The sequence below is a fragment of the Carcharhinus amblyrhynchos genome, chromosome 6, assembly GCF_965287045.1.
Source record: "Carcharhinus amblyrhynchos chromosome 6, sCarAmb.v2.hapA, whole genome shotgun sequence".
NCBI classification, from domain to species: Eukaryota; Metazoa; Chordata; class Chondrichthyes; order Carcharhiniformes; family Carcharhinidae; genus Carcharhinus; species Carcharhinus amblyrhynchos.
Window position 1 is genome coordinate 58120051 of NC_137329.1, and position 285775 is coordinate 58405825.

The window sequence follows — 285775 nt, forward strand, 5'->3', positions numbered from 1 at the left end:
ATCATTTTCTGTTATTAAAGTTTTTATAATAATAAAATACGAGTCTAATTGGAAACTGTTTTTTCTTGAATTGAAAAGGCAGGTTTACAAATGGGTTTACTATTAGTTAATGAAGAAACATTATTGGAGTTCGCGATAGTGCCTCTGAGCCAGAAACTTCAGGTTTAGGACCCACTCGAGGACTTGAAGGCCAATGAATGTGAGTTTATAACATGACCAAATATGAAATGTTATCATAAGCACTTCTAACATATGCCAGTGGAAGGCAGTAAGAGCAGGAACCATGTGATGGAAATAAAATTGGAGCTCCAAACATGTAAAACTATAGGCTGCAGAAGGAACTCCAACTCTTTTGGGGGTGCCAGTTAGCTGGACAGCTGATATGGATCAGATTAGTGCCAACAGCATGAGGTTCAATCTCAGGTCCGGCTGGAGTAGTTCCAGGACCTGCCTCCTTGCCTGCCCTGAATATGGAGATATGGGTCAGATCTGCCTTTGGACATTGCATTCAAGAAAATGGAACATAACGATTTGAAAGGAAGGATGAGGATTTTAAATCGAGGCAATGGAAGGATGAAGTAAAATAATTACACATAATAAATGCATACAACTCTTTTAGGAATATACAACATTGAGGTCCATTAAGCTTGCCCCACATTCATGATGCCTAAAGCATCATAGTTAAACACTTTCAAATAATCTGCAGGTTTTTCACTGACTGGGAACCATTGTAGATCAGCAAGCAAAGGGGTGATAAATGATCAAGGACTGGGATTATTTTCTCTTTTGATCACAACAAACAAACAACTAAACTAAATCAAATAAACTGAGGCACAAATGAAAAGAGCAGGCCCTTGAAGGGATATGTCTCAAACAAAAACAAATCACAGAGGAAACTTTAAACATTAAACTAAAATGTGATTAACTATAGTTACAGTTGTGTCTCTCCTCAGTGCAACTCGATATTCCTCTCTGATATTACTTCCTGGTTCCCACAGCTTGCTAAATTAGTTTAAACCCTCATTGATAGCATTACAATATCACCCCACAAGGAAATTGGTGTCAGCTTGTTTAAGTGCAACATGTCTGGCTTGTGTGGATTCCATCTCCCCAGAGTTGGTTCAGATGTCCCAGAAATCTAAAACCCTCCCTCCTGCACCATCTTTCCAGCCAGAGATTCATATCCTATTTCTATACTCACTTCCACATGGTACTGGGAATAGGCCAAAGGTGGGTCATTGATGGTTGCATGTTAGTTGCAGTCCTTGATGTTTTAAGAAAGCTCACCTTTAAAATAAAGAACATGACTCCTTTCAGAACCTCAGCTTCAAAAGACAATTGCTACTGGAGTGGTGGGAGATTTTCTCCAGGCAGTTGAGCATAATAAAACAGTGAGATTCAAGAAATGCAGACAGAAACTGGGAATTGTCTCAAATACTATATGTATGAGAAAGGAGAACAAAAGGCAGCAAAATAGGGAAGTGGTGACTAAGACATGTGACATTGGAGCTAAAACCCTTCATGTCTGTTGAATTTTTTTTTAAATTCAATTGTTATTTCAACTCTCAATCTGTGGATGAGTTCTGACAAATATTATAGATGAAGAATTAATTTTTTGATGGTAGTAGAGAAGAAAAATTGTCTAGGACATCAGAACTTGTGTTTTTTCACATGACAGAGTAGCGATGGAAGAATGATTTTCAGAATAGAGATCTGTAGCCAGTGGTGTTCCACAGGGATCAGTGCTCAGACTTCTGTTGTTTATAGTATATATAAATAATCTGGAGGAAAATGTGGTGGTCTAATTAGTAAGTTTGTGGATGACACAAAGATTGTGGAGTTGCTGATAGTGCTGTGGATCATCAGGGGATACAACAGGATTGGACACTTGAGCACAGAAACAGCAGATGGAGTTTAATCCAGACAAATGAAAAGTGATGCATTTTGGAGGATCAAATTTAGGTGTGAATTATACTGTAAATGATGGAACTCTTAGGAACATTAAGAGGGAACTCTACGTGCAGGTCCACAGTTCCCGTGGCAACACAGATGGCCAAAGTGATTAAGTCATATGGCATGCTTGCCTTCATTAGCCGGGGTATTGAGTACAAGAATTAGGAAATCATGTTGCAGCTAAATAAACCTTGGTTATGCCACATTTGGAGTAGTATGTGCAATTCTGGTCGCCACACTACCAGGACGTGGAAGCTTTGGAGAGACTGCAAATAAAGTTCACCCAGATGTTAAAAGCAAATTACTGCAGATGCTGAAATCTGAAATCAAAAGACAAAACGCTGAAAAATCTCAGCAGGTCTGGCAGCATCTGTCAGGAGAGAAAAGAGCTGTCAAAGCTTTGATAAAGGGTCATCTGGACTTGAAACTCTTTTCTCTCCTTACAGATGCTGCCCGACCTGCTGAGGTTTTCCAGCATTTTCTCTTTTGGTTTCATCAGGATGTTGCCTGGTCGAGGGTGTTGGCTTTGAGGAGAGGTTGAATAAACTAAGATTGTTTTCACTGAGAAAACAGAGGGTGAGGGAGACCTGATACAGGCCTACAAAACTATGAATGGTATAAACAGGGTGAATAGTTACGGGCTTTTTCATAGGGTGGAGGTGTCAATTACAAGGGGCACAGGTTCAAGGTGAGAGGGAGAAAGTTTAAGGGGGATGTGTGGGGGAAGATTTTCACACAGTGAGTGGTGGTGCCTGGAATGCACTGCCAGAGATGATGATGGGTGCAGGCACATTAGCAAATTTAAGAAGCATCTGGATGAGTACATGAATAGGGAGAGAACAGGGGAATACAGACCAAGTAAGGGCAGAAAGTTTTTTTTTGAGTTTAGTTAGGCATCATAATCGGCACAGACTTGGAGGGCTGAAGGGCTTGTTCCTGCACCTAATTTTTCTTTGTTTGTTCTTTGAAAGCAGGTGACTGGGGATGTATGAGGAAGTGATAGCAATAGTAACAGTAATTGAATAATGATGCCTATTAAAATGCATAAGACACCACGTATGGAACACAATGACAGGTTAAAGTGGGAAGGGCAGTAACCGGAAACTGAAGACTGCTAGATTTGTGAGTGTGAGTTCAAAACCATTAGCGGAGTTGAGGGGGTTGAGCTATGAGGAGAGGCTGAATAAACTGGGCTTGTACTCGTTAGAGTTTAGAAGAATGGGGGGAGATCTCATTGAGACGTATAAGATGATGAATGGGATGGATAGGATAGAGGTGGAGAGACTCTTCCCGCTCAAAAAAGACAGTAGGACTAGGGGGTACAGCCTCAAGATAAAAGGGGGGCGGTTTAGAACGGAGTTGAGGAGGAACTTCTTCACTCAAAGGGTGGTGAATCTCTGGAATTCTCTGCCCGTTGAAGTGGTGGAGGCTGCCTCGCTAAATATTTTTAAGACACGGGTTGATGGGTTTTTGATAAGAGAGGGGATTAAGGGTTATGGGGAGAAAGCGGGAAAGTGGAACTGAGCAGCGACAGATCAGCCATGATCTTATTGAATGGCGGGGCAGGCTCGAAGGGCTAGATGGCCTACTCCTGCTTCTATTTCTTATGTTCTTATGTTCTTATAAGCAGCATTGGGTGAGTAGGGGCAATGAGTGGGTGCTGTGATATTAGAAGTCAAGTGGGCAGAGTGGAAGGCTATATGACAATCCTAATGTGACAAACCAAATATGCTTGCAGCATAATCCTTTTATTGTATTTGATCTGACAAACACCATGTCTTTGAACAGTTGCCCTATATAGAAATACACAATTGAAAGAACAACTTTCATCATATAGCACTGTAATGTAGTAAGATGTCTCAAGTAATATTTTACATAAAGCCACACAAACAGATCTTTGGACAAAGCTTGGCCAAAAACCTAGGATAAGGAGTGTCTTAAAGCAGGAAAAAAAATAGAGAGATTTAGAGGGTTAATTCCAGATCTTGGAGCCTGGACAGTTGCTGTTGGTGGCATGACAGCAATTGAGGATATTGGAGAAACTTACAGAGTTAGGGAGCCTATGGAAGCATTTGAAAACATGCATGAGTATTTTTAAAAATCAGCTTTGTTGGGCTAGGAAACAATGGAGATGAAAAAGCACAAGAGTGATGGGGACTTGGTATGGTAATCAGATTTTTGGAGAAGTTCAGCGGCACAGTAGCACAGTGGTTAGCACTGTTGTTTCACAGCTCCAGGGACCTGGGTTCGATTCCTGGCTTGGGTCACTGTCTGTGTGGAATTTGCACATTCTCCTCATGTCTGCCTGGGTTTCCTCTGGGTGCTCCGGTTTCCTCCCACAATCCAAAGATGTGCAGGTTAGGTTGACTGGCCGTGCTAAATTGACTGTAGATGCATAGGTTAGCAGATTAGTGGGTAAAATATGTACGGATAAGGGAGTAGGGCCTGGGTGGGATTGTGATCGGTGTAGACTCGATGGGCTGAATGGCCTCTTTCTGTACTGTAGGTTTCTATGATTTCAGGTGTATAAAAGGTGCAGTTTGAGAGGCTGAGCAGCAATGCATTTGAATAGTCAACTTTGGAAGTAATAAAGGCATGGATGAGGGTTTCAGTAGCAGATGAGCTGAAGCAGGAGCAGAGTTGGGAAATGTTATGGAGGAAGAAACAAGTGGCTTTGGCGATGGAAGGATATGTGGTGGAAATCTCAACTCAGTGTCAAATATGACCCAAGGGTGGCGAGGAATCTGGTTTAGCCTCAGCCAGTTTTCAGGAGAGCGATAGGGGAAAAAGTTTGTGATGGGAACTGAACAGAAGGTATGTTTTTACTAGTGTGTTTTTATCTTGTCTTAAATACTTATCATTATCGATTGCTGTTGACTATAATTGATAACAAATGGTGCTCAGATTAAAATATTAACAAATTGTAAAGATTAAAAAACAAAGCAACAGTTCAAATTGGAGACAGTGGAATGGTCATGGTGGGTGGTGTCAGCATCCATATGGAACCTAGCATTTTTTCAGATGCTGAGAGTCAGCAGATAGATATTTACATTGAGTCATAGAAGCTTATAGGCCCTTCCATCCAACTTGTGCACACCACCAGTTTTTACCACTAAGCTAGTCCCAATTGCCTGCATTTGGCTTATATCCCTCCATACTCATCTTACCCATGTAACTGTCCAAATGCTTCTAAAAAATAAAATTGTACCTGCCTCCACGACTGCCTCTGGCAGCTCACTCCAGATACTCACTACCCTCTGAGTGAAAAAAAAGCCTCTCTGGACTCACCTAAAACCCTGGGTGGCACAGTGGCTAGCACTGCTGCTTCACGGCGCCAGGGACCCAGGTTTGATTCCTGGCTTGGGTCACTGTGCAGATTCTGCACATTCTCCCCATGTCTGCATAGGTTTACTCCAGGTGCTCCAGTTTCCTCCCACACTCAAAGATATTTGGGTTAGGTGCTAAATACTCCCTTAATGTTAGGGGGCTAGCTGTGGTAAATGCATAGAGTTATGGGGATAGGGCCTGGGTGGATTGTGGTCAGTGCAAACTTGATGGGCCAAATGGCCTCCTTCTGCACTGTAGGGATTTTATGGGATTCTATAAAACCTATGCCCTCCTAGTTTTAGACTCCCCTACATTTTCCCCATCTTGGAAAGTAGAAGGGGGTAAAGGATAAATCCAGACGCACAAGCACTGAAGTAGAAAGAGAAATTATTGGAGGTGATTCTCTAGCTATGGCTGGATAAGAATGGAACCAGTTGATGTAGCCCCATCCAGCAAGACAATGGAAGAGAGGGACTGGAGAAAGATGGTGTGGTCATCCATGTTGAAGGTTGCAGATAGATTGTGTAGGATAAACAGAAGTAGTACACAACCCTCATTGTTACCAAGGATGTAATTTGAGCATAAGTCGCAAAACGTTAGCATGCAAATTCAACAAGTAATAGGGAAGGCAAATATAGGTTGGCCTCATATGTCAACCCTTAAGGGCTAGATGGCCTACTCCTGCACCTACTACTTGTGTTCTTATGTCAAAGGAAATGGAGTATAAAAATCTTGCCAAATTTTATACAAGGTATTAGTTAGACCACACCTGGTATACTGTGAACATGTTTGGTCCCCTTATCTAAGATACCGGCATTGGAAGTAGTCTAAAGAATGCTCACTAGGTTGATCCCAGATATGGAGGGATTTTCTTAGGAGAGGTTGGGTAATTTGGGCCTGTACTCATTGGAGTTTCGAAGAATGAGAGGCAACCTTATTGAGACATATAGGATTCTCAGGAGGCTTGAGAGGTTGTTTGTCCTTACAGGACAGTCTTGGACCAGAGGGCATAATCTTAAGAGTGAGGGTATTGCCCATTTAAGACAGAGATGAGAAATTTCTTCTCTCAGAAAGGATAGTGAAACTGTCGAATTCATTACTGCAGAGGGTGGTAGACACTGGGTCATTAAGGATGTTCAGGGCTGAGATAGATAGACTTTTAATCAGTAAGGAATCAAGGGTTATGGAGATAAGGCAGGAAAGTGAAGTTAAGAATATCAGATCAGCCTTGATCTCATTGACGTGGAGGTGCTGGCGTTAGAATGAGGTGGGCACAATAAGAAGTCTCACAACACCCGGTTAAAGTCCAATAGGTTTATTTGGTGTTACGAGCTTTTGGAGTGCTGCTCCTTCATCAGGTAGTACTTGATCTCATTGAATAGCAGAGCAGACATGATGAGCTGAATGGTCTATCTCTGCTCCTATGTCTTATGGGATGGGGAGGTGGTGTAAGTGTATGGTGGTAAGGGGGAACCAAGTTAGGACTGTGCGCTGGGGAGAGGGGGAAGACACATCCTGTCGGTGGACAGGGCAGTACACTGTGGGTTGATGGTGGGGGGGTGGGGGGGGGGGTGACTGTTAGCAGAGGGCTGAGGTGACGATTCAGGTGGGGCGGGGGGTGACCATTGATGGGGGGGGAAAACAGCAGGTGACCATTGGCATGGGGGTGATTGTTGGTGCAGGAGCAAGTGAGTGCTGTCATGGGGTGAGTGATCATTGGCATGGGACAAGCACAATGGCCACTGGGGGAGGAGTAGCGAGTGTCAAGTGACATGGTGGTGGGGGAAGAAGGGTGATAGCATGAGAGTGAGTGGCCACAGATGCAGGGGGACTGGGGGTGAGAGTGATCATTGGCTCATGGGGGTGGAGGGCTGCAAATGACCATTGGCACGTGGGTAGAGGTGGATGATGAGTGACCATTGGCACACAGGGTGAGGTGAGTGACTGTTGGCGCACAGGGGCAGGGATGGTGAGTGACCATTGGCACACAGGGTGAGGTGAGTGACTGTTGGCGCACAGGGGCAGGGATGGTGAGTGACCATTGGCACACAGGGGCGGGGTGGTGAGTGACCACTGGCACATGGGGGCAGGGGTGGTGAGTGCCTGTTGGCATCCAGAGGGGGTGTTGAGTGACCGTTGGCACGCGGGGGGGGGGGGGGGGCGGGGCGATGGTGAGTGACCGTTGGCACGCGGGGGGCGGGGCGATGGTGAGTGACCGTTGGCCGCGCGGGGGATACGGCTCCACGGGAAGTTGCTTCTGATTCTCTCTCTGGGACGTGGAGCCTCTCGGGCAGCTGCAGCCAGTCGGTCGGTCGCCGCCTGCAATAAAATCTCGGTCCCTATTCACAAATTAAAGTAGCACGCCCCATGCCAGTGCTGGGTAATCTAATATGATATTTCCATGTACAAACCGAAAAAAATCCAATATTTTCCTCACACTTCGCGTAGATGAATTCAAACAAAATTTCAAAAGACCATCTTTTTAAAGCACCCTCTGATTTACTCTTCTGCATGATCCGTCAGGTAAACAAACTGCATTTTTCCCCCCATTGCAGGTAGCCTTTCTCCACTAATAACCCACCGCCAAACTTTCCGTGTATCATTTGCGCCGATCAGAGGTTGTCTGAGGGTCTCGACTCCTTTCTTCCGCTTCAACTTTTACATGTCATTTCCTGCAACATGGTGGTCAAGGCAAAGAGACGAGCCAGACTCCCAAAAAATATGTATTCCCAACACCAGCAAACAACTTCTTCCTCGCCTCTCTGACTAGTGAATGCTGCAGCACCATCGGCAGCCAAAGGGAGTCACCTCGACTGACGCCTACACAAAGCAAACCTTCCTGGCTCAGTGCGGACGATCATTTACAAACACATATTTATAAAAGTGGAGAGGATTTAAAAACAAACGACCATCAATATTATTTTCTGCAGGGGTAAGTGAGCTGTACTAGCCAAGGTGGCAAATTTACACACAAAAAAATGGTTCGCTGGAAGATCGCCGGGCCTGCCATAATAAATAAGTGCGATTTAACAGGACGGGCTTCATTAAACAAACAAGTAAAAGGGACTGGCGAGAGTATTGAAACGGTTCGGTCTTGATTTTTATTTATTTTCGTGTTGGAAACCCCGGTTGATTACTTGCAGAAATGGTGGGTTGTTTTATTTGGATACAGGATCTCGTTTAATCAATGGCCGTGGATCTTTTCCCACTGGAGGGGGAAGGGGGGGGGAAGGGAGGGGATAAATAATCAGCGCTCAACCAAACCTGAGGGGAGGGGGCGGGAAGCTGTCTAATAGACGGCCGGACTGGCCAATGGGGAGAGGAGTTGGGTGCGCGTGTTTGAAAATGGACGGTGGGTGACGTCACTGAGCGGCAGAAAAAGGCGGGGCTTGTATCAGGTCGATCTTAATGACGTCATGAGTTTGGATTTTGGGCGATGTTTTTAAATCCTGACTTGTCGAATTTGGGTGTGGTGGTTTGGGGTGTTTGGTTATGGACTTGTGACTAAACGTGGTTTTGGGGGCACCTTTCCATATAGTTGTTGAAAGAGTTTGAGCTTTTACAATTGTTATGGTGTAGTAGGAGGCCATTTGGTCCCACGTTTCTGCACCTGCTCTCCAAATGAGTATTATCACAGTGTCATTCTCCTGCCTTTTCTGTTGTTTGTATTCAATGAATACTGTTTCACAAATCCAGGTTCGATCCCAGCCTTACGTGACCGTGTGGAGTTTGCATATTCTCCTTGTCTGTGTGGGCTTCCTTCCACAATCCAAAGGTGTGTGGGAGAGGTGGATTGGCCATGCTAAATTACCCTTTAGTGTTCAAAAGATGTGTAGGTTAGATGGATTAGCCGTGATGAATGTGTGGGGTTACAGAGATGGGGGGAGGGGGGAAATTGTGCAGAGGTGGGTACAATGTTTGTTTGGAGAGATGGTGCAGATTCAGTGGGCTGAATGGCATCTTGCACTGGGGGTGGGGGTGTGCAATTCTATGTATATGGAATCACCTAATGCTCTCTTGAATACCTTGTTTGAAGCTCCATCCATCATGTTTCCAGGCAGTGGAGTACGGATTCAAACTACTCGCTGTGTGAAAACGCTTTTCTCATATCACATTTGCTTCTTTTTGTAAATCACTTTAAATCTGTACTCCTTGTTCTTGATCCTGTTACAACCAGGAACAATTTTTCTCTATCTGCTCTGTTATGATTTTTATCAATCTCTTTTTAGCTTTCTCTTTAAGGAGAAAAGTGCCAACACCCTCGATCTACCCCTTCTGCACTTGCTGTAATGAATTCACATCGTTTCCATTGTGTGTAGTCAGTACTCCAGCTGAGTCTAACTAATGTATAAGTTCAGCATAACCTCTTTGCTCTTGTATTCTATGACCCTATTAATAAACATTTGCTGAAAACCTCAGTCCTCGTCGCTGCTGGGATTATCTGATGCTGCTGAACATGAATGGAATTTTGGCTGGAACGCCAAATTCTCTGTTCTCACCTACAGTGGGGTGGCCATGAGTGAGATCAGAGAATCTTGTCCACTGTTCTCTCTTTATTAACTGCTCTCTCCACTTGTCCTGCTACTTTCAATGATCCATGAACATATACACCCTAATCGCTCTGCTCCCACCCCCATTAAGAGTTGTATCCTTTGTTTTGTATTGTCTGTCCATATTCTTCTGACTAAAATGCATCACCTCACACCTCTCTGCCTTGAATTTCATCTGCCATTTATCTGCCCACTTCTCCAGCTTGTTTATGGCCTTTTGAAGTGCTACACTGTCCTCCTTATAGTTTACAATACTTGCAAGTTTTGTGTCATCCACAAACTTTGAAATTGCCCCCTGCACATCAGGATCTAGATCATTAATATATATCAGGAAAAGCAAGGGTCCCAATACTGACCCCTGAGGAACTCCACTACAACCTTCCTCCAATCTGAAAAATATCCATTGACCATTAATGTGTCTTTCCTATTATGTTGCTACTGTCCCTTTTATTCATGGGCAATAATCTTTCTCATAAGTCTGTGTGTGGCACTGTATCAAAAGCTTTTTGAAAGTCCACGTACACTACATCAACAACATTACCCCCATCAATCCTTTCTGTTACCTCTTCAAAAAACTCCAGTAAGTTGGTTAAACATAATTTCCCCTTAGAAATTCATATTGGCTCTTCCTAATCAACCCCCATTTTACCATGTGACTCCTAATTCAATACTGAATAATTCTTTCTAGAAGCTTCCCCAACAGTAAAGTTAAACTAATTGGCCTGTCATTGCCAGGGGCTTATCCTGACAGCCTTCTTTGAACAAGGCATAATGTTTGCAATTCTCCAGTCCTCTGGCACTTCCTCTGAGTCTGGAGTAGACTGAAAGAAAGATTATAACTGATGCCCTTGCAATTTCCACTTTCACTTCCTTCAATATCTTTGAATATATCTCATCTGATTTTGCCTCGTCAACAAGTACCAACAGTCTACCTGATACTTCCTCCTTCTCAATTTTGAATCCTTCCTAACTCACAAACCACAATCAGTAAGCATTGGCAACAACACCTCCTCCACAATCATCCTCAATACCGAGGCTGTGTTCTCAGCCCCCTACTATATTCGTTATACAGCTATGACTGTGTGGCCAAATTCCTCTCCAATTTGATTTTCAAGTTTGCTGATGACACAACTGTCATGGGTTGAATCTCAAACAATGCCAAGACCGAGTGCAGGAATGAGTTAGAGAATCTGGCGAACTAGTGTGGCAAAAATAAGTCTCTCCCTCAATGTCAATAAAATGAAGGAGATTGTCATCGATTTCAGGAAGCGTAAAGGAAAACACGCCCCTGTCTACATCTACATCTTCATCAAGGGATGAAGTAGAAAGAATTGAGAGTTTCATGTTTTCAGGTGTCCAGATCACCAACAACCTGTCCTGGTCCCCCCATGCTGATACTAAAGCTAAGAAAGCCCACCAACGCCTCTACTTTCTGAGAAAACTAAGGAAATTTGGCATGTCAACTATGACTCTCACCAACTTTTACAGATGCACCATAGAATGGATTCTTTTTGATTGTGTTACAGCTTGGTATGGCTCCTGCTGTGTCCAAGATCGCAAGGAACTCCAAAAGGTCATGAATATAGCCCAATTCATCACACAAACCAGCCTCCCATCAATTGACTCAATCTGTACTTCCAGCTGTCTCGCAAAGCAGCCAGCATATTTAAGTATCCCATGCACTCTGTACATTCTCTCTTCTACCTACTTCCGTCAGAAAAAAGATACAAAAGTCTGAAGTCATGTACCGACTCAAGAACAGCTTCTTCCCTGTCAGACTTTTGAATGGACTTACCTGACATTAAGTTGATCTTTCTTTACACCCTAGCTATGACTACAACACTACATTCTCCACTCTCTTGTTTCCTTCTCTATGAACGGTATGCTTTGTTTGTATAGTGCGCAAGAAACCATACTTTTCACTGAATGTTAATACATGTGACAATAATAAATCAAATCAAAATGTCAGTTGAGGGACCTGAGTGGTCCTGACACGAGGGTCAATTTCCCTTTTTTTAAAAATAGTGCTGTAGGACCTTTTGCCTACCTGGGTTTGACTTCTCATCCAAGAGGCATCCAAGAGAATGCAACACTCCTTCAGTACTGCAAGGCATGTCGGTTTTGAATTTTGTGCTGAAGTTTCTGAGTATGATTTTAACTCAGAAGACTGCTATCGCCTGAGCCACAACTGATACACTACAGCCACAACTCTTTGAATTACGATGTTTCTTCTCGTTTCAGTCCTAAATGTCCAAGCTTTATTCTGAGGTTGTGACTCTTAGTTTCAGACTCTCCAGTCAGGGAAACATTCTCCTAGTATTTGCCCTATTAGGCCTTTCACACTTCTAAATTCTAGGAAATATATATGTTTGGCACTCAATCACTTCTTACAGGACAGTCCTTGACCTTAAGAATCAGTCTAGTGAACCTTCATTGCATTTCCCCTTAAGGCAAATATATTTTTAGGTAAGGAAACTAAAACAGCAGGCAGTAACTCAGGTGTGGTCTCAAATGCCCTATACAATTGTGGTAGGACTTGCACTTTTCCATGGCATTTATTTTGAAATAAAGGCTAACACCATTTGCTTTATTAATTGCTTGCTTACATGTTAACTTTCTGTGATTCATTAGAAAAAATATCCAGTTTCCCTTGAGTACTGACGTTTATCAGTTTTCACCATTTAAAACATATTTTTCTTCGGAATAGTGAACCTTTATTGCACTTCCCACTCATTGTATTCGACTTCTGTGTTCTTGGCCACTCACTTAACTTGCCTCTTTGTGTCCTTCTCAGCATTTATTTTTCCATCTACCATCATATCATCATATTTATGTATACTTTACATTCGATTCCCTCACCTGAGCCATTGACATATAAATAACTGAAGTCCAAGCACTGATCCTTGCATCACCCAGTGACTTACAGCCTGACAGCATGACCCATTTAATCCTTTCCTCTGTTTTCTGTTCTTTAATCAATCTGCAATCCAAAGTAATATTACCCCCAATCCCATGAACCTTCATTTTGAACAATAACCTTTTGCAAGGCTTTTTGAAAATCCAAATACACTATATTCACTGGCTTCTTCTTACCCATCCAAATAGTTATATCTTTAGGTAATTTTAATACATTTATCAAACACTATTTCTGTTTCATAAACCCAGATTGACTGTGTTTAATAATAGTATGATTTTCTAACTGTCCTTTGAGCAGATCAATGAAAATACATTCTGGCATTTTCATTATTACCCATGTGAAGCTTACCAGCCTATAGTTAAGTGTTTTGTTCTGAAAGATTTTACATATTCTAAAAGAAACGAAGCCTTATTTTGACAGCATAACAGAGAATTTGGGAATTTTAACAGAAATTTGCAGCCGAAAGCAAAAATTTTAATTTAAATTAGAAATAACTTGCAGTACGTTTGTATTATAATTTTGCAGCTTTCTTTTAAAGGGAAGTGTTGGGAACAGGAGTAGGCAATTTAGTCTCTCCAGCCTGTTCCACCTCTCAACTAGATATTGAATGATTTGTGTCTCATCTCCATTTACCTGCTTTAGTCCTTGAATGCCATTTTCCACCCTGTGTAAACTTACAGTCCTGGTGCCTGTAAGCGCGGTAGCACAGTGGTTAGCACTGCAGCTTCACAGTGCCAGGGACCCAGGTCCGATTCCTGCTTGAGTCACTATCAATGTGGAGTTTGCATGTTCTCCCCGTGTCTGCGTGGGTTTCCTCCGGGTGCTCCGGTTTCCCCTCTCAGTCTGAAAGATGTGCTGGTTAATGCATTGTCCCAAACAGGTGCCAGACTGTGGCGACGAGGGGAATTTCACAGTAACTTCATTGCAGTGTTAATGTAAGCCTTACTTATGACTAATAAATAAACTTTTACTTTTGTATTGTAACTTGGACCACGTACCTTTCATCCATTGCCATGATTTTAAAATTCTCATCTTTGTTTTCAAATCTTTTTGAATCTCTCCCTGACCTCACTCCTCATCTCGTAACCCACTTAAGCCTGACAAACCTCTGAGATAGCAATTCTGGCATATTACACATCTCATTGCTCCATCATTGGCAACTGTGCCTTTAACTACTGAGGACCTGAGCTCCATGATTTCCTCCACAAATGTTCCTTCTAAGCAGTACAGCTACCCAAAAGCTCCTGGGGGGCAAGCTATAAACAAGTTGACCCTTTAAATTAGCACATTTGCGCGATCATTTAAAAAAAAGTTGAAGGGGCTGTGTACTTAAATAAGTTGCTGTGCATTCCAAAAAAAAGGAAGGAATGTTGCTGTCAACCTCTTGTCATCTCTTTTTCTGTTTGAAGACCCTCATTGAAATCTACCTCTTTGACGAGGTTTTGATCATTTGTCCTAAAACCTTGGTTAGGTCACACTATGTACTGTTCGGGTTGCTAAACTCTAAAAACAGTAGAGAGGGATTGGATAACATCCAAATAAACGTTTACAGGATGGTACCAGAACTGCACAATTACAGCTATCAGGAAAGATTAAACAGGTTGGCTTTCTTTTCTCTTGAAAGCCGGGGGATGACTTAGAGTTTTTGATTTTGATGGAGCAGACACTGAAAGATATTTCTGTTTGTGGGGAGAAGCAAAACCACAAATATAGGATAATTACTGTGAAATTAAATAGGAAATTCAGAAGAAACTTCTTCACCCAGAAAGTGGGAAGAATGTGGAGTTTATTGCCACAGGAAATAGATGAGTCAAATAATACAGATGCATTTAAGGAAAAACTGGATAAATATATGGGGGCAAAGAGAATAGAGCAGTATATTAATAAAGTTAGCTGGGAGAATGCTCAAGTGAAGTATAAATGCTGGTGCAGACTGGTTGAACCAAACAGCCTGTTTCAGAGCTGCATGTTCTAGTTAATTTTATATAACATCTCCTGTGTTGCTTGCTATCAAAGTTTGTTTGATGATGTTCCTGTGAGGTGTTTTGGAATGTTTTACAATGTTAAATGTGTAAATTGTTAATGATATCCATAGATAATTTAAAACATATATCTGTTTCTCTCTGTTCTGAAAATTTCAAATAATCCAGCACCCACGGTCTTTGGATGAGAATTTTACAATTCTTATGTGAAAAAGTACTTCCTCATTTCACTACTGAATGACCAAATTTTAAGATTACACTTCCTTCCCCCACTGGAGGAAATGCCTTCCTCTGTCGTGACACTATCGAACTCTTATTATTTTAGATATCCCTTAACCTTCTAATCTTTTTTGAGTTCTTTTTTGTATCTTTTAGTGATTTGTATACATAGAAACCAAAATTCCTTTGCCATTTCACACTTTCTAGTTTCTTACTGTTAAGAAAATATTCAAATTTGTCTTAGATCCATAGTGAATAACCTACTTTCACTTTTCATGTTGAGCTTCATTTGTCAGTTTTTCCAAGTTTTTCTTAACCTGTCCATGTTTCTCTGGGACCTCCTGAACCCAACTTTACAATTTACAGTGCCTGCTAATTTAGTGTCATCTGTAAATTTGAGCATATAACTAGCTCTCTCTTCATCCAAATTATTAATATACACTAATCTCTCCAGTCCGGCAATCTATTGTTTGGAAACACCAGTTGTCCAGGAATTTTGTGAGCAGACTGTTCACATCATTGATATTATTTTAGTACAATAATTTGAGAGTATGGAAGGTGCAGTATTTGGTAAGTAAACAATTTTTATTGCTGGTTTATGTTTTAACACCCTTTTTATGTTTAAGGTAAATATTTATATCTTTTTTTTTCCAGTTTGCATACTTATGTTTAGGTATTGCAATGTAATTCGATCATCCAGAAATGACTTGGTGCAAGTCTGGACTTGAGAGGTTCATAGAATCATAGAAACCTTGCAGTGTGTCAGGCCTGCACCAACTCTCCATCGGAGCACCTTACCCAGGCCCTATCCCTGTAACCCCACACATATATCCCCCTAATTCCCCTAACCTACATACTTTATGACACTAAGGGACAATTTAGCATGGCCAATCAATCGAACCCAAAAATCTTTGGATTGTGGGAGAAAACCCATGCAGACATGAGGAGAATGTACAAACTCCACAAAGACAGTGACCCGAGGCTGGAATTGAACCCAGGTCCCTGGTGCTGTGAGGCAGCAGTGCTATCCACTGTGCCATTGTGCTGCCCTTCAGATTTCACTGTCTGCTGTGATGGGATCTGAACCCAGGTCCCCAGAGCATTACCTTGGGTCTTTGGATTATTACTTCAGTGACAACACCACGAGGCCACTGCCTCCCCACAGATTACAATGTATATGCTGAAAGATTCAGTGCCCAGAAGCTTTCCCTAAGGAACACCACTGTTGGATCCTACCACCAGAGTACCTTCCTATTAACCCTATTTTCTGTTTCTTACCTCTGAATACCAGGTATCAGTCCATGTCATAAGGTAACCACCAATTTCATATGCACTAATTTTTGCTCATCTCTTGGGTCAACTGCCTTAACTATGTATTCATTCCTTTACTAAAAAATGAAAGGAAACAAAAACTTGTTGCTCTGAAGAAATTTGTCTAAGGCAGCATGATGGCATATGGTTAGCATTGCTGCCTCACAGCGCCAGGGATCTGTATTCAATTCCAGTCTTGGATGACTGTCCATGTGGGGTTTACATGTTCTGCCCACATCTGCATGGGTTTCTTCCCACAGTCCAAAGATATTGTAAGTGAGATTAGCTTCTGTTATTACTGTTTTAAAAAGCACATATCATTTAATACTATCAATGATATTTTCAAAACATCTGAAACATTGATAGCACAACAGTGCTAACATTAACAGTTAAATATAGGCAAAAAAACCAGAAATGTAACACAAAGCAAAAGTGCAATTAGCATATCCTCACATTACCCATGAAAATACATGTTGGGGATGAGGAGATTAGATTTTCAATCTGGAGTCCAGAACCCAACACTGGCATCATATCTGAAGCCTGTCCCATGCCATTTCAGCATCAGTGATGCAATGTGATTATTAAATTCCAAGGCCCTAACTGGGGTGGAAGTGATATTGGAACCTTAAAAGGCAGAGGCAACCACGACTGGGCTTCCAGTCGCCTGCGGAATTGGAGCAGGCTGGAGAGAAGAGTGGCAGTAGCCTCATGACCAAAACAAACTCCCAAATGCTCACTCATCAGGTACCTAAAGCTCTGCTCACATGATGGCAACTTTGCATGTGCACCTTCATTTGACTATCCTTTTTGTTTACATGATTTTAAATCAACAGACACAATCTCTATATCCTTCTGCTGTTCTCCCACAGTTGTGTACTAACATGCTCCCGATTGTTCTCTTTTCATTTTTATCTTTGAAAATTTAATTCTGTCCCTTTCCAGCTCATTAACAATGTTAATAAGAGTAAGTTATTTGGGAGCACGTGGGTTTCTGGCTCCCACTTCCACCCTCACAGCTATCCTCTCTTTAAAAGCTGCAACCTGTTGTGGAGGTGTCAGAAGATTGTCATAGCATCTAAGAGAGCTATTTTCAAAGTGCGTCCTAACCTCGCTTCATCTCCACTGGTGAATGAAATCCACCTTGGGTCTGTAATGTAGAAATGTAGAAAAGACAACTAGATGATATTGTATCCGTTTATTTTTGTTCTGTAGGCTTTGATAACTAGGTCAGCACTTATTGACCATCCTTAATTGCCTTTGAACTGAGTGACTTCCTAGGCCATTTCTGAGAGCAATTAAGAGTCAACCACATTGCTGTTGGTCTGGAGTTGTGTGTAGGCCAGACCAGGTAAAGATAGCCTAAAGGACATTTGTGAATCAGATAGGCTTTTATGCCAATAATGGTTTTATGGTCATCATTAGAAATTTAATTCCAGATATTTTATTGAATTCAAATTTCACCATTTGCTGTGGCAGGATTTAAACCCAAATAAGATTTAAACCCAGGTCCACGGAGCATTACTCTGGATACTGGATTACAAGTCCATGGCGATACCACAACACCCTCGCCTCCCCTGCAAATATTTAAATATTGTGCAGTACTTAAATTAAGCAATTAAATAGAATTTGCTTCCTAATCCTTTCTGCTGTGGTAACTCTCTCCTTTCTTAAGACCTATCGCTTTGACCTTTTGGTCACTTGTTCCAATATTGTCTTATTGTAAGTCAGTGTCAGATTTTGTCTTTTAACAGTATTGTGAAATGCCTTTTGATGATTTGATATATGTCGAGGCACTATGTATAGGCCACAGTTGAAGTATACTGTAGTATTGTGCACCACACTGTAGAAACTGTATATATTGTAATGAAAAAGGAGATATAGATTCACTAAGAAATTGCTCAGACTGAAGGGTTAAGCCAATGAAAAATAAATTCAGGCTTTTTCACTGGAACAGGGAAGGTTGATAGAAGTATTTAAATTATAAAGGGATACGTTAAGTAGAAGTGTAATAGTTTACATTAGTCAACAAGGCAGTAATTAGAGGGTGCAATCCTAAAATAATCAGAACATGAATTAAAAGAACAGCTATAAACATTTTTTCAGAATAGATAGCTATAATGTGGAATTTTCTGTTACGTACCAATATAGAACATAGAACATTACAGCGCAGAACAGGCCCTTCGGCCCATGATGTTGCGCCGACCAGTTAAAAAACAATGACCCTCTAACCTAAACCAAACCCTTTCCATACATAAACCTATCCACGGAGCTCCTAAACACCCCCAAACTAGGCGCATCCACAACTGCAGCAGGCAGGGCATTCCAATCCCTCACCATCCTCTGGGTAAAGAACCTACCCCTGACATCCGTCCTATAACTACCACCCCTTAATTTAAAGCTATGCCCCCTCGTGCTAGCTTTCTCCATCCGAGGAAAAAGGCTATCACTGTCCACCCTATCCAAACCTCTGATCATCTTATATGTTTCAATAAGGTCCCCTCGCAGCTGCCTTCTTTCTAATGAAAACAACCTCAAATCCCTCAGTCTCTCCTCATAGGACCTCCCCTCCATACCAGGCAACATCCTGGTAAACCTCCTCTGCACTCTCTCCAAAGCCTCCACATCCTTCCTATAATGTGGGGACCAGAACTGCACATAATACTCCAAGTGCGGCCGCACCAGAGTTTTGTACAGTTGCAACATGACGCTGCGGCTCTTAAATTCAATCCCCCTACCAATAAACGCCAAGACACCGTATGCCTTCCTAACAACCCTATCTACTTGATTCCCAACTTTCAGGGATCTATGTACACATACACCTAGATCCCTCTGTTCATCCACACTATTCAGAGTCCTACTGTTAGCCCTATACTCTACACATCCATTATTCCTGCCAAAGTGAATTACCTCACACTTTTCCGCATTAAACTCCATCCTCCGCCTCTTGGCCCAGCTCTGCAACTTGACCAAGTCTCCCTGTAGACTAAGGCACCCTTCCTCACTATCTACCACACCTCCGACTTTGGTGTCATCAGCAAATTTACTAATCCACCCAGCTATACCCTCATCCAGATCATTTACAAAAATTACAAACAGCAGTGGCCCCAAAACAGATCCCTGAGGCACACCACTCGTAACTGAACTCCATGTCGAATACTTACCATCAACCACTACCCTCTGTCTCCTATCCGCCAGCCAATTCCTAATCCAATTTCCTAAATCACCCTCAATCCCATACATCTGCAATTTCTGCAGAAGGCTTCCATGGTGAACCTTATCAAACGCCTTACTAAAGTCCAAATACACCACGTCAACTGCCTTACCCCCATCCACCTCTTTGGTCACTTTCTCAAAAAACTCAATAAGGTTAGTAAGGCACGACCTACCCTCCACAAAACCATGCTGACTATCTCTAATCATTTCATTACTCTCCAAATAACTATAAATCCTATCCCTAATAATTTTTTCTAAAACCTTACCCACAACAGAAGTAAGACTCACCGGTCTATAATTCCCGGGGAAGTCTCTGTTCCCTTTCTTAAACAATGGGACAACATTCGCTAACCTCCAATCTTCTGGCACTATACCGGTGACCAACGACGACCTGAAGATCAGAGCCAGAGGCTCTGCAATCTCCTCCCTTGCCTCCCAGAGAATCCTAGGGTAAATCCCGTCCGGCCCAGGGGACTTATCTATTTTCAAACCCTCAAGAATAACTATAATGATATTGAAGCAATATCATTAAATATTTTCAAAAGGATATCAAATTTTACTCAAAAAAGATGGATGTCAAAAGTGAACAGACTAGTAAGATTAGATTTAAATTCTCATGGCTGGAGAATGATTGAATTGATGGGCTGTCTGCTTATTTGTGCACTATATTGTTTATGATTCTGTTTTTTTTTCTCCTCCAACAAGCTTTCTTCCCCATTTTTCTGGAGACATTATCTTGTGGTAGAGTACAGTTCTCCTTGTGCCAGCAGTTTTCCAAATGGCTGCCATAGTTTACAGAGTATCAGAAGGCAGTTTTTGTATGAGTAACATCCATGTTCAGAACTTTATGCTGCTCAGGCTAATTATGATGTCCTAACTATTGCTGTAACAGGAATGAGAGATTGTCCATTAGGCAATTTGTGAGATAGGATATCGTGTCTGCTAAAATTATTGATGTTGCATCTTTTTTTTGAAATGAGATGTAAGAGAATAGGTTGTTAAACCAGTGCCAGATTTTTTAATACAGTTTTTAATTATGCCCTTTTTCTCAAACTTTAACCTCCTTCCCTCCTAAGGAGTTGGAGAGGAGGCTGCGCTTCTAGGGCTGAGCTGACCACTATCAAAGGAAGCCTCATAGGAGTTTCCATGCTGTTCATTCCAGTTGGTGTGTAGCTGTGGGAAAGAAGAACAAAAGATTGGTGTTGCACTTTCATTTGCCAGTCATTATGACTTTCCTGTTCATTGCATGATGTGGGAAAAAAGCAATTTGACCTGCATGAGCATCCTGCCACTTACACGTTTTTTGCCATCTTGCAATTCTGATTGGAAAGAGGCTTTCAGCTTGCAGTCAGTTGAATACATGCAGTTTGCAGTCTCTGATGCTCCCTTCCCACCCCCTTACTGTCATCCTTGGGTAAGTCCTGCCTAGAGATAAAAGTTAGAGGCATTGAGAGTCACTTTATTGCGTCCAACATCTATCCATCATTGTAGCTTTAGGTCCTGACTATGTGCAATGTCAGCTGCTGCCTGAGACTGCTCCACGATATTAATATTGCATTACTCTATTATGAAATATTTTGCTCTGTGGGGAGAATACAAAGAATGCAACACTGGTTGCTGAGATTGAAATACTTCTTTACAGGCCTTGAAATCTTTTCTTTGGTTACTGCCAATGTCTGCCAAGACATCTCAAATTGATGACTTACATGACTGTGTGCTCTGCCTTGAACAAACCAATGATAAACTATCTAACTTTCCTTCACTCTGCAACGAATGAAGGAAGGACAATTATCTAGTGATTTAGAAAAAGTGCTAAAGCAGGCTTTAGCATGTTTAATAAGATAATTTTAAATTGAAGCACTCAGAATGCTTACCTTGTTTTTGTTGTTAGATTGCTGTACTCCCTATATCGATTTCCTGTTTGTGGCATTGTCAATGTGGTGCTCAGGATCTTTGTTATCTCTATGCATGCCACCTGACTTAATTTCCATAAATAAAAAATGTTATTGCATCTGAAAAAATTAGATTCCCATTAACATGGCAAATACTTGACAGAGACCTTGGACAAAAATCCAAAATGTACTTTAATCAGCGTGCAATTAGGCGCAAACATAATCCTGCTACTATTGCTCTCCAGTAAGAATATGCACCACATACAGATCTCTCTGCCATAGATAACTTTCAGTATTATTCCTTACAAAAAATGTTACAGTTTTGCAAAGAAACCCTGTAACTATATTTATGTCAAATGAACTGATGAAAGGCAAAAATACTTGTGGCATTATCACAATATTTGCCTTTAAGAAATGTATTTGTCATGTTTTTTTGAGCAGGATTTTTTTATTATCAGAGCTGTTTTGTCTGAACAGAGTAAGAAGTCTCACAACACTCAAAACACTGTGTTTACCCCAGTCCAACAGCAGCATCCCCACATTCTGTCTGAACAGCAGCACTGTGTTGTTGCTGCAGCAGTATAATTGATCTTAATTGCTACAATATTTGTTTTGATCTGAACTAATGCAGGGTTCTGTGATTTTGTGCTTTCCCCGGTATATTGCAGATAAGGCTTAATTGTGTTGATTGACAGGCACGGTCATATGACTGGTTGCAGCTAGGCTTCCAAATAGAACTCAAGGCAGTCTGTTTTTTGGTATCTCTAGAGAAAGTTTACTTTCTCTGTACCTTTTGCTCTCTCTGAAGTGGAAATTGAATCTGCTCAGAAATAAGCCTCTTTCTCTCTGAAATTTGGCTGCTGGGGGGTGGACGTAGTTGCATGAGAATTAGAAGACAAGTGCCTGTCTTAAGCACTCTCCAGAAGTGTTAACAAGTCAGAAACTGAGTAGTCATGTAAGCATATTTGGTTTTCTGTGTTAGTTGATTCTAAAGAAGAGATTTTTGTCTGTGGGGGATACTGCTAAATTGGAACAATAGATATAGCTGGCTTTAAAGAATTATGTTTTGTCATGTTAAGAGTTTTAATTAGCAAAAATGTTAATTATTTTGTTGCATTTTAATTGTATTGGTAAATTTTGTTTTTAGGAAAAATTCTTACTGGGTCACTGGGACCATACCTCAAGTGAACTACCTTATGCTCACCCTAATGCCAAAATCAAATGTAAAAGTTAGGGTATAGGCTAAATTCATAAAATACCTTGGAGTTTCTTGTCTAGTCCTTAACAACACATCTATGTGTAAATATATAACTACCATAGTAGTTATTACTCAAACACATTCCACCGTTTTGAGAGAAGATTTGTTTGTCACTAGATATATTAATGGAAAGATTCTAGTACAGTGGTCTCCAAACTTTATAAGCACAAGATCACGTTTGTCATCAAAATGCAGCATGAGATCTACTCTGTAAAAATTCAAATCTACAAAACCTCCCCCGAAATGTATTTGTGCATAACACTCACCTCTTAGCTAGTATGCAAGCACAGGTGTCATACTCTCTGAAGTCTGGGACATGGTTTGAGATAGTATGTATGAGACTGGCTATCAGATGGTGAGACGAGTGTTATACTTGGAGTTGATGATTTTCATTTGGGGGAGAAAAACCATCTCACAGAGGCATGTAGAACCAAAGTAGGCCTTCACCTTTAGTGCACACAGTGTCAGAAGGGAGTACCTCTTTCTGTTTACAAGTCCCCAGAAGTCTCTGTCCCTTGACCTGAAAGAAGCTTTCAGTTCTATATTATTTTGCATGGTAATTTTTTCCATGTGAAGGGCGGCACAGTTGTTAGCATTGCTGCCTCACAGTGCCAGGGTTCATTTCTGGCCTCGGGTCACTGTCTGTGTGGAGTTTGCACACGCTCTCCACGTCTGCCTCAGCTTCCTCCAGGTGCTGCAGTTTCCTCCCACATTCCAAAGATGTGTGGGTTAGGTTGATTGGCCATGCTAAATTGCCCCTTAATGTCAGGGGGATTAGCAGGGTAACTACATGGTTTAGGGGATAAGACCTGGATTGTTGTTAGTGCATGCTCGATGGGCTGAATGGCTTCCTTCTGCATTATAGGAATTCTATAAGTTCATTGCTGAAATTTTGCTATCAGTACTCCAATGTCCACTTAAGAAAAAGATCTGAGACAATATAATGATTTGTTCCATTTGTCTAACTCCTGAAATTGTCTGTTGAATTCATTTTCCAGTTTGTTCAGGTGATCACAGAATTTGTTTGGATGGAATCCTTTCTATTTGACATGTTGTTGGTATTCACGGTGCACCATCAGTAATGATTGATACCAGTTTCTTGAATGGAAAGTTTTTCTCAGTCACATAACTTTAAATTCCTCTCCTTCTTGTCATCTCTTTGAGTGGCAAAAGTATGAGAAAGTCCTCCATTGTTGTTGCATCTTTGAATGATGTGCAAACAGAAACAGTCAGCTGGGCTGTATCTTCTGCAGTGAGAAACATCCCTAGACAACAGTTCCACACTTCTGGCTATTTTTAAAGCACAATGTGGCATGCTTTTGATGGTTGTCATAATTTCATCTCTGTTTTAAAAATCTTTGAACAGGGTGTTGGCAACCTCCTTGATAGTTTGGCTATCGGTGAACATCTTATATTTTGCCAGCAGATGGCTAAGGCGAAAAGTTGCCTCTTTGCTGGCCTTGCCTTTAGCCACAGGTTTTGAAAATACTGACATTAAAACATTAAACATTAAAGGGAATGTTGAGCTTGTAACATTCCCTTTAATTCCCCAACTTTTTATCCGAAGGGCACAATTTAAATTTTTCTTGAAAATTTGCATGCATTGTTTTACAATGTCATTCCAAATAATCTCTTTTACTCAAGGGGTACTCTGTTGTCAAATGGTCTTACCCTTGACATTCGTGAAAATAAATTCACTGTCCCATTTGTGGTGGAAATGGGAGGTTTTTGCCCTTTTGGATGTTCCTGGCCTCTTGCTCATCGTTTTGTCTTCACCCAACTTAGTCCTCATTTTGATGCCTGTGATTCAGCAGTCACTGAGCTGAGTTGCTTGTCATCACGCATTTTCAGTAGCCAATTACAGTCGACTTTTTGAGATGCCAGATTGACCTGCTGATTGCAATTCACTATTTGGAGACCACTGTTCGCTTACGTGGAGTCAAATGGGTACTGTTGTTGGTTAGTACTGTAGCCTATTTGTTGGAGGATTGATAGATGGAAAAGCTTTTGATAAAAGTAATTTGTCTCTCCTTTTTATTTGTTCATGAAATATAGGCATGTTACTTAAGTTTTACATAAAGTTACACGACTTGTTTAATAAATGTTGAAGTTGCATTGGAGTATTGTGAACTTCTGATTGGTATTTCAGTTCAAATGCTCTTATATTTGCATTCAGTCAGGAACCAACAGATTTGTGATTTGTGCAAAATCGCACCTGTTGTAACAGCAGCTAAAATGAAAGAACTTTTATCATGCAACAAGCTTAAATATAAGGGGTTCGATGTAGAATTTTACACTGTTGGTACTTTATATTAATGTATTACAATATGGATAACTTTAGCTTGTTTGTATTTCAGAATTTGGTTCCTATTGTTGCCATCTAGATTAGTACCATATTTTCTGGCATTGAGTAATCCCCCTGTGTCTTGGTTATTAGATTCCATGTCCCTGCCCCCCATTTTTCAATCTACAATTTTTCAAAGATGCTGGGGACGATCTTAGCAAAAAATTCGAAGTCCAGAATGAGCGTGAAAACGGGAGAGTTTCATATCTGTTTTTTCAGCAAGGCCACCAGTCGAATCTTATGCACTCTGTGCAATAAAAAATAGTCTGATCTGATTTCTGCCATTAGTGGGAGTGGGCAGAAAGACAGTTGAAGGCACCATTGTATATATGCAGGTCTCTGTGCTTTGAGAGCAACAGAGACTTGTCAGTGCCTCTGCTGCGATAGCTGGCTGCCATGGCGTGCATGCGCACACACACACATGCCTGCCCGGAATGATCATGGCCCCCCACCCCCTGCCTGGAGCGATTGTGAACCCACCCACCCCCCCCCCCCCCCCCACACTGATCACTGTGCAGAGTTCACAGTAATCACCCTCTCTCTGCACCCCCAGGCTGGCAGTGCCAGGGTGTCAGGCTGGTACTGCCGCCAAGGAGCATATCCCTTGTTCCCAAACCTCCATGGTGGGAAAGGAGTCTCAATGGCCTCTGGTTCTACTGGCAAGGGCATCACTTCTGGTCCCCATTGATCCTCGCTGGAGAGAACTTTTCCCGTGAGTCCACACAGGATGATTCCGTCCTGGGTTTGCTAATTCCATTTAAATAAGCATTGAAGTAAATTTAAATAATATATTTGCCCTTTCGTGCGCAAGGCTGAACGTGCTGGACATCAGGTGCTGATAAGAATGAAAGAGTAGAAATCGTGCACAAACCTGATTTCTTGGCTCTGTCATGATCTTACTGGCTCACCCTGTCCATTGGCCAACAGGGTGCTGCAGTAAGGTTGCCCCTGTGTATTTTGCTAGAAACCTTTTGAGTACTTATTCAGGTTGCTGCTGTTCTTTATGTGCAAGCTAAGACTATATGCCAGCATGCATTATATGCCTCCTGATTCTGTCCCCATTTGAGATCCAAATGCATATCCAACAGATTGGTGGTGGTGGTATGTTCCAGATCTCACAAGGGAGTCTGAGTTTACCATTTGCAACAGGCTGCTAAGATGTCTTATTCACTGAAGATCGGAGTACCAAATTGAGATAGTCCTCCAGAGTCTGGCAGATTGAATTTGTGATGAGTTTTTCCTGATGATGTCCTCCATTTCTTGTTGAATTGTGCTTGCTTATGTTTAATCTTGGTTCTTTTTGTTTCATTTACAAGTGAACTTCATAGTTGGGGGGGAGGAATGTGGTACTATGGCCTCTTTAAGGAGCCAATCCCTGAGGGCCAAATGATTGGGTCAGACCTGTATGGAGAGTCAACATGGGAAATCTAGCCAATCGGGTACAAGGGCACACGTCTGGCTCCAGGGAGAAACCTCAGATAGAACCAGGAAGCTGAAAGCTTAGTTGTGTCTTGTAGTTCTGTGTTAACATATATATGTTTATGGTAACTAAACCCTTCTTGAAGTCACAATGAGTCACCCTTGAAGTCAATACAGTGTCCAAAGCAGTCAATCTAGCATGTAGAATATCCAGATTAACAAGCTACTCAACCACTAATTGCAGTTGTTCTGAACAACAGCAATCATTGGCTGAATAGGATATGCCCATTTCCCCCATCCTTCGGTTCTTATTTTGTAGGAAACACATTTGGGGAAAGCCGATGAAACTTTCTTTACTTCAGACCTTGGTGGAGCCCTAGATATCTCTCCCCCAAAAAGCTCTTCCTGACTTCTTCCTGCTCAATGATGTATGGCTTGGGTAAATGCTGTGTCATTGCCTGACACTAGGCCTTTTGGGATACATGGTGGCACAGTAGTTAGCACTGCTTCCTCACAGTGCCAGGGACCCGGGTTCAATTCTGGCTTCGTGTGACTGCTTGTATGAAGTTTGCACGTTCTTCCCAATTTTGCATAGGTTTCCTTTGGGTGCTCTGGTTTGCTCCTAGACTCCAAAGATGGGCAGGTTCGGTGGATTGGCCATGCTAAATTGCTCCTTAGTGTTAGGAGGATTAGCAGGGTAAATACATGGGGTTATGGGTGGACAGGGCCTGGGTGGGATTGTTGTTGGTGCAAGCTCAGTGGGCTGGATGGCCTCCTTCTGCACTGTAGGGATTCCATGATTCTGTGAAGAGAAATGCAGTAGCAGTACCTGAGTGTTTATAAATCATTGAAGTTGGCAGGATAGTTTGAAAAAGCAGTTAAGGTCATGAATGGTGGGGAAATTAAAATCAGGTATGTTCCAGAGGCCAGAATTATGAGTGCAGATGTCTTATAAGGTCCTGGTTTGGAGGAGACCTCACAGATAGTGAGGGATTTTTAAAACGGGGATGAGAGTTTAAAAATTGATGAGTCGCTTAATCAGAAGCCAGCAAGGTCATTGAGCTGAAGGGTGATGGCTGAACAGGACTTGCATAAGAAGTACAGAACAGAAACAGACCATTTGGCCAAACCAGCCTAAGCTGCATTTATGCTCCACTTAAACTTCCTCATATCTTTCCTCACCAAACTCTTATCAGCATGACCTTTCATTTCCTTCTCCCCTCCTGTTTTATTTGTTGTGATGTGGTGGCCATTACGGAGACTTGGATGTCTCAGGGACAGGACTGGGTACTACAGGTGCCAGGATTCAGATGCTTCAGGAAGGACAGGGAGGGAGGCAAAAGAGGTGGTGGAGTGGCACTGTTGATCAGGGACGGTGTCATGGCTGCAGAGAAGGAGGATGCCGTGGGGGGACTGTCTACGGAGTCTCTGTGGGTGGAAATTGGGAACAGCAAAGGGTTGATAACTTTGCTGGGTGTATTCTATAGGCCGCCCAATAGTGACAGGGAAGTTGAGGTGCAGATAGGGAAACAGATCCTAGAGAGATGTAGTAATAACAGAGTTGTTGTGATGGGAGACTTCAATTTCCCAAACATTGATTGGAATATCCCAAGGGTAAGGGGTTTGGATGGGGAGGAGTTTGTTAGGTGTGTTCAGGAAGGTTTCCTGACACAGTACGTGGAAAAGCCTACGAGAGGAGAGGCTGTACTTGACCTGGTACTGGCAAATGAACCAGGACAGGTGACGGATCTCTTGGTAGGAGAGCATCTTGGGAATGGTGATCATAATTCTATCTCCTTCACAATTGCATTGGAACGAGATAGGATCAGGCAGGCTAGGAAGGTGTTTGTCTGGAGTAAGGGGAAATACGAAGACATCAGGCAGTTAATTGGACAAATAAACTGGAAGGAGGCATTCTTGGGGAAAAGTACAGAAGGAAGGTGGCGGATATTCAAGGAATGTTTGTCTGGAGCTCTGCACGACAATGTTCTGATGAGACAAGGAGGTTTTGGTAGGTCGCGGGAACCATGGTGCACGAAGGCTGTGGTGAACCTAGTCAAGAAGAAAAGGAAGGTGTACAAAAGGTTCAGGGAACTAGGAGATGTTAAGGATCTAGAGGAGTATAAGGATTGTAGAAAGGAGCTTAAAAGGGAAATTAGGAGAGCCAGAAGAGGTCATGAGAAGGCCTTGGCAGGTAAGATTAAGGAGAATCCCAAGGCCTTCTACAAATATGTGAAAAGTAAAAGGATGAGAAGAGAAGGGATAGGACCTATAAAAGGTGAAGGGGGAAAGGTCTGTGTGGAACCAGAAGAAATGGCAGAGGTACTTAATGAGTACTTTGCCTCAGTATTCACGGTGGAAACTGATCTGGGAGATTTTGCTACAGGTTTGCAGCAGATGGAAAAGATTGAGTATGTGGATATTAAGGAAGAGGATGTGTTAGAACTTTTGAATTCTATCAAGATAGACAAGTCGCTGGGACCAGATGGGATGTACCCCAGGTTACTGTGGGAGGTGATTGCAGAGCCCCTGGCGATGATCTTTGCGTCGTCGATGGAGACGGGAGAGGTTCCGGAGGATTGGAGGATTGCGGATGTGGTTCCTATTTTCAAGAAAGGGAACAGGGATAGCCCGGGAAATTACCGACCGGTGAGTCTGACCTCAGTGGTTGGTAAGCTGATGGAGAGGCTTCTGAGGGACAAGATTTATGAGCATTTGGAGAGGTTTAGCATGATAATAACATAAGAAATAGGAGCAGGAGTAGGCCATCCAGCCCTTCGAGCCTGCCCCGTCATTCAATAAGATCATGGCTGATTTGTCGTGTCTCAGTTCCACATTCCCGCCCTCTCCCCAAAACCCTTAATCCCCTCGCTTATCAAAAACCCATCAACCCGCGTCTTAAAAATATTTAGCGAGGCAGCCTCCACCACCTCAACGGGCAGAGAATTCCAGAGATTCACCACCCTTTGAGTGAAGAAGTTCCTCCTCAACTCCGTTCTAAACCACCCCGCCCTTTATCTTGAAGCTGTGCCCCCTAGTTCTACTGTCCTTTCTGAGCGGGAAGAGCCTCTCCACTCTGTCCTATCCATCCCATTCATCATCTTATACGTCTCAATGAGATCTCCTCTCATTCTTCTAAACTCTAACGAGTACAAGCCTAGTTTATTCAGCCTCTCCTCATAGCTCAACCCCCTCAACTCCGGTATCAGCCTAGTAAACCTCCTCTGCAGTCCCTCCAAGGCCAAAATATCCTTGCGTAAGTATGGCGACCAAAACTGCACACAGTACTCCAGCTGCGGCCTCACCAGTGCCCTATTTAGCTGCAGCAAGACCTCCCTACTTTTATATTCAATCCCCCTCGCTATGAAGGCCAGCATCCCATTTGCCTTCCTGACCACCTGCTGCACCTGCAAGCTGGGTTTTTGCGACTCATGCACAAGGACCCCGAGGTCCCTCTGCACCGTCGCCTGCAGCAGTTTTTCGCCACGTAAGTAATAGTCCTTCCTACCATTATTCCTCCCAAAGTGGACCACCTCGCACTTGCCAACATTAAATTCCATTTGCCAGTTCCTGGCCCATTTGCCCAGCCTATCTAGACCCTTCTGCAGACTCTCCACACCCTCTGTGCAATTTGCCGTTCCACCAATCTTGGTGTCATCAGCAAATTTTGACACCCTACACTCGGTTCCCTCCTCCAGATCATCTATATAAATGGTAAATAGCTGAGGCCCCAGCACCGACCCCTGGGGCACTCCACTAGTCACCAACTGCCAATCCGAATAGCACCCATTAACCCCCACTCTCTGCCTCCTATTTGACAGCCAATCCTCTATCCACGCTAACACCCTACCCCCAACTCCATGCCCCCTTACCTTCTGCAATAACCTCTTGTGAGGTACCTTGTCAAACGCCTTCTGAAAATCAAGAAAGACCACATCCACCGGCTCTCCTCTATCCACCGCCCTAGACACATCCTCATAGAACTCCAATAAATTTGTCAGACACGACTTCCCCTTAATGAAACCGTGCTGCATCTGCTCTATCAAGCAATTCTCCTCAAGATGCTCAGAAATAGTCAGCATGGTTTTGTCAAGGGCAGGTCGTGCCTTACGAGCCTAGTTGAGTTCTTCAAAAATGTGACTGAACACATTGATGAAGGAAGAGCAGTGGACGTGGTGTACATGGACTTCAGCAAGGTGTTCGATAAGGTCCCCCATGCAAGACTTCTTGAGAAGGTGAGAGGGCATGGGATCCAAGGGCTTTGGCCTTGTGGATCCAGAACTGGCTTGCCTGCAGAAGGCAGAGAGTGGTTGTGGATGGGTCTTTTTCTGCATGGAGGTCAGTCACCAGTGGAGTGCCCCAGGGATCTGTTCTAGGACCCTTGCTGTTTGCCATTTTCATAAATGACCTAGATGAGGAAGTGCAGGGATGGGTTAGTAAGTTCGCCGATGACACAAAGGTCGGTGGTGTTGTGGATGGTCTGGAAGGATGTCAGAAGTTGCAGCAGGACATAAATAGGATGCAAGACTGGGCGGAGAAGTGGCAGATGGACTTCAACGCGGATAAATGTGTAGTGGTCCATTTTGGCAGGACCAATGGGATGAATGAGTACACTATCAAGGGCAGGAGTCTTAGCAGTGTTGAAGAGCAGAAGGATCTTGGGGTCCAGGTCCACAGGACTCTTAAATCGGCCTCGCAGGTGGAGGATGTGGTCAAGAAGGCGTATGGTGTACTGGCCTTCATTAATCGAGGGATTGAGTTTAGGAGTCGGGAGGTAATGCTGCAACTTTATAAGTCCCTCGTCAGGCCCCACTTGGAGTACTGTGCGCAGTTCTGGTCACCTCACTATAGGAAGGACGTAGAAGCTATTGAAAGGGTGCAGAGGAGATTTACAAGGATGTTGCCTGGATTGGGAGGCATGCCTTATAAAGATAGGTTGAGGGAGCTGGGACTTTTCTCCCTGGAGAGGCGTAGGTTGAGAGGCGACCTGATAGAGGTTTATAAAATGTTGAGAGGAATAGATGGGGTGGATTCTCAGAGGCTATTTCCCCGGGTTGAAATGGTTGCTACAAGAGGACACAGATTTAAGGTGCAGGGAAGCAAGTACAGAGGTGATGTTAGGGGTAAGTTTTTCACTTAGAGGGTGGTGAGTGAATGGAATCGGCTGCCGTCAGTGGTGGTGGAGGCGAACTCGCTGGGGTCTTTTAAAAGACTTCTGGATGAGTGTATGGGATTTAATGGGATTGGGGGTTATAGATAGGTCTATGGATTAGTAGGTATAGATGTGATCGGCGCAACTTGTGGGCCGAAGGGCCTGTTTGTGCTTTAGTGTTCTATGTTCTGTTTGTTCTTAGGACCTGAGGTGTTGCTGGCAAAGCCTGCATTTATTGCCTATCCATAATTGCCTTTGAGAAAGTGGTGGTGAGTCAACTGAATCTTCTTGAATCTCTGCAGTCCATGTGGTGTTGGTACATCCACAGTGCAATTAGAAAATAAATTTTAGGATTTTGACTTGACAGTAATAAGGGAATGGTGGCATAGTTACAAGTCAGGATGGCATGTGGCTTAGAGAGGAACTTGCAGGTGGTGGTGTTCCCATGTGTCTGCTGGCGTTGTTCTTCTTGATGGTTTGGAAGGTGCTATTGATGGATGCTTGATGAGTTGCTAAAGTGCACCTTGTAGATGGAACATGCTGCTGCCATTGTGTGCCAGATGACTGTTTAAGGTTGGGCGATGGGTTGCTGATCAAGCTTGTAGCTTTGTCTTCTTAGATGATGTGAGTATTGCATTATACTCCTGCCTTGTGCCTTATAGATGGTAGGTAGGTAGGCTATAACAAGTCAGGGGGTGTGTTCCAGCTTCTGACCTGTTTTTGTAGCCATAGTATTTATATGGTTGGCCCAATTTCTGATCTGTGATAACCCTCAGAATGTTGATGGTTAGGGATTTGGCGATGGTAATGCCATTGAATGTCAAGGAGAGATGGTTAGACTTTCTCTTACAGTCATAGAATCTTTACAGCACAGAAGGAGGCAGTTCAGCCCATCGTGTTTGTCCTATTATGTTTATCCTGTCTCTCTGGAAAAGCTACTCTCGCCCTTTTTCTGCAGCCTTGCAAATATTTTCATTTCAGTTAATTACTGATTCTCTTTTGAAATTTTCAATTGAATCTGCCTCTGGAACATTCCAGATCCGGACCACATGCCATGTAAAAGGCTTTCCGTCATGCCACAGTTGCTTCTTTGGTCAAACATTTTAAATAGACTCCCTACAGTGTAGAAGGAAGCCATTTGGCCCATCGAGCCTGCACCAACAACCCAGCCCTATCCCTGTAACCCTATATATTTGCCCTGCTAATCCCCCTGACACTAATGGACAATTTATAATGGCCAATCCACCTAAGTTGCACATCTTCAGACTGTGGGAGGAAACCAGAGCACCTGGAGGAAACACATGCAGATGCGGGGAGAACGTGCAAGCTCCATACAGACATCGACCCAGGCCTGGAATCGAACCTGACACTGTAAGGCAGCAGTGCTAACAACTGTGTTGCCCTATCAGTGTCCTCTGGTCCTCAAACATTCTGCCATTGGAACAGTTTCTCCCTATCTACTCTCTCTCCAGACCCCTCATGATTTTGAAAAATTTAATCTGTTCTCTTAATTTTCTCTTCACCAAGAAAAACAGCCCCACTTCTCCAATTCACGTTGCTAAAGTTCTTCATCCTTGGAACCATCTTGTGAACCTTTGCTGAAAATTCTCCTGCAGACTCTTTATAAACTCTTCCCCCTGCCCTTTATGCTATTGCTATCCCAGATCACAATAGCATAATTAAAGCCTCCCACTATAACCGTTTCAAAAAGCTCTTGAACCGCTCTGTAATTTCCTTGTAAATTGTTTCTCTATCTCTTCCCACTAGATTGTAATAAGCGGCGTAGTGTGGCACTAATTTTAGCACTGCTGTCTCACAGCACCAAGGACCGGGATTCAATTGTGGTCTTGGGTGACTGTCTGTGTGGGTATCCTCTGGGTGCTCTGGTTTCCTCCCATAGTCCAAAGATGTGCAGGTTGGATGGATTGACTATGCTAAATTGTCCCTTAATATCCGAAGATATATATAGGTTAGGGTAAATACATGATGCTACAGGAATAGGATCTGGCAAAGATGCTGTGTCAGAGAATCAGTGCAGGTCCAGTGGGCCAAATGGCCTCCTTCTACACTTAGGGATTCTATGATTCTTCTATGCTGGCTTATAGAATGCACCCAGTACTGGAATGATATCTTAGCTCTATCTGTAATGTCTTAACTATATTAGGGATTGTGGCTTTTAAACAAAAAACAATGTGGTTTGACATGTAGATTCAAACTAGCAACAAAAGATTTATTTTAGGACATCTTGCCTGTACAGAATACAAACTGAATCTGAAACAACAACCTGTGCAACACACTAATGTCATCACCATCAAATCATGTGGCTGGCTCTTAAAGCAATAATGCAACTACTTAAATATATAACATTAAGTAGATTCTGTTTTTTACTCCTCTGAGACTCCTCTCTCTTCAGCTTTGTAATATTCTCCTTAATCAGTTCTACTACCCCACCAACTTTTTCTCACTCCTTATCTTTTCTGAACACCTTGTGTCCAGGAATATTTTGAACCCAGTCCCAGTCTTGTTTTGAGCCTGGTAGATCTCCTTGTGTTCGCTACAAAATCATATTCCTACGTAGTTATCTGCCCCAACACCTCTAAGCATTCACATATATGCACAATAAACTTAATTTGGATCTCATTTAATTATCTCTTCTTCTGTTATTTCCTACTATGGAGCTGTCTGTCTCGTGCAGCCTTCCAATATCACTTGTTGGAGATGGCCATTAGACAGAACCCAAATTAACAAAAGTAAGCAATTTGTTACTGAATAGGTGTCACTTAACAGAATTGATGACACATTCCATCACTTGCTGATAATTGAAAGTAGACTGATGGAATGGTAACTAGTCAGATTGGAATTGTCCTTTTTGAGTACTGAACGTACCTGGGCAATTTTCCACATTGTTGGGTGAACACTTTTTTCATATGTCAGAAATGAATCTTAATACAGAGTAATTCATCAGATTATCAAAAAAGGTATTACTAGCAAAGTGACATCAGAAACAGAACAGAACTAAGTTTGGTTTTTAGCCCCAAGTTTTCTTTTTGGCATTATAAGTTACAATTCCTCACAGAAACAGGCATTTTATTTGCTAGTAATTAATAGGTTTCTAAATGCAACGTCCAGAGTCCCTGCGGAGGAACGTCTTCAAGATGTATCGGCCCTTTTTGACTGCTTTTGACTTTTTCTTGCCCTTCCCATTTTTGGGCACTTTAATCCACATCTCTTTGATGTTTTCTAACACTATGTTGCCTATCAAAGGCCTTAACTCTGCCAAGCAGCTTCTTGTTGTTGCAATGGTTGATGAGGACTTGCACATCGTTTTTGCATCTGGGCTTATACATGCATTTACAGGATGGCTGTATATGATTTGCTGTGGATATGCTGGCGTTGGACTGGGGTAAACATAGTAAAAAGTCTGACAACACCAGGTTTAAGTCCAACCGATTTATTTGATAGTAAACTCACTAGCTTTCGCGGTTTCCCTCTTCTTCAGGTGAATGGAGAGTTCTGGCCTCAGACAGAGCATATAAAGCACAGACAGTTTACATATTACTGATTAGAATGCTAATCTTTACACCTAACCTGCTGTTCAAGTCCTAAAGTGGCCGACAATGCGAGTGGAAGGAGCACTGATCACAGGTTAAAGAGATGTGTATTGTCTCCAGACAGTACAGTAAGTGAGGTTTTGCAAACCCAGGCAAGTCACGAGCGTTACAGATAGTGTGACATGAACCCAAGATCCCTGTTAAGACCGTTCTCATGTGTGCAGAACTTGGCTATCACAGCCACCTTTGCAAGACATGCCGGATCACCGACATGGATACCATCATCACACGTGAGAATACCATCCACCAGGTACAGGGTAAATACTCTTGCAACTCGGCCAACGTTGTCTACCTGATACGTTGCAAGAAAGGATGTCCCGAAGCACGGTACTTTGGGGAGACCATGCAGACGCTATGATAACGGATGAATGAACATCGCTCAACAATCACCAGGCAAGACTGTTCCCTTCCTGTTGGTGAACACTTCAGTGGTCACAGGCATTCAGCCTCTGACCTTCGGGTAAGCATTCTCCAAGGCGGCCTTCACGACACACGACAGCGCAGAGTTGCTGAGCAGAGACTGATAGCCAAGTTCCACACACATGAGGATGGTCTCAACAGGGATCTTGGATTCATGTCACACTATCTGAAACCCCCGTGACTTGCCTGGGTTTGCAAAACCTCACTTACTGTACTGTCTGGAGACAATACACATCTCTTTAACCTGTGATCAGTGCTCCTTCCACTCACATTGTTGGTCACTTTAGGACTTGAACAGCAAGTTAGGTGTAAAGATTCGCATTATAATCAGTAATTTGTAAACTGTCTGTGCTTTATATGCTCTGTCTGAGGCCAGAACTCTCCATTCACCTGAAGAAGAGGGAAACCTCGAAAGCTAGTGAGTTTACTATCAAATAAATCAGTTGGACTTAAACCTGGTGTTGTCAGACTTTTCACTGTATATGATTTGCCTCAGCTCCTCCTTTTGATTTTATTTATTCTTTAATGGAATATGGCCATTGCTGGCCAGGTGAGCATTTGATGTCAGTTTTTAATTGCCCTTGAGAAGGTGCTGGTGCGCCATCCTCTTGAAATGCTGTAGTCCATGTGGTGTTTGCGAGTTAGGATACTGTAGCAGAATGTCAGAACATCTTGCGTTTCCAGAGGGTAGAATATAGGAGGCTGACTGGGAATGTATTAGAATAATCAAATTTTGAGGTAAGGAAGACACAGCTGATGCAGGGGCAGAGTTGGGTGATGTTAGGGAGGTGGAAATAGGTGATCTTGGTCATGAATCAGATATGTGGTGAAAGCTCACCTTGGGTTAAATATGATACCAGTATTGCAAGCAATCTTGCTGAACCTCAGACAGTTGTCAGGGAAAGGGATGGAGTTGTGACAGGGACCAAAAACAATGGCTTCAGTCTTCCAAATATTCAATTGGTGAAAAATTTTGCTCACCCAGTTCTGGATGTCAGATAAGAAATCTGACAATTTGGATACAGTGGTGGGGTCAAGATAATGAGGAAGAGTTGGGTGCCATCTGCTGTGATTCAAGGTGATGTCAGACATTGTCCTCTAATTGCTTATTCAACATAAGAAAATAACGTTAAAAATTGCTCTGCCATGAATAGGACAATTTTGTAATGTCTGCTACTTGTATTATCACATTTGAATGTTTTCTTGCTCTGATTTTTTTTCAATTTTTTCTCTTACCTCATTCCCAGTAGCTAATTCTTGAATAGGTTTGAAGATTTGTAGCAGTCCTGAGAATACTTGATATGTGGGTACACTGCAAAGAGGAATAACCTTCCAATTCCTATCATAAATATCTTTCAGTTTGACACATGCATATGTCTAAATTTTGCTTTTAAAACATTTTTTTTTGCAGATAAAATGAATGAAAACTGGTCTTCAAAACAAATCAAAGACCAATTGGACCACAGGCAAGCAGGTGTGAAGGTGAAGATTGAAAAAATTTTGCCTGAAGAGGAAGCAAAATATGGACAGTGGTAAGCAACAAAGTAAACATCCAATCTGATTTTGATGTTGTTTCCACTTCACGTGCAAACATATAAATTAGGAGCCGCAGTAGGCTATTCTGCCCTCTGGCCTGCTCTGCCATTCAATAAGATCATGGCTGGTCCAGTTGTGACCTCAATGCTACTATTCTGTCTACTTATTGATTTCCCGTTGTCATTCAAGAATCTATTCACCTCTGCCTTAAAAATATCCAATGACCCTGCTTCTACCACTTGCTGGATACGAGAGTTTCACAGTCTGCCAACTCTATGAGAGAAAAAAAATGTCCTCATCTCCATCTTAAATGGAGATGAGGAAATTTATTTTTTTAATTGTGTCCCCTAATTCTAGCCTCTCCCACAAGTGGTAGCATCTTTTCAACATACACTCTGTCAAGACCCCAGGATCTTACGTATTTCAATAGGATCACTCTGATTTTTCTAAACTTCAGTGGATACAGGCCCAACCTTTCTCATAAGAGAAACCACTCATCGTAGGGATCAGTTGAGTGAATCTTTTCTATAATTATGTCCTTTCTTACATAAAGGCCAGAATTTTCTGGCTGTTCATGTCAGGGGATCTTCCAGTCCTGCTGATGGCACACCCTCTACTGTGGGTTTACCAGCAGCAGGGGATGCATTCAACAAGAAACCCATTGACAATGGCAGGACCTTGGCCAATGGCAGGCCGTCTGTGCCTGCAAAATAGATGGCATCATGTGGCGAAAATCCCTCAAAAGGAGACCAAAACTGTGCACAGTGAAGTTTGAGTTTAAGAATCTGCAGACTAGTGAACAAATTTATTCAGAAACAATTTTAAACAGAAGTGTACAGCATAGCAGGAGTGATCCATGTATGATTGCAGTTTGTAAGAGTTTGATGATGGAGTGGAACAAGCTGAATGGAGTCGAGTTATGGAAAACATAAAAGATTTGTGATCTCTACCCTTAATCATTAGTAAAGTGATGGAAGGGGTCATTAACAGTGCTATCAAGCAGCACATGCTCAGCAATAACCTGCTCCATGATGTCCAGTTTGGGTTTCACCAGAGTCACTCAGGTCCTGACCTCATTACAGCCTTGGTTTAAATATGGACAAAAGGGCTGAATTCCAGAGGTGAGGTGATGTGAGAGTGACAACCCTTGACATCAAGGCCACATTTGACCAAGTATGGCATCGAGGAGCCCCAGCAAAACTGGAATCAATGGATATTAGGGGGCAAACTCTCCACTGGTTGGAGTCATACCTGGTACATAGGAAGATGGTTCTGGTTGTGGAGGGTGAATCATCTCAGCTCCAAGACATCTCTGCAGGAGTCCCTCAAGTAGTAGCCTAGGTCCAGCCATCTTCAGTTGTCTCATCAGTGACCTTCCCTCCATCACAAAGTCAGAAGTGGGGATGTTTGCCGATGATTGCTCAATATTAAGCACCATTCGCAACTCCTTAGATGCTGAATCAGTCCATGTTCAAATGCAACAAAATCTGGACAATATCCAGGCTTGGGCTGACATGTGGTAAGTAACATTCATGCCACATAAATGCCAGGCAGTGACCATCATCAATAAGAGACACTGTAACCATTGCCTCTTGACATTCGAAGGTGTTACTGTTGCTGAATCCCCCACTGCTAACATCCTTGGGATTACCACTGACCAGAAACTCAACTGGACTCGCTACATAAACACAGTGGCTACAAGAGTAGGTCAGAGGCTAGGAATACTGCAGCGAGTAACTCACCTCCTGACACCCAAAAGCCTATCCATTATAAGAACATAACATAAGAACATAAGAAATAGGAGCAGGAGTAGGCCATCCAGCCCTTCGAGCCTGCCCCGCCATTCAATAAGATCATGGTTGATCTGTCGTGGCTCAGTTCCACATTCCCGCCCTCTCCCCATAACCCTTAATCCCCTCACTTATCAAAAACCCATCAACCCGCGTCTTAAAAATATTTAGCGAGGCAGCCTCCACCACCTCAACGGGCAGAGAATTCCAGAGATTCACCACCCTTTGAGTGAAGAAGTTCCTCCTCAACTCCGTTCTAAACCGCCCCCCCTTTATCTTGAGGCTGTGCCCCCTAGTCCTACTGTCCTTTCTGAGCGGGAAGAGTCTCTCCACCTCTATCCTATCCATCCCATTCATCATCTTATATGTCTCAATGAGATCTCCCCTCATTCTTCTAAACTCTAACGAGTACAAGCCTAGTTTATTCAGTCTCTCCTCATAGCTCAACCCCCTCAACTCTGGTATCAGCCTAGTAAACCTCCTCTGCAGTCCCTCCAAGGCCAAAATATCCTTGCGTAAGTGCGGCGACCAAAACTGCACACAATACTCCAGCTGCGGCCTCACCAATGCCCTATACAGCTGCAGCAAGACCTCCCTACTTTTATATTCAATCCCCCTCGCGATGAAGGCCAGCATCCCATTTGCCTTCCTGACCACCTGCTGCACCTGCAAGCTGGGTTTTTGCGACTCATGCACAAGGACCCCGAGGTCCTTCTGCACCGTCGCCTTATAAGACATAAGTCAGGAGTGCGATGGAATACTCCCTACTTGCCTGGATGGACGCAGCTCCAACAAAACTCAAAAAGCTTTACACCATTCGGGACAAAGTAGCCCGCTCGACTGGCACCATATCTACAAACATCTATTCCCTCCACCACTGATGCTCAGTAGCAGCAGTGTGTACTATCTACAAGGTGCACTGTAGCAATTCACCAAAGATCCTTGAACAACATCTTTCAAACCCACAATCACTTCCATCTAGTAGGACAAAGGCAACAGATACATGGGAACACGACCATCTGCAAATTTGTTTCCAAGCCACTCACCGTCCTGATCTGGAAATATATCGCCATTCCTTCACAGTTGTTGGGTCAAAAACCTGGAATTCCCTCCCTAACAGCATTGTGGGTCAACCGACAACACATGGACTACAGCGATTCAAGAAGGTGGCTCACCACTACCTTCTCGAGGACATCTATGCAACAGATGCAGCCCCTGCCCCATGAATGAATATAAAAAATCTTAATTTTTCCTTATTTGTGAGTTTTTTTTGTACTGTTTTATTGCACTCCTGTGAACAGATTTTTTTAAAGCAATGTTTTAGCCAAGATCTGTTGAGGTGTAGTGCATGCACTGCAGTCAAGCAAATCTCAATGCAAATTCATTAATGTTTCTGAGTCAATTGTTAATGAATTATCATAAATCTTAACCATTCTAAGACATGCATTTTCCAGAAATCAAACTTCGAATTTTTCTTAAAGGAGCAGAGAAAATATTAAAGGAAGGTGTAATTCAGTGATGATGCACATCAGGTTATCAGAAAGGTGTGGGAAAGGCAAATTAGCATTGAATGGGCTATGGGGTGTGCAGCTAGAAAGCAAATGATGCATACGCTAGGCATAAAGGCAGGGCCAGTCAATAATACCATATCATGTATCTGCTGCACTGCGATGAACTCATCAAGGAAGTATTTGAACTCCTTTGTTAAAACATTAATTTTGAATTTGTAGCAAGGCACAATCTGAGAAATTGATCTGTGGACTAGTACCATAGTTACAATATTTTAGAATGTTAAAACTAATATTCTGATGCAGATGGAGGAGGAGAAAGTTCTGATGCAGATGGAGGAGGAGAAAGTGGGTTCCCGGACATGTGTCGTTTGTTTGAACAGAGGGGAGTACGGTAGGATGAGAGAGGAATTGGCGAATGTTGATTGGGGGAGCGCGTTGGAAGGTAGGTCTGCTGAGGAACAGTGGAGGATCTTTAAGGAGATCTTTCTTGGTGCTCAGCAGAAATTTATTCCGATGGTTAAAGAGGATCGTAGGAGGAGAGATAATCAGCCGTGGATAACGAAGGAGGTAAAGGAAAGTGTTAAATTAAAAGCAGATGCGTTTAGAGTAGCTAAGAGTAGTGGGCGAGAAGAAGATTGGGAGAGGTTTAAATGTCAACAAAGAATGACAAAGAAGTTGATAAAGAAGAGTAGGATAAACTATGAAGCTGGGCTAGCGCTTAATATAAAAAAGGATAGCAAGAGTTTTTATAAATATATAAAAAGGAAGAGGCTGGCTAGGGTGAACGTTGGACCCTTAAAGGATGAGAGGGGGGACTTGGTGTTAGGGGATGGGGAAATGGCTGAGGCCTTGAATAACTTTTTTGTTTTGGTCTTCACGGAGGAGGACGTGAATAATTTGCCGGGTGTTAGCGATGGAAAGATGGTAGGACAGGAGGGTCTCAATGACATTATTGTTACTAGAGAGGCGGTGCTCTACAGACTGGAGGGACTGATTGTGGACAAGTCCCCAGGACCGGATGGAATGCATCCAAGAGTTCTGAAAGAAATGGCGGAGGTGATAGTGGATGCCTTGGTGGTTATTTTCCAAACGTCGCTGGATTCCGGGGAAGTGCTGTAAGATTGGAAAACGGCTAATGTTACGCCGTTGTTTAAGAAAGGTGGCAGGCAAAAAGCAGGGAATTATAGGCCTGTTAGTTTAACGTCTGTTGTAGGTAAAATGTTAGAATCAGTGATCAAGGAGAAAATAGCGAGGCATCTTGAGGAGAATTGTTTGATAGAGCAGATGCAGCACAGTTTTGTTAAGGGGAAGTCGTGTCTGACGAATTTATTGGAGTTCTATGAGGATGTGTCTAGGGCGGTGGATAGAGGAGAGCCGGTGGATGTGGTGTTTCTTGATTTTCAGAAGGTGTTTGACAAGGTGCCTCACAAGAGGTTATTACAGAAGGTCAGGGGGCATGGAGTTGGGGGTAGGGTGTTAGCGTGGATAGAGGATTGGCTGTCAAATAGGAGGCAGAGAGTGGGGGTCAATGGGTGCTATTCGGATTGGCGGTTGGTGACTAGTGGAGTGCCCCAGGGGTCGGTGCTGGGGCCTCAGCTATTTACCATTTAAATAGATGATCTGGAGGAGGGAACCGAGTGTATGGTGTCGAAATTTGCTGATGACACCAAGATTGGTGGAACGGCAAATTGTGCGGAGGGTGTGGAGAGTCTGCAGAAGGATCTAGATAGGCTGGGCGAATGGGCCAGGAACTGGCAAATGGAATTTAATGTTGGCAAATGTGAGGTTGTCCACTTTGGTAGGAATAATGGTAGGAAGGACTATTACTTACGTGGCGAAAAACTGCTGCAGGCGACGGTGCAGAGAGACCTCGGGGTCCTTGTGCATGAGTCGCAAAAACCCAGCTTGCAGGTGCAGCAGGTGGTCAGGAAGGCAAATGGGATGCTGGCCTTCATAGCGAAGGGGATTGAATATAAAAGTAGGGAGGTCTTGCTGCAGCTGTATAGGGCACTGGTGAGGCTGCAGCTGGAGTACTGTGTGCAGTTTTGGTCGCCGCACTTATGCAAGGATACTTTGGCCTTGGAGGGAGTGCAGAGGAGGTTTACTAGGCTGATACCGGAGTTGAGGGGGTTGAACTGAGGAGAGGCTGAATAAACTAGGCTTGTACTCGTTAGAGTTTAGAAGAATGAGGGGAGATCTCATTGAGACATATAAGATGATGAATGGGATGGATAGGATAGAGGTGGAGAGGCTCTTCCTGCTCAGAAAGGACAGTAGGACTTGAGGGCACAGCCTCAAGATAAAGGGGGGGCGGTTTAGAATGGAGTTGAGGAGGAACTTCTTCACTCAAAGGGTGGTGAATCTCTGGAATTCTCTGCCCGTTGAAGTGGTGGAGGCTACCTCGCTGAATGTTTTTAAGAAGCGGGTTGATGGGTTTTTGATAAGAGAGGGGATTAAGGGTTATGGGGAGAGGGCGGGAAAGTGGAACTGAGCCATGACAGATCAGCCATGATCTTATTGAATGGCGGGGCAGGCTTGAGGGGCTAGATGGCCTACTCCTGCTCCTATTTCTTATGTTCTTATGCTCTTATTAATCAGAGCTTAAAATAGGCGAGTTGATAAATAGATTTGGCTGGAAGATGTATCCAAGTTAGATATATAAAGTGTACATTTAAATAGCTATCATTACAGCTCTGGAACTGTCAAGAAACTTGATTTAATGAGGTACTAGTTTAGCTAGCATATTTAAAGGAAAGTTATTTTATTACTTATTGCAGCAAAGACTATCAACATTTTGGATTAATTTAGCATTTACGCCAACAACCTTCCCTTAGGATGTTCATAAGCTGTAGAGTGAATGAATGAGCTTTTCTTGTTAAGCCCTTGAAGAAAATATTCAGAGACTTGCAATTATTTAGTACTTCAGGATCATAATTAGGTAACGTGCATGCAAATAGTTTGGTATAGAAGGTTAACGACCAAATTAATAATAGAGGTATAATGAAAATTCAGTTATATCACAACAGATTACTGAAACTTCCTTTTGAATACATTTAAGGAAATTCTTGCAGCATTTTCCATCAAAAACTCTGAAAGTAGTATTGAATTTTGTTTGCAATAATCTACGGATATACTTTGATCAAGCAGCTATGCAACAGACATCTTGATAAATGTTAAATAATCCAACACAATGTTAACAATGTGCCATCTGTCCTTTTGACAGAAAGACATTGTTACAAAAGAGGCTGCACATTCAGACACAGACTGCACTCTTGTGGAAGGAAGCCAGACTCGCTTAGGCAGAAGTACACTTTGCACTAACTCCACCTAAAGAAAGCATCAATCCAGAAATTATGCCTGAGAAAATTATAATAGTTTGAGGAATAATCAATGGATAAAATTCAGCACATGTGAGCAAGGGATACAATAAGTGGACAGAATAAGGCTGACTGGTATTAGGTAAACCTGGCAATGCAACTTGCTCTGTTTGTTGCTTCAGGAATGATGCTTCATGGAGTTTACTTTCAAATGAAGGATACTGCATTAGGTGAAAGCATATGCTGATTTCTGTAACATGTGAATCATATACTGAAAATATTGTGGGTGTACTGAGAGTTTATTCTTGCAATTGTTCGCAAAATGGTCAGTGGGATGATGCAGAAGTTGTTCAAAGAAAGAACAAAAAGAACAAAAACAGCCTGGGAAACGGGCCCTTCGGCCCAACGAGCCCACGCTGCCATCCCAACACCACCAGTGCCCCCCTCCACCCATGACCCTTGCCTAATGTTTTATGGCCATCCACATTGAGGGAAACTAATTTAGGGACAATTTATTACTGCCAATCAGCCTAACAGCACATCTTTGGGGTGTGGGAGGAAACCGGAGCACCCGGAGAAAACCCACGCAAGCACAGGGAGAATGCGCAAACTCCCACAGACACTGGCCCAAATCCATGTGTCTGCACAGCAATCAGCGATAGTCACTGAGCTGTCATCTTGCCCAGTATCTTGTCCAGTTTAGGCACACACTAACGACATGAAGCACGAGGCTAATCTCGAACAACCAAGAGCAGCCCAAGTACGACCCATCGCGTGTATGCCCCTTGTTGGACACAAGGCGGACCGACTTAAAACCTGTGAATGAAAATGAAAAAAAAACATTATTGTACCATATCCATTTACCTTACCAGGGACACCCCAATGCTAATGACCCTTATTTAAAACAATCTCCTATATCCACCCATCTCCAACCCAGTCATGTGCCTGTCTAAGTTACTCTTAAATGACTCTAGCATGTTTGCCTCCACCACCTTACTTGGCAGAGCATTCCATACCCCCACTACCCTCTGTGTAAAAAAATCTCCCTGTAATATCTGTGTTATATCTTTCCCCCCTCACCTTAAGTCCATGGCCCCTTGTCCTGTGTGTCTCTATCATAGGAAATAGCTTATCTCTGTTTGCTCTATCTATACCCTTCATAATCTTATATACCTCTATTAGATTCCCCCTCAGTCGCCGTCTTTCAAGGGAAAACAGCCCCAATTTCTTCAATCTTTCCTCATACCCCAGTCCTTCCATACCAGGCAACATCCTGGTAAACCTCCTCTGCACTCTCTCCAGAGTCTCCACGTCTTTCCGGTAGTAAGGCGACCAGAACTGGACGCAGTACTCTAAATGCGGCCTAACCAATGTTCTGTACAACTGCAACATTAGACTCCAGCTCTTATATTCTATACCCCTTCCTATAAAGGCCAACATACCATAGGCTTTCTTCACCACACTCTCCACTTGCACTGCCACCTTCAAAGACTTGTGCACTTGCACCCCCAGGTCTCGTTGCAATTCTATACTCCTTACAGGCTTACCCTTTATCATATAACTCCCCCCTACATTATTCCGGCCAAAATGCATCACCTCACATTTATCCGGATTAAACTCCATTTGCCATGTATCTGCCCAATCTACCAGCCTATCAATATCCCGTTGTATTGCCAGACACTGCTCCTCACTGCCCACCAATCCAGCCATCTTGGTGTCATCAGCAAATTTGCTGATCACACCACCTACTCCCTCTTCCAAATCATTTATATACACTACAAAGAGAAGAGGTCCCAGTACTGAGCCCTGTGGCACACCACTGGTGACAGACCTCCAGCTAGAAAAGGACCCCTCCACTACTACTCTCTGACTCCTCTTTGCAAGCCAGTTCTCTACCCATCTAGATACCTGGCCATGTATCCCATGAGCTTTAATCTTCTCTACCAACCTACCATGAGGGACTTTGTCAAACGCCTTACTGAAATCCATATAGACGACATCAACGGCTCGTCCTTCGTCGACCGTTTTTGTCACCTCCTCAAAGAATTCTACCAGATGCGTAAGGCAATACTTCCCCTTTACAAAGCCATGCTGCGTATCCTTAATCAGATCACAACGCTCTAAGTGCTCATACATCCTATCCCTAAGAATCCTCTCCACCAACTTGCTTACCACTGACTTTAAACTCACCGGCCTATAGTTACCCGGGCTATCCCTCCTATCATTTTTAAACAACGGTACCGCGTTCGCTATCCTCCAGTCCTCTGGGACCTCACCTGTGTCCCAAGAAGAGACAAAGATTTGCGTCAGGGGCCCAGCAATCTCATCCCTCGCCTCTCTAAGCAGCCTAGGATAAATGCCATCGGGCCCCGGAGATTTATCGGTTTTAATGCTACCTAAAAGCCCTAGCACTTCTTCCCTCGTAATCGATTGATCTTTCAATTGGTCTACCGCTCCCTCGATGGCCGTACCAGACATCAAGCCCCTCTCCTACGTGAATACCGACGCAAAGTATTCATTCAGGATCTCCTCCATTCCCTCTGCCTCTAAGCACAATTCCCCTCGTCTGTCCCTGAGGGGACCGATTTTACCCCTAGCCACCCTTTTGTTCTTAAGATAGGAGTAACACGCCTTTGGATTCTCCTTAATCCTACCTGCCAAAGCCACCTCATGCCCCCTCTTTGCTCTCCTAACTCCCCTTTCATCCATCATTCTGCCAGAATGGGACAGACATCTGACCAGCATTAGCCACTTAGTAACTGTTATGGAGAGCACAAAAAGAAGACGTAAGAAAAGTACTTATTGATGTGTTGTTAAGGGGCCAAATATATGATCCATTTAGGTTTGAATATTTACTGGCTTATACAAAGCTGGCTAACAGTGAACTGAGTATCGACAATTGGCAATGCCAGCTCAATGGCAATACTAATCATAACTGCCAGTGAAGCTTTGTGCAGCTGGCTATCATGATGGAGGTACTTTAATTCATGTGTTACCTGCAATTTAAAGGTAAGTGACCATGTTATCAAAGATATATTTTCAAGCTTTTAGAAAAGCTTAGAATGTTTTGTGCCCTTGGTAGGTTTTACAAAGACTGTATGTAAGACTGGAGAAAGAAATGTCAGCAAAAAGAAACCCCAATATGTAAACAGGAAACCAAGACTGAGGATACAGAGCAGCAAGTGACTTCCTGTTCCATGGCTGGTGAATTCAAAGTGCACTTGTATGGGTTATACATGAAATTAGTTGCCCTGTACTCTCTTGTATCCTCTCCAGAGGATGCCAATGCACCATCACGGAAGCAGATATTGACCCTACTTGAGCATGCTACCTGTAGGATCTGAGAACAAATGCCGGACTAGATGACATATGAGGGTTCATTCGTTCATAACTGGTAGCTGATATCTCAAGTTAACAGGCTGTTATATTCAGAAAACTAATCATTTATGACTGTATGCCAACTGTGAAATTGGTGGCTGGTGGTTCAGGGGTATGTGAAATTGTAGTTCTGGACTGCTTTGTTGCACTAAATGCACCAAACATTTCTTAGTGCATACCAGTCTGTGGGCTTCTGTATCCATCAATATCCTCATTACAGTCCTGTGCAGCAGAACCTGTTTGTGGCCTCACTTCCGGCAAGCTGACATCTGTGCTGTTCTTGTCTCTTGCTCTAGCTGCAGGTAATTTGAGCTCAATATCTCATCATATGCAGATCCAGCCTCCAAACTATGCTGTGTGTCCAGCTCATTATTGGAACTGATGGCTGTGAATGTGAAATCAAGTGACCGTCCCAAAAACATCCAATCTCATCGGGGGCTGGGATTTTCTGGTGCCGCTTCAGTGAATGGAGTTTTGGCTGAGCACCTAATTCGCCATTCTCACTGGCTGTGCGGCAGGAATAGACCAGATCAGAGAACACTGCCTGGCGTGTCTTCATAATCATTGTGTTCTTGCTGTTCCTTCATAACCTGGCAAGGTTGCACTTTTTGTGGAAAGGTACAAGATGGTGGGTGGGTGGGGAGTTGGCAGGGGTGGGTGGGGAGAGCAAAAGAAGAGTTAGATTGGAGGATACTGTCAGCAGTTGGCACCCCAGTAGTAGCTGGTCCATCTCCTTCATGGGCACTGGGGCATGCACACACACCTGTACCCTCCAGTTAGCTCCCATCCCTACTAATTGTGTGCTGCCTTGTCCTATAAAGAAAGAGGGAAGTGTGTCAGAGATTATCATGCAATGCATTTAGGTAATGTGGGTGTCATGGTTGAATAGAAAGCACTGTGCGCAAGCTGAGATGTGGGTGTGAGGTTTACAACAGTGCTAAGTTTGTGAAGGTAAGGTGAAATGTGAATTTTAGTTATGTACCCTGATTGAGAAAAGATTTTGAGGTAAATGAAGGAAGACTTAGTAAATTCAGCAATTTCTAAGGCTAGTAGTGCAGTTGGTAAGATAGGGCATATGAAGATTCATTGATTCATCTTAACTACTTGTGTAAACTCATTTAACTTCTTCCAGGACTGTATTCTGGTTCTCAGGACTGCACTCTTGGCATTGACATCTGCAGCTGTCTTACCCATTACTTTTGGAGTGTGGATCTTTAGGGCTTCTTGACCCTTGCAGATACAAGACATCTCTCTCTATTTCTACCTTCTCCACTCAGGTCTCTAATGCAAGTGATTAAAACTTTTGGAGTCCACCTTCTTCCATGTTGTACCATTGTTCGCTGTTTCTTAGGTCAGATTCACTTCCCTCACAACTGCTATAGCCATAGTGTATCTCTCCTTTATGAGTTGGCTTTACCCAGTGCAGGCTAGTTCTATGTGGCACTAGCCACTTCGTGACTTTGGCCCTCTGATGATAAGCTAAGTCATTTAGCAGTATGTTTTCTATTTGCTGGACATTAAAATCATGAAAATCAGAAAGCAGCTCAAAGTCACAGATAACAGTCACAAGATAATCCAGCATCATAACTAAACCCCTGTGTCTGTTTAGTGGGGGATATCCAATTTAGTCCCAAACACATTTATTTTTAAATTCTTTAGAGGATTGATGGGTGCCAAACCGTGAATATTTCCTGCAAAAAAGAAAGGGCTGATGACCAAGTCCTATCATTTAAAACTGGGAGCCTATGGAAATTTTCTGAGAAAGATTTAATGGGCTCTTTCCCCTCTCCCATCACAGGGATGTACCTGGTCCCTGCTCAGTGTTCTTGAGAATACCTAGGTGAGGTATGGAAATTCCCATAGCGTTCCCTATCATCCATAGGTGAAAGATTAATTTCCTAAATACTGCTGTGAGTAACCTACAGGAACATTAGAAAATTGTAGTTTTTTAATTTATTTTCAGCATTTTACTTTTATTAATTCTAAAAACATTGATGATGGAGAGATGGGAACAGGGTGTATGACTGAGTTTGACTCCAGAAATACATTCAAGCAGAGTTAGAAACCCAGGGAAACTCACTTTATAGCAAGTTATTGCTGTTCTAAATCATTGTTCTTTGTTACGTCAGTTGAAATCTTAAACCAAAAATTATGCCCATATTTCTTTGGTTTTGACACGTGCTTAAATTTCATTCAAATTCATCTTTCCTTTCTTTGCCTTCTTATAGCATTGTGCCAAGCCATACGCAGATATATCCCACAGAAGCAGAACTGGAATTGGGGAAGGTAAAAGGTGAAGAAGTGATGATGAATGAATCCCCTGAGCAATATGAATACTGGTGTAAGTGGCTTTTTTATGATCTTATAGAAATATGTTCAGTTGTTCAATCATATAATCCCATTGGAACAAAACTAGGCAGTACAATATCAATAAAGTAATTACTGAGTAACTTGACAAAGATCTTGACTTTGAGATGAGGTTCTTGACTGCAATTTCAGCTTAGATCAAGTAGAATTCTTGTTACAAAAAGATTTGTTTGTTGAAATAAGGGTGGTTGTCGTGGTAGACTTTGTCAGAATAAAAAAGATTAGAATAAGGGAAATTTAGAGCAAGTGAGATTCAAAAATATGGTTTAACTGCACTTTTTTCTTCTATGAATGTGCATCTAATTGAAAACTATTGTCATTTGTATCTCAGTTTGTGAGACTTGCCAGGAGTACTTCATTGATGAGTGTGCTGTACATGGATGCCCGATATTTGTTGCTGATACGCCGATACCAGTAGGTACACCAGACAGGGCAGCCCTTACGGTTCCTGCTGGTGTAGCAGTTGTGAAGGAGCCTGGAGGAGAGATTGATGTTCGTTGTTTGGATGCCATCATTCCAAGAGGAAGGATATTTGGACCATATGAAGGAGAAGTGTGCCAAACCGATAAGTCATCAGGGTTTTTCTCATGGCTGGTATGTGCTTTTCTTTACTTAAAAAGAACATGTGCCCATACGCACTTTGCAGTATGGCAAGGGTATTCATATCTTTGGCAGTTGAACATTACGTTTAGACCAGAAAAAGGATAAATTTATAGGCACATTTTATGAAGTGAGGTACCTAAAATAGAGCCTTGCTTAATGAAAATGTGGAACACAGAGTTTAGAACAATGCGAAATCATCATTTTGATCTTTTTTCTGATCTGCGTTTCCACTGAAGGAGAGTCCCTGCCAGGAACTTTGGGTAAATTTGGAGTGCAGAAGAGGCCGGAATAGTTCTACCTCACAATAACATTCCCTACATCATCGTCTGACGAGAGAGTGAAAGGAAAAGATAAATAAGTAGGGTATACAGTGCAGAAACAGGCCATTTAGCAAACCAGTGCATGCTGGTGTTTATGCTCCATTTGAGTGTCTTCTCATCTAACTTTATAATAGTAAACCCATATACCCTTCTCTTTCATGTGTCTGTCTAACTTCCCCTTAAATTAATCTATTATTTGCTCCAGCCACTCCCTGTGGTTGTGAGTTTCACATTCACACTAGTTTCTTCTGAATTCCCGATTCCTTAGGGAAACTTGTTTAATAGGAAAAAGACAGGAATTAGATGCATAAAAGAATGATGAAGAAACTGAAGTATACATTGAGCAGGAAAGGGGTGGAATATAGGCAGATGTGGAATAGAAGAAAAAGAAATATAGAGACACGTGGAATTTATGGGGAATTTGGATGCTTGTGGAAGAAGAATGTGGACAAGTGTCTATGATAACATAAGAACATAAGAAATAGGAGCAGGAGTAGGCCATCTAGCCCTTTGAGCCTGCCCCGCCATTCAATAAGATCATGGCTGATCTGTTGTGGCTCAGTTCCACTTTCCCGCCCTCTCCCCATAACCCTTAATCCCCTCGCTTATCAAAAACCCATCAACCCGCGTCTTAAAAATATTTAGCGAGGCAGCCTCCACCACTTCAACGGGCAGAGAATTCCAGAGATTCACCACCCTTTGAGTGAAGAAGTTCCTCCTCAACTCCGTTCTAAACCGCCCCCCCTTTATCTTGAGGCTGTGCCCCCTAGTCCTACTGTCCTTTCTGAGCGGGAAGAGTCTCTCCACTTCTATCCTATCTATCCCATTCATCATCTTATATGTCTCAATGAGATCTCCCCTCATTCTTCTAAACTCTAACGAGTACAAGCCTAGTTTATTCAGCCTCTCCTCATAGCTCAACCCCCTCAACTCCGGTATCAGCCTAGTAAACCTCCTCTGCACTCCCTCCAAGGCCAAAATATCCTTGCGTAAGTGCGGCGACCAAAACTGCACACAGTACTCCAGCTGCAGCCTCACCAGTGCCCTATTTAGCTGCAGCAAGACCTCCCTACTTTTATATTCAATCCCCCTCGCTATGAAGGCCAGCATCCCATTTGCCTTCCTGACCACCTGCTGCACCTGCAAGCTGGGTTTTTGTGACTCATGCACAAGGACCCCGAGGTCCCTCTGCACCGTCGCCTGCAGCAGTTTTTCGCCACGTAAGTAATAGTCCTTCCTACCATTATTCCTACCAAAGTGGACCACCTTGCACTTGCCAACATTAAATTCCATTTGCCAGTTCCTGGCCCATTCGCCCAGCCTATCTAGATCCTTCTGTAGACTCTCCACACCCTCCGCACAATTTGCCGTTCCACCAATCTTGGTGTCATCAGCAAATTTCGACACCATACACTCGGTTCCCTCCTCCAGATCATCTATATAAATGGTAAATAGCTGAGGCCCCAGCACCGACCCCTGGGGCACTCCAGTAGTCACCAACCGCCAATCCGAATAGCACCCATTGACCCCCACTCTCTGCCTCCTATTTGACAGCCAATCCTCTATCCACGCTAACACCCTACCCCCAACTCCATGCCCCCTTACCTTCTGCAATAACCTCTTGTGAGGTACCTTGTCAAACGCCTTCTGAAAATCAAGAAAGACCACATCCACCGGCTCTCCTCTATCCACCGCCCTAGACACATCCTCATAGAACTCCAATAAATTTGTCAGACACGACTTCCCCTGAACGAAACCATGCTGCATCTGCTCTATCAAGCAATTCCCCTCAAGATGCCTCGCTATTTTCTCCTTGATGACGGATTCTACCATTTTACCTACAACAGATGTTAAACTAACCGGCCTATAATTCCCTGCCTTTTGCCTGCCACCCTTCTTAAACAACGGCGTAACATTAGCCGTTTTCCAATCTTACGGCACTTCCCCGGAATCCAGCGACGTTTGGAAAATAACCACCAAGGCATCCACTATCACCTCCGCCATTTCTTTCAGAACCCTTGGATGCATTCCATCCAGTCCTGGGGACTTGTCCACAATCAGTCCCTCCAGTCTGTAGAGCATCGCCTCTCTAGTAACAATAATGTCATTGAGACCCCCCTGTCCTACCATCTTTCCATCGCTAACACCTGGCAAATTATTCACGTCCTCCTCCGTGAAGACCGAAACAAAAAAGTTATTCAAGGCCTCAGCCATTTCCCCATCCCCTACCACCAAGTCCCCCCTCTCATCCTCTAAGGGTCCAACGTTCACCCTAGCCAGCCTCTTCCTTTTTATATATTTATAAAAACTCTTGCTATCCTTTTTTATATTAAGTGCTAGCCCAGCTTCATAGTTTATCCTACCCTTCTTTATCAACTTCTTTGTCAATCTTTGTTGACTTTTAAACCTCTCCCAATCCTCTTCTCGCCCACTACTCTTAGCTACTCTAAACGCCTCCGCTTTTAATTTAACACTTTCCGTCACCTCCTTCGTTATCCACGGCTTATTACCTCTCCTCCTACGATCCTTTTTAACCATCGGAATAAATTTCTGCTGAGCACCAAGAAAGATCTCCTTAAAGATCCTCCACTGCTCCTCAGCAGACCTACCTTCCAACGCCCTACCCCAGTCAACATTTGCCAATTCTTCTCTCATCCTTCCGTACTCCCCTCTGTTCAAACAAAGGACGCGTGTCTGGGAACCCACTTTCTCCTCCTCCATCTGCACCAGAAACTCCACCATACAATGATCACTCTCCCCAAGAGGATCCTTCAGCACAAGGTCCCTAATTCTACCCTCCTCGTTACATAACACCAGATCCAAGATAGCTCGATCCCTCGTCGGCTCCAACACACACTGTCCAAGGAAACTATCCTGGCAGCATTCCAAGAACTCCTCCTCGAGCCCACCGCGTCCAACATGGGTCGACCAATCAATATGTAGATTGAAATCCCCCATAATTATCGCCGTTCCATTCCTGCACGCCGCATTTATTTGCGCGTTAACAGCCCGCCCCACCTCCAGATCATTATTTGGGGGCCTATAGACAACACCCACCAGCGTCTTCCTCCCTTTGCTGTTCCTAATCTCCACCCACAACGATTCCACTTTCTGCTCTTTGGTTCCTATATCATCCCTTGCTACCACCCTGATGCTATCCATAATCAGCAGAGCTACGCCCCCCGCTTTTTCCTCCCGCCTATCCTTCCTAAACACTTGATACCCCTGGACATTCAGCTCCCAGTCCCTGTCACCTTGCAGCCACGTCTCTGTAATGGCCACCAGATCATATCCATTTGTGCTGATCTGCGCCACCAGCTCATCCACTTTATTCCGAATGCTTCGTACATTTAGATAAAGTGCCTTCATCCCAGCCTTCACCTGGACCCTATTTGCCAGAACACCACCAACCATACTCACGCCCCCTACTCCCTTTATTCTTGGGACATCCTCAGCCTCTTCCCTTACCTGTACCCTCTCCTTAACTTTAGATCCCGTAATGTCACTTACCCTCACAACCTCTCTCTCCCCCCCAATTAGTTTAAAGCCCTACCTACAGTCCTATTTACACGATTCGCCAGGACTCTGGTCCCAGCACGGTTCAGACCAACCCCATCCCACCCGAACAGGTCCCACCTACCCCAATACTGATGCCAATGCCCCATAAGTTCAAACCCATTCCTCCCACACCAATCCCTGAGCCACCCATTCACTTCCATAAGCTTATCAACCTTACGCCCGTCTGCACTCGGTTCAGGCAGTAGTCCAGAGATAACCACCTTGTCAGTTCTACTTTTTAATTCCATTCCCAGCTTTTCATACTCCCTCCCCAGATCCTCAGTTTGCATTTTGCCTACGTCGTTGGCACCCACATGTACTACAACGACCGGATTCTCACCCTCCCACTCCAGGTTCCTCTGCAGCCCAGATGTGACATCCTGGACCCGAGCACCAGGCAGACAACACACCCTTCTGTGCACTTTGTCATTGTGACAAAGGACAGTGTCAATACCCTTAATCCCACTGTCCCCAATTACGACTACGTTCCTTATCACCTTCTCTTTGCCTATATCCTGCGTCTGCATCACTGTACTGTGTGCAGTTTGCTCACCAACCTCACCTCCCTCGTTCTCGTCCACACTGGAAGCAAGAACCTCAAACCTGTTATGCAGATTGAGAGGCTGAGGCATCCGGTCCCCACCCTCCTTCCTCCTCTCAGCAGCCCCCTCTTGTTCCTGACCCTTAGAGTTAGCCAGTCTAGTGGGGGATGTCTCTTGCACCCCATTTACAATGGCAACCTCTCTCCCCCTGATGAGCCTCAGTGTCTGAAGCTCAGAGGCCAGCTCATCTATCTTGAGCTGGAGCTCCTCCAGCAACCTGCACTTACTGCAGACATGGTCACTGGGAAGGACCCTGGGGTCCACCAGCTCCCACATCATACAGAAACAGCACATCACATGCCCCTCCATTATTCACTGCAGTAGTATTGAAAATTCCCACACGAACTTACCTGGCCCTTTTTCTCCCCAGCCCTTTGACCCTAAGCCCTAATAGCTCACTCTGCTTCCCTCTCACTCCGCTGCCCGCTGTCTACACCAGGCCTCCTTTTAAACCTGGCGCTGTTTTAAAGCCTGCTCACCCACAAATCCCTGCTATCCACTCCCTTAGAATTCTTAAAGCGGTAAATACAAAAAGCCCGCAAAAATGCTTTTAAATGATTTAAACAGTTCTACAAGGTAAGTTCTTACTACGAAAGTGCTTTAAACTTATTTAAACAGGTTTTTAACAGGTAATTTCTTATATGATTTAAGCAAATTGAATAATTGTTGAATGAAACAGAAAAAATTGAGTCCTATTATCACAAGGAAAAGGCAAAAATGTCCAGCGTGAAAGCCCTATTGTTTGAAGCTATGAAATAAATCAGGAAGTATGAAGAATAGAAAATCCTGTATGGAATAGTAACCAAAAAAGGAGCCACACATATTTTTGGAGTGGAATCAAAAGAAGATTGTATTTACGAACGTGAATGGTTCCCACTGGGTATTTGAATTGAGCATAAATCCATAAAGGAAAGTCAAGTCTGACAAAGGACAGAAACATGGTTAATGGAGGGGGGGGATTTTTCCCATCCTTCCTATGGGCAGGATCTTCTGGTCTTGCTGAAGGTACATCCGCACAGCGGGTTTCCGGGCAGCATGGGGTAAATTCAAGGGAAATTACCATTGACAGTGATGGGGCCAGAAGATCTTGCTGCCAGCAAATGGTGGGTCACCATCTGTTGCCAAGAAACATGCCTCATGGAGGGCCAGAGAATCCAGCTCAATGTTTCAGGTCATGAACCTTTCATTCCAATGAAGGATCCATGACTTGAAACATTAACTATGTTTCTCTCCTGATTGATGGTAGCAGATCTGCTAAGTTTTTCTAGCTTCCTCTGTTTCAGATTCCAGCATCTGCAGTATTTTGCTTAATCAAATCTCAAAAATGTAGTCAACAAATGAAGTAGAAAAAGGAGTGGCTAGTTGTAATTCATATGAGACTTCCATAAAACCATTGAGCAAGATTCACATAGGAGACCATGAACAAAAATGAGAGCAAATGGAATTGTAGTTAACCTATTGGCCTGGATGGGAAATTGAATAGGAGAAATGTGTCAGCGAGTATGGATAATAAGTATTACTCTAATTTGTAGGAAGTGGCTAGTTGTGTCCCCCTTTGTGGCTGGTTTGTGTGAATCTGTACTTGGGCTCAGCTTTTCAGCATATCTACAGCTGGTTTGGTTGAAGTGACGTAGAGCATCATTTCTAAGTTTGCTGATGACCCTAAATTACATTTCACAATAAATAGTGCCGTTGTGATCAGCAATTTGCAAAGTGATATTGATGGACCAGGTAAGTGGGAAAAGCAGATGATGTTCACTGTGAGAAAATCTGAGGTCATCCACTTTGGATCCAAAAAAGATAGATTTTCTAAATGGTGAAAAGTTAGGAACTGTTAATAATCAGAGATATTTAAGGGTCAAAATATGGAAATCCTAGAAACTAATGAACATACAAATAATAATTAAAAAGGCTAATGAAATGTTGGTCTTTATTTCAAGGTAGCATGATATTCTGGTTAGAACCCATCTAGAGTACTGTATTACTTTCTGGGTAAAACCCTCATATTAGCCTGAAGAGGTTATATAATAGATTTACCAGAATGAAATTGGGCCCAAGAGAGTTAAAGACAAGGACAAGTTGCATGAACAAATTTGTATTCCTTGAATAAATAAGATTAAAGGAAGATCTCTCAATCTATCCTATCAACTCATCTGATCACCTTAAACATGTCATTTAAAAGCTGTTTCCTCTGGAAGAGTTCAGAACACAGGACGATAACCTCAGAATTACAGCTAGTCTATTCAGGGGTGAAAAGAACATAAAAAATATGAGCAGGGATATACTATCTTGTTCCTTAAACCTACTCCACCATTCAGTACAATCATGGGCAATTTTCTGTCTCACTTTTCTGCCGAATCTCCAAATCCCAGGGTTTCATGAGAGCAAAAACCTGACCATCTTAGGTCTTGAATTTGTTCTGTGGTGGAACATCCACAACATCTGAGGGAGAATTCCAAAGATTCACAACTCTCTCTGAATGAAGAAGTTTCTCCTCATTTCAGTCCTAAATAATCAATCTTGACACAGTGCTCACATGTTCTAGGTTCTCCAGCTAGGGGAAACAATCTCTGTGTCCACTGTGAAGCTTCGTCAGAATTTTGTATGGTTCAATGAAATCATCTCTCATTTTTCTTTAGAGACTATAGGCCCAATTTAGTCAGCCTCTCATCATAGGACAACCCTATAATCCCAGGAAGCAATCTAGTGAACTTTCACTGTAACATCTCCAAGACAAATATATTCTTCCTCAGATATGGAGACCAAAACTATATTCTTATTTTCCAGGTATACTCTCACCAAACCCCTATACTATTGTAGCATAACTTACTTTTTCTTGTACTCCGGTACCTTTACAATAAAGGTCAATAAACTATTTGTCTTCCAAATTGCTTGCTGTATCTGCATGCTAACTTTTTGTGTTCCTTGTACAAGTACACCCAAGTCTCTCACAATTTAAAAATTTAAAAGGTATGTTACTAAAAAAAATGTGGTTTTCTACTTTGACTACCAAAGTGACCTTGCAATTTCCCATATTAAAAACACCAAATGCCACCTTTGTTGTCAACTCATTAATCCTGTCCATGTTTTTACCTCTTTGTGTTCTGCTCACAGTTTGGATTTCCATATAGCTCCATTGCACCAGTAAATTTATCATCTCTTTATCTGTCATTAATACAGATTGTAAATAGTGAGGTCCCAGCTCTGATGTGGGGCTCTTTCAATAGTAACAGCCAGCCAATTTGAAAATGCTTCTGTACTTTTTAAGAAGGATGTAAAATAAACTTAGACTTTACAGAATTTAGTTGCATGCAGCTTAATTACCGTGTCCTAAATTAACCCTTTAAACTAATTCAGTTTGACAGAGATATAACCATCAGGCAAAGACTCAGGCACTGAATTAACAAGTAATAACAAAACTTAATGAACACAGGCAATACAAACAATAATGCACTTGTCAAGCAATCAAAGACTAATTAAGTTAAATAATGTACTAAAACTTATCAACCAACTAATAAGAGAAAAGAAACTTATGAGCAAAACTTTAAAGACTTCACACTTTTAAATGATTGGCCAATCCAGAAAAAGTGGACAACAGTCTCAACTTTTTATGGTGACATGTATTCACATCTACCTCTGGAGGACACTCCAACTTCCTGACACCTGTGCTGACAGGAATCTTGTCTCTGCTCCTGATCCAGTACTACTATTATGATCACTGTGCTAACAGAAATTCTCATCTCTGTCCCTAAATATCTAAACTGGTTTTCCTTTACTTGCTGTACACAATAAGATGATTCCTGCAATCCTCTTTTAGATCTAAAAATGTTGTACATCACCTTAGCTCATGTCGCTGGCAATCGATGATTGGTCACTGATGTTATAAGGGTGAATGTAATTAGTTCTAACTAGTTGCGCAAATTGCTTTAAACTATTGCTTGCTTCAAGCTGACTCCCTTATCTTAATGGCTTACAGAAAACCCAAGATTGAGCCAGTCAAGGTTAATGTGTTCTTGATATACCAGGATCTCGTGGATAAATCAGGGTCTTTCTTTTCCTCTCTCTGTGACAGCACTTTTAATCCTAACGTAGCGATATTACTGTGGAAATAGAAAAATTGACTTATTTGATACCTATCCTTCAATTACAGCTAATTATAAGTTAATTGAGGTACTTCTTTCCAATAAAATCACCTGCTGCTAGTCGGTGACTACTTCATAGTTCTGTATTAAGTTAGCTTGTTAAAACAGATTAACAACATCTGCTCACATTAGTACAAAATGGCCAAGTGAAGGAAGCACACTAAACTCTATTAAAATAAAATCTAGACCAGTTTACACCCTACTCTCTACCCTCAGCTTCTTCTTGCGTAGCCATTCCTCATCCATGAGTAGTCCCTATTCCATGAGTCTTATCTTGTTTTTTAACATTTTATGTAGCATCTTATCAAATGTGTTTTTGGAAAATTCAAATCTCCTACATCTATTATCCACCCTTTTAGTTACATTCTCAAAAACTCTAATAACAGCAATAATAACATTCATTTATATGGCATCTATCTTATTATCTATCCCCCCAGGATGATTTGCAGGAGCGTCGTGTCACAAAATTTGATACAAAATACATCTGGAAATATTAAGTCAGATGACCAAAAGTTTGATTAAAGTGATAGGTTTTAAGGAGCATCCTAAATAAGGAAAGAGAAGTCCAGTCTTTAGGACCTTGGCACTGAAAGCTTGGCTATTAATGATGGAGCAATTAAAATTGGAATGTACATGAGGTCAGAATTGGCAGAGCGCAGATATCACTGGGGATTGTAGGATGGAGGAAATTACAGAAGTATGGAGCAGATAATCCATGAAGGGATTTGAAAACAGGTAAAGAATTTTAAAATTGAGACATTACTTAACTGGAAGCCAGTACAGGTCAGTGAGGTTAGGAATGATTGGTAAATGGGACGTGGTACAAGTTAGGCTATGTATAGCAGATATTTGAATTACTTCAAACTTGTGGAGGATAAAATGTGGAAGGGAGATTATCCATGAGTGGATGATTTAAGTCTAGAGATAACAAAGACCATAATGAAGATTTCATCAGCAATTGAGCTGAAGCAAGATAGGAGTTGGGTGATGTTACAGAGATGGATAAAGGCAGTCCTAGTGATGTGCAGAAATGTGGTAGGAAGCTCATCTTTGGGTCAACTACCCACTGAGTTTGCAAACAATCTTGTTCAGCTTCAAATGGTTGCCAGGGACTGGTATGGTGCTGGTGGCAAGGGAACAGAGTTTATGACAATTGTTAATGTAGAAACATAAATTTTGGTACTGAAGGAGGCCATTCGGTTTATTGTGTCCATGGTAGTTGAAAAAGAACTATCCAGTCAAATTTTGATTCCAGCTCTTGGTGGGCAACCCTGCAGGTTTTGGCACCTAGAGTGCGTATTAAATATTATAGGGTTACTTCTTTACCCACCTTTTTCAGGCAGTGAGTTCTAAGTACCCGCCATCCTGGAGTGAGAAAAATACTCCTCACCTCCATTCTAATCCTTCTGTCAATTACTTTAAATCTGTCCCTGGTTATTGACCTCATTATCGATAGAATTTTATAGACCTCATTAAATCTTCCCATGGCCTCCTGCGTCACAAAGAAAACACCTACAGCATATGCAATCTTTTCTTGTGACTAAAATTCTCAATTCCAGTCAACATTCTCATAAACTTTCTCAGAACCATCTCTATTATGATCGCATCCTTCCTGTAATGTGGTGACCAGAACTGTATGTAATACTCCAGCTGTAGTCTAACTTGTTCTCAGTTTTATACAATTTCATCATAACCTCTGTGTTAATGCTCAGTGCCTTGGCTAATAAAGAAAGATGTATAAAGAAAGATAATAAAGTCCAAAGATGCGTGGATTAGGTGGATTGGCCATTGTTAATTGCCCCTTAGTATCCCAAGATGAATAGGTTAGGGAGATCAGCAGGGTGAATACATGAGATTATGGGGATAGGGCGAGGTGAGGAACTGGATAGGATACTCTGTCAGAGAGTCGTTGCAGACTTGTTGGACGCTGTAGGAATTCTATGAAACATTTCTGTATGTCCTCTTTTTCTTTATTCATTTGTGGGACATGGGCACCACTGACTGGCTAGCGTTTTTTGCCCATCCCTAGTTGCCCTTGTTCAGATGGCAGTTGAGAGTCAATCACATTGGTATGGTTCTGAAGTCATATGTAGGCCAGATCGGTTAAGGATGACAGATTTCCTTCTCTGAAAGACATTAGTGAACCAGATGAGTTTTTCTGATAATCGACAATAGTTTTGTCATCAGTAGATTCGTAATTCTAGATTTTTTTTGAGTTCAAATTTCACCATCTGTCATAGTGAGATTCAACCCAAGCCCCCAGAATATTTGCTGAGTTTGTGGATTAATAGTCTAGCAATAATATTACTAGGCCATTGCCTCACCTCTTGACTACCTTATCCTGTTACCTTTTGGGAATAATAGACATACATACCATGCTGCTGTGTTCCTCTAGACTTCTCAAAATACTACAAATTATTGTGGATTTCTTTGTTTCTCTTCTTCCCCAAGTCCACACAATTGTATTGTTCTTTAATTATATTCATATGTTGAGTATTAACTGAGGATTCGCATGAGGTCAGAAATACAGGAGCAGATTGAAAGTTTCGTTTTGTAAGTGTAAATTTATAATCTGTATCCCTGTAAATAAATGCTTACAAAGTATTATACATTGGACTCCAGTTTTTCCTTCACCACTTTGCTTTCTAGAATCGAACAATGGAGACTTAAAGCAGTGGCTTCTGTCTTTACAGTATTTAGTTGGAGACAGTTTTTGCTCAAGTAGTACTGGATATTGAACCAGTAGTTTTAAAGTTTAGTGACAGTGGTGGGGGTGAGGTGGTCAAAATTCGTGGAGAAAGATCTGGATATTTTCAGCATATGTGCAGAAACTGATGCTGTGTTTCCAGTTGATGCTGTGAGGAGCAGCAAGTAAATGACAAATAAGAAGGGAGCTAAGGCTCTCCTTGGGTGACACTAGAGGTGACCATGTGGGAATAGGAAGAGAAGCCACTGAAAGTGATTCTCTGATTATGACTGCAAAGATAAGATGTTACTGGTCAGGTGCAGTTGAATCCTGCTGGAGAGGTTTTGGAACAGAATTTCATGATCAACCATGTCAAGGTCTGCAGACCACCTGAGAAGGATGAGGAGACATAATTTACCTTTTGTTACAGTAAACTAGAGTGGTTAAAAATCTGTTTTGGTACAGTGGCAGAAGGTAAAACATAATCAAAGGGATTAAACAGGAAGTTCCAGAAAGATGGAGGTGACAAAGTGTTCAAAAACTTTAAAAACGAAAGAGAGATTGGAGGTTGGATAGCAGTTCATAAAGATGGAGAGATCAAGGGGATCTTTGAGGAAAGGGGTAATTGAGAGGAGAACCAGACCCAAGGCAAGAGAACTGCTAATAATATCAGCTAACATAGGAACTAGGAAGAGGAATTGGGTGGTCATGTTTAATGGGAATAGGCTGTAGAGAGCAAGAGGTGGTCTCAACAGCAGGATGAGCTTGTTGGAGAGAGCATGTGGAGAGATGGAAGAGAAACTAGAGAAAGATGTGAATTTGGGGTTAGGAAAGGGGAATCCTTCAGTGGAAGTTGGGCCTGGTGGGCTAAGGAAAGGGAGGGAAGCAATAGAGGCAGCTGATCTCAGCCTAACAAGAGTCCACGGTGCTAGAAAGTATTTCTTCACACAGGCTCCTGGGAATCTGGAACATTCCTGTCGCTAAAAGCTGAGGCCGTGGAGATAAATGAAAAATATCAAAACTGAGATTTATACAATTTTGTTGTACAAGATTGTATACAGGTTATGATACCAAGGCAACTGCATGTAATTAAGATGCAGATGATCTAGAATCGAGCCGATAGGTGGAAGAAGTCTGGAGGACTGAATGTCCTTTTTATGCTTCTATATAGTATTTCTCATTCTTTCAGTTGGCTCTTGGGAAGAAGTTGATACCTGATGTTAAAATGTTTGTGTCTTAACTAATTTTTTAGTGTCTTAATTTGCTTAACTACAATGGATTGACTTCTTGACAACTGTACTTTTTTTTTATTCCTAGAATTTTTTCAAAAAATTTAAAGGAACAAGGGGAAATTTGTCTAAAACTGTTAATGATTTTTTTTTTGCAGGTCCGTGACTTTAACATTTGAAACCTCAGCTGCGTATTACGTGGAGAAAAACTGCAGCAGGCGACGGTGCAGAGGGACCTCGGGGTCCTTGTGCATGAGTCGCAAAAACCCAGCTTGCAGGTGCAGCAGGTGGTCAGGAAGGCTAATGGGATGCTGGCCTTCATAGTGAGGGGGATTGAATATAAAAGTAGGGAGGTCTTGCTGCGGCTATATAGGGCATTGGTGAGGTCGCAGCTGGAGTACTGTGTGCAGTTTTGGGCGCCGTACTTACGCAAGGATATTTTGGCCTTGGAGGGAGTGCAGAGGAGGTTTACTAGGCTGATACCGGAGTTGAGGGGGTTGAGCTATGAGGAGAGGCTGAATAAACTAGGCTTGTACTTGATAGAGTTTAGAAGAATGAGGGGAGATCTCATTGAGACGTATAAGATGATGAATGGGATGGATAGGATAGAAGTGGAGAGACTCTTCCCGCTCAGAAAGGACAGTAGGACTAGGGGGCACAGCCTCAAGATAAAGGGGGGGCGGTTTAGAACGGAGTTGAAGAAGAACTTCTTCACTCAAAGGGTGGTGAATCTCTGGAATTCTCTGCCTGTTGAAGTGGTGGAGGCTACCTCGCTAAATGTTTTTAAGAAGCGGGTCGATGGGTTTTTGATAAATGAGGGGATTAAGGGTTATGGGGAGAGGGCGGGAATGTGGAACTGAGCCACGACAGATCAGCCATGATCTTATTGAATGGCGGGGCAGGCTCGAAGGGCCAGATGGCCTACTCCTGCTCCTATTTCTTATGTTCTTATGTATTGATCAAATTTTGTTTTTTTTCTCAATGTCATGTTTTTGTTAATTTAGATACTTGGCAAGAATAACACATATAAGTCCATTGATGGCACAGATGAGACCAAAGCCAATTGGATGAGGTAAGCTAGGAACTCTCATTATATTCAATCTCAAGGTAACACTTGTAGAGTGTTATGATTCCCAGAGACCAATAGCCTTTAAAGAGATATTTGAAATTCTTTGTTTGACTTGGAGGATTACACAATAAGATTTCAGGTTTTAAGACCTCTACTGAAATAAACAAATGAAGCAACATTGTCGAAATCATATTCAATAGGCAACTTATACTCTAAAATACAGAAAAGATTCCCCATTTAACTTCTAAAATGACCAAAACTTTTTAACTCTGTCCTTTATTCTCCAGGAACCAGCCCAAAGCTGCTCTCAACTCCTGATGGCTTGCTATCCATTTCATTTTCTAATTCCCTATCTGACTTTCCCAGTGAGGCTCGACATGGAGATTGCTCCCTCTAGTCCTAAGTTAAGCGAATCTTCCAGCCTTGTTTAAATCCTCACCAATTTGGTCTTTTCAATCTGAGTGTGAGCTCCCACCTGCATTCTGCATGGTGAACTACAGAGACTAGCTGCCTCTATCTCTGCGCTCTCTCTCTTTCTCAGATGTTTGCAGACTCACCGTGTTGGTGACATTCAGAGATATTTTAAGAAACCAGTAACCCAATTCTGCAGTGGATCTCCCTTCTGGATCTTTCCCTTCTAAAACCCATCTTCATGGCAATGTAAATCTTATGGACCCTGTATTGAGGTAGAAATGCTAATTATTTACATTTTAGACCAACTACTCCATTAGTCTTGTAATTATATAAATATATATTCATTTACAAAGCCTGACATTCCTAACACCTCCCTGTGTGGTATGAAGCCAAATGGTTTTCCAAAATTAACACAATGCTCTTTCCAATATCTATTGGTGTGACTACCTCCTATCTTCTTCCTCCTTTAAACTTCTGCTACCAAACCGCCCAATCTTATTTTTGGGCAAAATTCAGAACAGGTCACATGACTCCATTCATTCCTGCATTTTATCCTAGGTTGAAGAGACAGTCCCAAAACATCTTATGAACTTCATATTTGTAACACGTACCCTAAAAGATTAAAAAGTATCATTGAGGTGATAACACCATCAAAATGTAACATTGTAAATAATTTATCAATTAACTTACCATATATAAGACAGTTAATATTCTCTGCCTTGTTTTCACATTTCACCATTACACAATCCACATCATATTTTTACATAGATTAATCCATTACTACCAATTCCATGTGACAATTCAAATTTACAGTTCAGTTTGTGTACGTCTTTTAAGTTATTTCTCTCATATAAATATGAATTTGCTTTACTACTAGTGGCTTTGCCTTCTGTTATGTACAGCAAAATGCCACCTTACTCACTTTGTACAGTTTGTAAAGTTTTCTGGTATCTTTGATTAAAATATGACTCAATTGGTTCATTCTGAGAAATGTTGTCATTCATGATGTCAATGATGTTACATTCATGAAGGGTGTTGACTTTTAACCACAGTTTGTACACTACTTTGCTCAGGTTTTAACTTGGGATTTCCATTCGTTTCATGGCTGTTGGTTTTTTAGTGTCCAGGGTTGGTAAAGAAAGTTTCAGCCAGCCAATCAACTAAACTGTTCTTCTGTTTAAATGTACGGTTTTGGTTCCGCATGCCTTCTTTAAGATTATCTGTAAAGTCACATCAATGGGCAGTCATTTGAACATAGGATCAGGAGTAGGCCGTTTGGCTCCTCAAGCTTGCTCTGCCATTTAAGCTTTCTCTGCCATTCCGTAAGATCACACTTGATCTGATTGTGGCTTCAACTCCACGTTCTGATAATCTCCAAATAACCTTGATTCCCTTGTTAGTCAAGAATCTTTATACCTCTGCCTTAAAAATATCCATTGACCCTATCTCCGCCGCTCTCTGTGGAAGAGAATGTCAAAGATTCTTGACCCTTTGAGAGAAAATATTTATTTTCTTCTCTGTCTTAAATGGAAGACCCCTTTTAACTTCCCTTAGTTTTAGTCTTTCCCACAAAGCGAAACGTGCTTTCAAGCATCCACGCTGTCAAGTCCAAACAGGATCACCTTTCAATCTTCTATACTCCAATGGACAGGCTCAGCCTGTCCAACCCTTCCTAGTAAGATAATGCTCCCATCTCAGGTATCAGTCAAATGAATCTTCTCTGAACTATTTCCCATGCACTTAAATCCTCTCTTCAGTAAGGAAACCAAAACTGTACTCAGTACGCTAGATGGGATCTCACCAACCTCCTGTACATCTGTCACAAAATATCCTCACTTTTATATTCTATTCCTCTTGCAATATACAACAACATTCCATTTACCTTCCTAATTACTTGTTGTACCTGCATGCTAACTTTTCCGATTAATTACCATGCTACCCAAATCACACTGTCCCTCAGAGTTCTACAATCTCTCTCCATTTAAGTAATGTGCTTATTTTCTATTCTTCCTGCCAAAATGGACAAGTTCACATTTTCCCACATCATATTCCATCTGCCCATTCATTTAATATATCTATGCCCCTTTGTAGATTCTTTATGTCTTTGTCACAACTTACTTTCTATCTATCTATCTTTGTGTCATCAGCAAATATATCAGCCATACATTTGGGCCCTTCATCCAAATCATTGAGATAAATTATTACATCTTGCCAATTCAAAAATGACTTCTTTATGCCTACTTTGCTTCCTGTTAGCTAGCCAATCCTCTGTCCATACTAATTTGTTATGCCCTTCACCATGAGCTCTTATTTTGAGTAGTAACCTTTCTTGTGGCACCCTGTCAGATGCCTTTTGGAAATCCATGTATATCACATCTATTCCCTTATATCTTCTATATCCAGGTTGCTTACTATTTCATCAAAGAACTCCAGTAAAATCAAGCATTCACAAAACTGTGTTGAATCTGTCAGTCTGATTGCACTGCAATTTTCTAAGAGTTCTGCTTTAACTTCCTTAATAGTAAATTCCAGCGACTTCCAATAGATCAAATATTCAGTTAACTGACCTATAATTTCCTGTTTTTTCACTCCCTTCTCTGTTGAATAGTGGAGTCATACTCTCTATTTTCCAATCTGCTAGGACCTTTCTGAAATTTAGGGAAATTTGGAAAATAAAAACCAATGCATCTATTTTCTCAGCAGCCACTTCTTTTAAGACCCTGAGATGAAATTCATCAGGACCTGGAGAATTGTCAGTTTTTAATTCTAATAATTTTTTTAGTATCCTTTCCCTGGTGATTATAATTATTTTAAATTCCGCCCTTCTTTTCACCTCCTGATTCACAATTACTTCTGGAATATTATTTATATCCTCTACACTGAAGATAGATGCAAAATATCTGTTGAGTTCATCTGCCATTTCTTTATTTCTGTTATTAATTCTCCATTCTGACTTTTTAGAGGTCCAGCACTCACTTTACTTATTCCTTTCCTTTCTAAATACTGTAGAAACTCTTAATATCTGTTTTTATATCTCTAGCTATCTTTTTCTCACAATTTTAATTTTCTATCCTTATAAATCTCTTAGATATTCTTGGCTGTTCTTTATATTCTGTCCAATCTTCTGACCTGCTATTCATCTTTGCAAAATGATACATTTTTCCTTACAGTTAAATACCATCTTTAACTTCTTTAATTAGCCACAGATGATGTGTCCTCCTCTCCTTGCAGATACGTTTTCGGAGTGTTCTGAAATATCTCCTTAAACGTCTGCCAATTTATCTCTGCTGACCCATCCCTTAACCTAATTTACCAGGTTACTTTTGTCAGCATTGCTTTCATCCCCTCATAATTGACATTATTTAAGTTTAAAACACTAGTCCTAGATCCTAGAAAGCGTTGGGGGGGGAGGGGCTTTGATAATCTGATTTGTCCATTCTATAAGTAGATTAGTATCATTCATGATTATTGCAGTATGTTTTTCACAAGGCTCCATGATTTCTTCCTGTATACCTCTTTCTACAGTGTCATTATTTTAAGGGGACATATAAACCATTTTCACAAGTGACTTATCTTTACTATTTCTCATCTCTACCCAAACTGATTCTACATAAGAACATAAGAACATAAGAAGTAGAAGCAGGAGTAGGCCATCTAGCCCTTCGAGCCTGCCCTGCCATTCAATAAGATCATGGCTGATCTGAAGTGGTTCAGTTCCACTTTCCCGCTTTCTCCCCATAACCCTTAATTCCCTTGTCTGCCAAAAACCTATCTACCCGTGTCTTAAATATATTTAGCGAGGTAGCCTCCACCACTTCAACGGGCAGAGAATTCCAGAGATTCACCACCCTTTGAGTGAAGAATTACTCCTCAACTCTGTTCTAAACTGCACCCCCCCCCTTATCTTGAGGCTGTACCCTCTAGTCCTGCTGTCCTTTCTGAGCTGGAAGAATCTTTCTACCTCCACCCTATCCATCCCTTTCATTATCTTATACGTCTCTATAAGATCCCCCCTCATCCTTCTAAACTCCAACGAGTACAGACCCAGTCTATTTAGTCTCTCTTCATTGTCCCTCATCTCCGGTATCAGCCTAGTGAACCTCCTCTGCACTCCCTCCAAAGCCAAAATATCCTTGCGCAAGTGCGGCGACCAAAACTGCACACAGTACTCCAGCTGCGGCCTCACCAATGCCCTGTACAGTTGCAGCAAGACCTCCCTGCTTTTATATTCTATTCCCCTCACTATAAAGGCCAGCATCCCATTCGCCTTCTTGATCACCTGCAGACTGGGTTTTTGTGACTCATGCACAAGGAACCCCAGGCCCCTCTGCACCGTAGCATGCTGCAGCTTTTCACCCTTTAAATAGTAATCCCTCCTACTATTATTCCTGCCAAAGTGGATAACCTCACACTTGCTAACATTGTGCTCCATCTGCCAGGTCCTCGCCTACTCACTCAGCCTACCCAGATCCCTCTGCAGACTTTCCACACCCTCCGCACAATTTGCTTTTCCACTTATCTTTGTGACATCAGCAAATTTCGTCACCCTACACTTAGCCCCCTCCTCCAGATCATCGGTATAAGTGGTAAATAGCTGAGGCCCCAGCACCGATCCCTGCAGCACTCCACAAGTCACCAACCGCCAATCAGAATAGCACCCATTGATGCCAACTCTCTGCCTCCTATTAGACAACCAATTCTCTATCCATGCTCACACCTTACCCCCAACTCCATGCCCCCTAACCTTCTGAAGCAACCTTTCGTGTGGCACCTTATCAAACGCCTTTTGAAAATCGAGAAACACTACATCCACCGGTTCCCCTCTGTCTACTGCACTAGTCACATCCTCATAGAATTCCAATAAATTCGTCAAACATCCTAGATGTACAGAACTAAGATTATTTCTGTCTGTTGCACTGATTTTATCCTTAATTGACAGAGTTTCCCCTCCATCTTTTCCTAGTTTCCTGTTCTTACTAAATGTCATGTACCTTTGATTATTCAGTTCCCAGTCTTTCTGATCATGCAACAATGTCTGTCTAATGGCTATCAGATCATATGTATTTATTTCTATTTATACTCTCAGTTCGTCTTTTTTTTACAAATGCAATCAAATGTAAAGCTTTTGGTTCTGCCTTTTTATTATTTTTGTGACCTCCAGCCTTATTTGTTGGTGCATTCTTAGATTTGTAAACTCTGCCTCTTTCAGATCACCATTTCCGTTATTTCTACCTTGCTCACTTGCCTTGTGTTCTCTTTATACTTTATCCGAAGCTTGATCTTTTGCCGTATTATTTAAAAGCTCTCTCTACCACCCCAGTTATATGACTCACCTGAACACTAATCTCAGCATGATTCAAGTGAAGACCATTGCAACTGTACAGCTCCCTCTTTCCCCGATCAAAACCCATTTTTCCCATGCCAATCTTTGAACCACATATTTAACTTTCTAGGCTGATTTTCCCCAATGTCAATTCACTTGTGGCTTAAGTAGTAATCCAGAGAAAATTACCTTTGAGATTGTGCTTTTCAATTTAGCCCCAGCTACTCATACTCCCATAGCAGAACCTCTTCCCTCGTTCTACTTATGCCATTGCTACCTATGTGGACCACAACCGCTGTATCCTCCTCCTCCCATTGTAAATTTCTCTCCAGTCGAGAGTGATGTCTTGAATCCTGGCACTGACAAACGACACAGCTGTCTGGACTCCTCTCTTGGCTGCAGAGGATTGTGTCCATCCCTGCAACTGTATTATCTGCAACTACCACTACATTCCTATTAACATTCTGCAGTTGTAACATATCATATGCCCTACCATCTTTATTATGTGTTAATTAATTAATTTTTAATTCCTTTATAGAAGAATCCTGATACTCTGTTTCTCAGGCCTTCCGTGACCGGCGGGGCTGGGATGCATCATCAATACGTATAAGACGTATAAGACGTATAAGATGATGAATGGGATGGATAGGATAGAGGTGGAGAGACTCTTCCCGCTCAAAAAAGACAGTAGGACTAGGGGGCACAGCCTCAAGATAAAGGGGAGGCGGTTTAGAACGGAGTTGAGGAGGAACTTCTTCACTCAAAGGGTGGTGAATCTCTGGAATTCTCTGCCCGTTGAAGTGGTGGAGGCTGCCTCGCTAAATATTTTTAAGAAGCGGGTTGATGGGTTTTTGATAAGAGAAGGGATTAAGGGTTATGGGGAGAGGGCGGGAAAGTGGAACTGAGCCACGACAGATCAGCCATGATCTTATTGAATGGCGGGGCAGGCTCGAAGGGCTAGATGGCCTACTCCTGCTCCTATTTCTTATGTTCTTATGTTCTTATGTTCTTATACCAGGAAGGATTTGATTTAGTTGGTTAAGTTTCCTTTGATTTGTTTTAGTCACAGTGCCTTACCAAGGGCTATCACTCCTGTCATTTTTTTGTGTAATTTATTGAGTATTAGTTTTATTAAGTAAGTAGGGGACTCTAATCAAAAGATTTATAATCGGAATTACCCGACCAGGGGCTGTCACACTCTCACATTTATTGACTTTTGTTTTGTTTTTGTTTTTAGTGTATAAATAGGGAACAGCCCTATCATTTTTGTTTGCTTTATTGATTTTTTTGTTGTTCAGATCAAGAGAGTGTGAAGGCAGACTTACATTTTAGCCCCACACTTCTGATCTTCAATCACCCTGTGCGGGGAGAGGTGGGGAAAGTGGAGGACCTCCTCGTAAGTTTGCCCTTGAGCCTGGCCAAGTTGGTTATTAACAGGAGCAGGCAGCAGGTGGTCGAAGGGACCTCCTACCCGAGCTATCTGCCTGTCTACCGCAGCTACATTTGCGGCTGGGTTTCTTTGGAGAGGGAGCACACAGTGTCCACTGGCACACCTCAGGCCTTCTGCAACCGGTGAGAGGCGGGGGTGCATCATCACCCTTGGTTTAGCCAGTTAAGTTTCCTTTGAAATTTTGATTTTTTTACACTGCCCTACCAGAGGTTGCCTCTCATTTTTGATTGATTTATTTTTGTTTTCTCAAAAGATTATAAAGAGAGACTTCTGGGACATGGTGTTGGGAAAGGAGGTGGACATATGTAATGTTGTTTTCTGTAAATAAATCTAGTATTTACAAAAATGACTGGCATCTGGCTTCTGAATGAATAAGCCTGAGGATTCAGTGACGTTTTAATTATGGAGTATGAGCTTTTGATGCTTTGGACGCAGCTTTGGTTGAACTTATAGTTTTCACATAAGAATGCAGATAGTCACAGAATTCTGTACTTTGTGATATTTTTGATACATTTTTAACATTTATGATTTAACTGGAGTTGTCTGACATAATTGGACATAGCAGGACTTTATCTCCAGCGAGTCATTCCCCAGTATGATATCAGCATTATTACTTGGCATCTTCTTTAAAACTGTTCCCAAAGTCAGAATGCTAGAAATTAAACTGTAATAACTCCACAAAGGCGAAAATCCCATCACCCAAGTTATTTTGTTTACACCATTCATCTGTTTACAGCTAGCTCTCCAGTTGCTCCCTGCTAAATGCATCTTGGGAGTCTGACACACCTGCTTTAAATAGGAAGCATGAGGCTCCCTGATTTAACCATCAATTAGGACTCATCAGGTAGTTCATACTGTAGCAAGCCAACCTCATTAGCCTGGCTGAAGTCATCACACTTATTCCTCCAAAGTCTGAGGAATCCCGAATCCCTCAGGAGTCTTTTCCTCCGCTTGAGTGCCGGCTCAAGATCCTCTAACTTGGCCTCTGTCGGTGGTGTGTAACGGTTAGGCACCCTTCTCTTCTGCCACGAATGCCGGAGGTCAGGTTCCTTGTCCACTTCAGGTGGTAGGGGAAATCGCTGCAGCTTCGTCCCCTGTGTCCATTTCGGACCCTGAGGCCCCCACTTGCTTGTTGAGGAGGATTCTGCTCATCCCTAGGGCTGCAGGGTGGACTTAGCTCTGGAACGGGTGGAGAGCTTGAGGTCTGGACCTGGTCCAAGTGTTTCCTTACCACTGCCTCGCCTACATGTGTTCGGTAGGATACTGGTCTGGTCCTGGACTCGACTGTGCTGGTTACCCAGGCAGGTCTATTTGCATAATTTCTGACCCAGACACTCTCCCCCGCTTCAAAGTGCCTCTCTCGGCAAGTATTGTTATGGTCCCTGCATTGGGCTTCCTGGTGTCTTTCCACCTTTCCTCACAGGTTTGGCAACAACAGGCTCAGTCTGGTCTGGGGCCATCAGTAACTCTGCTGGCGCAGTTCCCATGGTGGCATGTGGAGTGGTCCTATAGTCAAATAACCACCTTGAGAGTTTTGTCTCTAATGAGGCCACTGGCTGTTTTTTCAACCCGGCCTTTAACGTCTGGACTGCTCTCTCTGCTAGCCCATTTGATGCCAGGTGATAAGATGCCATTTTGATATGTCAGATCCCATTTGATTTCATAAATGTAGTGAACTCTAGGCTGGTGAACACTGAACCATTATCAGAAACTAATACCTCTGGGATACCATGCGTTGTGAACAAGGTGCACAGTTTTGACGGTTCCGTTGTGTTTGCTGAGCTTAGTTTATAGACGTCTAACTACTTGGAATGGACATCTATTATCACCGGAAACATGGACCCCATAAACGGGCCTGCAAAATCGACATGGAGTTGTGATTGTGGTCTGCCTGGCCATTCCCATGGGTTCAGCGGGGCACCCTGTGGTGCCATCTGCCCCTGTTGGCACTTCTGGCACTGTCCTATCAGTTTCACTAAGTCAGCATCCAGACCTGGCCACCAGATGTAGCTCCTGGCCAGCATCTTCATTTTTGATACTCCAAGTACTCATGGTGTAGTTCGGCAAGTATGTCCTGACGGCCTTGCCTTGGAGCGATGACCCCTGTTCCCCACAACAGTATCGCGGCTTCCACCATGATCTGCTTCCTCCTGCTCCAGTATGTGTGGAACTGTGGCTGGACCGATCTTTCCAGCTGCCCTGTTAGAACAGGTGCTTTACCTTTGCCATACAGGGTCTTTCTGTGTCCACTGCTGTATATTGTGTGCATCCATAAAGTTTCGTGTCACTACTGTCTCCTTCATTCTGGGTACTAATGGTGGGGTGTATGGTAACGGTAGCCAGCTTAAGGCATTGGCATTTGCCACTCTAATCCCTGTTGGTGCTCCATTCGATACTGATATGCCTCCAGCAATAATGCCAACGCTGGGTCAGGTCTGACGTTGTTGGCAGCACTGCTTTGACTTCCTTCAGTAGACCCAGCAAGGGTTTATGATCTGTTATGATTGTAAATTTCTGTCCATATAAATACTGATGAAATTTTTTGACCGTGAAGATTACCACCAGTCCTTTTCAATCTGGGCATATCTTCGCTCTGCCATTGCCAGGATCCTGGAAGCATACAGTATTGGCCGCTCTTGTCCGTCCTGCCACCTGTGTGCCAGGATTGCGCCCACTCCATATGGGGACACATCGCAGGCGAGTACCAATTCCTTCTTGGGGTCATTAATGTACCAATATATTTTCGGATGCGAGTTGCTGTTTAATTTTCTTGAAGGCCCTGTCCTGCTGGGCCGATCATTCCCAAGTTTGTCCCTTTGTTAGAACTGGTAGAGGGGATCATTTGAAGTTTCCTGGAATCTTCAAAGGACACCCCAGGCTACAGGGATGGCTCCTTGGGCAGGGGATATCCCTTCAGATTGTGGCTGATGGCATCAGTGCAGAGGCCACAGAACACCAAGGAGACCAGGTATAAAGAGGCACACAGTGCGATCACAGCTGTCATCAGCCGGGGCATTCATTCACTGATTTGTCAATCTAATGATGGCATGTCCTTCAATCTTTTGTTTTGACACTTTCAAATATAAATCTGTCATTCATCTATTTGTTTTACAGAAGTTCATTCCCAAAAATGGCTTATGATTCAGCATTTCTCTAACCAGTTTAAACTGGCTGTAAAACCAAATGAAGACAAGGCGTCTTTATCTTTTGGTATTATCACCAGGCCTGGGTAATTTACTTTGTTGCATAATTTGTGCCAGATTTGTGCTGATATCTTTCATGAATACGTCTTTCATGTTACAAATTTATTTCGTAGAGACATTATTAAGATGTTACTTAAATGTGTTGTATTATTCTCAAACCACATATTAAAACATTAGCTGCTAATTAACCTCATGTTGGGTATTCAGAATTCTCAATACAGCTATGGTTCAATAGCTAAATGCCATCTATCAAATAACATTTCTTTTTCTCCAACAAGTTCCACAAAAGTCTGATTCTGTCTCTTCCTCAGATTTTTAAACTTTTGCTTATATGCTTCTGGAACTAATTCTTACGCATTAAGCACATTTGTATTAAGTGTATCTTAATCTATAGAATATTCGTTTGAAAAGTTTGAATACATTGGGCGTAGATGGAAATGTGGAACTTGAAACTCAAATAGATCTTATTGAATGGTGGAGCAAGCTTGAGGAGCTGATTGCCTATTTCTATTTCCTATGTTCATATGTAAACCGATGCTTTCCCTACCAAATAGAATTATCCAAATTTCTCTCTGCAACTGTAACTGTGGAACAATTTTCTCAAATGATACAAATACATTTCAACTCCTTTCTTTCTGAATTTAGCCACTGGGCAAACAATCTTTGCCAAATCAAGTCAGGAGTTACATTGTTTCATCATCAAGCTCTGTTAGCATAATCAAAGCTTTTGACTGTTGATCAAATTCCCTTCCTTTTCTTTCAGAAATTTGCCGGTTTCCTCTTCTAATTTTTCCTTTTCTCTTTCCCTTTGAAACTCAAGTTCAAGTTTTTGCATTTCTCTTTTTCTCTTTCTTTTCTCTTTTGAATTCAAGTCTTTTTCTCTCTGTTACTTTCTCAAGCACCATGTGCTTGATTTCCAACTACATTTTGACTAACTCAACATGCATTTTATTTCCATTAGTCTTTTCTTCCCAAGGTTCAGGTATTGAACCAATATCTCCACAGTTTCAGTTTTTTTACCACTTATTTTTAAATCTACTATTTTTTCTGCTATTGCCTTCAAGTTAACCTTTTTAAATGTTGCAAGGATGGTCTTATGGCGCAGTGAGTAGTGTCCCTGCCTCTGAGCTGGAAACTCCAGGTTCAAGACCTGCTCCAGGACTTCTATGACCAAGAAAGATGCGCTCATAAAGAGCAAGACTTTCCAACATACATCAATGGCTGGTGATAAGATTGGAAAAACTCCTGGTTAGCCATGTCTATTGGTGTGAATACCTGCATCTTCTTCACAGTAAGACAAGCTGGACTCCCCTTCAACAACCAAACCACCCAAACTTGTTGAGCAGAATTCAGAACAGATTTTATCAAATGGTGGAGAAGGGCCATATAGCCTACTCCTGCTTCTATGTCCTGTGTCATGTGACCATCAATTAAAGAGACAGTTACAAAGCAAAACAATCTTACAAACTATTTGTATCAAAAGGGGAGAGAAAAGAGAATTTCAACCTGAAACTCAGTAGGGCAAGTTTGTTTTCTAGATCATTACAAGGATCAAAACGCTGTGATTGTCATAAAGTAAGAACCACAATTGAAGAATGGAAGAGACTTGATCTTTTAAAATGATATTTACTTTTTTAAATAAATAATCTTTCTTTAATTTAGCAATTTATTATTAGAAGTCTAGCCATTCCTTAGAAGCAGCTAATACTGTCACTCAATTCATCCACCAGTAAATGCATATTTTATTTCACATGAAGCATCCTCCTCATTAAGGCTGAAGTGAGCGAATCTCACAGCAAATGAAAGCCAAATTTAAAAATGTATTGAATTAGGGTTGAAATTCCACTCAATTGGTCAAGAATACACCCAGAGATCAATCACGTTTATGATGAGAGTGTATATTTTATAAGCACACTTTTAAGAATGTATTGTTCTGTTGTAGGTATGTAGTTATATCAAGAGAAGAAAATGAGCAGAACCTCATGGCATTCCAGCACCATGAAAAGATTTATTTCAGAGTATGTAGGGATATTCACCCTGGAGAGAGGCTGAGAATTTGGTACAGTGATGATTACATGAAACGTCTCCATGCAACTACACAGGACACTGTGGACAGAAGTCTCCTAACTGGTAAGTGACTTAAACAATAAAAATAAGAATCAGTTTAAATTGATAGCGAGAATCACCAAGTTGGTGGATTAGCACTGTTACAATGTGTAATTTTTGCTAATGATTTCTGATTTTGGTGGATAGGAATAATAGGGATGATAATTCAAAATTAGTTTAAACATGTTTTTGCTGTGAATCATTGTGATATTGGTTCTTGCAGCATATTAAAGTAAATGTGATCTAGTGATGTTAGTCATTGGTGCCAGATTGTGTGGGTATTCCGTGAAATACCTTCCAACGTTATTCATAGACTATCAGTTGCATAAATTTGGAATATATAAAGTTTGAAATTATTCTTAGTGCAACGGAAATGGTGATTCTTTCAAAATCTCATGGATGCTCTTTGGCTCTGAGTTTAATCCAAAATGAGATACTTGCAATACTTCCTGTTGTGTTATATTGCCTGATTCAGGTATGTCAATATGCTATACGGTTGTCCCTGCAACTAAAGCTTGTATTGATCACTGGCTATTAAAATTGTCATTTGTGAACAGTAATTTTTTTTTTAGCAGAAGTATGCTATTGAAAAACCAATGCTACGTATCTTGGAGATAGAAGATTGTAGGTACTTTTGTTTTTGATAAACATTACATGGTTATTGTGCAAATTGATACAACAGTGAGGTGGAAAAGGCACAGCTTTTATTTGAAGGCTTTTGCAGTAACTGATGAAATTATCACAGTTTTACTCAGTTATAGGAGGCTGTTAAAATGACTGTGACTGATGTAATTAGAGCAGTTTATGGAAGGATATAAAATGTGTTCTGTTTTTGGAAAACTATGATGAATAATGTAAGGTCTGTAATTTAAGTCCAGACAGTGACTGTGTCATGCAGCCCTAACTCCTTTGACCATCATGTACCATTGTGTATCTTGTTTAATACCAGTGCTTTATCAATTATTTTTATTATAAATATAAGATAGTCTAATGGTTTTATTCTGTTTGGTTTTGGTATTGCAGAAGGTTGCTTCATGCTCTTTGCAGAAGTGGTAAATGGCAGCCAATTTCTGTACAGTATAAATAGGGGGCAGCTTTGTATGCAAAAGTAGAAAAATAAATTTTAAAAATTGATTACTTTTTACAGTAATAATTGTGATTTTGTAAATGGATATTGGACCAAATATTTAAACAGTTGCAAATGGTGTGAAAGATTTGGTGTGAGGGAATATTATTTAAAGGATATTGACCTTGAGATTGCACATGCAGCAAAAGTTGGCAGTTTTAGAAATGGTTCACTGCAAATGAAATGGTTACATCCAGTCCACATGTATGGCAAAAAGGAAAGTAATCCGTAATACGTCTATTTGGATATTATTTGTCAATTTCAAAAAAGTATTTTAAAATCAAAATTTACTGCCAAATTTATATTAAATAACAACTATTGTTTACTCTACGTAACAACAATATTTAATAAATATACTTTAATTATTCATCCCACAGAAAATAGGACTAAATCTCTGAAACTTTAGATTATTTAGAAGTGCTATTATGGAATAGTGCAGTCAGATATTTTTTAATTATTAGTTTATTTTGTTAAAGGATTTAAAGATTGTAATGAGATAGATAATGGCAAAGTTTTACCACATTTTCCACTCTGTCAACCACTTGCAGTTCGGAAAATGTATGCATCAGGTACTGAGTAAGAGATCATCTTCATCTCCATTTGAGCAATATTACACAACTTAACTTCATTCACTCCACGTGCCCACCCTAGATACTTCCACACTAGTCATTTTATGGCCTTTCTTAATGAGATTAATATGTAAAATTCTGGGCAGCTTTATGTTAGATCTATAGTCACTGGGAACTGTGAAACAATATTTCTAGTGACTACAGGTCTAAACAAAATTCAGAACCTTGACTTTAGTGACAGCTGATGAATGGAGCGCCTGCCTAGCCCACTGAATCACAAATCCTATGTATTATGCACAGCTGGGATATAGAATTGTAGAATCCCTTCAGTGTAGAAAGAGGCCATTCGGCCCTGATAATAATGCCACTCAGGTCCTATCCCCGTAACCCCATATATTTACCCTACTAGTCTCCCTGACACTAAGGGGCAATTCAGCATGGCCAATCAACCTAATCCGCACTGTTCAGATTCTCATGTGCATTAGGAATTAAATAAGTCTCCTAAATTTTCAATGAAAACCCCTGTTTGGGTTGTGAATGTACCTTGTAATTTAGCATTTTTGCTAAACAGTTTCATTTAGAGCACTGCATCAGGAACAATCTGTTCTTACTGCAGGTATACACAATTATATGCCAATTTTACTGATCAGAGTGGTTACTGGAACAAAGTTGAACGCCTATTCATGTGTTTTAGTTGGAAAAGAACGCAGCATATCTCATTAATCATGATGTACCCGGGTAATCACTGTAACACTGGCCCAGATTTTGTGATTAGCAATGAAGTGACAGCGCTTATTGCTGACTTTGAAAAGTGCTGTTCAAAGATCTAACAATCTATTAGGAGCTGATTCCACCTTTTTCAATGATAATTTGAGTCTGGCACCAACTATAGGGGATTTCCACTTTCCAAAAACAGTGATATCATTAGGCTAGTTAAATAGCCAATCACATTGAAAAAATTTCCCAGACACAAAGCCAGGAAGTAAAATGTATTGATTATCCTTTTGTTTTTGATCCTTTTTGCAGGGTGAAATAAAGATTTGGATATATATGTAGATGTTATTAAGGTAGAAAACGAAATATCACAAATTAACTTTTGAAAATTATATTAAAAACACATGGAATTTTATCATAATGGAGAAATTTGACTTTCCACAAATATAAAATAAGTTCTTTCTGCACCAGAGAGATTGTTCAGTTGTAATTATGACTTTGTACACCATCAAAAACAGTTACATCTCATTCAACAAGGCGTAACTTTTTGGAGGAGGGGATTTAAAGTGTAATTAGAGCATAAGAAGCAGAAGCTCATAATATAACAAAATAAGTGATATCTAAAGATTTCCATTTATGGAGACCTCAACAGCTTACTCTGTGGAGGACAAAAAACAAGAAATCATTGACAGCTTCTGGATGCCAGAAACTCCTGTTGGTTTCTATGTTGTAATTACAGTGAACGCTACCAATTTCCCCATTACTACTGCACAATCTGAGCTATGTTTATTCTCTGGGTACCATTGAATGACATATGTAGAATGGAAAAACTACAGAATGTGAAGCTGGAGCAAGCTGTGAAATGGCTGCTGCTTGCCCCATCATTTTTATTGCAATAGCTTATCCTGTTGGAGTTAGCAGCAGCAAAAGCATTGACCTGGGAATAATACACATAGATTTATGTGTTCAGCCTTCGCGTAAAGTTGCAACCAGTTTTATTTTTCTCATCTAAATATCCAAAGCTCTATCATCCTTAAAATGTTACTGAAGGAAATAGGCTCCCTATTTTTAATAGTTAATTATCAATGCTGCAGAAATTGATTAGTGGACACTACCAAATATCAAGTCATTAAGAGAATTGTTCAACATGAAATGACAAGATTTGATTTCTTTGTGCCAAGATAAGTTTGTATCTACCACCCAAATGCATCAACCTCATGCAATTCAGTGCATTTCATTGGTCTGGCAGACAGCAAGAACCTTCCTCAAGGGATACTATGCATTATGAAATTTTCTGATACTGTTTAATAGTGGAGGAACATATGCATTTTGAAAGCTGCAAATGAAATTTAATGTCATAAAGGTGGATTCAGGCCTTTAAATATTACCTTAGTTCTTTATTTTTCTAAATTAATTTAAAAAGCAACTAATTAGATTATGTCTTGCATGCCAATATTTGGAGTCAGACTCAATTGTACGTGTAACAATATTGCATCAATTATATGTGTAATATAGAAACGCAATATAAGTAAATACTGAACTTAAGCACACAGAGAATATTTGTTGTGTAATTTAAAATTTTAAATATTCTGTTTGCTGAGTACTAGATTGAAGGAAATTATATTTTAAAACAACAGGTAGGATAGGATTTAAATAGGGTGAAAATAACTATGAACCCATTTTTCCTAAAGGATTTTCAGTGACTTGCAGTATTTGTAGATCACTGTTTCATTTTTATGACTTTATCATTTGCTCGTGGTTGCAGTAAATGCTCCACTATTATTATAAACCTTGTATACTACTTATGTACAGCATCCACGTACAGATATAACTTGGTGATCATTTCCACTTGTCATGTGTATCTAATGTATACAATCAAAATGGTTCACTGTTTTCAGTTTTATGCATTCCTCTTTTTTGTTTGATGCATGTATTGTCAATTTTATTGATTTTAAAATCACACAATATTGATAGCATGGGCATAAAGAATGAGCGATTTTAAATCTTCATGACTTTACAAAACAAAATATTTAATTCTTGTGTAAAAATATATTCACTGTGTTATGTGAAATTAAGACACCCAGAAATATCAGTAGTAATTACAAGTAACAGGATTTATGAACTGTGTTAAAGCACCTACAAGAAAAGATCAGATACTTAAGTAATTAAAGTTTTATATTTAAAAATTGATAATGTTGGAAAGCACATTTGACACCATGATATAGTTTTGGGATTAGATGACATTGTAAACCTGTCAAGATCTGCTGTCACAAAAATCTGTTGTGCATATTTCCCCTTGAAGCTATTGTGAAATATTACACCAGTATTGCTTCCAGTTTAATTTGTAAAAGACACTGATGCTTATCTGGAATCACATAAGTTTGTTGCATAGTCCACACACTTCGCTGTTTGTCATGACACCTTTTGTTAATCTGCTAAATAGACATTTGGTAAAGGAAAAGCTGGAGCCAGTCTGTCTTCAACATTTCATAATTGACAAACCTAGTATAGTAGACATGAAGCCTACTTTTCTCTTATACACAGTTTCTCCCTCACACAGATGGAAACTGCTTCTTTTATATGTGCCCTAATCCTCCCCAATTAGTATCAGGTGCTCTTAAATAACCATTTGAGCATCACATAATTGTCACAATAGTTGCAACATTAGTACCCTTTGTTACCAATAGCAAGAACTGCCTATAAAAATTGAATAAAACTGAATTTTAACGTAATATGATATGAAAAATAACAAAAGCAGATGTGCATGACTAACATGTACTTCTGACAGAAAAATGAAGTAGAATTGATAACCAACTTGAGCCTCATTGTTATGACATATAATGCCATCCAAATCCTTCAATGAACACTAATAAAAAGCAGTAGCGTATTTGTTACATGTGCCAATCAATGTGTATTCTGTTCCCTACAAATTTCACATATTTCATTGTTAGCATAATTAACTTTTCACAATGTGTGCCTTAAATAGATGCGTAAATAGAATACTCAACTGAAGAACAATTGTGAGAGCATAAGAAATTAGAATATGAATACAGCCCATAATACCTGATCTGCTATTCTATACCATCATGGTTGATTTTACTTTTAACATTGCCCATATCTTCCTTAGTAAGATGGTTCTTCCTTGCTGAGTTTTTGCTTTTTAATGGAATGGATTTTTGCTAAACACAATGTTTCCTGTCATACCCTTTAATCTATTTACCTAATCAACAGTAGCCTAGATAAAGGTTTTGTTTAAGTTTTGTATTTATGTTTGTGATTGAAGTATGTAACCTTTAAATTTAATATGGAATTTTGTTATAACATATTCATTATTTCCCAATGAGATGACTTATTAACCTGGGCTATTGCACTAGCATTATCCCTAATTAGTTATACATGTATTGTTCTGAGAAATTGTCACAAAAACTTTTTACAAACCCATCTTCCAGACCACTATTGCCAACTTGATTGGTCCAGTCTACTTGAAGATTAAAGTCCCTCACAATTATTACATTACCATTGTTAACAAGCTCCAATAATTTCTTGCTTAATGACCTAATAGGTGCCTACTGTTAGGGACCTATAAACCACTGCTATAAGTGTTTTCTGACCTTTGCTATTTCTAATCTCCACCCATACTGATTCTGCTTCCTGATTTTCTGAGCCAAGATTGTTTCTCACAAATATCCTTATGCTATCCTTCACTATCAGGGCTGTTTTCCATTCTGTCAGTCTTTTCAAAATGTTGTGTACCCTGGAATATTTATTTCCCAAACTGAGTTAGCTTGTAACCAAGGGTGGCAACAGTGAGTCCGTTCCCCAGCTGAAGAGGCAACCACATTATGGCCATTACCATAATGGGCACTGTCAGGATTACATCTCAATCAAGCAGTCTGCTGTCTGCCTTTAGGGTTTCAAGTTCCTGCAGAGGGCATTTCCTTTAGGAATTTCTCCTGCAGGGCAATTGTCCCACCTCCGAGAGTTTCTGACCATTCAGACTGGCAGATGTCGAGTACCAGTAGCGCTGTCAGGACGAATGTCTACTACTGAAATTATAGTAGGCCCATGGATGAGGATTGCCACTGGAGCTCCAGAACATAGGTACATTGATTGGGATTGCTGGGGCCAGTTAAGGAAACCCTGCAAAGCTGGGTTGGGAAAGGAGTTGTATTTCCGTGGGATTCCAGTGGGATTGAGGGTGATTTAAACTGCAATTTCTGGCAGCAGTCTCTTTTAAACCATAATCTGTCTTTTCCAAAAATCATTGCTTTTGCATCTGAGGTTCCTTTACATTAAAATTCCCCGACTCTGTGATGGATCCCACAATATAACAGAGATAGGGCACTGAACTTGAGGGCAAAGGGAAGAAAGATGGTGGTTAGTTGTCTGTTTACAGACTTCTTCCAGGCTGCCTTAAAGCAACCTGGGTGTTATAATAAAAGACATTTTAAATAGTGATTCTGGTCATGTGATCTTCCTTCCAAGTATTCCACATAAGATAATTGATTAGCTCAGGTGTGGACTAGTTTTAACATATCTTAATTCTAGTCCATGTTGGAAACTTCCAGAAACTGACCAACCGACAATGCAAAACATGACAAGTGACCTGTGACAGCTATTTTAAACCAGTATCTTTGCTGGCTTTTAAAAGTCCTTTTAAAGAAGTTCAGTACATATTTGACTAGCTGATGAAATTACAGATTATAATTACACATGCGTATGTCATCACCACAACTCCACTGTTCTTTTCATGGACCTTGTATACTGATGCACTATTATTGTTATACACAATCAGTTTCTCACTGTTCCACTTTGCTTATCTTTACCCAATTTGCATCACTGTTCCATTGTCACAACTATGCTCTTTGGATTTTTAAACCCTCTGAACATGAGCCCTCTCCCATTCTGTTAGTGGCCCTAATTAATAGATGCACCAGGATGCTGATCCCATCCTAACAGAATGCCTCCCTCTTTCCTGAGTACTGGTGCCAGCGCCTCGTGAATCAAAACCTTTCTTCTCGCATCAGTCTTTGAGCCACATGTTTAACTCTGCATTGGCGTATGGCTCAGGTAACAATTCAGAAATTCCTACCTTTAATGCATTTCAATTTGGATCCTAACTCAGCAGAACATTATTATTGTTCTACTGATATTGTTGGCTCCTACATGGGCCATGACAATTGGATCCACCCCGTCTCACTCCCAAGTTTGTCTCCAGCCACAGGGAGATGTCCTTACCCCTGGCACCAAAGAAGCAATGCAATTTCTGAGTTCCTGGACACTGCTGTATCCAAGAATACAAGGGAAAGTGAAGATGAAAATTGTGGAGGCTGGCAATAATTTTCTTTGTCAGAGAACTAGAAAATTGCAAATGTTGTCTCATTGTTCCAGAAAGGATGTAAAGATAAACTTAGTAATTACAGGGTAGTCAGTTTAACTTTGTTGTTGGGGAAGCTTTTGGAAATGATGATTTGGGGCATAATTTATAGTCACTTTTGCAAATGCGGCTTAAATAAAGAAAGCCAGCATGGATTTTTCTCGGGCAAATTGTGCTTTAACTAACTTGGTTGAGTTTTTTGATGAGATAAGAGAGGATTAATGAGGGTAACACCATTGATGTAATGTACATTGACTCCAAAAGGCATTTGATATACGCTGCACAATAATCTTATGAGCTAACTTAAGAGTATGAAGGAAATATAGATAATAGATAGCATTCATAAATAATTAGGACATTATCCTGTTGAATTAAATAAAAGTGTACCTTTGCTAAACAGCAAAAGAAATATCAGATGCCTTTGCATACGTACACAGTGGCATCTTTGAATCTGACGTACAGCAGATGGAACATTTCAAATGAAGTGGAATTGACTGGAATCTCTTAAAAAATCGTTTAAATGTTCTCGTGCAGGTGGTTACAAATGGTTTCAAAGGACACAGGTGCCAAAACACAGGAATATCCCAAGAAAAATAGAACATTTAAGTACAATCTATTTCACATTTTATTTATAAAACAAATGTTAAAAGGGCATCATAACACAACAGGGTCAACTTTGTCTGCAAAAGGGCACAGTAATGTATTTTTATTTTGAGGAGGACAATATATTGCAAGCTAGCTTTAGATGAACAGCACCTCTTGAATTATAAATTAATTTAACAGCATTATTCAAGTTAAAGGAATATTACACATCATTCTTCCAAGATTCAAACTTTGTTGAACTGAAAAAAGAAAGGCTTTGGTCTTTGGATGACCAGATCATGAACGAAGAAACTTTAAGTTGCCCATTCTGCAAAGTTTAAAATTTAAGCCTGTATTATAAAACACAGATTATGAAAATAAGAAAGAAGTAAAAGTAAAAGTATTGTAACTATTATTAGATATTTCAAGGACTTTTTTCCCAGTATTTTAATTCTAACCAAAAAAGCCTATTAAAATGAAGCCCTATCATGGTCCCCACATAAGAGACAAACCAGATCTATGTTGACAAGACGAGGTATTGCACTTACTCCCATGCTTAATCTAACACTTCATTTTAGCCAAAAGGCCGAGAAGGCTTTGAGAAATTGCATCAAGTAGAGCTTTGGTTTTACCTCATTGGCTACCTTGATCCTTTACTCTACCCTAGCTTAGGCAAACCACGATTGCAGACATCAGCAAACCTCAAGTCGAATGGGCTAGCCTTGTCCCCTGCCTAATCATGGTTTCATCCTGCCAGAAAAAGGGTCACTACAGCATGAAGCAATCTTCAGCAATTAAATAGTTTACTAGTAAGATTTGAGATAGCCTTATGAAAAGGAGGGGAGCATACAGAGGCAACAGCCATACTTGCTAAAAATGATCGAGATTTTGCCACAAAAATGCAGAAGTGCTGTAAAGAAATCTTAGCTTAATGATACTCAAGCTGAAAAGGTGGACACTTTGACCACAATTTTACCAGCACCAGTTCTATCTCCAAAGTGTCCTACTCCTTAGACAGCTAAAACATTTGGGTAATATGTTCCTTTAAGTATTGGAAGGATATTGTAAGATATCTTAATCTGTAGTATTTAAGAGCCTTTTTAAATATTGGATTCCTTATTAGAACTAAGATAATATTTTCCATATTTCTACAAGCTTTAATGTTGCAATCTACTTACCCACTAAAAGTGTATTGCATTTTATGGTTCTTTAATAAACTTGTAAATAAATTAGAAAAATATAACGTCTCGCGTAGTACTCTGTACGCAATTTTAAGTCTCCTGTTTTTAGTATACTCCAAAACAGGGAGATACAATTGTTGAAGAGAGTCCCCTAGACCTTTATAATATTTGAGTAATTATAACCTAGCTGATAATCATTCAGAAATGCAATCTGGAAGAAGGTACTATTTTCTTGATGATTATCTTCCTCGAGAGAGAGAGCTAGTTCACTTATGTAGCCTACTCTAAGGATCTGCAGGAAAAGGGTTATTTTAACCTCAAGTGAAGATGATTATTAAGAGAGTACTACAGATCCGAGAAAGCCCCCAAAAAGAATTAGGGTTATAATCCACTTTGAGAATTTATCAGATGAAGGGAATTTAGATATAAAATTGGCTGAGTGACAGGAAACAGAAAATAGTGATGAATGGTTTTTTTTGACTGGAGGAATGTTTATACTGGACTTCCCTAGAGGTCATTGTTAAGACTCCTGTTCATTCTGATTTTCCCACTGATGAGCAATTTCTATCATTTAATGGAATTCTGGTTTTTGAACAATGGAATTCCACCCTTTTTTTTTCTGACCTTCAGCTCTCCTCAGCTGTTGCTGCCTCCAAAACCAAGGGAAGAGAGATTGGAAACATCTCTGCCAGTACCAAGGTTAGGAGCAGAACCCAGAGAAGCTGCAATTCAGCCTTGTGCCAGTCTGAACCCAGTTTTTGTCACTTATGCCAATGGAAAGCACACTCTATTGCTGGCTGCTTGGTGGAGATATGGACTGCAGCAGGCTGGGGGAACTGTGTGGGAACAATGCAGACCGAGTTTCCATAGGGTTCAGCGCAATGGTGTTGAAGGGTAGCAGAGTGACTCCTGAGCCTTCATGGGGTTTGACAGGTAGGTGGAGGAGGGATGGTTTGGAGAGAGTAATTGCTGAGTTAGTGGGTCAAGATAAGGAATTTGGGAGGAGGGACGGACGCAAAGGATTGGGGAGAGATTCTGCTGAGTCAGTTGGGGAAGAAAGTGATTTGGAGAGGGGCAATTGAGTGGGTGAGTTGAGGAGAGATGTTGGGAAGAGGAGGATGGGATGATTGCAGGGTGGGCAAAGGGGCTTCACAGAGTCTTCTACCACCAGGAAATATGGATAGTTTGGCTGAAATCTACACAAGTATATAAAATAATGACATTTTTACAAAGTACTGTAAAAACACAGATCTACATATATGATGTATGTGATGTGTGAATTTTAATTTTATACTGAATTTTGCTGTACTACTGTATTGCTATTTTGTTTATGCTGGCAGGAAGAGTTCAAGTTTGTTTTAAATGTATTGGTTCATGGGATGAGGCAGTCACTAGCAAGGCCAATATTTGTTGCCTTCCCCCTAATGTCTGTGAGAAGATGGTGGTGAATTAAAATACTGTGACATTGGAAAGAGTTTGGCAAACACCATCAGGCAAGGGCTGTGATGAAGGGCCGTGCTAGGATGGCTCATGATGGGGAGAGGACATGTCAGAGGTCATGATGGGGGGGCATGTTGGGCTTGTGCTGGGAGACCCATTGGGAGATACTTGATGCCAGTGGTCTATGTTGTGGAGGGGGTGGGGAAATATGCTGCCAATAAGTGGGGGGTCCTGCCATTTATGGGCAAGCAATGTGAGATCTGGCCATCCTCACAGAATGGCATCTGAGTGACAATTAGCCCCCAGCGCCAGCGCGACACTTGCCACTCTCCAAAAACGCACAGAAATGGCAAACCGTGAAACCACTTAACTTCATACAAATTAACAGGGTGAAATTGCCATCAGAGACATAGGCTGGAATTTTACTAGGCCACAGGCGAGGGGCAGACCATGGCAAGGTCCAATGATCTCGGGCGGGATTTTACAGTTTCAGGGCGAGCAAAGCTATAAAATCCCACACATAGTATCATAGGGGATTTTTCACAGGAACTTCATTGCAGTGTTAATGTAAGCCTAGTTGTGACACTAAATAAATAAAATAGAAAAAGTAGAATCCCTACAGTACAGAAGAGTTCATTCGGCCCAAGTGCAATGACTCTCTGACAGAGTATCTGACCTAGGCCCTCTTGCCCCACCCTATCCCTGTAACCCCACACATTTACCATCTATCTAATCTACACATCTCGAAACACTAAGGGCAGTTTAGCATGGCCAACCTACCTAACGTATACAACTTTTGATTGTGGGAGGAAATCCATGCAGACACGGGGAGAATGTGCAAAAGCCACCCAGGCAGTCACCCAAGCTGGATTGAACCTGGGTCCCTGGAGCTGTGGGGCAGCAGTGCTAACCACTGTGCTACCATGCTGCCAGAGATCCAAAACTATCAAGCAATGTTTTCTCTGGGGTTCAGGTGTTTCTACAAGAGTAACAGATTTCTATGTTGTCAGTTAATCCTCATTTCGCATGCTTGGCTGATAGCTCAGACATCTATTGTGTCTTGTAAAATGTTTTCAAGGGCTTGCAGTTTCTGTGTTTGATACGTTCAAGTCCCTGGGTGATTAACACTTGTAATGAAATGTCTTTTTGAACATAATGGAAAGTAATGAATTTTTGAATTTTTAAAAAGCTTTTTTTAAACACATCCTACTGTCACAAAATGGTTCATTTGCTCTATACAGTGTATAGTGGGTCAATAGGTATGGAAGTGCCAAATATCCTTTTCCATTCTATCTTTCCAACTTTCCAGAATCTATCCTGATGAGATTTTATTTTGCAGGTGGAAAGATTATGGCATGAGGACCGATAAGGAAGTGGGTGAGATGGGGTGGGGGCTCACTTTGGTATGGGAGGCATGAGAAGGACCTTTTGAACTTACCTTTTAAAATATCCCTTCATGCACTACTCCTCTGAGGGGCCGTGAACCACAACACTTTAAAAACTTGGCCCGACTTTTGAAAATTGCAGAGGAGGAGAGCACACCCATCTTCGCAGTGAAGCCAGCCAGTTCGGGAGTGCCTTGTGTGACCCTTTGACCAAACTAACCTTCACCCTTACATGACACTCCCAAAATTCAGACAACTCAAGAATGTGGTTGAGAATCCCGGAATCAAGATCCACCCCCATTCTTAAAGCACACTCAAGTCAAAAGAACAAAGAAAAGTACAACACAGGAACAGGCCCTTCAGCCTTCCAAGTTTGTGCCGATCATGATGCCCTAACTAAACTCAAAAAAAAAACCTTTTGCCCTTACTAGGTCTGTATTCCTGTATTCCCTCCCTATTCATGCACCCAGCCAGATGCCTCTTAAATGTTGCTAATGTATCTGCTTCCTCCACCACCTCTGGCAGCATGTTCCCAGAGCCCACCACTCTCTGCATGAAAAACTTTACCCGCACATCTCTCTTAAACTTTCCCCTTCTGTGCCCCCTTGTTATTAACACTTTACCCAATGAAAAAGCCTCTGATTCCCCATTCTGTCTATGCCTCATAATTTTGTAGACCTCTATCAGATATCCCTCAGTCTCTGTCTTACAAGGTGAAAACAATCCTAATTTATTTAATCTTTCCTTGTAGCCAACACCTTTGAGACCAGGCAACATCCTGGTGAACCTTTGCACTCTCTCCAAGGCTTCCAATTCCTTCTGGTAGTGTGGTGATTAGAACTGCACAGAATAATCCAAATACAGTCTGACCAAGGTCTTTTTTTATAACTGCAACATGATATCCCAACTCTTGTACTCGGTGCCCCAGCTGATGAAGGCAAGCATACCATATGCCTTCTTAATCATCCTGGCCACCTGTGCCACCACCTCTAGGGAACTGCGGACCTGTACGCCCAGATCGCTCTGTACGTTAATCTTGCTAAGGGTTCTGCCATTTACAATATAATTCATACCTAAATTTGATCCTGCAAAATGCATCACCTCGCATTTGTCTGGATTCAACTCCATCTTCCATTTCTTTGCCCAAGTCTCCAATCTATCTATACCCTGTTATATCCTCTGACAATCTCTGGAACTATCAGCAACTCTACCAATCTTTGTGTCGTCCACAAACGTATTAACCAGACCAGCCACGTTTTCCTCCAGGTCATTTATATATACTATACACAACAGAGGTCCCAACACTGATCCCTGCGGAACACCACTAGCTACAGATCTCCATTCTGAAAAACACCCTTCCACCACTACTTTTTGTCTTCTGTGAATAAGCTAGTTCTGTATCCATCTATCAGTCCACCCTGAATCCCATATGATTTTAGATTTTGTACCAGTCTGCCATGTGAGACCTTGTCAAGTGCCTTACTAAAGTCCATATAAACTACACCCACAGCCCTTCCCTCATCAATTATCTTTATCACCTCTTCAAAAAACTCAGTCAGGTTGATGTGACATGACCTTCTCCGTACAAAACCATTCTGCCTGTTGCTAACTAATCCGTTTTCTTCCAAATGTGCACATATCCTGTTCCTCAGTATCTTCCCCAAAAGTTTCCCCACCACTGATGTCAGGCTCACCAGCGTTTAATTTCCTGGATTATCCCTCTTCCTTTCTTAAACAAGGGAACAACATCAGCTATTTATTCTCCATAGAATCCCTTCAGTGCAGGAGGAGGCCATTTGGCCTATTAAGTCTGTACCAACCATAATCTCACACAGGCCATATTCCTGTAACCCCACATATTTACCCTGCTAACCCCCCAGACAGTAGGGTCAATTTAATCATGGTCAATCAACCTAACCCACACTTCTTTGGAGTGTAGGAGGAAACCGGAGCACCCGGAGGAAACCCACACAGGCATGGGGAGAATGTGCAAACTCCACATAGACAGTCACCCAAGGCTGGAATTGAACCCAGGTCTCTGGTGCTGTGAGGCAGCAGTACTAACCACTGTGCCGCCATGAGCGTTAAGTTCCTCTGAAACTTGGGCTGTGGTCAAAGACAATGTGAAGACATCTGTTAAAGCCCTAGCTATTTCTCTCCTTACCTCCCAACTTGGTGAAGATCAAGCCGATAGTTCCTTGTCACAAATAATTTTTAAATTTTTTGGTCCTTAGCTGTTAATGTTCAGATCTTTTTGGTCAGATCTTTGGTCGTTTTTATTCCTGTACATCTTAATGACCTAGAATTTAGTGTACAGCATATAATTTCAGAATTGTGGACAACACACACTTGGAATTATTGTATATTGTGAAGAGGATAGTGTTAAGCTTTGAAAGGACATAGAGGGAGTAGTCTTATGAAAAAAGTTCTAAGTCCAGAATGAAAATGAAAACGGGAGAATTTTGGATTTTATTTGGTGAGTCCAAATCTGGTATCTTATGCACTTGGTGCATAAAAAAAATCCTGAAATTGGATCTCTGCCTGCAGGGGGAGTTGGTGGGGCGTAAACCCCCAGAAAGCCAGCTGATAGCAGCAGAGGGCCCAAATGCACATTTGCAGGCCTCCACTCTGAGAGCAGCAAATCACCTGTCACATAACCTCTGCTGCTTTCAGCTGGCCTCTGTGGCCTAAACATGGCACCCCTCCCTTCGCTACCACAGGGCCCAGTGGCTGGGACAATTGCCACCCCCCCGGTGGGTAGTGCGTAAGTGCCAGGCTGACACTACCCAAGGGGCAACAACCCTTGCCCTCTACCTCCCGGGGGGCCTCACGGACTCAGATTCCATCGGTGAGGCCACCAAGTCTGTGATTCTCGCCAGAGGGAACCTGTCCCGGTGAGGTCACACAGGCAAGTGAGCTCGGGTGACTGAGTCCCAGACTCTCTGATTTCATTGAGGCGATATTCAAGTTAAATTTACGTAATTTGTTCAACCTTGTGCCAGAAATGGACGCAAGGCTGATCATGCCGCATATCTGGTGCCAATAAGATCATGAAGGGCAAGAAATTGGGCGCGATCTTGATTTCTCGGCTCTCACGCGAACTTAGTGGCTCACCCCACTGGCTGGAGGGGTGCGATGGTAAGATCACCACCACATAGTTTGGTGGAGTGGGCAAATGAAATTTAATGTAGAGAAAAGACAGTAGTGGGAAGTTGTGCGTGGTGTCAGAAGAGATAGGAGAGGCACTAAATGAATGTTTTTTCTCAGTATTCACACAGGAAAAAGGCAGTGTTGTCGAGGAGAATACTGAGATACAGGCTATTAGACAAGACAGGATTGAGGTTCATAAGGAGGAGGCGTTAGCAATTCTGGAAAGTGTAAAAATAGACAAGTCCCCTGGACCAGATGGGATTTATCCTATGATTCTCTGGGAAGAGATTGCAGAGCCTTTGGCTTTGATCTTTATGTCATCATTGTCTACAGGAATAGTGCCAGATGACTGGAGGATAGCAAATGTCCTGAAAATCCCCTTATTCAAGAAGGGGAGTAGAGACAACCCTGGTAATTATAGACCAGCGAGCCTTACTTCTGTTGTGGGCAAAGTTTTGGAAAGAATTATAAGAGATAGGATTTATAATCATCTAGAAAGGAATAATATGATTAGGGATAGTCAACATAGTTTTGTGAAGGGTAGGTCGTGCCTCACAAACCTTATTGACTTCTTTGAGAAGGTGACCAAAGGGGTGGATGAGGGTAAAGCAGTTGATGTGATGTATATGAATTTCAATAAAGTGTTTGATGAGGTTCCCCACTGTAGGCTATTGCAGAAAATACGGAGGCATAGGATTGAGGGTGATTTAGCGGATTCAATCAGAAATTGACTAGCTGTAAGAAGACAGAGGGTGGTGGTTGATGGGAAGTGTTCATCCTGGAGTTCAGTTACTAGTAGTATACCGTGAGGATCTGTTTTGGGGCCACTGCTGTTTGTCATTTTTATAAATGATCTGGATGAGGGCGTAGAAGGATGGGTTAGCAAATTTGCAGATGACACTAAAGTCGGTGGAATTGTGGACAGTGTGGAAGGATGTTGCAGGTTACAGAGGGACACAAATAAGCTGCAGAGCTGGACTGAGAGTGGCAAATGGAGTTTAATGCAGGAAAGTGTGAGGTGATTCACTTTGGAAGGAGTAACAGGAATACAAGTACTGGCCTAATGGTAAGATACTTGGTAGTGTGGATGAGCAGAGAGATCTCGGTATCCATGTGCATAGATCCCTGGAAGTTGGCACCCAGGTTGATAGGGTTGTTAAGAAGGCGTACGGTGTCATAGAAACCCTACAGTGCAGAAGGAGGCCATTCAGTCCATCGAGTCTGCACCGACCACAATCCCACCCGGGCTCTACCCCCATATCCCTACATATTTACCCGCTAATCCCGCCGACCTATGCATCTCAGGACTCTAAGGGGCAATTCTTTTTAAGCATGGCCGATCAACCTAACCCACACATCTTTTGGACCGTGGGAGGAAACCGGAGCACCCAGAGGAAACCCACGTGGACATGAGGAGAATGTGCAAACTCCACACAGACGGTGACCTCAGCCGGGAATTGAACCCAGGTCCCTGGAGCTGTGAAACAGCAGTGCTAACCACTGTGCTACCATGCCACACCACCTGTGCCAGTGTGTTAGCTTTTATTGGTAGAGGGATTGAGTTTCAGAACCTTGAGGTCATTTTGCAGCTGTACAAAACTCTGGTGTGGCCACGCTTGCAATATTGTGTACAGTTCTGGTCACCGCATTGGAAAAGGAGCAGAGGAGATTTACCAGGATGTTGTCTGGTATGTTGGGAAGTCTAATGAGGAAAGGCTGAGTGACTTGAGGCTGTTTTCATTAGAGAGAAGGTTAAGAGGTGGCTTAATAGAGGCATACAAGATGATCAGAGGATTAGGTAGGGTTGACAGTGAGAGCCTTTTTCCTCAGATGGTGATGGCTAGCACGAGAGGACTTGGCTTTAAATTGAGGGGTGATAGATATAGGACAGATGTCAGAGGTAGGTTCTTTACTCAGAGAGTAATATGGGCGTGGACTCGCCAACATTAAGGGCATTTAAATGGTCATTGGATAAACATATGGATGATATTGGAATAGGGTAGGTTAGGTGGGCTTTAGATTGGTTTTCACAGGTCGGCGCAACGTCGAGGGCCGAAGGGCCTGTACTGCGCTGTAATGTTCTAAGTGTGAAGTGATTCATTTTGGTAGAAAGAGCCAATATAAGTGAAAGGTACAATTCTGGGGGTGGGGTTGCGGGGGTGCAGTGTAGAAACAGAGGAACGCAATTTGTTGACGGTGGCAGGACAGGTTGAAACAGTGTACTAGACCTTGGGTTTATCCAATAAGGAGCATAGAGTGTAAAAGCAAGAAAGCTATGATAAACCTGTATAAAACACTGACTTGACCTCAACTGGTATATTGCAATCAATTCTCGGTATTATACTTCAGGAAAGATATAAAGTCACATGAAGCTTTTTCCACTGAGGCTAGGGGAGAAAAAAACCAGACGGCATGGGTTAAGGGTGAAAGGAGAAAAGTTTAAAGGGAATATTGCGGGGGGACTTCTTCACGCAGAGAATGGTGGGAGTGTGGAATGAGCTGCCGGATAAAGTGGTAAATGCGGGGTCACCTTTAACATTTAAGAAAAACTTGGACGGGTTCATGGATGAGAGGGGTGTGGAGGGATATAGTCCAAGTGTAGGTCAGTGGGACTAGGCAAAAAATGATTTGGCACAGACCAGAAGGGCCAAAAGGCCTGTTTCTGAGCTGTAATTTTCTATGGTTCTATGGAGAGAGTGTAGAAAAAATTCACCAGAGTGGTTCCAGGAATTGAGGAACTCCGGTTACATGGAAAGGTTGGAAAAGCTGGGACTGTAAGAGAAGGTGGAGAGGAGATTTGACAGAGCTAATCAAAATCATGAGGGGACTAGAAGAGAGAAGGTAGAAATAAACTATTGTTTCTCCTGCTGGAAGGATAGAGAACCAAAAGGCACAGATTTTAGGTTTTTGGCAAAAGAAGCATTGGTGACGTGAAAATCCGGAATGTAGTACATGAGAATATGATGGAGTCAAATTCAATTATGGCACTCAAAAAGGAATTGGATAACTATCTGAAGCGGGAAAATGCATGGTGAAAGTATTAGGGAACGGGACCAATTGAGTTGCTGCTACAGGGGACTTTCATAGACGCCATGAGCCAGATATCCTCTTCCTGTGCTGTAACCATTTTACTGTCCCAACGTTGCCGTTTCTATCCTTATTTTATTTTGTGGGTAGTGAACATAGGATTGGAGAACATGGCCTTTTCATTTTTTTTATGCTTGGATAAACCATTGCCCAAGCAAGGATAAGCTGTTGCACAAGTGTATTTATTTAACAGGCCATATCCAATCAAAATCTAATTTCTTATGTGCTAGTAAAATACATTGTAACACACATTAATGCCGGGTAATAGGACTGGGAGGGAGGTGAAAGGTGCAAGTAACTCTGAGATTACAGAAAGTGCTAGCTTTCCTCTTAGTTTTTAGTAGAGAAAACATATCATTATTTGTCAGTTCCATCCCCACTCAAACCATTATAAAGTGAAAATACAGTGAAGTATTTTCATGTTAGCAAAAAATGTAAATGAACGGTATTTTAAATATATTATTGTACAGGACCATATTTTGTTTCTCTTGGTCTTAAAACTATAATCTGCCAGGAATTGCACAAGTGCACAATTACAGGTTACAGTTAACTAACAGCAATATTATCAGCTCTTGCAGAGTAAAAATCTAAAATCAAGACCTGTAGAGCACAAGAGATATATACCTTAGCAGATGTCCACAAACTCTCAGAAAATGTCTAATTACTGGTGTATGGTTACATCAAAATTTTAAATTTTTCTGTGTGACAGGATGAACAATTTCTATCTCTAAGCTGACAATTCATACAAAATCTGAAAGAAGGGCAACTCAATACATTTATGGATTTTATGTTAACATGTATAGCACAAACGTTTAGTATAAATCTAGTATTGCTTCTAGTATATAGAGTGCTGCTTGGTACTCTGAGAGAAAGCATTCAGAAAGGCAAAGAACCCCCATCAGAGAATCTGTTTCTTAAAGATTACTATTTTGAATAGTTCTTTCAATTGTCGACAGGGTGATTCTGAAAGTGGCCCCTGCAAGAAAAATACATCTATTATAGAAAATTTCCAATTACCTGCTGTCATATAGTGCAGCTAGCATCCTTTTTCTATCTGGTGGATTATAGAGATTGTAACTTATTCCTAAACAAGTCTTTGTTTTGAAGGGGTGGCATTTTTTGAACAAAAAGTGGAGGAACGCTTGATTTTAACTGTGATGAATGATCTACTAGCAAAGTCACATGTTTCCAAGCTGGTCACTCCTACATTTTTGATATTGTTGATTGCATAAAGGAACCTTCTTTTCCTTACATGAGGAATTTTATTCCCAACAAACTGAAGACTAACTCATGCTTTTTTTGTATTGAACTAGACTTATAACAAGTGATGATTTATGTTAGCCATAAGTACCTACATGACTATTTATTGACAGACTATAATTCCCGTTACCTGTTTCAAACCAGGGCACCAGAAACTTGAAATGCGATTCAGAAAAACAGTAAATTAATTCCGGACTGTGTTGACTTAATTCTTGTAAACAATTTGATCTAGCTCATCACCTCATTGGAATCCAATACTCCTTTGTCTTTGTGACAGTAAATAAATGTTACTGTGAACATGATCATTTCTTCTGATAAGTCATTGCTGTGAGCTCAAAAAATGACATTCAAACCCTGTATCTTGCCAGTAATTTACATCATGTACCATTTCAGCGGAATCAAAGTGCAAGAAGGCTAGCCTAGGAAGACATTCCACTGAAAAATTCACTGGAAATCCAGGGACGTCCAGAAAGCCAGGGATTCTAAATAAGGAAGATATCGAAAGACTTGAAAATGCCAATTTGAACAAGAGTGGAAAACGAGGCCACAAGGATGGCGACAGCAGTCCAAGCCCTAAAAAAAAGAAGCTGGAACAGCTGTTTAAAAGTAGCCTTGACTCACCTGTTGATACCTCAAGAGAAAAACTTGGTTATCCCATTTCTGGTCGTGGCCCATATGAGCATGTATATTCTATGAAGCAAACTAGCAATCTTCATACAACTACCTCATCTCCTGTACCTCAAAAGCCTCAATTTGTAGGCCGCAGTGGACAGGAACATGAAATCAATAAACTGACCACAGCACAAGCCAAGTATCCATCACCAGTTGACAGTCATTTTCCTGCTCGACAAAGGCTCAAGCATCAAGAGGGTGATACATTCAACAGGCCAGGAACTTCCTCACAGCAAAGTGCATTATCTCTGTCCAGCACAAGAATTGAGGTAGACTCCAGGCCCCAACAAAGGGTTAATGAAAAACATTTAAATTCTGGATTCCTTCAAAACACTGAAGAAAGCAGCGGTGCTTTGCCACCAGAGAATTTAGGTGGATGGCATGGGACTGTTATTGAAGAAGATCTTCCAAAAAACCAGCCCTCATCGTACTGTCCAAATTGTGTAATACTGCAGGAGAAAATTCGACAGCTGCAGGAGGAACTAGATCGGTTGAAGTCTAACTTACCAGGTACGTCAACACATATCAAGTGTCCCAGAAGATTGAAGGTTCATATGCTTGCTTTTACACTTTACTGGTAATAAGTTTAATTTTTAAAGCTGTGGCTGGCACTCTAACCAGCCTATCAGCCTATCTATTGTTTTCACAGTAATTAGCTGTGTGGTGGGAAAGCTCACCCATAGGAATATTATACTCCTATTTATGGACAAATGCCTTACTGGTTGATCTAAGAAATAGCATTGTACTTGCATATCCATCGTTTTTACAAAGAGGGAGGAAGACCATTTAGACGTGTTGTCATGTGAAAGAGATGGGAAGGGAGAATAAGAGAGGACAGTAAAGGGATTCAAATGTAACTTAGAAACAAAGAGACAGTATCCTGTTTGTTGGCCTGCATAGGCTGTATTTTAAATCAATGCTTCTTTCATAGATCATCTTGTGGATAAAGATTTGATTTTAGGTTGGTAGGTAGCGGATATTCCCAAATCAGGCTAGAAGATGCCTTTTAAAGTAATCCTGTGAATAGAACCAAGCCTTTTTACTGTTAAGTATGATGTATGGTTTGTGTGCTTCTTAGAAAGAAAAGATAACAAAGACTGTAGATGACTTTGACTTGAATGTACATTATTTAATAGTTGTTTCCCCTGCAGTGTACAACTCCAAGTTCACTAATTTAATAAAAAGCAAGCATTCATGCCAATTTCTCAATCAGTCTAGATCCTTTCTGCCACTAGAGTTTCAGTCAACACTGCTTTTGCTTTTTTATTTTGAAAATACTTCTTGATTTAGTATTTTTACAAGTTAATTTTAGTCGCCAAAAGTAGCTCAAACAATCTGCTCAATGGAAGAGCAAGGGTTAGGATGAGTGACAACAATTTGGAAAATAAAAGCGAGTAGTAGGATTTTAGATTGTGGAATAAACACTCTTTGACTACTCTCAAGCTGTCAAGTAGATTTTTTTTTCCCAAGCTAAATTAAGAGGTAGTCTGGCCCTTGGTCAGTTAACTTTATCCTTTATTATCACTTATAATCAGACCACTGAATAAGAGAGAATAGAACAACATTTTAACTTTGCAAATTTGTCGTTTTGTTATCTACTGCGTTTGGAGGATGCACACCTTTTTTTTCTTTTCATTCCTTGTGTGTTGAACTTGGGCCGGCTTAGTAACCCTACAGAGCAGCAATTCCCTTTAAAATCCAGCCATATTTCAGTCTGTTCTTGTAAACCTAATCTAGACAATTCCTTTCCCTCTTACCCTTGACTGATCTTCATGACTCCCTTGTTCTCTGGGACTGAGTAATGAATAAGACAGCATTCTGCTGAATCTTAAAAAACATAAGTGTAGGTATGCTAACTTGTCTGTTGTTGCTTGTAAGTTGATAACCACATTTTGAACATTGCAAATGTAAGAAACCCAGAGCTAGGCACGTAGATGGTCATGACAGAAAAGGAAACTGTTAAGTTTAGAACGTTCACTTGCAGCTTTCAAAATAAACATTATATATCTCATGCAGCATGACTTCCTCAATAACATTTGTACCTTTCTAATGCAGAGTATTTTTTTTATTTAGTGAAGAAGATACTTATATTTTATGAATGCTATATTCACAAGCCCTCATGAAAGCTGTAATTGATTGCAGCTGGAGGTATTATGAAAAGGAGTATGCTTTTGTTTTATTTATAGTAGCTTCTCACCTTACTGGTTGGTTTTGAGTCCTTTGAGTTCATTGAGGAACTTAAATTAGTGCTTTAATCAAACTATCCAAATCATAAATAATCACCATTTCTTACTGTGAAAGTGGTGTTAAACAAAACCTAGCTGTGCACTATGAACATATATTTTGTGAAGTGAATCAGAAATATGGATTGTATCTAACATCAACCAATGTAGCATGCATCATGTTTGATGAGTCAGTTATGTATGAGCAATATGTTCTAAGTATGTTCTATCCTTAACACTTGTAGAATGTTTTTAGTTGCAAAACAATTGGATGATAATGACTTTTTGTATACCATTTCAGAAATGGTGACTTTACACAGAGCATTTGTTTGAAGCCATAAGGAACAATATACCAATTCTTTGAGAAGTAAGATAGGTTAAAAATGATTGGGGCATGATTTTCTTTGAAGAAGCAGGAAGGTTGGGTCGAGAAACATCCCAACCCAGCAGATCCATCTCCTTTAAAAAGGCTCTTACCCTTCAAATCCTTGTTCCAGGGAGGTGCGATCAAGATGGAGTCAGCCCCATTACCTCTGGAGGCACAATGGCACAGTGGTTAGCATTGCTGCCTCACATCGCCAGGGACCTGGGTTCAATTCCCAACTTGGATCACTGTCTCTGTGGAGTTTGCATGTTCTTCCCATGTCTGCGTGGGTTTCCTCCGGGTGCTCCAGTTTCCTCCCGTAGTCCAAAAATGTACGGGTTAGGTGAATTGGCCATGCTAAATTGTTCCTTAGTGTCAGGGGGTCTAACTAGAGTAAATGCGTTAGGATAAGGCCTGGGTGCAGTCTTGATGGGCCGAATGGCCTCCTTCTGCACTGTAGGATTTTGTGATTCTATAGAGGTAGGCCCGAGACTGCAACAGAGGTAGGCAGGTTGAAATGCCTACCTTCATTTTTTTGGGACATCAGCTCAGTTGTAATGATGAATTACAGGGCCTCAAATCCTCAGCCATCATCTCTTCCACCCCATCCCACATGCTCTCCTCCACCATTCCCACTTATATCCTCATGCTCCTCAGACTTCCTCCTTATCCCCTCATACACCCCATGCTCTTTAACATTCCTCATTTCCTTTCACGTATCCTCCACAGCCACTCATCCAGTTTCCATTATAGACAGGATGTCTTTGAAATGAACATTGTAAAAATGGAACCTCTGGCAATCTAATGGACCTGTCATTCAAATACATTTTGTACTGAACAAAACCTTTTCATAGAAGCCATTCAAAGAAATGTAAATCCCCTCAAGTGGTCACTCTTTTATAAAAACACTTATTGGCTTATCACATTAAAGACAGATAATTGTTTAATAACCCTTAAAACTGTAAATCAAAATGTAAACAGAGCCCCATGTGGCGATGTGTGATTCTGTAGCTTGAAACTCAGCCAAGCATGCACAATGGACTGCACTGTAATAACAAATTCTGGGAAATGTGAACAGTGGAGTCTACTGAAATGAAAAAAGAGATGGCCTTATGCCACACTTTAAGAAGGATGTGAAGCCATTGGACTGAGTGCAGCACGCTTTCATGAGGATTATTCCAGGTCTCTTTTCCTTGGAGGAAAAAACATTGATGAGAGAATTGGGAGAGGTATTCAAAATCATGAGGTGTCCAGACTGATTAGTTGGAAGAAACCGTTCACAATTAAGAGGAGATCAAGAATGAATGGGGACAAATTTAAAGTAATTGGCAAAAAATCAGCAAAAGTGATATGAGAATTTTTTTTCATGTAGTGAGTGGTCAATGTCTGCTATGTACTGCCTATGAATGTGGTGGAGGCAGATTCAATCAAAACATTCAGAAGGGAATTAGAATGCTATTTGAAGAGTGTGCAGAGTTTCAGGGAGAAGGTGGAAAAATGGTGCTTAGTGAATTGCCCATTCAGAGAGCCGGTACAGACTTAATGAACCAAATGGCCACCTTCTGTTCTGTAGCAATTCTATGATCTTGTGATATTTTCCTAAGCTACACAAGATATTCTGTCAATCAAAGCAGTTGAGGAGCACATGGTTGTTTTATTATTTTAAGTGAAAACTACTCAAAGATTTATTTTCAACTTAAAAGGGCTCTGGACATTTAAATCACTTCAGATTATTGCACTAGAGACCCCAACTACTGTTTTCTTCAGTTTTGAATGGGCAGTAGCACTTTTCCTTGTGGAAAAATACTCTAAAACATCTCACCATTTACACAGTGCTGATCAATTACCTGGTCAACTTAACATTCCAGACTGAGCCTTATAATGAACTGAATAAAAATACACCTAACTTACAATACAACATCTAATTATTGAAACTGAAAGAGCATATTGTTTTTAAACATCAAAGTTTGTCAATGAAATAATTCCAGGAGCAGGTGGCTGTGGTTTTACCTGGTTCCCCGTGGTTCACAATTCCTCTGGAGAGCTCTGAACTCAGTCTCCTGATAGAAAGGGCTAAACCACTAAAATTATGGGGGCATGGACGAGCGGGATGTTTGATCTTCAAACCACTACAATCGAACTAGCAAGGGCCAGGAGTGCTGCACATGGACTAACTGCCCATGTCCTTATTTTGGACCAGCAAACATTTAGGTGTTGATTTTCATATTTACTAATGAAGATATAATTGGCAGAAGATAGCTTTTTTGGATTAAAATAATTCAGTTGGACAACTGAAGTTTTGTTTCTGACCAGGTGGTTATTTTTTGCATCAAATAAACATTTTTAGAACCATGACCAAGTATAATTTCAGCGTGTAAGGCTGCTTTTTGTCAGTAGGTGGGGTTGTTGCATGCAGTGAATATTTCAGGCTAGTCAGTTCAGGGTAATGATTAATGGCTCTTCGCCCGCAGAGGGTGACATTTATTTTATGATGGCTAATAGTCTCAGATGTTAATTTCTAGCAGGACTTTAGACTTCACTTGTGTGAATGTGTCTCAGATACTAATGAAGTCCACTTTTAAAAAATTTCTTTTAGCTGTTGTTCCTTCTGCTACTTCTTTGTTCATGAATCTCAGCAGAAGAACAAAGAGGAAAACATAATTCTGAAATTCATGTAGATTGTTAAGATACCCTGTTCAAATCATTGAGCTTCTCGCCATGGAGCTATATAGTCAGTGGTTATCCACAGTTGAGCACCGTTTAATACTAACTGGGCTGGATCATTCAGGGAGAGCACAAGAATGGTTGATAGACACTTGTGTACTTGTACAGAGAAGAATGCTGAAATGAAGTGGCACTGAAGGAGCATTATTTGACAGAGTATGGAACAATTTGTTCTGCTTCTGACTGCTTAAGGGTGAGACTGACAATAAAAATCATTTAACCTACTACCCTGTGGACTTTCTATTTTACAGGAATATCTATGAGTGGCAAAAATAATGTTTTTCTCTGGAAAAACATGGCTATATCCAATGACATGAGCCTCACCTGTTTTAGTGTCACAACTTAAAATATTATAGTCCAATTCTATTTTGTGTGCCACACTATCAAGTAAAAGCCTAGTTACCTTACCTGATGGTATACTATGGATTTCATTTTTAAAGATGGAGAAGGCTGTAGCTCACATTTACCAGCTGATGGGTGTTCAGGTTGTTTATCAACTTCTGCCTCTATTGTTAGTTACTACACAGCTAATGAGAAAGGAAAGGACGTGATCAAGAAAACAAATTCAAATCAGTATGTATAGGAAAACTGCAGTAGTGGGAGATTCTGTAAGTAAAAAATGTAGTCTGAGTTACTGAAAAAGTTTAAAGTTGCTGAAAAAGTTTGAAGTTAGTATGAAAATCCCCTTGTTGCCACACTTCAACGCCTGTTCGGGTACACTGAGGGAGAATTTAGCTTGGCCAATGCATCTAACCAGCATGTCTTTGGGACTGTGGGAAGATTGATGTGGAGATGCTGGCATTGAACTGGGGTAAACACAGTAAGAGGTCTCACAGCACCAGGTTAAAGTCCAACCAGTTTATTTGATAGTAAGCCCACAAGCTTTTGGAAGGAAAGCTGAAGGAACAGTGTTTCCGAAAGCTTGTGGGCTTACTATCAAATAAACTGGTTGGACTTTAACCTGGTGTTGTGAGACTTCTTACAGTGGGAGGAAGCCAGAGCATATGGAGGAAACCGACGCAGATAAGGGGAGAACATGCAGACTCCACATGCCAGGAATCAAACCCATGTCTAATCACTGTGCCACTGTGCTGCCCAAAAGGGGAAATGAAGTGGTGTGGAGCATTCCGTAAGGGCTAGTTCCAGGCAGTGGAAAATTATATGTGAGACAAGGATTAACAACCAATGGATGAGTTGAAATTGAAATGGACAGTGTGGCAAGGGGTTGGTGAAAGTCCTGACCTGGAGATAGGGAAGTGAAACGTTACTCAGATGGAAGAGAGATGACCAGTATATCCGTTCAGTGCAGTGAGGGGTCTTTGTTTTTGCCTTCTGTATTTTTCATTTGGGTCTCTGTTTCTGGTTCAATGGAGGGGAATGTTTGACGAAAAATGTTTGCAGGGATTTTGTGGGGGGTGGGTAGATGGATCGGCTGAGGACAGTTCTTGTAGCGACTCAGATTTGCTTCTCGTATAAACATGATTTCCCAATACACAGTTTCTTTTTTTTTAAATCTAATGGGCTAATGGCTTACATTTAAACAAAGGAGGTAGGAGCAAAGGTAGACCATTCTGCCCCATGAACCCATTCCACCATTCAACTAGGTAATGACTACTCTGCCTCAATGTCACTATTCTCATATCCCTTGATATCCTTATTATCTAGAAATCTATCAGTATCTGTTTTAAATATATTCAATTATATTAGCCTCCTCAGCACTTTGGGTTCAAGAATTCCAAAGTGTCACCACCCTCTGACTAAAAAAATTCCGTTTTATCTTAACCCTAAATTATCTACCTCATTCTGATTCTCATGCCACTGACATATGATACCATGTTTCAGTCCTTTATTATCAATTGTGAGTTTTTAATGCTACCTATTTCAGCAAGTCCTCAAAATCCTGAGACATGTTGCAGTTTTAGAATTAACCTATTTTTTAAATGCCAGCAAAGACATTTTATGCAGTAGTATTGGTGCTTCTTGGTTCGCACGTAATATGAAAATGCTTACTTACATTTAATGCATTCTGACTGTTCATTTTTCTTTTAAAAATATTTTCTGAACTTCAATTTTGCCTCTCTTCTACATCAATTCTAATGAGAGGGTGCATAAACAATCAGCTCCCAAGAAATTGCCAATTCTTTCTGTAGTCAGTACAGCAAATTTCCATGCCAAGCTGCAGCTCTCCCTCCTTCTCCATTTTCATTCCAGGAGTTCCTTCATCCTCCGATCTATGCCACTGAACATGACTGTTGCACAATACTGCTCCTTGGTTGTGATTTTATATATTGAGGCAACAGAGTTTGAACTAAAAAATTGTTGAGAATGTGCTATAGATGACTAGTACAATATCCTTCCTGTTTTTTGAATTATGTTCAAAATCAGCCCAGATTGCTGGAAGAAAATCTGTCTGCTTATAAATTAGCTCAATAATTCTTGATTTAGTTTCTCATAGAAAAAAGTTCATCACATAAAGCTATCCACAGTTGAGCACCATTTAATACTGGGCTGGATCATTCAGGGAGAGCACAAGAATGGTTGATAGACACTTGCTGTGCACTTGTACAAAGAAGATTGCTGAAATGAAGTGGCAGTGAAGGAGCATTATTTGACAGAATACAGAACGATTTATTCTTGCTCCTGACTGATGATGTGCTTAAGGGTGAGACTGATTATAGAAAATGGAAAAAATATCCAATTTCTAAGCAGGAGTATTTTCATTTTAAAGGCACTCACAAGACCCTACAAAGGGGTAGGGAAACAGCAAACACAACAACAGAAGAGCAGTAATAAAATAAGGAAATGTGGAAATGCATAGTAAGTCTGTCAGCACCTGAAAAAATAAAAAATATGGTTAAAGATTTTGATGCAGGCCATATTAAACTGAAGGATATGTAAGACCCTTAATGGGCCTGAATAAACTAAACATGGGGGTCACACTGTGAGCATAAGGGGTTGTGAAGCAAGGTAATGAATTGGACAATTTAGTTCTGAAAGGCAAGGAAATAATTGAAAATTGATGAGTAATGTATGGAGATCATCTAAATAAGGCAATGAAAGGGAATAAAAGATTTAGAAATAGCAGGTAAATGAAGTGAAAAAACATGAAGGAAAAAGAAACAAATTACAAATACAGAAAGTTTGAAATTAAAAATAAATTGCGTTCAGAAGAGAGAAGGTAGACCAAATTTGCCATTGTTGGGTATCACGAGTTCCACTTGTGATTGTAGGTAGCATTTCATAACTCTTGGCCCAGGAAATTTTGGATGGCGGGGTTTCCCTTTTGCCATCTAAGGAGTTGGTTGCAAACACATCCTCACTCATAGCAACTACCTCACAGCCACTTCCATCCTTCATTCAGGAGGAAGTCTTGCCTCAGCGAGCTGCCTGCCCCCACAGAGGTGAGACAGTTTAAGTGGCGGGGGGATGCCATGGTAGTGATTGATGATAAAAGGACAGAGGCACCCTCACTGCCTTCCTGTGTGAGGCCTGAATAAGCTTAATTTTCAGGCTTTATCCAGCTGCCCCTCCTTCTGCCAGCTGAAAATTGGGCGGGAAATGTTGCTTAAGTGAATGATGGGGAAAATTTTACAGTCACATCCCCTATTTACAAACCTGCTGACAGAGAAATGTATAATTCTTCTCCTGATTGTTGTTTTCTGTAAAGTTCTTGTAAAGGAACTTGCTTATCTTCCAATTTCTAATTCTGACAGGGTCTCCACCCAAAGTGTTAACTTGTATTTTTCTTTACAGGTACTGACTGGAAATGCTTTGTATTTCCAACATTTTCTGCTTTCAATTCATTGTTTCATAATTTACATTTAAAAATTTTTAATTTGCTGTAAAATAATAATTGCATCAAACTTATACCATAAATGTCGACAAAGATTTTCAGTTTTTTCATTAAGAACGTCATCTAATTCATATAAAATAAGCTTGTATTAACATAGTGGTTTTTCATATCTTTTAGAATCATTTGGAAGTGTTTCACCTTGGATGGATTATATTGTGCATTTGCACATTTATATTGTAAATATGCCAGCTGTTTAGTTCACAGTACGGTCTCATGGACATCAATGTGACTGAAAATCCCTGCAGCCTCTTATCAGTCAAAACTAGCATTTGAAGTTAATACCAAAATCTGAATAAGTAAGCTAACAACAGGGTTTTGATGACTTGCTACTAAACTCCAAACAAAATTGGAATTCCAATATTCATAAGTTTTAATAAAGCCTGTACCAGATGTTGATACTGAAAGCATGTTATTAATTGGATGCAGTAGTGAATTGTAAATAGTTGTAATTTTTGATTTAATTATGAGAAATTTCAAAATCTAATCAAATTACTTCTTAAACATTCACTGACACATTGCACATTGGCATGGTTGGACCTTGTTTTTACCTGCATTTTGCATTGAAATATAGTTTTAATATCAGGTGGGTAATTTTATGGGGCGGAGGGAGAGCGAGGAAGCCATAGAGGTTATCTGGTAAAGAGCAACTATTTTGGATTAAATGTGTGATTGTAAAATATAACCACACTCTTTAACTGTTTCACAGTAGTTTTTCTGGCTGCCTTATGAACTAAATATTTGTATTGAGGAGTGAGAAAGAAAAAGACAGTGTGGTATTTTCTATAATTCCATAAACTGTAGAAATGCTATACTGAATTTACTTCTGTCAAGTTCATACTAAGCCATAAGGATAGGAAATTAAGAAATAATTAACCAAATTCTTCCAGTGGAGTAGAATGATTTAAATCCAAAATGAACATATTCTGAACTGTTGTGATATGAATTGATTAGATGAGTTAATGGCAGAACTATCAATGTTCTTTTCTTTAAGATGTTCTTCTTGAAAAGTAAAGGGATATGTCAATGAAGTAGCAACCTGATATATATAATCTGGAGGTCAGTGTGTGTTATGGGAGATCCCTGATGTTGCCCATTGGGTGGATGACATCACTTCTTTTATAGTTTTTATCAAAACTTTTCGCTGGTTTGGACCAAATTCAATCTTTAACCTCTCTCATGAAACTGCTGTGTATCTGCTTGCACCATATCTTTTTAAATTTTTTCCCCCTGTGTTGCTAAGTGGAATGCAGTAATTGAGCACAGCTATGCAGCAATGTGCTTATGAGCTGACAAGTTACACAATGTTTAAATGATCTGTTTATTTAAATCTAATGTTTTGTCTGCTACCGTATACTTGTCATTGATGCAAAGTATTTGACATAAATGTTTTAGGACTCTTCTTCTCTACAAAGAATAAAATGTACGTAATTGGTAGTCCATGTGTTTTCATACTAACAAAGCAATGCAGAATGCAATGGGGATGTCTAAACTAAAAGTAAAAGAATATTTGCTTTTTAATTTGGTTGAAGATATCTAAACATGTGATCCTTCGCAACAATACATCTGGCTATGAACAATTTTTATGATCTTATCAGATTTAATTAGATCAATTCTAAGTTCAGTTTCCAAAATAAACATGCAGAAAGAAAAGAAGACCCTTACTGCTCTCAATCCTTCATGTTATTTTGTGATGGGACTAATAAATGTCATTGATTCATCACTTCCTAATTATTACTAGCTAATAAATCGCTTGGAAAGTGAATAATATATTTCTGGTTTTGAAAATAGGTAAGATATTAATTTGAAAGCAACAGGCACATTTTTGCTTTAATGCTGTAAGCCGTAACGCAGGAAAGGGGTGCTGATAATTTAAAAAGAACCCTTTTCTAACATGATGTTTTGAACTTACTAATGCATTTGTGCAATGCTGCTGTTGAGTTTTGCGCACACCAAACAAAAAGAAAATAACAATCTGGAAGTGCTGTCATACAACAGCGGAATGAAGACTCTGACAGCTGTATTTCAGTTTCTGAGATCTTGCCGAAAGAGATGGAATGATGATGGCAACTGATGAAGGTAAGAAGTTTACATTTTTGCTCGACTTTTCTTATTTATTGAAAAATAGTGTTGATTTTGAAGAAAGATTATAATAATAAATTTGATATAATTGCAACCAAACGTTTCTAAGCGAAAGGTTATCTGTGGAAACCGAGACACATAGTTAGACAGATGGTACAACGGGAGACTGATGGCACATATAGTTTATTATATCTGTGGGATTGATATCAAAAATGTATAAAATAAATCCATATTCTGGATTGTGAAGAAAGTATATCATAAATGGCATATTAGACTACACCCTGCAGTTCCACATTGTCTTTTCGCAAAGAAATTGAACTGATTTTTGCACAATATGCTAGTAAATGCCATGTATATACTTTTTTTTAAATTTTGCTCTATGGAGTGAGGAAGGGTGATATTGTGAATTGAATAAAACTACACTAAGTTCATAGGAATCTATAGGACCAGAAAGGACTATTGTAATCCATCTGGCTGATAGCAAAATTAAAAAGAAAATGCCTCATCGAATTTGTCTCCTGCAACTCTTGCTACTTCTTTAGCCATGGAACTACCCACCTCCGCCTTGAATTTTCCATTGCTTCCAGTTCCCCTGACCAGAATAGTTTACATATTCGTCACCCTCTGTCTAAAGTAATAAAATCTAAACTGTTCATATTCTGCCTTCTGTGCTTGGCTTTTGTACTTATTGTTTGTGGTTATGCAAAGTAATTAAAAGGATTTCATTTATATGTGCCCCTTAAATCCTCAACAGGTTTAATAAGATTTCCCTTCTTTTCTCTGGTAGACTTTGTTGAGTATATCCTTATAGCTCTGGTGCTTAATTTTCTAATATCCTTTACTTGATCTTTGCACCCTCTTCAAAGCTGGGACAATCAGAATTTTACACAGTGCATAGAATTGGCTGTTCTATGTGGGCTTGCTATCATCCTCTTTAAGGGATTATATTAATATCTTTGCAGTTGAAACTTGTTACATTATGTTTCTCTTCCAATTAAATGTAGCTATTCTGTGGAACTACCATCTATCTGAATATATATATAGGCTATAGGGCATCACAGAACATGAAATGCTCAAAACTTTGTGGCATTGATACTTCTGTTAGGAAATTAATTTGAATCTGCAATTTCCTGCCAGATGAGTGTACATCAAAATTGTCCCTTTAGGGTAAAAACAGACTAAAGAGCAAGCATTGAGCTACAAGGAAGAAAAGCTAAAAGGCCATGTTCAGGGTCTTCTTTTAAAGTGCTTTTGTATGGTAGTGGTATTGCTGTACCAATTTTCTTTCTAGTGCACTTCACTGGATTATAGAATATTTCTTTCACTTTGTATTTTGTGACAGTACTAAGTAGTTTTTAGTCAAACAGAAAACAAATCAGCAGTATGGATATGAAGAGAAACATTTTTTGAAATATTCACTGAAGTACATATTTAATAATTAACATTAAATCATTTTTGAACAGTTTATGAATATGCACTCTATATTTTTGGAGAGATATTGGGATATTGTAGTGCCTAGAATTTTAAACCAAAATAAAATGACTGGCAACACTTGTGTTTTCCCACATGGTGAAATATAATTTCATTCAAGTGGGAAGGCCATTTAGATAGGTGAAATTGGAGGGCATTTCAACCAGCTCTTCCATAATATACCTCATAGCAGCTTGCATTGATAAAATTCTGCATGAAGTTAGCTCTCCATTTTTGTTGTAGGAATAGTGCAGGATCTTCAACAGATAAAATTCTTCAAAATGACAATTATAAGGGCTAGACTTTTCTGATATATTTTTCTTTATTTCCATTTAAGGGTACACTTGTCAGGCAATTTAATTAGTTCCACAAAGAAACTAAATACAATCAAGTTGTTGTATTTCATAAAATGTGCAATGAGGAGGTATGCATTTCCTAGAAAGCTAGAAATTAATATGTCATTAATTTCCTCCATTCCCTTGACGCTTCAAATTTCTACCTCCTTTTGGATGGCAGTGGTGCTGCACCACAGGACCCAGTGAAAATAGACAAGCCATTTGAGCTCAGTTTGATGTTGTACCACCTGATGAAGCTGAGCAAGTAAATGGCAGCAGCAAATGGCATAGGAACTGTAGCACAGAACCACCCTTTTTATTCCAGCTCAGAACCACCTCAGCTACCTGACCAAACAGAACTTGTGCAAGTAGTGTACTCCTACCATGATTCAGACAGTGTTTTATGTTACTTTAGTTTTACTTGGTTTAATTTTCATGAGTCCTTAGTTGCTGACAACATTAAAGAGATAATAAGCTAGTTTCATTAGATATATTTTTTGCAAGTCCTTTTCTGTGGTTCCTATGTTTCACAACAATGACATTTTTGTCATCTGTTTGTGTTTAAGTAAATAATTTTCACCTTAAACAAAATCAATAAATTTGCATTTGAATGGAGAATTAAAAGAAATTGTGCCAAAAGAAGAGTGCTAAATCTGTCTTTGCCTTGTAAGAATAAAGACTTTCCATGCTTTAAGTATCAAATCTCCCTAACCAGTATTCTGCCCCATTACAGGGTATAATAATTTATGAGAAGTTACCAAGTGCTTTCAGTAGCAATGAATTGCTAATGTAAGTTAGCTGTTTTTAAACTGTGAAAGAAAATGTTTCACAGAGTCATTCCTTCCCAGCCACATCACAAAAGTAAGAAACTAGCACATCATTTCAACATTTTGAAATACAATGTTCGCACCTTACTTTTAAATTGTAATTTTACATGAAATGTTGCCATAAAATCGCTAACTAGAGTTGCAGTGTTCCTTGACAGTTAATCAATCATATAACCTATTTTAATATTGTTGGAGTTTCAGATTATAATTCTGAAATAATGAAGTTTAATGTTATTTTAATAATTAAGTTAAACAGTCGTAAGGGTTATACTTTTTTGATCGCTTTAAGCACAGTCTTGTCAGGCAATGATATTAGTTTTACATATAAGTTGAGTTCAATCAAGTTGTTACATATTTAAAGTCCTGAACTATTGCTAATTATATAATTTCATACTGATAGCATGAATTTCTTGATGGTGTATTGTTAGGTAATATAGAACCATAGAAAAATTACAACACAGAAAGAGACCATTCAGCCTATCCTATCTGTGCCGGCTAGAGAAGAAAAAGAAAACTGGTTGCCCATGCTAACCCCCTTCCAGCACCTGGTTACAACAGTTTGGGTATTAATGCAGGTACCTTTTAGATGAGTTAGGGTTTCTGCATTCACCACCAAACCAGATAGTGAATTCTAAATACTCAGTACTTTCTGGATTAAGCTTTTCATCATGTCCCCTCTAATCCTTCTACCAATCACCTTAAATCTGTGGCCCCTGATAATTTACCTCTACTCGGGGAATCAGGTCTTTCCCATCTACTCTATCTAGGTCCCTCATAATCTTGTATACCTCAATTAAGTCATCATTCAGTCTCCTCTATTCCAAGAAGAATTACCCTAGCCAATTCAATTTTTTCTCATCATTGCAGTTTTCAAGCCCTAGCAATATTCTTGTAAATCTCCTCTGTGCTTTCTCCAGAGCATGTAATGTGACAACCAGAATATTGTAAAATTCCAGCTGTGGCCTAACCAATATTTTGTGTAGTTCCAGCATTACATCCTTGCTTTTGTATTCAGTCCAATAAAGGAAAGCATTCAACATGCTTTCTTCACCACATTATGCACCTGTTCTGCCATTTAAAGGACCTGTATGCTCCGAGGTTTCTCACTTACTCCACTCTCAATATCTCCCCATTTATTGTATATTCCCTTGCTTTGTTTGCCCCTGTTAATGCACACTTCTCTGGATTGAATTACATTTGCCTTTCCTGCCCACCCAATCAAACCATTGCTGCGATTCTGGAGTCGACAGTTATGATCTTCACAATCAATCCATAGCCAATTTTTGTGTCATGTGCAAATTTCCTAATCATGCCATGCACATTTATCATAATATGTACACAGCAAGGGATCCATACAGGAACACCACTGGTAACGACTTAATTTTGAATTCAAATCGCCACATTCCCCGATATCCCATGGGGTTTTACTTTTCAGAACAATCTGCCACGTGGGACCTTGTGAAATGCTTTATTTTAAAATGCAAGCAGACAAAATCCACTGTGCCACCCTCATAAATTCTCCTTGTTACTTGCTCAAAAAATTTATTAAATTAGTAAGACGCAACCTTCCCTTAACAAAGACGTGTTGACTATCCCTGATTAATTTGTTTCTTTCTAAGTAACGTGTCATCCTGCCTCTCAGAATTAATTTTAATAATCTGCCCACCGTCTTGGTCAAACTGACTGGCCTGTAATTATTTGGCCTATACCTCGCACCCTTTTTAAATAACACTAAATAACATGTACAACATTCGCAGACCTTCAATCTTGCCTGTATCTAGTGAGGATTGGAAAATAATTCTTAGAACTTTTGCAATCTCTTCCTTTTCTTCATTTAACAGCATGCAATACAATCCATCTGGCCCTGGGGATTCACCCATCAAAGATGACAGTTCCTCTGATATTTCCCCCCTCATTATGCTTATTGTAACTCTTATTTCACAATCCTCCTCTTTAACTGGAATGTCTGCATCATTCTTCTCAGTGAAGACCAAGACTGCTAGTCTTTAAGAAACTTGCCCATATCTTCTGTATCCACACATAAGTTACCTTGTAAATCCCTGATAGGCCTTATCCTTTCCTTAGCTATCCTCTTTCTCTTGATGTACTAGAAAAACATCTTTGGGTTCACCTTGATTTTACCTGACAATTTATTTTCGTGTCATCTCTGGGTTCTTAATTTCCTTTTTATACTTTCCCTCAGTATTTTCTATACTTTGGACTTTATATAGTATTATAACAGTGCTCTAGTACTGTAGAAGGAGCAGCGCTGAAACTGAAATGAACCTGTTGGACTTTAACCTGATGTTAATCTGACTTTAACCTGCTTCTTACTGTGCTCACCCGAGTCCAATGCCAGTATCTCCTCTTTATTTCTTTCAAGTAGCTGTATCCAATCCACTTTCGCCAGCATGCTTCTCAGCTCTGTAAAATTTGTTTGACCCAGTTTGGAACTTTTACTTTTGTTTTATTTTTGACCTTTTCCATGATGATAAATCAGTCAGCACAGCGGTTAGCCTTGTTGCCTCACAGCGCCGGGGACCCGGGTTCAATGCCAACCTTGGGTAATTATCTGTGTGTAGTTTGCACATTCTCCCCGTGTCTGCATGGGTTTCCTCTGGGTTTCCTCCCACACTCCAAAGATATGTGGGTTAGGTTGATTGGCCATGCTAAGTTGACCCTTAGTGGGGTTACGCGGAAAGGGATTGTTGTCAGTGAAGGCTCAATGGATTGAAAGAATTCTTTCTGAACTATAGGATTTTATGATTCTAACTGTACTTTGGCCATTATCTCCAAAGTGATCCCACGTTGCTACTTCATCAGCTTGCATCCATATCTCATAGTATATTCCAAATATTGCACCTTGATTTTTCTGCTGTCAATATTTATAATTGCACCTTCTTTCCTGTCATTAGTAATAGTTTCTCACCAGGGTAAAATTTTTCTCATACCTTAATCCTTACTTTTAAAGCATTTTGTAAGTTTTTCTATGAAGCCCATCGATCTTTAATGGTCCTTTTAAACAAACTCTTGTACATTTTAGTACTGCAGCTTATTTGCCATCATTGTGCTCTAGGTTTCAATGCTTGGTTGTTTCAGTCTTCCGTCAAGAGGTACATTGATCACAGAGGCATTAATTAAAGCCTTTTTGTTTCTGTGGAACCACATTGGTCCATTTCAAACTGGAAGGTTACTGGAATATTTAGTTCAAGAGGATCATGTAGAATATTACCAAAGTGCAAGAAAAAAGCTCACATCCACTGGATTTCACTGCTACATAATCTGGAAGACTCTGGAGCAGAAATTCAATTCACAGCCACCAATTTTTCCATTGTAGGATTAACAAAAACCTCCACATCTTGTGGTAAATGAAAGGCCAGTGACCAGATGTTGGTAGTTTGAAATTGCAATTGTAAATAACCAGGTGAAGAGACTTCTCAGGGCTGATACAGAAGAAAAGGGTTAGAAAGAGATCAATGGACGTGGCTAGTGAGAGGGAAAAGGAAGAGATTGAAGACCCTGGCTGGATTTTTGTCTGTGAGTCAGATGTACAGAGTTGAGAGAATTCATGGCTCCATGATCCCAGAGATGGCTGCCTGAATGTCACATTTCAATCCGGAGGTGAGGGCTATATTAGAAGTTAGGGCAGGCAATTCTGGAAGTAGTGTGGAGGATGCTGGGTGCAGAGGCGGATTAGGTGGGATGGCCTCTCTCAGGGCTTTGGTACTTTGGTCCTATGTCCAAAATTTAAAAAAAGAATAAACCATGAAACATCCCTTCAGCCCTCACCCCCTCACCCTACCAACATGCTCCCCCTATTAAGTCACATCACCATATGCTTTGTACCACCACCATAACCATTCATACCCTCCATGCCAATCTATGCCCTGTACCCACTCCCAAGGTCCTTTGTAGCCCTATGCCAACATAGTGCCAACCCATGCCCTTACACCTACCTTGCTAAGTCACCCAATACCCATCTTGGGCGGACCTCAGGATCAATGCAGAGATTAGGTAAAATAAAGATTAAGTATTTGTTGCAATCTTTACTAAATTGAAAAAAATGCTCTTTTGTAAAAACCCATTTACAGCCTTTACATTTCTTCAACTACTTAAAGCCTTATAGCAACAAGCGTTAATTCAAGTTCACATCCCTTACAACAACAAGCACTAAAATTCATAGTCCCACTTTAAAAAGTCTCTCACCACATGTAGCTGCCAATCAAATTGAAATGATTGGCACCATATTATGGTAATAGATTGTTGTGAAATCAGTCATGCGGAACTAAAATGTCCCTTGGGACATTTTGTCAAAGGGATTTAATGGACAGGACTTTTAAATGCATTGATAATTTTTACAGGTGCTTATGATGGTTTCTGTAGACACTTTGACAGATCTGCTTGACAGTTGCTTTTGATAATTTTGACGGTTAATTTTGACAAGTTAGTATTTTTTTTCATGGAATGTGGGCATCATTGGTTTGGCCAACATTTAAGAGTCAACCACATTGCTGGGGTCTGGTGTCAAACGCAGGTCAGACCAGGTAAGGATGATAGATTCCTTCCCTAAAGGATATTAGTGAACCAGATAGTTTTTACAACTGACAATGGTTTCATGGTCATCATTATATGCGGATAAATGTGTTGTCGTCCATTTTGGCAGAACCAACGGGATGAACGAGTACACTATTAAGGGCAGAAGTCTGAGTAGTGTTGAGGAGCAGAAGGATCTTGGGGTCCGGGTCCACAGGACTCTTAAATCGGCCTCGCAGGTGGAGGAGGTGGTCAAGAAGGCGTATGGTGTACTGGCCTTCATTAATCGAGGGATTGAGTTTAGGAGTCGGGAGGTAATGCTGGAACTTTATAAGACCCTTGTCAGGCCTCATTTGGCGTATTGTGCGCAGTTCTGGTTGCCTCACTATAGGAAAGATGTAGAAGCTATTGAAAGGGTGCAGAGGAGATTTACAAGGATGTTGCCTGGACTGGGAGGCATGCCTTATGAAGTTAGGTTGAGGGAGCTGGGACTCTTTTCCCTGGAGAGACGAAGGTTGAGAGGCGACCTGATAGAAGTTTACAAAATGTTGAGAGGAATAGATAGGGTGGACTCTGAGAGGCTATTTCCCCGGTTTGAAATGGTCGCTACGAGAGGACACAGATTTAAGGTGCGGGGAGGGAGGTTCAGAAGTGATGTTAGGGGTAAGTTTTTCACTCAGAGGGTGGTGAGTGAATGGAATCGGCTGCCGTCAGTGGTGGTGGAGGCGAACTCGCTGGGGTCTTTTAAAAGACTTCTGGATGAGTATATGGGGTTTAATGAGATTGAGGGTTATAGATAGGTCTGTAGGTTGGTAGGTGATGTGGTCGGCGCAACTTGTGGGCCGAAGGGCCTGTTTGTGCCGTAGTGTTCTATGTTCTATGTTCTATTATACTTTTTTAATTCCTCATTTTTATTGAATTCAAATTTCACCATCTGCTATGGTGGGATTCAAACTGGGGTTCCTAGTGCATTATCCTGAGTCTCTAGATTGCCAGCCCAGTAACAATACAACTAACCACTTCCTCCCCTTGACAGTTAATGAATTTATGCACATCTTATGCACATTAAGGATTACTTGTAAAAATTCTGAAGAGCATCTGACCTCTCCAAAAGTGCCCCAGGACCATATCCGGCGGTATACTTTACCTCTCTTGGCTATCCAAAGAAATGCTGTGCACTTCTGGGGATAGAAAAATTTGACTTCAGTGGAGACAGCTGATGGAATCGTTGCCTGCCTCTCAGACAGGTGCCTTATTTGTTGGGGCCACAGATGTCTCATGCGAAAGAAGACAACCTATCATGGTTCAGTGATATAAATGCAAGGTTAGCAGGTGGGAATAAGTTGGGTAGAGTTCATAATAAAACAAATTGGTTGTCTATTGAAGAAATTAGTTTGATTTATTTAATAGCTCTAACTTATGCTATGATGTACTTCACTCACTTACATGTGTGACTAAGTTAATTTAAACTTAAAGAAGTTGAATTTTCTTGGAGTTTCTCCTACTCCCCAACCATAACTTTGTTTGATGTTCAGTGGAAATCCTGCTTATGTGTGTAAATGAAGTACTGAACTTACATTGAGGGACAAAATGGGCAGAACTCTGATGATATGCACTGCCATTGGAGCAGTCTGAGGCTGATAACCTGAAGATGGAGGTGTGAGTCCATCATCAGTCATCATAAACTGTTGATCTCCTTATTGATCTATTCAATTCCTTTCAAAATAATAATTTTTTTGAGAACAAAACAAGGAGATACTGGATATCTTTCAGAAACAATAGAACATCAGATCCCAGATATAAGTCCCTTGATTATTTATCCCCTTGATAATAAACAAAAGCAAGGTGAGCGGTTATCATTGAACTTAGTTCAAAAGGTGCATGCCTTTATTATTCTTGGAAAAGAATAATAAAAAAGTCTTTCCACTTCACACCTTCACTGCCATACAGTACAGTTGACTCTCTGGGGAGAGCAAGTCAACTTACAGCCCCCCTTTCTTCCACATCTGAATTGTGGTGGATGCCATATTGACTCAAAGTGTTCACCTGCCTGAAATAAGCATTACACTCTTTAAATATGCAAATTGGAGTCTCAAATATGAATAGGCAAAGTTTGCAATGCACATGTTTTGTCCAGTTGTACTGAGCAGCCCAACAAGCAATCCTTGCAAGGACCATTGGAATCTTCCTCAAAAAAAAAGTCCTTTTTTTAGGACTCCTCCTGGACCCATAATAAAACAGCAGAAAGTTGCTGGCGTATTTGAAGATAGTTTTGAGCTCGCCTCTTCCCCTGCCCCACTTCACCCCTGAAACTGCTGGCCAGTTCTGCAAATTTGATTCAGACCTCACGATGGCATGGGCTGTTACAGTGGTAATGGTAATTTCTTTGACTTGCGAAAGTTCTGCGTACAAGGCAATCTTGGCCTCTGCCACTACTTCTAATACTACTTCTAATACACATAATCCACCATTTTGTGATTCGGTAAGTTATCATATGGGTGGGCTACAATGTTATCAAAGTTAGTCTTTGTATTTCAAATACATTTTCTGTGGTTTATTGGAGATATTCTTCAAGATAGTCTGAGCGTACTTCTGATTTTAAAAAGTGCTGCTCCTTTCTCAGCCAAAAAAGAATATTTTAATTCAGGGAGTCAAAGCAGAAAGTTAGAGTTGAAGCCACAGTCAAATCAGCAATTGTAAATGGCACAGCAGGCTCAATGAGTTGAATGGCCTACTCGTGATCTTAATTCATATGTTCATATATAATTGAGGAAAATCTCTAGTTCTCCCATTTCTTCATAGTCTGAATGGGAAACATGATTTTCTATATATAATTCTCCCACACCATTCACTCAAGGGTGCAAGCATTTTCAACAACAGTGTTATAGAGCAGATGTATATGGTGGCTTTAGTGTATTAAAATGTTTGAAGGTACTTTACAAGAGTGTTACAAAACAAAATTTGACACTGAACTATATAAAACGATACTGAGACAGATGGTTAAAAACTTGCACCAAGATATAGGTTTTAATTAGAATCTTAAGCAAAGAATGAGAAGTAGGGGGTTGGACAGGTTTAGGGAGCGATTCCAGAGCTTGAAGCCTAGGCTTCCAAAGACATAGCCACTGATGGTGGAGCAATTAAATCAGGGATGCCCAAGAGCCCAGAATTAAATGAGCACAGATATCTTGGAGGTTTTTGGGATTTGAGAAGATTACAAAATTAGAGAGGGACAAGGTCACGGTGAGATGAGAATTTTAAGATAGAGGTTGTGCTTGGTAGGGATACAGGATAACATTTTGTATGTAGGGGAAGTTGACTAACAGTGCAAGAACTCTCATTGAACCTGGTCTGCACAGGAACAGGCTTCATTAAATTGCAGCTCTTTCAGGACTCCCTTAGATGATTTAACAAAGTTCTCTACTTGAGCCAATTGAGATTCTCAGGAAGAAAGATTCTTCCTTGGTTGTGAGAAAGTTCCATTGCAGCTGGAGTAGGATTTCTCATTATTAGAAAGTGATTCCACGGGTGAAATTTAATGCCCTTCCCTGACGTGAGTTTGTTGGCAGGGATGCATTTAACTGAGCAGGTGGGTGACAGGTTGGAATCCCGCCACCTTCCTGTTTTGACCCTAATTAAGTACATGGTGAGAAAGCTTGTGGACAGCCTTCACACCCCACTGCCAATTGCACATTTAAAAGCCTCATCGCCCCACCATTGCTTTTCACCCTAGTGGGAAGTTAGAAAGGCAAATCCTTCTGGATTTGTTTGTGGGTTTCCAGGGGCAGGGGAGGGCGAGGTTTCCCTCATTCAGAGGCACTCAGTGGCTGATTGAGGGACCTGGCATCAGAAAGGCAGTATCCCTGCTGAGAGCCACCTCTTTCTCTTGTGCCAATCGTCTTCCCTCACTGTGTGAACCCCCATTTCACATCACTCATCTGTGGCTTGGACCCCTTGTTGATGCCAGACCTCTCATGATGCATTGCTGGCAGCTACCACCATTCCCCCAACAGCACTGCCCGTAATGACAGCTGCTGGGCTTTGATGAGCCAGCAGCTCTCTGATCCTAGGGAAGACATGCCATGGCATGCAGGCCTTCCCAAAAGGAGGCAATGCAGGGCTCTTGTCAGATCCCTGTCATCTCTATTAAACATTGCCCCATATATTTTTATGTGGAATGGATTACCCTACAACCATATGCCTTGAATGCTTTATCCTCTTCAAAGAATTCAAGCACATTCTTACTTATGGATTATATGCCTGGTTGTGGCATTGCGAATGACCAAGTTTTGAACTTTTGAACTTTCTTCCCAAAGAAGTGGAAGCAGCTGATCATAACCCATCCAATATTTTGTGTGTGGCATGATGGCACTGTGGTTAGCACAGTGGCTAGCACCAGGGATTGGGGTTCAATTCCCAGCCTCGGGTGACTGTGTGGAGTCAGCATGTTCTCCCCATGTCTGCTTAGCTTTCCTCCAGGTGCTCTGGTTCCCTTCCACAGTCCAGAGATGTGCAGGTTAGGTGGATTGGCCATGCTAAATTGTCCCTTCGTGTCAAGGAGTTAGCAAGATAAATACGAGGAGTTACAGGGATAGGGCCTGGGTGGGATTGTTGTTGATGCAGAAAATGGTCAAATGACCATTTTATGCACTGTAGAGATTCTATGATTGTTAATAACAGCAAGAATATCTAATCTTGTAGATAAGTCCTACTGACTCATTTTTTGTACTGCAAATTTTAAATAAACCTCCTTTGACCAGGACATGCTTCTTCTTGGCATGATATGGGTGGGCTACAATGTTATGAAAGTTAGTCTTTGTATTTCAAATAAATTTTCTGTGGTTTATTCAAATAAATTTTCTGTAGTACCGATGAGGGAGCGAGCTATCTTAGATCTGGTGTTATGTGACGAGGCAGGTAGAATTAGGGACCTTGTTGTGAGGGATCCTCTTGGGAAGAGCGATCATTGTATGGTTGAGTTTTTGATACAGATGGAGGATGAGAAAGTAGGGTCCCGGACCTGTGTCCTCTGTTTGAACAGAGGGGAGTACGATAGGATGAGAGAGGAACTGGCAAATGTAGATTGGGGGCGCAGATTGGTCGGTAGGACTGCTGAGGAACAGTGGAGGATCTTTAAGGAGATCTTTTTCGGTGCTCAGCAGAAATTTATTCCGATGGTAAAGAAGGATTGTAGGAGAAGGGATAATCAACCGTGGTTATTGAAGGAATTAAAGGATAGTATTAAATTAAAAACTGATGCGTTTAGAGTGGCTAAAAGTAGTGGGCGAGTAGAAGATTGGGAGAGGTTTAAAAATCAACAAAGATTGACGAAGAAGATGATAAAGAAAGGAAGGATAGACTATGAAGCTAAACTAGCACTAAATATAAAAAAGGATAGTAAGAGTTTTTATAAATATATAAAGAGGAGGAGGCTGGCTAGGGTGAATGTTGGACCCTTAGAGGATGAGAGGGGGGATTTAGTGGTGGGGGATGAGGAAATGGCTGAGGCCTTAAATAAGTTTTTTGCCTCGGTCTTCACGGAGGAGGATGCGAATAGTTTGTTGGGTATTAAAGATAGAAGGTTGGTAGGAGTTGAGGGCCTGAATGCGATCACTGTCACTAGAGAGGTAGTGCTTGATCGACTAGCGGGACTGATGATGGACAAGTCCCCAGGACCGGATGGAATGCATCCCAGGGTTCTGAAGGAAATGGCAGAGGTGATAGTAGATGCCTTAGTGATTATTTTCCAAACTTCACTGGATTCCGGGGAAGTGCCGGAAGATTGGGAAACAGCTAGTGTTACGCTGCTGTTTAAAAAGGGTAGCAGGCAAAAGGCAGGGAATTATAGGCCGGTTAGTTTAACGTCTGTTGTTGGAAAAATGCTTGAATCCATCATCAAAGAAGAAATAGCGAGGCACCTCGAGAAGAATTGTTTGATAGAGCAGACGCAGCACGGATTCGTTAAGGGGAAGTCGTGTCTGACAAATTTATTGGAATTCTATGAGGATGTGACTAGTGCGGTAGACAGAGGGGAACCGGTGGATGTGGTGTTTCTCAATTTTCAGAAGGCGTTTGATGAGGTTCCGCACAAGGTGTTGCTTCAGAAGGTTAGGGGGCATGGAGTTGGCGGTAAGGTGTTAGCGTGGATAGAGGATTGGTTGTCTAATAGGAGGCAGAGAGTTGGTATCAATGGGTGCTATTCTGATTGGTGGTTGGTGACTAGTGGAGTGCCCCAGGGATTGGTGCTGGTGCCTCAGCTATTTACCATTTATATAGATGATCTGGAGGAGGGGGGCTGAGTGTAGGGTGTCGAAATTTGCTGATGACACGAAGATAAGTGGAAAAGCAAATTTTGCGGTGGGTGTGGAAAGTCTGCAGAGGGATCTAGATAGGCTAAGCGAGTGGTTGAGGATCTGGCAGATGGAGCACAATGTTAGCAAGTGTGAGGTTATCCACTTTGGCAGGAATAATAGTAGGAGGGATTACTATTTAAAGGGCGAAAAGCTGCAGCATGCTACAGCGCAGAGGGACCTGGGGGTCCTTGTGCATGAGTCACAAAAACCCAGCCTGCAGGTGCAGCAGGTGATCAGGAAGGCAAGTGGGATGCTGGCCTTTATAGGGAGGGGGATTGAATATAAAAGGAGGTCTTGCTGCAGCTGTACGGGGCACTGGTGAGGCTGCAGCTGTGTGCAGTTTTGGTCGCCGCACTTGCGCAAAGATATTTTGGCCTTGGAGGGAGTGCAGAGGAGGTTCACTAGGCTGATACTGGAGATGAGGGGGTTGGACTATGAAGAGAGGCTGAATAGACTGGGTTTGTACTTGTTGGAGTTTAGAAGGATGAGGGGGGATCTTATAGAGACGTATAAGTTAATGAAGGGGATGGATAGGGTGGAGGTAGAGAGATTCTTCCTGCTCAGAAAGGACAGCAGGACTAGAGGCCACAGCCCCAAGATAAGGGGGGGGCAGTTTAGAACGGAGTTGAGGAGGAGCTTCTTCACTCAAAAGGTGGTGAATCTCTGGAATTCTCTGCCCGTTGATGTGGTGGAGGCTACCTCGCTAAATATATTTAAGACACGGGTAGATAGGTTTTTGGTAGGCAAGGGAATTAAGGGTTATGGGGAGAAAGCGGGAAAGTGGAACTGAGCCACTTCAGATCAGCCATGATCTTATTGAATGGCGGGGCAGGCTCGAAGGGCTAGATGGCCTACTCCTGCTCCTATTTCTTACGTTCTTGCCAGTGGTGTGACCTTCTGATGACATGCACTTAAATATGAAAATAGCTATCTTTGCTTTCCAAATAAGGTTGTAAAATTATTTCACTGGTTGACATCCCTTTAGATGGCTCATTTTACCTTTATCAAAAGAAAAATAAACACTAGTTGCATTTTTTTATGTCCAGGAGATATTCTGGGCATCATACTTAGCAGATTAATCCATTTGTTAAGATGATTAATGCATGAATTTTTATTTTCTGTAAGTGGAAAAGTCTGGTTGAAGTGCTTAGTACTGTCAGTAGATTCAAAGTAGAAACCTAGTTTTAGACTGGGCCACTCCCATATGATTAGAAAGAATTATGCACCAGAAAGATGACCTGCAAATGAACATTGAATAACAATGTTTTGCCAAGGTTAAGAGTTTGATGTGTCTTTTAGGGGAAGGAAGAAGCTGTATTTGCCCCTGAAAGTTCACATCTCTTAGATAATGTTTACTTTTCTCATCTTTTGAGAAGTTTTTTTTTGTTTTTAAATGCAGCCTATGTGATCCAACAAAAGAGATACTGTCTACTCTGCACAATTCATTGCAGAATTATTCTTCGTACAAGTAATAATTAGCACTTGTGGAAGTTACAGTCTATTTTTCAATATATTGTTTATCACAATAATGACAGTTTTTAATCAATCACTTACAGGCACTGATTTTGATGCAATTAACTTATGTTTTATTTTTTAAGTTCCTTCTTTGGCTACATTTGCCTTTCTGGAAAATCTTGTCCAGTACTACAGACTCCATCTCTTGCAATCAGAAATTGGAGAAGAAAGAGGCAACCTGATACCTGAAGTACCAGACCACCAACAACAATCTTTAAAGAATAAGGTTCAGCATCACTATTCTCAACATCATTCTCAACACCCACCAACGCAGCTACACCTTCAGCAACAGTACCAAATTCAACATCCTGAAGAGCAACAACCAGTAGATCAGCAGGGTCCAGAGCCTCAACAGATGCAGCAGAAGTGTTCAGAACAAGAACTTAAGGTTGAACAATGTGATGAAATTCCAGAACAGCATCATAGCCAACAATATTACTCAGAGCGACCAAAACAGCAGTATCAGCAGAAAAACCTCAAAGAACAGCTCGGTGAGGTACCACAAAGTAACAACCAGTGTCAACAACAGTTGGTGGTGGAGCACCATTCATTGAATTCAAACCAGTTGACGCAACTCCAGCAACAGTCACCACATCAATTAACACTGCTCCCGCAACAATCGCCACATCAGTTACCACAACTCCAGCAACAGTCACCACATCAAATGCCACAACTCCAGCAACAATCAACACATCAAATGCCACAACTCCAGCAACAATCAACACATCAAATGCCACAACTTCAGCAACAATCAACACATCAATTGCCACAACTCCAGCAACAATCGACGCATCAATTGCCACAACTTCAGCAACAATCAACGCATCAATTGCCACAACTCCAGCAACAATCGACGCATCAATTGCCACAACTCCAGCAACAATCAACGCATCAATTGCCACAACTCCAGCAACAATCAACGCATCAATTGCCACAACTCCAGCAACAATCAACGCATCAATTGCCACAACTCCAGCAACAATCAACACATCAGTTGCCACAACTCCAGCAACAAAAGTCGCATCAGTTGCCACAACTCCAGCAACAATCGTCACAATGGGTGCCGCAATCCCAACAGCAACTACCTGATCAAAAGACATTCTTATGGCAGCAGGAAGATCTACAACCATTGCCACCTGTGCCGCCGCATCCACAACATCCAGTTCACCATCAGCTTCCACAGTATCAGTGCCCCTCAGCACAGGAGCCACCACGTCTGCAACATAGGTTGAAGCCTTCAACTTTCAAAGATATATGCCGTAATCTGAAAGCAGTAGCAGCTCGTAAACGCATGCGACAAAGCCAACCATCGGTAAGAATCATCTCTTTATAGAAAATGAATCTATATATTGATCAGCTGTTTTCATTTGAATATAGATAAATCAGATAAAAATCATTGTCTGCCAGTTCACCAATGGCCCCAAAGTAAAGTATACTTAGGTGTACATATGACTTGCATGCTTATGAATCCATGGATTAAAACTATTTTACAGTTTCAGACAAAAAGACATGAATAGAGGGTGTAAAAAGTTGATCATTTAGCGTATCTGTGGGAGTGCATATATGTGTGAGCACTAGAGAGAAAGATATGCCAAGGCCTTCTAGAGAATGCAAAGGACTTTGCTAGAATGGTAACAGAAATGACTTTGATTATGTTGAAAGACTAGAGAAACTAAGATTGTTCTCATTAAAGCATTGAATCATGGAATCCCTATGGTGCAGAAGGAGCTAGTCAGCCCATCGAGTCTGTACGAAACACAATTCCACCCAAGTCCCACTCCCATGACCTCACATATTTACCCTGCTAATCTCCCTGACTCTAGGGTCAATTTAGCAAAGCCAATCAACCGAACCCACACATCTTTGGACTATGGGAGGAAACTGCAGCACCTGGAGGAAACGCACGCAGACATGGGGAGAATGTGCAAACTCTACAGAGATGGTGACCCGAGGCTGGAATTGAGTCCGGCTCCCTGGTGCTGTGAGGCAGCAGCGCTAATCATTGTGCCACCATACTACCCAAAGCAGAAAAGATTAAGGGGAAATTCAGTAGAGCTGTTGAAAATTATGAAGGATGCTGATAGAATACAGAGGGTGAAACTGTTTCTACTGGCAGGAGGTGACCTAGGTTGAAGATAATTAACAAAAGAACCTGAGAAATATGAAAAATGTTTTTATGTAGCAAGTTATCATTATCTGGTATCACTTCCTGAAAGGGTGTTGAGGGCAGTTAAGTAATAATTTTTAAAAAGGAATTGCATATATATCTGAAAAGGAAATATTTTCAAGGTTGTGACGAAAGGGCAAGGGAGTTGGACTGATTGAATACCTCTTTCAAAGGGCTGGATTTTCGCAAAGCCATGGAGACTCTAGTGATCTTCCAAAATGGCAGGTGGCACCTGGATCCAGAAGTCTCGCTGGCATTTCTGATGGATCCTGTTTTCGTCTGGGGGGTGGCTGCAGTTGGGGAACTGGGGTAGGATGTGATTCCACATGTGGGAAACCTGAACTCAGTACTGCTGGGTTCAAATAGATCCTGTTTTTGCTGGAACAAGGGCCTTATCCCTCTGTAGGAGTGACAAGTCTGTAGATATGCCCTATATGCTCTTAACTGGTGATTTAGGCCTGAAGAACTGTCAAATTATTGAAATGGCCAGTCCTTGCAAAAAGCTATCTGCCTATGTCTCTTAAGAGGTGAAAAAAACTGTTCTAGTAATTTCAATAGGTGTTTGTTGACATAACGCTAAGTGCTGCCACTTTATCATTATTGATACTTGGCTGTTTTCCAAAAATTATCGTAACCACAATGGGGTCTTTTATGTTCACATCTTGATTGACAGTTCAAAGGGGTTATTAAAGAATTAGCTGTCTTTAATTTGAGGCTATGTACTTAAGTCTATTTGTTTTGATGAGGGATTCAGTATTTGAGGAAATTTAAAAATTTTAATGGGCTTTCATGAATGGAAACTTCTTTATATAGAATGTAATAGACATTCAGAGCTTCATTTTATTTCATCTCAACATGTCTCCTGAAGTGTTCCCATGGTGGACATTACGTGTGTTGAAATGGAGATTGGAGGTTAATGAGCTGTTATGAATTGGCTTGGGGCAATACTGGCTCGAGGGGACGCGTGGGGGTATGGATTGGCATGGAAGGTATGAAGGGCCGTTGGGAGTGTGTAGAGACATGGATTGACATAGAGAGTATGAGATTCATTGAGGATGAGTGAGGGACGTGCATTGACAGGCAGGGTACTAGGAGACATGGATTGGCATTTTATGGGCATAGGGAGTGGATGGTGGTGGGGGGGGGGTGGAGGCAATGGGGGAAATAAAGTGGTTTGATTGACATAGGCTACAGGGGCTAATATTTAAGAAAACAATTGGGAAGAAGCTGCAGAAAACCTAGGCAAATCCAGGAGTGATTAACCATCCCCAGTTGTCCTCGAGAAGGCCAGCGTTTGTTATCCAACCCGAAATGCCCATGTGATGAGTGTCTTGCTCAGCTATTTCTGATGACAGTTAAAAGTTCACATTGCTGTGGATCTGGAGTCACATGTAGACCAGTCTGGGTAAGGACACTAATGAACTAGATGGGTTTTTACGACAGTCGTCAATGGTTTCATGGTCACCATTAGACTTTTAAATCCAGATGTTTATTAAATTTGACATTCTACAACCTGACATGCTATGGCGAGTAATTCACTTCCTGACTTCCCAAAGCCTATCCACCATCTACAAGGCACAATTCAGGAGTGTGATGGAATTCTCCCCACTTGCCTGGATGGGTGCAGCTCCAACAATATTCTAGAAGCTTGACACCATCCAGGACAAAGCAGCCTGCTTGATTGGCACCACATCATTCAATTCCTCCACCACTGATGCTCAGTAGCAGCACTGTGCACTATCTACAAGATACACAATTCATCAAAGATCCTTTGACAGCACCTTCCAAACCCGCTTCCATCTAGGACTAAGTCAGCAAATAAATGGGAAGACCACCACCTGCAAATCCCTCTCCAAGCCACTCACCATCTGATTTGGAAATATATCGCCGTTCCTTCGCAGTCTCAGGGTCAAAATCCTGGAATTCTCTCCCTATCAGCATTGTGGGTCAACCTGGATTGCAGTGATTCAAGACAGCTCATCACCACCTTCTCAAGGGTAACTAGGTATGGGCAATAAATGCTGGCCAGCTAGCGATGCACATGACCCATGAATGAATAAAAAAAAAACCTTTTACCTTGTTGATGACTTTGGGTGTCTTGTGCACTTGAATGGGCCACTGCTCTCACCTCCTCCCCTGCTCCCAGAACCAGGGTCCCCCTTGTCCTCACTTTTCATCCCACCAGTCTCTGGATTCAAAGGATCATCTTCTGCCATCTCCACCAACTCCAGCATGATGCCACTACTCAAAACATCTTACCCCATTCCCCCTATCAGCCTTCCTCATGGACTGTTCCCTCTGGGACACCTTGGTTCACTCATTCATCATACTTAACACCTCTCCCTGTCCCCATGGCACCTTCCCATGCAATCATAGAAGGTCCAATACCTGTCCCTTTACCTCCTCCCTGCTCACCATCCCAGATCCTAAATGCACTTTTCAAATGAAACAGTGTTTCACATGCATTTCCTTCAATCTGGTCTATTGCATTCACTGCTCCCAAAGCGGTCTACTCAACATCAGAAAGACCAAACGCAGACTGGGTGACTACTTTGTTGAACACCTTCAGTCCCTTAGCAAGCGGGACCTAGACTTTCCTGTCACTTGCCATTTCAACACCTGGCTGTGGTCGTGACTAGTGGTGTTTTGCAGGGATCAGTACCGGGACCTTTGCTGTTTGTGATATATGTATATAAATGACTTGGATGAAAATGTAGATGGTGAGTTAGTGAGTTTGCTGACAACACAAAAATAGGTGGAGTTGTGGATAGTGTCAAAGGTTGTCAAAGGATGCAACAGGACATAGATCAGTTACAGATGTGGATGGCAAAATTGCAGGTAGAGTTTAATCCAGGCAAATGTGAGGTGCTGCACTTTGGGAGATCAAATGTTAAGAGTAAGTATACAGTTAATGGCAGGAGCCTTAACATCATTGATATACAGAGGAACCTTGGGGTTCAGATCTAAAGTTCCCTGAAAGTGGCCATACAAGTAGATAGGGTGGTAAAGAAGGCGTTTAGTATGCTTTTCTTTTTTGGTCGGGGTATTGAATACAAGAGTCAGGATGTCATGTTGCAGTTTCATAAAACTTTGGTTAGGTTGCACTTAGAGCATTGCATTCAATCTTCATTGCCATATTACAGGAAGGGTATGGAGGCTTTGGAGAGGTGTAGAAGAGGTTTAATCCAGGATGCTGCCTGGATTAAATGGTACGAGCTATAAGGAGATGTTGGACAAATTAGGGTTGTTTTCTCTGGAGCAATGGAGGCAGAGAGCAGACCCAATAGAAGTCTATAAAATTTTGAGAGGCGTAGATAGGGTTGACAGTCAGAATCTTTTTCCCAGAGTTGAAATGTCTAATACTAGGGCGCATGCACTTAAGGTAAGAGGAGGAAAATTCAAAGGAGATGTAAGGGGCAAGTGTTTTACACAGAGTGGTAGGTGTCTGGAACGTGCTGTCTGGAGTGGTAGTGCAGGCAAATATGGTAGGGGTGTTTAATGGGCTTTTAGATAAGCAAATGAATGTGCAAGAGGGATATGGACCAAGGTTAGACAGAAGGGATTAGTTTAATTTGGCGTCATGTTCAGCACAACATTGACGGCCAAAGGGCCTGTTCCTGTGCTGTTCTATGTTGTATATAATCAAGAATAGTTAAGGCACAAAAGAAGGCCATAATGCGCATCATGACTGTGCTGACTCTCTAAATAAGCATTTAGCTTAATGCCGTTCCTTTGCCTTTTCCTCATACCCCTGCTTAGTGATTCTGAGCAAGTAATTATTTAATACTCTCTTGAATACCTCAATTGAACTTGCCTTCAGCACATTTCTGGACAGCACATTCCAGACCCGAACCACTCATTGTGTGCAAAAATTTTTTCTCTCATCACATTTGTTTCTTCTGCAAATCACCTTAAATGGTGCCCTTTCATTCTTGACCCTTTTATGAGCAGAAAGAGTTTTTCACTATCTACTCTGTCCAGTCGCCTCATGATTTTGAACATCTCTATCAAATATCCTCTCAGCCTTCATCTCTCCAAGGAGAACAATCCCAACCTCCCCAGTCTATCCTCATAACTGAAGTTTCTCATCCCTGGGAGCATTCTTGTAAACCTCTTCTACACTGTCTGCAGTGTGTGTAAGTCCTTCCTATAATGTGGCGCTCAGAACTGGACACAGTGTTTCAGCTGAGGTCTAACTAGTGTATTGTATAACTTCAGCATAACCTCCTTGCTCTTGTACTCTATGCCCTTATTAATACAATATGCTTTAATTGACTGCCCTCTCCTGTCCTGCCATCTTCAATGATCTATGTACATATACACCTAGGTCTCTCTGCTCCTGCACCCCTTTTAGAATTTTACCCCTTTTCTCCATGTTGTTCCTATCAAAATGCATCACCTCTCACTTCTCAGTATTGAACTTCATCTGCCACCTATCTACCCATCCTACCAACTGGTCTATGTCCTTTTGAAGTTCTACACTGTCCTCACCATAGTTTACAATACTTCCAAGTTTTGTATCATTTGCAAACTTTGAAATTATCCCTTGGACATCAAGATCTAGATCATTAATATATATCAGGAAAAGCAAGGGGTCCCACTAATGGCCTACGGGGAACATCACCACAAACCTTCCTCCTGCCTGCAAAATGTCCATTGACCGTTACTCTCTGCTTCCTATTATTCAGCCAAATTAGTATCCGTGTTGCTATTGTCCCTTTTATTCCACAAGCTGTAATTTATCTCAAGTATGTTATGTGGCATTGTATCAAATGCTTTCTGAAAGTCAAGTACATTACCTCAACAGCATTATCCCATCGATCCTTTCTATTAGATCCTCAAAAAACTTTGGCAAGTTAGTTAAACACAATTTCCCCTTTTAGAAATCCATGCTGGTTTTTCCTAATCAACCCAAGTTTTTCCATTTGAATACTATGATTAGACTGGGGGAAATGTGAAGCAGATTAAGATGAGTTTAGAGCACATGCACCTTAAAAGTCCAGAACATGGTAAATAAGATTGGCAAGCTGTGGGCACAAGTATCAACAAGCAATTATAATACAGCAGCAATAACAGAGACTTGGTTTAAATGGGGCAATTAATAGTCCTGGTTGTGATGTAGTCAGCAAATAGAGAGCAGAATAAAAGCTAGGAGGAGAGGGTGGCTATATTAATTAAAACACAGTACTATAAAATGATGATGTAGTTGTCAAAGTTGTCATAGTTCCAGATGACCATAGACCATGGTAATGATTTAACCTGAGGATTACCACACCTCAGGCAAGGAGCAAGGTTGAGAAGAAACACATCAAGGTGTTTCACAAGAGCATTATCAAATAAAATTTAATACAAGTTACATTAAGACTTTTAAAGAGCATTTTTAAAAAAGATGAGTTGGAGGGTGATTAGGTTTAGGGACGGAATATCACAGCTTAGGTCATCATACTGTAGTTGACAGCATGGCCACCAAAGGTGGAGTGATTAAAATCAAGATACTGGAAGTAAAGACAAAGATCTCAGAAGGTTGTAGGATTGGAGTAGGTTACAGGAATAGTAAGGGCCATTGAGAGATTTGAAAATGAAGATAAAAGTCTTAAAATTGAGGCAGGAACCAATATAGGTCAGTGAGTACAGCTGTGATGGATGAACAGAACTTGATGTGAGTTAGGATACAGACAGTAAATTTTAAAATGTGCTAAGGCTTACGGAAGGTGAAAAGTAGGGCAGCAAGAAAACATTGCAATAATCAAGTTGAGAGGTACAAGGTATGGATGAGGGTCTCAGTAACAGATGAACTGAGACAGAGGTGGAGATGGGATATGTTATGGTGGTGAAGGTAGATAATTTTGGTGATCAAGCAAATGTGTGCCCAGGGCACTTGAGCAGTAACTGAATACAATGTTGCAAATAGTCTATTTTAGCCTTAGACAATGGGCAGAGAGAGAGATGAAACTGGTGAATTAATTTTGTAGCAAGGACCAAAGAAAATGGCTTTGGTCTTCCATTTTGTAGTTAGAGATTATTTTTATTCTGAATTGGATGTCACACAAGGAATCTCATTGATCAGAGATTGAGAGTGTGGTGCTGAGGTGGATCTGGATGTTGTCAGCATTCACATGGAACCTGTCATGTTTTAGGATGATGTCACCAAGGAATGGCAAGTAGATGATGGATAAGAGGGCCCCAGGGTCTCTAGAATTAACACTGTGGGAATGAGAAAATCAACCATTGTGGGTGGTACTGTAAACCTGGTGGGATAGTCACACTAAGCTAGATCATGGAGGAGAGGTATTGAAGAAGGGCAGTAAAGTCAAATATGTCAAATTTTAGACAAGTGAAGAAGAACAAGGAGGGACAACTTGCAAAGGTCACAGTCATATAGGGTGTAATTTAAAACTTTGATGCTGGCCATTTCAGTGCCATAACAGGGTGGAAACCTGATTGGAGAAAGACAAACATGGAGTATCCAAGTGCTTATTATTTTGTCCCAGATTCATGTCTTTTAAACGTTTCAACACCATCAAAGTTAAGCTGATTGGCCTATAATTGCCGGGTAAACTCTCCCTTTTTCCAACAGGGGTATAACATTTGTAATCCTTCATATCTGAGGAGAATAGGAGGATTGTGCCCAGAGTCAGTGCTCTCTCTAACTTATTTTGGGCTTTGCAGTGATTTATTTAAGCACACAGCCCTATTAAATTTTCTTATGTGACCGTGGAGGGATGATAATTTAAAGGGGTTAACTAATGCATAACTTAACTGGGAAATTTGGGGTTACAGCACTGTCACATAGCTTAGGGAATACATTTCCTTGAGCCTCTGAACTTTTCACCTTAATTTCATACTCAGTACCTTACTTCTGTCAACAATGCAGAAAATATCTCATCGAATGAGATAGAATAAGAAGCTAATACCAACTATCCCCCCCCGCCCCCCCCCCAAAAAATTATTCAGGTATGTCTGTCAATGAATAGCACGACAAATCCAGTTTGGCTGTTCTGACTCTCTATCTTCAGTATTGTTGGAAACTGTGATCAATGGTGCTGTCAAGTAGCATTTGCTCACCAATTACCTGTTTGCTGATGCCTAATTTGGTTTCTACCAGGATCACTTTGTTCCAGATCTCGTTATAACCCTGGTCCAAACATAAATAAAAGAGCTGAGGTGAGGTGAGAGTGAGTACCCTTAAGGTCAGGGCTACACTTGACTTAAGTGTGCCATCAAAGAGTTCTAGTAAAATTGAAGTAAATGGGAATCAAGGGAAAGTTTTTCCATTGGCTGAAGTCATAGCTGACACAAAGGAAGATGGTTGTGGTTGTTGGTGGCCAATCAATTCAGCCCTGGGCTATAGTTACAGGAATTCTTCAGGCTTTGTACTAACCACAACTACCTTCAGCTATTTCTTCCCTCCATTATAAGGTCAAAAATGGGGAATGTTTGTTGAAGATTGCACAGTGTTCATTTCTAGCAAGACCTAGAAAATGTTCAGGCTTGGATTGTGAAGTGGCAAGTGACACTTGCACTGCACAAGTGTCAGATAATAGCCATCTTCAACAAGTCAGAGTTTAACCATCTCCCTTGACATCCAACATGATTGTCATCACTGAATTCCCATCATCACATTCTTGGGGGTCACCATGAACCAGAAACTTAATTGGACCTGTTGACTACTGTGGCTAAAAGCATAGCTCAGTGGCTGGGTATATGGTGGTGAGTAACTCAGCTCCTGACTTCCAGAACCATTTCACTACTGTCAAGGCACAGGATAGAAGTGTTATGGAATCACTTTCAGTTGTGTGGCTGAACACAGCTCCAGGATAAAGCAATCTATTTGATTGATACACTGTCATTGACTTTAAATATTCACTGTCTTCATCAATGGTGCATTGTGAATGCAGAGTGTATCTTCTGCAAGATGCACTGCAGCAAAATGGTAATGTTTCTTTAGCAGCACCTTCCAAGCCTGAAGCTGCTGTCTAGATGAACAAGGGCATCAGATGAATGGAAACACCACCATATGCAAATTCCCCTCCAAATAATTCACCATCCTAACTTAGAAATGTATTGCCGTCTCTGCTTCATCAGTGAGCCAAAATCCTAAAAATCCCCAAGTAACAGCACTGTAGGTGTACTTACACTAGAAGGGTTGCAGTGGTTAAAGTCGGTGGTTTGCCACAATAATCTCAAGGACCATGATAGACAGTAAAATCTGGGCCTTGTCAATGACATCCACATCCAGGAATGAATAAAAAAACAAATGAGAGAAAGAGGGTGTTCAGATCCAGGAATAAATAAAAAAACATGAGAGAAAGAGGGTGTTGAGATACATGGAGGGAGAACTTGGTCAGGCTTATAAAGAAAACAAATGATTAGACACAAGTAAAGGGAAAGAATTCAGACATATGGGGATAATGTCTGTAGAGCCTCAAAACAGATCGAGCTTAATGGAGCCCATTATACATATTGCCATTAATTTCAATAGAGAAGAGAATACGGTAGTTTGTTTAACAGGTAATCAATCTATCTAAGCCCCACTTCAGTTGAAATTTATCACCATGTACATGGAATCTTTCATGTACAGAATCTGAAAGACTAAAATATCAATCACAATTTATATTTATATATCCAACTTAATGCAATAAAACATCTCCATACGCATTACATGAGTGTTGACACCAAATTATGTAAGATAATTTTAGGGCAAATAGCCAAAAGCGCAGTCAAAGAGATCGGTTTTAAAGAATGCTCTAAAGGAGAGTCTGTTAAATTGTGGAATCATTCATGTACCAGAATTGGATGAGCTCAGGGGTCTTGGAGCATTGCAGGTTTGAGACCACAGAGATAGGGATGGTCGAGGTCAGGATTTGAAAACACCGTGAGAATTTTAAAATGGGGAAGTTGCTTAACCGGGAACTAATCTTGGTCAGCAAGCACAGAAATGATGGATGAACCCAGGCATGGTGTGAGCAAGGATACAGTCAGCAGAGTTTTGGTGATCTCAGGTTTACAGAAGATAGAATGTGGGATGCCAGCAAGGTGTGAGTTGGAATAGCCAAGTCAATGGGTAACCAAAGCATGGATGAGGGTTTCAGACATAGAGAGAGAGGCTCTGACATGGCAAGCAAAGGGGATTAGGAGAGAGAAACAGACACATTAGGAGAGAAAAAGCAAGAACGAGAGTTGTGGAGAGACTTTCAGCCAGTGATTAATCTTGTTAGGCAGTCCCCCAGGGCTAAGAACATAAGAAGTAGGAGCAGGAGTAGGCCATCTAGCCCTTCGAGCCTGCCCCGCCATTCAATAAGATCATGGCTGATCTGAAGTGGTTCAGTTCCACTTTCCTGCTTTCTCCCCATAACCCTTAATTCCCTTGCCTACAAAAACCTATCTACCCATGACTTAAATATATTTAGCGAGGTAGCCTCCACCACTTCAACGGGCAGAGAATTCCAGAGATTCACCACCCTTTGAGTGAAGAAGTTCCTTCTTAACTCCGTTCTAAACTGCCCCCTCCTTATCTTGGGGCTGTGCCCTCTAGTCCTGCTGTCCTTTCTGAGCAGGAAGAATCTCTCTACTTCTACCCTATCCATCCCCTTCATTATCTTATACGTCTCTATAAGATCCCCACTCATCCTTCTAAACTCCAATGAGTACAGACCCAGTCTATTTCGTCTCTCTTCATAGTCCAACCCCCTCATCTCCGGTATCAGCCGAGTGAACCTCCTCTGCACTCCCTCCAAGGCCAAAATATCCTTGCGCAAGAGCGGCAACCAAAACTGCACACAGTACTCTAGCTGCGGCCTCACCAGTGCCCTGTATAGTTGCAGCAAGACCTCGCTGCTTTTATATTCTATTTCCCTCACTATAAAGGCCAGCATCCCATTCGCTTTCTTGATCACAGTGGCACAGTGATTAGCACAGCTGCCTCACAGCGCCAGGACCTGAATTCCATTCCAGCCACGGGTGACTGTGTGGAGTTTATGCATTCTCTAATGTTTGTGTGGGTTTCCTCCCATAGTCCAAAGATGTGTGGGTTAGGTTGATTGGCCGTGTTAAATTGCTCCTTAGTGTCAGAGAGATCATTAGCAGGATAAACATGTGGGGTTATGGGAATAGGGCCTGGGTATGATTGTTGTTGATGGGCCGAACAGCCTCCTTCTGCACTGTCAGAATTCTGTGATTCTATGATTCTCAGGATCGAGGATCATTTGCTTCCGTTCTGTTTCATAGGTTCTGAGATGACAGTGATAAATACATAGTTACTGATATGCAGAGATTGAGAGAGAACATATCTTCTAAAGTGTAAGACATGCAGAATTAGATGTTTAAGTTAATGTCACTAGTGCCTAGCAGGGAGCGAAGTACTGCTAGGGAGTCTGCATGTGAGCAGAGAGATTAATATTTAAAGTATATTAGGTTCAGTGATTCAGGAAAATCACCAGCTTTTCAAGATGCCTGTGGTCAGGCAGTAAGTGCCTGCTTTGCCAATGACACCACATTCTGAGAATGAATATAATAACTGAGGTTTGGGAGTGTAATTTCCTTTTATTAAAACTGGGAGTCATTAGATTAAGATGCGCTTCCCTAAGACTTTCCTTCCTGTAATCATAAAGGATGTACATAAGACAAGAAAAGCATGGTCTTTGTTTTTAATTCCAATTCACAGCTAGTGGTAATGTTTTGATGGCTAGAAATAGAGCAGGAAACATTCTAGTTTAAAAGCAAAATACTGCAGATGCTGGAATCTGAAACAAAAACAGAAAATGCTGGAAAATGTCAGTAGGTCTGAAGTCATCTGTGGAGGGAGAATAGAGCCATTGTTTCGAGTCTGGATGACTCTTTGTCAGAAATTATCAATTCATCATTCTAGTTTATTAATAGGAAAGGGAAGCTATTAGTTTAGACACTGCATAAAAGCAAATGCAGATGCTGGGATCTGAAACCAAAAGAGAAAATACTGGAAAATCTCAGCAAGTCTGGCAGCATCTGTAGGGAGAGAAAAGAGCTGACTTTTCAAGTCCAGATGACTCTTTGATAAATGGTCATTAGGTATTTTGGTATTAGTTTAGATCAGTATTTTATGTTAATTTTGTACGTATTTAAATAGGAGTAGTTTTGTGTCCATTAAATTAAACATATATGAGTGGCACAGTGGCCAGCAGTGTTGCCTCACAGCATCAGCGACCTGGGTTCTGGCTTTTGGTGACTACTTGTGTAGAGTTTGCATGTTCCGCTCGTGTCAGCGTGGGTTCCCCCTGGGTGATTTTGTTTCCTTCCAAGGCTGGAGGACATGAAGGGATGAAATAAGACAACATTTTTTGGCTGGTTCAATCTTGTCTCATTGATTAAGGAAATGCCGGGAATGTTGTCTGTATAGATTTCAAGAAAGCTTTAATGAAGTACTACATAAAAAACTGGTTATCATAATTGAGGCTCAAGAAAATGAGTCAGTGTCAGCTTTCATTAAAAAACTTTGCTTAAAGACATCAACCAGTGAGGCGTAGTAAATGGATATTTTTCAGAATGGAGGATGGTAGACAGTGGTATTTCCCAATGGTCAGTGCTGGGACTGACTATTTTGACAGAAATAAATGAATATGTTTCTTTTGTTGCATAAAAGTTTTTCCCTGTGTCATCTACAACTTTTTTGCTAATTACCTTAAATCTATGCCTTCTAGTTATAAAATTCAGACATTAGGGGTGAAATTTTAGAGACCTGTTGCAATATAGGTGGGGCTGTAAAATACGGGGAGTCATTAAAACGTCCACTGACTTTGGCAGGACCAGAAGATCCCGCTGCTAGGAACATCCATAAAATTCCTCCTCACAGTTTAATCACCTCTATCAAATCTTCTCTTCGTCACCACTGTTCTAAGGAAAGCAACCCCTGTTCCTCCAGTCTGTCCGTATAACTCATACCTCATTTGTGGAACCATTTTTGTATTTCTTATGTACGTTTTACAAAGTCTTGATGTCTTTGCTAAAGTATAGTGTCCAGAATTCAATACAGTACTTAGTTGGGCTGAATTGGTGATTCCTATGGATTCAGCATTACGTTGTGGCTTTTATAGACTGTGCCTGTATTTATAAAGCCCAGGATCCCAAGTGCTTTGTTAACTGGTCCTGCCACTTTCAAACATTTGTGCACAAACATCACCAAATTTCTCTGTCCTCGCACCCCACTTTTAAAATGGTATCACAGCTTGTATTGTCTCTCTTCATTTTTCTTATCAAACAGCATTACTTAACACTTTTCAGTGTTGAATTTTATCTGCTGTATCCACACATTTTACTAGCTTATTTTCTCCTAAATTAAGTTTAAATCTTCTACACCCCTTACTACATTTGAGTTTCATGTCATTGGTAAACTTGAAAATGATGTCCTGTCTACCCAAGTCCAGACTGATATTGTATACCAAAAGAACAATGATCTGAATACCAAACCCTAGGTAACATCACCAAATATTTCCCTCCACTCTGAAAAATAGCCCTTCGCCACTATTCTCTGCTTTCTGTTAGCCACTTCTGTATGCACACAGCCACTGTCCCTTTAATCCTATGGGCTTCAATCTTTCTAACAAGTCAATTGTTTGGTACTTTATCAGGTGTCTTTTGTATGTCTTTGTATACATATTAACCTTATCTAATACTTCATCAAATAATTCAACCAAGTTAGTCAAACACCATTTGCCTTCAACAAATTTGTGGTGGCTGTCACTTATCAGCCCATATTTTTCCAAGTGCCAGTTAAATCCATTTCAGATTATGCTCTCTAAATTGTCCCTTTGTCTTTATCAAACAAGTACAGTTGATTAATTGTACTTTCACCGTAAATTGCTTGGAGTTTAAGATACAGTGCGGTTGGGATTCTGTAGTCAACTGTATGAATGTGTTTTTAAAACACTGTTCTATAATGTTTCTTGTTGCTTATTTTTAAAAGGAAGGAGTGCAGCCTGGATCTGGGATTTCAGTCTGCTGCCTTAACTTAAATTCCATCAGTCCTGCTGAGAGAAGTGACCCCAGCAAACTAACAAGAGCACTGCTAGAATATTTTTACACTGAACAGCATCTGGCTTCACACTGTGCTCGAGGCAAAGGCAAAAACAGTGGCTTCAATATGTCCAGACCAGCTCTTGATCCAGATGTTGTGGATGCAATCAAAGGTATGCAAAACTTTTTTTTCAAGTGTTACATCTGTGAGGATAATGTTCATCTAAAATTTCAGCCATGGCAATAACTACAATGATGCAAAGAATTTCACATAAAAAAGCAGCATAGATGTTTTAGTTTGAACCTAGCCTGGCTGTACTTCATCTATAAGTGCCTGAACCTGATCTTGTGTCCCAAAAACTCTTTGTCTTCCTTGTAGATCATAAATCTGTACAATTCAGCTTTGAAGATATTTAGTGACCCAATCTATACTGCTTTACACAGTAGTGAATGCCAAATATTAACTGCTCTTTGAAAGAAGAAATTCATTTTCATCTATGTTGAAAGGGTAGAAGGGGACTACACTCATGTGATGAAGGAGCAGTGCTCCGAGAGTTCATGCTACCAAATAAACCTGTTGGACTTTAACTGGTGTTGAGAGACGTCTTTCTGTTAAAAGCGATGCCACTTATTTTGAAACTATGTCCTCTAGCTCTAGATTTTCCCCAGAAAGGAAAATGTCATCTCGGCTTCTGCCCTGTTAAGCCCTCTCAAAATATTATAATTTTCAATAAGATCACCTCTCACTCTTTTAAACTCCAATAAGTTATAGGCCTATATCTTTCAAGCTTTCCTCATAAATCAACTGCTTCCTACCAGAAATCAGCCTAGTGAACCTTTTCTAAACTGCCTCCAATGCAAGTACATTATCCTTAAATAAGGAGACCAAAACTGTAACAGTACTCATGGTGCAGTCTCCAAAGCCCTGGACAGTTGTGGCAAGACTTCTCTCTACACTTATACTACATCTTCCTTGCAATAAAAGTGAACATTCCATTTGCCTTCCTTGCTGTAATTGCAGGTAATGAGAGCCCTCTGAACTGCAGCATTCTGCCATCTCTCTCTCTATTGAAATATTATTCTGCTTTTCTGTTCTTCCTGGCAAAATGGACAACTTCACATTTTCCCGCTCTATTGTACTCTATTTGCCCACTCAATCTATCTATATCCCTTTGTATGTCTCTTTGTGTCATCCTCACAGCTTACTGACTTTGTATTGTCAGCAAATTTGGGATCAGCATGCCCAGTCCTTTTACCTAAATAATTGTAAATAGTTGAGACTCCAGCAGCGATCCGGATAACAGTCTGCTGGTTACAGTTTACAAATATGAAAATGACCATTTCTCCTGTCTATCTGTTTCCTGTCCATCTGTTAGTTGTTCCTCTATCCATGTTAATCCCCAAAGCCATGAGCTCTTGCATAGTAACTTTCTATGTAATGCCTTACTGAATACTTTGTGGAAATCCAAATACACTACAGGGGCAATCTTACCGGTTTGTCATGCTGGTTGATCAGCCAGGGTGAGTGGTATGGGGTGGGGGTGGGGATGTGGGGGGTAGGGGGGTGACAGATCTCCCGGTGCACTGTATATACTGTACACAGTGCACAGGGAGATCAGGGCAGCTGTGCAACACTTACCTTAGTGCTCAGCAGTTGGTTTCCCAACATGCATAGGCTCTGCCACTTAGCCAGCTGGCCAGAATCACATTTTGTATTTTTTTTCTCTCTAAGTGCCTTACGATTGCATCTGGGAGCTTGCCCAAAAAATAGATATGATTCTGTCACACTTTCACACTCGTTCAGCACTTGGAATTTCTTTGGTAGGATCACGAAACCTTAAAATTATTTCCCATATACCCAAGTCCAAACCATTATTGTATACCAACAAAAACAAAGGTCCTAATATTAATCTCTGGGGGACATCATCATGTTTTCTGCTTCCTGTTAGCCACTTTTGTGTGCACACTGCCACTGTTCTTTTAAACCCATGGACTTCAATCTTGTTAACAAGTCTATTACATGGTACTTTATCAAATGCCTTTTACCTATTCATGTATCCAATATCAACACTTTATATCATCATCGAAGAACTCAACCAAGTTATTGAAACACAATTTGTCCTCAAAACATTTGTGATATTTTTCCAAGTGGCAATTAATTCCATTTCAGATTATGCTGTTTAATTTTTTCTTATCTTCCTAACATTTGCAGATCTTCATTTCCCTTTATCCACTCTGCTTTTTGCATCCTCAAAAAACTTTTAATAATTTTTCCAAATGTAATTTCCCTTTCATAAAACCATGTTTACTCTGCTTGTTTGTATTATTTTTTAAATGTACTGATTCTACTTCCTTAATAATTCCGCATGACAGACATTAAGCTATTCTGGTCTATATTTCTTGCTTTCTTTCTCTTCCTTTTCTTGAATTGAGATGTTACTTTTGTGGTTTTCCAATCAACTAGGGCTCAGAATCTGGGGAATTTTAGAATATTACAACCAATGCATTCACTATGTCTGCAGACCCAGAGTACAAGACATCATATCCAGATGACTTGTCAGGTTTTTGTTCCATTAATGTTTCCTAGTACTTTTTCTCTAGTGACAGTGATTGTTTTAAGTTCCTCCCTTTTTTTTGCTCCTTGATTTTTTAAAAAACTATTCCTGAGATACTTTTTGTGTCTTTTGAAGATACAAACAAAATTCTTGTTCAAAATCTGCCATTTCTTCATTTCCCATTCTCACCCTCAAAGTGACCAATGTTTAGCTTGGTTACTCTCAGCCTTGTAGAAGCTATTGCTGTCTGTTATTATATTTTTTGCTAGTTTATGCTCATATTCTATTTTTTCCTTATTTTAAATAATTATTTGCTGATTTCTAATATTTTTCCAATCTCCTGATATGTGACTAATCTTTGCAACATTATCCACCATTTCTATCAGTTTGATACCTTTCTTAACTTCCTTAGTTAATGACAGATTGTGTATTCATCTTGTAGAGTCTTTCTTCCCCAATGGAATACAGCTTTGTTGAGAGTTTTGAATATCTCCTTCAATGTCTGCTGTTTCTTACCTACTGTCTTACATTTTAACCTATTTTCCTAATCTACTATTTTCATATCTTTGTAATTGTCATTATTCACTACTAGTCAATAGTTTCAGACCCTGGTTTCTCACCTTTAAACTGAATATGAAATTCTACCACAAAGCAGTTATTCTTGCCTACAGGATTTTTTTACTGAGGTTATTGATTATTTCTATCCCATTACATATTACCAGGACTAAAATAGTCTGTTTCCTAGCTGATTCCAGAATGTACTGTTTTAAGAAACTCCCCCAAAAACAATATTAACTCATCCTCAAGGCTATCTTTGCCAATTTTATTTGTCCAATCTATATGAAGATTAAAATCACCCACCATTATTGCAGTTCCTTTCTTACAAGGCCTTTCTTATTTAGTGATGTGTACTATGTCCTAGACCACATCTACTGTTAGGGGCCTATAAACTACTACCACCAGTGACTTATTTCTCTTGCTATTTCTTATTTCTAACCAAATTGATTCTACATCTTGATCTTCTGAGCCAAAATCATTTCCGACTGCTGTTCTGATCTCATCTTATCTTAACAGAAGTACCCTGCCTACTTGACCATTTTTCCTATCCTTTCAAAATGTCAAATATTCTTAAATAGTCAGTTCCCAGCCTTGGTCTCTTTGCAACCTTGTCTCTGATCTGCCAGTCTGTAATGGACAATTGCAAGGACTGAGGCTTCTCCAGTACTCCTTCTGGATCCCCTTATCTACCTCTTTTACAATCACACTCTGTTTTCCCTGACCATGGACTAAATCTGATTCACCCAACCTCGTGTGTGTGACTGTCTCATGAAGCAAAGGTGTACAGGCAACTTTCCCTCTCCCTGATGCATCTAAAATGTCTGAAGTTTGGATTTTATTGAATTTTATTTAACCAATTAGTGTTTCAAGTTTAGAAATACCATTTGATTATAACTTATAGTTAAAATAAGTAGTTTAAATGGCAAAGCTATAAATTTAGCACATCACTAATGTCTGACCTGTATGACTTTAAATTCCTGCCCCAGTTTAGAGAAAAAAGGATTTTTGCAATTCACCAACCAGTCACTAATCTGCTTACCTAATTAATGCCTTTGGACTTCAGATCGCATTGTCTCTAGCTGTCTTCCTTGGACCATTCTTTGTTCTGTACAAAACTAAAACAGTGCTTCTTCCCTCATTATGCCATAGTATCAAGCCAGGGAAACTTCAAGCACCTTGGGAATCTTTTTAACATTGCTGCTGCTTGGAGGATCCAGGCCAATAACTTTGAACGTTTTCAGTTCCAGTGCATATCTCTCTTTCCCAAAAGCCCTTTGAGCTCGAATAGAAGGCAGAGGAGTCCTCTTATAAAGTTCTGCACTCTGAGGAAGCATCATCACGTAGATCATGCACACCTTCCACTAGTACAGATATCTCAGTGGGGACTTTAGTGTTGGAGAAAAATACAGTAGTGGAGAGGCCTTGTTGGTGACTTCAGGATAGTGTAAGCTCTGCTCAATTGGATGCAGTCAAAACTTCTGGCAGGAGCAGGGGGGTCATCCATTAACAGGGTAATTCTGGAGTAGCAACACAAAATATGCAAGGTTCTGTCTGCATTTTCAGAGGCACTGCACACGCTTGGAAGGAAGTTGGAAGAGTCTGACAAAAACATAAATGCCATGATGTAACAGGCATTAGTGCAGTTCTGCATCTCCTTCGAAAGACTGGCCACCTGCGTAGTAATTCAAATTGGCGGGTATTTGAGTGCTTGCACAATAGTCAAACTGCCACACTGGATAAAGGAAGATGGAGGATGGCCGTTCTGCACTTCATTGAAGTACGGTAAAGTGTTCTCCAGCTCTTGGCTAACAATGAAGTGTGGGTGGGCCATTAGAGGAAGGATGGAGAAATGTGCATGGAAATAGGGAACCGGAATTAACCAGTCCCCTAGGAGATGGGAGTGCTGTTGAAATGGTGGCAGAAGGTGACACCTTGAACATTACTTGAACTGTGCTTGGATGAGACTGATGTAGGCAGCTAAATAAGCAGCTGCAGGCTCACTAGATACATCAGTCTTCTCCCTTGTTTCTCCTCTTCCTCATCTGGGGATGCAGAGGCTTATTATCTCCTTCTTGAAGTTCCAGTTCTCTGCAGCACCATATTTTAGAAAGCACAGCTGACCATTATTGTTCGTGCCACCATTGCTGTATGTACTGATGGACGCCGACAGATCTGTGTAGGCACCTGAATTGCTCTTCCAGCAACTCCAATGGCTTGATCAGTGAAGTGCCTTCATATTGTTCCTCTGCACAAGTAGTAGGGCTCCTCCCAGATGTCACTAACTATGTCTTTACAGGGTTGCATTTGTTGCCAAGGAGCCACCTGCTTACTCTGCTTGGAGGAAAACCTGTGAAGAATAAGAAGGCATCATGGCAGCTTCCAGGGCATCTTGCAAGTTTATGCATGAAAACCTTTGATTAGTCCCAGATCAGTTAAGCATTGATGGAATGGAGTCCCTTTTGATGGCACCTTCATTATTACTTCTGTGCAGTTTATAACTCTCTGTACATGTGGGACTCCAGCCGTTAGAGCAAATGTAAAAACTCCCTGGCTCTGGTTGGTCTCATTCGTAGTAAGGTGGATTCCAGGCAGAGGTCACCTGGGGAGATACATTTGTGGGCAGCTGATTTTGAAATCCAACAGATGTCACTGGCAGATTCCTGGAGGCAAAGATATGCAGCGCTGTGGTGGCCTTGACAGCCATTAGCAGTGCTTGCCTACCCTGTGCAAGGACTCTTTTGAACTGGAGCTCTGTGTCCATCCCCTCTGTCTGATGCAGTGGCATTTGCTCAAGGAGAAAACAGCTGCTACTGCTGGTGGTGCTCTTGCTGCCCCTCGTGATGTTGCTCCATCTGTTTCTCATCAGAAGTTCAGCTGTGTAAGTTTTCCCAAACTGCAATGAAAGCTGACAGCAGGGAAGTGCTGATTGAGATGAGTAAATTCCAACTTTGAAGAATTGACTTCCAAGATGTTGGAAATCATCTGCAAAGCAGTGAAAGCACACTCTCAGAACACTCCTATAACCAACTGCCTTTCACTTAACCTATGCTGTTCACTGTTCCAGCTGTCAGTTTTACTGAGCCAGAATGCTGGGTCAAATTGCCTCTATGTATTTAAATGACTGACCCAACATCTTCAAGACAATTTCCGGTGCAACTCAGAATGCATGCTGGTTAAAGGTGGAAGTGAGCAGGGGCCTTCACACGCCAGCATTTTTGAGGGACATTACTGGCAAAAGCAAACCCCCCCCCCCCCCCCCCCCCCCCCCAGCCGCCTTAGGTACAACTCTATGTATAAATTCTGATGAGCAATCTATTTTTGACATTGGTCATTTACTGAGATTTGTATCTACTGTATAATTCAGAATATTCAGTTTGTATTATTGGAATATTCTTTTTTGACTTTACATAACCATAAAACACTTTCTGAGTACAGTGAGCTGGCATATTCTGACCCCAACTCTAGTACTTAGCGATTGATTCACTAGTTCCAGAGGTGTCTGCACAGATTGAATGTGGTGTTATGTAATAAATTTGTTATTTCATTTTCATTCCATGTCCTGCTGTGTGTAAATTCCGAGTAGGTAATGGATTAAGACATAAGTATCATGTTTAAATAATCCTGTTGAAGTATATTCACCAAAACCTTCACTTTCCACTTTGTATTTTGCAGCATATGTACAGCTGAAGTTCACATATGTGACGGACAAGGCATTTTATGCTATGGTAAACAGCAAGTGCAGCGACAGCAGGAAAAAAATCCGCTACATTTTGGGAGTCCGGGACAGAACTGAAGACACTCCAAACTAGTAGGAGTTTGGTGTGGGTTCCATGATGGAAATCATGGGGCTAACAGTGAAGGAGACAAGATCGGGAATTGGGGGTACCATGAAGAAGCAAATTTTTGTTTTGTCTAAATTATTAATGTCAGGCAATCCCCAAATTAACTGAGTCTACCAGAAAACAATAATTGGTTCCTGAAGATTAGATCTATTTCAGTTACTTTTGATCATATATTAGAATTGGCTTTAATCTACTAATCTTTTTGTTCTAATAGCCACTGCCACGAGCATTGCGCAACAGTCTCTATGTGTTTAATTTATTCATTCAGGTCTTGTGATGCAAAAAACAGCTGACAACATTGCTGCCACAAAATAAAGCACATGGAAACCTATTGTTCGTCATTTATTTATAAAATGTGATCTGTACCGGATGAAAAAGCTACTTGAGGAAAAGAGTATTAGTGAGAAATTACACAATAATTTTAATAGTAGCCAGAAGTGGCAATTATATTACCACCAATAGCTTTGTGCTTTTCACCTTGATGATAGCTTTGATGTTTTGCACCACGTTTCTGTAGCACTGGTCTAGGGAGAGCACTGGTTCAACCGACTGATTATTTGAGTTAGACATGCGACTAATTAGAAGCTAATTTTATCTTTGGCTTCAGCACATTAAAAATCTTGTGTCCCATCTGTCCATCCCAACATAAAGTAGCTATGACCATTTGCTATCAATGAAGCAGAACACCAATGCATTTTTTTTAGATTACATTTATGGTGAGGTAGACTTTTCACCTATTGCACTTCAGTGATAGCAGAGTTTGCTAGTTGCGTACTATTAACCTATTTAAATTTGCTGGCCACTGAAAAGGATATGCATTTTCTGCTGGCAGGAAATGCTGCTACTGCGAACCGTGTGAAAATTCAACCCAATAACCTCCCAAACATTGAAGATAATATGTGATGAAGTTGGAAAATGATACCGATAACACTAAATTTTATTTTTTGTATTGCGTTAATGCATGTTTTCTTTTTACAGCCCCTTAAGCTGCTCATTTGATTTTCCAGTTGTTGAAATTGACATGTGAAGTTGAGTATCACAGTATCTTTTGATTGCACTTCTAGGAAGGGCATGAATTGCTGAAATTATAGAATTCAAGTATTTACTTTAACCAAGTGCCCTTTCTTGTAATTAGTCATCTAATTTCATCATGATGGAGGAGAAACTCACTAATTCATGGGAGGCCACAAAGATCATGAAAAATGAAGCAGCCCTGAGATAATCAAAAACTAAGTTGAGGATGACGCATATGCTATTTAAAACTAGTTCTAGACAACCCATCTTTATTTATGATATTAAAGACTAGTTTGCAAAAGATAAATTTTAATTGTTTTTGTCCAATATGTTCACCAAAGTATAGCATATAATTTTAGATATACATTCTAAGGAGGAAAAAGGCAATAATTCAGAAAATAATCAAATTTCATCAACTATATTGGACTTGGTGGTGAAGATAAATATTTTAAATATAGTGCTGTTTTAACACTCTGGGTATAAAAACTAGTATTTGATTTGCATTTTTGATTATTTTCTATACCTACTCATGACATTTTAGTAATCTGTGTACATGGCCTCTGGACCTCTACAGTCTCTAGTTTTTCTATATTTAGAAAATACTCAGACCTGTCTATTTGAGGTTAAAGTGAAACATCTCGCACTTAATTGCATTAAAATATATTTACCAGTTTTGTCTGTTTACTTAACCTGTTAATATTTCCTCATAATATAATGCTCCTATCTACTTCTAGTACTTCTATTGCTGCCTATCTTTGTATCATTGGCAAACTTAGATACGTGGCTCTCTATGCCATCATCCAAGTTGTTAAATAGGTCCAACACAGATTCTATGGTCAAATCCTGCCAATTAGAGTACTTGCTTATTAATCTTATCTGGCCCTGCCACTCAACCAATTTCATAACCAGTTTAATAAGTTGACTTCAATACCGTGAGTGTATCAGAGAACTTCTCAACGTACTTACCAAAAACTGTTGTTTTATACTTTATTAGGGGAATTGATTCCAAAATGCAACACTCTTACAACTCTGCAAATTTATCCATTGTTGTGATTACCAGGGTTAACCTCATAACCATCTTGAGTTAACTAATCTTAATAGCATTGTACTTGGCTCCACTTCCTAGATTAAGAGGAGAAAATTGCCAAGGTTTCTCTTTACTATTGTCCAAAGGTTCATGCTAGATGTGTGTTTGTGATGTCTAGGCAGTGTCTCAAATATGAATACTGACTACTTGGGCAAAGTATGTGAAGGAACTCATGTGTCATCTGTGACAAACAGTCAGTACCTACAAATGAGGAGAGGAGAATATGGTGATAAAAGGAAGAATCCATAATTGGTGTAAAAGACAAGCTAATTATTTGGGTATCAGAAAAGTAGAGCAGAAATAACTGATAAAGGAGGCGGAATTCCATTGATCTCTGCAAATTGGCATGTTGGTTTGGTTTCAGTTTAATCAGTCAGTCCAGAAGAATTTTAATCCCAAATATGATTTAAGAAAGCACAAAGTGCTGTGGGTTGCTTGTTTTTTAGTACCATTTTTCTAGAAAATGTAGCTGTTACATTCATCATTGAACTTCTTTAATACTTGAAATTACTGTGAATTAATTTACTTTTGTCAAATATGTACGTTTAAAGCTGAGGGTCAGATTTGGTTCAGTTTAATCAAACATGTTAAATGAGCTCAGTTTTCCAATTCCACTTGATAGAGTAGGTCAATGTAGAGTCATCCAGTGTTCTTGCATTCTGACCAGTAACCAATAGGAAGAGGTTGTATTGTGGATTTGGTATAGTCACTTGTTTTAAGTATTATCTTGGAACAATCAGCAGTGGATTTTAACCTTCGTATCCTGAGTGCATCTGAATCACTTACAATGAAATGTGATTAAATGGTTATAGCTGTTTTATAAGTCCATCTATTTGAGAATTTATTTTTAGTACTGTAAAACCCACATGTTTTATCTTGGTTTGGAAGTAGCATCTTTATTGTCAAGAGATATAATTGCAACTTTGAGCATGTATCTTATATTTATGAATTTATGAAACCCATAAACTGATCAAATGAAGATTGATTTTGGGGCTAATATCTTGAGACACATAATATACAATATATATCATTGCTTTGTTGGTCCACAGAGGATCATATGTGATAGACTGGGATTTTCTACATGTTCCTCAGTGTTGGAATGATGAAAGTTTTCCCAAGCTGTTTTCACTTGCTTCCTCAAAGTCTGCCATGTAATCAAACTTCAAGAAAACCTGGGTTCAAATTTGTATTTAAATTCCTCCCAAAGTATGAAGTAATTAAGTATTTATTTCTGCTGCATCACGTTTTCTTAACATTGATGCCATTGGTTCCTGAATTGGATGTTGCAAGTAGTTGTCTGATGTTTGTATTTGGTGGAGGGCCTAATGTTTATGATTCTGACCTTATTGATTGCAGGAATGGAAGAAACCATGACAAATGTGAATATATTTCAGCATAGTCAGAAGGAAATTCATGTAGCTGCGATATATGTCCTGGAAGTTATGACATTTTTTATGTATCCCTCAATTAGTAACACATTGGCAGACAAATTGTTCTGTAAGTGGCATCTGAAAATGTTATAACTATATATTTTTACAAATTGACCTGTTCCATTTTTCAGTAAACATTATGTTAATATTACAAAATTTAACTTTATTTTATTCTGTCCCTCTGTTATTACTGATTGAGGGGAACTACATCCATGCTGGCAAGCAAAATTTTTAACATTCAATGTCACCATGAGATGTGCGGCAAAAGTTTAGTACAAACAAAATGTAGGGTTCAGGACTATAATTTAAGCTGCAAAGTAGTTTTACACTATTAATATTGAATTATCCAGATAACTTATATGAAGTGACTGAAATAAGAGGGATATACAGCGCTTATTTTGAATGGGATTGTCAATTGATGCGAAGTTATAGAAAAATTGGAATAGGAAGAGGTCATTTCGTCCCTCAAACCTGTTTCACCATTCAGTGAGATCATAACTAATCTGGGACCAGGTCCACATAACTGTGTTCTGCATTAAAGATGACAAAAGTATTGAACCAGGAAAGGTATTGTGAGATTTTCAAGAGGATGACTGCAAAATGCTTTGGCAATTGCTAAGACTTGTTTGGGAGTAGAGAACATAGGCTTTGGGGATTTGCAAAAGGTAATAGAATTGGCAGATGAGTTGCAGGACACAAGCAGTTATTTGGACTTGAATACGTGGTTTTTCATCCCATCAACTATGTCATTAATGAAGACAATGAATAAGTGATGTTCCATCCGTGCAATAGATTACTGTTCATATCCTGCCAATTACAATATCAGCACATTATCTGTCCTCTCTGTCACCTTTCACCTTTCCATTTTCCCAACTACATCAATAATCTGTCTTCAGTTCAATAAGCTTCAAATTTAGTTAATGGCACCTAATGAGGAACATATTCAAATGCCATCTGAAAGTCCACATAAATAACATCCATAGACATTTCCCTGTCCACTAATTTTATTACCTCTTCTAAAATCGGACTCAGTGGCCTAAAGTTCTCTGGTTTCCCTGTTCTCTTTCTTAAGTAGCAGAGTGACAAGCTCAATTTTCCAGTCTAAATAAATGGTTGGTTGCCAAATCAAGTTAGGATATCTATAATGTTCTCATCTTTTTCTAAAACATTGAGGTGGTAACCATCTTTTCCTGTGAATTTGTTACTCTTTCATGCCATTAATTTTTCTATTACTATTATCTTGCGTACCTTAATTTTATTGAATCCCTATCTCTGATTCATTAATAGTTTCCTTTGGGCGTCTGGCAATTATATAGGCTACTATGACCTCTTCCAATATTCTAAATGTGATGCTAAATAATTAACCATTTTGCCTGCTATTTTTTCATTTTCATTGACAATATCACTGTGATCGGTTTTCAAGGGACCAACATTGTTTCTGACCATGATGTTTTTTCTGGTATAATTGTAAAAGTATTTGTGTTGATGTTACTTGCAACTTTCCTTTCAAACTTAGGTTCTCTCATATGTCTAGTTGTCCATGGCTATCTTTCTTGGCAACTTGAACTGTTGCCCTTTAGGGATGTAACCTAGTTCTGTTTAATGGTAAATTCCTTTTCAAATGCTTCTTTATGATCATCTGTCATTTTACTCGTTAATAGATTTATACAGCTTATTGTGGACAACCCATGTCTTGTTGCATTGAAGTAATTGTTACTGAAATCTGGAATGTTACACATGTTTCACACATCTGCTTTTCAAACATTATTTTGCAGCCCCACTGTGGCTGGACCAAACAGGCAAGCTAAAAGTGCATCGACTTTTGGCAGCACCAGAAGATTACAATGGTGGAATGGGCTGGAAAACCTGGCCTATGTTGAACTTGGTCACATTATGATCACTATTCGATAAATGTTCACAAACTATTAGTTTGTTAATTAAAATTGTCTCATTACAAAAATGGTCTGCCCTCTTGTTGGTTTTAGGACACATGTTTCAGAAAATCTTCCCCACAGCCTTTCTGACAGGTGCTAGCCTATTTATCGCAATCCATATGAAAGTTAAAATCATCCATTAAAACCACTCTGCCTTTGCTACATGCTTGTCTAATCTCAGAATCTTCAACATCATTATTTCTTTGAAACTCATCTCCAAACTCCATGGCCTGGGCCGTGGTTCCTCTTCTGCAACTGGATCCTGAACTTCCTAACCCACAGACCACAATCAGTAAGGATTGATAACACCACCTCCACGATCATCCTCAACACCAGTGCCCCACAAGGCTGTGTCCTCAGCCTCCTACTATACTCCTTATACACCTATGACTGTGTGGCCAAATTCTCCTCCAACTGGATTTTCAAGTTTGCTGATGACACCGCTGTAATGGGTTGGATCTCAAACAATGATGAGTCAGAGTACAGAAATGAGATAGAGAATCTGGTGAACTAGCGCAACGACAATGATCTCTCCCTCAATGTTAACGAAGTGAAGGAGATAGTCATTGACTTCATGAAACGTAGTGGAAAACATGCCCCTGTCTACAACAATAGGAACGGAGTAGAAATGGTCGACAGCTTCAAGCTCTTCGGTGTCCAGATCATCAACAACCTGTTCTGGTTCCTGACACTATAGTTAAGAAAGCCCACCAATGCCTCTACTTTCTCAGAAGACTAAGGAAATTTGGCAAGTCAGCTACAACTCTCACCAACTTTTGCAAATGCACCATAGAAAGCATTCTTTCTTGTGTCACAGCTTGGTATGGTGCTTGATCTGCCCAAGACCGCAAGAAATTACAAAGGGTCATGAATGAAGCCCGATCCATCACGCAAACAAGCCTCTCACCTATTGAGTCTACACTTCTCGCTGCCTCGGAAAAGCAGCCAGCATAATTAAGGATCCTATGCACCCCGGTCATACTCACTTCCACTTTCTTTGTTGGGGAAAAAAAATACAAAAGTCTGAGGTCACTTACCAACCGATTCAAGAACAGCTTCTTCCCTGCTGTCATCAGACTTTTGAATGGATCTACCTTGCACTAAATTGATCTTTCTCTACACCCTGGATATGACTCTGTAGCATGCAAGAAACAATAATTTTCAGCATATACTAAAATATGTGAGAATAGTAAATCAAATCAAAATTTATACAGGCTATTACTTCAGAGTTACTGCTGAAGCCTATACACAACCTCTGCTATCTTAAATCTTTTTCTATTAATTTTGCACGTGAAGTCTTCAGCTCTCATTATGTCCTCTTTTAACATTGGAATGATTTCATCCTTAATCATCAGTTAGTTGATACAGCAATGTGATAATGACCACATAATCTGTTTGTGTGACGTTGATTGAGAAATAAATCTAGCCAGGAAATAAACCCCATTTCTTCTTCAAAATAACATTTCTTTTACCTCTACCTGAGAGGGCAGAATAAGCCACAAGTCTAATCTGAAGGACAGTTCTTCTGACACTATAGCACTCCCTCAGTACAGCACTGGCACTCCAATGCCAGCATAGATATTTGGGCTCAAGTTCTAGAGGGGTCTTGAAGTCAGCATCCTACTAACTAAGCTGCAGTGGACTCATAATTTCCTCTACAATTTTCCCTTTCTTTTCTGTACCTATTATAATCTGATAATTTGATTCCCAGTCCCAACCATCTTGCAGCCATGTCATAGCAATCACAACCATGTCATTACCTCTAAGTTGAATTTATGCCATGTAATTTATTCCTTATATTCTGTGCATTTGCGTAAAAATAGTTCATTTCCTTCTTCTGTCTCCTGTAACTCTTCAAATTTTCTCCCTTACTTGCATCCCTCAAAGCACAATTTTGGCTTATTTTTGTTTTCAAACTATTATCTACCTGTGCCACCTGACCCCTCTTTCTCAATTACTAAATTAAAGACATTGTGCGGAATCTTGCACTCTGTGCACAGAGTGCTGACTGGGGTGAAAAAACAATGTGTAGTTCTCCAGCACAGATGAGTTTTCTCTCCAGATTTCCTGGCAGTCTGTGCTCAGAGAATCTGAGGATGTGATTTCTGCCATCATGCTGTGGGGTAGGGCCTGAAAGATCTGGCAATGGCAGCTCTACCGAGAATGGGGCATCCTTTTTAAAGGGCATCCCCATACGTGAAATTCCCCTCTCTCCCCTGGACAGAGGGACAGCCTCCCTAATAATGTGGCTATCTCCATGCCCCACTACCACCACCACCACCACACACACTCCTACGCACACAGACATGCACACAAGCACTGCCAGGTGAGGGAAGCACCAGGGCACTGCCAGGGCATAGCTCTCATCTCCCCTGCCCCCAACTTCCAGGGCTATATTTACTTTGCACCCCCAGTGGATTCCACTCAACAGCTTCTGGTTTTTCAATAGCTGTTGTAATCTCGTTGACATAACTTCATGTCGGCAAGAGAGGATTTCCTTTCCTGGGAGCACAAATGGTCAGGGAAGCCCTTTAAATATGTTTGAACCTATTTAAATTGAGTTCCCACCCTTTCTTGACCAGAATGTCATAATCACCAGCAAAGGGTGGGGAAAATAGGAAAACAAGATCTCACCAGCAAGAATCTTGTTTTCTGACTTTCACAAGATTTTGTATCCACATTGTCATTGGAGTTTATGGTGAATGTGGGTGCACAACCACCCTCATTGTGACTGCTTTATTTATAATATCCACTAGAACCCTATTCCCAGATTGTCCTAGTATTACACTCCTGTCCTGGTACTGTCCAATGCCAATGTCCAATGAAATAAAACCCCTTTTTCCCAAATTACTCCTTCAGCTATCTGTTCACTTCCCTGATCTGATTATACATATACAATTTCGCATGTGACCAATAATCCAGACCCTTTAGGTCCTGTCTTTTAATTTAGCTAATAATTCTTGGTGCTCCCAGATCTCTTGTCTAGTCTGTACTATGTTGGTGGGCCCAACCAGTACCGTGCCTGAATCCTGTCCCTCTCAATATCCTTTTGAGCTGTGGGTAGATGAGTGCCATAGACCAGTGGACAATGGATTGTCAGTGGATAAGCTCATTTTATTTGGGATATTCATACCCATGAGAGAGAATATTTTAACCTGTCAGATTCAAACTCAAATCCAAGAAGCAAGAAGAAAGAGCTCTAACCATTTGCAGGACTAAGGTCAAGATATATAGATATAGCTCTTTACTGTTTATTTTGCACTTCTTTCTGCAGTGTTCTGGGTTCAGATACTTCTGTCATCTTAGTGGCAGAAAAATAAATGTTGGCAAATATTCTAACACAAATGGCTTTTATAATATGGTAGGGCTGTATCTTTATGAATTATGCTCTGTATTGAGCACAATTATTAACAAAAAGACTAATAATGCTGAAAATCTGATCTATGAACAGAAAGTACTAGAAATGTATGGCAGGTCAGCATCTAAGAAAGGAGAGACAGATTAACTTTTCAGATGGATGCTTTGTTCAGAACTCTTCTGTTGAAGTACCGTGTCTGAAATGTTAATCGAGCTTTCACTTTTGTCTGTTGACTAGCCCTTGTTTTTACTGCAGAACTAGGATACTACTTGTTTTCAAGTGAAGAGCCAGGCACAGGAGGAATGCAGAAATAAAACTATTTTTTTCCTAGTAATGAATCCAGTAAACAACTTATTTGTCTTAGAATTGTTGCTAAATTGTTGGTCCAATAGGGGATTATTGCCCCTGTTTGACAGTGTAAGAATTTCAAGTTTATTTCTAAAGTTTGGCGTTTGCTTTTAGTTTCATCCAAAGCAATGGCTTTTTTTGGGTATGATTTTAGCTGTGCCATAAGCAGCTTGCCTTGATTTTGTTTCTACATTTAAGGTCTATTAAACAACACAGTGACATTATCTGAAAAACTTTTGATAGGAAATATTTAATTCACTCTGATACACTTCACTCTCTCCCGACTTGTTTTTAAATGATTCCAATCTTTTCACCGCTTTGTCTGGCAGTGTATTCCTCCAGTGCCATCATCTTCACAAACTCAGTTCCCTAGCCACTGACTCCATCAGTCTCCCTGACCACTGTTTGATGGTGTACCCGGATCTCCTATTTGACTCTTGAGCAATGTTCCCTCTATGCTACGTGGCTATGTGGCAGACGGCAACCCAGAGATTCCCTTCCAGCCCCTTAAAGTTACCACACAAAATATTTTAAGTTCCCACACACTTAGACTGCATAGATGGGCATGACAAAACAATTTAGAAATTACATTGCTCCTGAACAAAGTTCTGACCCTCACCCTCCCCATCATTGCCTATTTCCACCTCTGTAACAGCAACTCTCCCTGAAATCCTCAAATATGCCTTTGTAACTTACAGCAGTAATCCAGCAGTCTTAGCTGATCTTCCACCTTGCATCCTCAATAAACTTGTGCTCATCTAAAACTCCAAAGCCTTTATCTTAACTCGTCCCAAGTTCTTTTCATCCATTCCCATTTTGTTGCCTGATTCACAGTAGTCTTTGAATTCAAAAATGTTTATTCTTGTCTTCAAATTCCCCTGTGGCATCACCTTTCCATATCTTAATATCTCAATACCTCCTCCAGTCCTACAGTGCCCAGATTGCTGCACTCTTGTAATTCTAGTCTCTTTATTTCCCCAATCACTCCATATTAATGATAATTCCTTTAGCTGCTCGGACCCTATATCTGAAATTTCTGGCTTTCACCTGGCAGCTGAAAATGAAAGTTGAGCGACCTGCAGAATTAAAACCTAAATCTGAACACGCTATTGGAGGCAGTTGGCCCTCCAGCCAAATTTTCCATTTTAACTCACCCCCTTTAGGGCAGCACGGTGCATAGTGGTTAGCATTGCTGCCTCACAGCGTCAAGAACCCAGGTTCAATTCCAGTTTCAGGTCACTGTCTATGTGGAGTTTGCACATTCTCCCCAGGCTTGCGTGGGATTCCTCCGGGTGCTCCGGTTTCTTTCCACAGTCCAAAGACGTGTGGATTAGATTGATTGGCCATGTTAAATTGCTCCTAGTATCAGGAGATTAACAGGGTAAATATGCGGGGTTATGGGAATAATGCCTGGACGGGATTTGATCGGTGCAGGTCTGATGGGCTGAATGGCCTCCTTCTGCACTGTAAGAATTCTATGATCTAACACAACAATTTTATTACGAATAGTTAGAACAGTTCCTTCCATTCTCACTGCTGAAATGATTTGCAGTTTTTTTGCTGGAACAAAAGGTTTCACATTCGGGGTGATTTTCCAGAGAAAGTTCTGAATTTGTAAAAGAACACCTTGCATTTATAAAGCACCTTTCATGACTGCAGGAGTCGCAAGGCACTTTACAGCCAATTAAGTATTTTTGATGTGTAGTCAATGCTGTAATGTAGGTAATGCAGCTGCCAATTTTCAGACAGCAAGCTCTGATAAATATCAATGTGATAATGACCAGGTAATTTATTTTTATGACATTAATTGAAGGATAAATATTAGCCAGGACAGTGTTTCTTCAAAATAGGGCTGTGGGATATTTTACTCCCACTTGAGAGGGCAGATGGTGTCTCCATTTAATATTGCATCCAAAATAAGGCACACCTGATGGTGCAACACTCCCTCAGTGCTGTACTGGAGCATTAACCTCAACTCTTTTCTCAAATCCTAGAGTGAGACTTGAACCCAGAACCTTCACAGTCAGAAATGAGAGTGTTGTAAACTGAGCCATGGCTGTAGGCATATAGAATCAATTCTTATAAAAACAACTACTTCTTTATAAAGCATTCATGAAACCAAACTTGACTTCCTTTTACACTGAAACTGTTTTAGTTTGGAATTTGAGAGATTGGAATCATCGAGCCGATTCCCAGATATACATGGCTAAATTCACTTCTCCTACCTCAGAATCTGAACTAAAATAGTATCAGTGTAACAGCAGCTTCAGAATATGCTACCAGACACCATACTGAGGTTATGAGCAGAGATTATGGAAAGGATGCAGAGAAGAATAAGGATCAGTTTGCTCAATTTTCTTTCAATTTATCAAAGCAATAAATCATAGGGGTTCAGAGAAACATATTTAATAACAATTGGAGTTCTAATGATAGAATAAATTTTTCATTGTGATGTATGATCACTGGTCTTTCAGGGTATTTATGGAAGGATACTGTGAAATATTGTTTTGAATGAGCTTTGCTGAAATTTGCTATCCCAACAATTTATCCCTTTCAAAAATAGTTAAGAATTTTCTTCCCACATCTAATGGCGGATAATATGACTAACTTGAAGTATAAGATGAGGACGGGAAATGTAAGGTTAAGACAGGAAAAGTGAAGGATGAGTTGAAAGAAAAATAAATACAGTATTATTAAATTGTATGAATTTTTTTACAGCTTATCAAACAGAGTGCAATTGAATACTTCCCCTGGCAGTAAGATTGGAGACATGGGCGTTTATCAGGTGGAATATGCCACTGCCTTCCCGCCTCCAGCAATTAACGCCCATTTAGGGGCCTCATCCTGCTGTCACTGATATTCAGCCAACAGCAGTGCGGGTTGAGGGTGTTCCTGGTTCAGAAACCTGGACGAGGGATCAGGAGTAGGGTGGGATACCTCTGAATGCCACTCTGCTGCTGCCTCCAATTCCCCCTCCTCCCATTTTTACGATGTCATCCCACAACCCATACCCCACCTTCTTTCACCTGTGGCCTATGGTCATTTTTTGATCCTTGGCTTCTGGTAGGTGTATTGCTGGCAGCTGCCATTGCTCCAAATGGCTATACCTATAATGTGAAGTTGCTGGCTCTATTTAGCTGTTAACCTTCAGAGACCTCCACGGTCTTTAATCCCCATGAAGGTGACCACTTAATAGGCATTTAACTTGGCAAGCCTTCCCCAATGGAGGCAGCATGGCAACCCTGTCAGTTGGATTAAATTCTGCCCAAGATCCCATGTATCGTTCAGAAGATGAAATAACTAGCACTTTAAGACTTAATGTACAGTTGTTTACCCAAAGTGAAAGGGAGAATGATCCATCTGATTGGAAACCCCAGGTGATGCCCTCTTCCAGGTCTCAAGAATTACTAAATTTTGTTTAAAGTCTGGCAATTTCATAAGGGATCAATATTTGTCAGAAAAGGCCAGATCTCTTGATTAAATCTTGGGCATGTGGCAGGAATAGATGGGTAGATGGCAATTGTATGGGGATAAAAGCAATAACCTCCATTTGTTTTCAATGCTGTTTGCCACCTTTTTACTCCTATGTTGTAGGTTTGTAATTTATACATTTTCTTTCATTTTGCTCAGCTTGTTATTTGTCTACATTTCACTGTTACACTGTTGGTAAATTAAAAATGAATATTTGAAGATGAAAATGTACTTGTTTTTATTTAGTTTTTCACTATTTGGTCCTTGTTTTCATATTTAACTCCTCACAGCAATGACTTAGTCAAGTACAGTTTGTACACTTTGCATCTGTTGACTTTTTTAATCCGTTAATCTTTTACAATATCCATACATGTCTTATTCGATCCAAGTTTTAGTGGGTGGGGAGGGGAGAATTAAATACATTTCGTTTTATCATCTTTTTTGGAAGAGGAGAAAACTATGAAACATTGAAGAATTTAAAGAAAAGGTAAGCTTATTTTAAAATCTGATCCATTAAATGGATATCTCTAAATGACAGCCGGTGACTGATTGGAATGTTATTGACTCTTGCTTTAGATTCTGTCATGAATCCTGAAAATCATTTATCGGTATCATCGGAATCCCAAGTAAATTGTAGCCTTATACTCCTTGTTTCCCATTTATTGAAAATATTATAGTATCAACGAAACAAGACGTAAAGACAGTTTAAAGCCATGCAAAGTTCTCTTGTTTCAAAGACTACGAATTTGTCTACATTTTCACATGTTTTGCATGTGAGGATAATAGGGTAATTATTATTGGTTCTAATGCAGTTATATTTGAATTAAGAGTACATTTACTACAAATCAAAATCAATGTCCTTTGTAATTGCTAGCTTTGCACATGCCTTCTTGCATATCTTAAATTTGGAAATAGCACTGAAAAACTCCCATAAATGTTATTAATTATGACTGAAATTCTCAAAATGTCACTGTAAATTACAGTTCCTTCTCTTTTTATTCTGAAGAGCATTTCTGAGTATGTGCAGTTTTAAATGCACTTCAGTTCACAACCTCTGATTTTTATTTTGTGTGCTTGTGGCTTATGTGATCATTTAGGGAGGGAGAAGGGAAATGTTTGTCCATAAGTAAGAGTTTCACAGCAAACTTTCTGTGGAAGTGACTGGAATGCTGATATTTTATGATTTTGAAGTGTGTTATATTCAATTAGATCACTGTATAAAAGTGTACTTTTTGATTATCCTGATCTTTTGTTGCACTAACTATAATTGAAGTAATGTTGCAATAAGACCATGCACTCCTATAGTTTGTGGTACCTTAAATACTACCAGCTGTTTAAATTCAATGTCTTTGGGTGGCAATGAGATGTTCCATTTGTACTCTTTGCAGTTAGGTGGTCTGATTCTGAAGCAATGTTATAATATCTAACTACAAATCTTGTCTGTCCTATTAATTTGTATTGCGCTTTTTAAAAATTTGCTTTGTACTTGCAGTTGAAACATTAACAAATGTCTCATTTCAGAAAGATTTCTTAAATATTCTAGATATTGAATGGAAGACTGTAGCTTCAAACCATGAGGAAACCGGCAATTATCATGATTTATGAATTGGGACAACAATCAAACTAGATTTATATTTTAATCATAATATTTATATTATTGTTCAATTTTTTGTGATTATAATGTTCTGGATTATTGACCCTTGATTGTTACATAGCTGTGCACCTTTGAACTGCCTATCAATGACTATGTGTCCCAGCAATTTGCATTTATATAGAACTTTCAACATAGTACAACACCCCCGGAGCACTTCACAGAAGCATAAATCAGACAAAGATTCACACCAAGCCAATGTCCAGCTGATGGAGCTTTTGTTTTTTAAAAAATTGGAATCTTAGATAATTTATGTAGTGTTATTTTTACTCATTTCCCTGTAATGAGCTCACTCTGGAAATGTAGCCCACATTTCTGAGCTGCACTGAAACTACCCATGGCCTGTCAACTCCGCTTCCTATTCTACGCTATAAAAAATATCGGCACATGTATGGTATTCTTTCAGCCCATTCATATTAATCCTGACTTGTCACCAAAGGAATTCCAGACATTTTCACATAATTTGTCTAAATGCAAAAAATCATTTTCTGCTTTAATACATTTTTCAGTGATGATGCTGAGAACTATATCTGCGAGTTGCACAGCAATTTTCATATTCCATACATGCACAGTGTAATGAGGAAATTTGGAAGTTGCTGTTCCATCTGACTAGCCATCCAAATATATCGAACAGCATGAAGTTGCTATACTTGTCTCATAAGTACAGGTTTAATTTGCCAGAGAAAGTTTTGTCCTTTCTAGTCTAAATATGCTTCAAGCAATGTGGTAACTCCTAATTAGAGGTCGAGTATCCTTTATCTGAAACCCTTGGACACAATTGCCTTTCAGATTTCAGATCATTTTGGGTTTTGGATTCCACATATAAACTTACATTACAATAACCTGAGCTAGCTATACTCTAAAGTAAACAAAATGGCTGGAAAGGTAAGAGGTACCACTGAATAATAAATACAAAGTAAGAACATAAGAAATAGGAGCAGGAGTAGGCCATCTAGCCGTTCGAGCCTGCCCCGCCATTCAATAAGATCATGGCTGATCTGTCGTGGCTCAGTTCCACATTCCCGTCCTCTCCCCATAACCCTTAATCCCCTCTCTTATCAAAAACCCATCAACCCGTGTCTTAAAAATATTTAGTGAGGTAGCCTCCACCACTTCAACGGGCAGAGAATTCCAGAGATTCACCACCCTTTGAGTGAAGAAGTTCCTCCTCAACTCCGTTCTAAACCGCCCCCCCTTTATCTTGAGGCTGTGCCCCCTAGTCCAGTACCTGTAAGAAGTTTCTCTTTGACATGTTCATCACAAAAATCAAAATTCATAATGCAGGCAAACAACTATTTTTCCTTTGCTAACAATCTGGCGGCACAGTGGTTAACACAGTTGCCTCACAGTGCCAGAGACCCAGGTTCAATTCTAGCCTCGGGAGACTGTCTGTGGAGTTTGCACATTCACTCTATGTCTGCAGGGGTTTCCTCTGAGTACTCTGGATTCCTCTCACAGTCTAAAGATGCGTGGGTTAGGTTGATTGGCCATGCTAAATTGCCCCTTCGTGTCAGGAGGATTCTCAAGGTAAATACGTGGGGTTACGGGGATAGGGCCTAGCTGGGATTGTTGTCTGTGTGGGCTCGAAAGGCCAAATGGCCCCCTTCTACACTGTCAGGATTCTATGACTCAAAAAAGTGAAGTTTTTGGATGTGTTCAGTTTTTAGATTTACGGGCAAAGGACATTCAAGCTCTACTGCCAAATAACTTCTTCGTACTGAAAATTAACTTCTATAAGTGTGGAGCCTCATTCCTTTAGCTTTTAACTATGTAATATATTTCACTTCTGTGTGTTTAAATCCTCTTTCTTTCTCTCTATTTCACTTTCAACACCTGATTTCACAGTGAAGTCAATAGTCTAACTCACATTTCCTTCATATTCTGCATTGTTCATTAATGATTCCTCCGTCTGTTAAAAGTCTCAGTTGATATTGCTCATTCCTCCGAGTCAAGAAGGTTGTAAGTTCAAGATTTAAGCACAAAAATCTACACTGACATTCCAGTGCAATATTGCAGTGCGCTGTTGAAAGTGCACTCTTTCAGATGGACAAGATCACACAGGCACTATTTTGAAGAAGGGCAAGGGATTCATCACCACTGTCTTGGTCAATATTTATTCCTCAATCAACACTGCTAAACATGATTATCTAGTCATTATCATTTAGCTATTTGGGAGATGTTCTTCCACAAACTGATTGGCAAGTTTCCTATATTACAACAGTAACTGTCACTTGAAAAGTACTTAATTGGCTGTAAAGTGCTTTGGGACATCCTGAGCACATGAAAGGCACTATATAAATGCAATTGTTTTTCTTTCAATCTGATTGATTGAGGAGATACATAGCTATTTGTCCTGTCCACACATGTTCCAGGTGCTGTTTACTTTTTAGATTGTGGTATGACAGAAACTTGCTGCGCAAACCCATAGTGATTCCGTGGAAGGGTGCAAGCATAATGCTATCCACTTGTCACACTTTGCAACATATTCCACTTGCACGGCCTATTTTGTTATACGCCATAATCGTGAGAGTTTACTCCTTTGTAGATGTTTTTATTTCTACAAAATAAAGAATTGTACAGCAGCCTTTTTATATTTTATTCCTTTGTGTAACAATCCCATAGAATAGAATCCCTATCGTGCAGAAGGAGGCCATTTGGTCCATCGAGTCTGTATCGACTGTCCCATTCTCTTACACAGAGTTAAAACCAGGCCCCATGGAGTCTGCCTCCCATAAGATTCTCATTTTACATCTATATATCCCCTTATATATGTATTACTTCTTTCTGTATTACCTATCTTGCTGTGCATTTATTTATGTGCAAATGTGTATATTGAATTTTCAAGATACACAGTCTAACAGTGCAACAGAGCAAATTAGGATTTCATTTAAGTTATCAAAGAAAGTTGTAATTGATTAATGTGAATTTATTTATGTGTGTATGCTTTCTGTATTTTCTTTCTGAATCTAACTCACTGGTTTTGTGTTTAGTGCACTGTACAGATTAGATTACAGAAATGGAATACAGTGCACAGAGGTGACAACTCACATTCTTGGAGTTAAGTGTTCAGCCATAACAAAATAAATTGCAGTAAATATTATATTCAATATATACACTAGTAATCTAATATTTCCACTGCAGGATGTGGATAAATCTAGGATGATTAGCTGAATTTCTAGTAATTATGTTAAGTTATTCATTTATACAGTGTATCAAGGATACACAAGCAAATATTAGCTATCATAAGGCACTTGAGCACTAAAATGTAAATAGTTGTGACAAAATGTGTGTAATAGGTTTCATTGTTGATTGTATTTGTATAAAGCTCTTAAACGTCTGTGAATTATCATAGTTTTAAAACAGAATCAGTATCACAGCATATTTTGCTGCGGAGAAAGATAAGAGTTCCTTGCCTGATGTATTTCTTCAATAGAGTGATGTCTAACCTATAACTGTCTGGTCTCATTTCCATCAACATAATTGGCATTAATGGCATCCATACAATTTCTTAATGGTAAACAATACCTATTATTTTTAATTAGGTGGATTTACTAGATTATCTGATTTTTGCAAGCCTATGCTAAACTGTAAATGTAATTATATATAACTGGCCACTGCCTGAATATCAGACAACTCTGACCTTCAAAAGTGTGGAGAACTTAGAAATATATGACTTAGAGATGGCAGAGGGGAGAAGGTTTGATTTCACGTGCACTGATAAGTACGTGAATATAAATAAAACATGGAGGAGATAACAATTTCCTTGGTTGTTTGCAAGATATTGGTCCAAATTTTTCTGTGGAAATAAAAGTGGAGCTAATGATGCTTTCCATTATTTATGCACAACTCATTTAGAAACTTTAGCTGAGGGGCAGATGCCTGGGTAAATTCAAATACCCAAAATTGCACTCTGAATTGGTTTATGAAAGTGGCATCTTGCCACCTGGCTCACATTAATATGCATTGGATGATATGAAGTTGCTGTATTTGCCCAATAGATACTCAGTAAACTCACCAAGGAAAGTTAAATCTCGTCATTCTAACCTAAGTGCCTTGGAGATTTTAACAACATGATTTTAACTTTTAAAAACTTTTTCTCTCTTATTCAAATCTTTCCTTTCATCTCTTTTTTGCCCTTTCAATACCTGATTTGATATTGCATTCACTCCTCTAATTTACCCTTCTTGCACTGTTAATTTTGTAGTTTTTCAACCTGATTGTTTAAAGGATGCACACTTATTTGCCCTGCTCATTCAGGCTCCCCTGTTTCTGTTACTGAATGCTATTTCTTCATACTTTCAGCAACTTGTCACATAAAAAAAATTAATCTCTAAACCTGTGAGATCAAGTCAACGGTAGATGCCATTAAATTCCCTTCTACAGCAAAATGGGGCCCAATATGATGTGAATTTAAGAAACTAAGAAAAAGAAATTAAACTTTTAGTTGTTGAAGTTACCTGTATGTTTTTTTTTCTCTTTACCCATCGTAGCTCCAGAAGCACAGACTCCTGTACCAATTGTCATGGATGACACTAGTGAGCAGGAGATGGATTCAGCTGATGAGTCAATGTCGAATGAAATGCTAGCCACCACAGATGAAATATCAAAAACATCTACTGGCACAGGTCGGAGAATTAGACGCTTCAAGCATGAGTGGCTGAAGAAATTCTGGTTTCTACGCTATTCACCCACTCTAAATGAAATGTGGTGCCATGTTTGCAGGCAGTATACTGTTCAGTCCTCAAGAACATCAGCCTTTATCTTGGGCTCTAAACAGTTCAAGATCCACACTATCAAGCTGCATGCCCAGAGTAATCTTCATAAGAAGTGCTTGCAGCTTTATAAGCTTAGGATGCATCCAGAAAAAACTGAAGAGATGTGCCGAAACATGACACTGTTGTTCAATGTTGCCTATCACCTAGCCTTTGAAGGAAGACATTTTTCAGATTTCAGGCCTTTGGCTGAACTTCTGAAAAAATGTGACTTAAAAATTGTCGACCAATACCTGAATGAGGGAGACTGTCAAACTTTAATTCATCACATTGCAAGGTCTCTTCGTGAGGATCTTTTTGAGAGGCTCAGGGTATCTCCATTTATGAGTGTGATTTTGGATGGGCAAACAGATGACTTGGTTGCTGATAATGTTGCGATATACATTCAGTATATTACCAATGAAGGCCCAGCTGCTACAGAGTTATTGTCCCTACAGGAATTGAGTTCTACAACAGTGGATGGTTACACCCAAGCACTGGACAGGGCCTTTGGGGGCATAGGGATCAAATGGAAAGAGGAAAAGTTAATTGTAGGACTTGGGGTAGATGGAGCCACCATGACAACAGGGCTAAGGGCAGGTTTGGCTATGAAGATCAAAAAGTCCTTGCCTTGGCTACTCTCTGTTCCTTGTGTGGTACATAGACCTCACTTGGAAGTATTGGATGCTATAAGCAACAAGGAACTAACCTGTTTGGAAGAATTAGAGAACAACTTGAAGCAGTTGCTGAGTTTTTATCGTTATTCCCCTAAACTCATGTGTGAACTAAGAGCTACTGCAGCAACACTTTGTGAGGAGACAGAATTCCTTGGTGACATTCGAGCTGTTAGGTGGATTATTGGAGAACAGAATGTTCTGAATGCATTGATCAAGGATTATTTGGAAGTAGTAGCTCACCTTAAAGATGTTAGTGGTCAAGCACATAAAGCAGATGCTGCTGCCATTGCTTTGGCTCTACTGCAGTTCCTGATGGACTATCAGTCAGTTAAACTAATCTATTTTTTATTAGATGTCATTGCTGTACTTACACGACTGGCATTCGTTTTCCAGGGTGATCATCTTCTCATTACCCATGTAGATGACAAGATTGAAGAAGCCATTGAAGAAATCAGCAGATTGGTGGAATCACCAGGAGAATATCTACAAGAGTTTGAGGAGACTTTTCATGAAAACTTTCATGGTGTTCCTCTGAAAAACCTAAGAGTAGCTGAAGCCAAGTTCAATTCAATAAGAGAAAAGATATGCCAAAAAACCCAGTTGATTCTAGCCCAAAGGCTAGACTCTAACAGTCGCACAATTATTCGAGCATGTCAAGTGTTTGATGTTGCCACATGGCCCCAAAATGAGGAAAACCTGATGAGTCATGGCGAGGAAGAGATCATGCATTTATATAAGCACTTTGAAATAATTCCATCGTTTGCGAGAGAAGTAGGTCTGGATGGCAGAGATATTCGAGAAATCTTATTGCAGGAATGGAAGGAGCTCAAATCTGAGTGTTACAACAAGAATGGTTTCAAAGAGTTAAGCCGTCACATTTTTAAGTATAAGCAAAGATTCCCAATACTAAATCGGATCACTCAATTATTACTTGTCCTGCCAACTTCAACCGCAGCTTGTGAGAAAAGTCGTGGTGCCTTCTACCGGATACGTAACAATAATAGGTCTCGACTTAGCCTTGACCAACTCAATGACCTTCTGACAATTGCGGTCAATGGACCACCCATTGCCAATTTTGAGGCCAAGAGAGCACTGGACTGTTGGTTTGAGGAGAAGTCAGGGAACAGATATTCCTTGTCACCAGAAATGATAACCAGAGTTACTTCATTGGACCAGAAACCAACGTTACATGGTTTGGACATGGGAACTGATTGTTTAACAGAAATTCATGAAACCATTATGTAAATGATTGGAACTTTAAAATTGCTTTTGCTTCCATGATTTAATGAGAATAACTCGAAACCCATTCATACTTAGGAACTTTATAGAAATGATAATTGGTGACAGATGGACAAATACCAGACCGGCAAATTCAATAGGATATTGGTAGTTTTTCACCAGTAAATCACTGGTAGGATTCAATTCTTGCATTGAATTCCCAGTTTTATTATAGCCTTTGGAATATCAGTACTCAATTATATTGAGTTCAAAATGATCTGAATGGACTGGCCTGCTAAAGGTTTGATACTGTTTTGTCACCAAAATTATTAACTGCTAATTTGCTTTTAGTAATGCAGATATTAGATAATAAGAAAAGTGGTCATTCTAATTTTTCTTTAGATATTAAGGTTATTTAAGCTGGCTAAGGTGGATTAGAGTCACCTTGTCCAATCTTTAACTAACTCCTTTTTGTTATTTACATAAACTATAAATATGCATTAACAATTAATGATTAATGGGGAGAAGGAAGGGGGTGGGATTTGTTATTTGTGGGGTTGTAAGAGATGTAAAATACATAGCCCAAGTGATTTAAAAAGTATATGTATCTACATTATTTTTATAGATTACAATTATTGATAATAGATGGTCACGCTTCATGTCTAGTGAGCATGTCTTATAAAAACAGAGGAATGACTGTATGATAAGAATATAATACTCTATCTCATTCCATTGTTGCTGTGGAAGGAAGCACACACTGCATCAGCTGAGCATGCACACTTGTTCAGAAAGTTAGGGTAGACTGCAAAATTTAGCGATATGTGTGCTTATACTAAAGAACTGCTGATAGAAATTATTCTCACCTCTGAGAAATGTTGACAGTCTCAATCCACTTACCACTGGTTAATAGTATTCTTTAAAACTGTCCTAATATTAGATGATACTGAAACTAGTTGATAATTTCAATCAGCAAGGGAGTAAGGATGGTCATTTTGAGAATGGCAAACTCAAACAGCAATACGATGAGTTGTAAGAGTAGTATTTAAACTTGGTATTTTTCATAGCATTTGTAGAGGATTATACCTTGCCTAGAATGCCAGATGCTTTCACTGGCTGTAAAGCACTTTTATTATAGATAAATGCCCCAAAAATGACACTGCGTTTGACAGTTCCTAGTCATGCTTTATGCCTGTGGTGTTTCAAGTTTTTACTCTGAATAGAGTAACGCACAAATGAATCAGCATCATTGTTGTCAGGTCTACAAATTCACATTATAGCATTTAATCTTAACATTTTTTTAATGTCCTACTCTGCGAATAAGGCATCAGTTGTAGGGCAGATATGATTTTTGAGAGTTTTAAAATATAAATTTTAGTAGAACAAAAACAATATTTTATTAATGTGATATTTTCTCATTAAATTAACTTTGCCAGTAGAAGTGAGATTCCTGCCTCCAGGTGCCATTGGCAGTTACCAGTGACCCTTACCAGTTACATATGAAAGGCTGCTATTTCCAGATGACCATAATAATCTACATTTTAATTTTAAATATTGACTAGACATTGGTGATACTTTAACTTGCAGCTACCAACTCTTTAAGAACCGATTTAGAGCTGGAATTCCTACACTACATGTCTCTTAGAATGGCATGTAAGCCTGGATATTATGCTGCATGATATTGTTGTTCAACCATGTAACACATTTGCATCGAATTAACATAACTGCTTTTTTTTAAAATCAGGCAAATTAACCCATCAGTCTGGGCAACATTCGAATGCTTAAGTAACAAAAGCAATAGGAAAACAATGCAAATGGCTGTTCTATCTGCTCACTTTTCTGATCTTAGAGCATTGTGCTCAATACACATTACGTCATTGAAATTAGTCCTTTATGAATCAATTGTTCAATACAGATTTTAGAATGCGGTAAGACATAGAATGGTACAAAATGCCAGGGCCTTTAAATATATTACAGAAAGACCCAAAACCAGTGTATCCCATTGCATATCACAGTGTGACTTAGTGATTTAATTTCTATTATATATAGCCCTGCAAAACATTAATTTTTGTCAGTTTTTAGTGCACAATATCCTAGATGAGAATTAGAGAATTATATTGTTTTTAACTGATTATTACAGTATATTCTAAAAAATTGAAATATTAGTACATCCTAAAAGTGTAATTGTATTTGGTTTGAGATTCATTTGAATCACTATTGATTTCAAAGGTTCAAAGCAGAGAAGGGAAAGTACTGTAGTTGAAGGTTTGTTTGCAGGTAAGATCAATTTCCATGACATAACCCCACTCACATATTATATATTTTCAAAATGTCCCTTCTGTCTCCGAGTAGTAATCTTAGCTATGATCTGAGTTGCTGTCACTAAAATCAAGTGCTTAAATTGTCTTAAGTTTAATAAGTTACCAGTTATAGAAATTTATGATGGCTAGGAATCCTCCAGCTATTAAAATATTTGGTTTATAAATTTGTAATATTTGAGCAACCTGTTTAATCAAGATCAGAATTAAATCTGCATTGTGATAATGAACATCTTTTCTGATGTATGCAATGGAGACCAAAGCAAATGTCTTTTATCAGCATACTGAAGCCCTAGTCTCAACATGGTTTGTATATTTTAAATGCATGTCTATTTTTGTAACCATGTGGAGATTGTTACTGTATTTAAAGTAACTGAATTTGCTCAAAGTTGCTTGCCATGGACCCAAATTGTTGATGGACTGCCAAATGAATGAATTAATTGAGTTTTCATACTCTTATGTTACAATGATTTACCTACAATTTTTTTTACCCAGAACTGATAACAACTGGGGTTATTAGCATTACGGTTAAAAAGAAACTAAATGATTACTCATGATATCAGGATATATGTAGTAATCTTGTTCGCAAATATTAATTGGAGGGGAGAAAGATAGCATAAATGCACAAAATAACTACGGCTATTGTGCATGCAATAGTCAGATAGAATATAGGAATAAGGCTGCGTTGAGTTAGCTATCTTTCTAGATTCGCCTTTGAAGGTTCATGTGATGTATATGAACTCGTTCATGGTGAGTAAATAATAAACTACGGAAGAAAGTAACAGAACAAAATCAAACATAGAAGAATATGGAAGCTTCAAATCACTTTTTGGTCATCGTTGGCATCATCAATCACAGTTGTCAAAAGGAACACAAAGACATTGACTGCCTCAAACTGTACTTGGTGTCAAAATAGCACTTGGATGTTGCCGTTCACCTGGGGATAAAAGCCACATGAATGACATACATCGTCTTATGCAATATGATTAATGGTGGTGTCATTGAAGGTGCTGAAGACAAATAGTGATATAAGTACTACTGGGCTACATATATCATTTCTGTTTTTTGTTTGGTCAGTATACATTTTTTAAGCATGATGTAGCATATGTTCATATTGTGTTTCCTTCAACAGAACCCATTTCATTGCAATGCCAGCTGTATTTTAATAACAAATTAAGTCACTTTTCAGTTATGCAAACTTATTTCTTTTCTCTCCCCTGGCCATTTGTTTCCCTTTCCTACTTGTAATCAATCCCCCATGCTATTCTTCAACTCCCAGACCTCTCAGATTAACTGGGAGGCTGATGAGGACAACCCTTTTCCAGCTTTCTTTAAAAATGTTCTGCATATGCTGAAGCACTTTTTCTTTTATCCTGACCCACACCCCCTCCCACCTCCCCCCTCCCACCAGTAAGCATACTTACGAGGGAATCATGGCTATAAATCCTGTTCCTTCTGCTCTGCTGATGTTTGCATTGGTACACTGATGCATTGCACTGCTTGGCCCTATGGACTTATTACAGCCAAGAATGGGTTGGAAATGCAACCAACTTGTTTACATTTGACTTTTTACAGTCAATAAAAAGAAGGAATTACATGAAATAAAGTTAAACTGAGTTCCTGAAAGTTCCTTAGTAAAATGTATTTAAAATCAGATGTTTGTGTTAAAGCACTTACCGGTTACCTACAACATTTTGATATATTTATTTGCTATAGATTGTTTAATTGAAAAAAATAAGGAGTAACTGCCTCCATGCACCAGTGCTTGGCTCTATTAGTTTCAGTTGAAAGGTAAATAGTTGCAGTAGTATTTTAGTTGAAACCAAACTTTTGTTTGAACTTTTTAAATGAAAGCATTAAGAAAATGTTTGTACTTTTGTTTCCACCTGGTCCTCATTCACTTATCTCCTCATCTATCTCTTTTGTAGTACATTATTGGATTTGATGAAATATGCAGTCAGGAATCTAGTACCTTTTGAATGTAGCTTCTTCCAGCTGCAAGAAATTATTCTTTGATTAATGCATATTCATTGTTAGCACAAAGTGGCTTCCTCTTAACAGTGATGAAAACTGACAGTATTCACCTGGAGTTAACACTCAATCTGATTTCAGAGCAAAGATTCAAGACTCTGGAGAAGAGAGATTTACGCAACTTATGTTTGACGTTACCTGGAATATAAATCCAATGCAGTTTCAGTGGTTTTCAAGTTGCTGCCCCAGCCCACTTTTTAAACTTACTTCACCTTAAGTTAAATGTTTAATGAGCAGGAATCTGAACATTTGCATTGTTAACTGTTGGTAGAGAGTGCAGTGGTTTTCATTGATCTTGGCAAAGCTCTTTGTTGGGCAGGTCAATTCTCACCATGTGGATGCCAAGCCATGTAAAAACAGTACTACCTGAATGACAGCTGGCGAGGAAATCTTTTCCTGGCCTTCTGCAAATATTCTCTTATTAGCTGGGCTGATGAACATGCCAATTCTCGTGACTTCATCTCTGCTTGATATTTCTTTGAGTTGGCCCAACTGAGACAAAGGAGAGGAATTAATTCTGTTGTTATATTTGGACTGGGAGACGGTGGGGATAGGGACTGTGGAATTGGGAAGGAAAGTAAGAAGTGGAATGCTTTTCACCTTCTTGACTCTCTCAAATTCAGACAGGTGTATGAAGGTGAAGAATAGCCATCCCATCTGGAAGCCAATTAACCAGTTGATGGCCATTTTAAGGGTCTCATCCTGTCACTACTGGTAACTTACCAGTGGCATGGAATGGGAGGAGAAATTCAAAGAGGAGGCTAATGTAACATGGGGAGGCAGCTTCCTTGCAGGATATTGCTCTAATTGCCCTTGAGAAAATAGTGGTGAACTGCCTTCTTGAACTACTGCAGTCCACTTGGTGTAGATCCACTCACAGTGCTGTTAGGGAGGGAATTCCAGGATTTTGACCCAGCGACAATGAAAGAATGCCGATATATTTCCAAGTCAAAATGGAGAATGACTTGGAGGGAAATTTACAGGTGGTGATGTTTCCCAGGCATCTGCCCTTATCCTCTAGATGGTAGTGGTCATGGATTTGGAAGGTGCTAATTAAGGAGCTTTGGTGAATTCCTGCAGTGCATTTTAAAGATTGTACACAATTCTGCTAGTGTGAGTCAGTGGTGGAGGGAGTGAATGTGGAAAGCGTCTCAGTGGGCCATTTAGTCCTGAATGGTGTCAAACTTCTTGTGTGTTGTTGGAGCTGTACCTATCCAGGCAAGTGGAGGGAGAGCATTAGTTCACACTCCTGACTTGATTTTGTAGATGTGGACAGTCTTTGGGGAGTCAGAAGATGAGTTACTTGCCACAGGATTAGTCTGTGACGTGCTTTTGTAGCCATTGTATTTGTATGGCTGGTCCAGTTCAGTTTCTGGTCAATGATAACCCTCAGGATGTTGATAGTCTATACTGTAAGTTGTGATTGATCCAAATGAAGCTGTGAAGGACATTTGGCGTAGTTTCCAGCACTCTGACTCTCTAATGGCAGCAGACACTCTGACAAATAAACTTTAGGGTTTCCTGAGTATAATTTACTAAGGAGATATTGGGACATAGTCATACAGTGCATGACTTCCTGAGGTTGTAGTTATATTGAGCCAGGAATTAAAAAGTGTATCTTCCTGAGCATTGACCTTAGTGAACCCAACAAATTTGTATTTGCTGTGGCTGCACAGTTATAGATCCTTTTAACTCAGAAGGAAGCCATTTCGTCTAACATACCAGTGCCAGGTTTTTGAAAGAACTGTGTTTTCCCAATTGGCCTGTGGATTTTCCATTTCAAGTTTATACCAATTCTCTTTTGAAAGTTAGTATTTAATCTGCTTTCACCATCTTTCTAATCATGACTAATTGCTGCCTGGTTCCACTTCCCCCATCACTTTACTCTTCTTCACTGCTGGAAAACTAAAGAAATCCTGCTGCTGCCCCATCTGGGATGACCTAGGCCAGCACAGACTGAGAATTGAACTTGAGACCTTCCTGAGACTGCACCAAATAATGCATGTTTTTAGTATTTAGGAAGAGCAGCTCTTGAGTGGCTAGTCAACTTTTCTCTACATAAAAAAAAGGTGCTGCAAAAGATTTAATTCCAGGTATACAAGAAATAATCATCCGACGACTACAATTAGTTTTGTAATTGTAATTGGTTTAGCATTATGAGCTTAAATGTCTGCAAGTGAAGGGTGTTGAGAAAAAAATAAGCAATAATGAGACATTTAAAATGAGAATTCTTGCAATGTATAAACATATAAACTAAAGGATATAATCAACTAATGTGGATCAAAATTATTTTTATTGATGTCATCATGTAAATACCTTTATTGCAATACTTTAAAGCTATACAGTAGTTGACATAGTGATAATGACTGCTGATAAAGGGAGTTAGAGACAATGTTCAAAATTTAGAGGAATTGTTTTATTCTTTGTTTGCGGTTTATTAAATTTATTGTTGGATTCCTATCCAGAAGTGACAGTGTGATTTGACTAAAACATCTAACAATAATAGACCCAGTCCTCAAGAATCTTCCTCCTCCCTCAAATTATATGACATTTTTAGAGATTGATTTTATTCCTCATTTTAGGTTCTGTTCAAGGAATAGCAGTGTGTTGTCTTTTCTGAATAATCAGACTGTATTTCCTGTTTAATTAAAATTGCCTGTGTAATCTATACATTTAATAAAAGCAGCAACAAGTCTAATACTGATGATATCAAATTAAGTTGAAGTGGATTTCTTCTTAGACAAACAGTAATAGGATTGGTTTCTGAGCAATTTGATAGCAGACTTCAGTCTCAATACATGGATGTTTTTAGAAGTTCTAACAAATAGAAACAGGAGTACTTCCTTGGGTCAGTTCTGACATTTTGTTAGCCATGGTAGTTTTTTATTAATATTAATTATCTGCACTTCATATTCCTTGACACTCTTATTTTCTAAGCAAGTGTTCCCTTCTCTTTAATCACTTTAATTGATCCTGTACCTACAATTATCTGGATCATGTAAGTAGTGATTAATACTCAGTCAATGGAATTAAATGCCAGGCTTTGTACAGAACAGACAGACATCTGATAGTACCTATTTATGCCAGTGCCTGTTTTATCCAAGATGTGGAGATGCTGGTGTTGGACTGGGGTAAACACAGTAAGAAGTCTCACAACACCAGGTTAAAATCCAACAGGTTTATTTGGTAGCAAACGCCATTAGCTTTCAGGGCTCTGCCGCTTTGTCAGGTGAGTGGGGAGTTCTGATCACAAACAGGGCATATAAAGGCACACACTCAGTTTACAGAATACTGATTAGGATGCGAGTCTTTACAGCTAATCAAGTCTTAAAGTTGCAGACAATGTGAGTGGAGACAGCATTAAGCATAGGTTAAAGAGTTGTGTATTGTCTCCAGACAGGACAGTAAATGAGATGTTGCAAGCCCAGGCAAGTCATGGAGGTTACAATTAGTGTGACGTGAACCCAAGATCTGGGTTGAGGCCGTCTTCATGTGTGCGGAACTTGGCTATCAGTCTCTGCTCAGCAACTCTGCGCTGTCGTGTGTCGTGAAGGCTGCCTTGGAGAACACTTACCTGAATATCAGAGGCCGAATGCCCATGACTGCTGAAGTGTTTGCCAACAGGAAAAAAACAGTCTTGTCTGGTGATTGTCAAGCAGTGTTCATTCATTCATTGTCATAGCATCTGCACGGTCTCCCTAATATACCATGCCTTGGGACATCCCTTCCTGCAGCGTATCAGGTAGACAATGTTGGTCGAGTTGCAAGAGTGTTGCCATGTACCTGGTACACCACTTTAACCTGATGTTGTGAGACTTATTGTTTTATTCAAGTCAGGTTTCTACCCCAATATGTTCAAATGTCAGCCAGGAGTCTCTATCTTCCTGTGTCTGTTTGGAAAGCAAGATCTCTTCCAAGCTGACTTTTTCAATCATAGCACAATATAGCACAGAAGGGGCCCATTCAGCCAATGCGAACTCTTTGAAAGAGGAATCCAGATTGACCCTCTCCCTTGCTCTTTTCCCCAGCCTCTTCAAATATATATGAAAGTCTCTTGAAAGTTACAGTTGAACCTGCTTTGCCATTCTTTCAGGTAGTGAATTCCAGAAAATAACCAGACAGAACCATAGAATCCCTACAGCATAAAAGGCCATTTAGCCCATCACGTCTGCACCAACTCTCCGAAAGTACATCTTACATTGGCCAATCCCCCTGCCTTATCCCATAATCTCACACATTTACTATGGCCAATCCATGTAACCTGCACATCTTTGGCAATTAAGGAGCAATTTAGCATGGCCAATCCACTTAACCTGCAAATCTTTGGACTATGGGAGGAAACTGAAGCACCCATAGGAAACTCACGCAGACACAGGGAGAATGTGCAAACTCCACAGTCACCCAAGGTCAGAGTCAAACCTGAGTCCATCGTGCTGTGAGGTAGCAGTGTTAACTACTGTGTCACTGTACCACCCTTTCCAATGTTAAATCCACTACAGCAGCTACATTTTCTCAATGGTATTATGGAAATGTACCACTTTATTAACTAATTAAACTGGTACCCCCAGCAATGGCCCAAATTAAATCCCAAATATATTTACCTGGCAGGGGTGAAACCATGATCAAACAGTAGACAAGGCTAGCCCATTGCTCTGAGGGGGTGTGCTGACACATGCGATCGTAGTTTGCATAAGCTGTGGCAGAGTAAAGGATCAGGGTAGCCAGTGAGTTAAAACCAAGATGAAGCTTTAGATCAAGCCGAAGAGGGGGTGCAGTGCCTCAACCTGTCAGCGTGAATTGTGATGGGATGCAAAGTCTTGTCTTGACAGCTTGTTTGTCCATCGTGGGAATCATGATTGGAATTCATTTGGATTGGCTTTTATAATTAGGAATAAAGTACTGAAAGGTACCAACAAGTAAAATAACTTGTGCATTTCTGCCAGTAACCCAATATTAACCAAATTTAACTTCATGGCAACATCATAATAAAAATTAAATCTATAAACCTTTCCAGGCTATGTAAGTTAAAATCTCAGTGTGACAACGTTCCTCCAACCAAGAATTAATGTCTTTTATTTCCAAGGCCTGGTTCAATGCAGCGAGGGAGGGTGATTTTGGTGGTGATCCAAAATCACTCTAAAAATACATCGCTCTCGGTATTACTGTTATATAATTTTCAAACGTCACTTGAATGTTCAGCAGTGTGTGAGCCACTCATTATTAGCATGGGTTATTTACCATGTCCAATAACGTTTATTCTATGACTGCACGGGGTTACATGAGTTAATGGATTTTGAAAGCTTTTCCCACAGTCTCATAGAATCATAGAGGTTTACAGCATGAAAACAGACTCTGCAGTCCAATTTGTCCATGCCATCCTTTTTTTAACCCCTAAGCTAGTCCCAATTACCCACATTTGGCCCATATCCCTCTATATCCATCTTAGCCATGTAACTGTGTAAACGCTTTTTTAAAGACAAAATTGTACCCGCATCTACTACTACCTTGTTCCAGACACTCACACCCTCTCTGTGAAAAAATTGCTCCTCTAGACCGTTTTGTATCTCTCCCCTCTCACCTTAAACCTTTTCCCTCTAGTTTTAAACTCCCCTACCTTTGGGAAAAGATATTGACAATCTAGCTGATCTATTTTATAGACCTCTATAAAATCAGCCTAAGCCTCCTACACTCCAAAGGAAAAAGTCCCAGTCTATCCAGCCTCCTTATAACCCAAACCATCAAATACCGGTAGCATCCTAGTAAATCTTTTCTACACTCTTTCTAGTTTAATAATGTCCTTGCAATTTGTTATTGGGAAACTGTATGCCCTATTCATTAACTGTCTGGAATTGCTTGGGCTGTTTGAACTCTACAGTGATAAGAGCTGCACTTAGTAGCTGTATTGCTCCAAAGAATGTAGTTCTTTTTACTTGACTACACCTCATCATGCCTTAGAGCATTGCACCACTGACCAAGGAATATGCTTTTAATACAGAAAATTCAGAAATACATGCCTAAATTCTCTAACAGTGGTTATATGTGTCTCTATGAAAACATGTACCTTTGTAAAATATATTCCAGACATTTCGTGACTTCATTCTAAATTAATCTACTCTGATTCATTAATCTTTTAGTCCCAAGTTATTCTAAACCCCCTCTTACATTGACTGTGCATGTACTGACAGGTGCATTCTGAGACCAATCAGAAAGGTTTACATGGACACAAACTCCCATGACAACAATCAGAACCAGGACACTACACACATGAAATACAAATGAAGCCAGAACAGCAAGTAGACACAATACTGTCATTTAATACAGAATTTAAGTCATGTCTCTTCAAACGAAGAAGACTACACAACCAACAATGTGCAACTAATGTGTTTTTACTTTGATTACAGATGCTATGTCGTGGTGCTCTCCCTTCACCATCAGTCATGCTGGGGACAGGCTGCTGACACTCATATCCCTTGTCTTGGGATGACTTTGACAGACATCCTCTGGTCACCTGAGGCCATGCAGGCCGTGGCATGGTTGGGGTCTTCTGCATATTGGCAGGAGAATCATCAGTTGCCGTGGCACTTAGAGGCATTTGTGTCCATGGAAGAGGGGTGGACCCATTGAGTTGGCCTTGAGAGGTGCCCTCTGATGGCATCAGCAGCTACTCATCCACCATCCTGAGGTCCATTTGATCCTCCATGCTTTCCTGAGAAGAGCCAGGACCTGGCTGCAACTATTAACATCTCATCTCCATCCTGCCTTGGCCCTGGGCACTTGAACCCAAAGTCGTATGCAGGTCAGAACACTTACCTAGTAATTCATCAGTGAATAGCTGGATCAGGCCCTCCATGAGTCACCAGTCTCCTACTGGAGGAAGCTGTATATTCTGCCGTGAGAATGATTGCAGTTCACGAGGCCTAGATGAACTCCTCCACTGTTGGTGCCAATGTCACAATCTATCTGGAATGTCTGCCATATCTCCTCATGCTGTGCATCCAAAATCTGCTGGATGGATGATTCCAGAGGCTCCTCATCAACTGGGGGCTCAGCATCTAGGTCATTTTCAGCATTCCACCGAGTACTAAAGGTCTGCAATATCTCAGTCTCCAACAGGTAATCCTGTGACTGTCATGTGCCCACACTAGTGTGTGTAACCCTTTCAGCCAACTTACACATACCCGCAGAGGCACATATATCTGTGCTGGTGCTAGGTGTGGTGCAAAGATGGGGCACTGCACCCTCTGAGGCTTCCTCCTCCTCCTCCTGAGAGGTTAAGATGTGGTTCCTTCAGGGGTGGTGCCTGCAATTGACAGGTTTATCATGGGGGGGGGACACAAATTTATCAATGACTTGGAAGTGGGGGGCTGAAGGGTGTGTTAGTAAATTTGCTGATGACACCAAGATTGATGGAGTAGTGGATGAGGTGGAGGGCTGTTGTAGGCTGCAAAGAAACATTGATAGGATGCAGAGCTGGAAGAGTGGCAATGGAGTTTAACCCTGCTAAGTGTGAGGTGATTCATTTTGCTAGGACAAATTTGAATGCAGATTACAGGGTCAATGGCAGGGTTCTGAGGAATGTGGAGGAACAGAGAGATCTTGGGGGGTTCATAGCCACATGTCTCTGAAGGTTGCCACTCAAGTGGATAGGGCCGTGAAGAAGGCCTATAGTCTTATTAACAGGGGGTTTGAGTTTAAGAGCCATTGGGTTATGCTGCAATTGTACAGGACCTTGGTGAGACCACATTTGGAATATTGTGTGCAGGTCACCTCACTATAAGAAGGATGTGGAAGCATTGGAAAGAGTTCAGAGGAGATTCACTAGGATGCTGCCTAGTTTGGAGGATAGGTCTTATGAGGAAGGGTTGAGGGAGCTAGGTCTTTTCTCTTTAGAGCAGAGAAGGATGAGAGGCGACTTAATAGAGGTTTATAAGATGATGATGAGGAGGATAGATAAAGTGGACATTCAGAGACTGTTTCCTCCGGTGGATGTAGCTGTAACTAGGGGGCATAACTATAAGGCTCATGGTGGGAGATATAGGAGGGGTGTCCGAGGTAGGTTCTTTACTCAGAGAATGATTGGCGTGTGGAATGGATGCCTGCTGTCTTAGTGAAGTCGGACACTTTAGGAACTTTCAAGTGGTTATTGGATAGGCAAATGGAGCACATCAGAATGATGGGGAGTGGGATAGCTTGACCTTGGTTTCAGACAAAACTCGGCACAACATCGAGGGCCGAAGGGCCTGCGCTGTATTGTACTGTTCTATGTTCTATATTAAATAAGGATTATGAAAGGCACCATCATCGTATGACTTGAGTGATATATACCTCCTACACAGCCACGCATACTTTTGCCATTGGAGAATGCTAACCAGGGTATAACCCTCAGCCCTTCAAACATGAGACACACATTCCTCTCCAAACGCTGCAAGCTGCCAATGTCAATCCCATCAATGCTCCTTCCCCATATCTTTCCCAATTTCCTCCCATCCCTCCATTAGCACAAATTTTCCAAGAGACAGCATTGGAATCTCAACACCCTGTCTTCCTGTCAGTAGTCCTGCACCTTTGGTTATCTTCCAACTTCAAAACAACTTTCAACAGAAGAATCAAAATGACCAGTTTGGCACACCTCCTCCAAGTCTCACTGATATTATCTGTCCTCTTCTGCAAAAACAAAGCGACATTGTCAAGAGTCTTCTTTGGAAAGATCATGCTGTTACTTGCATATCCAACATGTCAGCATCCAGCACTTGGTAATGGTCCTTGCAAAGTTTAAAATTTATTTGTTATTGTCAGAAGTCGGCTTTATTAACGCTGCAATGAAATTACTGTGAAAATCCCCTGCAAACAGGTAGATCTCGGACTTCAGACTACCCTACTGTCAATCTCTGTGACATTTCTGCTTCATTTTGCTTTCTGTATGTGACCCAGGTACTAGGCACACTCACACTTGACACAGGTCACATCCATCATATAGGCCCATCCTCAAAAAGATTGGAAACTCACCCTTGCAAAACATAAAGGGCCATTCAGCCTCACGGCAACTGTAGCCAGGTTCTTTGGACAGTTCTCTGGCACCTGACCTCCTCTGCAGTCTCCACCCAGGCTTCTTTGGCCTTGTGGTGAGATCTGCTCTTGCCTTTGCTGATCACTCATAGCCTCAAGGAGGACTTGCAAAAAGTCATCATCGAATCATCCATGGTCATATTCCCTTCCTCCATTTGGGTTGGTAACCGCAACAAGTGAAACTCCTGGAAATGATGAGGATGACTTCCAACTTCTGTTGAGAATCAAACAGAGTTATAGGATAGAATATGACTCTAATCAGAAGGGGAATGGGACTGAGGTGTTCATCAGGTGTTATTTCTTCCCTGGCATGTGTCCTGAATGAGACGACAATAGTCACCAGACTGGAGAAAACATGCTCTCACTTGCTGTTACTCCACTATGTCAGTGTCAGCTGAATTCTGTCTTCTTCCTGGGCCTGTTTCAAATAATACGGATCACCATAAGTGGATTTCTCCTGAAGCTGCCACCAACCTAATGTCAGTATGCCATGAGTGACTTCTGGTTCACAACTTCTCCCACCTACGTCCCTCCCTAAATGCCCAATTAGGTGTGGAGCCCCCTTCATCCCCAAGTACTCCCCAACATTAATTGACCACCTTCCCACTTGGATGGTCATTAATTGGCCACCTGACTGTTGATTCACTGTGTTGAGATGATGGGGATAGGAATGAGCAGAGCACACACTGCCCGTTCCATCTCCCTCACCCTGTTGGAAATGATAAATCCATCTCATGGAGTAGACACTTAAACGCTGTGAATAAAATCTGTTGCACATATAGGCCGGGGTTTTGTGCCTGCATTTGCGGACTATGTCAACAGTGACCTGAATCTCTACCCCTTGCTGATGTGACATCATGTTGGTAGGGATTACAAGTTTTTTAAAATGGGAACTAGGCAAAGGAAACCCGGTGGGGGTACACAGGTAAATACAGTCTCCAGGAAGAGAGGGTCATCCTCACCAGGGGGCAGTGCCAAGAGGGGTTTCACTGGGGAGCTCCATGGGAGGGGGGGAGGAGTTCCTCTCATCCATGGGAGAAATGTTCCCTTTTGTGGGTGGGGAGTGCAGAGTCTGTTTTATTATCAGAGATCAGAGACGCCCTTTGAAAAGGATGCTCAATCTTGGGGATTCCTGGTATAGGTGACTTTTTCCAGCTGCACCACACCATGCCATCAGATTTTCTTTACACAGAGTGCTGTGAAATGTGGTGAGAAAAGCTGACTGTATAGCCAGTGAGCTGCACACTAGTTTCCTCACTTCATCCAGCACTCTGCAAAAAAAGGAGATATTGCCCGTAGAAACTGGTGTTATCGCTGTATAGATCTGAGATATAAAATATACAGCATGGGGCATCACAGTGAGACACTGCCTTTGAGAATGTACACTCTATTTCCCCAACACAGAATCTATACATTTTGTTTGCAACGTCCCTTGTAATATTTAAGTTACAGGCTGTCATGTAATTGGTCTGGAAACTTGGATTATACAATGTCTGGATTAAAAAAACCACAGGCTCGTACTTTGCACTGATTATGTGCAGGGTAGAAGGTTTGTGGACTGCTTTCCCATGTGGGTGCTAACTGAAGCCTTAAATGGGCAATTAATAGCCACTTTAAGTTCTTAAAGGGCCATCATGTTGACAGCTGCATTGTGTTGTGCACATCAGGGTTGCAAAATGCATTGCTCATATTTTCTGCACCACAGGACTCATTTCATGCCCTAAAAGACAAAAAAAAGGAGTCATTTCATCTCAAAATGGTATCTGTGTTTCATGTATACACTTCTGGGATGGAGTGAGGGATGTCCTGCTTCACGACTGGAAAACCACTTTGCCTCTGAAATGTCTGGCCCACCATAAAACCATAGAAAATTACAGCTCAGAAACAGACCTGTTGGCCCTTCTTGTCTGTGCCAAATCATTTTTTGCCTAGTCCCACTGACCTGCACTTGGACCATATCCCTCCACACCCCTCTCATCCATGAACCTGTCCAAGTTTTTCTTAAATGTTAAAAGTGACCCAGCATTTACCACTTTATCCAGCAGCTCATTCCCCACTCCCACCACTCTGCGTGAAGAAACCCCCCCTAATATTCCCTTTAAACTTTTCTCCTTTCACCCTTAACCCATGCCCTCTGGTTTTTTTCTCCCCTAGCCTCAGTGGAAAAAGCCTGCTTGCATTCATTCTATCCATACCCATCAAATTCTTATACACCTCTATCAAATCTGCCCTCATTCTTCTACACTCCAGGAAATAAAGTCCTAACCTATTCAATCTCTCTCTGAAACTCAGCTTCTCAAGTCCTGGCAACATCCTTGTGAACCTTCTCTGCACTCTTTCAACCTTATTTACATCCTTCCTGTAACTAGGTGACCAAAACTGTACCCAATACTCTAAATTCGGCCTCACCAATGCCTTATATAACTTCACCATAACACTCCAACTTTTACAATCGATACTCCGACTTATAAAAGCCAATGTACCAAAAGCAGTCTTTACGATGAAGAGGTCCCAATGATCCAAGAATCAGAAACCCTGCCCCCTACACCAGTTCCTCAGCCACGTGTTCATCCGCCCAAGCATCCAATTCTTACCTTCACTGGCACGTGGTACAGGTAGCAATCCTGAGATTATTACCCTCGGGGTCCTGCTTTTTAACTTCCTTCCAAGCTCTCTGTAATCTCTTTTTAGTACCTCCTCACTGTTCCTAACTACGTCATTGGTACCGATGTATACCACGACACCTGGCTGATCACCTTCCCACTTTAGAGCGCTGTGCACGCGATCAGAGACACCCCTGACCTTGGCACCCGGGAGGTAACAAACCATGCAAGAGTCTCTGTTCAGCTGGATGTATCTCTTACAGGTGTTGTTGTCAGGGAAACCAGAGGTCTCCCTGGTCTCCCACATCCTGCAAGAGGAGCATTCCAACATCTTGGGGGAAAAAACAAGAATAAATTTTCCGAAAAAAAAACCTACTCTCGCCTCTGCCTGTTCTCGCCGAAGCCCGTTGAGCCAAAGCCCTTCAGCCTTTGCTCTGCTCCCTCTCACTCTGCTGCCCTCTCTCAACGCTGCCCGCTGTATAGAGTGGCCTGCTGTTTATAGTTCCCTTTCACCACTAGTTGGCGTCAGATGCCTGTGCAGTTTTCCAAGTTAAAAAAAACTTTTGAAAGGAAAAAAGCCCATGAAAATCTTAATGAATAATTAAATAAATAAATAAGCAAACACTAGCTGCCTTACCCTCAGCACGAATCTCGCCCTCTCAAAACTTGCTGTGGTCACAACAATGAGGAACAACCAGAATTGTTGCCAGCAGGCACTTAACTGTCCAGCATTGGGTGGTCCCAGGATTTAGGATGAGTAATACACCCCCTCCTCTCGGAAGAACTACCAGCCAGTTAAAAATAGATTGTTCTCCATTGCTCATCAGCACCAAGCAGGTGGCAACTGCTAGTAGTACATCCATCAGAGAGCTAAGATTGATGAGGGGTCCAGGCCTCAGGTGGGGATAGGGGTTGCGAGGTGAGGTTTGCTGGCTCAGGGTCAGAAGAAAGGACAGAATGGAGATTCTCAAGAGGCTTCTCCCTCCTCCATGCCAGGTTCTTCCATCTAGCACTGAGTGCCTTTGAACCGAGGGACCACCTCCTTGCACTCTTCTAGAAGTTCCATGCATGAGAATTGCCCCTCCTGCTGCTGATCGACCGGCAGGCAATGGCATTAATTGCCCATTTTGGGGGGAGAAGGCAGTCCACGGGCCTTCTGGCCTAGAAAATGGCAGAATTCCCACCCTACCCAATTAAATGGGCCCACCTCCAAACTTGCTGCTGGAAAACATTAGATTCTACCACACTTTGTGTGGGCACCATTTAGAGTAGGTCATTAGTGCAGAAACGGAAAACAGGTACTAGAAGTAAGCAAAATCAGCAGATTGTGAGTCAGTGAGTGTTTATTGCTGATTTGACATTGACAGGGCCAATTCCAACAGGAACACTAAACACCCATACAGCAGTGGGAAGGGCCCTTCTTCATGTATGGCCTCATCGATCAGTCTCAGGTCAGGTATTACGTAATTGTTATTAGCTGTTGCTGAGTTAGTAGTCCTATTTCAAAGTTTGTGCTGCTAATTAAAGCTATTGACAGGGAGTGGCAGAGCACATAGTGAACTCCTTGATTCTGACTTAAGGGATTCTGCTCAGGCCACTCATATCCAGGTCAGAGTGCAGTAGTTTGTATCCTCCTTGGCCTGCAGCATGACAGGGAGAGTGAGCAAGATGACACTGAACAGGACCAGGTGCCTTACGATGGAAGTGGGGAGCAGAAGGAGAAATACTCTCAGCAGGAGGCCATATGTACTTGGGTCTTCAGGGAGAAGTTCTGGTGCAGCCGCACTTGGAGTATTGTGTGCAGTTCTGGTCCCCACATTATAGGAAGGATGTGGAGGCTTTGGAGAGGGTGCAGAGGAGGTTTACCAGGATGTTGCCTGGTATGGAGGGGAGGTCCTATGAGGAGAGACTGAGGGATTTGAGGTTGTTTTCGTTAGAAAGAAGGCAGCTAAGAGGGGACCTTATTGAAACATGTAAGATGATTAGAGGTTTAGATAGGGTGGACAGTGATAGCCTTTTTCCTCGGATGGAGAAAGCTAGCACGAGGGGGCATAGCTTTAAATTAAGAGGTGGTAATTATAGGACGGATGTCAGGGGTAGGTTCTTTACCCAGAGGGTGGTGAGGGATTGGAATGCCCTGCCTGCTGCAGTTGTAAATGCGCCTAGTTTGGGGGCGTTTAAGAGATCCGTGGATAGGTTTATGGATGGAAAGGGTTTGGTTTAGGTTAGAGGGTCATTACTTTTTAACTGGTCGGTGCAACATCGTGGGCCGAAGGGCCTGTTTTGTGCTGTAACGTTCTATGTTCTCCTATCTCAAACTCAGTGAGGAACAGTGTGTACAACATATCGATCACACAAAGGAGGTGCTCACTAAAATCTGCTCTTGTTCCCATCAGTCCTGCAGTCTTGAGCAGGATGAGGACTACATTTGGGTGGCACAGTGGTTAGCACTGCTGCCTTGCAGTGCCAGAGTTCGATTTCAGCCTTAGGTGACTAGGGTTTCCTACGAGTGCTGCAGTTTCCTCCCACAGACGAAAGACGTGCAGGTTAGGTGGATTAGTCACGGTAAATGCATGGGGTTACAGGGAGGTGGCAGAGGGAGGACCTGGGTAAGATACTGTCAGAGAATTGATGGGCCAAGTGGGCTCCTTCTGCACCGTAGAGGTTCTATGATTAGCAATGGCTGTGAAGGCGACCGTGGCCATGAACTTCTCTACATCAAGATCTTTTGTTGGAACAGGCAACATCTCCAATCCATCATTGTATAAGGGATGTTAGTTACAATCAGTATGCATTTTCATTTTCCATAGACCCTGAGCATATAGCTTAGCCAGGCTTAGAGCGCCTCCTCCTGGTGCAAGATTGATTGAACAGCAAAATTCAGTGATGTACTACAATTAGAAAGTCCTCAATGTCCAGTGGTATGTGACCATACTCAGCACATCACACAGCTCAATGCCCTGTATCCTGGCAAACGAGACAATATTTTCACTTTGTCTTTAGTCCATTGTAACATTGGCTTGAATTCTCCACCTGTTTGCTAGTGGTGAATTCTCTAGTCTCGCCGGCAACATACCTCTCTGTATGTTTCTTGGTGGCATGGAGTGTCTACAATGGAAAATGCTATTGACAGTGGTGAGACCAGGAGATCCTGCTGCTCGTGAATGGTACACCGCCTCTCGCTGCCAGAAAACTTGCTGATGGGAAGCCAGAGAAAACAGAAGGTGGCTACTGAGCAGATAAGGCTGTCTACTGATTCCACAGAATCTCTCCAGTGCAGAAGGAGGCCATTTGGCCCATTGTGTTGCTACCAACTCTCTAAAAGAGCATCTTAACCAGTGCAAACTCCACCTATGGCTGGAATCAAACCCGGGTCTCTAGCGCTGTGAGACAACAGTGCTACCACTCTGCCATGCCTCTTGACACATGACTCTGGTGCACACCACATACACAGATAGGCAGCATGCGTCAGAGGGGGGCGGGGGGGCCACGCCGCCCACAACATGTAATTGAGCAGAATATTGCAATGCTTAAAGAATTCTACTGCCTTGGCCATACAGCAGGAAATCTGCAGTACTCTTCAGAGCACAAGTCACATTTTATCAGTCTGCTGCATCCTGCACAACCTTATCAGTTTGACAGAGCAGCCATTATCACACGATACACAACACGATCTGAGAAGGAGGATGATAAAACAGCAGTGGGCAAGAAAGGTGAGGAGGAAAAGAGGACAACCAGTATGTGCCCTTTCCAACAGGTTGTCTGTAAATGATTTGCCTGACTGTGGTACAGCATATAAAACCCCAATTTCCCCACCCACCAACAATTCCCAACCGCCCCCCCGCCCACCTCCACAACTGACAACTCGGACATGAGGCTGAAATGAAAGTCAGTACAAAATAAACATTCCAAACCAACTTTCTCAATTATGCCATCCAATATGCCATACACGTCAGTTTGTACAAAAAACAGATAATGCTGGAAACACTCATAAGAACATAAGAAATAGGAGCAGGAGTAGGCCATCTAGCCCCTCGAGCCTGCCCCGCCATTCAATAAGATCATGGCTGATCTGTTGTGTCTCAGTTCCACATTCCCGCCCTCTCCCCATAACCCTTAATCCCCTTGCCTATCAAAAACCTATCAACCCGCGTCTTAAATATATTTAGTGAGGCAGCCTCCACCACTTCAACGGGCAGAGAATTCCAGAGATTCACCACCCTTTGAGTGAAGAAGTTCCTCCTCAACTCCGTTCTCAACCTCCCTCCCCCTTTATTTTGAGGCTGTGCCCTCTAGTCCTACTGTCCTTTCTGAGCGGGAAGAGCCTCTCCACCTCCATCCTATCCATCCCATTCATCATCTTATATGTCTCAATGAGATCTCCCCTCATTCTTCTAAACTCTAACGAGTATAAGCCTAGTTTATTCAGCCTCTCCTCATAGTTCAACCCTCTCAACTCCGGTATCAGCCTAGTAAACCTCCTCTGCACTCCCTCCAAGGCCAAAATATCCTTGCGTAAGTGTGGCGACCAAAACTGCACACAGTACTCCAGCTGCGGCCTCACCAGTGCCCTATACAGCTGCAGCAAGACCTCCCTACTTTTATATTCAATCCCCCTCGCTATGAAGGCCAGCATCCCATTTGCCTTCCTGACCACCTGCTGCACCTGTAGGCTGGGTTTTTGCGACCCACGCACAAGGACCCCGAGGTCCCTCTGCACTGTCGCATGCTGCAGTTTTTCGCCATGTAAGTAATAGCGCTTCCTACCATTATTCCTACCAAAGTGGACAACCTCACATTTGCCAACATTAAATTCCATTTGCCAGTTCCTGGCCCATTTGCCCAGCCTATCTAGATCCTTCTCCACACCCTCTACACAATTTGCCGTTCCACTAATCTTGGAATGGATTTGCCTCTTCCCAACAATTGAATCTGACATCAAGTCAAAAAGTTCTCCAAACATTCAGCAATAATAATATCATTAAGCAGGATCAGCAGCCAATCGTATTCATGTATTTTCACAGAAAACAAATTCTGTAATTGGAAACAAAAACAGAAAATGTTGGACAAACTCAGCAGGTCTGGCAGCATTAGTGAACAGTTAACAATATAAATCCATGTGATTCTTCTCCAGACTTAAAAAGAGTTAGAATGTGATGGATTAGATACTGCATAAGAGGGGATGGAGCAGAACCAGTGATTGGTGAGAGCTAGGAGGGATTATAACAAAGACGTGTAGGTGCAAGGACAAATTTCTACCTCTCTTTAATATCAGAAGTAGAGTCACACAGACTTGAAAGTTTAACTCAGTGTCTCTCTTCACAGATGCTGCCAGACCTGCTGAGTTTGTCGAACATTTTCTGTTTTTGTTTCCAATTACAGAATCCAGTATTTTGTTTTTATTGATACCCTTGTACATTTCCTTAATGCCTATGTGATGACCATTGCCTGGCCTTATGCTCCTATGCAGTACTACTCTAATAGTTCAGGGGGGAGACTGCAGGACTATCATGCTCAGTCTGCTGCCATTGGACTGCACCATCTCGGCAGCAGATTGGGCTGGTTGGCTGACAATCAATGACTGGACCACTAGTGGAGTAGCAGCAGTGGGCGGTGAAGTGCTGTCATTCCTAAGAAAAGCCAGTAGAAATCACTGACCTGATGAAAACTTGCCATTTTCAGCTAGAAGCCTCACTGTAAAAACCCCTGAAAAGTTATATGAATGTGTGAATGTATTTAATGGCATATACTAAGTTCATACTGACTACTGAACAAACTTATTGTTCATGAAAAAATAATTTTATACATATATATGGATTTTTTAACTTGGATTAATCCAAGGACTTATTTCTCATTCTCGGGGCAGGAAGCAGGAACTGGGACTGCTTCTCAATCTCCAAGCCTCCTCTCAGGAATGGAGGGGTTGGAGAGGGGGGGAAGCAGTCATTTCTTAGAATTTCAACTGGGGCACCTTCTTAATTGGCACAGTGACAGGTTACCAGTCCAGCTAAGGGTGAGTGATGCTATCTCAAAACTGGAGGGTCAATCAGAGGTCTTCCAAATTCAGAGGAGAAGCTGGCTACATTAAAGGGAAGTAACTGAGAGGGTGCTTCAACAACTTGCAACTTGTATTTTTATAAGTTTGATTTTAAAAGTCGAGAATGCAAGTAGGTCACTACCAGGGATTGGGAATGTGGGGAGGGACTGAAAGAGTGGCATTTGGCTGCACATCAGGCTGGCATGGGAAGGTCTGCTGCTGGCTGCCCACCTTCCAGAGTTGATCTGTTCCCCTGTCTGGTTATGAAATTGGAGGTTGACTGGAACATCTCATTCCAGCATCCTTAACTTTGCAAAGCTCTTAATGATCCCAATTGGCTGCCTGCCTCATGGGTGCTTTTGGATCCCCTGTGCCCCACTTCCCAATTTTGGTGGAGCATGAAAATGCTGCCGTGAGTATATGTCCCAATTGTTTGTATCAATCAACTTCTTAATTAAAAGTGAAAAGTAAAAAGCATTTCTCTTCCCGATTTGTTTTCTGTGAAAATACATGAATACGATTGGCTGCTGATCCTGCTTAATGATATTATTGTTGCTGAATGTTTGGAGAACTTTTTGACTTGATGTCAGACTTGGGAAGAGGCAAATCCATTCCTCGGAAGATGCTAAATCTTTGTGGACAGCATTCTTTAAGTATCCTCACTAAACCCAAGCCATTGTGCTAGACAGCAGGTTTACTAGACAGATGTGAGACCCTTTGAACACTGGTATCTGCAGCTATGAAGGCAGCAGTCCGAGTGCCAGCAAGCTACCTTTGCACAGCACCATTCAGAGCTTGCAAGGTTTCAGTCTGAAACTCCACTGTCTGTTTGGTGCTGTTACATGTGCTTTCCTCCACCCTCTTCCTCTAGTAAAAAGGAGAGTGTCAGTAATAATGGTGCAGTGTTTTGGGGGATGTAGTTGGCGTGGTTGACAGCTAGAAGTGGCCAGAATTGTACCGCCTGTAAAGATTTTCAGAGTTTAGGACTGGCTGCCTCCCAGGTAGCTGTAGGATTGTGGATGGCCCGCAGTGATATTCTTCTACCAGTTCCCATGGGAGTGGTGGGCACTGTCTCAGCATGCAGGAGAACTTGAGGACGCCTTAAGATGGAGGTGCCCTCTGAAGATGTAGGAAAGGCCTTCAAATTACTCGTGGCCTCAACTGCTAGGCCATCGCTGTGGAGAGGGAAGTCTCCACTCCACAGGACAGCCTGTGGCCGCAGCCAGACGCGGTGTGGGTGGGGAATTAATAAAGGAGGTTTCATTGGCTTCCTAACCTCCTGCCAAGTGGCCATATCCAGCACCTTACTGGATTTCACCTCACTCTGTGCGGTCTGTCCAGCAGTGGTAAGCTCCTGGTGGAATCCTACTGCCGGGTGGGTAGTCACTTCCATTGTTCACATGTTTGGTAAGATTGGTAGTGGAGGGGATACATTAGGTGGCTGACTCAACAGATCATTTTGAAAATTCTTCCCTACCTACCGGGTGACTGGTAAGATTGCACCCAAAGTGTGCAAGTGTGAGAAGTAGTTGTGAGGCTTGTCAGTGTATTAAGCATGTGAGTATGTGATTAAGTTATGAATACGTGGTTGATAGAAGGGTCGCAGGTGACAGCGTGGCTGTGTGAGCAGTCCAATATCTGGATCAGTGTTTTCCCCATCAGTTTACATTTTTATACACGTAATGGAAAAGCTGACTATCATCCAAGTGCATAGAGATAATTATATTAAAGATATTAAAATGCAAAGTGAAGGAGGGGAGATACGAGAGGAGCAGGGATGTCTCACAGGGTACAGATATAATTTTCAGTCCTGCTGAGAGAAGCAAACATGCTCTGCGTATGTATCTTACATTAAAGGGATAAATCACTGTGTTCTACACTGTTACCATGGAAATGCCCTTTTATTCTCATTGTAATCCATGTTTTACTCTGTCTTATTCTAGTGAAGAGCCCAAACTATACAATAGAACCTTTGAATCAATTGTAAGAGGCCACTCTTGCTGCATGGCAATTAGTTTTAAATTGTTGTCATTAAATAGGTTTACTTTACAATCTGTTTTGAGTACAAGATCCCACAAGTGGTAGTGAACAATCATTAATACATTTTTTAATGGCATTGGTTGAGGAATAAGTGTTGGACCGATCCCTTGGAGATTTCATTTGTCTTCTTCAACTAATACTATGGGATCTTTTACGTCTGCCTGAGCAGACTGATTGTTATATCTACCAGATGGTAATTCCATCAATGCAGTACTCCCTCAGTATTGTATGAGTATTGTATTCTGTGTTTTAGACTCTGAGATGGGGAGGTGGAATTGACCCGCAGATGTTTCAGTCAGAGCCAAGACTGTTCCAGCATACACATTCATAATTCTGTTGTCTGAGATAGTACTGTTGCTCTGATACATTACCTTGAGAATTAATCATTCTTCCACATCTTTTGTGGCCACTTTGAAGGCCACTTTTCCAACGCAAATTTGTACTCATTTGAAACTGGTTGAGACAGAGAGTAACTGAAATGAGAAGCACTATAAAGCAAATAAAATCTTCATCCCCAGTCTGTGAATCTATTAAGATAAATGTAACATTCTCCTGGAGAATGTGTAGTAGCAGCATTGATTTCCAAATGGTTAATATACTCTCTAACCAAGTGAAAACCATCTTATTTTTAATCCAGCTCACACTTGTGGAGAGAGTGAGCCTGGATTCTGTCCCAAGTCTTTGCCTGTGCTGGTTCTGATCCAAATGTTGGGAAAGAAGTGGAAAAAGACCCAGATTTAGCCTCTCTTTGCTGTTTTCTCCCTTCTCTTATCAGGATGAAGAATTGTCATCTTCTCTCAGGAGTCTTGACTTGACATTGGAAAGTCATTGAGGAACTGACTGGGACAAATCAAACCAACAACCATTTTTTATCATAGGATTGTTTTCAAATCAGCAATTATTTATTATTGTATGGATTGTTCACTTACACAATGTTTTCTTGCTTTCACAGAATCACAGAATCCTTACAGCCAGAAGGAGGCCATTTAGCCTATTGAGTCCACACTGACAACAGTCCCACCCAGGCCCTATCCCCTCATATTTATCCTACGAATTCCCCTTGCACTAAGGGGCAATTTAACATGGCCAATCAACCTAACCCGCACATTTCTGGATTGTGGGAGGAAACCAGAGCACCTGGAGGAAACCCACACAGACATGGGGAGAAAAGGCAAATTCCACCAAGACAGATACCCAAAGCCAAAATTGAACCCACGGCCTTGGCATTGTGAGGCAGCAGTGCTAACCACTGTGACACTGTGCTGCACAATGACCTGAAGAAATGTTGTTCAGAATAGAAGTAAAGTCAAGCTGACTAAATCTTTTAAGACCTGGGCTGGAGTTATTTAATGCTCTCATCTCTCAGCTGTGAGGTCTCAGTCTCTCCATCTGTGATAGTTAAGATGGATGTATGTCAACAATCCCCACAGACTCTTTCATTCCAGATGTCAGCTGCACTGTCTGTCTCCACACATTTCCCTCTCCCTTGTATTTTGTGCCTTCTCTTTCTTCTGGGAGAAAGGACAGACTGATGAGTGTATCCAGGGCAATTGATGAGGTCAACTATCACGCAGATGAATCACGATTGCCACTGGCATGCATTTGGGAATGTGACTTACAGTTGAATGAGGTGGAATTACATTTCTTAAGCTTTGTGATGAGTGGATTAATAAATGGGAACATGCAGAGTATAAAAGTGAACAATAGATGCTCTTGAGCCATTGAAAAGTAACTGTGAGGAATGGCGTGAGGAGTCCAGGCTGGAGTTGGGGGTGATGATTGCACTACAGAATGTAAGCAAAGTTACAGATGTGCTCACTTTTCCTGACCTGGTTCGGTCACTAGATAGCATGGAATTTGGAAATGAGGTACAATACTCCTGCTTCTGACCTACTCTGCCACCTGTGTTCATTATTCCTTCAGGACAGCGGTAGGTTTCTGCTTGGGAATGGTATCTCCTTCCTACTCCTGATGGCATCTAGCAGTACATCAGAAGACTGCCATTGAAACAAGGTGTGTAGCCTTTGACCATCCTGACTCTTTTTTTTCTTTCTCTATTGCAATCCTCCCAACTCTTCCACATTTCAGTGACTCTTCAAACAATGCAGGTAAAACCAAGTGCATCATTATCCTCTGCAGTGGAGGTGTAATGCCCAGAATAAAAATGACAATATGCTATGTCTGTTGATATTGGACATTCTCGTGTGCCTCACCATCTTCCATGTTTTTGAGATTGCTATTGTTATCAATACAGCCTCTATGTTGTTGTCAGGCCCGGTAAGTGTATCTTCATATTACAGTCCGCATGCAAAATTTAACCAGCTCATGTTACGGGCAAGCATCCCTGACAATTGCTTTTGGACTGCCAGGCAGCTTCTTCTCTTTGTCCTCACACTGCTGCCTGAGTGTGGGTTCCAATCACACACTCTCTCTCTCTCAAGGACCTTTTATTCTGTCCCCCCACCTCCAGTAGCCCACTTGTTACCAGCTCAGTAGCCCACCCATTAACAAAATCAACCCCCCTGAAAAAAAAACAGAATCTAACTTAGCAACAGACACAAAACCGCCCTAGCCAAGAAACCCTTCAAAAAAACAACTCTGCTACATACACAGCACTTGGACATCCATCCCAGCCCCCAGAGACATGAAAACACCAACACTCCTCCTAACACACACCACCTCAACAATCACCTCCCCCAACCTAATATATGACAGAAGCAGACCATCACCCTGTTTCCCTTTGTCCTTACACCACCCCCCCCCATTCCTTCTCTTCTGCCACAGTACAGTATCCCCCACACCCCTCCCCACATGGATAATAATATATAATATATAAGAAAAAGGTCCAGGAGGCATGAAGAAAACAAGCCACAAGATAAAGACAAGGCAGCGCAAGGGACAACAAGGGTTACACGTGAGCCAAAAGAAAAATGGCAGAGCATGAAGAAAAGGGGCCATGTCCTTTCTCTGTCAAGGCTCCAAAAATCTATCCCCCCTCCCAACCACCGCCCACCTCAAATGGTGTGGTTGCTTGAGGAGAGATGCGGCCCGTTCCTGAATCCACCACTCTACCCTCCCAACTCAGCCTCTCATGGGATCCCATCCTGGTAACTCACAGTCACCCGCAGTGCTGAACTTCTTGTTTTCGAACCCTACCATCCTTACTAAGGAAAGGTGCTCTCTCAGCTGGGATATGAGCAAGAACCCGGGACAGAGGACATGGGAGGTGCTGCTTGGATACCAGCATTCACAACCCCTTTAAAGCAAGGGGCTCCCCAGTATGAAGGGACGGTAAGCTTGCAAGTGATCACTCCTGACCCCTCTTTCTGAAATGGCAATTCTGGGACCGCTGGCCCTGAATTGAAGTTTTCTGCATTCTCTTTGGTACTCCCTGAGCAATGAACACGCCTGAGCGTGCTGTCTGCCTGAGTGCTGACCTCTGAAATCCCTCATGGAGGTGATGGCACCATTTCATGCTGTTGTAATTAGTGTTGGCGTGACGTCACACTGGTGTCCACTGAGTATCCAGTGAGGTGGAGAAGTCCCAGAGAGAGTGCTCACTACTAACATGCTAATATATTAAAATGAGCTTTTTGCGGTTCTGTGGCAGGTTTCCACCACTCCACCAGTGAGGGACCAGTAAGATCAAAACTTGCAAACTCTCTGACGCAAATTGCGCTTTCTGGACTTTGAGCACATGCTGCCATTTCTGCAGACACAGAGTGTGGGCTCAAAATTGTCCTCAAAGACAACTGAACTCACCAGAGTGGTGGCAGGCCTAAATGAAAAAATCAATCAGTTTATAAAATAATTGGGGACAAAATAACACATATTTGGCTAAAATTGTAAAACAAGTGGAAGTGAAGGTTTGGTTTTTGAAGTGTCAATTTCCAGGAAGAATATGGCTGAACCCCCCCATTGGAAAAGAAAACCTGAATCCATTACATAATGAATTGAACAAACGTTTCCTCCAGAAGGAATGGAAGAAGTCCATGGTACCTGATCAAAGACAGATTGTTGACAAAGAAAACGTAACAATAAAGTAAGAAGCAAACCAGATTTTGAAATCTGAATATCTGAAACATCAGGAAATGATGTTTCACTGAACCAACAAAGTCAATTCAAAGAACTGAAAGTATCAGTCTTCCCAATGGGAGATTTATTCATAAAGATAATTAAACACAAGCTAGAACAATTGTTAAAACCTCCAGATCATCTGAATTCATTAAATCAGAAGCTAGGAGGAAGAAACAATAACATGGAACCATTATAAATAAATTTGGGTAAGGACATGGTAGATGTAGTATAAAGATGTTCAGGTTAACATAGAAAACAGGAGCTGGAGTAGGTCATTCAGCCCTTCAAGCCTGCTCCGCCATTCATTATAATCATGGCTGATCATCCAACTCAATAGCTTCCCCCTATATCCTTTGATTCCCTTCACTCCAAGAGCTATATCTAACTCCTTGAAAGCATACACTGTTTTGGCCTCAATTACTTTCTGTGATAGCGAATTCCACAGGCTTGTCACTCTCTGGGTGAAGAAAATTCTCCACCTCTCAGTTCTAAAAGGTTTACCCTTTATCCTTAGACTATGACTCTGGGTTCTGGACTGCCCCACCATCGGGAACATCCTTCCTGCATCTACCCTGTCCAGCCCTGTTAGAATTTCATCATTTTTAATGAGATCCCACCTCATTCTTCTAAACTCCAGCAAATATAATCCTAACTGACTCAATCTTTCCTCATACGTCAGTCCTGCCATCCCAGAAATCAGTCTGGTAAACCTTTGTTACACTCCTTCCATAGTAAGAACATTCTTTCTCTGATAAGTACACAATATTCCAGGTGTGGCCTCACAAGGTCCTGTATAATTGCAGCAAGACATCTCTATTCCTATACTCAAATCCACTTATTATGAAGGTCAATAAAACATTTGCCTTCTTTACTACCTGCTGCAAGGACATCCAGGTCTCATTGCACATTCCCCTCTCTCAATTTATAGCCATTCAGATGATAACCAGCCTTCCTGTTTTTTCCAAAGTGGATAACCTCACATTTATCCACATTATACTGCATCTGCCATGCATTTACTCACTCACTCAGGTTGTCCAAATCACAATGAAGCATCTCTGCATCCTCCTCACAGCTCACCTTCCCACCCAACTTCGTGTCATCTGCAAATTTGGAGATATTGCATTTAGTTCCCTCATCTAAATGATTAACATGTATAGTGAATAGCTGGAGTCCCATCACTGATCCCTGTGGTACCCCACTAGTCACTGCCTACCATTTGGAAAAAGATTTGTTTATTCCTACTCCTTATTTCCTGTCTGCCAACCAATTTTTTATCTAACAATGCATTAGGGTTACGATTAGGGTTAGGTGTCCTGTGTGTTTCAATTTTACATGCTAATCTCTTGTGTTGGATTTTGTCAAAAATCTTCCAAAAGTCTAAATAAACCATTGGTTTCCCCTCATTAACTCTACTAGTTGCATCCTCAAAGAATTCCAGTAGATTTGTCAAACATGATTTTCTTTTTGTAACTTCATGCTGACTCTGTTAAATCCTGCGCTAAAATCCTTGACAATGTACTCTAGAACTTCCCCATTACCAATATCAGGCTGACTGGTCTATAATTATAATTGGTAAGGGTTAATGTGGGACTTGGGAAACAGTACCATTCACATTATGATGTAGAGTTATGAGACAGTAGATTGGGACAAGGCAGTGCAAAGATGACCTGAGGGAAGTCGGCATGATGATAGCACCTAGATAGGGCTATATCTTGCAGATATGTATTTAGTTATGAGTTATCATTAAACAGTTTATGTTCAATCACACAAGCCTCCAGACCTCTAAGTAAGACACCAAACATCCTCACAACAGATGGAAAAATTCAGCTTAAGCAATTGTGGACCGAAGTCGCAGTTCATTGTGAGATGTCTGTCATGGGCATAGTTTATAGTGGAACTTGAATTGCGACAAGCTAACCATTCCCTGCTGGCTCGGAGTATGGCCATTGCGGACTGTAGAGGCCAACATGTCTGTGCCTTAAACAGGATAACAGCACCACATGACTTATTCTAAGCAGTTCCCCTGCAGAGGGTCGGAGTGAAGCGCTACTGATCCAGGAGAGGGATAATGCCTGAGAACTGAAACATCATTCAAAGTGCCACCACATCTCATCCATTGCCTCCCCCTCAACATATACTCAACTTACTGCTTTCTTTAACAAGGGCTGGTACTGTCCCTTCACAAATGCAAGTTGAGCAGTCTTAGCTCCAACACTCAGGGCTTGTCAGCCATGTGGATCTCAATGTCAGAATAGGGTTCATAGTAACCCCTATTTCTGCTGGAGCCACCAGGATTGCATGTCATTGGAATGTTAGGGAAAAAAAGATGAGAAGCTTCGTGATTCACCAAGGGTATGCATATGACAGTTTGTGAAAATGCTACATGTTGAATTTTTAAATTAATTTTCCCTACTTTCCCATATTCACCATTCTTCCCAATTGATTAGCAACTTGCCTTTTCAGTTTCTTGGTGATGATGGTGAGAACTTGAATTGTTGGAGACCAGTTGGGGCATATGCAATGGGTGAATGGTTGGTTACAGGACTGCTTTGTGGCAATGAGTGCAAGGGTTGTAGATGAAATGGAAAGGCTCAGGGATGATAGTAACTTGGGCCCAGTGTAAATGGCTAACTGAATCTTTGTGTTATTATGGAATCTCTGACATTCTAAGAGGCAATGTGAGGGTGATGTCCGATGCTTTGCCTTCACTGTCCTTCTCACTGTCCTCTCTATGGGAATCCATTTCAGATCAGCACTGCTGAGTGGCTTGTATCTCCTGTATCTTTCACCCTCTCTGCTTTCCTACACTGTACGGAATACAGAATGCAACAACTATCCCAGACAGCTTCGCTGACCAGTCCAGGCAATGAAGATTTGTCCCCAGCAGGCTTAGACAGGTGTAGCAACACAATATTCTGTTAGTGGCTGTCATTGCAGTACTCATGCCTATAGGTGTTTGCAGGCTTCAACAGGACGGGAATGTCTGACTGCTGCAGTACCATGATTCATAGGGAACCTAGTGCAGATCTGCATGACCCTTTTTACTAGCTAAGAAAGGCTGCAGGGAAAAGCCTGGGAACAACAGGAATGATATTGTCAGTGATTGACCAATGTTCCCAGCAGACCACTGTGCCATTGAATTCTGAATTTGGTGTGACATGTGTCTGCAGTGAACATGTAACATAGTGACCTGATCCAGATTTATAAACTTCTAATTTTTCCGCTGTATTTATACTTTTTGTGCTCACCAAGAGGATGGCAATATTTTCCCACTTTTGCTACCATCAGGCACTAACAGGTCAGTTAAAGTGCAGCTTTTGGATGGGGATCCTGGCTTAATTTTTCTTCTGCTCAGTAAAGAGATTTGAAACCAATTGTCGCATTCCAATTGCTGTCCCAGCTGAGATGAGACAATTTGGTAATTACACGGGCTCTTTAGTCTATGGGAACTTCACTCTCCTGACATCGCATTATGACATTTTCTTTCACCTCACCAACCTTTCTAGTGGCCTCTCCAATTTTTTTTGGCATGTGCAGTAACCACTGAAACAGGCAATAGCTTTTGCAGTGGCTAAATGGAACTCTCTGAGCTCTTTGGTGAATTTTGTTAGGGGACAGTTCTTATTAATGTTATTGATTGGGGTGGACCACAGTCCTAGTTCTCTGTCAGGTCCCATTTGTGCCTTGGCCAGTGTGAAATTGTTTAAGGAGTGCCCGATGTTGGCATGACAGGTTGAAGTCAGGTAGGCAGGTTGTGATGTGGATGTAGTTTTTAATGGTGGTGCATTTGTTGCAGTCCTGCTGCTATTATAGGGCTTTTGTTGTTATTCCTTGGCATAGTGGTTTTAGCTATTCAAGCTGACATGAAGGGAGGTGTGATTGGTGGTAAGGTCCTTGTGTAGCAGCAGGGTTGTGTTGTGTCAACCTTTTGCAAGCTACACAGTGAAATTCTCTAATGACTGGCGCTGGGTTATGGGCAAATTTGTGCTGTGACTGGCTATCAATTCTCACCCATGAGCTCATAGCTCGTGAACATCAGAGCAATTTAATCCAAAAAAAACTGGACAAAGAGATGTATTAATGGCTTTATTCCGCACCAAGGAGGGAGTTCCAAACTTATTCTCCAATCTTGATATAAAGTGGCACTGATGACTGTACCTAAGTTGTGATTACTTGTCATTTTCATTTTCTTACAGCCAATGTAAACAGTTTGGTTGTATTTCACTCCCTTCAAGTCAAAACATGATCTGTGTTGAACATAAACTGACATCAATACTTGGGTGAACAAAGCAATGTTTTATTGTCACGAGCTAGCAAGCAAAAATTCAAACAGCACTTCAGAAGACAAATCGTATCAACCATGCCAAACACTGTACGTAGCAAACCAAATGACTGAAGACATGTGTTGATCAACATAGTTAAGTACAGCAGCAAGCAGTAAAAACTAGCATGTTGGGCAGGCACATAGCGTTAGACAAATTAGCCAAATAGATCAGTTAAAAATGTATTCGCTGGCCTCAACATCATAGAATGTTTGCAGCACAGAAGGAGGCCATTGACCATTGTACCAACATTCTGCAAGAGTAAGTAGAGCCCCACTACCCTAACCTTTCCCCATCGCCCAGTAACTTTTTTTCCATTAGGTGCTTTTGCAATTCCCTTTTCAAAGCGTTATTGAATCTACTTCCACCACACTCTCAGGCAGTACATTCCAGATTCTAACTGCTCATTGTGTAAAAGTGCTTTTCCTCCTCTTACCACTTCTTTTGCCAATCATCTTAAATCTATGGCTTCTGTTTCCCTATCCTTCTGCCAATGGGAACAGTTCCTCTCTGCCTTCTTTGCCCAGACTCCTTATTTCTTGATCAAATCCCATCAACTTTCCTTTTTCATGGATGGGTCCAGCTTCTCTAATCTTTTCTTGATCTGTAGCTCCTGATACCTGGGACTGATCTTGTCAATCTTTGCTGCACCTTCATCAATGCTGTCACATCACTTGTAAAGTTCTAGAGTCATTTACATCACAGAAGGAAGCCATTCAGTTCATCATTGCAAGTTTGCTGTGCTTCTGTCAGTCTGAGTCCCCCCTGGAACTCCAAAACCCTATAGACATGTCTCTTTTAGGTGCTCATACAATACCCTTTTGAAATTATTGATTAGTTCCACGTCCACCATCCTAGTGGGCAATGAGTTATAGGTCATTACCGCCCACTGTTTAAGTAGAATTCCTCTTCATATTCTTCTTGCATTTCTTGTCCAAAACCCCAGACCTGTCTCCCCTGGTCCTGTACTATCAGTTAATGGGAACAGATATTCCTTGTCCAAATCTGTTATATAATCCTCCACCTGTTTCGAATCTCCCCTCAATCTCCTTTGTTCCAAGGAAAACAACCCTAGCTTCTCCAACCCAACCAAATATCGCATCTTTGAATATTAATACATCAGAAAGGAACTACAGAATTATTCCTAAATTGAACACAGGCTTTGCTGGAATTACGTGTACCCAGAACCAAAATACCCCCTCTTGTGAATCATGGCCAGATAACTGAACTGTTGATAACTGAATTGAAATGAGGTGGATTTTTTATCCTCATACCATTTTTGAAAACAGATCCTATTTTGAAAATCTTGGAAGACTCGCCTAATCTACTTGACAGTTGTCAACAACCTTCATAATCGATAAATATAAAGGCTTGAAAATACCAGCCTGTGGCGTTAATGCATATTGATATTATTCTGAGCTATTTGCTCTTTTGTATTGACACTTACGTCAAAGAACTTTAACTCGCTTGACCTGCTTTAGATTGAGCCATTTGCAGCCTCCTTGCCTAAATCACAATTGATTTCAGGGCAGATTCAATATTGTCACTAAAATGTTTGCATTTTGTTTTTCTTGAAGTCAGTGGAAGAGGAGGTTGAGGGCAATGTAAAATAAACATGCCAATTCATCATGAATGTATGTGTTGCTGAAAAAAGAGTGGGATTCCACCCTTCCTCCCCCCCGCCCCCCCAGCACCCTCCCTGACATGTTTTGTGGTGGCAGAGGTGGCTCACATTGATCAGCAATGAGATCTTCCTGTCCCACCAGTTGTCAACAAGGTTTTCCATTGCTCACACTTCTGCAGGCAACACATGGTGGGGTGGGGGTGGGGGTGGAGTCATCAGCAGCGGGACTGGAAGATCTCACCTCCAGGAATGGCTGGAAAATCCCACACATTGTTTGTCGAAGCTTTTCATCTTGTACTCATCAGGATATTTACAAGAATATGACGCAAGCGAAATCAATGTTAATTTTGCTTTTTCTCTTCCTTCAGCAGAGGAGATTGAGGGGAGATTTGAGAGAGGTGTAGAGGATTATGACAGGTTTGGACAGGAATAATTTCCCATTAACTGATAGTACAGGACTAGGGGAGACAGATCTGAGGCTTTGGATAAGAAATGTAACAAGAATCTCCAAGTTCTGTACTACCAAACAACTATTTAAACACATTTGTGTTATTATCAGAGACCAATTTCACCTTCAAAGGATTACCATAGATCTTTCATCTCTGCGGCTAACCTTCTTATTTTTACATTAATTACATTTTAAATGTATTTTTTAGTGTAAGAAACACTGTTTAAAAACAGAAACCAAGAACAAAATATTTTAGTTGCAGCAAACACGCTGATGCCCTATTCCTTCTTGAAAGGGCATGCTGATTATTGGCATGACTGATTTGCTCTACGTTTTAAAATATTCTTCAGCCTGCAGAACTGTTTTTTAATTTGGAAAGGATAACATCACTTATTACCAATTTATGAATTAGAGCTTCATCTAAGAACATTACATATTAACTTACTTTTTGGATTCAGTAAATGCCAAAATGCCAGCTTTGTTTATGGTCACTTAACCTTTGCCAAGTGTTAACTCCCAATTGGATCACATGAGCTTGGCTGCACTTTTATTGGTAAGCATCACGTGACAAAGAATCATAGACTCATAAATAATGTAGAGGTAGGGAACTCTGGATGACTCGGGATATTGAGACCCTGTCAAGAAGAAGGAGGCACATGACATGCATAGGCAGCTGGGATCAAGTGGATCCCTTAAAGAGCATAGAGGGTATAGGAGTAGAGTTAAGAGAGAAATCAGGAGGGCAAAAAGGGGGCACAAGATTGTTTTGGCAGATAAGACAAATGAGAATCAAAGAGCTTCTACAAATACATAAAGGCCAAAAGAGTAACTAGGGAGAGAACAAAGAACAACACAGCACAGGAAACAGGCCCTTCGGCCCAACGAACCTGCGCCGCCATTTCAACATTGTGAGTCCCCTCTTCCACCCATGACCCTTGTCTGCGCTTATGGCACTCCACATTGGAAACCAGATTGAGGGGAGACTAATTTAGGGACAATTTGTTACACCAATCAGCCTAACAGCACATCTTTGGGGTGTGGGAGGAAACTGGAACATCCGGAGAAAACCCACACAAGCACGGGGAGAATGTGCAAACTCCCACAGACACTGGCCCAAATCCATGCATCTGCACAGCAAACAGTGATAATCACTGAGCTGTCGTATTGCCCATCAGCTGGTCCAGTTTAAGCATACAGTAACAACGTGAAGCACTAGGCTACTCTCGAAACATCCAAGAGCAGCCCTCGTATGACCCATTGCGTGTATGCCCCTTGTTGGGCAACAAGGTGGACTGAAGCACCTGTGGATGAAAAGAGAAAAACATCAATAACATGCACATCTTATGCAAACATTTAAGGGAATCCCCAGAAGCTCAAAAGTGAAACAAGTGAGCCAGAAAATATGTTGGAAGGTCCACAGGAATCAATAGATTCCCAGGGACGTCCCAAGGCTCTTGATCCTTATTTAAAACAGTCTCCCTCCATCTCTATTCTGCTCATGTGCCTACCTAAGTATCCCTTAAACAACTCCAGCGTGCCTGCCTCCACCACCTTACTTGGCAGTGCATTCCATACGCCCACAATCCTCTGTGTGAAAAACCTCCCTCTAACATCTGAACTATACCTTGCCCCCCTCACCCTAAGCCTGTGGCCCCTCACAATATTTGTTTCCAATCTACGAAAAAGCTTACCACTGTTTACTCTATCTATACCCTTCATAATCTTATACACCTCTATTAGATCTCCCCTCATTCTCCGTCTTTCTAAGGAAAACAGCCCCAATTTGGCCAATCTTTCCTCATAACTCAGTCCTTCCATTCCAGGCAGCATCCTGGTAAACCTCCGCTGCACTCTCTCCAGGGTATCTACGTCCTTCCGGTAGTTAGGTGACCAGAACTGGATGCAGTACTCCAAATGCGGTCTAACCAACGTTCTATACAACTGCAACATTAGACGCCAGCTCTTGTACTCTATATCCCTTCCTATAAAGGCTAACATACCATAAGCTTTCTTCGCAACCTTCTCCACCTGTACTGCCACCTTCAAAGATTTGTGCACTTGCACCCCCAGGTCCCTCTGCATTTCTATACTCTTAATAGGTCTACCCTTTATCATATAACTCCCCCCAAAGAGAGTGGGACCTCTTAAGGATCAACAAGGTCATCTACACGCAGATCCACAAGAGATGAGTGAGAGTCTAAATTAATATTTCTCATCAGTATTCACTGTTGAAACAAGCATAGATATTAGGGAAACTGGGAAATAAATAGTGATGTCTTGAGGAGTGTGCATATAACAAAGGAGATGATGCTGGAATTTTTAATGCGCATCAAAGTAGATAAATCCCGGAGACCTGTTGAAGTGTATCCCAGGACACTGAGGGAGGCTAGGGAGGAAATTGCAGGTTCCCTGGCAGAGAGATATTTGAATCATCGATCGTCACAGGTGAGGTGCCTGAAGATTGGAGGGTGGTAAATGTTATACCTTTAAAAGGGCTGCAGGGAAAAGCCTGGGAACTACAGGCTGGTGAACTTCACATCTGTAGTGGGTAAGTTGTTAGAAGATATTTTGAGAGACGAGATCTACAGGCATTTAGAGACGCAAGCTGACTAAGAACAGTCAGCTTGGTTTTGTGAGCGGAAAATCATGTCTCACAAATTTGATTGAGTTTTTTGAATGGGTAACAAGAAGGTAGATGAGGGCAATGCAGTTGATGTTGTCCACAGGACTTTAGCAAGACTTTTGATAAGGTACTATATGGTAGGTTGTTGCACAAGGTTAAATCTCACAGGATCCAGGTTGAGGTAGCAAATGGAAACAAAATTGGCTTGATGACAGAAGACAGAGAATTGTTTTTCAAACTGGAGGCCTGTGACCAGTGGTGTGCCTCAGGGATCGCTGCTGGATCCACTGTTATTTGTCATTTATATTAATGATTTAGATGAGAATTTAGTAGGCATGGTTAGTAAGTTTGAAGATGACACCAATATTGGTGGCATAGTGGACAATGAAGAACATTATCTAGGAATGCAACGGGATCTTGATCAATTGGGCGAGTGGGCTGACGACTGGCAGATGGAGTTTAATTTAGATAAATGCGAGATGATGCATTTTGGTCGATCATTTTGGGCAGGATTAATTCAGTTAATGATAAAGCTTTGGGGAGAGTTATTGAACAAAGAGATCTAGGGGTGAATGCTCACGGCTCCTTGAAAGTGGAGTCACAGGTGGACAGAGTGGTGAAGAAGGCATTTGGCATGCTTGGTTTCATCGGTCAGAACATTGAGTACAGGAGTTGGGACATCTTGCTCAGGTTGTACAAGACATTGGTAAGGCCACACTTGGAAAACACTTGGAATATTGTATACAGTTTTGGTCACCCTATTATAGAAAGGATATTATTAAATGAGAAAGAGTGCAGAGAAGATTTACTAGGATGCTACCTGAACTTGATGGTTTGAGTTATAAAGAGAGGCTATAGACTGGGACTTTTTTTTCTGGAGCATAGGAGCTTAGGGGTGATTTTATAGAGGTCTATAAAATAACGAAGGGCATAGATCAGCGAGATAGTCAATATCTTTTCCCAAAGGCAAGGGAGTCTAAAACTAGAGGGCAAAGGTTTGAGGGGAGAGGGGAGAGATACAAAAGGGTCCAGAGAGGCAATTTTTTCACACAGAGGGTGGAGAGTGTCTGGAACAAGCTGCCAGAGGTAGTAGTAGTGGGTACAATTTTTTCTTTTAAAAAGACAAGTTGCATGGGTAAGATGGTTATAGAGAGATATGGACCAAACGCAGAAATTGGGACTAGCTTAGAGATTAAAAAAAGGGGCGGCATGACAAGTTGGCCGAAGGGCCTGTTTCCCTGCTGTCAACCTCTATGACATTATCTCCTACAGTGGAGAAGGCAGCCATTCAGCCCATCAAATCTGCACCAACTCCCCAACAGAGCATCTTACCAAGGTTCTGTCTCCGTAACCCCACATATTTACCCCACTAAGTGACCTAACCTTCACATCTTTGGATACTAAGAGGCAATTTACCATGGTCAATCCACCTAACTTGCAGTGGTCTGGCACTGTCCCCTGGCACTACCTCCGGCACAGGTTGGCACTACCAAGTTGGCACCATGCCCATACCAACCAGGCAGTGCCAACATGGCAATGCCAACGTGTCAAGAAGCAGACCCCAGTGGGAGCAAATGGGGATGGAGGGGGGTTAGTTTAGAATTGCTTGTGGGTCAGGAGCAGATGGAGGAGCAGGGGATGCTGGTGATGGCCATTGTGGATGGGGAGAGGGATGTGGCAAAGTGGATTCCGGCTCTGACTGGGGAGGCGGGAGGTGGGGGCAGGGGCTGATGATGAGGGAGGTGGTGGGGCCATGGTCGGGAAGAGAGGGGAGGAGCCAACTCCAATCAGGAGAGGGAACAGGAGCCTCTGAGATGTCCATGCTTGGCTGGGGAGAAGGTTTCACAGAATCCCTACAGTGCAGAAGAAGCCATTCCATCAAGCCTGCACCAACAACAACCCACCTGACTCTGGTAATTCTATGTATTTACCTAATTAATTCCTCAACACTAAGGGACAATTTAGCATGGCCAATCAATCTAACCTGCACATCTTCAGATTGTGGGAGGAAGCTGGAGCACCCAACAGAAACCCATGCAGACAGGGGGAGAATGTGCAAACTCCACACAGACAGTTTATTCATCTTCTGATCAGGGCGCTCTTTAAAGATGTTCCCCCCCCACTCCCCAATCTCAGTGCAGTTGGGTTTTGCTGGCGTGTTGAGGCCCCACCTCTTTACATGATGGCATGAATAATCATGTTCCCTTGCTGTTTTTTGACAGTGTGGTAGAATCTGGAAAAGAAAACCTCCCCCTCTGTTTCTCTCTCCAGCTCCTAGTCCAGAGAGAGGAAATTCTAACAGGCTTTCCATGGATAAAACTTGATTCTGATCGGAATATTCAAAGGGAATGAACAATGACAGCAAGCTGTTTGCCACTGCACTATGCAGCAGCTGCTATGTAGCACACAATGTTCAGTCCGTGCAGGTTTCCCTAAATAATGTACTTTTCAGTCCCTTGTTTCGTCATTACAAATCTTTTTGTGTGGTGCACTTCTCAATGTTACTCAGTCATTTTCTTTAGCTAACTGGCAACTCAGTGGCAGATACCCAATGTGTATGCCATTCCAAAGAACATGGTGATCAATTGGATATGATTTTGGAACATATGAACATGATTGTGTTTGTCTTTATGAGCTGAAGCATGAAAGGTTAATGTGTTCCTGTGTTCAATTCCCAACACCCAATATTGAAGTTGTAACAAAAACATTAGGAATTTTTAACATTAAGAATTCTTTCCATTCGTAATGTCCTTCTCCCCCACCCAATATAAACTGGCTATTCAAGAACTTCAGTTCTGGGGCTGAACTTGGAATAAAACATTTGAACATTTTTGGCTGCCATGATGTGTCCAAAGCACAATGATGTGAAATGAGGCATGACAGCATGTACTGTACTATATTTTTACAATGCTAATACATTCTGGTAAAGTTACAACCACTTGTCAGAGGGACATTTTGCTTGGGTGATTTTGTTGATCAGGAATTGGGAACTGCAACCAGGAAAGCCCATTTTGTTTTCGACACTGCACAGCACATGGATTGGACTACAAATTGAATCATTAGGTCTGTAACTGTTTAACTGAAACCTAGAAGCAGATTCCATATATGTCAGTGATGCATTTTACAACGTACTCATTTGTATAATTAGCTTTCCTGTCATTTACCAAGTTACCAAAGCTGAGCGATTTCCCACCTGGAAACCAATTGACCCAAAGACAAATCCAGACAGGTGTCTACGAGGCACTTCAATTGATGGATTAATGAGGTGTCTCCTTAATCAAATTATAACATTACATTTGTACCATAAAATACCACTTTGAAATTGGATAGAGTTGCACATAGGGCACAAGGACTGATTCATACACAGGAATGGGTAGGCTGAGTCACCTGACAGTGGGGCTTAGGCCTCACTGAGTTGTAAACTGTGAACTACAGAAAGCTGCTGGGCATTCCCAGTCAGCTCACCAGAGAAGATAAATTTAGTTGCACCCCATCAAATTACTGGCAGAATCCTCAAGTAAGTGGGGGGTGAAGAAATAGGCAAAAGCAAACAGCACACAGAAAGAGGAGTGACTGGGCAAGCCAGGTGGCAAATTAGAAGAGGGTGTGATTTACTGGGGGAGAGATGGGGGTAATCAGTTGGGGGGGAGGGGGGGGGAATGATGGCATTTGTCATTTCACCACAATGGTCTGCAGTGGGACATATGCTTCATCACCTCCTGGCACCACATTTAGTAAATATCATTAAACCTAGTGAAGTTTTCAGTGGTTTCTTTTGAGCATATTTTCTTCAGTTCAGGGAACACAAGTTTTAAAAAGAGATCAATAGGCCCCAAATTGCATAATCAAAGGATCTAATGCATTTCAAAGGCCACTTTATTCATGCAATTATCAAAATGGCAGGGCATTTTGAGTGTGTAATGAGTCCACTTTTTGCTTGGAAGGCCATGTCCAATTTCCATGCCAATAGTTCAGGAAAAGGGATCTTGCTGGTATCTTGCAGTTTGCTGGTGAATGCGGTGGAGCAGGAAGGGGATTATGCATGCAGTTTATGCCACATTGCAACCTGTTTCCTGGGTTTGTTTAGCATTTCCTGCCAATGACTTAGCTCTAAGTCCTTGTTATTCAGACCCAGGCTACATTTGCCCAGCAAGTGGTTTTGCCCTGTACAGTCCTGGTTCAACACCTCCAGCTCAAGACAGGATTTAGACAGAAGCTCATAGGGCACCTCAAACATTATCATTTCGTTCCAGACTGGATTTATCTTGTGCTTCACATGTCCAGTATGTTTTTTCTTCAGCTTCAGAGACTGATGTGTTAGGATGAGTTTGACTGATACATCTGCAAGAAAGAAATCACAAATTATTATGGCAGAGACTGGGTAGCAAACTCTCCAACTAAAATATCACAACTCTTAAGCTAGGGGTGGGCAATAAATGCTGGCCAGCGATTCCCACGTGAATAAGAAAGAGCTAACACCAAGAGTAACTTAAAATTGTACCTATGGTACGATATTCCTTTCACAATTCAGCCCACTGAGTCTGTACAACAACAATCCCACCCAGGTCCTATCCCTGCAATCCCATATAGTTACCCTGCTAATCCCACTAACCTATGCATTTCTGGACAGTAAGGGGCAATTTAACATGGCCAATCAACCTAACCCGCACATCTTTGAACTGTGGGAAGAAATCGGAGCACCTGGAGGAAACCCATGCAGGCACAGGGAGAATGTGCAAACTCCACACAAAACAGTGACCCAAGCCAGGAATTGAACCCTGGAGCTGTGAGGCAGCAGTGCTAATCACTGTGCCATTGTGATGCCTCTTTAAAGTTATTGTGCCAGTTCCCAAAACTCTTTCCCCTCAGGTACAGACAAAAAATACCAGAAATACTCAATAGTTCTTGGAGAGAGCAACAAGAGTTAATGTTTCAGGTTCATGACAGGTCTGATGATATACCACAGACCTGAAACATACCAGCGTGGTATTTCATGGAATCAGGCTGATTCTGGTGGCAGTTAAAAATTGGTCGGTGAGTCCTAATTCTGGGATTTCTACCCCCATTTCCAGTGCCAGTAATTTTTGTAAGGGTGCAGTTAGTGAGCCCGCACCCTGCATTCTAACATGGCCAGCATCACTGCAGGAGTTGGCATCTCACCCCACTGGAACCTTTCTGGAATTGAACCAGCTTCTGGATGACTCATGGTTCTTCTGAGGAGTCATGAACCATTGTCTGAATTCAGGAATCTCATAAAAGGTATGTTTGAAAATGTCTCAACCATTAGCCCCCATGCTCCTTTTATGTCTGTCATGGCCCTTCCATGCATCCTCATCCAGTATATACCATGTACAGATGAAGCTTTAGCTCACTTCAAACCTAAATCTCATCAAAATAAACATGCTAGTGAATCCCATAGAATCCCTGCAGTGCAGAAAGAAGCTGAAACAACACCTTATCCAGCACAACCCTCAAGATCCATTTGCCAAGGCTAATCCACCCAACCTACATATTTTTGGACACTAAGCATTTTAGCATGGCCAATCCCCCCAACATACACATTTTGGGCTGTTGGAGAAAACTAGAGCACCCAGAGGAAACCCATGCAGAAACAGGGAGAATGTACAGACTCCATACAATCACCCAAAGCCAGAATCAAACCCGAGTCCCTGGTGCTGAGGCAGTAATGTTAACCACTGTGCTGTCCCCAGTCACTGACAAAACAGAACAAAAACAGTAATTTACTCTAACCTCATAAAAATGTCAATCAAAGCACACACTCAACATCTACCTTTTGCAACAGAACTCTTGCTAAGCTAATCCATTAGTGAGTCTTGGAGCTCTGCCAAACATTCATAATGAGGCTATCTGGAAATTATATGAGAGGATCAGATAGCCTGTATCCTGCATGTGACAGGGCACTTTAAATTGAGACAGAAAGGAAAATTTCTCTACTTGGATTAGCCAATAGTGAAAATCTGGCCTGTTAACTGATTTTTTTCTCCAGGGATTCTGCCAGGCTTACTGAATACGTCCAGAACCTTCTGTTCTTAATTCAGATTTCTAGCATCTTCAGTACTTTGCTTTTGTAGTACTGTTCACTTCTCTTGGGTAAAAAATGCCAATCCTACAACTTCAGCAGCTGGCAGATATAAATATCTCATATAAAGGTCAGTTCTTATGAAGGACAAGTCTTTCTGATAGTCCTGTAATGAGGTTTTTAGTCTAGATTATGCACTCAAGTCTCTGGGAGACCTAAAACCTATAAATAGATCAAATGTGGTCAACACTGCAGTTTAATTTTCCAGAGGTACTGAGGGTATGCTTTTAATTCTTTTGCATTCTGTCTCAACTGAATTTTTGCATATATTGAATTTGGTTTACGCTGTTGCTAGATGGAAATATTACAGCTTCTCTGCACCAATTTATTTAATTGTTGTTAGAAAGCGCTCTGTTATAACAGGCCCTATTGACAAATTAGAAATAAATTAAACACAAAATGAGAAATGGTCAAACGCACTGAAGATTAATAATGCATCAGTAGCTGTCATTCATCACCTTTGCAAATGCATTCACAATAGGCAGGATTTTCCAGTCCCACTGATGTCTATGGTATTTTGCATGGCTCACGCATCCCGCCACTGGGGTACTTGCAGTGAGGAGTCTTTCAGCGGGACCGGAAAATCCAACCATTAGGAAGGGCTGGCAAGTCCCGCCCAATGGAACCCCTGCTTAGTGACACTGGCACGAGCTTTGTGACTGGGCACTTTCAAGTCTGATCCCTAAAACTGCCCTCCAATCTGATCTGCCAAAAGGTGCCAGGATATCATCTGTCAGGTGTGTAAAGATGGCACACTGCTCTTTAGGGAAGGCAAGACGTATTCGCCTGTCCTGCAAGTTTGGCTACCATAGGCCAACCGACAGCGATGCAGGTTGTGAAACATCTGAATTAATAAAGGAGCTACAACCTTGATTGCAAAGATGGAAAAAACAGTGGTCATGGGTGGAATGCATATATTCTGAAATGGCTGAAGGATAGGCAGCGAGGTGACACATGGTGTATGATAATCATCTGATTTAAGTTTGCAGCTAAGCCAGAGGTACCTGAGGTGTGCAGGCAGAGGCCTAATCTGAAGAGACAGAACTGAGCTCACCACCAGAATAACTGTCAATGGAGTTGGTAGCAAACAGCTCATCATTACCATAGTGAACATAACACCATGCAGGAGCTGTGTACAAAGAATAAATGGGCAAATTCCTGAAACCTTGCATAGGATTTTTTTTTATAAACAGTATACACATGCATATCTAAACAAGTTGATGGTCTTTTACCTATCAAATCTTTCATCTTATCTGAGTTTAAGTGCCGTGCCTTCATAACAACAACAATCAAACGGTTGGCAGCCGGTAGGTAGCTGATGGAAAGCAAAATCTCACCAGGCGATGTTACAGAATTCTAGAAAACAAGACACCAGTGACAATTCAAAGAAGTCTTAATCATCAGTGTAGCTGCTTCCCAGTTTCTCCTCTTGTCAAAGCCATTTTACCCGGGAACATGAGAAGAAAAATCACATTGTAATTCCAATGTAATGTGCCAAATATAGATTAGACAGCTCAATGGAGCTGCACTTAGTCACTCTTCTATTGAATTTGCGAGTATTGAACTGCACAATAATTTGAAAGCTGAGCAGAGCTTCTCACACAGCTTCTGCTTTTACCTCTGGGACCTATAAACACTTCAGAATCACATGCAGCTGAACACAAGCTAATTTGATTTTCATCAGTTCTTTCTACAGAAAGGGAGAAAAACATGTTTACAGGTCCCATATGCCTTGGGCAAGATTTTATACTTCTCCCATTATTTTTAAGCAGACATGGAAAAGATGTTTTGATGTACCAGGCAAAAGCTAAAAATCTAATTAAGGGTCATAAAATAGATTTATTTTCTACAGCTGAATACTTAAAACCCACATGATTCCTGAACTCTCGTTAACTAATTGTTGAGGATTTAAATTCCACATTCAGTGTCAGGCTGCTGCTTGAGGTTGTGACAACTGTCATGGTCTTTGTGAGTTTGCATGGTTTCCCCCAAGTCTGTGTGGGTTTTCTTTGGGCGCTCTGTTTTCCTCCCACACTACAAGATGTTCTGGTTAGGTTCACTGGCTATGTTAAATTCTCCATATTGTCAGGGGGATTAGCAGGGTAAATGCATTGGGTTATGGGAATAGAGCCTGGGTGGGATTGTGATCGGTACAGACTCGATAGGCCAAATAGCTACCTTCTGTACTGTAGGGATTCTATGAACTGCTGGACAGGCTTGGGGAGGTCGGAGGCCTGCCCTAACTTGCCTCCCACAGGAAGGTGAGAGGGGACCAGTGCTGGACTCATGACTGATGTGTTTCAGAAAGATGAAGGTCTCAGGGTAGGTCAGCAACAGCCTATCTTCCAGGCTGGTATTAGAGCGTGACATGAAGAGAGACCGTAACGTATATCAAAGGAAAGACTCCCTGAGAGTTCAGATCCCCCCTCCCCCTCTCATCTACCTCCAGTGTATCAGCTTTTGTGGTGAACACTGACCCACTGAATTGTTGTAAGTGTGAGCTGGGCTTGTTTCTGACTAAAACAGAGATCACCTGGTAAAAAGGTAGGCACTGTATTAATCAGGTACATCATGGTTTTCTTTAGGGCTTAGTGGACACAAAGGCCTTTTCTTGTCATTGTTTTTATAAAGTAAGACAATAAGGGTATTTTACTATCTGTCATTGTTTACATAAAGACAGACAAGAGATGGCTAAGGAAACACTGGTTAGTGTAAAGATATAGTATATCATTTTTAACATTATAGTACTAGGCAATTCATTTTGCCTTTTAAAAAAAACTTCATAACTCAAGATACATTTCCAGAACCTCTTAGCCTAACCAGTCCCATTAATGATTCAGAAGTGGGGCTGCCTTGCAGCGTTCGCTTACACAGAGGTTTGTTGTCCCGGAGGCCTTACTATGACATGCATTGCAATCTCTATAAACAAGCTGAACTGGAGAGGGAAAAATTTAATACCTTTTCTGGGGCCTTCAGATTTATCCAGGCATTGGTTCTAACATCTACAGGTATGTCAGATAGATTCAGTTGTGCTTCCCCCACACAGGCGTGCCTGGAATATTTATCACAGCTGTAGACGGCGAGTGTTAAAGTCCCCTCCTGCACATGTTCCTCAGAGATTGGGAATATTAGAGTCTCTTGCCAAACTGGGTATAAGGTCTTAGGTTGGTTGGAGGTCTCAGCCTTGGCCTTCCCAAGTTTCGTGGTCAAGGTGCCGACCACATAGGTGTCGTAAGCATTCATATTTTCCACCATATCTGCATACTGAGCTGGAGAGAGAGAAAGTTAAGGGAAAAGGGAGAAAGTTCAAATGATGGCAGCAATATTACTTTGTACCAGACACATTGAATGAGTTCACATACAGGGAGGGATTTGCACCCCTCAGAATGACTTTGCGTCAAGCTAAAATAGTCACTGGCACAGCAGAGGTTTTTGGGCTCTCAGCTTTTTCAAATTTTTCAGTTTTATCAGTATTTTAAATATACTAAATAAAGAAACCAGATTTAAAAGTGCAAATGACTGTTTGTTGAAGGAACAAGAGGTATGGCGAAGACAAACACATTTCAAAATGGTGTCTGCAATGCTGGGGTGTTGGAATCCTGGGCTGCAGCTTTAGTGAGGTCCTGGACATCGATTTATGACTCTAGTACCCTTCATCAAAGAGCACTCGTTTACAATGACCTCATTGTGGTAGAATATTAAACAACCTCAGGACATCAGAGCTGTGGAGGTTAAGAGTGATGCAATGGACCCTTTTATGATGGATTATAAGGGGTAAATGATAATATTACTGCTACTGCTCAGTGAAATAATGGGAGCTTTAAATACATTTCTTTACACAGAGAGTAATTAGAAAGCACAAATCTTTACCACAGAGTGTTATTGGAACAGAATTTGTAACTAATTTTAAAAGAGGTGCTTGATAAAGAGGAAAGTATATGAGGAGTGAGAAAGGACATTGAATTATTTAAGCTGGTTCATACAAAGGATACAACCAGCACTGATTTAAATGTCCAAATGGCCTGCTTCTCTTTGCTTTTCTGTGATCTTATTAAATTGCTTTTATGAGACCCTGCTGCACACAAATTGACAATCATGTTTGACAGTAAAACAGTTCAGAAGTAATTTATTGGCTGTCAGGCACATTGGGATACTCTGCCAATGAGCAAGGCACAAATGTTCCCTTTGTTTCATTTCCCCACAATGTGAAGGCAACCAAAGGGAGAAATTATGCTGGGATATCCTTACTTCTGGTTCGGAGTGGCATTGGTGGTTAGCATCGTTGTCTCACAGCGCCAGGGACTGGGGTTCAATTCCAGCCTTGGAGTGTGGAGTTTGTACATTCTCCCAGTTTCCTGCCACACTCCAAAAATGTGTAGGTTAAGTTGATTCGTCATGATAAATTGTCCCTTAGTGTCAGGGGGATTAGCAGGGTAAATACGTGAGGTTACGGGGATAGGGCCCGGGTGGGATTGTTGTCAGTGCAAACTTGATGGGCTGAATGGCCTCCTTCTGCACTGTAAAGATTTTATGATTCAAGATATTGGGGGAATTTTCCTGTCCTGCCCACCTCAGGACTAATAATATGTCGGGGGGGGGGGGGGGGGGGGGGGGAAACGCGATGCGAACGGACAATGCACAGGTCCATTGATCTCAGGCGCAGCCGGAAAATCCCACCCGTTGAGTCAGTCCACTGTCTATCCTTGAACAAGAGTTAGGTGCAGAACATCAGGGAATGGAAGAAAATGGATACAGGGAAGCAATTGCAATGATCATTCTATGAACCACAGTGGGTGGGGACCAAGAAATTACTGAAGTAGCCTATCGTATCACCACTATTCACAAATGGTAAACCACAAACAGCAAGGTCACTAGGGCAATTGGGGGCTCTACCACATCTGTAGCAGTTCTGGAACAATGGAAGGCTATTCTTCAAAGGAGCCATTAGTTCAAAAATGTTCTTGACACGAATGTCTTTCAGATTACTATTGCTTTTAGATATTGTTTGGAAGTAATATTGGAATTGAAGATGGCTTTAAAAGTGACAGATCCACACATGGAGAATCATTACAATATTGTCACTGTGAATTTCTGGATAGCAAGTTCCCCATCACCACACCATCTCAGATACAGCAGGAGGAGTGAGCTGTGATGAACAGAGGCTAGACAGAGTGCTGGATGATGCACAAGATGGAGAAAGAAAATGAAACTTTAAAATGTTTTTTATATATGTGTCACTGTGGGGACGCTTAATTGGACTCCACCATGCTGAAAAGTGTGTAAAGTTGTGCCTTGAGTTTATTAACAGACAATATAGCAATATTATTTAACAGTATTCATATTACCAATCACATTACTATATATCATTGCTTCAGAATGCTGGGTAATACCAAAACGCTCTGTTCTTCCAGTATGAAGTACTTATCACTGTGGCAACCACTTCCTTTACACTTGCTCTCAATAGTACTGAACCAATGTCGCACCTTCAATAATGGTGAGATGCAGTTCCGACTTCTGGCAGTTATATTTCATTGCATAATGCAGTTTCACAACCTCCGTCCAATCCTCAGATATTTCACCCTTCATATTTTGTGATAGAGGAGCAGCATCAACAGCAGCTGACAGAAGAATCAGAAAGAAGGAATAGCAGTGGTTCAGATAAAGTACGTGGGAACGCTTCTAATACAATATTACCACAGGTTCACCTATGACCAAGCACCTAACCAGTTGCAGTCATCTCCAAACCCAGTTCCTATGAACTGCAATGATTTTGGAACTGGTCCAAATTCTACAAAGCCATACATCATGGCATAATATCTTGTGAACATCTACCTGTTAGACTGATCTCCAAGACCCTGCATGAGAAGCTAAAATCTTATGAAGTTAAACTCCCACTAACCAGGAATAGCACAATGTAGGCCACATGTAACTATCTGTAAAAGATATACATTAATAATTACTGGCTAACTCCTAAATACCAGAGAGGACAGCCCTTACAGAACTGTTGCATATAGACTCACCTCAGTCTATCCTCAGGGCCCTCAAGTCTATTCCATGATTCAGTACAATCATAGCTCATCTGATGTGGCGACTTTCCTGCTTGCTGCCACCACCCCACCCCCCTCTCCCGACACCCTTACATCAATCAAAATCTTGAATAATTCAGCCTTGACTCTGGTCTCTGTGCAAGAAAATTCCAAAATTAACGGTTCTGATGGAAGATATTCCTTTTCACATCCATTTCAAATAGGAGAGCCTTTATTTTGAAACCATGTTCCTAGTTCTGGATTCCCTCCTGTGAGGGGAACATCCCCTCGTCTATCCTGTTAAGTCCCACCAGTCCCATCAGAATCTTGTTTCAATAAGATCATCACACATTCTTTTAAACCCCAATAAATCCAGGCCCAACCTGCTCAACCTTTTCTCCAAAGATAATCCCTTCCTCCCAGGAAGGGATTCTGAACTGTCTCCAATGCAAGTGTATTACTTCTGAAGTAAGGAGTACTATACACAGTACTTTAGGTACTGAGTACAGTATATTTTCACCAATGCCCTGTACAGTTGTAATATGATTGCCCTAGTTTTATACTCCACCTCTCCTTGCGATAAAGGATAACATTCCATTTATCTGCCTAATTATTTCCTGTACATGCATGCTTACTTTTTCTGATTCATGTATGAGGACATGCAGATCTCTCTGTATTTTGTAATCTCTCTCTATTTAAGTAATATCATGCTTATTTATTCTTTCTGCCAAGGTGGACAATCTCACATTTTCTACTTTATACTCTATTTTCCATTTTTTTTGCCCACTCACTTGACCTACCTATACCCCTAGGCAAGTTTTGTGTCCTCCCCACAACTTGTTTTCCTTCCTATCTTTGATAGTTGGCAAAGTTGGCTACAATATACCCAATTCCTTCAAAGTAAAGTTTATTTATTAGTTATAGTTAAGGCTTACAATAGCACTGCAATGAAGTTACTGTGAAATTCCCTTAGAAATCCAGAACTAGGAACACGGTTTCAAAATAAGGGGTCTCCTATCTGAAATTCAATGGCACTAATATAGGTGGCAAATAGTTAAGGCCCAGCACTGCTCCACTAGTTGCAGTTTGCCAACCTGAAAACAACCCATCCATCCCAACTGTTTTCTGCTCATTAGCCAATCCTCTATGTATGTTAATATATCATCTCCAATACCATGTGCTCCTTATGCTGTAACCATTTGTATGACACCTTACCAAATGTCTTTTGGAAATCCAAATAAACATCATCTACTGGTTCCCTTTTATTCAACCAACTGGTTACAACTCTAATAAATTAGTCAAACATAATTTCCCTTCCACAAAACCATGTTGACTGTGCCCGATTTGATTATGATTTTCTAAATGTCCTGTTACAACCCTCTTAATAATGAATTCCAGCATTTTCCCAATGACAGATATTAGGCATTGTTTCCTGTCTCTCTTCTGCCTTGATTAGTGGTGTTACATTTGCAAATTTCCATTCCACTGGGACCTTTTCAGAACCTAAGGAAGTTAATGTTTCCAACTAATGCATCCACTGTCTCTGCAGCCACTTCTTTTAAGACTCTAGGATCCGTGCCACCAGATTCAGTGGACTTGTCAGCTTTTCATCCCATTAGTTTTCCCAATACCTTTTCATAGGTGATTGTGATAGTCTTAAGTTCCTCCCTCACTCATGATTTTATCCTATTATTATTGGAATGCTTTTTTACCTTCTACTGTAAAGATAGATGCAAAATACTTGTTCGAATTCTATGGGCAGGAATTTCTAGTCCCAACTGTCAGTGGGATCTTCCAGTCCTGCCGAAGGTGACCTCTGGCAATGGCTTCCCTGGTGGCAAAACAGCAAGCCACACAAAACACTGTAGGCATTAGCAGAACTGCAAGACCCCACTGGCAGCCAATGGCAATCTGCCATCGCCACTGGAAAACATTTCTTGGGCGAGGTTGGAAAATTCTTTACTATGAAATCATTAATTACTCCTGTCTTATTACACGTTAAAAGGTGTAAAATAGCCAGTTCCCTGATTAGTTCCAAAATGTATTATTCTAAGATACTGTCCAGAATACATTCTATGAACTCATCCCCAAGGTCACCTTTGCCAATTTGATTTGTCCAATCTATATCAAGATTAAATCTCCTATGATTATTGCAGTTTCTTTCTTAAAAGCCCCCATTATTTGTGATTTATATTATGCCCTATACTGTAGCTAGTGTTAGACCTGTAAATTACCCCCACCAGTGACTTCTTCCTTTACTAGTTCTTTTTTTATTGACACCCAAATTAATTTGACATCTTGATCTCCTGTACTAAGATCATTCCTCACTATTGTACATATCTCATCTTTACTAACAGAGCTACTGCACTTCCTTTTTCTTTCTCCTATCTTTCCAAAATGTCACAGACCCTCAAATATTCAGACTGTCTTTTTCTCTGTAATGGTTATCATACCATATCCATTATTTATATTTGCATTATCAATTCATCCATTTTGTTACAAATGCTGCATGCATTTAATTGTATGTTTTTACCATTTTTCTCTGATTTGTCTCTATTTGCTGGTGTATTCCTTTGTTTGTACATTTGTTCCCTCCTTTCACACTCTGTTTATCAACCCCTGTATCATTACCCTGCATTATTCTTTTGTCCTTTGTTGTAATTTTCTAAATCTTTTGAACCCTCACCCGCCTATTTAGTTTACAGCCCTCTCTGCAGCCCTATTTATATGATTCTTAACACTTTGGTCCCAGGGGAAGTTTTAGTGAATACTATCCCAAAATTACAGCTCTCTCTTTCCCCAGTACTGGTGACCCATCAATCAAACCTATTTCTCTCACACCAATCTCTGAGCCACACATTTAGCTCTCGGATCTTATTTATCCTGTGTCAATTAGCATCAGGAAACAATCCAGAGATTATTACTCTTACGATTCTGCTTTTTTAATCTAGTCCTTTGTTGCTCACACTCCCTTATGAGAATCTCTTTCTTAGTCCTACCTCTGTCATTGGTGCCCACGTGGACATCAACTGGATCCGTTCCCTTCTGCTCCAAGATCCTCTCCAGCTTTTAGGAGGTATCCTTAACCCGGTCATTGGGCAAGCAACAGCCTTTGGGACTCACACTCTCAGCAGCACAGCACAGTATCTATCCTCCTAATGAGACTGCCCTCTACCTCTAAATGCAATCCCCTCCCCCACCACTATAACATGGTGCTATGGTCAATTTGCTCATCCTCCCTGCTTTCGTCCACACAAACTGCAAGAATGTTGTTAGGCAATTGCAAAGGTTGTGGATCCTTTAGTGCTCCCTTTTGAATCCCCAGACTTCCCTCACTTGTAGTCACACCCTCCTGTCCCTGATTATAGACCAAATCTGAAGTACCTAGACTAAGTTGGGGGGTGGGTGGTTGCCTCCTGGGCAAAGTATCCAGGATCTTTCCCCCTCCCGGATGCATTGCAGCTTCCAGAGCTTGGGTTCCAGCTCATCAACTCTGAGCCTCACCAAGGTTCCTTGAGCGGCAGAACTTCCTGCAGATGTGGTTGCTGCGGATCACATTGGAATTCACCATCGCCCACACACTACAGCTACAACACATCACCTGCCCTGCCATCTTTACTGCATCTTATTTAACCAATTAGGGTTTCATGTTTATAAAAAACACTTAATGATTAATTGTATTTATACAAACAGATTAAGGTATAGAATTGACACAATACTTGCATTAATGAGGTCTGCAGCCCAATCTTGGGGCTCATCATTTCAGGGCTGAAAATGGACCTGAAGGAATTTTGACCCGTCTCACTAATTTTAACCCCGATTTCCCTTCCCAGAAGAAATGTTACCTTCACCTGTCCTGAGCACCTCCTGCCTTGATAACCTGCCAAAGGTCAGGGACTGACAACAGTACACAGGCAAAATGGAACATTTTTTCAATGATAAGAACCAATCAAACAATCCTTGGGATTAATAAAATGCAGCATTTTGTAAAATGTGTTCTACATTGTTATGTCATTCCGTCAGTACTGTTTCAATTTAAAAGATATTTCATCCACCTATAAGTTGCACTCTAGAATTTGGTAAAAATTGTGCCTTTATACACTTGCCCTTACACTGGATGAAGTATGGTGGTCCCAACCATACACCAGAGATAAAATAGTCAATCACTTTAGGCAGAGTTATAAAACAAAATTGAAAATGTTGTTAATACACTGGTAATGTGTTAAGGGTGGAGAATTCACAGCTCTCCATTTGCTCACTGGCTTCCCACCTTACCATTCTTCGAAACAACAAACAGTTCGTCAGATGAATCCATCATTAAACAGGATCTGTCAGCCTGCACCCTGTCAGCTGCCAGAGGGTCATTTGTCATTTCCAATGCATAGTCAGTGTAATTAATGAACTCCGGTGATGTTGCCACTGGTTTAGGGCTGTAGATTTTTGGTGATGTTAACTGGGTCCTCGGCTGAACTTGTTCGGTCGTCTTCTTCACTCTAAACTGTGACAGCAATTAAAGAACAAGAGTAGAATTCAGGCCCCCTTTTGTTGATAAGAAATTGAGCTTACAACAGTCTGGCAAATTGTAGGTATCAGCTGATGTTTAAGCATTCATTTGCAGTTTTGTGAATATATGCCCCTGGGCCACTTCCTGCTCACTTCTTTCTCCCAGTTTCTTTGGTTTGTAGAAAGTAGTATCTGAGGCTGGGAAGGAGATGATTAGTGTCCTCGGCTCTATGACTGGTTAGGAAGCAAATCCATCTTAGCAGTACAGGTGTGGGATTTTTTATTTTTCACTGATGGGATGTGAGCGTCGCTGACAAGGTCAGCATATGTATCCATCCATAATTGCCCTTGAGAAGCCACATTCTCAAACCGCTGTGGTTGACGTGATGTATTAATGTGCTTTCAGAGGGGGAGTTCCAGCATTTTGACTTGGTGATGATGAAGGAACAAAGATTTATTTCCAAGATGGGAACTTGCACGTGATGGTGTTCCCATGCACCTTCTGCCCTTGTCCTTCTAGATGGGAGGAGTCATGGGTTTGGAAGATGCTATTGAAGAAGACTTGGCAAGCTCTTGCAGGGCATCTTCTAGATGCTACACACTGCTACTATTACATTGGTAGTACAGGGAAGCAATGTTTAGGGAGTCCACAGAATTCCCATCCACTGGCTTGCTTTTGTAGTATTTATATGTCTGGTCAAGTTGAACATGTGGTCAATGTTAACATTGAGACCAAAGCAGCCATTTGCTTGATACTCCATGATTACCCTAAATATTTACACCTTCTGCTACCACTGCACAGTGGCAGCAGTGTGTACCATCTACAAGATGCACAGCAGCAATTTGCCAGGGCTCCCTCAGCAGCATATTCCAAATCCGCAATCTCTATCACTCAGAGGTACAGGGGCAACAAATGCAGGGGAACATCACCCTCAAGTTTCACTCCAAGCCACGCACCATCCGGAATTTGAAATATATCTCAGTTCCTTCACTGTCATTGGGTCAAAATCCTGGAATTTTCATTCTAACAGCACTGTGGGTGTTTCCACAACAGATGGAATGCAACAGTTCAAGAATGTCTCCTAGCCCAGAGGACATTCCTGCACTCTTAATCCTTCTTCCAAGATGCATTCAACGTGGAGGAGTACTGATACATCAGCTGAGGGAGTGCAGTATGTGGTAATCAGCAGGAGGTTTCCTGCTTATATTTGGTGTGACATCATGAGACTCCATGGGGCTCAGAGTCAATGTTGAAGACTTCCAGGGCAACTCCCTCCTCACTGTATATCACCATGTTGCCACCTCTGCTGGGACAGGACATACAAAACAAAAGAAACAAGAACAGTACAGCACAAGAACAGGCCCTTCAGCCCTCCAAACCTGCGCCGATCAAGATGCCTGCCTAAACCAAAACCGTATGCACTTACGGAGTCCAAACATAGAACCATAGAACATTACAGCACAGAAACAGGCTTTTTCGCCCCTCTTGGCTGTGCTGAACCATTTTTCTGCCTAGTCCCACTGACCCGTACCTGGACCATATCCCTCCACACCCCTCTTATCCATGTACCTGTCCAAGTTTTTCTTAAACGTTAGAAGTGAGCCTGCATTCACCACATATCTGGCAGCTCATTCCACACTCCCACCACTCTCTGCGTGAAGAAGACCCCCCTAATATTCCCTTAAAACTTTTCCCCCTTCACCCTTAACCCATGCCCTCTGGTTTTTTTCTCCCCTATCCTCAGTGGAAAAAGCCTGCTTGCATTCACTCTATCTATACCCACCATCATTTTATACACCTCTATCAAATCTCCCGTCATTCTTCTACGCTCCAGGGAATAAAGTCCTAACCTATTCAACCTTTCTCTGTAACTCAGCTTCTCAAGTCCCAGCAACATCCTTGTAAACCTTCTCTGCACTCTTTCAACCTTATTTACATCTTTCCTGTAATTAGGTGACTAAAACTGCACACAATACTCTAAATTTGGACTCACCGATGTCTTATACAACCTTACCATAACATTCCAACTTTTATACTCGATACTCCGATTTATAAAAGCCAATGTACCAAAAGCATTCTTTACAACCCTATGTACCTGTGACCCCACTTTTAGGGAATTATGTATCTGTATTCCCAGATCCCTCTGTTCTACTGCACATTTCAGTGTCCTACCATTTACCTTGTATATTCTATCTTGATTTGTCCTTCCAAAGTGCAATACCTCACACTTGTCTGCATTACACTCCATCTGCCATTTTTCTAGCTGGTCCAAATCCCTCTGTAAGCTTTGAAAACCTTCCTCACTGTCCACTACATCTCCAATCTTTGTATCATCAGCAAATTTGCTGATCCAATTTACCACATTATCATCATGATATAGACAACAAACAACAATGGACCCAGCACTGATCCCTGTGGCACACCACTTGTCACAGGCCTCCATTTACAGAAACAATCCTCCACTACCACTCTCTGGCTTCTTCCATTGAGCCAGTGTCTAATCCAATTGACTACCTCTCCATATATACCTAGCGACTGAACCTTCCTAACTAACCTCCCATGAGGGGCCTTGTCAAAGGCCTTACTGAAATCCATGTAGACAACATCCACCACCTTCCCTTCATCCACTTTCCTGGTAACCTCCTCGAAAAACTCTAATAGATTGGCTAAATATGACCTACCATGCACAAAGCCATGTTGACTCTCCCTAATAAGTCCCTGTCTATCCAAATATTTGTAGATCCTATCTGTTAGTACTCCTTCCAACAATTTACCTACTACTAATGTCAAATTTACTGGCCTATTATTTCCCAGATTACTTTTTGAGTCTTTTTTAAACAACAGAACAACATGAGCTGTCCTCCAATCATCCGGCACCTCACCCACGGATACTGACATTTTAAATATATTTGCCAGAGCCCCTGCAATTTCAACACTATTCTCCTTCAAGGTCAACGGGAATACCCTGTCCGGTCCTGGGGATTTATCTACTCTGATTTGCCTAAAGACAACCAGCACCTCCTCCCCTTTAATCTGTATAAGTTCCATGACCTCCCTACTTCCATTCCCATTCTATTCAGGTCTTTGTCTAGATGCTCCTTAAATACCACTATCATACCTGCTCCCACCACATCCCTGACAGCATGTTCCAGATATTCACCACCCTCTGTGTGAAAAACTTGCCTTGCACATCTCCTCTAAACTTTTTCCCATGCATCTTAAACAAATGTCCCCTAGTATTTGACTTTTCTACCCCAGGAAAGAGCATCTGACTATCCACTCTGTCCATGCCACTCATAATCTTGTAAATCTCTATCAGGTCCCCCCTCAAACTCCATTGTTTCAGTGAGAACAGACCGAGTTTATCCAACCTCTCTTCATAGCTAATATCCTGCAGACCAGGCAACATCTGGTAAACCTCTTCTGTACTGTCTCCAAAGCCTCCAGATCCTCTGATAGTGTGGCAACCAGAATTGTATACAATATTCTAAATGAGGCCTAACTAAGGTTCTGTACAGATGCAGCATGACCTGCCAATTTTTATATACTCAATGTCCCAACCGAGGAAGGCAAGCATGCCTTCTTGACTACCTTACCTGCCTGCATTGCCACTTTCAGTAATCAGTGGACATGTACCCCTAGATCACTCTGCCTGTCAATATTCTTAAGGGTTCTACCATTTACTGTATAATTTCTACATGCATTGGACTTTCCAAAATGCATTATCTCACACTTGTCCGTTTCTCTACCTGAGTCTCCAACTGGAGACAATGTCATACTCACCCAGGAGTAGCTGTAAGGTATGACTTGATAGGCCCTGTCCCACTGGCAGGGCAGACCCAGCTGAAGTAACAGCATGGTGTTATACAGTGAGGAGGGAGCTGCCTGGAAGTCCTCAACATTGACTCTGGACCGCATGAGGTCTCATGATGTCATGTCAAATCTCCAGAATTGGAAATTGACTGGGGATACAGTAAATTTGGTGGGTAATGATGGGGAAGGCTGGTTTAAGAGCACCCACAGTAGGCAAGGTCCGGGATAGAAAGAGAGAGAGAGGGCACCCCCTGAGTATAAGGACATGGGGGATATAACAGGTTTTGCAGCAGTTGTACACTTGATCGTATCCACACAGTCAGAGGAAGCGGTGTATACTGAGATCTTCTGGCTGAAGGTAACAAGGGTAAAATACTAAATGTCCAATGTGACGCAATAGTCTCATTCGCCCACTCATCCCCTTGAGTCCACTGGCCTTGTCCAACCCTGTACCCAACTAAATCCATCAAAATACACTGCCCTGTGAAACCTCTCCCCAAATTACATTAATATTGGCTCAGTCGTCTTTTCGATATTCCCCCACAATTTTCATTCCTACTGCGGTCAAAATAGTCTAATAATATTTTAGTTTCATTAAAGACAATGCTCTTAATCAAAAACTGTGAGAACTGTTTGAGCTGGAGCTGGTTGTTACAGAAAATATTTCTGGGAACTATTGATTTTAAGACTGGATGAGGGAACTGTGAGGAAACATTGGCTTCAGTGTACAGACATAAAACTTAATTTCACTGCAGCGCTTCAAGATTTTGCTCCAACAGATTAGATCTTCCCAGTTCATCCTGTTGTGTTAAAATGTGATTGTGCATTAACCTAAGGCAATCAGACATTGCACAAAGTGGCCAGTCTCTGCCTACATCATCTCTCTTGTGAAGGAGATGCACATTCAACTGACATGCAATCATCTATATTGTCTCATTACTCAAAATGTTTTAATGAGAGATAACTGTCTGCGGACCTGTCTCTGACAGTCTTCCTGTATGTCCATGCTTACAGGTCTAAACTGCCGATCAGAGATAGCCTGGAGAAGAATTTGAAATGGAATATTCTCCTCAGTCGCACAAATACATTTACATTCAGTGAAAATGATGGAAACAGAATAACAAAGCAGCATGGTTAGTATTGTTGCCTCACAGCTCCAGGGACCTGGTCCAATTCTGATCTTAAATCACTCTCTGTGTGGAGTTTGCATGAACCCTGTGTCTGTGCAAGTTTCTTCCAGTGTTCCGGTTTCCTCCCAAAGTCCAGAGGTGTGCAGATTAGGTGGATTGGCCACATTAAATTGCCCGAGTGTCCCAAGATGTGCAGGTTAGATACAATTAGCAATAGAAAATGTACGGGATTACAGGGAAAAGGGCGGAGGAGAGGGCCGAGGTAAAATACTTTGTCAGAGAGTCAGTGCAGACTCAGTGAGCTGAATTACCCCTTCTGCACTGTAGGGATTCGATGATTCTTCTATGATTCAAAGGACATAGAGTGGAACCAGCAGGTGATAAGTTTTTCATATCAGCTAAATAGACCATGGTGAGTGGAGCTTTGGTGTGAAAGTCTGTACAAATTTGTATGGTTCTACAGAGACTAGGGGTGAAAGCACGTACTTCTGGAACCTTACGGTGACATTGTGGTGAAGGATACATCACCCGAAACACAGGCCAGAATTTTATGCTCCCCATAAAATGGGCAACTATTTAGCAAATGAAGTTCAACACAGGTAAATGTGGGGTAGTACATGTAGTAAATGTAGTAGATGTAGGGGATTTTCACAGTAGCTTCATTGCAGTGCTAATGTAAGCCTACTTGTGACTAATAAATAAACTTTTTAGTAGCTTTTGCTGAGAAGATCAGAAAGCTTTTTACTTGGAAGGTGTAATTCTAGGTGGAGTAGAGGAACAAAGGAATCTTGGAGTACAAGCACGTCAATCACTAAAAGTTGTGAAACTGAACAGCTGGGTCATATAAAAAACAAACCAACTATTAGGTTTAATTTCCATAGGGATTCAGTTGAAAAGTAGAGAAGTTATGTTAAAGCTGGATCAAACCTTGGTTCTACCACATTGTTTTGCATGCAGTACTGGTTGCTATATTATAGAAAGGATATAGAGGCACTGGAGAAGATGAAGAGAAGATTTACAAGAACAGTGCTAGAAATGTGTGGGTATTCTTCTTTGGAAAGGATTGACAGGCTGAGATTCTCCTCTCTTGAAAAAAGAAGTCTGAGGATTGACTTCATGGAGATCTTTAAAATCATAAAAGGTTTTGACAGAGTGGATACCTAGACGATACTTCCCGTTCAGGGGAAGGGCATCACCAGAGGCCATGAATTTAGATTGTCACCAAAAAATCCAGTAGGGAAATCAGAAGAAACCGCTTTACCCATAGAGTGGTGAGAATGTGAAACTTGCTACCAGAGGGAGTGATTGGAGCAAATTAGATGTATTAAAGGGGAAGCTAGATAATGTGTATGAGGGAGAAGGGATTAGATGGTTAAGATGGTAGATTCAGATGGGAAACTGAAGAAGCTCATGTGAAGTATAAACACAGTATAGACTGGTTGGGCCAAATGGCCTATTTCTATAATCAGCTCACAAGGATGGATAATAAGGAAAATGGAAAAATCACACTGTCCCCTAGAAGATGCTCAAGTGCAGTACTGTGCAGATATATATATTGGCCTCCTTCCTGTCTCGGGAGATGATGTGCATGTTCCAGTTGGTCACTGGAATGACCTCTCCATGGTATGTGCCTGGGCAGCATATATATCTGAGGGTTATGGCTGCCCAAGTGTCAGAACCCCCTCTTGGCCTTACTAGTGGGATCCAAAAGACTGCAAAGTATTACATTTGGCACCAGTTTTGGCTGCATAAGCTGCTGGAACATGCTCCGTTGCAGGCACACACACACTGAGGGGCAATTTTAGCATGGCCAATTTGTCTAACCTGCACACCTTTGGATTGCGCAGACACAGGGAGAATGTTCAAACTTCCACACAAACAGGCACCGGAGGCTGGAATCGAACCCGGTCCCCAGAGCTGTGAAGCAGCAGCACTAACCATTGTGCCACCGTGCTGCCCTATGCAAGTATAATGGGAGCTTTAATTCTGCATTTTACATGTGCTTTATCTGACAAAAGATGAACTGGATGTTAAAATCCTGTAATTTCACACTCAGTGGGAGTAAATAAGTGATAGCAAAGTGGTCAGCTATGTTTACACCTTGAACAGTTTTCTTCAGCGGAAAAGGGAATGAAAATTAAAACAGATTTTCAATTTGCTAACATCTGGTTTATGCCTGCTTGCTGACGTTAAAATTACTGTTAGTCTGATCCCAAAGTCACCTGCCCACTCAGGAAGGGAGGGGAAATGGGGAATGAGGGAAATATTTGGCTGAGTTACATATTTGCAGCTTTTTTAATGTGCAGATTCATGTCAACTTGGTTCCTTAAGAGGGTCTGTTCATAGATAGTTAACCCAACAGCAAAAAATAACCATTTTTGTTAAAAATGTAACCAGACAGGAATTTATTATTCTTCACCAATTCTACCCAACATGTATTGTAAAGCATCATAGTGGTTTGGGAAAGGCTGGATAGACCAGAGGGTCGTTTTCTGCACGTCATTTTATATTTGCAAAATGGCATTGTCTTTTCGACTCATTGTTGTTTGGACTCACTTTACTTTGTTGCTTAATGATCTAATCTTACAAACAAAAACTACGAGCACCTCATCTCCAGACTAAATTACAGGGGGCACGTTTATTGCTACGGGGACAGTTATTTTACCCAACCGCCTTCAGTTCCAGCTGCCATTGTGCAATGCCCTGTTCACAGATTCTGCCTCCTGCTGATATTCAATACAGATGGCACTGGGCGTAGTTGGCAACCATCAAACCTTTTGGCTTCTTTGTTAGTTTCCAGTTGATATTAACATTGGCAGGTCTTGAAAAATCTGGTACAAGGCCATGACTACATTCAGTGTGTAAATATTAATCGAACTGTTAGTTATTGTGCGAAAGTTTTCATATTTTTAATTTTTTTCATTGGATTAAGCATTGCTGGAAAGGGCAGCATTTTTTTGCTGATATGTAGGTAAGTGGGGAATATCCCATTCCAGTCCTGATTTGTGTTTTGTACATAGTTGACAGACTTTGGGGAGTCAGGGAGGTGAGTTACTCTCCACAGATTTCCCACTCTTTGACCTGCTCTTTTAGCCATGTTTTTATATGGCTGGAGCAGTTCAGTTTCTGGTCAATGTTAGTCCCCAGGATGTTGACAGTGGGAGATTCAGCAATGATAATGGAGATGGTTAGATTCTCTCCTGTAGGAGATGGGTATTGTCTGGCACTTGTGTGGTACAAATGTCGCTTGCTACTGATTAGGCCAAGCTCATGTTGCTGTACATGAATACTGCCTGCTTTTGGACCTGAGGAACGTGAACGGAAGTAAACATTGCGCAGTCATCAGCAAATATCGCTACCTCTAATTTCATGTGAGAGGGAGGGCCATTGATGAAGCAGCTGAAGATGTTTGCACCTAGAAAGCTCCCTGTGGAACTTCTCAGCAATGTGCTGGAGCTGGAATTTGCATCTAACATTCACAACCACCATCCTTTGTGCTGGATAGGACCCCAATCATTGGAGAAATTTCCCCTGCTCCTCATTGATTCCAGCTTTGCTAGGGCTCATTGATACCACAGCTGGTCAAATGCTGCCTTCATATCCAGGCAGTCACTCTCAATCACCTCTGGCATTCAGCTCTTTTGCCCATGTTTGGACCAAGGCTGTATTGAGGTCAGGAGCTGAGTGACCCTGGTGAAACCAAAACTGAGCATCAGTGAGCAGATTATTGCTGAGTAGGTATTGTTTGCTAGCAGTGTTGATGACCCCTTCCATCGCTTTGCTGATGATTGATATTAAGCTGATGGGGCAGTAGTTGACCACAAAGCATTTGTACTGATTTTGTGGTCAGGGCATACCTGGGGAAATTTCCACATTGCTAGGCAGATACCAGTGTTGTAGCTGTACCGGAACAGCTTGGCTAAGATAGAGTTAGTTGGGGATGTTTTGAAGCCTTCTCCTCACTTTGGTTATTAAACTATTCACCGCCATTCATGGCTGGAAGTGGCAGGACTGCAGAGCTTAGATCTGATCCACTGGTTGTAGCTAAGCTCAGTCTGTAGCGCGCTGCTACTGCAGTTTGGTATGCAAGTTGTAATTTCACCAGGTACTTTCACCTCAGTTTTACCCATAACCTCCTCCGCGCTTCACTGAGGCAGGGTAAATCTCTCATTTTTTGGGTAGACTGAGGGACATGGTGTACCACCATCATGATTGAACACAATTTTGCCACTTCTGCTGACACAGCACCTTAAGGATGCCCTGATTCCTGGCTGGGAGTGACGAAGGGGTTACATAAGAACATATAAGAACATAAGAAATAGGAGCAGGAGTAGGCCATCTAGCCCTTCGAGCCTGCCCCGCCATTCAATAAGATCATGGCTGATCTGTCGTGGCTCAGTTCCACATTCCCGCCCTCTCCCCATTACCCTTAATCCCCTCTCCTTTCAAAAACCCATCAACCCGCGTCTTAAAAATATTTAACGAGGCAGCCTCCACCACTTCAACGGGCAGAGAATTTCAGAGATTCACCACCCTTTGAGTGAAGAAGTTCTTCCTCAACTCCGTTCTAAACCGCCCCCCCCTTTATCTTGAGGCTGTGCCCCCTAGTCCTACTGTCCTTTCTGAACGGGAAGAGTCTCTCCACCTCTATCCTATCCATCCCATTCATCATCTTATACGTCTCAATGAGATCTCCCCTCATTCTTCTAAACTCTAACGAGTACAAGCCTAATTTATTCAGCCTCTCCTCATAGCTCAACCCCCTCAACTCCGGTATCAGCCCAGTAAACTTCCTCTGCACTCCCTCCAAGGCCAAAATATCCTTGCGTAAGTACGGTGCCCAAAACTGCACACAGTACTCCAGCTGCGGCCTCACCAATGCCCTATACAGCCGCAGCAAGACCTCCCTACTTTTATATTCAATCCCCCTCGCGATGAAGGCCAGCATCCCATTCGCCTTCCTGACCACCTGCTGCACCTGCAAGCTGGGTTTTTGCGACTCATGCACAAGGACCCCAAGGTCCCTCTGCACCGTCGCCTGCTGCAATTTTTCTCCACGTAAGTAATAATCCTTCCTACCATTATTCCTACCAAAGTGGACCACCTCGCACTTGCCAACATTAAATTCCATTTGCCATTTCCTGGCCCATTCGCCCAGCCTATCTAGATCCTTCTGCAGACTCTCACCACCCTCTGCACAATTTGCCTTTCCACCAATTTTGGTGTCATCAGCAAATTTCGACACCCTACACTCGGTTTCCTCCTCCAGATCATCTATATAAATGGTAAATAGCTGAGGCCCCAGCACCAACCCCTGGGGCACTCCACTAGTCACCATCCGCCAATCCGAATAGCACCCATTGACCCCCACTCTCTGTCTCCTATTTGACAACCAGTCCTCTATCCACGCTAACACCCTACCCCCAACTCCATGCCCCCTTACCTTCTGCAATAACCTCTTGTGAGGTACCTTGTCAAACGCCTTCTGAAAATCAAGAAAGACCACATCCACCGGCTCTCCTCTATCCACCGCCCTAGACACATCCTCATAGAACTCCAGTAAATTTGTCAGACACGACTTCCCTTTAACGAAACCGTGCTGCGTCTGCTCTATCAAGCAGTTCCCCTCAAGATGCCTCGCTATTTCCTCCTTGATGACGGATTCTAACATTTTACCTACAACAGACGTTAAACTAACAGGCCTATAACTCCCCACCTTTTGCCTGGCACCCTTCTTAAACAACGGCATAACATTAGCCGTTTTCCAATCTTCCGGCACTTCCCCGGAATCCAGCGACGTCTGGAAAATAACCACCAAGGCATCCACTATCACCTCCGCCATTTCTTTCAGGACCCTCGGACGCATTCCATCCGGTCCTGGGGACTTGTCCACAATCAGTTCCCTCCAGTCTGTCGAGCACCACCTCTCTAGTAACAGTAATGTCATCGAGACCCTCCAGTCCTACCACCTTTCCATCTCTAACACCCGGCAAATTATTCACGTCCTCCTCCGTGAAGACCAAAACAAAAAAGTTATTCAAGACCTCAGCCATTTCCCCATCCCCTACCACTAAGTCCCCCTTCTCATCCTCTAAGGGACCAACGTTCACCCTAGCCAGCCTCTTCCTTTTTATATATTTATAAAAACTCTTGCTATCCTTTCTTATATTAAGTGCTAGCCCAGCTTCATAGTTTCTCCTACCCTTCTTTATCAACTTCTTTGTCAATCTTTGTTGACATTTAAACCTCTCCCAATCCTCTTCTCGCCCACTACTCTTAGCTACTCTAAACGCCTCCGCTTTTAATTTAACACATTCCTTCACTTCCTTCGTTATCCACGGCTTATTACCTCTCCTCCTACGGTCCTTTTTGACCATCAGAATAAATTTCTGCTGAGCACCAAGAAATATCTCCTTAAAGATCCTCCACTGCTCCTCAGCAGACCTACCTTCCAACGTGCTCCCCCAGTCCACATTCGCCAATTCTTCTCTCATCCTACCGTACTCCCCTCTGTTCAAACAAAGGATGCGTGTCCGGGAACCCACTTTCTCCTCCTCCATCTGCACCAGAAACTCCACCATACAATGATCACTCTCCCCAAGAGGGAACTTCACCGCAAGTTCCCTAATTCTACCCGCCTCATTACATAGCACCAGATCCAAGATAGCTCGCTCCCTCGTCGGCTCCAACACACACTGTTCGAGGAAACTATCCCGGCAGCATTCCAAGGACTCCTCCTCGAGCCCACCGCGTCCAACATGGGTCGACCAATCAATATGCAGATTGAAATCCCCCATAAGTACGGCCGTCCCATTCCTGCACGTCGCACTTATTTGAGCGTTCACAGCCCGCCCCACCTCCAGATCATTATTCGGGGGCCTATAGACGACACCCACCAGCGTCTTCCTCCCTTTGCTGTTCCTAATCTTACAAACCTAACTTAAGCATAATCCTATATTTCCAACTCCTTCACTTGTGCTCGGACTGACTTCAGTAATAGTTATGGGACTGAAATAAAGAAATCATACAACATACCAGTCCAATAACCTCTGGGAAGAAATTCATTGGTTCTATCAGTAACACAGTGAAACTTTGTCACATTAATTGTCAAGGGGGTCACTGAGTAGTTAGTGTCTCCCTGAAACTAAAGTATGGCTGCAGTCTGGACAGAGAAGTGTCCTATCTGTAGCACTCTGCCTGACTAACATAGAATCCCAAAAGTGCAGGAGACCATTCGGCCCATTGAATCTGCACCGACAACAATCTCATCCAGACCCTATCTCCATAACTCCATGCATTTACCCTGCTAATCCCCTGACACTAGGCTTAATTTAGCATGGCCAATCAACCTAACCTGCACATCTTTGGACTGTAGAGGAAACTGGAGCACCCGGAGGAAACCCACACAGCCACAGGGAGAACGCGCAAACTCCACACAGACAGTGACCCAAGGCTGGAATTGAACGCAGGTCTCTGGCACTGTGAGGCAGCAGTGCTAACCATTGTGTTACCATGCCGCCCACATGCCTCATTTATATATGGCACAGGCAGCTTAGTTAAGAGAGCACCTTTGATCAGTCGCCAATGAATTCTCTGAGTGAATCTTTTTAATGTTTCCAATCGTATTTAGTTTCATACAAGATTCCATGCGTGGGAAGTCTGAAAAGATTGAATGAATATCTGAGTGTTGATATGGCACAAAGCAAAATCTCAATGTTTGGAAAAAGAGAGTTTCTCCACTTACCTGCTGCACCATGTGCACAATCTTACTCTGCCCGATGATATCCTCAGGTCCCTCATTCTCAGGGTCTTTAGAGACTCCTTTCTTCTTCAAACAGTGGCAAAGGAAGACTAGCACACAGATGGCAATCAACCCGGCAACTGTGCCCAGTGTGCCCCCGACAGCGGCCAGTGGAAATGACACCACCATCATGCCAGGGCTTGAATTGTTCCAGCGATTCTCAGCTCAACTTTTACCTGGGAGAAATCTGCAGCATTTTCCTGGCTTCCCCAAACTGATCAACAGCTGAACTTATCCTTTCAACTACTGTGACCCGGTGAGTTCAGCCCTCACACAAAACAAGCAGATAATTGGTCCGGTGTGGAGGAGATCCTGTGGACAGTCATCCTTAAGTCAGTCACAAGTGCTGTAGATTCAGTCAGAGGCAGCAGCACTTTATGTGGATTCATTCAGCACAGAGCTCTGATCTCAGCAGTAGAGGCGGAGTTTGGTGATCTGATATTATCTGGGGCAACCAGTCAAAAAGAGAAATGACATTTTATTAAGTGCATTAATATTAGTTGCATTTAACATTTCAAACGCACTCTTGGGCTATCTTGAACTTCCTGTGTATTGATGATTCATTCACTAGTTAGCAGGAGAATGAGAAGCAGGAGATACATACTGCAATAGTGCAGCAGAAAGATAATTTATTATTCATTAACTCCTAAATAGGTCCTGGCAACTATCGTAAGATAGGATGTATAAATAGCATTGGAAATACTTTTGTTTTAATGTCACTGAATCATTTGGTGATGTTTGCGCTCCACACAAGCAGGTAAGTATGAAGGTACAGCTGTTGTGGTCTATTTGAAAATCAATTATTCTTTTCACCGTGAACAGAACAGTCAGATAAGTGGACAACAGATCCTGCTCTGTGCTCCTGCACTCTGTACAGTGAACAGGCAGTGTAAGAGAAAGGTGGCACCTCTCATGGCAGGCTTGCCGTACTCTCTGGAGTGACTTATCCTGTATAGGCATCACCCAAACAACCAGCTTTCCCCTGTGGCTCCAAGTACTCCCAGTAAACTATTGGGATGGGTCAGACAAACCAGGTGATGGTAGCCATTGGATATTCTACACTCAGTGACTTACAGACCTGTTGATCCTGGCATGAAGACTGATTCCAGTGGATTAGATGGGTGAGATCAATCTAAGATCCAATGATTTTAAAGATGCTGGACTGTGGAATGCGTAAAGCTTGACAAGACACAGAAGACATCCTGGTCACTGGTCATTGTAACCAGATCTATATCCAGTCATCTAGACTCATCTTGTGACTGTACCAAGATAGGCCAGGGCAAAACAGTGAGGCTGACGATGAGCACCTCTCCATTGCTATAACCCAATTCACACAAAAGTCATGTTCATCATCTTTCTGTGAACTGCAATACACCACCTGTTTCACCAGTCCTGTGGTGATTGTAAGAAGTCTCACAACACCAGGTTAAGGTCCAACAGGTTTATTTGGTAGCACGAGCTTTTGGAGTCTCACTCCTTCTTCAGGTGAATGAGGAATTGTGTTCACAAACAGGGCATATAAAGGCACAAACTCAATTTACAAAATAATGATTGGAATGTGACTCTTTACAGGTAATCAAGTCTTAAATGTGAGTGGAGAGAGGGTTAAGCACAGGTTAAAGAGATGTGTATTGTCTCCAGCCAGGACAGTTAGTGAGATTTTGCAAGTCCAGGCAAGTCTTGGGGGTTACAGATAGTGTGACATGAACCCAAAATCCTGATTGAGGCTGTCCTCGTGTGCGGAACTTGGCTATCAGTCTCTGCTGGGCGACTCTGCGCTGTCGTGTGTTGTGAAGGCTGCCTTGGAGAATGTTTACCCAAAGATCAGAGGCCGAAGGCCCATGACCGCTGAAGTGTTCCCCAACAGAAAGAGAACACTCTTGCCTGGTGATTGTCAAGCATTGTTCATTCATCCATTGACGTAGCATCTGCGTGATCTCCCCAATGTACCATGCCTTGGGATATCCTTTCCTGCAGTGCATCACGTAGACAACATTGGCTGAGTTGCAAGAGTATGTACCGTGTACCTGATGGATGGTGTTCTCACTTGAGATGATGACATCCATGTCGATGATCCGGCATGTCTTGCAGAGGTTGCTGTGGCAGGGTTGTGTGGTATTGTGGTCACTGTTCTCCTCAAGGCTGCGTAGTTTGCTGCAGACAATGGTTTGTTTGAGGTTGTGCGGTTGTTTGAAGGCAAGAAGTGGGGGTGTGGGGATGGCCTTGGTGAGATGTTCATCTTCATCAATGACATGCTGAAGGCTCCAGAGAAGATGTGTAGCTTCTCCGCTCTGGGGAAGTACTGGATGACAAAGGGTACTCTGTCCGCTATGTCCCGTGTTTGTCTTCTGAGGAGGTCAGTGTGGTTTTTCCCTGTTGTGTGTCGGAACTGTTGATCAATGAGTCGAGCACCATATCCTGTTCTTATGAGGGCATCTTTCAGCGTCTGGAGGTGTCTGTCATGATCTTCCTCATCTGAGCAAATCCTGTGTATACGGAGGGCTTGTCCATAGGGGATGGCTTCTTTAACATGTTTAGGATGGAAGCTGGAGAAGTGGAGTGTTGTGAGGTTATTCATTGGCTTGTGATACAGTGAGGTGCTGAGGTGACTGTCCTTGATGGAGATGCATGTGTCCAAGAATGCAACCGATTCTAGAGAATAGCCCATGGTGAGTCTGATGGTGGGGTGGAATTTGTTGATGTCATCATATAGTTTTTTTCAATGATTGTTCGCCATGAGTCCAAAGGAAGAAAATGTCTTTTATGTATCTAGTGTGTAGCATCGGTTGAAGGTCCTGTGCGGTGAAGAAGTCTTGTTCGAATCTGTGCATGAAAATGTTGGCATATTGAGGTGTGAATGTGGTTCCCATGGCTGTTCCGTGTGTCTGGAAGAAGAACTGATTGTTGAAGGTGAGGACATTGTGGTCCAGGATGAAGCGGATGAGTTGTAAAATTGCATCTGGAAACTGGCAGTTGTCGGCATTGAGTACTGAGGCAGTTGCAGCAATGCCCATCATCAAGGGAGATGCTGGTGTAGAGCGCCGAGACATCCATTGTGACGAGGAGTGTCCCTGGTTCAACTGCTCCATGTGTGCTGAGTTTCTGTAGGAAGTCTGTGGTGTCATGACAGAAGCTGGGGGTTCATTGTACTTTGGGTTTCAGGATGCCTTTGACATAGTTGGAGAGGTTCTCACACAGGCTCTCATTGTCTGATACAATGGGATGGCCGGGTGTGTTAGCCTTGTGTATCTTTGGGAGGCAGTAGAGATCTCCAACACGGGGAGTACGTGGGATGAGAGCATGGAGGGTGCTCTGAAGGTCCGGATCAAAGGTCTTGATCAGAGTGTTGAATTGACGGGTGTGTTCTTTGGTTGGATCTGTGGGTGATTGTCTGTAGTGTTTCTCGGTGTTCAGTTGTCGTTTCAGTAATCCGTTCTGTTCAGTATGACAGTAGCCCCTCCTTTGCTGATTTGATGACAATGTTGCGGTTGGTCTTGAGAGTGTGGATGGCATTGCGTTGTGCTTAGATGACGTTCACGTCTGTCTTGTGAGTGCGGCTGATGAATCTGGTGTTGACGCACCTCCTGACTGCTTGGGCATACATGTCAAGTCAAGGGCAAGGAATCCAATTTGACTCTTTCCTCTTTGGTTGCTGCTCCACGGATCCCTCTGTCAGCTGTTCTGGTTTATTGGCTGTCACATTGTGTTCATTGTTGGCCTGTTGGGGTTTGTGGAAGAACTTCCACAGCCTCATTCACCTGCTGAATCCCTCTGTGTCTGCTACGAGACTGATGAGGTCCATTTTGGTGGTGAGGCAGAACTTCAATTTCATCTGGTTGACAATGGACTTCCCTGCAGTACTGTTTTCTACTGTGATACCGGGGGAGGCTTGGTTGCTGCTGGTGAGGATGCCAAGTTTCTCCAGGTTCCTGTTCTTGGTGTGCATGTAGATGGCATAGTTCCGTTCTCTGGTCTGCTTGGCAGCTGGTCTGCGTCCTGAGTGCAAGTTGAGAATATGGACTCTATCTTGGTCTCATTTCCAATAGCAGTGGATCCACTGGGAACTGTAACTGTGACTCTGCACACAGGCCGCCTGGTCATGTGGAACTCAGCAATCCCGAGTGACTGAGCAGCCCCTTTTCTGCTCACCTCCCTGGTATGAGGAGGGGGTGAGAAAAGGTGCCCAAATCCACGTCTGCTTCACCTCCCTGGGCAGTGGGCTGCAATTGGCAGCAATCCCAACAATGCAGTCATAAATCAATCCCTAAAAAGAAAGCCAAGGTGATACTAGTCACCACTGACAAATGGAACATTGGACCCTCATGGATAATGTCATATATTCAGGGAATTAATATTTGGTATGGCCTCTTTGGGAGAATGGTCACATGATCGCTCCATGCCATAACTGGGTCTGAAGGCTGTACTGTGCACATCTAAAAATAAATATGCCCGTTTTTATTAAGATTTGTGTGGACCTTCTGAATTGAACTGATCTCTCCACTGAGCCACAGACAATACAACAGACAATGCCAAAGTCAACTGACCTGAGAGAAGAACTGCTCTTGCAAGGAGAAACCTTGCTAGGTACAACTTCCAGATCACCACCTTCACCGACCTAAGGAGGGGCAGCTTAAGGAAATCGGTGCAGCCTACGTCTTCTTTTGGAGTAACCATGTGAAAGAAGAATTATGTGAAGTTGAAATAGATGTTGCTCCCTTCATAAAATGATTTCATAGAATCCCTACAGTGCAGTAAGAGGCTGTCTGGCCCATCAGGTCTGCACCAACTCTCCAAAAGATCATGCCATTCAGGCCCTCCCCTCCATGCAATCCCCATAATCCACCTAACCTATATATCTTTGGACAAAAAGGGGCAATTTAGCATGGCCAATCCACCTCATCTGCACATTTTTGGACTGTGGGAGGAAACTCGAGCACCCGGAGGAAACCCATGGCAAAATGGAGAAAACGTGCAGACTCCAAGCAGGCACCCAAGGTAAGAATTGAACCCAGCTCCCTGGCGCTGTGAGGCAGCAGTGCTAACCACTGTGCCACCATCCCTTGAACCACCATGTCAGTAAGTTCACTTCCCAAAAGTGTTAATGAGTACCTGATGGTGCTTAACTTCCCCTGCACCATACCAGGCAAGCTACTCTCCTTAGCAGGTCTGCCTCTATCATGAACAATGCTAATGAAGTTGAGGATTAATTTTATGATGACCTCCACTGTTTACTTGTTATGTGTCAAAGTCAGAGCAGCTAATCAATCTCAGTGACTTCAGATCACCAAGTGTGGAAAAGGATCTTCAGGAAAATCACAGATGGCAGTCCTGAGATCAATGGTCTCCTCTTGCTGAAGAGCTCTTAATCCCCAACACAATTTTCCACCTCCCTCGTCACAACAAGATGTGTTGGATGCTCCTTCATTCTATGCATTTGCCTCTAATCGACTATGTCATTGCTAGGCAGAGAGACAGGCAGGATGTTCATCTGATGAGAACCATGTGAGGCACTGACTGTGTGAGGCACATTTTAAATGTGTGAGGCACATTTAAAAGATACACATCAAGATCTATTCATTCCCCCCCAATACATCTGTAAGCATGAAGGCCCAGCATGAAGGCCCAGAAGCATCTCAATATCTCTAGACTCAAGCTCTTGAATCTCTCTCTCTCTCAAAGAGGCTTGTGAGTTGCCTGTGTACAATGAAAGTGGGCATTTACAGCATTAAAGATGATTGGATAACCTTCAGGGATATAATGTACTCCACTGCTCCACAGGCCCTTGGCGTCTACCTCTCATAAATATCAAGACTGGTTCAATGAAAACAATGAGGGAATCTATAAACCACTGGAGGAGAGAAACAACAGCTCTACAGAGTTCACGTCAATGACAAGTCATCATTATCCAAGCATGAAGCCCACTGAACTATCCGTAGGACTGTCCAACAAACTGACTCAGAAAGCAGACAACTTCAGTCATATGCAGATCACAAATGCTGTGATGCTCTGAAATCTATAGACACCAGTCCACTGGTTCATCACCAATCTTCAGTGCTGACAGGTCAACACTGCTCACAGGGAAAAAAAATCAAATTCTAGAAAGATGGGTAGTGCACTCGAACCATGTCCTTAACTGGCTTTCATCCATCAGCGAAGAAGCAATCAACAGGCTGCCACAGGTCACTATCAACTGCACCCTTGATGACCCTCCCACGCTGTCAGAAACACTAAGTATAATCAAGCTCCTGTGTAGCTGCAAAACCCTGGGAGCTAATGCTATCCCAGAAGTGGTCTGAGAAATTGGAGGTCAGTATCAGGCCAAGATGACCACTGAACTGTGGAAGAAATGAACCATCCCACAAGAGAGGAGTTTTCACTGTCCACATTGACAATTGGGAAGCCATTTGCCACAGCAAAATCTGTATTAAAAACATAAAAATGTTGGAAATACTCAGGTCAGGCAGCATTTGTGGAGAGAAACTAAGTTGACATCTCAAATTGAGATGAGATGACATTTCATCAGAACAGGGGAAAGATCATCTGGAAGGTACCTACCAATTGTGTGAGCATTAAAGAGGAAACTTACTCCTCTTCATTGCCAGTAAAAAATTTACCACAATCATTCTGAATTGCTTAGCGCAACATCTAGACCACGATCTTCTGCCAGAGTCAGAGCGACTTCAGAAAATGTTGAGGAGCCACTGATATAATGTTGACAAGCAATAATAGAACACAGACCTCTACACCACATTTGTTGACTTGACTAAGACCTTGGAGGGCCTTTGGAAGGTAATGGAGAAATTCATCACAATGATTTGACTGTTCTATTTGTCCTAAATGACGCTAAGTCGTTTAACCCATTTCCAGTCACTAATGGAGTTCAATAGGGCTGCATGCTAGTGCATGTTTTCATCTTCCATGCTCTCTGATGCCTTCCGTAATGGTGATCCTGGCATCAAAAGCAGATGTCACATGGACAGGAACTGCTCAATCTTAGATGACTCCAGACAAAGACCAAGATCTCCAAGGCAATGCTTCTTGTTTCCCTGTTTGTCAATATCTTCCAGTTCAGTGTCAGATATGCAATGTAGCATGGACTTGTTCTCCACAGTATGCAATATCTTTGGCCTTATGACAAGCAAAAAGAAAATTGAAGTAATATACCAGCCTGTCCAGGAAAACCCCATCTCAACCCCACAGTTTCAGTTCAATGACAAGAACCTGTCAGCAATTCACTTATCTCGGCAGCACACTCTCGGGCTGTCTATATTGATGACGGGACACATAAAATTTCCAAAAGCAAGCATAGCCTCCGGCAAACTTTGAACATCAGTCTGGGAAAGGAGTATGTCTGCCTCACAAACTGAAAGTCTACAGAACAATTGTCCTGCTTACTCTGCTCTACACGGGGTGAGTCTTGGACTGTATGCCATGTTAAGAAGCTCAACCATTTTCACTTGAGCTGCCTTCAGAAGCTTTTGAAGATTAGATGATAAGAAAAATATCAGACATTGATGTGTTCCCTGAGTGGGCATATCAAGTATCCACACCATACTGGGACAGCCACAACTGAGTCGGGCTGGTTATGTAGCCAGGATACCTGACATTCACTTAGCAAAACAAATCTTCTTGGACAGCCTGAGTCTGGGGTGCAATCTCATGTCGATTAAAGGAAGGACACTCTGAAAGCTTAGCTAGGAATTTTGATATTGACTCTGACTCCTAAAAAAGGCTTGTCCAGGATTGCTGCATCTGCATTACCAAATAAAAAATGGTGCAGCCAGCTTCAAACACAAACACATATCAGAGGCAGAGGGAAAATACAAGGAGAGGAAATCCTGAGACAGCAAATCATCCAAACTCAATTATCTGTGGTATCCTATCCTATTTACTGCAGAACCTTCCTGGCACCGGTCAGTCTTAGCAGTCATCTATGCATCACAGAAACCCTCTCAAACACTCCAGATGGTCATCTTCACCTTCAAGGACAAACATGAAGACAGTAAGGGGATGTGGTGGCATATCAATATTGTCACAGGACCAGGAGCCAGAGATCCAGACCAATATTTTGGGATCCTAGGTTTGAATCCTACCAAAGCAGATGCTGAAATTTGAACTCAATGGTTGGGTTTGAAGGTTTATGCTTCTGTAAAGACAGTATATAAACAATTTGACAAAATTAAGCTCAATTTGTATCTTTTGTTGCCTGGCTAATTCAAATAGATGGCAGAGAATGGTTGCCTAAATGTGAAAGTTGGAAACAATAGGGGAGATTTTCTACTCCTGCCTTTGGGGGAAATGGGGGATAGCAGAGGGAACGGAAAATAGCGTGCGACTCCCAAAAAGGCTTTTACACTGACAAGATTTCCCCGATACGTTATCCGTGCCCCCCACCAATGATGTAATGGGAATCCCTGGGATAAAAGTTGGATCCTCATTTATATCAATATACACATGGTTACTAGGCCTTTATGCTTGCTAACCTCTCCATGTTAAATTGTCTATTCATATTAGAGTGAGAGCATGCAAATATGAATTGGGATAGGTCCTTCCCAAAATGCACCTGACAAGCTGTACCTGCTGGAAGTCAACAGGGAGTACAGTCCCAGAGGGGAAGAGAAATATGCCCGGGCACTGCAGGACAGCGCTGGGGAAATGTTTCATGGGGTGGAGGCGCCTGTGGGCTGGGGGGGGAAATGATGCAAAACAGGGTGTTGACTCACTATCGGCCACTTTATTATTCTTTATAAAAGAATTATAGAATGTCTACATTGCAGAAGGCAGCAATTTGGTCCATCGAGTCTGCACCAACAATCCCACCCAAGCTCTACTCCTGTAACCTCACATATTTACCCAGCTAACCCCCTGACAATAAGAGGCAATTTAGCATGACCAATCAACCTAACCCACACATCTTTGGACTGTGGGGAGCACCTGGAGGAGACCCACGCAGACATGGGAAGAACGTGCAAACTCCAAACAGACAGTGCCACAAGGCAGGAATTGAACCCAGGCCCCTTGTGCTGTGAGGCAGCAGTGCTAATCACTGCGCCATCCCTTTTGCTGAGTCTGTAGGGTCACCCTCACCCTGCACCATCTTGTTTAAAATCTAGCCAAAGACAGTCACAGTACAGGACTAATATTTTTCTGGGGGGTGAGGATTCCCAAACATCTATTGTAGCGTTGGCCAAAAAAAATCCATTGAAACTCCAGAGAAACAAAATAAAGGGTCTCTAACAAAATCCAATCCCATAACTACTTCTAAAAATTATTTCTCTCTGAATATTGCTGTCACACTTGGTCTGTTGTTGGAGCTTTTTAATTTATTATTTTTTTTTCTGTTTTAGGTATAAATTCATCGTGAATAACAGAATTTGTGTGACAGCTTTTGGGGGAAGGAGAATCCAGTTCTCAAGAACACATTGAACAGAGTTCAATTGCTTTGTAAATGCAATGATTTCTTCATAGCCACTTCCCTGAAATCAGTTGATTGCTCTGTGATTAATTATACTTAGAGAATCAGCATTAGACCTCCAGTCTCACCATTGTTAGTCACTCTGTCTACTGCACGTCGGTGTAATGAAAGAAATACAAAACCTACATTTATACAGCATCTATCACATTGCTCCAAATTGCTTCACAGCCAATTAAATACTTTTGTGTTGTAGTCACTGGTACATTGTGGGCAATGTTATTAAATGTCAGAGTAGGCTCGAGAGCATTAGAGGATCTTGGCATAAGAGGGTACAATCATGGCTGGAGATTTTATTGCCAATGAAGGTTTGCTGTGAGTGGGTTTGTGGGATGAAATTGGCAGGACAGGAGTTTGTAATGGGCTCATAGTGCATCAGTAATCTGTTTTACACTGCGCCTGATAGCAGGGTCACTTAGTTCCTCATTACTGGCAATATTATGTTTGGATCAAAAGAGACATTAAACACGAGCAGACTGAAACAATGGTTGTTGGGTTTGGAGGTGCATATGTGTAAGCTATGTCTCTGTAAAATGAAAGCTTAGGAATGTGAAGATTAGGCTGCAATTCTATTCTTCACAGCCTAACTATCTGAAAAATATAACCATTATGCAGCATGGTGTCTGTTTGACCTCATCACCTGGGTGGCTGCAGGGTTGTGGGCAGGGTTCCATCTGATACTGCTTATTAGGGGTGAGGGGTCTATCTGATGTAAAATATCCAGGACATGAGGGCCTCTTGACGTTAATTGAGGAGGGTGCTCCATCTAGCCCTAACCACGTGAGGGTCAGACTGACCTGATCAATCACTCAGAGGTGGGGAGGTATCAATCATTCAGTGGACTTGTGGTGGGGATGGGGGAACTTTCTGATCTGATCTGTGGAAGTGGGTCTTCCTCACCCTGATAGCAGAGTGCTCTCTAAGGGTGATTTGTTTGAGTGCAATGCTGCCCTCTGCTGTGGGAAAGGGAAGTTCTGGCCATCTGTTTTTCTCCTTTATTAACTCGGCTGAACTGAGACGAATTCCCAGTTCCTGAAAACTCAGAAATGTCACCAACAGCTACCATCCAAAAGAATGGTTTGTAATTTTGATTTGTAATAGTTCCTGAAGTTTATATTGACCTTCATTTGGACTGTGTCATGGGACAAGGGCAGTGACTTAAAATGACCGGTTACTGAAGTATTAAGGTGACAATGGCAGACAGAAAGGAGGTGTTCTGTGAAGAGGTCCTCAAATCTGCCTTTCCTCTCCTCAGTGCAGAGGAAGCCATTTTATCCGCAGTGAATACAGAAATACGAGCAAATCACTGCCTTACCCGAAAGGATTGTTTTGGGCCTTGGTTGGATGAGATGGGAGGAGGTGATGGGGGCAGGCATTGCTTCTCCAGTGGTTGCCTGAGAAGGTGCTATGAGAAAGAGCTATGAGAAGGATGTTGTGGGTGATTGAGAAGTGGGACCAGGGTGGCATGGAGAAAATTGTCCCTTTGGAATTCTGAAAGGGGACATTTTGATGGTGCTGTGACACTGGAGGACAATTCAATAACTATGGAGGACTGGTGGAGTGGGAGGTAAGCACGAAGGGAGCACTTTTGTGGTTCTGGAAGGGAGGAGTGAGAGAAGAAGTGTGGAATTTGGGAAGACACGGTCAAGCAAGCTGTCAGTGACATTGAAGAGGAATCTGTGGTTGAGGAAAAAGGTAAACATACTGGAAACACAGGTCTCCTCCAGATGTTCTGGTTTCCTCCCACAGTTCAAAGATGTCCAAACGTCAGAATCCATTCCAGGGTGATGGAGAAACTGGGAGAATGAAATGAGATTCTTACAGGGAGTCGGGTGTGAAGAAATGTAGTGAACATATTTGTGGCAGTCAACGTGCTTAGTGAATATTTATTGATAGTCTATCCCCAGCAATCAAGATAGAGAAATCAAAAAAGGGAAGAATCAGATAAATTAAGTGAAGGTGATAGAGGGATGGGAATGTGAAGAAATTTGTTGCTATTTTCCAGATCCGAGTGAGAGCAGGAAATATCACTATGTACCAGAAAAAATAGTGAGGGAATGGCCTGATTTTATTTAGAACAAGGAATGAGATGGAGCCCCATCCTTAAATTGTGAAAAGAGTATCTGCTTTGGAAACAGCTTAATCATCTGGATGTACTGTCCAGACCATCAGGGCTGACTTCACATGATTATGGTTGCAATACTGGGGGAGTATTTTTTTTTACAAAATCTGGGAAGGGATCCCACCTCCAGTCTTCTAAAATGCCATCACTGTTCCATTTTGAGGGTGATAAATCAATTTGTCAGATCTTGAGGCATATCCCTTCCATCTGCTCTGAAGAAGATTCTCAGATGAAATCTCCTGTACTACCTGCTACCTGTCAGCAAAGACAATCTTCTGAAGACCCAGGTGGTTTCTGGGCATCCAGGGGGAACCAAAGACATAATCTTTGTCTCTTGACAAACCCAAGTGTCTGGGACAATGCAATTAGCTCCATATGACATCTATTAATTGTCACAGGCCTTTGATTCCATTAGTCAGGAAGTTCTTTAAAAAGAGAAAATATTAGAAAATCTTTGGAAAAATTCTCCAGCAAAATTTGTTACTATCCTGTGACTCTTGCATGATGGTATGGATTGAAAATGGAGTCCTTTTGTATCCTAATGGGTGTGAAGCAATGCCATGTGATTGCACCAACTTTTTTTTCAATATTAACTTAGCTTGGTCACTGACTCATTCACAATCAACCTCTACAAGGTTCATCAGAGTTTCATCTGGAGGGGAAGATTTTCAACCTCAACACACCGATGGCCAAGACATCCACAACTTACTTCATGTTGATGACTGTGCACTCATGGCCCAAATTGCAAACGATATTCAGTTTATCAATATAATCACACATTGACCTCTTTCAGTGCTGAAAGTCTTTCAGTCCATCATGTTACTCAGGGCCTCTGAATGAGCAATTCACTGTCATTCCCCTGCCTTGTCCTGCCCATTTTCCTTCTGCAGATTATAGAATCCTTACAGTACAGAAGGCAGTCACTCAGCCCATTGAGTCTGCACCAACTACAATTCCACACAGACGATATTCTCATAACACCATGCATTTACCCTAACTTGTCCCCTGACACCAAGGAGCAATTTAGCCTGGCCAATTCACCTAACCAGCATATCTTTGGACTGTGGGAGGAAACCAGAACACCTGGAGGATACCTATGTAGACATAGGGGGGGGGGGGATGCACAAACTCCACACAGAGGTGACCCAAGCCAAGAATCAAACCCAGGTCCTCGTACTGTGCAGCAGCAGTACTAACCACTGAGCCACCATGCTACCCCAGATAAAGATCTAATTCCTTTATGAATGCTTCAATTGAAACTGCCTCACCACACTTCCAGTCACAATTGGCAGCCACAAATTATACTTTCTAATGGACAAGATTATTTCAATTCATGTTCATAAATGGACATCCATATGATACTGCAAAAAGAAATTAATTCTCCAGGGGAGGTTCCAATGCTGACACTGCACGCGAAGGTTAAATCTGGTATAAACTCTTCTTCCCTTAGACACTACTCCTTACTAGAAACTCCTACAATAACCCCCTCAGAACCCAACACATGCACACTGTCTCAGAACAGGTTGCAGCGCCAGCATTTATGCGTAGCCTGAGATTGCAGCGCCTCCGCAGCGCGCGATGCAGGATTCCGATTGCAGCAGGGCGTGTAAAGGGACTGCAGTTGGTCACGTAGCGTGGGCATTGCAGCATCTGCGCAGTGGTTCATGAGAGACAGCGATCGCTGCGCCTGCGCATTGAGTCATGTAAAATTGGGATTGAAGCGTTTGTGCAGTGGTCCATGAGGATCGGGATTTCTGCGCATGTGTAGTGGGTCATGTGAGACAGGGATTGTAGCGCCTGCGCAATGGGTCATGTGAGACGGGGATTGTAGCGCCTGCGCAATGGGTCATGTGAGACGGGGATTGTAGCGCCTGCGCAATGGGTCATGTGAGACGGGGATTGTAGCGCCTGCGCAATGGATCATGTGAGACAGGGATTGTAGCGCCTGCGCAATGGGTCATGTGAGATGGGGAGTGTAGCGCCTGCGCAATGGGTCATGTGGGACGGGGATTGTAGCGCCTGCGCAATGGGTCATGTGAGCTTGGGAAGATGGCAACAGAGGTGGGAGCTTTGGAGCTGCTTCTGAAGGTAATAGAAAGCGAGAGGCGCTGGGAGCTTCGCTGTTGTCCATTTACCCTCAGGGCTGGATAGTGCTCGTGCCTACCCAGAACTTTTAACAGATGGAGCTTTTTTTCTGTTGAAATTTGCTCCAGTCTCGCTTGTAAACTAAAACGAGTGAGTTTCACTTGAAGGATTTGTGTATTTTCACCAAACTAGAGACCGATTGTTCACATGTCTTTCACTTTCTCTAATTAAATTGCCACATTTTACACACCAAGTTTAAACATGCAGAAATACAAAAGATTATCAGAGTAGAACATTCATTTTAATGTTTCTAGTGAAATTGCAGGAACACCTATAACATATAAAATTACAAAATTTGAGGTTATGAAACTTGGATATTATTTTCTTTGGTTGTGAAATGGATGATGAATCCACAGAACCATAGCATCCCTGTAAAGAGCAGAAGGAGGCCATTAGGTTGTTGCATATGCACCAACTCTCTGAAAAATGGTTAATCAGCTAACCACATCTTTATTTATTTCTTATTAGTGTCACAAGTAGGCTTATATTAACACTGCAGTGAAGTTACAACACAGTGGTTAGCACTGTTGCCTCACTGCTCCTGGGATCTGCGTTTGATTCCTGACTGGAGTCACTATGTGTGTGGAGTCTGTATGTTCTTCCTGTGTCAGCATGGATTTCCTCCAGAGTGTTCTAGTTTCCCCCCACAGTCCAAAAGACATACTGGTTAGGTGCCTTGGCCATTCTAAATTTTCCTGCAGTGTGCCTGAAAGCAGGTGCTGGAGTAAGGCGATATGGGGATTTTCACAGTAACGTCATTGCATGTTAACGTAAGCCTATTTGTGACACTAATACATCAACTTTGAACTACTGTGATAATCTCCTAGCTGTCGCACTCTGGCGCCTGTTCAGGTACACTGAGGGAGACTTTAGCATAGCCAATGCACCTAACCAGCACATCTTTTGGACTGTGGTAGGAAATCCTGGACGAAACTCGTACAGACATGGGAGCAACGTGCAGACTCTGCGCAAACAGTCACCAAGGCTGGAATTGAACCAGGGTCCCTGGTGCTGTGAGGCAGCAGTGCTAACCACTGTGTTGCCCATCACTGTGAGGTAGGGATTGCCTCAGTATAAAAGTCCTCACTGAGTGAGGAGAAGCAGTTAAGAGAAATCAGTTTATATAATTTGTTCTGTACCTGAAGTGATTGAAGCAGAGAAATAGACACTTGAATGAGAAGATACTGGGTGATAGGATAAAAGAGCAGGGTAGTGTGATTAGTTTTGGATTGCTCGAGCAATATTTGAGCTTTTACACAAGGTAAATGCATAGGTTACGGGGTTAGGGCCTGGATGAGATTGTTGTCGGTGCAAGCTTGATGAGCCAAATGGCCTTTTTCTGTATTGTAGGAATTCTATAATTGTATTGGAAACTTTGTAGGAAATATGTGTAAAGTCGATGCAGGAGGAGTTGCACAATTTTTAAGACATGCTGTCTTCTTGAAACATTTTGTGGCTGGAATAGCAGATTGTAAATTTCTTAATTTCTGTTAAATTTTGATTTGGCTTGTACTGTTGTTTCATGCTAACAAACAGTTGGACAAGGGTTCTCTAATTCTGTGTGGAGCATAGGGTGGTTGCGAGAGTGCTTAATTAAATTTTTTTGAACATCATGAATCTGGTAAAGGAAGGAGGTAGTCTTTTTTACCTCCAGTAGCTGATTAGAGGGTTCTGATTAGTTGGCAAGTGGACTTTGATGAGAGGTTTGTTTAGATTCAAATCAGGCCATAAACAAAATGTTGACAGTTAATTGTTTTCTGATGCATTTCCATGACAACATGTCTCTACTGATCAGTATCCACTTTCCAACCAATCAGCACTCTACTCGTGCAGTATAAATTGTCATTCCCTTTACATTTGTATTCTTTTGAATCTGCCCTGATGAGTGAAAAACATCGATAGTGTGTCCCTTTTTCAGCAATACTCTGATATGATAGTAGACAAGCAATGCCTAGCATTTAGAGCACTTGCATAATTTGCAACAAACATGTATTCTGTTACAGTACAAACATCCATCCAAAAATTGCTAATGTGAAGAATTAGGTATAGGATTAGACCAGAGGAAAAGACTTATAATGTTACCAAAAATAGCAAGTCTGAAATTTGGGAGGTTTTATTTAAATTGACAAGAGGACAAAGAAATTTCTAAGGAAAGAGAACATGAGAATATACTAGCAAAAGACCTCGAAACAGGTAGGAAATGTCTTGGTAGGTATGCACTAAAGAGATTAGTGAAACTAAGCATGGAGTCATTGTAGGCCGAGAAGGCTGAAATCATTCTGGAGAATAAGGAAATAGCAGAGACATTAAACAAAGATTTTGTACGTATCTTTGTGATAGAAGACATAAAAAAAGTTTTGGAAATATTGGGGAACTGAGAGTACAGTGAGAATGAGAAACTTAAAGAATAGTCTGAAAAAAATTAATCAGACTGATTGGTGACAAGCCCCTTGGACTTGATGGCCTGCACCCTAGAGTTAGGAGAGGAAGCTGCAGAGATAGTCAGGGCATTTGGTTTTGATCTTCAAGAATTCCTGGGATTCTAAAACTGTTCCCGAGGATTGGAAGGTGGCAAACGTGACCCTGCTGTTTGAGAGGAGGGAGTGAGGAAATAGGGAACGTTTATTAGTGTCAGAAGTAGGCTTATATTAACACTGCAGTGAAGTTACTGTGGAAAATCCCCAAGCTGCTGCACTCTGACGCCTGTTTGGGTACATTAAGGGAAAATTTAGCATGGCCAATGCACCCAACCAGCGCATCTTTGGACTGTAGGAGGAAACCAGAGCACCCGGAGAAAACCTATGCAGCCAAGAGGAAAATGTGCAAACTCCGCACAGTGACCTGAAGCTAAAATTGAACCCAGGTCCCTGGCACTGTGAGGCAGCAGTGCAAATCACTGTGCCACCGTGCCATCTTAGCCTGTAAGCTTCACATCAGTGGGAAAATGCTAGAAACGATTATGAGGAATGTGGTAACAGAATACTTAGAAAATACTATGATTAAACAATACATTTATGAAAGGGAACAATCATAGAAACAGGAATAGACCATTCGGCCCTTTGAACCTACTATGCCATTCACTTTGATCATGGCTGATCATCAAATTCAATATCCTGATCTTGCCTTCCTCCCATTATCCCTTGATCCCTTTAGCCCCTAAAGCTACATCTAAGTTTTTGAAATCTCTCAACGTTTTGGTCTCACTACTTTTGTGAAAGTGAATTCCACAGATTCATCATACTCTGGGTGAAGAAATTTCTCCCAACCTTCTGTTTGCCCCTTATCCTCAAACTATGAGCCCTAGTTCTGCAGTCTCTGCCGTCAGGAACATTCTAAATCTACCCTGTCTAATCCTGTTAGAATTTTATAAATTTCTATGAGATCCCCTTTCTCTCTTCTAAGCTCTGATGAATACAATCCTGACGTAGTCTCCCCTCATATGACAATCCTGCCTTCCCAGGAGTCAGCCTGGTAAAACATCACTGCACTTCTTCTATAGCGAGGACATCCTTCATCAGATAAGATAAATGATGTTTGACAAACCTGTTTAAGAAGCTTTTTGAGCATAGTAAGATGGATAAAGGAGAACCAGTGGATGCAGTGCATTTAGATTTTCAAAAAAAGTGTAACATGACACTTTGATCAAAATTAGGATGAATGGAATTGGGAGTAATAGATTAATATGGATCAGCATTAATGGGGAAACGGGGAGAAAGGCCCATTTTTAGGTTGGTAGGCTGTAACTAGTAGGGTACTGCAAGGATGAGTAGACCTCAGCTACTTATAATCAATATTGATGACTTAGCCAAATTTTCTGATACTAAGCTAGACAAGAAAGTACAGGTTGAAATGGATGCAAAGATGTTGCTGAGGGATATAGACAGGATAGGTGAGTGGGCCAGAACATGGTAAATGGAACAGATATGGTGAAGTGTGAAGTTATCAACTCTGTTTGGAAAAATTTTAAAAAAGCAGAGTAAGTTTTGAATGGCAATGACTGTAAAAGGTCTGCATTCAGAGGGACCCCTGGGTGTCGTTTGTACATTAGTCACAGAAAGTCAACTTGCAGGTACGACAAGCAATTAGGAAGACACATAATATGGTAGATTTTGTTGTAAAGGGGTTGGAGTGTAAAAGTAAAGAAGCCTTATTATAATTACATGTGGATTTGGCCAGACTGGGAGTACTGTGCGCCGTTCTGGTCTCCTGACCCAGTCAATGACATTGTTGCCCTAAAGGAAGTGCAACAAAGGTTCTTGGGATGGGATGATTCTCCTGCACACAAGTAACCGAGAATGAAGAGTGACCTAATTGAAACATATAAAATTGTTAAGGGCCTTAGCTGGGTGGGTAAACAGAGAATGTCTTCCCTAGCTGGGAATCTAGAGGTGGCCTTCCTCTAGTGAGCACTGGCTGCCTCACAGGGTTAGGGACCTAGGAGATCTGTATGGAGTCTGCTCCTTCTCTCCGTGTCTGTGTAGGTTCTTCTGGGTACAGGTTAGGTGGATTGGTCATCCTGAATTGAAGTTTGCTTATTTATTAGTGTCACAAGTAAGCTCATATTAAAGCTGCAACGAAGTTACTGTGAAAATCCCCTACTCACCACATTCCGGCACCTGTTCAGGTACACTGAGGGAGAATTTAGCCTGGGCCAATGCACCTAACCAGCAAATCTTTTGGACTGTGGGAGGAAACTGAAGCACCTGGAGAAAACCCATACAGACATAGGAAGAACGTGCACGGGCCGTGACCAAAGCCGGAATTGAACCTGGATCCCTGGCACTGTGAGGCAAGAGTGCTATCCGCTGAGCCACCTACAAATTGCCTTTAGTTTCAGAGGGACTAGCAGGGTAAATATGTGGGGTTATGAGGATAGAGCCTGAGTGGGATTGTTGTCAGTGCAGGCGCAATGGGCTCAATAGCCACTTTCCGCACTTCCATGACGTGGGATCACAGTCCACAAACTCCATGTAGACACTCGCACAAGGCTGGAGTTGAACTCGGTTCTGCATATCTAAAAATGTTCAACTTGAGCAATCTGAACTAAAGGATCCTCTGTATTTGTCTTTGTGTAAGGAACCAATCTCTTAAAGTCTTACACATTAATTATGGCTGAGGAAGACCATTTAACCTATTTCCATCCAGAGGTACTTTAACGTTTCTCCTTGTTAGTTTTTGTACAGTGATAACAATAGTACAACCCTGTCAATTCTGATTCTGAAGGTCGCAGGATTCAAGTCTGAATGCAAATTAAACCATAAACTAAATGCTGAGGGGAATGCCTCACTACCACAGGTACTATCTTTCAGATGATCTTTAAACTAAATGGAGTCCCTGTCTATCTTCTGGAAAGATTTTATGAGAAACTATCAGAAATGCGAGGAAATTCTCCCAGTGTCCTCGCCAAAACATCTCTCAACTTGCATCAGTTAAATGTAACTTCACAGCCATTTATCTCATTGTTGGCCCTTCCTGTGTGCAGATTTGCTTCAACTGCCACGTTGACTACGCTGCAAAGCATTTTGTTTGGTGTGAAACGCTTTGGATTGGTGCTGAGAATGAATAGTACAATATAAGTTGAAGTCCTTTACTTCCTATCTCGACAGTTGTTCTCTAAATGATTTGAGTTTTTAACTTTGGTTCCATTTGGAAGGTCATTCCACAGATTGGTTTACTATGGATCCTTTCAAGTGTTGCTGTGATGACTATAGAATTTACTTTATGCCTAATTAATTTAAAAGGACTGCATTTTTCATTGATTCAAGTGTCTCTGGGTGAGTAACCCCAGTCCTAAAGGATTTATTCAATATCTCAGTCTTTTTGAAATAAAACCTTCAGTTGGCAAGGCTTCCAATCCTCTTTTGTGTTGTTGATTGCCTTTGCTGTGCAGTTCCCAGCGAAATAAAGGAAATGCAGTCATTTGGTCTCCTGAGTTACATTTCCATCAGTCAGACCTACTGCATTGCTGTATTGTGTTATTGACACTGGGAACTGTAAGATTTAAATCTTGTGTATTTCAGGAGTTGAGGCTCTTCTGAAAGCACTTGTGTCCTTTTATTAAGATTTTATTTTTCACTTCTATGGGTGTCACTAGGATCTTTGTTTTACTTCCCTATAACATGAAAAATAATTGTTGTATAAGATGGTATTTATTAATTCTATTCTAACTGTAAGTATTTGAGATTCAGCTTCCAGAGAATGTGGATGCATCTCCCTTAGTGAGAAATGCAAATATTTAGTATTGCAAGCAACACCACCTATACAGTGGATTCAGCTGTACTGTATCCTCCTTTTTGAGATTTGCTCTCGTTTGATGATGATTCTCCAGTTACAGACATCTATCAAACTTCCCTTTTCTCTCTAAGCTGTGTCACTTTGCAATTGTCTCCTATCTCTGTCTGCCCCTCCTATTTCTGCCTGAAGCTGTGCAGCCCATTTTCTGCCCTGCTCACCTCAACTCTGTCCTTTGAAAGTTACTGGCGATGGACACTGCCTGTTACAATAGAAACTTCTCCTTCAAGCCTGCTTTGACACCCATGTTATGGAGTAAGCCTTTATTCCCTGCTGCTGCCCTCTGATCCAGCTGAATGGGCCTGTTCTCCTTTGGCATGTTCCTATCATTCCAAGTACTTCTCGATAGTTCCTTCTTCCTCCACACTGTGATCAGCTCATAACCTTCCCATCCCTTGATCTTTGTGCTGTCCCTCACTGGCATCAATAGGATCATTTTCCACGAGTATCCTGTTAACACCCAGCTCCACCTTTTCCATAGTCCAGCAGCCTGTAGTGAGTTCTACGTGTGCATGAGCCAGAATTTCATTAGAGCCATTTTAATAGACCCCATCAAAGTTCTGTCCCTATGCCATCAACTCCATCCTGTTCACAGACTATCACTCCAATGGAACTACATTCTCTGTAATCTCGGAGTGTGCAACCCGTTTGAAGCGTTGAGCTTTGAAGTGCAAGACTTGTATGACATATATACATATATACAATCAGGTTTCTGCTCTGTTATAATACTTTTGATCATTCATTTGTCCTCTGCAACTTATCCTTCACTATGTTCCATCTTTCTGTCATAAACCTACACTGGTTATTTGTCCCCAGTACAGAGTTTTAATATCATTATGCTCATCCTCATGGACTTGTTTCAGTATTCCTCTTTTCCTATGTTAAAGGAGCTTCGTATGAAGACAGATAGTTGGTGATCGTTGACTTAAATTTCTGCCCTTAGGCATCTTCAAAGGATGTGGTCAGACATTTATGCCAGGAATGCTTTTCCCCTTTGGCGACCAGCTCGGTCAGGTTAGTTGACAGCACTGTCAAGAGCTTATCAGTAACCCCCGAGGAGGCAAAGCAGGTAGGAGAAATCTTGAGTGTGCATGTATTATAATTATATATTTGATATATGTAAAACCTTGCATCTAAAATAGCGATTGATGTGAATTGAGAATGTAAAGCAGTATTGGATCCAAAACAAAAGGTTAGAGATAGGTGTGAGTTTACCCGAATCATAGAACTCAGTATGAACCAGATATAAAGTCCACGTCTCTTGTTTTAACAAAAAATGTTTTAAGGCAGGGATTTAGAATTTTGGATCATTGGGATCTTTTCTAGGGAAGGGGTGACTTGATCAAGAGGGGTGGGTTACACCTTAACTGGAGGGTGACTAACATCCTGGTGGAGATTTGCTAGAGCCACTCAGGAAGGTTTAAACTAGTTTGGCAGGGAGATGGGATAGAGCTGAAGAAGATCATTCATTCAAGTGGAGTAAAGAGAAATTTGACAATGGTACTTAGTTTATACTCTTGTATAAAATATATATGTTATTCATAAAGTTTATAGAAGTACGTTACATGATTGTTCGAAGGTTAACATTGCAGAAGAAGCATACCAAATCAGTTTCTTCCAATGTTATGTTACTCTCTACATTTATTGTTCATATTTCCAAGATTCGTTACATGGCAAACATGCAGTCCAAGGAATTTTACCCAGTTTTCAGACCCTCGCTGTACAATCGGGTTTTGATGTGGCTGTTCTTCATTGCACCTCTGCTACAGCTGCCCCAAGTTTTAGTATGCCCTTAACACATCATTCTGGAACTTTTGAACATAGTAAGAAGTCTCACAACACCGGGTTAAAGTCCACCATGTTTATTTGGTAGCAAAAAAGCCACTAGCTTTCGGAGCGCTGCTCCTTCGTCAGGTAAGTGTGTTTTGTTCACAAACAGGACATAGAAAGACACAAACTCAGTTTACAAAATAATGGTTGGAATACAAGTCTTTACAAGTAATCAAGTCTTAAAGGTACAGACAACGTGAGTGCAGAGAGGGTTAAGCACAGGTTAAAGAGATGTGTGCTGTCTCCAGCCGGGATAGTTAGTGAGATTTGCAAACCCAGGCAAGTCATGGGGATTACAGGTAGTGTGACATGAACCCAGGATCCCGATTGAGGCTGTCCTCATGTGCAGAACTTGGCTATCAATCTCTGCTGAGCAAGTCTGCGTTGTCATGTGTTGTGAAGGCTGCCTTGGAGAACGTTTACCCGAAGATCAGAGGCCGAATGCCCGTGACCACTGAAGTGGTCGAGCAGTGTTCATTCATCCGTTGTCATGACACCTGTATGGTCTCCCCAATGTACCAAGCCCCGGAACATCCTTTTCTGCAGCACATCAGGTAGACAATGTTGGCCGAGTTGCAAGAGTATGTACCGTGTACCTGGTGGATGGTGTTCTCACGTAAGATGACGGCATTCGTGTCGATGATCCGGCATGTCTTGCAGAGATTGCTGTGGCTTGGTTCTGTGGTGTTGCGGTCACTGTTCTCTTGAAGGCTGGGTAGTTTGCTGCAGGCGAGGGTTGTACGGTTATTTGAAGGCAGGAAGTGGGAGTGTGGGGATGGCCTTGGTGAGATGTTCATCTTCATCAATGACATGTTGAAGGCTCCGGAGAAGAAGATGTAGCTTCTCCACTTCGGGGAAGTACTGAACGACGAAGAGTATTCTGTCCACCGTGTTTGTCTTCTGAGGAGGTCGGTGCAGTTTTTTGCTGTGACACATCGGAACTGTCGATCGATGAATCGAGCGCTATATCCTGTTCTTATGAGGGCATCTTTCAGCATCTGGAGGTGTCTGTTGTGATCCTCCTCATCTGAGCAGATCCTGTGTGTATGGAGGGCTTGTCCGTAGGGGATGGCTTCTTCAAAGTATTTAGGGTGGAGCATCCTGAGTTTATCCATGGGACTTTTGAACATGCCAGGCTGCAACACTTGGTCATGGACAACTTCGCACTGGAAGCTCAGCAAGTTTCAAAGAGGTCTTTCACCAAGTTGATGTTTATTTTGGTGTGCATCACTGGGAACCATCCAGAGGGCATACAGCCTTATGTCACGGATCTGCTCGGAATGAACCTCAATAAAAAAAATTGTATTTCTCTCGGACCATTTTGACAAAGACCATTCCAGGTGGTGGTTGATGGTTTCTTCCCCATCGCAGCCACCTTGAGGACATTATATGTGAGACTACAAATGTGTAGGAAAGATCTGGCACGTATGGTCTTTCTCATCACCAGCCAGGCTACCTCTTGGCCCTTGTTTCAAAGTTCTAGTGATGAGACATTCTGTCAAATAACTTTGACAGTCCATCTGACAGGATCCTCCACCATCTCCTCCAAAAGGCTCCAAGGGCATCACACACAGAGCATTATCTGATAGAAAAGTGGTCAGAGTTGTTTTTCTACATAAACCATCCTATGTAGGAAACACAGCACCATCCGACTGCTTGGAGCATTCCACAGCAATGTGTCCAGACTGATCCTTTGAAACACTGGTTAAATAGAACCTCAGTGCATAATGGCACTTGGTGTTTGCATACAGCTCGATGCAGCCACACTCAAAGGTGGCCATCAGCATGAAAGTGATGTTGGGTATGTTTTTGCCCCCCATTGTCTAGAGACTCTTGCATTGTGTCCTATGGACCTGATCCATTTTTGATCTTCAGACAGTATGGAAGATGGCTCAGGTGATTGCCATGGCATAAGAGTGTGATTTGAGCCATACCTGTGCCACATATAACATCAAGATTCATAGAATCGTAGAATCCCTCCAGTGCAGAAGGCGGCCATTTGGCCCATCGAGCCTGCACTAACCACAATCTCACCCAGGCCGTATCCTCGTCACCCCACATTTAGCATCAAGATTGCCTTGCTCTTGATGATGAGGTTTTTACCTGTAAAGGAGGGGGTGTTGTTGCGACTTCCCAATTTACTCCCTCGAGAAAAATGATTTTCTTTACAAAGCAGAATTATTTCTATTTCACTTCATTTCTACCTACAGTTGATCTGCTCCCTGCATGGTTTCACACGGCAAGTTGTATTCCAAGGACTGACTTCAGCTGAAGAAATTCTCCCGCTCTTTCCTGATAACTTCCATCAAAACCTGAAGAATCTGTTAACTAAGATAATTCTTGAAAATATGTAAGTGCTTTTCTCTCTCTTCTCTCCCTGTTGTGTTGCTGTCTGCTCTGCTGCACTAGGTTCAAAGGGAAAGTGCCAATTTGTTACAACTGACAGTCAATCCAAATTCTCTGGTTTAACTTGCTTGGGTTTTGTGTTCTTTCTTGTGTGTCTGGGGTTTGGGGACTTAAGTACAATGTGCTTTAAAATGTTAGAGATGTTTAAAATCAGAAACAATTGCTTGTCAGCTCTTGCAGATGGAACAAGTGATAAATATGTACGTAAATTGTCTAAGATGAATATAATCTCAGAAAAGCCAATGCACAAGAGTGGACAGGCCAAACCCTCAAACCACCTTTTTGCTTGCTCCAAAAACTAATTCAATTTGAATCCAATTTGTGGTCCTCACAAGAGAGACACATAAGATCCAAATTGACAAGAAAGGGAGTGCACCCCATCTTGGATGTGACCTGATGCTTGATCTTAGCCAAAAGGCTGAGACCAGACAATTCATTGTGTTTAAGTATTATTAAGGGTTGTTAACATTTAAAATTGGCAACAAAGTCAGTGCCTCTTAGTCCCGATAAATCTACCTTCCACTTCCTTTAATTTCATGGACAATAATTAGCTTCATGTATCTCCTCTAGACTTAATCATTGAAATGCTCCTTTGATTGACTTCTCAACTTGCCCTTGCTTAAACTGTCTAAAACTATTGTTGATTATCTGAACTTGCAAAGAGTCCTGTTTATCCATCACCCTGTGTCAATGCCTTGATTTTAAAATTCTCATTGATTTCAGATCACTTCCCACCTTGGCTCCTCCCTGCCTCTAGCATCCTCCAGGTTCTTTGTGTTCCACCAACTATGGCCTCTTACACATCCCTTATTTTAATTGCTCCTTCATCTGTAGCCAAGCTTTCAGCTGTGTTGGCCCTAAGTTCTGGAATTCCCTCCCTCAACCTATATGCCTCCATTCCTTCCACTCCTTAAAAGGCACCACTTTGACCAGACTTTGGCCACCTGTCCTAACATCTCCTAAAATGGCTCAGTGTCAGATTGGTACAGTGGTTACATAGGTTTACTCAATTGTTTTACTTGTGGTGAACTGTACTTAAGCATGAGAATGGCCACTTCTCCCATCATGAGCAGCTTGAGAGAATTAAGACAGAGTCGCCGTGTGCACATGCAAAGTTGTGAAATTTGGTGTACGTTTGCATGCAGGAACAGCAAAATTGCCCTCCTGAAAGAATGTGATCTGCTTTCAGATAAAGCATTGCTCTGCCTGTATTCTATGCTGTGATGGCTTGAAACTCCCTCTCTAACAGCATTGTGAATGTACCTGCACTTCATGTTCTGTACCAGTTCAAGAAGGCAACTCACTTCCACCTCAGGGGGAATGAGAGATGATGATTACTGGCCTAACCAGCGAAGGCCGTTGAATGAATTAAAAAATACTGTTGCTTCATTTCTTCTAGTAATTTGAAGGCGGATTGGGCGATGTCTATTCTCTGAAAATTAATTCTAAATGTCTATTTCAGAGCTGCCTGGAGGAATGAAGCTCTTGCAAATCAAAGTAAGGGTAACTTTCTTTACTTTTTTGCCTTAATCCACATTCTATCCTTGTATATTCTGAGGTATGTCCATTGTATGTGACGAGATTCTTATGATACCCAATTCTTTCCCTCCAGTTACCATTACCTTAAGAATACTGATTGCTTACCCAATGTTTTCTTTTGTTCTTTCTCTCCCCTAGTTTCTCTACCCCATCTCATTGACATGGATTGGAGAGTGGATATCAAAACTTCCTCTGATAACGTTAGCAGAATGGCAGTGCCCACGTGCCTGCTCCAGATGAAGGTATTTCTTTGTGATTCACGTTTGTAAACATTTCGAGAATGCAGAGAAGTCAACATCTTCTGGAAAAATATTTTTGAAGAATACTAGAGAGGCAATGGCAGGCATTCAAGGAACAAATAAGTGAACTGCAAAAGTTTTGTTCTTAGTTGGAGCAAGAGTGGAGAAGGAACTGTGGCCAAACTATAGCTTACAAGTGAAATTAGAGGTAGTATTCATAGAAGCATACAAATTGGCAAGAAAAAGCAATACACCTGAGGTTTGAGAAGAGTATAAAATTCAGCAAAGGTGGATCAATGGGTTGATTAAGAAGCAGAAAATTGTGTACGTTAGTGGGGAATATAAAAACTGAAAAAATTCTATAGGTATGTAAAGAGAAAAAGATTGACAAAAACAAATGTAGTCTCATTACAGTCAGAAACAGGGGAATTCCCAATGGGGAACGAAGAAATGGCTGACGAACTAAGTTAGTACTTTGTTCATGTCTTCCTTGGTGAAAACAGAAACAATGTACCGGAAGTTCTGAGAAACACAAGTTTTAGTGAAGAGCTGAAAGAAATCAACATTAGTAGAGAAATAGTTTGGGGGAAATTAATGAGATTGAAGATGGATAAATCTTCAGGGCCTATAATCTTCATCCCAGAGTACTTAAGGATGTGGCCCTGGAAATAGTAGATACGTTGGAAGTCATTTTCCGAAATTCTTTGGGCACTGGAATGGTTCCTACAAATTGGAGGGTAGTTGATGTAAGCCCACTACTCAAAAAGGGAGGTAGAATGTAAACAATTCTTTGAGGATGTGACTAGTAGAGTTAACCAAGGAGAACTGGTGGATGTACATTTAGACTTTCAGAAGGCTTTTGACAAGGTCTCACATGGTGGATTACTATGTAATAATAAAGTGCATGGGATTGTAGATAGTCTTAAGATGAATAGAAAGCTGGTTAGGAGACAGGAAGCAAAGAGTTGGAATAAATGGGTCTTTTTCTGATTGGCAGGCAGAGACTAGTGGGATGCCGCAGGGATCTGTGCTAGGACCCCAAATGTTCACATTGTATATTAATAATTTGGACAAGGGAGCTAAGTGTATTGTCTCGAATTTGCAAATGATACAAAGTTGTGTGGGAGGATGAACTGTGAGCAGGATGCAGTGATGCTTCAGCGTAATTTTAACAGGCTGAGTGCATGGAAAATGCCGTATAATTTGGATAAATGTGAGGTAGAAAATGTAGGAAGACAGATTATTGTTTGAATGGGTGTAAATTCAGAGACGTGGATGCTCTGCAAGACCATGGTGTCCGTGTGCATTAGTTGCTGAAAGTGCACAAGTACAGCAGACAGTAAAGAAGGCAAATGGTACGTTGGCCTTCATTGCAAGAGGATTTGAGTATAGGAATAGGGAAGTTCTACTGCAATTGTCCAGGGCATTGGTGAGGCCATATCTGGGGTATTGTGTGTAGTTCTGGTGTCCTTATCTGAGGAAGGATGTTCTTGCTATAAAGGGTGTACAGTAAAGGTTTACCAGGCTGATTCCTGGGATGTCATGAGGAGAGATTAAGTCGGTTAAGATTCATATTCATTGGAGTTTAGAAAAATGAGAGGGGATCTCGTAAAAACTTATAAAATTCTAATAAGATTAGACAGAGCAGATTCTGAAAGAATGTTCCCGATGGTGGGAGAGTCCAGAACTAGGGGTCATAGTTGGAGGATAAGGGGATAAACCATTTAGGACTGAGGTGAGAAGAAATTTCTTCACCCAGAGAGAGATTCACCAATCTCTGGGATTCACTACCACAAGAAGTACTTGAGGCCAAAACATTGTGTGATTTCAAGAAGGAATTAGATTTGACCCTTGGGGGCTAATGAGATCAAGGGATATGGGGGGGAGGCAGGGTCAAGGTATTGAATTTGATGATCAGCCATCATCAAAATGAATGGTGGAGCAAACTTGAAGGGTTGAGTGGCCGACTCCTATTTTGTATGTATGTTTCTGTGCAGACACAGCACAATTTCAGCTGGGCTAATGTGGTCTTTCTCTTCAGTACTGTCAGCATCAGGTAACTATGTTTACCACCTTATTGTGTTGTGATAATCTTTGCTGTACTAATTATCCTTCCTATCTACTGTTATTGTGTAGGATAACAATTTTACCAGGAGAAACCTCTAAAATGAATATTTTTGAAGCATGAAAATCAGACAAATTAATGACACGGTTTACAGTAAATTAAACTATTCACATCCAGTGGAACAGCCTTTCCCTTCAGTGTTACTGTGTGGAAAATATTAATTCACATGAACAATTTATGAAAACATTCTTTAATGTGTAAATATCGATACAAAAAGCGAAAATCAGTATCCTATAAAAATGCAGAATTTGTAGCAGGATCTGTGAATTCATGGGAGCATCACATAATTTAAAATAGAATTCAAGTAGTATGCAACTCAGCAGAGTTCTTGTTAATGGATTTATTCATTATGGGGATGTGATTTTCTTTGGGTGAAAGAGCATTCCTCATCCTTACTGTGTGGTGACATTAATGCAAGATTAATAGCTTTGAGCGAATGTTGTGAATTTTTAGAATAATTGCAGTTCATCAGGAAATCTTGTGCTCAGTAATTTTTCTTGTTTTGCATTAGACATGTACAGAATGTTGTTTTGGTAGCAATGTTGAAATTCAAAGTTGCACTTGCTGAGGGTCATACTAGATAGCTGCCACTGCCTAATTAGGACAGGTTGACTTGCCTCAGGACTTTAAGATACCAACACAGTTGTCAGATAAAGGTTTCAGTGCTATGGAACTATGACATTGGGATACAGTATGCGTTGCTGTCATTGGATTAGGTGTTGTCAACAATAATCATACCTGAATCCCAATAGAAGTATCTTCCTATTTGCACCCAAAAAGTAGGACTCTAATGGAGTGCGTTCCTTTACAATTCTCATGGGTAGAATTCCAATTCAAGCATAAATTAGTCCCTGGTTATCCCCATTTCATCTCATAAAAGAGTCAATATAACTGATATTGGGTAGAGACAGCAGTAGCTTTGTGTAAATTAAATCAGAGTGGGTGACAAATTGACCCATTTGTACAACTAATGTGACAGTGCAGCTTCTTAGAAAGCTGTTTATCCAGATTCAGCAAAATTGTAAAAAAGGTCACCTTATTAAATTGCATTCTGCTTGTGTCGTGTGTGAATAAAATAAAATTTAACAACTCATGTCACAGCTATGTGCACTCTCTGGTTTTAAAAAAAAGTTACGTTTACCTTTTTTAACTGTTGTGCTTCTGTCAGATTCAGGATGACGTCAACATCAGTCAAGGTGGACCCATTATTTCCACTGTTTCTCTTGAACTAAGTAAAGAAAAGCTGGATACAATGTTGGACGGACTCAGTCGGATCCGGGATCAGCTTTCAGCTGTGGCAAACAAGTAGCACATTAGTTAACTGTTCCTGGAGGAGTGAAAATATTGGCAACGTCTAAAAGTATCATGTTTGGACTTGAAGACTTGTTCCATTGCCCTGTTTTGTTAAGTTATGCTAAGTTTTCATACTGTTTGAGATTTAATTTCAAACATGTTAATGATTCCTGTAGATTTTCTCTCCCTTTCTTTGTCATTTGATGTAAAATATTGTATGCTTTTTCTGTGTTTTGTCACAACTACTTTCTCCTGTGAATTTATGAGCCTTGCATTGTATGTACTTGCCTGAGCTCCTCAGTTTGGTTGACTGAAGATCTCCAAATAGTGTAAAATATCCATGGAAGATAATCATTTTTGTAATTAAAAGCAATGTCAAAACCTATTACTATTTTTTAAGAGCCTTTATTCCTTACATTGAGAAATCCTATGTGAAGTGATTTAAGAGACAATGTGTAATTTATATATTTTTTTAAAGATTGAATTGGAACTGCATAAGTAATGATCGGTCCTAGACTGAGGATTTTGCTGAACTGTATTGATTCATGGCTGCTTCTCAGAGCTGAACAGAATATGCTGTAATTGGCAGCCTCACTTGTGATTCGAATAATACTGTACTGTTTAACCTTTGATCGGTCATCAGATTGAGGCATTGCAGAATGTGTTGCAAAGTGGAATCTGAATGCACTGGGGAACACCAGTGCCGAATGGAGTTTAGGTTGCCTGTATCCTCCATTATTGAGAGTTAGATTTTATAATTTTTCAAGATCCTGAATGCCCAGTAAAATATGAATGAGTAATAGATTGCAAAAAACATATAACGGGCTTGGATTCAAAGTTAGTAATTCCACTGGCAGATTGAGATCATAATGAAAACCTTTCCCTTTTTCCTCACCTATTATTTTTACACCTCTAACTGTTGTATTTAACTGTATTAATTTCTTTTTTCAACTGAGACAATTGATGTGTCAACAAGCAGTCAGTTCTGCAAATGTAATGCTCCAAATTATGGAGGCCATTTCTTTTGCTAAATTTAGCTTCTAACTTTCTCAATGTCCTTTGATTCTGCAAGCCTAAATTTTGTCTAAAATATCTCCTTGGCTACCTTTCTGTCTTCCTTATTTTTATGTTCGATATCCCTTAGTTTTTTTAAATGGAGTGCATTTAATTTCCTTAATGCCTCACATTAGTGAGCAGAATTTGAACAGTGGTTTTGCCACCATATTGTGATGAAGATGAATATTTCACTAGTCATCTCTGTCTCATTCCTCCCCTCCTTGCTGTTGCCCCAAAGGTTTTATTTTTCACTGTCTTTCCTAAAAGTGTATGTCATGCAACAGGGGTCAGTTTAAACAATGCCCACAGTGGTTTGTTCTGCTCTTCATGAATCCACTAAGATAATGTTAACAGGTTATTTGTCCACTTCAGACCCTGCAGACTTCCAGGAGGACTCTTTGGATAGTTGTCGGGCGTGTGAAGTTTAACTAGTAAATAATAGAGAGTCCTGTAGGAATAGTGGGAAGGTATTGGTCTGGATGAAGGACTTGTATACTTGTAGCAAGAAGGTGGTTATTGACAGTGGTAGTACTGTGTGGAAACCAGTGACTAATGGTGCCGCATGTATTAGTGCTTGTCTTTCTGGTTGAAGATTGGTTAACTACCCACAAGGATGCTTTATACACAAGGGTTGAATGGCCATAAATTTAAAAATTAGATCTCCAGGAGTTTCAGATGGATGGGACAGGGATGTCCTGGTAGATAGTGTCTAATATGGTTGAATATAGAAGTGTAATTGGATAGAGTATATGTCATGCATGTGTACATCATGTGGATTCTGTGCTTTTCAGTATTACAGTGGAATCACTGTACGGGTTCAAAAGGTTGGATTCCTGAGTCTGGCCATTTGGAAGATAGTTGGTAATGAGGGTGGGGATGATATACTTGTGCCATATTACAGCAGTCTCTTGTATTTACTTGGTCATTTTTTGGGGGTGAGGGTTTGGAGAGAAACTTTCCAGATTGACTGCTTTGAAAATTGCCCTGCCCTTGGTTGGGGCTGTGGTGGGTTGGTGGGAGGAATAGAGGACGTACAGATGGGGCACTGAAGTTGTGCCATGAGAATGGACAGCTGGTCTTCACTGTTTCCTTTTATGTATGTCCACAGTGATTTCCCCTGCCTAGTCTGCTAACCAACCTGATAGTAGTGAACTCAACACCGACCAGCAATTGACAGATAGCACTGCATTTAACAACCCAAAGGTTGGGGGAGTCAGAAGCTGCTTGTTTCAGTGAAACAGCTTTTTGTGCTTATGTTCTTGCTTAAAGTTTAAGCTCCTGCATCTGAGGTCCATGGTGTAATTGGTATGTAGGGAATCTCTGCACAGTAGTCTAATCTGTGGGAATAGATTTTGAGAAATTGTATATGACACCAAGACTGGTGCTGATACTATTTATTCCCTTCCCCTTGCACTTTTATATTAGAGTTTTCTCACCTGCTTCAGTGGACTTCTTGCAAAATTCAAAGAGATGTTATTCTTGTTGAGATTAATCGAATTGCCAAATGGTTTCTCCTCTTTGTTTTGAAATTTATCGTAAGATTGTTCTTTCTGAGGTTGAATTATTATTTAAAAGGTTATTATTTAAAATAAATGAAGATTATTATTTAAAAGGTGAAAAGCTGCAGCATGCTACAGTGCAGAGGGACCTGGGGGTCCTTGTGCACAAGTGGCAAAAACCCAGTCTGCAGGTGCAGCAGGTGATCAAGAAGGCGAATGGAATGCTGGCCTTTATAGCGAGGGGGATAGAATATAAAAGTAGGGAGGTCTTGCTGCAACTGTACAGGGTACTGGTGAGGCTGCAGCTGGAGTACTATGTGCAGTTTTGGTCGCCGCACTTGCGCAAGGATATTTTGGCCTTGGAGGGAGTGCAGGGGAGGTTCACTAGGCTGATACCGGAGATGAGGGGGTTGGACTATGAAGAGAGACTAAATAGTCTGGGTCTATACTCGTTGGAGTTTAGAAGGATGAGGGGGGGGATCTTAGAGACATATAAGATGATGAAAGGGATGGATAGGGTAGAGGTAGAGAGATTCTTCCCACTTAGAAAGGATAGCAGGACTAGAGGACACAACCTCAAGATAAGGGGGGTGCAGTTTAGATCAGAGTTGAGGAACTTCTTCACTCAAAGCGTGGTGAATCTCTGGAATTCTCTGCCCGTTGAAGTGGTGGAGGCTGTAGTCACGGGTAGATAGGTTTTTGATAGACCAGGGAATTAAGGGTTATGGGGAGAAAGCGGGAAAGTGGAACTGATCCACTTCAGATCAGCCATGATCTTATTGAATGGCGGGGCAGGCTCGAAGGGCTAGATGCTCCTATTTCTTATGTTCTTATGAATCAAAGACCACCAGAGGGCGCATGTGCACTTTGGAAATATTTAAGTTTAGCTGTATGAGATGATGGAAAGTCCGGCAGTAAACTTAATTGAGCTTGGTTTGACAAATTAATGCCCATCGTTTTGAACTTTTGGCCATTGAGTTTTCAGTCTGAGTCTCTTCATTATTAGACTCATGATTTGACAAAGTTTCACATTTTAAATTCTCCTGTGTTTTCAAATACCTCCATGACCTCACTTCTCCTCTTAACCTTTTCTAGATGTACAGTGACTTCCCCATCAGGGAATCTGTACTTCTCAAATTTGATCTCTTGCGCATCCTCTTAGTCACTTCACCACAGCTGTGTGGGTGTTAAATTCTGAAATTTCCTCCCTGAATTCCTCTACCTCTTTCTGTGATGCTTCCTAAATTCTACCTCTGGTCACGTATTAAGATAGATGACTGACTGTAAAATGCTGTTTAATAATCTGTAGAGTGTTTTGGGATGTTTTGCTATGTTAAAAGGTGCTTTCTAAATACAAGTCATTGTTAATAAGTAATGATCACTTTGTACCGTGCCCAGGTTAACACTTTGATTCATCGTTTGACTCAGTTCCTGATTCCAGCTGTGATGTTGTCGTGAGAGGGGCAGAATCATGGTGAGATTTGTCCCCCAGCTTCCTGGTGAAGATAGAATCAGAGAAGCATGGGGGGGGGGTAGTTGGGTTAAGGTCCTGGGCTAAATTGACTGCCTCCCTTGTCTTACGAGTAGTGTTTGGCTTTGGGAGGCCAGTCCTTTTCTTAAAATTAATTTTAAGAAAATGCAAATGAGACTTTTAACAAAATCTATAATGTGAAGTATCCTATTTTTGCAGATATATCTGCACAAAGTTAAACAGGCAAACATGAGGTGGGGCAGCAGGGAGTTGGAATTTGAACCTATGCATCAAAGTGATAGTGCCTCATTAGAATGTATAGCTGATCTTTTCAATACTTGAACAATAAATTACGGAGTAACAGGATTTTGGTATTGAATTTGTCTTTTCTAAGAGCAGTTGTAGAACATTTATGTTTTATTTCTGTTGGTTCAGCTTTCTGTGCTCAGTGCAGGCATGTCATTGTATAAATGGATGATAAACAGTCCTTGACAAAAAACTAGTTACTTGTGCAGGCAGTAAGGTAAGCTGGAAAGCCTAGATATAAATGCAAATTACGGTGACAACCTTGTATGGGCAATGTTTGTACTTAAAGTAGAAGTCGTACTTGGAAGTGAACAGTCATGTTGCTGCCTTCTAATGTAGTATTGTTCATCCGCCTAGAACAATTTTTGCATTTGTTATAGTGGAGCCGAGGCTCCTATTATACAAACAGGCACAGGAATGCTGTGTTGCAGACAGAAAGAATGCCTAATTATGCCTGGTTCAGTCAGCAGTGAGTGCCTAATATTGGCCGTGCTATTCTTGCACTTTTCAGCAAGAAGAATAGAAAGCCCTGGGGCAAAAATTTATTCCTGTAACTCAAAGGCTGATTGGAAATTTGAGGCTCAGCTGGAAGAAGGTAGATGGCATGCTGAGAATCTGAGAAAGAACACTGAACAGGGAAGAAAAATGTTGAGTAACAAAGCCTGTTATATTAGCATGTCCTTACTGTCTGTAGCCACAGATGTGACAGGGGCCTTGTGCTGTTATTTTCAAAAGCAAATACATGATTTGTAGCAGGTTGTTGATGCTCCAGAATGTTCTGGACTCTTGAAAACCATGCAAACAAACATCGAGTTCCTGACCAATGACAGCTTTTTAAAATTGCCCTACTCACCTATATCTCTTACACTTAGTCACTTCAAGACTTTATCACCATAAAGGTAAGTTTTACTCAGTTTATTGCCCACCAGTCTTAAACATGTTCACCTCTGAGTGGTGCTCTGTTACATAGAACTTTGTGCCATGATATTTGGTAGGGACCAAATCAGAAATCCCAAGGTATGTTATGAAGTCTGACTAGATCCCTTTTTTTTAAATTTTGGCATTAGTTTGAGGATAAGGTATTTCACTCCAGGTATGATTCTATTGACACACTAGGAAGCTTTTATCAAAACTAAATTTATTTAACAATACAGTTCAGACATTAATTAGCTCGGCTTTTACAATTGAAATACTTAAATGGAACAAGGTACAATTCTTAACTGCTAACCTTAGTTCCAATTTAAGCAATATTCCTCATGGACTTAAACTCCTCATCAAAATCAGTTAGCAAACAATACAGGCTTACATGCTGGTATGGGAGCTGCCAGTCCTCAAGCCTTTGAACATTTTTGGAGATAGTGACAGAGACACACTTCTGATACTCAAACAGCAGCCGCCAGATAGAGAAACAATATTTATTGCTTCTTTCAGGATCAAGCAGAAACTAAGCCGTTTTCCCCTGTAAGCTTTGCTCAACCCATTCACAAGACTCTGTCTCTTATCAATTAACCTAATGAAATCTACTCTGAAACTCCAGAGGGAAACAAAAACGAAGACAAAAATGCATTCGCTTAGAAGTTAAACAAAACACTCCATTATCTCGGTCAAGTTTCCTCCTGCACTCTCAGCACAGAGCTGCCTGGTTTGCAGTCAGATTGGCACCAGGTAAACCAAAGCTGAATTTTAAACATACCACTCATTAGAAACATGATATAAGTACATTTCTTAAAGGTACAGTATCAATACATTAAAATCAAGGTGTGGCAGATAAAGAAATGGAACCTCCATATTAGTCAGCAGTAGTCATTCAGGCAACGTCACAGGCCCATGTCACTACCTCTCTGGTTCTACTTGGGAGTTCATCCCTGCCATCGCATTATGCTGTTTTTCAATGTGTGATGAAGTTGCATTATCTGTACTTAATAAAGAATTCCAAGCTGTGCAGTTGGCTGGGCTCTTAGTTCTGGGGCACTGTGATTTTGTGACACCAGCTTATCATTCAAAAATCTAATGAATTGTGACTCCTTCCCTGACATGAGCTGGATGGCTTGGCTACTTAAAACATTACCTTTCTGGCTCATTGGCCTGGCTTTGAAACCACTCTAGACAGATCTCACAAATCCCTCTTTACTCCAAGGGTCGTTTGTGTGTGTGTTAAGCATGTACTGCGTAATATCACACTGCTGTAGCAAGAGTTGTCACTGGTATTTTTGTTCACTCGATGCTTTCTTAATCAATGTTCCACCATTTTTTAAAAATATTGTGCATGGTGAAAATAGGACTGAGAACAATTGGCAGCTCACTGATAAAGCAAAAGAAATGCACGCAGTCTGTGCCATACAGGTGTCGCATCCTGTGGAAAGACAATATTATGGAAGGCCACATCTTTCACACTGGTTTAATCAATTGTTTTGCCCACATGACTGTATTGCTCTAGAATTAATTCATTGTATATAGTGTGTTGAGACATTTCAATGACATGATAAGGTGAGATGTAAATGCAAGATGGCTAGTGGAAGCAACTGTTCCATAACTTACATTATCCCAGATTCAAAACACAAAGTTAGACTGGACCTGTAACCTGCCCCTTGTGCACCTTGCTTTTTTTCTCAATTAAAATGCTGCCCAGGGCAGCTGAGCAGTAAATTTGCGAGAGATTATGGTAATAAAAATAAAATAAATTATGCAGAGGTTTCTATTATTTGACAATGTCAAACTTTGCCTGTCTTCAGGGACATGCTGCTTGGTATCGAGCAGAATTACATTTAAACGCACCTCACGTTGTAGACAGCAAAACATTTGTACAGTTACAGCTGCTCATTCAGGCAGCCTGATGTAATTCTCTGTTTTATCTTAAGGTTATCTGGTTTATGCTTTTTGAACTTGTGACTATATATCAGTTTGGTAAAGAATAGTGCTTTTGTATTGGAGGAGGCAGAAATGACCTGTTGGGTTCATTTAATGTGTTCACGGAAAGTGTTTTGCAAAGAGCTAAATCTTGCTGCTTTTATTCTCCTGTGCTGGAAAGTGTCACACACAAGCACTGGTTCTCTACCATCACATTTTTCTGGGTAGGCACTGCCAGTGTAAGGGAACTGGTTTTAATTGTGTGAATTTAGGAAAAGAGCACATAACTGAGTCTGTGTTAAATAAGCAACAAAGGTGCCAAGGATTCACCTTTTAAAATTTGATTCCACCAGCCCTGCTTCAGTGCAGGCAGTTCAGAGTCGGGACTCGGATCAGAAGGAATATTTTGGGTTGTGTGCCAGAACCATAGAATCCCCATAGTGCAGAAAGGGGCCATCTCGCCCATCAAGTCTGTACTGACTCTGAAAGTTCATCCCACCCAGGCACCCCACCGCCCCCGCTCCTGTCCTCTTCCTCACTCTCTCCCCATTACCCCACACATTTACCCTGGTCAGTCCACCTAACCTGTATATCTTTGTACTGCACTACCTGGAAGTGTGGTGGAAGCAGACCCAGTAACTTCCAAAAGGGAATTTGATATATGTATGAAAGGGATACAAATGCTTGCCATTAGGGGAAGAGCAGGTCTAATTGGATAGCTGTAAAGAGAACAAGCACAGCCACAGTGGGCCAAATAACCATCTGTGCTCTTTCCTCCTTTGTAGATTTGTCTGGACCATGTTTTCATCGCTATGAAGGAATGACATCAGTTTTAGTGTGACATTTTTGCTGTCATGTGTTTGACAAACGAAAAAAGGAGCTTGGTACACCTTCAACAAATTCTTTTCCAAAACTGCATGGTACTTTTAAAAACACTACTGCTTCCAATTCACGGCTGATCCATTGTGTTCATGAGCTGTCAGCAAAAATAAAACATTAGAGAAGTGAAGATAACATGTATATTGTTAGAGTGCAAATGCTCTGAGAAAGAGGCACCTCAGGACTCTTGTCTATATTGTAACACTCACCCAGGTCATTTTTATCAAGTTAGTGGGAAATGGAGCAGATGAGGTTATTATTCGATAATGTACAATTGAAGAAGCGTGAAACTATACTGTGCTGAAGCACATCCTGTGATTATACTGCAGTATTTTATCATGTGATCGTACATCTTTATAATTGATTAGACCCTCTATGCTATTCATTTTCCTGACACCGCTGGCAATGCGGGCAAGCTTGCGTTGTATTTCCGTCACTCTCCAGCTTCTCCAAGCCATTTTCTTTATTGCAGTTTACACCCCATTGTGACTCGTGCATCCATTTTCTGATTGAACAGTGTTCCATCATTTCTCTTGTTGTGAAATTATTTTACCAGCTCCCACGATGAAGTTGAACCAAAATGCTGTGTTTGAACGGTTTTCCAGTTAGATGCTTAGAAAAGACCCAAGATATATGAGTTGGACAGAACAATGCAGAATCAGAGGACCTTGCAGTTCTAACATTGCAACCCTAGATGTCAGTAGGACATTGAATAGTCACACTCATACTGTAGGAAGCTAGCCGTGGAAGCATTCGCCCTTTTCTTCACTTTGGACCCTTGAAACGAAGAAATTAACATTACGCTGGGCAGATATATACCTGCTGTTTATGACCCTTGCCAAACTAAATGACTGTGCTTTGGAGAAAGTGCCTCTTAACTTCTTTTAATTACCTTGCAGCCAGAATATACAACAACATTCTTCGAAAAATAAAACGAAAAAATGCCAGTTCGCATTACAAAATCCTACATCAGTGACTAAACTTCAGTTTCATGATTGTGCTTTTTGAAGCCCTGGGGACATGAAAGGTACTAGGTGCTACATAAATGCAAAACTGTCTTTCTCAACTGTAGAAATAAGAGGCAGGAGTGGCAAAGAAGGGAGTGTGATGTAGTGGTTTGTTGGTGCACTCATTGTGCTGTGAGTTTGTAAACAGGTGCCCACTGCTCTTATTTTAATGGTGTGGCTCTTTAGAATTAATCAGTGTGACTGTTGTTCTGTGACTGTGTTGGTACACATAGCCACGGCTCTATTAATTTATTGATTTTCTGATATGCTTACTGCGACATTGATTTATTAATTCATTGGTGTCTTTCTTTTTCTCATTTTCTGATGTCTTTTGCTACTGCTGCATTAGTTTATTAATTCACTGGTGTCCACTGTAATCACAATTTATTTATTAACTCGCTCGCATTGATCTACATACTATTGAGTCAGTGTTGCCAACACCTTCATTAATCGTTCCTACTTCTTCAGCTGTGCTACAATGTTCAGCATTTTTGATATTAAAAATTGATGTCGGCGGGTTGTGATGGGTGTCGGTTGTGATGTCGGTGATGGGCGTCGGTTGCGATGTAGGTGCTGGGTGCGGGTGGTAATGTACATGGGTGTCAGTTGCAATGTTGGCGATGGATGTTGGTTGTGATGGGCATCGGTTGCGGTGTCAGTGATGGGTGTCGGTTGTGATGGTTGTCGGTTGCAATGTCGGCGATGGGTGTCAGTTGCAATGTTGGCGATGGGTGTCAGTTGCTATGTCGGCGATGGGTGTCGGTTGCGATGTTGGCGATGGGTGTCAGTTGCAATGTTGGCGATGGGTGTCAGTTGCTATGTCGGCGATGGGTGTCGGTTGCGATGTAGGTGCTAGATGCTAGGTGCGGGTGGTAATGTACATGGGTGTCGGTTGCGATGTCGGCGATGGGCATCGGTTGCGATGGGTGTCGGTTGCGATGTAGGTGCTAGATGCTGGGTGTGGGTGGTAATGTACATGATGGGTATCAGTTGCGATATTGGCGATGGGTGTCGGTTGCGATGTCAGTGATGGGTGTCAGTTGTGATGAAGGCTGTGGACATCGGTTGCGATGGGTATTGTTGTGATGTCGGTGCTATATGCTGGGTGTGGATGGTAATGTACATGATGGGTGTTAGGAAAAGGACTAAACTAAAGCAACCTGACTATGATGTTTTGGATTTTCTAATCAGAGTAATTATATAGGAAGTGCAAGTACTATGAAGCTTGCATCTCAGCATAATAAAAGTAGCAGATTACGAGGTAAATTGGATTAAACTTTGTATTTGTTCCTGTTATCTTTCAATAATTGATGTTGGTTCACCAAAGCTTGATTTGGATGAGTAGAATTTATATTTTTATTATTTGGTCATGGGATCTGAACGCCAGTAGCAATCCTAACTTTTGTTGGTCACCCTGAATTGTCCTTGAGAAAGTAAAGTTAAGCAGCCTTCTTGAACTGTGCCAATCCTTGTAGTTGAGCGACATCCACGGTGCTGGTGGGAAGGGAGTTCCAAATTTTTGACCTAGCTATAATAGAAGCATGTTGGTATAGTTCCTAGGCAAGATTTTGCTTGGCTTGAAGGGAAAATGCAAGTGGTGATGTTCCTATGCCCCTGTTCTCCTTATCCTTCCAGATGATAGATAGAAGTCAGGGGTTTGGAAAACGTTGTCTGAAAGGCTAGATGCATTGCTGCACTGCAACTTATTGATGGTGGAGGGAGTGAATGTTTAAGGTGGTGGATAGTGTGGCCAATCAAGCAGACGACTTTTTTCCCCTGGATGATGTTTAGCTTCTTTAGTGCACACCTGACACAGCTCATTCCATGAATTTTTCATCTCCACTTTGAGGAGTTCTTGATGTCCTTTGTTTCCGAGTGTATCATTTTCACAATCTGAGAATTATATGACAATGCTCTTGAAACATTGCAGAATCTTAACTTCCCACGTGCAGCACTGTTTTGTCAGCTAATGGTTGTTAAAAAAAATGCAACATACACACTCATCATTTTCCCATGGTGTTGCACACTGGGATACATGACTAGGTGTAATTAGCATTTTAAAAAATTCATTCAAGGGACATGGGTGTCGCCGGCTGGTCAGCATTTGTTGCACATCCCTAGTTGCCCGAGGGCAGTTGAGAGTCAACCACATTGTTGTGGCTCTGTAAGTCAGACCAGGTAAGGACAGCAGATTTCCTTCCCTAAAGGACATTGTGAACCACTTGGGTTTTCCCACGATTGACAATGGTTTCATGATCAGCAGTAGGTTCATAATTCCAGATTTTTTTATATTGAATTCAAATTCCACCATCTGCTGTGGCGGGATTCAAGCCCGGGTCCCCAGAACATGAGCTGAGTTTCTGGATTAATAGTCCAGTGATAATAGCAGTGGACCATTGCTTCCCCTAGCAGAAGGATAATTGAAGCATGTTGTCCACTCATAATTAAGTCCCTATTTTTAAATTCCATATCCTGTCCCTGTTTGTATATAATAATTGTTATATTATTACCAATAATACAAGTGTAAGTTTGGGAAGGAATGGGGTTTCTCAGTGTTATAGTTTGAGGGGCTGGGAGATGCAAACCTGAGACATTCCAACACTATCAGTGAAAAATTACAGAACAGCAAGTTGACATTGACACTTTACAAAGTGCGGGTATAATTGTTTAGACAGAAATGTCAAGCATACAAAAGATCAGGGAGAAGGATGTAAACATGGCATAAAATGACAAGCTTCAGTTTCACAATTCTCCAGATTCCTTTTGATTTAATTACAGTACAAATCAAAGCCAAATTGGATATACTTCTCAACAGTAATTGATGCCTTTCACATATTGTGGCAAGATCTAGAAGTGCGAAACACTCAGGTACTTTCCAACTTTTGTAAGGAAGTGAACCTTTTGGACATTTCCTTCATGCATGTGCAGCCTGCGCACTGTACTGGCTGTATGAATATTCAAAGCTTCAATCTGTTGCCTGGCTTTTTGACCTCCAGTTCCTTTTCCAATGGCAGACCCACTTTCCCAGATGATTAAATCCAGTGTAGTTCCTTTCAAAGCCTTCCACGGATAGTTCAGCTTGAGAGAAAATGACTGTTAAGTTGTGCTGGATACAATCAATGCCTGCAGTGAATTTTCAACATCAAAACCATTTGTGATTAAGTGACAGAGAGTTGTTTTATGGACGGAAAGAGTAGATTGTGTTACTCCCACAGTCCAGCTTTATCTGTATCGTTTGTTTAACTGGAAGTACAAACCACACTCTACTGGCACTCAATCCAGCTTTCCGTTCTCAAGCAGATAGACAATTCACCCTGTGTAAGCTCATGGCAGATGAAAATGTTTATTTTTTTTACTGTTGAACACAAGGTTCTGATAGAATCCCTACAGTGCAGAAGAGGCCATTCAGTCCCTCAAGTCTGCACCGACTCTCTGACAGAGTATCTCACCCAGCTCCCCTCCCCCACCCTATCCCTGTAACCCCACACATTTACCATGGCTAGTCCACCTAACCTGCACTCCTTTGAGCCATGTCACTGTGAGACCTTAAAGTTTATTTATTAGTCACAAGTTGGTTTACATTAACAATGTAATGAAGTTACTGTGAAAATCCCCTTGTCCCCACACTCCGCTGCCACCTGTTCGAGTACACTGAGGGAGAATTTAGCAGAACCAATGCACCTAACCACCTAACTTTGGAGTGTGGGAGGAAACCAGAGCACCCGGAGGAAACCCATGCAGACATAAGGAGAACTCCACACAGGTATGACCCAAGCCGGAAATTGAACCCAGGGTCCTTGATGCCGTGAGGCAGCAGTGCTAACCACTGTACCACTGTGTCTTCCCTTAAATGATGCCCAAGGACTTAGATATTGCTTAATTGATTAAATCAGTTAGTTTGATGCATTGTGGTATTAATGCTATACTCCATTTCATCTCGGCATTCATAAATCTCAATTAAGCTTTTCAATCTAAAGTTCACATTACACCCACGAGATGATCCAACATTGAAAGGTACACTTCATATTGTGTGTGCTAAACAACCATTTGAACGATGTGCTGACTACTAAATATAATACCTGGCCTGACAATTAAAGGAACTATTTGTTTAGAAGGACAGGCCTTTACATCAAATCATAGATGGTGCAGACCATTTTGACATGAGAATAGCTGAAAGTGTATAAATTGAGGAATAAATTCCAAGTTATTTTTAGTGGAGTCTGTCAAATTCTTTCAATGAAGTCTATCCTGTAGGTAACTGCTGCCATTCTCCACTCGCATTCTGATTCGCAGAGCTTGGATCTTATTTCATTGTGATGAAAGGGTTGCTGTCTCCTCAGCTGCATTAACCATAGCTTATTCTGCAGGCTGTCTGTGAGAGAACAAAGTGAAACCGGGTATATGAATGGATTTAGATGCATTTTGGGAGGAGGAGGAGGCAGGGAACATGACTCCAATCGTAATGGTGGTCATTACCTGTGCCAAAATACATGGAAGGGAAACTATGGGATCAGGTTAAGTGAATGGGTGAATTTAAAAGATGAATGATTGTCTGATCATGAGATTTAAGGTTTTAGCCAGCATGGTACAGAAGTACATAATCTTCGAATCTAATGTGGCTATAGACATGGCATCTGTGGAATGTGGATTGACTGCAAGTTCAGTTGTTAGCCAGAGTTTCACAACATTATTTGTGGTGTGGAATGGGCTGGGGGAAGGGGCGTAACTGGTGGTCACAAGTTCACGGAACTTTTCTGTACTTGATGTAGTGGAGCTGGTTGCAGAAGCAGTGTTTAATTGAGGTCTCCCCACAAATATATTGTTTGAAGGTGCGACGTTTTACTTGACGATGATACAATTGCAACTTGCATATTCTGGTGTGAAATCTGCACACACAATCATGAAAAGGAACTTTTGTAATAAGTAAACTAAAGATAGTGAACAAAAGTTTCAGGAACCAACAGTTGCTGCCATCTGATTCTCTTTCCACTCAATCCTCTTGGGGATTCTGATTGCTTGGGGGCTCTATGCAGTATGGTCCTAATTATGACATTCCTGATGTGTAAAAGACCCAAGACATTGAATAAGTCAGCCAGTGGCCGTATGTGGTCTTTTCGAGGGAGCAGGATCAATGATTTAAGTTACTTTTCGTTATGGTTTGTTTTGCACTATACCCAGGGAGTCTTGGAGAGACAGTCCGATCACATTAATACAAATAAAATACGGCATCGAATGGAAATCTGAAATAAAAACAGAAAATGCTGGATAAACTCAGCAGGTCTGACAGAAACTGTGGAGAGAGAAACAGTTACCATTCTGAAGAAGTGTCATATGGTATCGAATTAAGTTTTTCCAGCATTTTCTGTTTTTATTTCATGTTGGTATCTTCTCTTACTTTACTTTTCACTCTTTTAAAAGAATATCATAATGGTAACTATTGAATACGCTTTATATCATTTCTAATTTTTTCATGCAATCAATTACTTTTAATGAACAGTCCCAATATAGCCAAACAACATTAATGTAGTGGAATGTTCTGGATAATAAAGGCTTTGATCAGCTGTGTCAGTGTCGATTTGATGGGCTGAAGGGCCTTTTCTGCACTGTATGACTCTATGTAGTGTGACAGAAATAGTTTGGCAGAGTTTAGTAAAAAAACTGACTGATGATGAACCTGATGCATACAGCTCCCAGCCAAGGTTCTCAGTACCACTTAGTAACTGGCATTTCAGATGTGAGCCAACAACATGGCTGTCATAAAAGCAGGGAGGTACAGACCACCTAACCTAATATCAGTACGAGGTAAAATGCTAGAATTATAAAGAATGCAATAACAGGAAACTTCAAAAATATCAACAGGATTTGACAAAGTCAGCATGAATCTATGAAAGGGAAATCATGTTTGAAAAACCGATTAGCGTTTCTTGAGGAGTAACTAGCAGAATAGATAAGGGAGAACCAGTGGATATGTTGTATTTGAATTTTCAGAAAGCTTTTAATAAAGTCCCACATAAGATCCTAAGTGTGCAAAATTAGAGTGCACGAGATTGGAGGTAATATACACTGGCATGGAGTTGAAACAAATATTTTTTTTTGACATGTAGGGTGGAGTGACTAGTGGGGTATCACAGAGATCAATGTTTGGGCCCCAGTTATTGACAATATACATCAATGATTAGCCTTTTGGCTAAGATCAAGTGTAGTGTCTGTTCTTATTAGTTTAGCCTTTTGGCTAAGATCAAATGTAGTATTGGCGTGCTTACTTGGTTGAAGTTATTAGGGTACGTTATAGCTTCATTTGAAGCAATTTTTAAAAGCGGCATCTCGGCCTTTTGGCTAAGATGCAAATGAGATCAAACCTTGGAGGAGGAGCTATACCTACTCCAATCAGCTTGGATCATGTAGATCAAGCCCGAGACAGGAGGTGAGAGTCCTGTCTTGTCAGCTTGGATTGGGAATGTCCCAGCTTGTTGGGACTCTGAATTGGACTCGATTGGATTGAATTGGAATAAAATCAAAAAAGCGTGAAGTTATCCACTTTGGCTGGAAAAACAGAATGGCAGAATATTATTTAAATGGTTATAGATTGGGAAATATTGACTTTCAAAAGGACCTAGCTGTCCTTGTATACCAATCACTGAAACAAACATGCAGGTGCAACTAACAGGGAGGTAAATGGTATTTTGGCTTTCAATGCAAGACGATTTGAGTACAGGAGCAAGGATGTCTTACTGCAGCTATTCAGAGCTTTGTTGTGACCACATCTGGAGTATTGTGTGCAGTTTTCATAGAATCTCCAGTGCAGAAGGAGGCCATTTGGCTCATCGAGTCTGCACTGACAGCAATCCCACCCAGATCCTATCCCATAACCGCACATATTTACCCTCCTAATCCCCCTGACACTAAGGGACAACTTAGCATGCCCAATCAACATAACCCACACATCTTGGGACTGTGGGAGGAAGCTGGAGCACACAGAGGAAACCCACACAGACACAAGGAGAACGTGCAAAGTCCATACAGATAGTGACCCGAGGCCAGAATCGAACCCAAGTCCCTGACGCTGTGAGGCAGCAGTGCTAACCACTGTGCCACCGTGGACTAAAAAAAGGTATATTTGCCATTGCTATGTATTTAAGTTAGTTGCAGTCTGCTGGTGTCACATGACCTAAGCAGAGGTATTTGTAAGCTTCTGAGTCTCTTCCATCTAAGACAAACCACATCTAAATAAACTTGCATTATGTTTGACTTAAGTCCACAACTGTGACATCTCATTACTTTTCCCTTTGTTTTATCTTCCGGTCAATACTTAACAGCCGTAGAGGAAATGCAGCAAAGTTTCACTAGGCTGATTCCTCGGATGGCAGGAATGTCATACGAGGAGGAATTGGGTTGACTAGGTCTACGGCTTTGAAAGAATGAGGGGGAATCTCATTGAAGCACACACAACCCAACAGAGCTGGACAGACTGGATGCAGGGAAGATGTCTCCTTTGGGTGAGGGGGTTATCTAAAACAGTCACAGTCTCAGCATAAGGGGTTGGTCATTTAGGACTGAGATGAGGAGAAATTTCTTCACTCAAGTTGGTGAACCTGTGGAATTCTCAACCACATTACACTGTGGAGGTCAAGTCACTGAATGTATTTAAGAAGGAAATAGATTTCTGGACACTAAAGTTGTCAAAAGATAGGCGCTGAAACAGAATTGAAATGGAGAATCAGCTATGATCACATTGAATGGTAGAGCAGGCTCGATGAGGTGAATGGCCTACTCCTGCTCCTATTATCTATATTTCTCTATCATGTGCATATTGCAGTGATGATCAAAACCCACAGGAAAAGAAACTGAACTTCCTCTGGGCTCCCCGGACTTTCATTCCAGATTTCAAAAGATGCCTGATTTACAGTTTGGGTAAGTCAGCTCTGATAACACTCCTGATCAGATATCTATTCCCATTCTTGGTGGTATGTTCAAACTCTCTCAATAAGAGTCCTGACATGGCAGCGTATTCTCATCATAGGCCTACAGGTACAGGCCCCTTTTTATTTTATTTAATTGGGCAAGACCCTCTTGTTGGAGTCCCAATTCATCAATTTAACCTTTAAACAGGAAATAAAATTCAAAGAAAGGATTTGTTTCTGTACGCTTGGAAAAAGCTTGAGTTACTCATTAGCTTTTCTCTTCATAACACCAATGATTTGATCTCTCTATGCTAAATAGCCACTTGCATTGAATGGGCCAGTTAACTCACTCCAGCTGCTCAGAACCATATGAAGCACTCCCTTGCTCCTTGTAAACTGCAGCAATGCTAACTATCTGACAGCACAGCATAGAAACCTTCCACTCCACCTTTTAGTTAACTGAGCCATGCACCGAATCCGTTGGAGCAGATGGATTCAATCTCATGGCGTAATGCGGATAAACTGGGATCTGGTGATTTGGATAAAAGTTTCGCCTGATCCAAGGCAGTAGTTCACATTGCTGCTTCTGTTCAAATAATCTGGCAACACGCCTCCCTTCACTGGTGCTAACATGGTTAATGGAAAACAGTTTAAGCACACTAACTTTCTGAGATCCCTGCAGTATTTTCAGTCTGTTCCAGTTGTCTGTTACTGCCTGACTCAGTGCGACTGATGCACTGAGACATTTGCAGCATTGCTCAAAGCAATGCAAAAACTTAATGAAATTCTTGTAAAATTTGCCATGGAGGGTCCACAGTGAAAGTTGCAAACCTTTTGTTCAGGAAATGAGAGGGGAGAGGAAGTTATGGAGGTTGTGATAAACCTTTACTCTTGTTGATTGTATGTTGTTAGGTCATGTTGGAAAGAAGCCCAGGTCAAGAGAGGAAACACTGACTTCCTGGCTCACAAGTGCAAAAGGAGTCCCCGACAAACGGTCTTGGGATTTTCTACTATGTTAAAGGTGCTGTATAAATCTAAAATAAAAACAGAGATTACTGGAAACCAATGCAAAGAACAAGGGCAGCAGATGCTTAGGAACACAATCACCTGCCGGTCACCCACCATCCTAAATTGGGAATATATTGCTGCTCCTTCACTATTGTTGGGACAAAATCCTGAACTCTTTCTCCAACAGCACTGTGTGGAGCACCTACAACACATGGACTGCAGCGGTTCAATAAGGTGGCTCACTAGCGCCTTTAGACAGTTAACTAATTATTATTGTCCCTTACTAAACCTAAAATGGCTTACTTCTTTTCTTGATTCTAGGACACAATGGCTGGGATTTTCCATGTTTTCTGGTGGCAGAGGTGGCTCGCCGTTGGCTGCCAGCGGGATTTTCCAGTCTCATCAAAGTCTGGCATTTTGTATGGCCCACCCACTTTGTGGCTGGGGAACCCACTGTGGAGAGTCGCCTTGGACGAGACTAGACCTTGGAAGATCCCACTGGTGGGAAGGGCCAGAAAATCCCACCCATTGTTTCAGAAAGTTATCCCAGCCATACAGGATTTCACTAAATTTCTGATATGTGCTGGCCTGCTTATTCCAATCTATATGAAAGTATAAAAAGTTATATGTATATAACTTTCAAATCTCAATCTATATAAAATCCCCCATGAAAGTCAGTCTGTCTTTGCTGCATGTCTGTCCTATCTCCGCAGTTATATGAGCTCACTTCACGGATGCTGTCAGGCCTATGTGCAACTCCCACCACTGTCTTAAATCCTTTTCTACTTCTTAATTCTAGACATATGTATCCAGCCTCTGCTTACCTCTTACATCCTCCCTTATCACTGAAGTGATTTAATCACTGATCATTATTGCTACTCCCTTCCCTCTCTATCATGTTCCCTAGATGTGCTATATATTTATTTAGTTTTCAGTGCTGACCATCTTGCAGCTATCTCTCTGTAATGGCTGCCATACTCTACTTTCAACGTTGAATTGGGGTCTGGCGTTCATTCATTTTGTCCTTTTATGCTGTGTCCTTCTGTAAAGAGGGTCTGTGCGTGCAATGCACCTCAACCTTTCTTTCTGCTCTCTCATTCTTTTTATTTCTTTCTCCTAGTTCAATCACTTTACACCTTTTAGTTTTCCCTATGGTGCCTAAATCACAATTTCTGGCTGTTATTCTAACCTCATTTGTTTTCAAACTGTTATAACTTGAAAATCCCTGCGCAGGCCGTGCACAAGTTACATTCTGAGTGCAGCCAAGCAACAAATGTAAAGTGACCTCAAACTTAAATAAGTCACCCACAACCAAAAGAAATTAGAGAGAAAAGTGAAACAGAACCCTTCTTTCCCACAGTATTCTGTCAGCTACATCTTCATCTCCCTAATCAGCATATCCCAATGCTTATTTGCATTTGATTGCTTGTGGTGGGGCGGGGCGGGGCAGGCGGGGGGGTAGAATTGGGGGAGCAGGTTATAATCCTGCGATGAAAACCCTTGAGGTCCTATTCCTTAATTTAGCTCCTCTTTCTGGGTGCTCTCCAAATACAATCTCTTGCCAACTTTCCCCCATGTTATTGGCTCCAGAATGGATCATAATGAATGGATTCTCCCTCTTCCTCTGCAGTATCCTTTTGAGCTTTTTCACCCTGGCATGAAATACGCAACATACCATCAAGACTCTCAATCCTGCTTCCAGAGGATGTTAATCTCTTTAATTACTGAAGTCCTATAACTGCCACATTACACTTCCCCATCTCCTCCCCCCTCTCCCCTCTTCCTTTGACATGTCCTCCTACTCCAGGGTTCATGGCCTACATTCTGCCTGTCCTTCTGACAATTTTTCTTCTCTTTCTTTGGCAGTTTCTCAGGATTCAGGTTGATTTGCTTCCACTGTGGTTTGATAGTTCTAAAATAGTTGATAAATCTAATGCGTGATCTACAGACCATATTATGAAGGGCTGGGTAGTTGGGTTGTTTGGAGTCTTGTGTGTTCCCTCTCATGCCTCAACTTCACCTTTATATGTTTCCAAGACGTCTGTTAACATGGTTGGCACCTTCCCCAACGCTCTTCTCCATTTTGCACAGTCACAGGCCAGGGTCTCCTACGAGTCCGCGAGGATGTTTGACCCTTTCAGGGCTGCATTGAGGACATTCCAAAAACATTTCCACAGTCTCTTGCCAGGGTTGAGTTCTGAGTTACTTCGGAGATCTTGTGTTAAACGTATGAACTGTATTTGTCCCCTGGTGGAGCTAGTTTTGGGTGATTACAGGTCAGGTTAGTTAGGAAGAGAACACTGCTATTGGACAGTATTTCTTGCTAATGGATTTGGAGAATCTTGTGAATGTGCCATTGATGAGACTTCTCCCATGCTTTGAGATGCCTATTGTAGGTTGTCCAAGTTTCTGAAGCCTATAGGAGCACAGGAATCACTTCTGTCCTGAAAACCATAACTTTGAAATCTCAATCCTTGTTTGGAATCCCACCTTAGCCTGTCTTGTTCCTCCCTCTTCAGTCTTCCTGCATCCAGCATACACCCTGATCTCCTGACTGCCCACACTCTGGATCCGCTCTAGTTCTGGTCCCTACATTGTGGAGCTTGCTCTCTGAACCTCCATACTTTCTACCTCAACAACTTTTTCTACATCTTCAAGAGCCCCCTGAACCTTCTTTTTGAACCAGGCTGTTAATCGTCTCGTTAGAAATTGTTATTTCTTGCTCAGTGTGCCACAGTGTACAGAGAAGGAACAGTTATTATGTGAAAGATCTTATATAAGAGCAGGTTACATCAGTGATGTTACAGATGGTTGAATTCTCCACCAGCTGTGAGTTAAAATGATTGGATTGGAATGTTAGTCCATGTCCATGCAAAAAACTGAGCCATAACTTGTAAAATGCTGCAGTACAATTGATGTTAACAGCACCAGGCCTTTTGAATTTTGTCTGGTAGCCATGAGATGACTTTTATCTTCAGCTTTTATCTGTTGGGAATGTGACTTGTTCCTTGATGTTTGATGTTCAATAACAGTGGGTCTACCTTGTGAGGATTAGTATCTTGCTGCTTTATTTCTATGAGATAATGTTGTGTCCTAAATTGCACCAGATGTCTCCCCAGGCTCCTGCATTCCCCATATCCTTCCCAGGCCTTTGATATCCATATCCCTATCTCCAGCACTCCCTGTCTAAGAGTATAAGGAGTGATTAATGGACATTGACAGGGAAAGGGGAATCCTGTCCTGTGAATCTTCCCTGTTGTTGTGACAGAGTGAATTCAATCCCTTTCTTCCTTCTGAGGCGCAGAAATGTTGTTCCAGATTATCTTTTCACTTTGATGAGGGGCTTTCATCTGTGGATCAGTTGACTGTTCTGTCTCTGCCAGGTCCTAAAGCGCTCTGAGCTCTGAGCTTTCACATGTGGATAACTCGTGTGTGATTGATCTATCTCAAACATTTGTGCACCATGAAGGTCCCAGCTTCGGATTTTAAGTCTTTAAGTCTGATCAAAGAACGTTTCCCTGACTAAAGCTTTTCACGTCCTTTATGTTTACAAAAAAAGATTCACTGGTAAGCAGAGAACTCACATTCTCTTTAAAGTGAATTAAATTCTTGTATCACCTTAGAAACACCCAACAAAGGTCTAACAATATTAAGCACCTATCTAGTGATAACTCTTACATGTTTAAAAAGGTTTAATATTTAGTCACGAGATGTTTATGTTTACAGTGCCTGCTTTCTATCTGGGTCAGACATTAAAACTCCTCCATCTCTGGTTGATTCTCAACCCAATGTTAAAACTATAGTCTTGTTGTAAAATACTGTGGCTCATGCTGGGTGGCTCCCAGGACCTTGCCCAATAATGAATGAACAACAGTAGGATATTTTAATCATGGGCATCGTAAAGGAGCCCCCCTTCCGCGGTATTCCTGAATTAATCTACAGGCACACTCAGCAGGGAGAAGCGGATAATGATCAGAGGCTGGAACCTATGCTGATTTTTCTCATATTCCCAGCAAGGTACTGCAGAATCCCTCCAGTTATTCTGCATGATAAAAAGAGTTTTCTTTAAAAATAAATAGATAATTACCATACTCTTAGATGTTTGGTGGATGAAAATTGCTTCTGGGCTGACACAGTTCCAGGGAAGGAATCACATAGAAGGAGATGAAAAAAGAATCCTAGCTGTCTGATTACCCATTTCATATCACATCATCTACTTGTGCTGTGTGGTGGAGCACAATATATGACAGAGTGTTGAAAAATGTAGGACTATCGCACCTCAAGCAGAATGTGAACACCCACTCTCAGTATAGATGTGTGCAGAGGAAGTTGGAAATGAAAGATTAATTCATGGAGCCCAGCCATGCATAATTCTGTTGCTTCTTAGTCTTTTGGCTAGGATCAAGCATCAGATCAAGCCCAAGATGGGGTGCAATGCCTTATCTTGTTAGCTTGGATCTTGTTTGTCTCTCTTGTGGGGACCGTGAATATGATTCAATCCAAATCTGAATTTGGTTTGTGGAGCATGCAAGGAATGGATTTGGGTTTACCCAGTCCACTCTGAGCATTGGCTTTGATCTTGTGACAGTGTGAAAGTGTAACCTCTGACCTTTCTCCTTTCCTTCTCCTGTGCATCTCCCTTGCAGTAGATCAGGATAGGACTAGAATAATGGTCTAGATGCAGAACAGGCTGGAAATACTTGCACTTGGGGCTACAGCAGTATATAAGATCATTGCGCCTCCTCATTGAAATTCACTTCTGTTCACTGGAGTCACAGAATAGTTACAGCACATAGTTACAGCACAGAAGGAGACAACTGGTCCGTTTGGTCCATACTGGCTGTCTATAAGAGCAACTCAGGCAACCTCTCCCTTGGCCTTGTTCTGTAGACCTGCAAATATTTTCTTTTCAGTTGATCATCCAACCCCCTTGACTGGTTAGCTCAGTTGGTTAAAGCACGGTGTTAATAATACCAAGATAGCAGGTTGGATCCCCGTAAAGACCAATACTTTGGGGATCGATTAGCTCAGTTGGCTGGATGACTGGTTTGTGCTGCAGAGCCACAGCAACAGTTTACTGGTTGGGGTTATTCACGAACTTCTCAACCTTGCTCCTCACTTGAGGTTTGCTGGTCCTCAGGTTAAATCTCCACCAGTCACCCCTACCCCTCAAAGCCTGCGCTAGCCTATATACAACTTCAGATTCATAGCAATGGGTGACTGAAATGGAGGGCAGCTAGGGATGGTCAATAAATGCTGGTCCAGACAACGATGCTCTGCTTTTGAACACCTCTGCCAAATCTCCACAAACATTCAATCACTCCACCACTGACGAACAGTGTAAGCCGCATGTACCATCCACGAGATGCACAGCAGGAATTCACTAAGTCTCCTTAGGCAGCACCTTCCAAACCCACAACCACTTCCATCTGGAAGGACAAGGGCAGCAGATACCTTACCATCCTGACTTGGAAATATATCATCTTTCCTTCACTGTCGTTGGGTCAAAATCCTGGAGTCCACTCCCTAAGAGACTGTAGCGGTTGAAGATGACAGCTCACTATCACCTTCTGAAGGGCAACAAGGGATAGAGAATCAATGCTGATCTCACCAGCTGATGCTGTTAAATTTTTTTTTTAAATTGTAATTTTAAATGAAGCAACTTTAAATGAATCAAAGTTTCACATAGGAATCACTGGGGTTAGATTCTGCTGGATATTTCTTTTCTGCAAAAATTAAAT

At 41.4% G+C, this 285775-nt stretch overlaps 3 protein-coding genes across 4 annotated transcripts; 2 read left to right on the top strand and 1 right to left on the bottom strand.

Moving 5' to 3' along the window:
- Nucleotides 1-7532: 7532 nt before the first annotated feature.
- prdm11 (PR domain containing 11) lies at nt 7533-173083 on the top strand. Of its 2 annotated transcripts, XM_080190514.1 has the most exons (10): nt 7533-8212; nt 36980-37100; nt 49329-49441; nt 49799-50061; nt 63612-63679; nt 76009-76196; nt 96437-97225; nt 123074-124302; nt 138095-138317; nt 144930-145430. In XM_080190514.1, exons 2-10 carry the CDS (start codon nt 36985-36987, stop codon nt 145064-145066), a joined length of 3126 nt encoding a protein of 1041 aa, XP_080046640.1. In that variant the 5' UTR covers nt 7533-8212; nt 36980-36984; the 3' UTR covers nt 145067-145430. The 2 variants fall into 2 exon arrangements, with proteins under 2 accessions (XP_080046640.1, XP_080046639.1); XM_080190513.1 differs by lacking the exons at nt 123074-124302; nt 138095-138317; nt 144930-145430 and adding an exon at nt 163883-173083 and having other exon boundaries at nt 7533-7660; nt 7836-8212.
- A 34008-nt stretch (nt 173084-207091) lies between these two features.
- syt13 (synaptotagmin XIII) lies at nt 207092-232587 on the bottom strand. The gene is made up of 6 exons (XM_080191621.1): nt 232542-232587; nt 219626-219848; nt 214808-214942; nt 212283-212593; nt 210557-210680; nt 207092-207565 (listed from the first exon to the last, which is right to left on the bottom strand). The coding sequence occupies exons 1-6, from the start codon at nt 232551-232553 to the stop codon at nt 207261-207263; spliced, it is 1110 nt and encodes a 369-aa protein (XP_080047747.1). The 5' UTR covers nt 232554-232587; the 3' UTR covers nt 207092-207260.
- Nucleotides 232588-246196: 13609 nt separating this feature from the next.
- Nucleotides 246197-262445, top strand: commd9 (COMM domain containing 9). The gene is made up of 6 exons (XM_080190515.1): nt 246197-246280; nt 253572-253697; nt 256669-256808; nt 258327-258361; nt 258542-258645; nt 261936-262445. The coding sequence occupies exons 1-6, from the start codon at nt 246242-246244 to the stop codon at nt 262074-262076; spliced, it is 585 nt and encodes a 194-aa protein (XP_080046641.1). The 5' UTR covers nt 246197-246241; the 3' UTR covers nt 262077-262445.
- Nucleotides 262446-285775: the final 23330 nt, after the last annotated feature.

Coding starts and splice junctions, on each gene's coding strand:
- prdm11 (XM_080190513.1), top strand. CDS start 36,985: ATGAATGAAAACTGGTCTTCAAAACAAATCAAAGACCAATTGGACCAC. Junction 50,062..63,611: donor CAGGGTTTTTCTCATGGCTG/GTATGTGCTTTT, acceptor TTGTTAATTTAG/ATACTTGGCAAGAATAACAC. Junction 97,226..163,882: donor GTTGAAGTCTAACTTACCAG/GTACGTCAACAC, acceptor TACCCATCGTAG/CTCCAGAAGCACAGACTCCT.
- syt13 (XM_080191621.1), bottom strand. Junction 214,943..219,625: donor GTTTGTTGTTTCGAAGAATG/GTAAGGTGGGAA, acceptor TTCTTCTGTCAG/CTGCTGTTGATGCTGCTCCT. Junction 212,594..214,807: donor GCATCTCACCATTATTGAAG/GTGCGACATTGG, acceptor CTCTCTCTCCAG/CTCAGTATGCAGATATGGTG.
- commd9 (XM_080190515.1), top strand. CDS start 246,242: ATGGCAACAGAGGTGGGAGCTTTGGAGCTGCTTCTGAAG. Junction 246,281..253,571: donor CTTTGGAGCTGCTTCTGAAG/GTAATAGAAAGC, acceptor TTCTGCCCTTAG/GCATCTTCAAAGGATGTGGT. Junction 256,809..258,326: donor AAGATAATTCTTGAAAATAT/GTAAGTGCTTTT, acceptor TGTCTATTTCAG/AGCTGCCTGGAGGAATGAAG.